Below are 288,358 nucleotides of genomic sequence, written 5' to 3' on the forward strand. Positions count from 1 at the left end.
AGGTTTGGAGGTTCTGAGAGAGGGGAGAATCTGTCTGTGGATAAGGTCTAAATAATCTTCCATGATGAGAAAGGATGGTAGCAGTCAAGTAGAAATGGCAGCTGGGTATGCCTAAGCAGGGGGCCCTGGGAGCATCTCACGCCCATGCCTAATTTGTGAGAATCCCAGGAAGCATTAGCATGTGTTGTGAGGCCCTAGAACAGCATGAAGTTGCTGAGAGGGGGCAGATAACCAGGAAAGAACTTCTGTGATAATAAACATAATAAAGGGAGCACTAAAGCCACAGTCCAAGCCAGAGACCATGGCACGAATGCAGACATCTGTGGGCACAGTAGAAACCAGAGACGACAACCCACAACTGGCAGGGGTGAAATCTGCCTGCCTCCCTGAGCAGTAGAGGAAGATGATGATGACCAAGGACCAGACAACCTTAACCCCCTCACTTCCCACTCCATGCCATGACCACATAACCTCCACAGAATGCAACCATGCCCCTGGATAGGAGTGGAGGGACAGAACACTCAACTGAGTATTCCCTGGAATGACTGGGTGATCATGCACTTACTTGACTGAATTTGCCAGGAAGTGGCCAGATTATATTTCTGCTGTCAAATGGAAATAAGCGCTGTAGAAAGTAATTATGAAAATAAGAGATTATTTGACACACTCAAATATTCTGACTTTAAAATTTCATGCAGGCTGGGTGCTGTGGCTCATGCCTGTAATCTCAGCACTTTGGGAGGCCAAGGCAGGCAGATCACTGGAGCCCAGGAGTTGGAGACCAGCCTGGGCAACATGGCGAAACCCCGTGTCTACAAAAAATACAAAAATTAGCCAGGCGTAGTAGTGTGCGCCTGTAGTCCCAGCTACTCAGGAGGCTGAGGTGGGAAGATCACCTGAGTCCAGGAGGTGGAGGTTGCAGTGAGCCGAGATAGAACCACTGCACCTCAGCCTGGGTGCCAGAGTGAAACTCTATCTCAAAAAAAAAAAAAAAAAGTAAAAAATTCATGCAGCCACAGAGGCAGAGGAATCACACAGACCTGCTGTTGCCCACTTGCTGCTAACATCCTGCGTGATCTGGGATAAGTGGCTTCTCCTTGCTGAGCCCCAGCCCCCTTGTCTGTAAAGTGGGGATTATAACAATACCAATACATCACAGGATTTTTGTGAAAATCAGTGATTTTAGTCACCAGAATGGCTAAACTTAAAAGAATGACAATACCAAGTATTAGCAAGGATGTGGAACAATCGGAGCTCTCATACATTTCTGGTGGGAGTACAAATTGGCACACTTCAGAAAACTGGCAGTATCTACTAAAACTAAACATACATGTACCCAGTGGCCCAGCAGCTCCAATTCTGGATATATACTCAGCAGAAATAAGCACTTATGTCCACCAAAAATATGTTTAAGAATGTTCATAGCAGCTTTATTCATAAGAGTCAAGAAAGAACAAATCTATCAACTATAAAATGAAAAAAAAAACTGTAGTATATTCACTTAATGGAATATTAAACAGCAATGAAAAAGAACCTACTGATATACACAATGTGGATGGATCTCATGAACAATGTTGAACAAAAGAAGCTAAACCCAAGAATATTGATTGTTTAAGTCCATTTCAATAAAGACCAAAAAAGCCCCAGGCAATAACGAATCTGCGGTGAGAGAAGAATAGTTACTTTTGGCAGGTGACAAGTATTGATGAGGGAAGTTTTTGGGATGCTAAATATTTTTTTTCTTTTTCTGTTTCTTTTCTTTTCTTTCTTTTTTTTTTTTTTGAGACAGTGTTTTGCTCTATTGCCCAGCCTGGAGTGCAGTGGCGCAATCACTGTACTTGACCTCCTGGGCTCAAGCAATCCTCCCACCTCAGCCTCCTGAGTAGCTGGGACTACAGGTGCACACCACTGTAGTATATCTGGGCTATTTTTTGTTTTTTTCAGACGGAGTTTCACTCTTGTTGCCCAGGTTGGAGTGCAGTGGCATGATCTGAGCTCACCGCAACCTCTCCACCTCCTGGGTTCAAGTAATTATCCTGCCTCAGCCTCCTGAGTAGCTGAGATTACAGGTGCCTGCTACCATGCCCAGCTAATTTTCGTTATTTTTAGTAGAGACAGGGTTTCACCCTATTGGCCAGGCTGGTCTCAAACTCCAGACCTCAGGTGATCCACCCGCCTTGGCCTCCCAAAGTGTTGGGATTACAGGCATGAGCCACTGCACCCAGCCTATTTTTTTTTTTGTAGAGATGGAGTCTTGCCATGTTGCCCAGGTTGGTCTCAAACTTCTGGGCTGAAGCAATCCTCTTACCTTGGCCTCCCAACACTGGGATTACAGATGTGAGCCACCATGCCCGGCTAACATTTTGTATCTTGGTCCAGATGGTGGTTTCATGAGTGTATGTACATACAAAAATTCACTGAACTACAGTTATGTTTGTATACTTTACTGCATGTAAATCATAACTCAGCAGAAAAGAGGGAGAAAGTTCGGGCATGGTGGCTCATGCCTGTAATCCCAGCACCTTGGGAGGCCAAGGTGGGCAGATCACCTGAGGTCAGGAGTTCGAGACCAGCCTGGCCAACATGGTGAAACCCCCGTCTCTACAAAAATACAAAAAAAAATTAGCTGGGTATGATGGCAGGTGCCTGTAATCCCAGCTACTCGGGAGGCTAAGGCAGGAGAATCGCTTGAACCTGGGAGGCGGAGGTTGCAGTGAGCTGACATTGTGCCATTGCACTCTAGCCTGGGCGACAGAGCAAGACTCTGTTTCAAAAAAAAAAAAGCGAGGAGGGAGTGACAATGTGTGAATGCATGTAACATTCTTAACATGATGCCAGTGTCAATTCCTGAAGGAAGTCTGAGCCCCTGGAGCCTTTCCTTCACATGGCTTCCCAACCCTTCAGAGCCAAGGCTGGAGGAATACAGGAGATGTTGGGAGGGAAGGTGAGGAATTTCTGCAAGGCCACAGGGAGGACTTACCTGCCCATGGGCCAAGAGTTCAACTAAGACCTTGGACAAAGCTACAGAAAGTTACAGCTTCCTTTCCTCTATCTGAGCCAGCCAGTGCAATACCTTCCCTGGTGGACTATGAACCTGCCCTTGGGAAGCTGCTGTGGAATCTCTAGGCAGAAGTGACATCTACACCTAAGTGGTGGAGGAAAACATTTCTTGACCCACATCTGTACCCTGCACCATCAGATTTCAGGAACCCCAGACTGCCTTGGGTCTAGGGTAGGTTGGAGAGTCTTGGCAAGCCAAAGTGGGCCTACCCATGAAGGAGGGACTGAACAGTAATCCTGCCCAAATCAGCAAGCCCATGAGCATAGCCACTAACATTCCTGGAGCATGGGCCTGCCAGATTACCGAGCTAAGCTCTTTCTTTATAATGTTTTAATCTCACAGCAACCCTAGAAGGTGGTTACTATTATAATCTGCATTTTACAGGAGAGATGCCAAGGCTGAGATGGGTTAAGTAATCAGCCCCAGGCCATAGAGCAGGAAAATGGGGAGGTGGGATTTGAACCTAGGTCTGGCTAACTCACCACAGATGAGTCTGACTTCACGGAAGAGCATGAGATACACCCACCTCTCTCCAAGGAGAGAAGACCATAGGAGTGCACAGTGCCCCCCATGTGCTCAGAGTTGCCATGCTGGGCCCAAGCTAAGGCAGTGACAGGGACGGGATTGCTCTAGAGTCCGTCTGGTCCAGGTCAACCCCCAAGAACTACCAGTACTGACTGGCTCTGACTAACAGATGGCACCAGAGAGCCAGGTGGCTGTCCCAAGGGTGCATCTTCACTGAGCCTGCCCTCTTCCAGGCTTGCCCTCTGGCCCCTCCAAAGGTTGCCCTCTCTCCCCTCCAGGACACAGACTCCTGTCCAGAAACCCAGTCTGACCACCAGAGGCTGAATGCCAGTGCAACTTAATCCCATGTCCACAGCGTGACCATGGAAGTAGCCCCCAGCCATCTGGGTCACAGTGTCCCTCTGTGAAATGGAGAGTTTGACAGAGACCTGTGAAATGCAGGACCTGGTAGCAGGGCCAGAAAGACTCAGTTAGGAGCACAGCAGTGCAGTACAATGCAGCGAGGACTCCTTCACAGATGAGAAAACAATGACAGGCATCACCTATCATCACCGGCTAAGTCTCCCTACCCCTCCGCTCAGAGGACCCCAGCACCAATATGTCGTCTGGAGCCAGCACACTGGGGCAAAGACTACCAGAGAGAAACGGCAATTTAAAAACTCTGCAAAGCCCAGCCAGTCAGCCACCCATGGAGCTCCAGGCAGGCCGACTTGCTGAACATCCCAGGAGCTAGACTGGGATCATCAGTGAGGTAGTCAAGTATGACGTGGGTATGTCTTGCAAGCCAAGTGCCTGACTGTTAACTGTGCAGTCAGGAAGGCCTGTCTGCCAAGGGACTACTGAGTGGCAGGGATTTCTCCAGGAAAATCTCTGAGTCTAGGCCCAGCAAGCTGCTGATATAGACCATGCCAGTCAGTCATTCAGTGAATATTTGTTTACCACCCTCTCCCCATCATGTTGTAGACAGTGGTAAACAAGAGAAGGATTTTTGCCTTCAGGGAGCTTACCATCTAGTGGGTTCAATGTGATAAGCACAAATAAGAGAATGTTAGGTGCATAAATACTGAGAAGAAAACAAAGTGGGGTTATAAAGGGAGAAGAAGGCAATACATTTAAGCAGAAACCTGCATAAGAAGGCCCCAGCCACAGAAAGAGATGGAAAAAGTGTCTCTAAAGATGAGTTTGGTATGTCCCAGGAACAGTATGGCTAATATGGTTAGAGATTAATGAATGGGGGGAGAGTGAAAACAGATGAGGGCAGAAGAGCAGGTAAGGACCAAATCATGAAAAGCTCTGTGAAGAAAGTGGAATTTCATCCCATTTTCTTTTCTTTTTTTTTTCTTTTTTTTTTAAGATGGAGTCTCATTCTCTTGCCCAGGCTGGAGTGCAGTGGTGTCTCGGCTCACTGCAACCTCTGGCTCCGGGGTTCAAGCGATTCTCCTGCCTCAGCCTCCTGAGTAGCTGGGATTACAGGCGCCCACCACCATGCCCGGCTAATTTTTGTATTTTTAGTAGAGACAGGGTTTCACCATGTTGGCCAGGCTGGTCTCGAACTCCTGACCTCAAGTGATCCACCCACCTCAGCCTCCCAAAGTGCTAGGATTACAGGCGTGATTACAGCCGCTGGCCACTTCATCCCATTTTCATTAAGTAGCCTCAGGTGATGGAAGGTAAGCAGCATGTGGCAGGATCCGCTTTACAGTATAGAAAGAGCGCTCTTGTGATTGTGTGAATGGATTGTAGTGGGTGGAAGAAGAGAAGCAGCAAGACCTTTCAGAAGGCTTGGACCAGGACAGGGTTATTAGAGATAAAAGAGAATGATGTATTTGGAGGTGTAGCTAATGAACCACATGTGGAGGATAAGAGAAACAGGTGTCAAGGATAACTGCATGAATGGTGGTACTAAGATAGGAAACACCAGGATTTGGGGTGGAAGGTGTTTGGGAGATCAGGAATTGTTTGAGATGCACGTTAGACATCTGAGTCATGTCAACTAGGCAGTTGAATACTTAACAGGAGTGCAGGGGAGAAGTTGGGCTAAGGATACAAACTGGGACTCTTCAGCATATAGACAGGGCTAGATGAGATCACCTGGAAGAGGAGAGAAAAAGTCGTGTGAGTACTAAGCCTTGGGTCATTTCCATATTTAGAGGATGGGAAGAACTGGCAAAGGAGTCTGGAAAGCAGCAGTCAAAAAGGCAGGAGGGGCTAGGCGCCATGGCTCATGCCTACTTTGGGAGGCCGAGGCAGGAGGATCACTTGAGCTCTAGAGTTCACGACCAGCCTGGGCAACATTGTGAGATCCAGTCTCTATAAAAAATTTAAAAATTAGCTGGGCATGGTCGCACACGCCTACAGTCCCAGCTACTCTGGAGGCTGAAGTGGGAAGATCGCCCGAGTCTGGGAGGTTGAGGTTGCAGTGAGATATAATCATGCCTCTACACTCCAGCCTGGAAGAATCTTTCTCAAAAAAAAAAAAAAAAAAAAAAAAGTAGGAGGAAAACAAGCAAATGTAGTGTAATGGTAGACAAAGAAAGAAACTATATCTGGGAAATTGTTTTGGTCAATCATTTCAAATGCTAAAAACAAAATTAAAGTCAGAAAAAACATCTACTATACTTGGCAATGGGAAAATCACCTTGATAAAGCTGTAATTTCAGTGGGGTGGTGTGTTGAGAAAAGTGTGATATGAGAAGGTGGACAGAGGACACAGTTCTTTCAAAGAGCTTTGCTAAGAGCAGTATAGAAAAAGGGCAGGCACTTAAAGGGACTGTGAAGTCAAAGGAGTCTGTTTTTAGGATTGAAGATACAGAGCCATGTTGCATGCTGATAGGAATAATCCAATTGAGGAGGCCAAGGATAGAGGTACAGCTGCAGAAAGATTGCTGGATGTTGGCTGGGAGGGGTGGCTCACACCTGTAATCCCAGCACTTTGGGAGACTGAGGCGGGCAGATCACCTGAGGTCAGGAGTTTGAGACCAGCCTGGCCAATATGGTGAAAACACGTCTCTACTAAAAATACAAAAAATTAGCCGGGCGTGGTGGCGCACGCCTGTAGTCCCAGCTATTCAGGAGGCTGAGGCAGGAGAATCACTCAAACCCAGGAGGCGGAGGTTGCAGTGAGCCAAGATCATGCCACTACACTCGAGCCTGGCAACAAGTGTGAAACTCCGTCTCAAAAAAAAAAAAAGATTGCTGAATGTGATGGCAGGAAGAAGAGAGAGACACTATCGACTGTGCCCTGATGTATTAATATTGGCGAGGTTATAAGTGTTATAGAGTACAGAGAGGAGGTGGCAATTTGAGAAGAGACCGTGTTAATCAGTCCTTTTGAAGCCCAAGAATCTAAGGAAGTGTAGAGGACTATCCAGCAGTAACTATGGTCCATCTGACATTTGCGTGAGTCCCACCAGTACAGCTGTGTCCATTCCTCTAGCCACATCCTGCCACTCAGCTGTAGGCAGCAGGCTCTGGTCAGAACAGCACAGCCTGGACTACAGCAGTCTCCCAAACAGCAGCTTCCCCACTGCTGCCCCAGATGGCGGCAATTTCTAGGAATGTTATCAGGTCATGGTCAGTGCTTTTCTACAAACTACACTTCCGCATTCTCTTTCAAAACAAGTGATTTTTCACCTTGTGATAAACAGCATCTAATGCAGATTGGTGAGAAGGAATAGCTCCTTCTCATCCTTTAGGTCTCAGCTCAGTGTCACCTCCTCAGAGACCACCAGCCTAAATAGTACGTTAAATTTACATTAAAACTTACTTAAAAAATTTAACAGCCATCACATCAAGACATACGATTGCCATCAGCCAAAAAAATTGTCAAAATTCACAAACTTGAGTTGGGCAGTAAGCAATGTGCACAACAGTATGTGGAAGTTTTGGCTAGAAGGGTACCTCCTTTTACCCTCTGGCCTCCTGTCTTGCTTTTTCTTCATAGTACATTATTCCTATTGGAGTTTTATATTTGTCTCTCTTGGGTGTTCACTGCACAAGGGCACTTTGTCTTGTACACCGCTTGTGCCTAATGCCTGGCACATAACAAGTGCACAGTAAGTAGCTGCTGAATACCACTCAACTCAGCTGGTGCCTGGTGGTGGCTTACTTACCCAGTGGAAGTTACTCAAATACCATGGCAACATCTCTTCTTGCCCACTTCACTTGCTGTGCTCTCCCAGATGGCAGCAGCCCCTTACTACATACACCCTGGCTAAGACCTAAGCCCTCTTGCTAGAACCTCTCACCCCTCAACACACACCCACCTTGCTTCACCCCTTTCTTCCTATTCTAATAAATTTAACCCTCTGTTCTCCTTCTTAGATCTTTGCCTTCCTGTCCTTTGCCTTGAGACTTAAGAAGCCTTGGAGTCCTCACAAACGAGAGCATGTAGTACAAGCCTTGGAACCTTGGGAGTTGGGGGTCTCAGTTATAGACTTAATGCAAAGACTGGTTCCTGTGGATGCATGACTGCAGGCCAGGCAGCAGATAGTCTTAGAGCTCAGGTCTGAGTAAATTCGCCCAGTTACCACTTCCCCACCCCCAAGATCCCAGCTGAGAGCCAAAGCAGAGCCTGGATTTTGTCTGGTTGATAAGGGTGGGAAAGGCACAGAACCCACATTGGGGGTGACCAACTGTTCTGGTTTCAAAGCTCTACTGGCTGGGGCAGTGGCTCACGCCTGTAATCCCAGCACTTTGGGAGGCATAGGCGGGTGGATCACCTGAGGTCAGGAGTTTGAGACCAGCCTGGCTAATATGGTGAAACCCCATTTCTTCTAAAAATACAAAAAATTAGCCAGGTGTGGTGGCGTACACTTGTAATCCCAGCTACTTGGGAGGCTGAGGCAGGAGAATCGCTTGAACCTAGGAGGTAGAGGTTGCAGTGTGCCGAGATTGTGTCATTGCACTCCAGCTTGGGCAACAAGAATGAAACTCCACCTCAAAAAAAAAGAAGAAGAAGAAGAAGAAGAAGAAAGCAAGATCTGCTTCCTGGAAAACCTTCAAGTTCTAAGCAACCAGGTCAACTGGTCACCCTATATTGGAGCTGTGCCCAACCGTGGCCACACATTAACAAGCTGGTGAGTTTACTTAGTTTTGCCTCCATGTTTAACTACTTCAGGAACCCATCATACTTCCACCAACTCACTACTGTTACTTTAAAAATAAAAGCTCACACTGGTTAATACCGAAGATGCTAAATGAAAATATGCTATGTGCGGAATGGTGTCTGTTACCATTTGTTTTAAAAGGGCGAGGAGTATTGCTCCCAGAGAAACAATTTAATACACATCATCATGAAGGAAGACTAGAGCACAACCACCCTACACACAGCAGACTTGTTGATATGACTGTGAAAACATCCACAACCATTAGTAGTAACCACCTTAGACCAATAAGGCTGGAGGGGAAACTTTTTTTGTATTCATCTCTATTGCTTTACTACAAGCATGTATTTTATATTAATACGAGTAGAAAAGATCCATTTTTTAAAAAGAATGTGCACTCATACAGATTAGAGATGGGCATTGTTCATAGGGTCAAGTCCTCCGTATCAGAATTTGTTAACTGGCCATCAGGACACCAGACAAGAAAGTAAGTTGGTCTTGGCTTCTGGCTCCTCTCAGATTAGAAGGTAAGGGTCTTCAGAAGGAGGGGAAGATGGTCAGGTGATGACAGGCTAGCATGAGATTTCATTCATTACTACAACTGTCAGCCTAAAGAGCTGACTAGTTTCCAGTAGTCTTGTACAGAATCCCAGAAGTTTATAAAAGAGCCTAAAAAACTCAGGTCATTCAAGAAAACCCACAATTCAGTTGGGAATTCAGATAAAAAATGGAGGAATTATGCCACTTAGATGAATTTTTAAAAGTTAGGGATGGGGTGCTCCACTCCATATATACTTTCTGGTTTTCCTTTAGTATTTGTTAATGCGGGTCCACTGTGAAAATTCTTTTATCTTCAAGAGCAATTGTTAGGCTGTGGTGGTTCAGCTGAACCTCACCTAACTCCCCTTCAAACTCTGGCTCAAATACATGCCCTTGAGACACAAAGGTCAGTCCATGAACTCTTTTTTTTTTTTTTTTTTTTTTGAGACGAGTCTCGCTGTGTCACCCAGGCTGGAGTGCAGTGGCGCGATCTCAGCTCACTGCAACCTCCACCTCCCGGGTTCAAGCAATTCTCTGCCTCAGCCTCCCGAGTGGCTGGGATTACAGGTGCCCACCACCACACCTGGCTAATTTTTTTTTTTTTTTTTTTTTGTATTTTTAGTAGAGGCAGGGTTTCACCATCTTGGCCAGGCTGGTCTTGAACTCCTGACCTTGTGATCCACCCGCCTCAGCCTCCCAAAGTGCTGGGATTACAGGCGTGAGCCACTGTGCCCGGCAGTCCATGAACTCTTGAGAATGCTGTAACCAGGCTACCTGACTTGGGCCAACACTCAAAAGGCCCAGCATGCAAGCCTTCCTCACCACACACTCCCCAAAGGGCCCATCACACACCTAGCTTCCTGAATGGGGCTAAGCGACACATCTAAACCCTAAAGCTGTGTAGGCTATTGCCCACCCTTCAAACACCACTAATAAGAATTTCAGCAAAGGCAAGAGAAACCTAATGCTTCCTGAAAATCAGGAACTCTGCGATCAGAATGCCTGAATAGCAGAACCTTCTCTGCTCTTCTCAACAGAGTTGAGAAAACTCAATAATTCATGTAACATGCTTGGCACATGGAAATGCTCAGTGCTAGACAATATTCACTATAAGCTAATTCTGTCATTTCAAAGATTGAACATTCAGTAGCTACTACTGTCCTAAGTCATTCTGAATTCAACTCAACCCTGCACAGCAATTATTTCAGCACTGAGTGCACTGGAAACCCAAGCTGGTTCAGGATATGTCAGCTATTGCCTTTTCAAGACTGCAACGTCAAATTGATGTATTTCAGAAGCCATGAATCACTTACTCTATACTCTTTTAACATACCAAATGCTGTAGGCCATCTGCCACTCAGGTAGATAGCAGAAATGTCCAACTGCTGCCAAAAGGTGGTTTAAGCAAATACATTTTGGAAATCCAAAAGATGTCTACTCATATTCCCAGCCCTACTTTAAAAATCCTGGCTTCTCATTTCTAGAGTATGGTTATTTTTCCTAGGATCTGTGGTGAAACTAGAAAAACCCAAAGACCAACAAAGCTATCACAATACCCTAAAGAAATCCAGAGCCAAGACTAAAATTAAGGGCAAAACCTGGTGCGGTGGCAACAGGCCAAGAGGCCATACCAGGTCGGACATCACCTGGATCCTTCCAGAGGCCATGAGAGCCATACTGCCATCCCAAAAATCTTGACCCATATTTAAATTGCCTACATCCCTTTACCCTACAACCAGTTCCAGTGCAGCTCTGAGGAGGAGCAGTGGGCTAAGCCTTGGGTTTGTCTTTGCATCCTAATTTTAGTCATAGATCAATGAAAAGATGAAAATTAAAATGGTAGTTTTATACATTTCAACCAAGGTAGAGATGAATGTGGTTTTGGAAAACAAAGGATGTTCAAGACCAAATACATTATACAGTTTCTCCTCCCGCTCCTCTGCCTGCTGCATGCAATACATACTCAAGACCTTCACTGCAAAGGGACTTACATTGCAAGTTGGACTCAACAGCAGGAGTACATTCTACAGATTTTACATCTGGTATATTTCACCACACCATGTAACCTACTTCCTGATATGTTTGGATATACCTGACCTTAAAGCTCCCCTTTGACCAGGCCTGCCAAACCCAATTACTAGCTCTTGCTCCTATCCCCAGGTTCCAATGCCATACTCAGAGCAGTTCTAGAACTGCAAAAAGCCTAATGATTAGTCTCCTTGCAGATCAGAAGGTATGCTAAGCCTTGAGGTAGAGGCACTCAACAGCTTTGGGCATTTCTAATAGCTTTAATTAGACATTCCATTGTGGTCTTCCATAGTGTTCTATGGAGCAAGCACTCTTAACTTCCTATCACGATTCTGGCCTTTGACTTCCACCATCAGTAACCTTGCTTGCTGGTGGCTACAGCCTACCACTGCACTAAGAAAGAACAGCTAAATTATTTCTTGGAAGAAAGCTTTTAAAAATATATTTTTTCGAGACAAGAGTCTCGCAGTCTGGAGTGCAATGGCGCGATCTCGGCTCACTGCAACCTCTGCTTCCCGGTTTCAAGCGATTTAGTCTCAGCCTCCCAACTAGCTGGTACTACAGGTAAGTGCCATCACACCCAGCTAGTTGTTGTATTTTTAGTGGAGACAGGATTTCACCATGTTGGCCAGGCTCATCTTCAACTCCAGGCTCAAGTGATCCACCCACCTCGGACTCCCAAAGTGATAGGATTACAGGCGGGAGCCACTGTGCCCAGCAGGAAGAACACATTAAAGTCCTTCCCACTAACACCACTGAATGGTTGAGAAGATTGTACACCATGGCTGAGGCTATCTCAAAATAGATTCCGAAGGGACCCAAGTAGTAAAATAAGAGCAGTGGTTTGCAGCATTAGCAGCATCGTACGCAGAGTAGACAAAATCCTGGCTACTTCTCACAAGCCTGTTGAGGATACAAACTAGTCATCCCTCAGTAATCTTGGGAGACTGGATCCAGGACACCTCCCTTGGATAGTCAAGTCTGGAAGTCAGTCCCCTTTACCAGTGGGTTCTGCATTCAAGAATACTGCATTTTTTGGCCAGGCGCGGTGGCTCATGCCTGTAATCCCAGCACTTTGGGAGGCTGAGGCAGGTGGATCGCCTGAGGTTGGGAGTTTCATACCAGCCTGGCCAACATGGTGAAACTGTCTCTACTAAAAATACAAAATTAGCTGGGCGTAGTGAGCCGCGCCTGTAATCCCAGCTACTTGGGAAGTTGAGGCAGGAGACTTGCTTGAACTCGGGAGGCACAGGTTGCAGTGAGCCAAGATCGTGCCACTGCACCCCAACCCGGGTGACACAGAGAGACTCCGTCTTAGGGGGAAAAAAAAAGAACACTGCATTTTCAATCCCAGATTGGTTGACTCCATTGACTCATTTGATGCAAACTCTGTGGATACTGATGGCTGGCTATACTTTAAACTATGGATTACTCATAATACCTAAACAATGAAATTGCTATGTAAATAGTTATACTGTGTTTTTTTTTTTTTAGACGGAGTCTTGCTCTGTTGCCCAGGCTGAAGTGCAGTGGCTCTATCTTGGCTCACTGCAACCTCCACCTCCCAGATTCAAGTGATTCTCCTGCCTCAGCCTCCTGAGTAGCTGGGATTACAGGCACATGCCACCATGCCCAGCTAATTCTTATATTTTTAGTAGAGACGGGGTTTCACCATGTTGGCCAGGCTGGCCTTGAACTCCTGACCTCCGGTGATCCCCCCCCACCCCTGCCTCCGCCTCCTAAAGTGCCGGGATTATGGGCGTGAGCCACGGCTCCTGGCCACTGTATTGGTTTTTATTGGTTCCTTTTCCCAAAAATATTTTCAGTCCATGGTTGGCTGAATTCTCAGATGTGGAACCCTTGACTATGGAGGGCCGACTGTACTTAATTAAATTCAACCTCAGACATGAGGGTTTGTGCTTTTCCTTAAAAAACAAAAAAGTGTGACTTTTTCCAGCATTCACTCATTAGCTATAATTATTTCCTCTTTCACTCTTGGGAATGAGGAATTCTGGTCCAGGCATGACAGCAAATACAAAACAAACTGGGGTCTGTTGCCTATATCACTTACTTGGTTACCACTGATCTTTGTATGTTCAACTTTTAAACAATTCAAACACAGTCCACATTTTTCTTTCCTCAAATTTATATACCAGCTGATAAAAATACATTTCAATCTATTTACAGGACAGCACTGCCTACAAGCCAACAATGCTGTGTTAGCAACATCCCATTTTTTTCTAGACAGTAGTACTTGTGCAATTAAATATATATAATAAAAAGTAGAAATAAAATGTACTTATATTCCTAAAACATAAAGCTTTAACTGTAATTGGAAAAAATATAGAAATCACCAGGCATGCCCAAAATAATACATCTACAACCTTCATAAGGCTATTTGCTAAAACAGATGTATACTTGTGAAGGGAAAAAAATCTAAATTAAAAAAGTTTATGAAGACTAGAAATATGTCAAAACAATGTGTGAGGACGAAGGCTTTAATGCAAAATAGCTTTAGCTCACAGAACCAAAATCCATCTGAAAACAAACAAGCCTATTACCAAACTATAGGTTACTAAACTATAGGCCCATTTCTAAGAACACATTTATGGTTGGAAGCAAAGGAATATTTATACTAAACAGGTAAAAGTCACCACTGAAACAGAGAGTCGCACGGTACATTTTAATTCCTTATTAACATCCATGAACCACCACCATGTATCCCAATTTTCTTAAGTATGTACTTAGGAAACAGCAGTGAGGTGTTTTTGTTTTTTGAGATGGAGTTTTGCTCTTTTTGCCCAGGCTGGAGTGCAATGGCACGATCTCGGCTCACTGTAACCTCCTCCTCCTGAGTTCAAGTGATTCTCCTGCCTCAGCCTCCCAAGTAGCTGGGATTACAGGCTCCTGCCACCACACCGGTCAGTTTTGTATTTTTAGAGATGGGGTTTCACCATGCTGGCCAGGCTGGTCTCGATCTCCTGACCTCAGGTGATCCACCCACCCCGGCCTCCCCAAGTGCTGGGATTACAGGCGTGAGCCACCGCGCCTGGCTGTTTTTAACCCTAGATGTAAATTAGAATCACTTGGGAAACTTAAAAATGTATGCCTGGGCCCTCCTCCAGCAATTTAAATCAGAATCTCTGTAGGCATCAAAGCTGGAAACCACAGAAATAACTATCCTTTTCCTGAGCTAAGTCCTTCTTGAAACTAATCTAATATTGACAAACTTCTATTTAAGAAATACCTACTACAACCAACAAATGTTTAATATGCAGCAAATGAAAAAATCATGTCTAGGATACTCAACCCAAGACATGAGCACATCATGTACAAATTCATTGTAAACTTACAAAATAAGTTTCAAAATTTCTGCAAGCCCTCACTATGCAAACTCAGAATCTTCTTTATTTTTGAGACAGGGTCTGGCTCTGTCACCCAGACTGGAGTACAGTGGCACAATCTCAGCCCACTGCAACCTCCGTCTCGGGCTCAGGCGATCCTCTCACCTCAGCCTCCCAAGTAGCTGGGACTATGGTATGCCACCAAGCCCGGCTGATTTTTATATTTTTTGTAGAGATGGGGTTTTGCCATGTTGGCCAGGCTGCTCTTCAACTCCTGACCTCAAGGGATCCACCCACCCTGGTCTCCCAAAGTGTTGGGATTACAGGCATGAGCCACCGTGCCAGGCCTGTTCTTAGGGAAAGCTTTTTAGGTTTATTAATGAAAATCCTAATGTTACTAATTGAGACATCAGTTAACACCCAACTTAGTGATTCCCATCCAACCATAATTATGTATTTTTCAAGAAAATACATAATTTACTAACACATTTTCCTTACCATAGCCATTTTCAAAAGAAGGTAGGGTACTAACACTTTCCAGTTTAGATGGCCAAAGCCCAGTCAGTCTCTATAATTAAACAATTATTTTAAACCCTAGTTATGCTAAAACCAAGCTATTCTTATCACAAGTCCCATTCTGCTAACCACAAAATTTAGAGAATTTGTACCTGGAAGATACCACCACGTGTCAATTACAATATACGTATTCCTTGGTCAATTCTGATATCACAGGACCGGAAAAAATAGCTGCTTGGTGTCTAGATTGTTTGGGTATTAAAACCACTGCACATGGATAAGCTATTTGTTCAGTCGGAGAGAAAGGGCATAGAGTGACAGAGCAACAAAAAGACACACAGAGAATGTATTTCTTGTGAAAGAAAAGAATGAAATGAAATGTAGAAACCCTAATGGCCTTTTGCTTTGGAAAATTAACTCCACAAGCCACTAAAAATACTATCAATTAGATCAGAAAAGACATTCGGTATGTATGTGTTCCTCAAGCATTTTAGAAAGGGGATATGCTATAACTTCCCTGTTGGTTCCAGATTCAACACAGCACAAAGCAAGAAAACTTTTATTTGCTACACTCACAAGTATGATTAAGTGTTCCTGTTTACTCTGGTAGGTTAAAATATCAAATATTAGTTCCCACAGAAGAACTTTTTTTTAAACATCTAATCCTATTCGAAGGATAAAAGGGGAAAAACTCATTAAATGTTGAACACTGCCACTTTAAGTACCATTTTTGTCTTCGGGTGAACGTACATAAGACTAAATCATGATCCAACAATAGTTTTCTATTTGGTTTCACTAGTATCACTCAAAGAACTTGACACAGGCTAATGCTTTAACACTTTCTTATCTGAGACAAATTTAACTCTAAGAACATATGACTCAACAATGTACAAAGATTTAAGAATTTGCCAATCTGTCAATCATTTTAAAGAGTCCATATAATATACACATAGCAGTATAATATTCATAACCAGAAACTGCACTAAGTAAACACATCATTTAGTTTAAGCTCTACCTGAAAAACATGCTGTTTTATTAAAACAAAACCCAAAGACTTAAATCTCAAGTTATATGGTTTTACAATTAAGTCTTACTGAAGCAGCACAGATTTCCTTTCTTACAAACAAGTTAATATGCAGGAAGAACCCACAAAGTGCACACCAACAATGTGACAAATTGTAATATGTGAAATACAAATAAATCCTGAAGTTAATCTGAAGAATGTCAAGGAGTTACCAGAGAGGTTATGTAGTGCCCTTGATTTTTATTTTACCTACAAGTCTACAAATTCTAAAATTTACTCAATTGATTTAACTTTTTTAATAAACAGCACCAGTCTTGCCCATTGATACAATTAAAATTTGACCTTCTCAGTTCTTAGTTCACAAGTTTATTATGAAAAACACTGCAGTGCTCTTGTGCAGTCACATCGTCTTACAGGAAGGGGAAAAAACAGTTCTGTTCAAAACAACTCACCAGGTTCTGACAATAACAAAGAACAACATGGGGCTGAGATTGAGTAGGGAATAAACTGAGTGCAGACAAATCATATAATTAAATTAAACGGTATCCCTGAAAATAAAAAGAACGATTTCAAAACTCACAAGTAGAAGGGAGGCCTTGGTACTTATTTTTAAAAATGTTCATTAAGCTCCAATGATTGTTTGCTGCTATCCTTATCTACAGTCATGCTGAGTAAAGCTATAGCTAAATGGAAGTTAAATTGTATTCACGAGGTGTTAATGTTTACATCTTATTATCTGCAGTCTCTCAGAGAAAGCAAAAGTAACTACAAATAGCGCTATGCCAGAAACTGGTTTCTTGACCAACAATGTCGCTTCAGCATGCAATGAACTGGTTCATTCTAAAGTGGTCACGGCTGTTGATGACAAGAGGCTTTGTATTTTTATATGGCACATCTTTTGGTCCATGTGAAAACAAGTTTTTTGAATGTTAACTATTTTCTGACACTTTGGAGTTACTGTTGCTCTTCCCATTTCCATTAGGTCGATATATGGTTCATGGCAATACTGTACAAGTTTAAAATTTCATTACAGGAAGTAGTCTGGGGTACGACGAGTAACATGTGGCTCGCCTCTACGAGGTGCTGGGTCAAACTGCAAGCTGAAAAACAAGACAGATTCATGGTTTATGTTCCACGACCTCCATGTAGTGACAATGAAAATCAAGAACATGAGTCTTCCAAACTTTACACTTCCTATTCAATTTTGGCTTGTCTTAATGTAACAGAACCTTAATGATAATGGTCTGTTAACTGTACTCCCCTTGAAAGAGTCAAGGCAACTTCAGCCACAGAGACTATGCTTTTATAAAAACATGGTTTTTACCTTGACTGAAATTTCAAACAAAACAAAACATGGTTGGCCGGGCGCAGTGGCTCACGCCTGTAATCCCAGCACTTTGGGAGGCTGAGGCGGGCAGATCACGAGGTCAGGAGATCAAGACCATCCTGGCTAACACGGTGAAACCCCATATCTACTAAAAAAATACAAAAAAATTAGCCGGGCGTGGTGGCGGACGCCTGTAATCCCAGCTACTCGGGAGGCTGAGGCAGGAGAATGGTGTGAACCCGGGAGGCAGAGCTTGCAGTGAGCCAAGATCGCACCACTGCACTCCAGCCTGGGTGACAGAGTGAGACTCCGTCTCAAAAAACAAACAAACAAACAACAAAAAAACACAAAACATGGTTTTAAAAGTGAAAAACCTAGTAATTCATACGAAGATCTATATATAATAAGTTCCTGTTGGTGTGTTTCAATGTAGATCCATTAAAAAAAAAAAAAACTTAAAAATAAAAGTTGGAATCTGACATAGCATAATCCCTTAATAAACACTTTTTTGAGACGAAGTCTCGCTCTGTTGCCCAGGCTGGAGCACAGTGGCGCGATCTTGGCTCACTGCAACCTCTGCCTCCCGGATTCACGCCATTCTCCTGCCTCAGCCTCCTGAGTAGCTGGGATTACAGGCAGGCGCCACCACACTGGGCTAATTTTTGTATTTTTAGTAGAGAAGGGGTTTCACCATGTTGGTCAGGCTTGTCTCGAACTCCTGATCTCAGGTGATCCACCCGAGCCTTCCAAAGTACTGGGATTACAGGCGTGAGCCACCGCACCTGGCCCCCTTAAACTCTTAAACCTCACATTTAAACTATGTATTCAGGCTGGGCACTCTATCTTATACTTGTAACCCCAACACTCTAGGAGGCCAAGGTGAAAGGATCACTTCAGCCTAGGAGTTCGAGACAAGACTGGGCAATATAGTGACACCCTCTCTCTCAAAATAAATAAACCAAAACCCTACATATTCAGTAATGCAAGAAAATGTTCAGGTAGAATTACTTACAAAGAGTATTTTAGAGTATCGTCAAGTTCCATGATTGCAGCTTGGTTACCACAACGATAACAATAGTTTGGAGCACTGAAAATCGTTACTACATTCCGGTCATGGCACCAGTTATATCCCTGCAAGGAAAAGGAGACAAAAATCTTACTTTACTCCCTCAATTCAACTAAATGTTACTTCACTCAAGAGAGAAAAAAATCTCTACTCATTCCCACCCCTGCCAAAGGGGCTTAAGAAATGTTAATGCTTTTTTTCTGGATGACTTAATAATCTCCTGTACTTTATACAACCTGTAAGGTACACATGTATTTATTTTCCCCCTAATTACAAAACTTGTTTTTTTTTTAGTACTTAAAAAAAAAAAAAGGCTTTAACAAACAGCAGCAACCACCAAAGAATGAAATGCTTCTCATGTATCTGCCTTGCTGTAAATGACAGTGTCTCATTAGCCTATTCTCTTGCAGTGGCCTTAAAACATGATTTAAGAATAAGTATTTAAGTGGCCATTCCCTAGAGAAGTAGATACTTAATCCTGGAGACCAGAACCAGTACCAATTTTGTCAGTCACAGGTAAAGGCCTGTAAGTTGTTCACTGCCCAGGAACAAATGCAATATGCCTCTAGGATCTCCAGCCTCATTTCCTCAAAGTCCATCCACCTGAATGCATGAGCTACTTTTGTTACTTTTTGTTTAGTATTGTTCACAAATTTCTTTACCTTTAGCAAAGTCAGATTTTATTGATAACCACAGAGTTGTACTAGTATTAATCTAATTAGGACCTTATTTTAAAAATATTCTAATCAGTGTGCCATGTCAAGAACCTTTGCCTCTTTCCCTTCTTTCAAATCACCTGTAATCCTAGCATCCAAAGGACCACTTAAAAAACATTTTCGTGTATTTCTTTCCAGTCTCTCCTACATACATACGTTAAATATATGAAATAACATTGGAATCATAAAATATCATACACACACACCAACTCCCTATATCTTACTTTCCCACTCTTAAATCTCAAGTACTTCCTAGTCATTCAGATTTCTCTGAAAACATGTTAATGGATTCATTGTAATCAAAAGCTTGAGCTTTTAATTCTAGTAGTGTGCATCTACTGAAAAGGCTCAGGCTATAATGATAAACTCATCAGAAGGAATAGATGGAATTTCTCACAAATGTCATTAATTTAAAACTCCCTAATATCTTCTTTCCTTAAGTTTACTAAAAAAAACAAGTCATATTTCAGAGAACACAGCATACCTCCATCACTAGCTGGTGAGCTCTAGACACCAACGTGAGGCCATTGGCATGATTAAATGTCTCAGAAATATCTTGCCCAAAGGTGTAACCAGCTCCTCGAGGAGATATACCCCAACCACCACGGTCATCTGGATCTGACCACAGCAAGTCACACATTGGACCCTAAAAAATAACTTCAAGTTATAAAATGCCTTTTACAAACATGGTTAACACATTATTTGAGTAATTCATCAGAAGCAGCACCCTAAGCCACCCTTTTTGAGTGATGTTTGTGGACAATGCTAATAGACTGTGCAGTTGAAGTCAAACATCTGCATCAAATAAGATGTATTTTCCAGCAGACTTTATGAGACACAGCTGACATCCATGGGACCCAGCAGCAACATGCCCTAATTAATCTGCCTATATTATGCAAATTTCAGAGTCTAAGACAGACAACCCAGGTCCTAATAAGCCCAGCTTCAAAGCTGTTGTGATCTTGGCAGGTTTCTTAATGTCAGCTTCTTTTGAACAACAGGGCAGACAAGAGTGCTCACACCTCAAGTTGTTTTTGAGAATTATATGAGAGAATACATCTAATGAACTTACAATTAAACTTCTCCACTCCCTAATAAGTTTTCTGAAAGAATTTTATCAAATAAAAGTCATACCTCATGGGGAACTTCTTGTAGGCGATCAAGTGCTCTGATATGATCCAGTGTATCTATAGATGGCGAGAGACCACCATGTAGACAGAAGATCTGAAAAGAGTGGTTTAAAAGGTTAACCTCACCTAAAAAATTTGTAAACATTCTTGGCTGGGCACAGTGGCTCATGCCTGTAACCCCAGCACTTTGGGAAGCTGAGGCAGGAGGGCTGCTTGAGGCCAGGAGTTTGAGACCAACCTGAGCAACAGAGCAAGACCCTGTGTCTCTACAAAAATTTTAAAAAATGAGCTGGGCACCCCCATCACTTGGCCCCTCTGGTGTTTCTGTGCTCTACCTGAATGAGACTTGACTTTGCAGGGTTCATCTTTGCTCCAGCCCACTCTGAACTATTGAGTACACTCCTGTTCTTCCTAATAGACCATCGCTGTCACAACCAGACTCCACTTCAAACAGCTCCTTTGAGAAAACTTCTTGGATATCACTCCTGCCCTTTGCCAGAGACTAGTATCTTCATACTCATAAAATTTTATTGTAAGTTCTTTTGTGTGCACATCTACCTAGGCCAATAATTAGCTCCTTACATCTCCCAGACTTGTCCAAAACAGTCTGAGAGGGTAAATGGGCTACATCACCCACCCCTGTGATCCCACCATACAGTTCAGTGCCTGATATAAAGAATAATGCACTTAAAAAAGTTGGACACATTTGTCAAATTAAATTTTTTTAAGTTTGAATGAATGCTATGAATATCTATTAAAAAATATCCCCAAAGGGGTGTTAAGAGTGGAAAGAGTCATGGGCACCTGAACACTAAAGAAAGCAGATTCTCTGAAATAATCAGCAATGAATTTTAGATCCACATACCTGCCCATCCACCAAGGCAGTGAGAGGAAGATAGTCAAAAAGATCTGTAAAATATTTCCAAACATTTGCATTTCCATATTTTCTTAAACATTCATCATAGAAACCATAAACTTGTGTGATCTGTCTGCTCTCATGATTCCCTCGAAGAATGGTGATGCGTTCACGGTAACGAACCTAAAACAATAAAATGCAAAACATAAACAACTAGCTCTTTCAAAAACCAATGAAAATTCAAGAAACTTTCTATAGAAAAAAATGCAGTTACAATTTTGTTGAAAAAACAGCACACATCCTCATATCATACTGAACCAAAACCACAGCTCTACAAAATTTTTAAATGCCCATGGGGTGTTTGCCCACCTCATCTCAACTAAAATCAAACTCCCTCTACCACCAACTTTATACCAAACATAAATCAATGGGCTATAAAACCCCATAAATTACGGTTCAGTAATTTTTCACAAATTTATAGTTATGCAACAATCACCACAATCCAGTTTTAGAACCTTTCCATTATCCCAAAAAGATCCCTCCTGCAGTCACTCTCCACTCCCACTCCAGTTCCTGGCAACCACTGATTTACTTTCTGTCTTGAGTTTGTCTTTTCTAGAAATGTCATATAAATGGAATACAAAATGTAGTCTTTTGGCTAAATATCACTTAGAATATTTTTGAGGCTCACCCATGTTCTGGCATAGATCAGTGGTTTGTTCCTTTTCATAGTTGCACAGTCCTTCACTGTATGGCTATACCATTTTTTGTTTCTCTATTCACAGTTAAGATGAACTGGCAATTATGTTACTGAGGTTTTTGGCTACTATGAATAATGTTGCTATAATCATATACATGGAAGTTTTTCTGTGGACATATGCTTTCATTTCTTTTAGGAAGATTCCTAAGAATATAATTGTTGGATCACCTGGTAACGTTTAACTTTTTGAGAAACAGTCAAAACTGTTTTTCAAAGTAGCTAGACCATGTTATATTCCCACCAGCAATGCATGAAGAGTTTAATCTCCGGTATTAACCAACACTTGGTATTATCAACCTTACTGATTACAGCCATTCTAATAGATGTGAAGTAGTACCTCAGTTACTTTAATTTGCATTTCCCTGATTACAATTGATATCAAGCATCTTTTCATGTGCTCACTGACCACTCATGTATCATCTTCTTGGGTAAAATATCTATTCAAATATTTTGCCCATTTTACAATTATCTGTCTTGTTATTGAGCTGTAAAAGTTTTTTTTTTTTAATATCTGAATACAAGTACTTTTTTTCTGGTGTCATCTTTTGAAAAAACAATCTTAATTTTGATAAAGTCCAATTTTTCAATTTTTTATGGATTGTGCTTTTGTTATATCTAAGAATCTTTAACCTGACAAAGATTTTCTGATTTATTCTAGAAGTTTTGTAGCTTTAGCTCTTACATTTAGTTCTATGATACATTCTGATCCATTTGCTTCAGCACCATTTACTGAAAGAAACATCCGTTCCCCCGGTATTCTTTTGCTAAGGCTGCCACAACAAAGCATCAGAGAATAGGTGGCTTAAACAACAGAAATTTACTTCCTCACTGTTCCAAAGGCAGAAGTCCAAGATCAAGGTGTCAGCACAGTTGGTTTCTTCTGATGGCCTCTCTCCTTGATTTATGGATGCTCATCTTCTCCATCTGTCTTATCTTCTCCCCATCTGTGTCCTAATCTCTAATAAGGATACCACTTACGCTGGATTAGGGTCCAACCATGTGACCCCACTTTACCTTAATTACCTGTCCAAATACAGTCACATTCTGAGGTGCTGTGGGTTAGGACTTAGACAAATGAATTTTGGGGGCTACAATTCAGCCCATTAACCTCCATGAGTAAGTTTTTTTCCCCTCAGATAGGGTCTCACTCTGTCGCCCAGGCTCAAATGCAGTGGAGTAGCTCACCGCAGCCTCAAATTCCTAGGCTCAAGCAATCCTCCCACCTCAGCCTCCAGAGTGGCTAGGACTACAGCACATGTCACCATGTCTGGCTAAAATTGTTTTCTGAAGAGATGGGGTCTCACTAGGTTGCCCAGGCTGCTTGCACACTCTTAAAGGTAGCACATTCATTCCTCTTTGAGCACTGGGATTCATCCTGGGTTTTTAGCACAGGTTAGCTCTTTTCATAGTATTTGGAGTCACCGCAGAAACCTTCCACCATCTAGTCCAACTCCTTCATTTTACAGATGCAGAAAATAACGATCTCCAAAAATATTTCGTAGGACTTTACACAATTCAGATATTAATCAAGAAAATTCAGCTCACGCTAAAACCACATCTCACTGCTTCTCTAATATTAGGAAAGTCTGTGACAGCCATTTATCATTTTGAATATTCTTTAATAATAAAAATCAGTCTGTTGCCTAGGGGGAAAAAAAATCTCCCCAAGATTTTTGGGTAAAGGTAAAGTCAAACAATTTATTTAAAGGGAAAGGCGGAAGCCTGCCACCCTTTACCTAACAGCTCTTTACCATCTTTTGCTTCATGTTCAGATCATCATCGGTACACTTTGCAAAGCTACAACTGGCATGTAATGCATGTAATTTTGTAACTTGCTTTTTTCGGTTATCATTTCTACCATTCTAGATTTTTGTTTTTTAAAGACACAGGGGTCTTGCTCTGTCACACGGCTGGAGTGCAGTGGTGCATCATGGCTCACTGTAGCCTTGACCTCCCAGGTTCAAGTGATCCTCCCACCTCAGCTTCCTGAGTAGCTGAGACTACAAGCATGCACCACTGCACCTGGCTATTTTTTTTAACTTTTTGTAGAGATGGGGTTTATGTTGACTAGGCTGTTCTTAAACTCCTGGACTCAAGTGATCCTTCCCGCCTTCCCCAGCCTCCCAAAGTGTTGAGATAACAGGCGTGAACCAGTGCACCCAGCCTATTCTAGATTATTACTGTCATGGTTAATGGCTGGAAACTATTCAACTGAGCTAAACCATATGTACATACATAATGTATGTAATGTACATAATATTCTGTTAAATATTTACAGCAAATGTTTTCTTGAATTTCTCAGAAAAATTCTTTTTTTTCTTGAACTTCTTCCTCGATATTTTTTTTTTTTTTTTGAGACAGGGTCTCACTGTTCCCCAAGCTAGAGTGTAGGGTGGCAAGATCAAGTCTCATTGCAGCCACAACCTCCTGGGCTCAAGCAACTCTACCCACCTCAGCCTGAGTAGCTGGGACTACAGGCCTGTGCCACCACACTCGGTTAATTATTATTATTTTTTTGTAGACAAGGTCTCACTATGTTGCCCAGGCTGGTCACAAACTCTTGGACTCAAGCAATATGCCCACTTTGTCCTGTCCTCCCAAAGTGCTGGGATTATAGCCACGAGCCACCGTGACCAGCTGATTTAAACATTTTGACATTTGGTATGTTTATATATTTATAATACTTCAAAAGTATCTAAAAACACAAATCTAATTATATTACCTCTCCATACCCCAATTTACTGAACTAAAATATCTATTTGACCAGCCCTCTAACATTTTTCTTTTCCTTTTTTTTTTTTTTTTTTGAGACAGTCTCGCTGTGTTGTCCAGGCTGGCGTGCAGTGGCGCAATCTCAGCTCACTGCAACCTCCGCCTCCCAGGTTCAAGCAATTCTCCTGCCTCAGGCTCCAGAGTAGCTGGGATTACAGGCACCCGCCACCACCCCCGGCTAGTTTTTTGTACTTTTAGTAGAGATGGGGCTTCACCATGTTCTCCAGGCTGGTCTCGAACTCCTGACCTCAGGTGATCTGCCTACCTCAGCGTCCCAAAGTGCTGGGATTACAGGCATAAGCCATCACGCCCAGTCTATTTTTTCAAACAATCTGACTGAGGCATTCATTCTCCTCCTTTTGTTTTGATTCTGTACCATCCCCTTACTCAGAACACAGACGCCTATGATTTTTAAGTCCAAAACCTGAACATATGCATTCCTAAATGTGGAATTTTGTTTTAACATTCAGATAGAGAAAATAATTGGGGGAAAAAAAACTTTCAAGAGGACTGTCTTACCCATTTCAACATGCCCCAACATAAAATTGAAATTACCTTAAGAGCTACAAGCAGTGTAACTGTTTCAACTGAATAATATCCTCTGTCAACATAATCTCCCATAAACAAGTAATTTGTATCTGGTGATTTGCCACCAATTCTAAACAGTTCCATGAGATCATGAAATTGCCCATGCACATCTCCACAGACAGTAACTGGACATCGAACCTCTTGCACGTTGGATTCTTTTGTCAGGATTTCTTTAGCCTACAGATGGGAGACAAAAATAAGGCAATACATTTGGCATTAAACAATATTAACAAAGATTTGTTTACTTACACTTAATGTAGCTTAAGGGGCAGACTCAGTCTAAGATAAAATTGCAGGCATTTATGATCCCATTAAAATAAGTGAGATATGATTATAATCCATTAGCTATATCACCCTGTTACCTAGGGAAAAAATATGCATTCCTATCATCAATACCAGGAGTTTTTTAAAAACCTATCAAATAGCCATCTAATTAAATACTAATTGTTAGCTGTCACATAAAACCAATGAAAATGGAACAGGACATTCAGATATCTACTTCCTTACCTTCAGAGTTCTAACTACAATGCAGCACTCAAAGATTCTTTTTTTTTCTTTTTTTGAGACAGGGTCTCATTTTGTCACCCAGGCTGGAGTGCAGTAGTATGATCATAGCTCACTGTAGCCTGGATCTTCTTGGCTCAGGAATCTTCCCACCTCAGTAGTGGGGACCACAGGCACACGCCACCATGGCTGGCTAATTTTCACAAACTTTTTTGTAGAGACGGGGTCTCACGTGATCCTCCAGCCTCATCCTCCCAAGGGCTGGGATTACATGCATAAGCCACCTCACCTCAGCCCTGTTTGACTTTTTAAAAACATGTTTTTGGCCAAGCACTGTGGCTCATACCTGTGAGAAAATCATTTGCTCAACCATCTGAGTGACCACTATGTACCAGCCCCATGGTAGCAACTGGACATATAGTGGTGAACAAGATGGCTCATTCCCACTACCGTAGAGGGGAGAAGGACCACAAACAAGTAACCAAGCCAAAAGTACACTGTGTTAAGTGTCACAAAGGAAAGGGAGAGGGAAACTGGGAGAGACCACTTTACATAAGATACCAAAACAAATTACCAGAGAATTGTTGCTAATGAGCCATGACAACCACAGATGACAAGGACTGGGTTCAAAGCATTGGTATGCAATCTTAGCTGCACATTAAAAATCCCAATGCCCAGCCAGGCGCGGTGGCTCACACCTGTAATCCCAGCACTTTGGGAGGCCAAGGCGGGCCGATCACTTGAGGTCAGGAGTTTGAGGCCAGCCTGGCCATCATGGCGAAACCCCGTCTCCACTAAAAATAAAAAAAACTAGCTAGGCATGGTGGTGCATGACTGTAGTACCAGCTACTTGGGAGGCTGAGGCAGGAGAATTGCTTAAACTTGGGAGGTGGAGGTCGCCGTGAGCCAAGATCGCATCACTGCACTCCAGCCTGGGTGACAGACCAAGACTCTGTCTCAAAACAAAAACAAAAACAAAAACACCAATGCCCATTCCTTCCCCTAATAAAGTCAGAATTTTGGAGAGTGGAATCAAGCCATCAATAATTTTTAAGCACCCCCACCCCTCCTTTTCCCAGTGTGCAACCAAGTTTAAGAACCACTGCACTTTGGGACGCTAAGGCGGGTGGATGGCTTGACCCTAGGAGTTCCAGACCAGCCTGGAGTACAGTGGCATGACCTCGGCTCACTATAACCTCCACCTCCCAGGTTCAAACGATCCTCCTGCCTCAGTCTCCATGAACAATTGCGACCACAGGTGTGCACCACTATGCCTATTTTGCACTTTTTGTAGAGGTGAGGTTTCACCATGTTGTCCAGGCTGGCCTCAAACTCCTGAGCTTAAATGATTTGCCCACCTCTGCCTCCCAAAGTGCTGAATTACAGGCGTTAGCCACTATACTGGCCTGAGATACCTATTAAGAAATATGTACAACCCATTATTATCAAATCCTACTTCATTTTGAAATTTTTCTCTGCAGGGTAATTCCAACTTCCCATTTACTATCACTAAAAAACACAAATTCACTAGGCTTATTCCATTACCAAGTCTGTCTGGCATTAATACCACATCTAGTGTTTTTTTAACACCTATCATATATTAATGAAAATAACTAAATGAAATAAGTCCTACACTGAGAAGAAACTTGCAAAAGTTATTCAGAAGTTTTAAAAGGGCATGACATAAGCAAACAGATGGTTATATACCATGTAAATCTTGCCATGATGTAATTTTCACATTTAAAGCTATCAGAAGTTAAATGTTAATATACTTCTGTGAATATCTGTTTATCTGCAAAGCTATTCTCTGTATTAATAATAAAAAGTTGACTTTCAGGACTGCCTGAAGTTCCTTACTACAACTGACTCAAATTTTCTATTCAAATCATGAAGGAAAATTAAGTCTAAATGCTATTTCTTGCTTTTATTTCAATTTAGGCAAATCACACTGATAAACAGTGTTATCTATTTTTTAAACTATACAAATTAGTAATACATTCTTGTAAAAAATTTCGGCACAGATAAAATGAAATGTTCCCTTTGAGCACCCTACACAATCCCACCCCCTTTGGGCAAAGTTACCAATAAAATTTTGATGTACAGATGCTCCTCAATTTGTAACACAGCTGCATCCAGATAATCCTATCGTAAATATAATCGAGTCAACAGTGTGTTTTCAGCTTACAATGTTTTCAAGTTATGATACATTTATCTGGATGTAGTCCCATCATAAACTGAGGGGTATATTGAATATCTATCATTTTCACACCATCATTAAGTCGAAAAATTGGGGACTGTCTGTATATCCTTTAAAACTTTGTTTACAAAGTTTACACACATGCTGTATGTCTACAGAAACAATAGTTTTCCTTTGCATTTTTAAACTAGAAACAATATTGTTCAGCAGCCTGCTTTTCTAACAATATATAATAATACATAACATTTATTGAGACAGCTGGTTATTTTCTCATAGTGGAGGCAGAGTATTCCCCTGACCAATTACAATGGCAGAGGGGTGTGAAACTACAGCAATATATATCCTCGTATTTTCTCCTCTGTATACATATGCAGGCACATTTCCTGAGAGAAGATACTATGAAGTGAACTTAACTAGTGTATCTAGTAGTTTGGTTTTTAAATGTTGACATTATCAAATTGTCCTTTAAAATAAAAAGAACAGTTAACTCTTAAGTGAAATTTCTAACTTGTGAATCTAGAAAAGCCAACCAGAGCTCTTTCTTCCCTTCCTACCAAACTTCACAGACCAGAACAAATATAATTAAATACTGGCGATAACAGTGGTATACAGTAGAAGCAACCATCCCTCAGACCGGAGAAAGAAAAAAAAAAAAAATCACCCAATCAACTATTAAGTAGATCTTAACAAAAATGCAACCTTGGAAAGAACCAGTTTTAAGCATGATTTTGGTTGTTTTGTTGTTGTTGTTGTTGTTTTGGTCTCAACTTACCAGCTCTCAGATAGTTACAACAATAAAACAGACTACACCAGAACAGTAGAACAATAAAAGCTACAGATGTTCATATAAAAGATCATTTTGGGCTGGGTGCAGTGGCTCACGCCTGTAATCCCAAATCCCAATACTTTGCGAGGCTGAGGTGAGTGGATCACTTGAGGTCAGGAGCTCCAGACCAGCCTGGCCAACATGGTAAAACCCCGCCTCTACTAAAAACACAAAACAGCTGGGTGTTGTGGTGTAGGCCCGTAATCTCAGCTACTTGGGAAGCTGAGGCATGAGAATAGCTTGAACCTGGGAGGCGGAGGTTGCAGTGAGCCAAGATCGCTCCACTGCACTACAGCCAGAGTGACAGAGCAAGACTCTGTCCAAAAAAAAAAGATCATTTTGGCGAGTGCAGCAGCTCATGCCTGTAATCCCAACACTTTGGAAGGTAAAAGCGGGAGGATGCTCAGGAGTTCAGAGACCAGCCTGGGCAACAACATATTGAGACCCCTCTCTATAGAAAATAAAATAAAAAATTAGCCATCTGTGGTGGCACACACCTGCAGTTTTAGGTACCCAAAAGGCTGAGCTAGGAGAATCGCTTGAGCCCAGAAGTTCAAGGATGCAGTCAGCCATGATCACTTGACCCCAGGAGGGTCAAGGATGCAGTGAGCCGTGATCATACCACTGCACTCCAGCCTGGTAGACAGCCATCTCAAAAAAAAAAAAACTAAAAATAAAATAAAGATAAGCTGTGCTATCACAAGGACTTAGGCCTTATAAATCCTGAAAGCACCTAATAAGAGCGGCTTTATGGATCACCTCCAGAGCCTCCAGACCTTTAGCGACCATCATTTTCAAAGATGGTTATACAATCTCAACTGTCTAGTTTAATACTCAAAGTAAATGGTAGAACCAGACTTTTAAGTAACTTAATTTTGACATTTGAGGTTTTTTATTTTTAATAACCACCTTTTTACTCTGGCATTTTGACTTCTGTAAAGTCTCATATCACCTGAATTAAGAACTGAAAGACAAGCAAAAGCAAAACACACATACCAAACCTTTTGCTTCCCCTAAAACATTTTTCCAGTACCTCAAATTTCTTAGCTAATATGGTCAACATCTGGGGAAAAAATTAAGATAAAGTTTTTAAAAGAATGTAATTAGGGCCGAGCACAGTGGCTCATGCCTGTAATCCCAGCACTTTGGGAGGCCAAGGCAGGCGGATCATTTGAGGTCAAGAGCTTGAGACCAGCCTGACCAACATAGTGAAACCCCAGCTCTACTAAAAAGCCAGGAATGGTGGCACACACTTGTAATCCTAGCTACTCAGGAGGCTGAGGCAGGGGCATCACTTGAACCCAATGGGCCAAGATCATGTCACTGCACTACAGCCTAGGTGACAAAGCGAGACTCCATCTCAAAAAAGAAAAAAAAGAATGTAATTAGTACCACACTGGTTTTGATTTATCAGAACCCTTCTGAAATTCAGTCAAATGGTATAGACTGAAATGAATGAATTTCAAGCAAACAAAAATTTGGTATAAACTTCCAAGAACAAGGTTAAAACTAGAATGAGGCTATTCTCTTAGTAAGACCTTATCACAAGTAACTGTGGGAAGTTAACATCTCATACTGTCCTAGAATCCAAAAATTTGCAGATTAACTTGAAGAAAAGCAATCTTTGAGGATACTTTTTAAAATCTTTTTTTTTTTGAGACAAGGTCTTGCTCTGTTGTCCAGGCTGCAGTGCGGCACCATCACGGCTCACTGCAGCCTTGATCTCCCAAGCTCAAGTAATCCTCCCACCTTAGTCTCCCGAGTAGCTGGGACTGCAGGCATGCACCACTGAGGACACTATCTTATTACCAATGTCCTCTCAGCATTCTGGTTTGGATTCAGAAATCCCACAACCTTATTTCCAACCCACTATAAAATAATCAGCTATAAGATAAATGACTCACAGACTCAACATTCTTGAATACAGGCCATCATAACCACTGTAGTAACATGAAATTACAAACAAAGCAGGCTTAAACTAAAGCTCATAAATCATCCATGCTGTTTTTCATGGAAGACATTTTTTTTTTTTTTTTGAGACAGAGTTTCGCTCTTGTTGCGCGGGCTGGAGTGCAATGGCGCGATCTCGGTTCGCTGCAACCTCCGCCTCCTAGGTTCAAGTCATTCTCCTGCCTCAGCCTCTTGAGTAGCTGGGATTACAGATGCAAACCACTCCCAGCTAACTTTTTTTTTTTTTTTTTTTTTTTAGTACAGACAGGATTTCACCATCTTGCCCAGGCTGGTCTCGAACTCCTGACCTCAGGTGATCCACCCGCCTTGGCCTCCCAAAGGCTGGGATTACAGGCATAAGCCACTGCGCCCAGTGGAAGACAATTTTTAAAAGTACATGAACCAACAACAGATTCACTAACCACTTATTATTTTTGGCTGAGCGCAGTGGCTCACGCCTGTAATCCTAGCACTATGGGACGCCAAGGCAGATGAATCGCTTGAGGTCGGGAGTTCGAATCCAGCCTGGCCAACATGGTGAAACCCCATCTGTACTAAAAATACAAAAAAATTAGCCAGGCGTGGTGGCAGGCGCCTGTAATCCCAGCTACTTGGGAGGCTGAGGTAGGAGAATCACTTGAACCTGGGAGGCGAGGTTGCAGTGAGCGGAGACCGCACCACTGCACTCCAGCCTGAGTGACAGTGAGACTCCATCTCAAAAATAGTAATAGTAATTTCCTTAAGAGCACACAATAACTACAGGCATGCCTCATTTTACTGTGCTTCTCTTTATTGCACTTTGCATATGTTGCATTTTTTTAATCAATCAAAGCTTCATGGCAACCGTGTGTGGAGCAAGTCTATCAGCACCATTTTCCCACCAGCATGTGCTCACTTCTTGTCTCTTTGTCACATCTTGGTACTTCTAAAATTATTTCAAACTTTTTCATTACTATTGTATCTGTTATGGTGATATGTGATCAGTGATCTTTGATGTTACTATTGTAATTGCTGTGGGGCACTACCAACCGTGCCCATAAGACAATGAACTTAATAAATGTCGTATATATTCTTACTGCTGCTGACTGGCCATTCTGTCTCTCCCTCTCCTTGGGCCTCCCTATCCCCTGAGACACAATATTGAAATTAGGCCAATTAATAACCCTACAATGGCCTCCAAATGTTCAAGTGAAAGGAAGAGTTGCACATCTCTCACTTTAAATGAAAAGTTAGAAATTATTAAACTTAGGAGAGGGCATATGGAAACTCGAGACAGGCCTAAAGGTAGGCTTCTTGCACCAAACTGCTAAGGTATAAATGCAAAGGAAAAGTTCTTTAAGGAAATTAGAAATGCTACTTCAGTGAACACACAAATAGTAAGTAAGCCAAACAGTCTTATTGCTGATACAGACAAAGTTTTAGTGGTCTGGATAGATCAAATCAGCCACAACATTCGCTTAAAAGCCAAAGCCTAATTCAGAGGTAGGTCCTAATTCTTCAATTCTATAAAGGCTAATAGAGGTGAGGAAGCTGCAGAAGTTAAGCTTAAAGCTAGCAGACTGGTTCATGAGATTTAAGAACCCATTTCCATAACATAAAAGGGCAAGATAAGGCATCAAGTACCGATATAAAAACTACAACAAGTTTCCCAGATGATCTACCTAAGATAAGTGATGAAGGTGGCTGCACTAAACAACAGGTTTTCAATGTAGACGAAATAGCCTTCTAGTGGAAGAAGATGCCACCTAGGACTTTACTAGCTAGAGAAGTCAATGCCTGCCCTCAAACCCTCAACGGACAGGCTGACTCTTGTTAGAGGCTAATGTAGCTGGTGACTTTCAGTTGAAGCCAAGGCTCATTCACCATTCTGAAAGCATTTAAGCCATTCTTTAGCACTTAAGAATTATGCTAAATCTACTATGCCTGTGCTCTAGAAATGGAACAACAAAGCCTGGATGACAGCACATCTGCTTACAGCATGGTATACTGAATATTTTAAGTGCATTATTGAGACCTATTGCTCAGAAAAAAAAAAAAGATTCCTTTCAAAATATTACTGCTCAGCCTGGGCAACATACCAAAACCCCATCTCTACAAAAAAATTAAAATATTAGCTGGGCATAGTGGTACACACCTGTAGTACCAGCTACTTGGAAGGCTGTGGCAGGAGGACTGCTTGAGCTCAGGAGTTCAAGATCAGCCTGGGCAATGTGGCGAGACCCTGTCTCTACGAAAAATAAAAATTAGCTAGGCATGGTGGTGCACTCTGTGGTCCCAGCTGCTAGGGAGGCTGAGGCAGAAGAATCACTTGAGCCCAGGAGTTCAAGGTTCCAGTGAACTATGATGATGTCACTGTACTTCAGCCTGGGCAACAACACCATCTCAAAATAAATAAATAAAAGCACAAAATGATTACAACCATGTCACAATTCTTTGCATTAAAAAAAGGCTGAAAAGCCCAGGCACAGTGGCTCACGCCTGTAATTCTATCACTTTGGGAGCCAAAGCAGGTGGATGACTTTAGGTCAAGAGTTTGGGACCAGCCTGGCCAACACGGTAAAACCCCATCTCTACTAAAAATACAAAAATCAGCCAGGTAAGATGGCACAGGCCTGTAATCCCAGCTACTTGGGAGGCTGTGGCATGAGAATTATTGGAACCCAGGAGGCAGAGGTTGCAGTGAGCTGAGATCGTGCCACTGCACTCCAGCCTATGCAACACAGTAAGACTCTCTCTCAAAACAAACTAACAAAAAAAGGCTAAAAAAAAAATAAAAGGTTAAGATTTCACTGAAAGCTTTAAGATATATAACTATCTTATTCTTACCAACCAGAACTCTTCTCATTTCTATTACCTTTCAGTTTTTACCCACACAGACCTCTTACTTATAATTGACTGGCATCTCATTTTGTGTCCTAAAGTTTCATACTAACTCGTTTCTACATTATAGTGATTTTTTAAAACTACATAATGCCCTTCTAAATAGACCTATACGTGTACAGTATTATTGCTCATTTGAATTATTTCCTTTCAAAAAGCTTTAATTGTGGGATTACGGGGCAAAATAGCATTAACTTTTTTTGTTTCATGTAAAACTCAATTATGCCAATTTGTTATACAATAATAAATGAAAGAATATACTCATTCTCAGCTATTTCAGATATACAATGTGGTATCACTAATTTAATTGGCATTTTTCATTTCTGAGTACAAACTTTTTATTCCATGTTTATTTACCATCAGTTATTTCTCCTCTTATACAAGTTGTCCATGAATATTTTTGAACATCTGATCATTAAGAGCTAGACGATGTTCTTAAGTATTTGTATAAACTATTTTAAACTGTTATTTTAAGTAACTTTTTGGCATTTTGTTTCTCTTATTTTTTAAATATATAGCCAGAAATTTTCTATGCCCATTTTTGCGTTGTAATTTTTCTCCTACAATTATTAAGAAAAGTTATCACGTCTTGCCATTTTCTAAGAGTTTTTCATTTTAAAATCTATACTTTAATCCTAAGATTACACGACAACTACTCAAGCTTCTTTTTATATCAGCATCTTAAACTTGCATCGTTAACATTATGACATTAACTTTAAATGTTTAATAATGACCTTGAAGTATTTTGGAATCCTGCATCCAAGAAAAAAAAAAATCAATCAATTGGGACCTAGGGCTTGAGAAGTGTCTAATATTTATTTACTTTTTTTTTTTTTTTTGAGACAAGTTCTTGCTCTGTTCCCCAGGCTTCGAGTGCTGTAGCATGATCACAGCTCATTGCAGTCTAGATCTCCTGGACCCAAGCAATCCTCTTGCCTCAGCCTCACAGAGTAGCTAGAACTACAGGTGTGCCACCACACCCAACTAATTTATTTTTAAAAATTATGTGTAGGGCTGGGTGCAGTGGCTCACGCCTGTAGTCCCAGCACTTCGGGAGGCCGAGGCAGGTGGATCACTTGAGGTCAGGAGTTCAAGACCAGCCTGGCCAAAGTGGTGAAACCCCATCTCTACCAAAAAAAAAAATACAAAAATATTCTGGGCATGGTAGCCCTCGCCTGTGGTCCCAGCTACTCAGGAGGCTGAGGCAGGAGAATCGCTTGAACCCAGGAGGTGGAGGTTGCAGTGAGCCAAGATCATGCCACTGCACTCCAGCCTGGGTGACAGAGCAAAACTCCATCTCAAAAAATAAAAATAAAAATAAAAAAGTAAAAATTTTGTTGTAGAGACAGGGTCTCACTATGCTGCCTAGGCTGGTCTTGAACTCCCGGGCTCAAGATATCCTCCCGCCCTGGCCTCCCAATCTGCTGGGATTATAGGTGTAAGTCACCAGGCCTAGCCTCCAATTCTTTAAAAGCCGGTCACCAATGTTTAATGTATACAGTAACTCCTAAGCAGACTCTCATTCCCTTCACCATTGAAAACAGGTAACATTTCCTGAACAAATGCTATCTCAGAGAAAAGATGAGACTGAGACAATAACCCTTATTCTTCAAGTCTTAGGACTTGGGTACTCCAACGAAATCAGATTATGCCATTCAACAGCAAGGCCATCTGAGAGCAGCAAGTGGCTCTGATGGACAACACAGTACTCTTGCCACTACACTCCAGGGAAAACACCCAAGCACTATTTTTAAGATAATTTCATCAGATGTCCAGCAAAATATTTTCTTAGTCTCAAAAACAGTTAATCACATAACAGTACCAACTCTGGCACTAAAGTATACCAAGAAATAACTTGCTTCAAAATACTAGTTCCAATATTTGGGGTTAATATTCATTTTTGTTGTTAGCTACATGAAAGGGATCATGATGTAACTAAAAGCATTTTCCTAAAGGTATATTACAAGTGGTTTCGGGTGGGCACGGTGGATCATGCCTGTAATCCCAGCACTTCGGGAGGCCAGGGTGGGTGGATCGCTTGAGGTCAGGAGTTTGAGACCAGCCTGGGCAACATGGCGAAACACCCCCTCCCCTACTAAAAATACAAAAATTAGCTGGGCATGGTGGTGCATGCCTGTAATGCCAGCTACTCAGGAGGCTGAAGCTGGAGAATCACTTGAACCCATGAGGCGGAGGTTGCAGTGGGCTGAGATTGTGCCACTGCATTCCAGCCTGGGCAACAGAGTGAGACTGCCTCAAAAAAAAAAAAAAAAAAAAAAAGTGGTTTCCTTCAAAAGAAGGTAGTCAAACACCGAAGAACCCCAAGGTCTATACTGAGGAAAAAGTGTTTGGATTAATCACAGATCAATGATTTATACTTAACTAAAGAAACCTGTTTTTTGTTTTGTAGAAACGGTGGTCTCACTACATTGCCCAAGCTGGTCTCAAACTCCTAGTCTCCAGTGAGCTTCCAGCCTCCGCCTCCCAAAGCACCAGGATTGTAGGTATGAGCCACCATGCCTAGACAGAAATCAAGTTTCTGTATCATCAATTCTGCCCTTGATGAAAAACGTCAATGCTGGCCTAACCTGTCTTCTCGGTAACATCAAACTCAAAATCAGACACAAATAACCTCTTTACAATCTTAGTGCTAATAATGGTACTATTTGACAAAGGAATCTCCATTTTTGAAAGTAATTTTACTACTAAAAGTCTGATTATTGGCCGGGCAAAGTGGCTCACGCCTGTAATCCCAGCACTTTGGGAGGCCAAGGCAGGCAGATCACCTGAGATCGGGAGTTTGAGGACCAGCCTGACCAACACAGAGAAACCCCATCTCTAATAATACAAAAATTAGCTGGGTGTGGTGGCGCATGCCTGTAATCCCAGCTACCCGGGAGGCTGGGGCAGGAGAATTGCTTGAATCTGGAAGGTGGAGGTGGCAGTGAGCCAAGACCGTGCCACTGCACTCCAGCCTGGGCAACAAGAGCGAAACTCCCTTCTCAAAAAAAGAAAAAAAAAAGAAGTCTGATTATTAATTCTAATGTTCACTGTAACTCTAGTTCAAGTAAATTTAACATTTCACATCCTTACCATATAGTTAGACAGTTCTACCAATATAAAGACATAGAAGAAACACTGGAAAAAATGCAATTAATTTTTGAATTTTATTTTTCAATTTAAGAACTGAAATCATTTGAAAATTCTTAATAAGTAAAATTACTAAATTCACAGGCAAAAAAAATTTTTTCAATATCCCAAGAGAATTTCATTTTGTCTCATACTGTTTTTATGTCAAGATGTACGGTTGGTTTGATATGTCATTTTGATAATTGTGCAAAAAAATCCAAGGTTTGTGATAAGTTAGTGTACAGGGCTAGAGTTTGAGGCGTGGGGTGATACATGATGTAGAACATATTACTAGCCCTGGAAGCAAATGAGTTTTGAGTTAATTTCCTTCAACTATCAAACCATTCTTCATACTAATCATGTGTTGCTTAATCGCAGGGATACATCAAATTATTTAGTTGTTGTGTGAACATCACAGAGTGGTCTTACACAAATCTAGATAGTATAGACTACTACGAACCTAAGCTATTGGATAGCCTATTGCTCCTAGGCTACAAACTTGTACAGCATTTACTGTACTGAATGCTGTAGGCAACTGTTAACACAATGTTAAGTATTTGTATAACTAAACATAAACAATATAAAGTGTTACACTATGACATTACAAGGTCACCAGGTGATAGCAATTTTTCAGCTCCATTATAATTTCATAAGACCACCATCACATGCAGTCCACCACTGACCAAAATGTCATTATGTGGTGCATGACTACTTGTCTTTCATTAACTACACTGAACAGATACCACTAATATTTCACGAAACATTTCAATCTTCTTTGATTAAAATCAGTATGGTTATATTTTAAAAGTTTAACCCTCCAGGTAATATTCTAGTAACTAGTATTTTCTGTTTGGCTCTAAGGCTTAGGACCTAAATAAAAGAAAAATGTTGGGAATGAGGGATAATTCTAAAAGTGTAATAAAAGAAAATATAAAATTTGTGAGTTTTCCCATCTGTTTCTGCAATATCACCTTTGCCTCTGACCAAAAGGAAAGATCCTTAAAGCCCTATGTCTCATATGCACAATAGACTAAACTCAACCTTTACCAACTAACCTACATATGTGAATGAATTAAACACTCCCAATCATTCCTGCATAGAAAAAGAAGTTTTAATCTACCACACAACTGAGAAATGCTGCTATATGTCTACTTATTTAAAAATTGTCACAATAATACATCATGAACAAGATTCAACCACTCTGGGTCTCAGTTTCCTCCCTCATCTGTGTAAGATGAATTAGTCTAGATGGTTGTTTGTTTCTTTTTTTTCTTTTCTTTTAAGATGGAGTCTTGCTGTCGCTTAGGCTGGAGTGCAGGGGCACGATCTCGGCTCACTGCAACCTCTGCCTCCTGGGTTCAAGCAATTCTCCTGCCTCAGCCTCCCGAGCAGCTGGGACTACAGGCGCCCACCACCATGCCTGGCTAAATTTTTTGTATTTTTAGTAGAGACGGGGTTTCACCGTGCTAGCCAGGATGGGCTCCATCTCCTGACCTCGTGATCCACCCACCTCAGCCTCCCAAAGTGCTGGGATTCCAGGCGTGAGCCACTGTGCCCCGCCAGCCTAGATGGTCTTTAAGGTTGATTCCATTACTAGAATTCTACCCCATCCTAAAGCATGTCTTAAGCCTATTTTATTAAGTAAAGCCAGCCAAAAGAAATAGATAGTGGGCATTATTGCTTATTTACAGATTAGCGGCAGAAAAATAAGTTACTTGATCACCACCGGCACAAGCATTCTAAAACATTCCCTATCTAGAATTAACTATAAAGTCAATCTCCTGACTAATCCAAAACTGTGCTATTAATTAGAGCAAAACCAAACTAAGAAATCCTTATACACGAGAATAAGGTAGTGCTTTTTAGACAAAGCTCAATAGTGACAATAATGCATACAATCAAGGTTTATTAAATACTGGTTCCAAAATCAAATGTACACTGTCACACGACAGCATCAATGACACTCCATAACCTCTGTGAACTACATTTTGCAGGCCTTTGACCAGGTAAACACATGCTACTGCTTGTCTCCCATTCTACTCCTTGTCCCCATCTAGGACAAAGGTTTGCAACCTTCCAGCCTCAACACCAGCAGGGTAAAAATCCCCATCTGTAGTAGCAACTAAATGACTAAACTAAGGCAGAAGTGGCAACACAGGGTGCAAGAGGGACTGGCCAACTGGTCACATTTGGTTTAAAAAATACCCAGATTCAGATATACACGTATCTGTGTCACTGCCTTGTTCATCCATTCTAAACCACAATCCACAACAGACCAATAAACAGGCAATAATACTGCAATGTGAAGAAGTTAAGCAGTTAGCTGGGCACAGTGGCTCACACCTGTAATCCCAGCACTTTGGGAGGCTGAGGTGGGCGGATCACTTGAGGTCAGCAGTTCAAGACCAGCCTGGCCAACATGATGAAACCCTGTCTCTACTAAAAATAAAAAAATTAGCTAGGCATGGTGGCACATGCCTGTAATCCCAGCTACTCAGGAGGCTGAGGCAGGAGAACCGCTTGAACCTGGGAGACAAAGGTTGCAGTGAGCCAAGATCCTGCAACTGTACTCTGGCCTGGGCAACAGAGCGAGGCTCCGTATCAAAAAAAAAAAAAAAGCAGTTAATCTCAGGTTGTTCTTTACCATTCTTTCAAACCCCACCTCTCAGCCATTTACTGACAATAGACACCTCTCCCTTCTTCAGCCTGGTCTACCACTTCTGCCCCAGAAGCCAAAAGAAAATCTATTTAAAACAAAAACAGGTCTGGTGCCAGTGGCTCATGCCTGTAATCCTAGCACTTTGGGAGGCTGAGATGGGTGGATCACTTGACGTAAGGAGTTCAAGACCAGCCTAGCCAACATGGTGAAACCCTGTCTCTACTAAAAATACAAAAATTAGCTGGGTGTGGTGGCACACACCTATAATCCCAACTATTTGGGAGGCTGAGGCAGGAGAACTGCTTGAACTTGGGAGGCAGAGGGTGCAGTGAGCCGAGATCACACCACTGCACTCCAGCCTGGGTGACTGTGAGACTCTATCTCAAAAAAAAAAAAAAAAAAAAAGCCCACAAAAACAAAAATCTTCCTCCTTCATGGTTCTCATCCAATTCAGATCTGCCTGTGTATGAGTGGAGGTTGACAGCTTTCTCAGGCAAGGATGATAATGAAGTAAGAGAAATGGGTCAAAGCAGAAAGAGTAAATAGTGTCTCCCTGTTACATATAGCTTTGCCTCTCTCCTCAGTACCCTGATAAAAGACCCCACCAAACCCAGTCTCTTAGTTTTCCTAACTTACCCCTTCCAAACTAAGCAAAGGCTATCTCAAAGGTAACTCTGACAAACCTGACTTACCATGAGATAGGGAACATATTTGCTGCCATAAAACAGGGCCACACCAGACTGGTAATACAAATGTTATCCCACATACTCCTGAAGGGTCCTTCATTCTTTCTACAGTACATGAGCTTCAACTTAGCCTTACAGCCAATTTTCTGAAAACATACAATTCTGGTCCCAGTGGAGAACGTAGGGAGGGTTGGGGAACCTGTGTTTCTGAATAGTGGGAATGTTCACCTTTTCTGTTTCCTCATGAAGTCAACTCCAAACTAACTGCATTACAGCTTCCTGCCTAGGAGACCATGAAACAAATACACACATGCATGACATTTGACTGCGGAAGCCAAGAGGATGAAAAGAGGCTTTTTTGGGGCAGGGGGGCCGGGGGGAATGGGGTCTCCCTCTGTTGCCCAGGCTGGAGTGCAGTGGCACAATCTTGGTTCACTGCAACCTCCGCCTCCCAGGTTCAAGCAATTCTCCTGCCTCAGCCTCCCCAGTAGCTGAGACTACAGGTGTGTGCCACCACGCCCGGCTAATTTTTTGTATTTTTAAGTAGAGACGGGGCTTCACCGTGTTAGCCAGGATTGGTCTTGGTCTCCTGACCTCGTGATCCACCTGCCGTGGCCTTCCAAAGTGCTGGGATTACAGGCGTGTGAGCCACCTTGCCCTGCTGAAAAGAGGCATTTTATAAGTTGCAATAAACAATATAAAAAGTCAGTTATACTTTATTAGAATACTTTAGAGCTCAGTCTCTGGATCATGATTTATACTAAGAATACAAGGGAAATTATCTAGGGTTTTCATCTCACCAATCTCATTTGAGGGGCAAATGTTGTCAGCTACATCCAAAACTGAATAATAATTACTCTTTCCAAGACAAAGCGGGACAACAGTATGTAACATGAATAGGAAGCTTTCAAGCAATGAAAATAAAAATAATGTTTTGGCCAGGCACACTGGCTCAAGCCTGTAATCCCAGCACTTTGGGAGGCTGAGGTGGGTGGATCACTGAAGGTCAGGAGTTCGAGACTAGCCTGGCCAACATGGTGAAATCCCATCTCTACTAAAAATACAAAACAGCTGGGCATGGTGGTGGGTACCTGTAATCCCAGCTACTAGGGAGACTGACGCAGGAGAACTGCTTGAACCTGGGAGGTGGAGGTTGCAGTGAGCCGAGATTGCGCCACTGCACTCCAGACTGGGCAAAAGAGTAAGACCTTATCTCAAAAAAAAAAAAAAGTTTTATTTTATGAAAGTGTTGACTTCCCAATTTGGCTTGGCCCCAATTTACCTACATCTTTCACTACTAACACTACCTCTGAAAAGAGAAGGGGATCTGTGAAGCAATACCAGAACATTAGGCTTAGAATCCACAAGCCTTGGCAATCTCACTTTTAGCCCCTTTAGTCAAGTCACTTTACCTTTCTGAGTCTTTGGGTTGCATCTGTAACTGAGAACAATAACTATCTTATAAAAGTATGATAAAAATAATGTTCTGTAACATGCTTCCCCCACCTGCTTCTCCTCAATATTCAAATCACTTCTAGAGAAATGAGCCAAACACCCTTTAAAATGAAACGTACACACATACTCACAGCAACATATTACCCAATTCATATAAGAATGTCATCTTGGTCAAATATTTTTCAGCTCATCTAATTAGAAGGAAGCAGTTTGTTTTTTCCATACTCACGTAACAAATGTTAAAACTAACATTTTAATGACTAATGACTGCACTTTATTTATAGTGCTTGCAGAGCAATGGAAAACAGCATACCTAGGTAAAGAACTTCTTTGAAAAAAAAAAAAAATCTGGCTATCAAACAACGTTCTCCACATGTTTGGTAAGCACAAAGCCAAGAATCATACCCAAGCTAAAACAAAGCTGAAGTCACATAATAAAAGATTGTTTACTGTAGTCAATGCAAAAGCAAGTTGATACTATTTACTCCTTTCAATCTGTAGATTGAAACATACCCGGCCAGTTATACTGATGTAATGCCGATTATAGAACTGAGCCTGAGGCAAAACTGCACACCAAATTATTAAACTATCAACAAATTATGATTCTCAAGATGACAAAGTATACTATACACTAACAACCTTGGCTTTTGTATAAATCTTAATCACATCTTAAAATTCTTTTTAGCTAGTCAGTAACATAAAAACCATGTTCACTCTTGTCTTTTATAAATGCATACTTAGATTCTCTCAGTTCTGAACATGTAACACTGTTAATTGTTGATGGGATAACAAAATAATGGCCTCAGGATTTTTTAGTAACAATGACCTCTTATGGTATACATCTATTTTTACTATTTAAATATTTCCCCTTCAAATCAGGCATTTAGGTGGGTAGAAGGAAGGCTTTTACATTATCATTCCTTCTTATGATTGAAGAAATTATCAACTATTAACAAGTATCTTTTTTCTCAAAAAATACTATTATTATACACTAATGAAAAAAATTAGCCCTCAAATTTTCAAAATTACTCTTTAGAAGGCAATCACACCAAAGAGCACATATGTAGCTTTCACCCAGAGATGCCACTGGCACACAAATATTAAGAGTGAAAGACAGCTTTTGTTTTACTAGAAAGACTTGTACAAAAAGTATCAGTTCATGGATTCTACATACCCAAAAAACTGTCTTCAAATTAATTTAGTTTGGAAGTTTAATATCATCCTGAAAGTTGAAATACTTACTTACCAGTTATAAACAGTATGAAGGTTGTATAATGATATCCACCAAAACGGATCCATTCCACAGAAACTTTTATATAACACCTACTCTCAAATATTATTTCCATCTTTTTTGGCACTCAGAACTAAAATTTGCGTAAGCAGCGCAAGCAATGGAGATTTACCTCACTACATCTTAGTTTTACAAAGATGTGGAAAGCAATATTAGATGCATCAGCTTCACCCACCCCACTCTAGCATCCAGTATTCTCTTATCTTCTACAACAGTTTCCAACACAAACCCTCTACTTCCATGCTCCATCTCCCACACCTTTTCATACCATGCTTTTCTTTCAAACTAGATTCATAGCTCCTCGACAATAAGCATACTTATTGTTCATTGCTTTTCATTTCCCTCAAGAGTATGCAATCTTAGATATTCAATAGATGTTCAATATTAAACACACTACTAATTTAAAACGGAATTGACTGTATAATCTCAGAACACATTTTAGTTTATAGACAGGAGAACAAGGACCAAGTGAAGTGGCTGTCCCAAAGTCTGTCACAATTACTCAAGTAAGAGCAGAAGGAGGACTCATGTCCAAATCTAACTCGCAGTCCAGTCTTCCAGTTACGTCATTACCTCCCTCCTTTCCACGTTTTCTTCAAAAGACTAGTCAACTGGCCAACTATTGACTTAAAAGTCTTTCATATAATGCACTGAATTCCAAAAATCGCTAAGATCATCATGTACAGTACCTAGAAATTAAGACCTGGCAATATACATTCATTTTTAAAGGCCAATTTTAAACCTTTAAAATAAATACCAACCTCATTTGACGTGAGAGGGTAAAGAAACAGGAGATTCAACACATCGCTACCATTGAAAGGCATCTCCAACAGATGATGTGCCACCTCATCCACTAGTAGTAGTTTTGTTCAGGCTTGGGAGAAACAAATCTAAATCTGACTTACTTAAATTCCAATTGTTCACAACATGGTTTCTAAAAAAGCCTGTCTTGGAAACATATACGTCAAACTCATGAACCTAATTTTCATATCAAACCAGAAACAAATCAGGATAATAGTTCTCCATTAATTCTTTTCACGAATACAAAATGCTAATATGATACTCCACTATTCTGTACTAAAGTGACATGCTGCAAAGTTAATTTTGAAAAGGGAAGTTAAAATGTTCACAGCAGAGATCAGCATTTTGTGTACTTTAGAAAACTGAGTTACAAGAATTTAAAAATACAACACAAAGCTAATAGCTAAATTAACTACCTGTTTCCCCAACCCCCAGGGGAAAACAAAAGGGAATTAGCTAATATAAAGTTTAGTGTTACTAAGTGGACTACAACATTCTATTTTCAGTGTATGTGAGACATTATTTAAACACTAAGCACAATGTCTGGAATACAATCTCAGTCGACAGTTATTATCACTACTACTACTTGCAGCCACAAAATACTATCAAGTAACTTTTGCAACAAAGATACAAAATTTACCGCTCTTCCATTTTATGTTGTTCATTTTAAAAATAAACGGCAAAATGCCAAGTGTGTTAAGCTTAGAGAAGGCTTTGAGTCAGCATATAAATCATATTCAACCGACACTTGATTTCCAATCCAAAAGCTCCTTATGTAGTATGACTCACCAAATTCCCGATTTCTTCCAACTATGAAAAATAAGTTACACTCCTCCCTTATAGCTACCACCATGACCTTCGTAAAAATTAGGTTAAGAGAATAATTTTAAAATTCTTAAAGACACCCCTTACCTTGATTTCTGGAGAAGATCGCTTGGTGAGTTTAATACAAACCACCAAGGGGGTACTAAAGCTGTGTGACCTTTAGATATGTTCTGGGATACGGCCTAACAAGACTGCCTTTGGGGGATCCTCTGGGCAGCTCTGGACCTAACTAGGCCTGGGTACCAGCGGAAAGACTCTTACTCAGCCCACCGTAGAGGCCCAGGCTCCATTCCCAAGCCGCAGAATCAAAGCCAGCTCACCCTCAAAACCGTCCCTGACGATGACCCACAGGGTCTCCGCTCCCCCTGCCACCTCGTCTGGCGCCAAGGCCGGCTGACTCAAAAGCCCAGGAGTCGAGTGAACGGCGCCATTTTAGGCGGCGGTGGCGGCGGCAACCAATCCCTGCGCGGGAGGCAGGCGGCGCCGGGTCGTTAGGAAGCCGCCGCCGGCCAGGATGGGCGCCGGTCTCGGAGACTCGGGGGGCCCGGACCGGCGGCCTCCGCCATGTTGCACCCTCCTCACGGCCGCCTTTTCCTCGGCGGGCTCGGCCCCGCGGCGGCTGTCCGCAGCCGTACTACAGCTCACCTTCTCGCAGAGGCTCTTGACCTGGGACTCGGACAGCTGCTTGCACTCGTTCAGCTGCTCGATCCACTGGTCCAGCTCCTTGGTGAACACCTTCTCATCCATGATGCCACCCGCCCCAGCCGGCTGCCGCTCCGCGCTGCTCCCGCGCCGCCGCCCGCACACGGGCCTACACGCACACGCCGCCGCCGGTTCCTCGTGTACTTCTGGCGGCTGTTGAGGCTGGCGCTGGCCCGCTGGCTCTCACCGCAGTACTCGGCCGTCGGCCGCTGCGCCTCCTCCTCCGCTCGCTGAGGCTCCAGAGCTCGGCTCTGTAATGGCGGCCGCCGGGCGTGGTGACGTCACGCCCGGCGTCAGGAGGCGGCGGGGAGCGGAGGGGAAAAGGGCCGGGGAGCAAGCTGCGCAACTGCAGAGCCCTCCCCGGGCGGCCGCACGACCGGAGTTGGGGCGCAAACTGGGGGTCAAAGCGCAGGCGCGACGTAGCCGGCTGGTAACTGAAGCGCCTTGACTTTTTGGGCGTGGCTCCCGGAGGGCGGGGTGGTGGGGGAAGGGAAGGATGGAGCTGGAGCATGCGCAGTGCGCACAGCGGCGAACCGGACTAAATCCTTAGCACTATGCCAGGAGAGGCGAGGGCTTGGGCCGCGCGCAGGCGCAGACCGGATGGAAGCCGGTGCTACTGGCAGCCTGTAACTGGTTCCCCTGGGAAGGCCGCTCTGGTGATGAACTCAGCTCCTCACCTGGGGCCTGGCAGTCCGATCACGGAAACGAGAATTGCGACCCCATGGCTCATCTGGGGTGCTGCGGCTCTGTAATCGTGTGGGTTTCCGTCATCTTTGGGGGCAGGAACGGGCAGCGAGTGGCCGCTTGGATTAACCACCCCCACCTCTGGGCGCGGCTGGCACCTTGTAATTAGGTCACTCGTAGGTGGAGGAGCGTGTACCTACCGGGGGAGTGCTGCGCAGTGCATCTGACTTCCGCGGCACACACCCGTCCCCGGACCTAGGTGTCTCGTCGGGCGCAATGGCGGGGGCGAGGCTTGGGCTTTTCTTTGGGCCTCGGACCGCGGCTCGCTTCCACGCGCCCCGCTCCTCGCCGGTGGTTGCTTTCCTCCAAGTTTAATTCTCTCTGGGAATGAGAGACCCTCAACCCCTGCGCGCCCTGGCCTACTTTCAAGAGGGGAAGCCCAGAGAAGATGGATGCACCTGTCCTGACCGCGTCTCGGTGGCGTGAGAAGCAGCTGTGATACGTGCTTAAAAGAGAGAGCTCGTATACCCTAGGATTGGACCTCTGTCTGGTTATGAATCGCTTTGGAGTTTGCGAAACGTTTTCACATTCCATTGTCCCTGCTTTTACATAAATATCTGGTTCCATAGAGCGCCAGCTATATGCCAGATCCGGAGGGGTCATCCAGACGGACCAGGGACCATGCCCTGGAGCTTGTATTCTCCCAACAGTACTGGCTGAAGATGGTTTGGGATAGGCAGAAGAGAGATCATAATGCCCCCAGGATTTGAAAGATATAGAAGCTTTCCAAAGAACATTTAACCATAAAGGGCAAGGCAAGAGCTGAACCTGATCGCCTGTCTTCCAGGAACCCCACCCTCAGTATCAGGCAACCCTTCCACATCCAAGTGCTCAGCGATGCTTGGGAGGAGAGTGCTCACTCTGCGGCTCTGAGGGCATCATCCCCACCAACAGGCTGAAGAAGGCACTGGAGGCCCCATCAGCCAATAGCAGGACTGAAAATCCTCCTTTATCCAAGACAACGTGTTTGGCAAGGCCGACTGGCTTGGCCTCCCTAGGCTGGAAATTGCAATTCTGCTTTCCCTTCACACCTCCCATTAGTGTGCACAAAAGAAAGTACCTTAGATCTACTCTTCTAGAAGTCTTATCACATACTTAATTTACCAGACTGGGAAAAAGACCCTTTAGCCCAAATTCTGTCCCTGTTTTGCAGTTAACATCCCCAAACAATAGAAGGGTAAGAGTTAAGACCAAGTGGAATGAATAAGGAAAAAATCATCACTTAGTGCCCGTGATTATAAAGCCATACCCAGTGTGCTGTCTAATCTTATTCTTTACCGTTGCCATGAACCTGTGTGAGAACTGTCTGATGGGGCAAGAAGCAGACAGGCACTCAGAAAAGAGAAGGGACTTGCCTAAGATAGTGGTCAGGATTTAAAACTGCACACTCCCAAGTACAAAGTCTCAGCCACAGTCATGCAGTTGACCTTCCAAGGTCTGACATATGGAACAGAATCAACATTATTTCTCTTTGCCTAGATTCTCTCTCTCTTTTTTTTTTTTTTTTTTTTTTTTTTGAGCCAGAGTCTCACTCTGTTGCCCAGGCTGGAGTGCAGTGGTGCAATCTCGATTCACTGCAAACTCTGCCTCCCAGGTTCAAGCAAATCTCCTGCCTCAGCCTCCCAAGTAGCTGGGATTACAGGCACCCGCCACCATGCCCGGGTAATTTTTATATTTTTAGTAGAGATGGATTTCGCCACGTTGGCCAGGCTGGTCTCAAACTCCTGACCTCAGGTGATCCGCCCGCTTCAGCCTCCCAAAGTGCTGGGATTACAGGTGTGAGCCACCGCACCCAGCCTGCCTAGATTCTCTTACCTGGAAAGGGTGTGGTGATGTTAGTTTGGTAGATGATGAAGTATTGAACACCCACTGTGTGCTAAAATTATGAGTTTTTCCAAAGTACTGTGAGCTCCTTGTTGGTAGCATTAATGTAGGTGTTATTTATTTTCTCTTGGTGCAGATTACTTGGCTCACCACCATCACAAAATGGAGGGAAGATATAATAATTATATGTACTTAAAACATCCTGCCAAATAATTAAATGCCATGACTTAACTTCTTAAGGAATGAATTCTAGGAAGCTCTTAGCATCAGACAGTGAAGTAAAGCATACATGATCATAAACAATACAGAAGTAAATTAATCAGGATATATTTTTCTTTAGAAGAAATTCAGAATGTGTATTCTGTAGAACAAAATATCTAATGGACATGAAAATGAAAATTCATTTTGACTTATCTGGTCTTGACTAATTTGACCTCACTGACTCAATTCTAGAGCTGAAGAATATTTGGAACAAAAAATTTAAAGCAAACCAAAAAGAATTGTCTTTTTAATTTATTGGCAAACACCAGAGAGTAAATAAAGCAAATATGCTTTGAGAAAGAATCTTTGCTCTGATGGCAAATTCAATATACAGCAAGTCTGAGTGTTGCCCATGATGTTTAAACATAGCTATAAATAAAAATCATCTGATGATGGGGGCGGGGTAGGAGGAGGATAACCTTGAGCAAATAGCTTTATAATAGGCACCCTACCCAAGATACAAAAATTGACATTAAACATGGAGTAGGAATGAGATATATCTTGTCAGCAATTCTCTTGGCATTAAGTTAGGTTTTTTTGTTGTTGTTCCTTCCAGTTCCCTGACTTCTAAACTTACTGAGACAGAAAGTAGACCAGTGTCAGAAACGACTCTGGAGTCAGATGGAACTGGGTTTGAATTCTGGTTCTGCAACCGCCTAGATGTGTGAACTTTGGCAAGTTACCTAACTTTTCTGAGTCTTGGTTTTCTCATCTATAAAGTGGGAATAATTATAATAGAAAAATAATAAGGTTATTCTGAGAATTAAATGAAATTATAAATAAATAAAACCAGGCTGGGCGCAGTGGCTCACTTCTGTAATCCCAGCACTTTGGGAGGCTGAGGCAGGTGGATCACCTGAGGTCAGGAGTTCGAGACCAGCCTGGCCAACCTGGCAAACCACCATCTCTACTAAAACTACAAAAAAATTAGCCAGGTGTGGTGGTGTGTGCCTGTAATCCCAGTTACCCAGGAGACTGAGACAAGAGAATAGCTTGAACCCGGGAGGCAGAGGCTGCAGTGAGCCAAGATCGCGCCACTGCACTCCAGCCTGGGCAAAAGAGCAGGACTCTGTCTCAAAAATAAATAAATAAATAACACCAAAATAGTATTAATTAATGTATAATAAGTGCTAGATGTTGTTATTTTATTATTATAATTTCTAAGTGGGCTTGGATTTTAAATACATAACCTCTAATGCCAGTTGGAGTCCTTCATATCTGCAGTGAAATACATAGTGGTGTTAGGAAACAGAAATAGAGGTATCAAAAATATGTAGGCCGGGCACAGTGGCCTGTAATCCCAGCACTTTGGGAGGCCGAGGCGGGTGGATTACTGAAGGTCAGGAGTTCGAGACTAGCCTGGCCAACATGGTGAAACCCCGTCTCTACTAAAAATACAAAAATTAGCCAGGCGTCCTGGTGGGTGCCTGTAATCCCAGCTACTCGGGAGGCTGAGGCAGGAGAATTGCTTGAACCTGGGAGGCAGAGGTTGCAGTGAGCCGAGATCACGTCACTGCACTTCAGCCTGGGTGACAGAGTGAGACTCTGTCTCAAAATAAATAAATAAAATAAAAACATCATGTAAACACAAAGCCATTGGATGAAGTGGGGATGAAGGAGGAAATTCAAGGAGAGGTAGAGATGGAATAAACAGAACAACTCCTCTCTTGCCTTGCCATCCATTTAGACTTGTTATATAGAGAAAAAGTTACTTAGGACTAAATCCAAGAATTAATACAATCGGTCTCATGCTCCTGTCAGCTCAGAATCTTATATCTGAAAAGGGTGCCATAGTTGAAAAGGATGACATGCTCTTTGTACCAAGGCCTTTTATGCCCCAGAAGCCCCAAAATGAAGTCCTGAGCAGTCAAAATCTTAGTGGCTTTGGCCATGGAAAGCCTGCCATGCTCTGGCCAACGACGCCTGCCCAGCTACCAGACGATTTCTGCACTCAGCTTACACAATGATGCCTGCAGCTCATTGGTATCTGTCTCTGTTCTTTGTAGTTTTCAGAAAAATTAAGTTTATATTCCCCTTTCACCTGGAATTAGAATTTTATAAATGTAGCCAAAATTTTGTGGCCAGGAACTTTGCCACAGATATACTGCCTTTTCCCCCAGCTTCTACAGTCCGGCTAAAGAAAAAAGAGAGAAATGACCATGTCCCCTGGTGATGCCCCTGATATCTGGATAGTATTCTCAGTTACAAAAGGAGACATTTTTCCATTACAGGAAAAAAAAACTCTGAAATGGAAGGCAAAGTTCATCACTCCAGAAGGCTGGGAAAACCTTAATACTGTCACCAAGTCTGTAGCTATGAAAAATCCTATCATACAAGTATGTTTGATATAGAATATTATTCATAAAATATTAAGTGTTAAAAATACCTTATAAAGGCCAGGCGCAGTGGCTCACGTCTGTAATCCCAGCACTTTGGGAGGCTGAGGCAGGAAGATCACGAGGTCAGGAGTTCGAGACCAGCCTGGCCAGCATGGTGAAACCCTGTCTCTACCAAAAATACAAAAAATTAGCCAGGCATGGTGGCGCGTACCTGTAGTCCCAGCTACTCAGGAGGCTGAAGCAGGAGAATTGCTTGAACCCAGCAGGCAGAGGTTGCAGTGAGCCGAGATCACACCACTGCACTCCAGCCTGGGTGACAGAGTGACACTCCATCTCAAAAAAAAAAAAAAAAAAAAAAAAACCTTATAAAACAGTATGCATGATATAACCCCAATTTCATTAACATATATTGTAAATATATGTTTATAAGAAACTTTAGAAAGCCACACAGTGAAGTACTAATAGTGGTTACTTCCAGTGAGTAGGATTATTTTTTAGTTTCTTCTTTTTGCTAACTTGATTTTTCTGTAGTGAATACATAATGCTTTTATAATTATGAAAGAAGATGGCTGGGCACGGTGGCTCACACTTGCAATCCCAACACTTTGGGAGGCCAAGGCAGGCAGATCACCTGAGGTCAGGAGTTTGAGATCAGCCTGGCCAACATGGTGAAATCTCATCTCTATTAAAAATACAAAAATTAGCTGGGCTTGGTGGCGGGCACCTGTAACCCCAGCTACTCAGGAGGCTGAGGCAGGAGAATTGCTTGAACCCAGGAGGCGGAGGTTGCAGTGAGCCGAAATCATGCCACCGCACTCCAGCCTGGGTGACACAGCAAGACTCCATCTCAAAAAAAAAAAAAAAAGCCGGGGGGAGGGACAGGCGTCGTGGTTCACACCTGTAATTCCAGCACTTTGGGAGGCCGAGGTGGGCAGATCACGAGGTCAGGAGTTCGAGACCAGCCTGGCTGATATGGTGAAACCCCATCTCAACTGAAAATACAAAAATTAGCTGGACACGGTGACACGCGCCTGTAATCCCAGCTACTCAGGAGGCTGAGGCAGGAAAATCACTTGAACCCGGGATGCGGAGGTTGCAGTGAGCCAAGATCGCGCCATTGTACTCCAGTCTAGGTGACAGAGTGAGACTCCGACTCAAAAATAAATAAATAAAAATCCCAGCACTTTGGGAGGCTAAGGCAGGCGGATCACGAGGTCAGGAGTTCAAGACCAGCCTGACCAACATGGTGAAACCTCGTCTGTACTAAAAATACAAAAATTAGTTGGGCGTGGTGGCGCATGCCTGTAATCCCAACTACTCAGGAGGCTGAGGCAGGAGAATTGCTTGGATCCAGGAGGCAGAGGTTGCAGTGAGCGGAGATTGCACCACTGCACTCCAGCCTGGGTGACAGAGCGAGACACCGGCTCAAAAAAAAAAAAAAGAGAAAAAGAAAATGTTGGATATGTGAATAAACATGACAAAGCATCTCTTGGGAGAATCACAGGCCCTAAGAACCAAAGAACCTGTAGCCAATACAGCCAATAGTTCTGCCAAGCATCCCACTATACCCTGCAATGTTACTCAAGGGCCCTCACTTTTTTATGGAAAGAAGTCTGAGCTCTCCTATGCCCTCTCACATGGCCTTTTCTCCTGCCTTCTCTCTCACTATAAGCTCTCCTCCTCAGCTTAGCTGGCCACCTCCCCAAACCAATTCTGTACTCATCCAACTCCATTGCTTCTTTCACCCTTTGCTCATCCTGCCCTGAATCCCTGGATTCCCCACTGGTATCTATATTAACCTTACCTGTCATTTAAGGTCAGTTGAGGTCCCACTTTTCAGAGAAGACTCTGAAAAGTCTTCTCTGGTGATTCTACGTCTCTGTTGATCAAGAGTACTTAGTAGATTAGCAGGAGACTCTTAGAGGCTGGTGGGACAGCACAGAGACCTGGTATCTGTCAGGGCAGAGGGGTGTGAATGGAGGAGGACTTGTTGGTGAGCCCATACAAGATGTTCCCTAGAGACTTACAGAAACACTGTGGAGGAGAGAGATGTTTTGCAGGGAGCCAGAGGGGAAATCTGTTTATATTTTATTCTTTATTTTCCAGATTAAGCAGTTTACCAGTGTTCTACCTTGATACCTGACAAAATTTAAAAATTAGATTCACCAAAGCAGGCGAATTTCCAAGCACAGAGGTATCTAAACGGTGCTATGAAATTCATTTGCAAAGATAGAAACATAGGTCCATACTGCTCTCCTGTCTGATGGAAGAAAAAGAAACTCTCCTCTCATAGGAGTGTTTGTTCTCTGGCCAATAGAGGGAACACCAAACAGGAAGACCCCTCCATTACTAAGTACTTCTATGCTCATGTTTAAATTGTGATTCTGGAAGATGGTAATGGAGTTGAGTCCCCAGGCAAAAGAAGGAACAGATAGTATATGTGAAAAAGAGAAACTGATGGGTGATTTCGTGTCTACAAGTTGATGGTTGGTTCTTAGAGGAAGGATGGCTAATCAGTTGTCTCCGTCTTTGCAGGAACAGGCAAGAGAAAATGAGCCTCTGTCAAGGAGTAACAGTAATAAGGGCCAGCATTTATTGAGCACGTACTACATGTTAAAACTCTTCTAAGTGTTTTCCATGTATTCTTCCTTTTTTTTTTTTTTAGACGGAGTCTCGCTCTTGTTGCCCAGGCTGGAGTGCAGTGGTGTGATCTCAGCTCACTGCAACGTCTGCCTTCTGGGTTCAAGCGATTCTCGTGCCTCAGCCTCCTGAGTAGCTGGGATTACAGGAATGCACCACCATGCCTGGCTAATTTTTGCATTTTTAGTAGAGACAGGGTTTCACCATCTTGGCCAGGCTGGTCTCGAACTCCTGACCTCAAGTGATCCGCCCACCTCGGCCTCCCAGTGTGCTGAGATTACAAGCGTGAGCTACCCCACCTGGTCACACGTGTTAATACATTTACACCTCACAATTTATGAGGTAGGTACTATTATTATCCTCCTTTTACAGATGATGGAACTGAGGCACAGAGGGATTAAGTAACTTGTCTAAGGTAAAATAGTAAACAAAGGAGCTGGGATACAAACTCAGTCTGGCTTTAGCTCAGGAGAAGCACCAAACTCTTAACTACTGGAGAGGCTTTAGCATGAGATCACAGTGATTTTCATGAAAGAAAGATCTTGACCTTTGACCACCTGACAATTCCAGTGCCTAGTAATCTCCAAGGACAGAGCAGGTAACTCATGTCCTTACAGGTTCTGACTTGGTGAGCAGCCTGTGGGCCAGCCCCACCACATAAGCCCTCTACTCCCTAAATACACTCATTCTCTCTTTCACTCTCTTCTCCCCATACCATCCTCATTTGCCCTCTTCTGGTGTACCCCCTTTCTTTTTCCTCTCCTTCTTTCCCTCCTATTCCCCAACATGTCCAGCTTTCTGGGATAACTCATAGGCACTATTTGGTTCCTCTTTTGGTACTCAGAATCAAAAGGGCTGCTGGTCCCTGACCTACACCTTTCTAAGCCACCTTTTTGTGAATGAGATCATCCACAGTCCACCACAGGCTGAGCAGAGACAGCTTAGGAAGAAATGGAAAAAAAAAAAAAAAATCCTAAAAACAAATTGCCGGCCGGCGCAGTGGCTCATGTCTGTAATCCCAGCACTTTGGGAGGCTGAGGCAGGTAGATCACGAGGTCAGGAGTTCAAGACCAGCTTGGCCAACATAGTGAAACCCCCATCTTTACTAAAAATACAAAAAAATTAGCTGGGCATGGTGGTGCATGCCTGTAGTCCCAGCTACTTGGGAGGTGGAGGCAGGAGAATCGCTTGAACCTTGGAGGTGGAGGTTGCAGTGGGCCGAGATCGTGCCACTCCACTCCAGCTTGAACAACAGAGTGAGACTTCGTCTCCAAAAAAAAACCAAAAAACCAAAAAAACCCAAATTGCCCTGTCTAGACTCAGTGTTCTCTGTGCACATCAGGGAATATCAGTTGCCCTGTTACACTGGTTTGTCTTGCCTTTTTAAATCAAGTAAACAACACAATGTGGACAGCACTCTCTTCCTTTTAGCAACCAGCTGTAGAATAAGGAGAGCTGGGTTCAATCTCCTTATTCACCATCAATCTGAATGACTTTGAACACATCCTCTCCCATCAGTTTCCCCATCCAACAATGCAAAAATTGGACTATATTAGGGAGTTCTCAATTTAGGATTCATGGGTAGGTTCAGCAGGGGGATTCATGGGTAGGTTCATCAACTCTGAAAAAATAATGTATGGAAATTTTGTGTTTTTTAATGGAAATTCTTATTGAGATTATTTATTTATTTGTTTATTTATTTATTTATTTTTGAGACAGAGTCTCGCTCTTGTTGCCCAGGCTGGAATGCATTGGTGTGATCTTGGCTCACTGCAAACTCCGGGTTGCAAACTCACGATGCAAACTCATGGGTTGAAGCGATTCTCCCACCTCAGCCTCCCAAGTAGCCTGGATTACAGGCACCCACCACCACACCCTGCTAATTTTTAAATTTTTAGTAGAGACAGGGTTTCACCATGTTGGCCAGGCTGGTCTTGAACTCCTGACCTCAGGTGATCCACCTGCCTTGGCCTCCCAAAGTGCTGGGATTATAGGCATGAGCCACCGGGCCTGGCCAAGATTATTTTTATTTATTTATTTATTTGAGACAGAGTTTTGCTCTTGTCACCCAGGGTGGAGTGCAGTTGCGCAATCTTGGCTCACTGCAACCTCTGCCTCCTGGGTTCAAGCAATTCCTCCACCTCAGCCTCCCGAGTAGCTGGGATTACAGGTGCATACCACCATGCCTGGCTAATTTTTGTATTTTTAGTAGAGACAGGGTTTCACCATCTTGTCCAGGCTTGTCTCAAACTCCTGACCTCAGGTGATCTGCCCACCTCAGCCTCCCAAAGTACTGATATTACAGGCGTGAGCCACCACACCCGGCCTTATTGAGATAATTTTAGATTCACATGCATCTATAAGAAATAATACAGAGAGATCCCAGTTTCTCAGTGGTAACATCTTGCAGTATTATAGTACCATATCACAACTTGGAAATTGATATTGATTCAATTCACCTATCTTATTCAGATTTCCCCAGTTTTATATGCACATAATTGTGTGTGTGTTAGTATGGGTATTTAGTGCTAGGCAATTGGGAATTTTCTTTTGCATGTGCTTTTTTTTTTCTGGGGAAAGTTTCTTAGCTTTCATCAGATTCTCTCAAGCATCAGAGATCCAAAAAGGGGTTTGAGTCCCAGCTCTGGGAAATCTAGAAGACCATTCCTGAACCTCCATAGCTCTCTATTTCAGCAATCAACATTTAATTAGCAATTACCCCACAGCAGGTATAGGAATGCATATGAAGGAGAGGTGGTAGAGAGGGGTGCTGAGAAAGTAGGGCAAGCCCGAAGTTGCATACTACACTGTCTACCGAGCTTATGCTCAGGGGAGACACACAGTCCAACAGGCAAACAAATTATTTATTAAACATGCACAGAAGAGGGATGACCTTGTTGCTTGGGGAAGCTGGGAAGTATTTCCACAGAAGCTGATGGTTTAGTTACATCTTTGAGGATAATCCAGAATTTTTCAGCTGAGGAGAGAAGAATTAATTGTTAAAATCATTCCCTCCAATCAGATCTATTCTAGATGTTTTGAAGAAAACATAGGAAACCATGCCTACATTTGTTTATTGTACAATGTTAAGGTGTCAGATTCAACTCCCATGTGCTGGTGCTGAGGCCAAGAGATTTTTTCCCCCTGAGTCTGTTTTCCACTATCTTGTCCAAATTGGATACCAGATCCTGTCTGCTTAGCTTGAGAAAGGCATTTTATCTCTGGTGCCTTGATGACATTAGAGCTTATATTTAAAGCATGAGTGATGAGAAGAGACCAAAGCTGAGACCTTGGCTCTGTCCCATCCATAGAGCTCTCTCCTCCTCTGCATCGAAGGCTCTAGAAGCCAGTCCTGCATTGTCTGGTGGGAGCCCGAGCTGGTCAGAGCCATGAGTAAAACATCTCTGCCCTCCAGTTGACTCTCCAGTCACTGGGATCTCCTATTCTCTCAAGAGCTCATCAGAAATCCTCAGGGGGACAAGAAATAAACATTTAAAAAAAGAAAAGAAAACCTTGTGGAGGGGCCAGGCGCAGTGGCTCATGCCTGTAACCTCAGCACTTTGGGAGGCCAAGGTGAGCAGATCGCTTAAGCTCAGGAGTTTGAGACAAGCCTGAGCAACATGGCAAAACCCCGTCTCTACTAAAAATCCAAAATTTAGGCAGGCGTGGTGGTGGGCAACTGTTGTCCCAGCTACTTGGGAGGTTGAGGTGTGAGGATTGCTTGAGTCCGGCAGGTGGAGGTTGCAGTGAGCAGAGATGGCGCCACTGCATTCCAGCCTGGGCAACAGAGCAAGACTCTGTCTCAAAAAAAAAGGAAAGAAAAAAAAAGAAACCCTCAGGGGCTTGGGCACTGGGGCGCCTCCATGTCTGTCCTCTCTATATTCGCTGGTTAGCTGCCTTGTGTCGGCTCTGGCTCAGACACCCCAAGGGGGCCTCTTTCTCTGTGTGAATTTCAGGTTCCTCATCAGGCCATTCAGTTCCCAGTACTGTTCTAGGAGAAATCATCTGAGTGTAGCCATTTCTGGGTTTGGGAGACCAAGACTCTACCATTGGGTACCCTTTGAAGAACCCTCTAGAAGCCCGATTCTAGAGGGTACCATTTCTGCACCATTTCTTATCATCCGTGTCCTCATGCAAGCTGTTTATCCCCTTAAATCTTAGTATCTTCATCTGTAACATGGGGATCATAATAGTACTATCCTCATAGGATTATTTTAAGCTTTAAATTAATTTCTGTAAAATTCTTAGCATATAAGTACTCTATCTACATTAGTTATTACTAACATCTATTTTTATAATATGATTATTTTTGGTTATTAAAAAAACCTTCATGGCTGAACGTGGTGGCTCATGCCTGTAATCCCAGCACTTTGGGAGGCCTAGGTTGGTGGATCACTTGAGGTCAGGAGTTCGAGACCAGCCTGGCCAACATGGTGAAACCCCGTCTCTACTAAAAAAAATATGAAAACAACAACAACAAAAAACCTTCAACAAGAAAAAAAAATTAATCTTCACTATAGCAAATTTGTGAACTACTGCAAGTTTAAGGAAGAAACAATCATAACATCCAGAGATAAATGCTATTATCATTTTGATGTACAGTATTCCCAGCTTAATTTTTTCTTGCTTTTTCTTTTTTTCTCTTTTTTTTTTGAGATGGAGTCTTGCTCTGTCGCCCAGGCTGGAGTGCAGTGGCGCAATCTCAGCTCGCTGCAGCCTCTACCTCTGGGTTTCAAGTGATTCTCCTGCCTCAGGCTCCCAAGTAGCTGAGATTACAGGCACAGGCCACCATGCTTGGCTAATTTTTTTATTTTTGGTAGAAATGGGGCTTCATCATGTTGGCCAGGCTGGTGTCAAACTCCTGACCTCTAGTGATCCACCCCCCTCAGCCTCCCAAAGTGCTGGGATTACAGGCGTGAGCTACCTAGCTCCTGGCTGTCTTTTTGTTTTTGTTTTTTGTTTGTTTGTTTGTTTGTTTTGAGACATCGTCTTGCTCTGTCGCCCAGGCTGGAGTGCAATGGCATGTTCACAGCTCACTGTAGCCTTGACCTCCTGGGCTCAAGTGGTCTTCCCACCTCTGCCTCCTGAGTAGCTGGGACCACAGGCGCTTGCCGCTGCACCTGGCTAATTTTTGTATTTTTTGTAGAGATGAGGTCTCACTATGTTATCCAGGCTGGTCTCAAACTCCTGGGCTCAAGCGATCCTCCACCTCAGCCTCCCAAAATGCTAGGATTACAGATGTGAGCCACTGTGCCCAGCCCTTCCTTCCCAGCTTTTTTGGTGCATATATATACTTAGGGAAAATAAAAAACTGGGTTCATATTGTGTACTGTGTTATTCAACTGACATATTATGAGCATTTTCTCATATACTTAGATACTATTAGAAAATAATATTTTTAGAGAGTACCTAGTTTTCTAGCACATTGATATAACCCAATTTATATAACTAATCTATTAGTTTGGTATTAGATTATTTAGATTATTTCCTATTTTTATATTTGTAAATACTGTGGTAAATGTTCTTGTTCATAAATTTTTGTATGCATCTCTGCTTATTTCCTTAAGATAAATGCTTAGAAGTGAATTGACTGACTACACAAAAAGCTATACCCTGTTTTTGTTTTTTTAATGTCAGGTATACAGAATTAGATTAACCAGAATGCTTGGTTCATGGTTCACTCTCATAACTAGTATATGGATGGCCTGGTTTTGTTAATTTAGGTGGTAAATTCATTAATAATGTAATCAGTACCTGTGAATTTATAACCCCAAACAAAAGCTAGGACCTTGACAAAACTAATATCCAACCATAGTTCCTCCTGCCCCCACTGCCCCATCTCCTTGCTCCCCACCCCAGACAATCATCCTGAATCCTGTGCTCATTTCCTTGCTTTCCTTTTTATATAGTTTTATTATACCTGTATATATTCCTTTTTTTTTTTTTGAGACAAAGTCTCACTCTATTGTCCAGGCTGGAGTGCAATGGCATGATCTTGGCTCACTGCAACCTCTGCCTCCTGGGTTCCTGCCTCAGCCTTCCCAGTAGCCGGGATTATAGCCGTGTCCCACCACACCTGGTTAACTTTTGTATTTTTATTTTTATTTATTTATTTTTTTAAGACGGAGTCTCGCTCTGTCACCCAGGCTGGAGTGCAGTGGCACGATCTCAGCTCACTGCAAACTCCACCTCCCAGTTCAAGCGATTCTCCCGCCCCAGCCTCCTGAGTAGCTGGGACTACAGGCGCGCACCAACACATCTGGCTAATTTTTGTATTTTCAGTAGAGACGGGATTTCACCATATTGGCCAGGCTGGTCTTGAACTCCTGACCTCGTGATCCGCCCACCTCGGCCACCCAAAGTGCTGGGATTACAGGCATGAGCCACTGCTCCTGACAACTTTTGTATTTTTAGTAGAGACAGGGTTTCACCGTATTGCCTAGGCTGGTCTCGAACTCCTGACCTCAAGTGATCCACCCCGCCTCGGCCTCCCAAAGTGCTGAGATTACAGGCGTGAGCCACCACGCCTGGCCAATATCTGTACATATTCCTAAAGAATAGTTTTTAAATTGTTCTGAGTTTCATAAAAAAGGATATTATGTTGTATGTAATCTTTCAGGATTTATTTTATTTTTCACTTGATGTTTTGCTAAAATCCGTCTGTATCATTGCATTTCACTGTAGTTCATTCATTTTGACTGATGTAAAATAATCCAATACATAAATATACCGCAGTTTATAATCTACTCTCTTACTAATGGGCAACTGCATTGTTTCTAGGATTTAGTTCTTGCGCATGCTGCTATTATGAACATTATTGTCAATGTCTTCTGTTGTACCCGTGCAAGCATTTCTCTAGAAAATCAATTGACGCTTCCCCCAGCCATGGATGAGAGAGCCTCTGGATCCATATCCTCTGGTATTGATGTTTCCATGGTTTGGGATCTATGTTGTCAAGTTGCTTTCCAGGTGGTTAGATCAGTTTGCCTCTCCTCCAGCAATGTAGGAGAATGCCCATTGCCCCAAACTCCTTCCAACACTGGGAATCTTTAAAAGATTTTTGACCATTTCATAGGAGAAAGATAACATCTCCCTGCTGTTTAACTTTGTGGTAAGGTACTGACTGTTTCAAAAGCTGAGCGAGAAGGGATTTGGTTCAGAGAATCGTTCCCAGTCTGATAATTTCAGTGATATTTCTGGAACTGATTACCCAGTGGCTCAGATGCTTTCCCATGTCCTGAAAGAGGTGACACTGTTGGAAGGAGGGAGTGAGGGGGGCCAGGATGGGAAACAAGCCCAATCACCACAGTGCAAGCTTGTCTTCTGGTCCCAGCCCCTGCCAGTGTCAGATCACTTTTTCTCCTAATGAAATAGGCATTATCTCCCCCTACTCCCCACCCGAGAAAAGCCAGTATAATTCTACCCTTTGTTATTTGAATTGATAAATTTAAACCTCCTTCCCTCTCTGCAGTAAAAGAACTTTCTATTTTGGGCTCGGTGACATAGCCAACACCAAGCAGAGAGCAGCAGGCTGCAGCATGAGTTAATAGTTTTTCTTCAAGGGAGAGCGAATCCATAAGCAAACAGAAGGCCCTTCCAAACTGTGTCGTCTGCATAGCAACATGCAGCCCATTCGCCTGTCTTTATGCTGACGAATATATTTCTGAAAGGCTGAAAATTGAATACTACCTAATCTTCAGAGGAAGCTGGTGCATTAATTCTGAATTAATCAGGTTTCTTAATTCCAATCAATTTCCCCCCTCCCCACCCTGTGTACCTAACACTGGAATAGGTACTGTCAGGGAAGGGAATTCTGTTTTCAAGTGGATTTCTAGTCACCAAAGATTTAAGGAGTGCCCAAAACATTTTTCCTAAGAATATGACTTCCTCTGCTAGTCTGTTTCCATGCATGAAATCCCCCATATTGGGGTAGAATCCTGGGTCTTACAAGCCCCCAGGCATGCATAGAGGCATGTTCAGTTTTTCTTATGGGAAGTTTCCAATACTCACAAAAGTAGAGATAATAATATAATAAACACCCATTACCTATTGCTTGGCCTCAACGATTAACAATATATGGCAGTCTTGTTTTATCTATACCCCACCCCTCCCTCACCATCATTTTAAAGCAAATCATGGTTATCTTCATATTTAAATACTATAAATTCTATAACAAATAAGGACTTTTTTCAATAACCACTATGTCACATATAAAACAATTAAAAATAATTCCTAACATCAACTGGTATCCAGCCAGAAATCAAATTGCCCTGACTTTCCTAAATGTCATTCTTTAATAGTTTATTCTAATCAGAAGCAAAACAATGTCATTTGTATTTGTTATATCTCTTATGTCTTTTTTAGTTTATAACATACATTGTGTATATATATGTGTGTGTGTATATATATGTGGGCATGTATATATGTGTATGTGTATTATTTTTCTTGTTGTTTTGTTTTTGTTTTTTGAGACAGGATCTCTCCCTGTTGCCCAAGCTAAAGTATAGTGGCACAATTATAGCTCACTATAGCCTCAAATTCCTGGGCTCAAGCGATCCTCCCACCTCGGCTTCTCTAGTAGCTGGGACTACAGGCACATACTCCCATGCCCAGGTATTTTTTATTGTATTTTTTTCTGGAGACAGGATCTTACTGTGTTGTCCAGGCTGGCCTTGAACTCTTGATTTCAAGTGATCCTCCCACCTTGGCCTCCCAAAGTTCTAGAGATTACAGGCGTGAACCACTGTGCCCAGCCTTAATTTATAACAATTCTTCCTTTTTTTTTTATAGCCCTACTTTTTGGTGTTGTTGAAGATAATGGGTCTTTTAGTTATTATTGCTGTGTAACAAGCCACCCCAAACTTAGTGGCATAAAATAACAACCCATTTATTGTGTTTACCGAGTCTATGGGTCAGGAATTCAGAAAGGACACAGTTGGGGATGGCTTCTCTCAGCTCCAAGCTGTCTAGGGACTCAGCTGGGAAGATTCAGCCTGAGGATGACTTCACAACTGGGAGCTAGAAGCAGCTGAAGTCTTGTTTACTCACGTGTCAGTGGCTGGGCCTGACGCATTCAAAAACTAGGACTGCTGACCACAGCGCCTACACATGGCCTCTCTCTGTGCCTTGGCTTTCTCACAGAATGGCAAGTTAAACTTCTTACATAGCAGCTTAGGTCTACAAATGCAAGTGTTCCAGCCACAAAGTGGATGCTGTATCACTTTCCTTTTTGAGATGGAGTCTTACTCTGTCACTTGGGCTGGAGTGCAGTGGCACCATCTCGGCTCACTGCAACCTCCGCCTCCCAGGTTCAAGCGATTCTCCTGCCTCAGCCTCCCGAGTAGTTGGGATTATAGGCATGCACCACCACGCCCAGCTAATTTTTTGTATTTTTAGTAGAGACAGGGTTTCACCATGTTGGCCAGGCTGGTCTCCAACTCCTGACCTCAGGTGATCCACCCACCTCGACCTCCCAAAGTGCTGGGATTACAGGTGTGAGCCACCGTGCCCGGCTGCTGTATCACTTTTTATAACCTAACCTCAGAAATCACAGAGTGTTAGTTTTGCTGTCTTCTGTTGGGTACAAGTCACAAGCTTCCCCAGACTCAAAGAGAGTGGAATCAGACTCTACCTTTAGAGTAGCAAAGTTCCAAAAAAGCACATAGGGTGGGCAATATTATTGCCCCCATTGGAGATTAGGACCATCAGTTGAGCCTGCCTTTCCTCCACCAGCCAGGAAAGATGTTGCAAACAATGGAAGCCTGGTGGAAGAGAGAAAGGGTGGAGTTTGTTTGCAGGGCCATATCCTACAGTTGTACATACTGTGCCATGAACAGCCAAGGAGATGAGCTGAGATGAATCCAGCTCTACTTGCCACACCTGTGCCTTACTGTGGGACTGCATCTCCAGGATGAAGAAGCACCTTTTCTAATATGCATAGATACCATATAGGCAAGAGGAGTCCCCACATGGATGGTAAAAGGTCATTTAACCTAACTTGAAATTATTGGGTATCTATGGAACACATGCTACTTTGGAGAATACTAGGGCTTGTTTCAGCTTAAGAGGCACACACAAGTAGGCCAAGAAATATCTTAGAGTATCTCAAAAATGATGCTGGGCTTACTCAAATGTTGTTTTAAAATTGCGTAACTTTTTTTTTTTTTTTTTTTTTTTTTTTTGAGACAGAGTCTTGCTCTGTTGCCCAGGCTGGAGTGCAGTGGCATGATCTTGGCTCACTGCAACCTCCGCCTCCCAGGTTCAAGCGATTCTCCTGTCTCAGCCTCCCAAGTAGCTGGGACTACAGGTGCCTGTCATCACACCCAGCTAATTTTTGTATTTTTAGTAGAGTTGGGGTTTCACCTTTTTGGTCAGACTGGTCTCCAAACTCCTGACCTCAGGTGATCCACCTGCCTCGGCCTCCCAATGTGCTGGGATTACAGGCGTAAGCCACCACGCCTGGCCCTAAAATGGTGTAATTTTTAGCACCAGGTACTTTTTATTTATTTATTTTGGTTTAGAGTTAGGGTCTCACTCCGTCACCCAGGCTGGTGTGTAGTGGCACAATCATAGCTCACTGCAGCCTTGAACTCCTGGGCTCGACTGCTCCTCCCACCTCAGGCTCCCAAGTGGCGAGGACTACAGGTGTGTGCCACCATGCCAGGCTAATTTTAAAATTTTTGTAGTGACATTGTGTTGCCCAGGCTGGTCTTGAACTCCTGGGCTCAAGCAATCCTCCTTCCTCAGCCTCCCAAAGTGCTGGGATTACAGGCTTGAGCCACCATGCCTGGCTCCACCAGGTACTTTTTGATTGCATTGGTCTAGAATGTTCTAGACCTATCTTTGAAGAAGCTGAGGCACTGTATCTCAATGCCTGAGGGACTAGCCCTATCCACATATTGCCAGCCTTGGCTCGATGCAAAAAGTGGGCACAGGATTTCTAGGAAACCAGGCCAAACAGAATTAGGGGTTTTCTTTTATTCTTTGTGGTGCCTATTCCTCATTAACATAGCTTTTACATTTTAGTTAGATCCCCAAGAAAGTACATGCTTTCATTTCTGTTTATGGGCATCAGGAAACTTTAAAAAACTACAGATAAAATGAGGTAACTTTCAAATATTTTAAAGAGCTGGAAAAGCCAGCACGGTGGCTGGCGTTCAGCTAGTAGTGCTAGCTACTGAGGAGGCTGAAGCGGGGGGATCACTTGAGCCCAGGAGTTTGAGACTGTAGTGTGCAATGATTGTGCCTGTGAATAGCCACTGCATTCCAGCTTGGGCAACATAGTGAGACCTGTGTCTCTTAAAAAAAAAAAAAAAAAGAGCAAGATAGCAAAAGAGCAAGACAGCATCATATATCCCTGAGTTTGATAAAGGTCAGCGTGTTATAAGACAGCTCACAGAATCCAGGTATAAATTTCTGTCAATAAGATTATTAAAAAGCTATGATCATGCTGTTAAAGCCATGCTAGTGGTCAACAGCTGGGTCAAGGGAAACCTCAAATGGCAAGGCCCAGAGCACTTAAGAAAAAAAAGAAATTATTAGGGCTCAGGTATAGAGTATTAAGTTAATTGCACTTTTCAGTTCATGGCTCATTATACTATGATCAGTCCATCCAAAGCCCCTTACTTTTCTTTTATTTTTTTTTTAGACGGAGTTTTGCTTTTGTCGCCAAGGCTGGAGTGCAATGGTGCAAATATATATATATATATTTTTTTGGTTTGTACGTATGCATTCATGTGAAGTGTTGTCATGCCCAGGGTCAGGTTCTGGTCCATGCTGAGGTCTGAAGGCAGTGGGTGGATGGGTGGCAGATAGCTGAAAGAACACTCAGAGGGCTGCAGGCAGATGAAGTATGGTTTTATTCAGCGGCTCTCTTACACCGTCTGTCTCTGTCTTGGCTGCTTGCTCTGGCTCTGCGGCTCCTGCCGCTCCCACACACAGCTGCACAGCCAGCTCTCCCTACAGGGTCAGCAGCTTAACTCTTTCTCTCTCTGGGCACAAGCCAAGCCGAGCCCTGGCTCCCCTCTGTCCATCTACTAGATGAAGAGCTTTGGCTCTCTCTCTTTCTCTGGGTGTGTGCTGTATGCACAGTGTCAGCAAGGCAGTTGTACCTTATACGAACAATAGTGGCTCCGAGCTAGGTGATGAGGCTTCCCATGTTATGGCTACATAACTGTGATTATATTACAAATGGAGTTATGCACCGGCATGCCAATCCCACTGAGTCATGCAGGATGTTTACCTTGGTCTATCCTTGACCAAAGCACATCCATGTACCTTACAAGTGTGTTGTTTGGTTTGCATGTATTTTAATTTACATTAGTATTATTGTGTTATATATCTCATTCTGTCTTCCTTTTTTTCACTTCTCACTTTGTTTTTAAGACCTATCTATGTTAGGCCAGGCATGGTGGCTCATGCCTGTAATCCCAGCACTTTGGGAGGCTAAGGCAGCAGGATCACTTGAGCTCAGGAGTTGAAGACCAGCCTGGGCAACATGGTGAGACCCTGTCTCTACAAAAAATATAAAAGTTTGCCAGGCATGTGGTGCTTGCCTGTAGTCCCAACTACTTGGGAGGCTGAAGTGGGAGGACCAGGAAGTCGAAGCTGCAGTGAGCTGAGATCATGTCACTGCACTCCAGCCTGGGCAACAGAGTGAGATCCTGTCTCAAAAAAACAAAAACAAAAACAAAAAAAAACCCTATACATCTTGCTATGTAAACGTCTAGTCCATGATTCTGACTGCTGCAGAGTACTCCATAGTGTGCACCCGCCACATTTGTCCTCTCTGCTTCCCCAGTACTGGGCACCCCCAAGTGCCTCCAACTTCCCACCACCAAGACAATGCTGCCATAAGCAGCCACATGTGTGATTCATTTTGGGCCCATGTGGGAATCTTTAGGCAGTCTCTTGCTTATACGGTGTATTTATGTGCCTCAGAAAAGGCACCTTTTCAGCCAGGCATGGTGGCTCACACCTATAATCCCAGCACTTTGGGAGGCCGAGGTGGGTGGATCACAAGGTCAGGAGTTCAAGACCAGCCTGGCCAACATAGCGAAACCCCATCTCTACTAAAAAAAATAATAATAATACAAAAATTAGCCGGGCATGGTGGTGTGCACCTGTAGTCCCAGCTACTCGGGAGGCTGAGGCAGGAGAATCACTTGAACCCAGGAGGCGGAGGTTGCAGTGAGCCAAGATGGTGCCACTGCACTCCAGCTTGGGCAACTGAGCGAGACTTCTTCTCAAAAAAAAAAAAAAAAAAGGCACCTTTTCCTCCTGAAGGATGCAGCCCCAACAGTAAAGCTGAAGGTTCAGCAATGTGGAGCTCAGGTTGGGTTTCAGCTCCTACTCACTCCCTCAGGTGGAGCCTAGTTGAGGATATAGTCTGTAAAACTGTGGGACGTGGCCCCGCAAACAAACATCCCCTCATTCTCACTTCCACCAGGTTTCTGTTTGCAACATCTGTCCTGGTTGGTATAGGAAAGGGGAGGGTGTCAATTGACACAGAAATCTCATCATAGAATATGCATATACTTAATTTGACCAACCAGTGCCATATTGCAAGAGCACTTTATACATGGGCAGACAACACAGTTTGTGTGCGTTCCACAGGAACTGGAAAGTCAGGTATGGCTGCAGCACACTGGTGGTAGAGCAGATGTGCCTGCCTGAGGCCAAGGTACTGCACTCGCCCACTTTGTCTTGGAGATGACAGAGAAACATCTTTTCCCTTAACACTACTGTCTTCTCATGTGTAGAACACAAGCAATGTGACTGGCCTCATATACCCAGGTCAGCAGCTCTGAGTGGCTCTGCCACAAGTGGTGGAGCTCTGGTCCTGAGCCATCCTGCGTTTGCCCTTTGGTGAGCAACCTGTGCCAGACACAAATAGAGACTGACAGTTCCCACTGAAGGACACCGGGACAGGCATAGATTCAGCCATCCAGGACAGTTCTATTAAACTGGTAAGGTTTAAAACTCATCAGAAATTCTTAGAATTCTTGAATTGATCTGAATTCCATTCAGATACATTTAAGCTCTCTTAAAACAACCATGTATGGAGGTAAATGAAGCACCTAAATTATAAAGAAAGCTGTTATTCATTTTCTTGCTGATGTTTTCTCATGTCAAATGAGGATAATCACAATGAGAACTTCTATAAGAAGACAGAAGACACAATTCATGATGTTTTGGGAAGGAATCAATGAATTTTTCAGGTGATTTCTGAAAGAGGATCCCAGAAATCAAACAATGACTATCTTTCTTGTGCTCATGAACTTAGAATTACACCTCAGGACTTACAATAAGCCTGGGTAACAGCCCATTATGCAAGGATGTGAATCACTCTGAATACCACAGCTATGACCATTATTATGGGCAATTATAAGTAAGCAAGGAGGTGGGCTTTGTAAAACAGTATGAAGGAACAGAGGGAGAAAGGTATACACCAGTATGTGCATAAACAAACAATCAGAATCCAGAAGATATTTGCTACCAAGGGGGCCTAAACATAAAAACCATAATATAAGCTCGGCATTCAGAAAGATGAGCACAGGTTAAAACCTGGAGATGGCTGCTATGTGACAAGACAGACACAGAGATTCACAAATGGCCTGGATGGTTCCCCTAAGACAAAGACATCCACCATCCAGTGGTGCCTGACCTATCCTTTTTGAAGGGCTCAGCATGGCTTTATTCCCTTCTATCCCTTGCCCCAGAAATGCATCACCCCCTCAGGGTCCTAGAGCCTACCTGTTCCTGCAGTGTCTCTTGGTTAGATCCCCGTCCCTATATCCTCGGAGTCATTAACTAACTCACATCTTTGGGCTCTTGATGTTCCATTTAAAAAGGTCAGCATTGGCTTCTACTCCATGTGAATCCAGAGTCAGCATCTTTCCCTGCTGTGTCAGCCCAGGCCCTGCTCTTTTATCTTGAAGAATCGGCTCCTGTAGCTCATTGCAAGGTCTCATTTTGAGTTTGGATGCTCAGGCTACCTTTACCATCCTCCCTTCTACTTGATTCAAAGTCTAAAGTGTGCCATGTTTGTTTATTTGTGTATTTATTTATTGGATTTAAAATATCTTTCTCCTGAGAGGCTCAAAGCTCATAAAAATTTTTCAAGGAGCAGCTACTTAATAATGATTAAGAAGTTATGCTACCATATGACTAATCCAGAAATAGGCCCAAATTAAGGCAAGGAAGATTTGAGTTGGCTCCTGAGGAAGTATTTGACAAAAGAGGAAACACAAGGTTGGACTAGGCTATGGGCACAGGACTTGATGGAACTTCATCTCATCCTGGAGTTCTTCAAGGAGGAGACAGAGCCGGGGATCTCACATAGGCTATACTCGAGGATTGCCTGCCTGCAAGCAGGGAAAAGCCAGGGCTCCTTTTATATCGGGGAAAACTTCAGAAGGGTGGCTAGGTGTTATACTTTCAAGCTATAATTCTGTATTCTTAATGATTGAAAAGCACCTATTTCTAGAGTAATAATTAGGACTGAGAGCCTGCCTAGGATTCCAGGAGCTCAAATGATGGGACATGTCTGGCCTTCTGGGCCCTGGAGTGTGGGCCTGTTCACTGCTCATCTTCTTTTTTCTTTTTTTTTGAGACGGAGTCTCCCTGTGTCACTCAGGCTGGAACGCAGTGGTGCGATCTCGGCTCACTGCAACCTCTGCCTCCCGGGTTCAAGTGATTCTCCTGCCTCAGCCTCCTGAGTAGCTGGGACTACAGATGCGTGCCACCACACCTGGCGAATTTTTTGTATTTTTAGTAGAGATGAGGTTTCACCGTGTTAGCCAGGATGGTCTCAGTCTCCTGACCTCGTGATCCGCCTGCCTCAGTCTCCCAAAGTTCTGGGATTACAAGCATGAGCCACTGCACCCAGCCTCTTAGCCACTTTTATAGGGCCAAGGGAAGTGGAATCTTAAGTGCTAATGTCCATTTAGTTGAAAAAAACTTCCAAATAATCAAATCTTACCTGTTATATCCAAGCCACACTTGCCAGTTATCCATTCCCAACTACTATACAAGGTTTCTACTAAAGAAAACTTTCCAGAAGTATTGAACAATGCAAACAGAGAAGATCTGACATTTCTTTTTTTTTTTTTGAGATGGAGTTTCGCTCTTGTTGCCCAGGCTGGAGTGCAATGGCGTGATCTCGGCTCACTGCAACCTCTGCCTCCCAGGTTCAAGCGATTCTCCTGCCTCAGCCTCCTGAGTAGCTGAGATTACAGGCATGCATCACCATGCCTGGCTAATTTTTGCATTATAGTAGAGACGGGGTTTCTCCATGTTGGTCAGGCTGGTCTCGAACTCCCGACCTCAGGTGATCCTCCCACCTCGGCCTCCCAAAGTGTTGGAATTATAGGCGTGAGCCACCACGCCTGGCCATGAAGATCTGACATCTCTAGAATTCCCACAAGCTGCTCAGGTGAATGGGCCAGCCCCAACAACCAGCAGTGCTCCATCCCTTCTCAGCTGGGGCCTGAGAACACGTGAGTGAGAAAGTTTCGCCCTGTTGCCTCAGCCGAAAGCTAGGGAATCCTAGCTCACATATCAGGTTCCTTAAGCAATGATGAATCTTCTTCACTTCCTCCTTTATTTCCTTACCAAGAGAGTAGTTCCCAGTTTCAGTGTGGAGGCCAGAAAGGACAAGATGACATCACCCTTCCCCCACAGCAATTGGCTCAGTCATTTTAGCAGGTTGCTTAAGAGATAAGTCACCCTCTCTACACTTCTTTTTGAAAGCCAAAACTAGAGATTATAGTTCTCAATATAGGGCAGCTGTTAACCTATCCCTTGATTCCTATCAGCCTAAGATCCTCAAAATAGGCCCCCAAGGAATGTCTCTAGGACTTGGGTGGAGGCAGAGAGTTGTCTCATATACTGAACTGTTGAGGAGACCTGGCTTCTAGTCTGAGCCTCGGTGCATAACTATGACCTTGAGCAAGTTCCTGCACACTCAGAGCCTTTGGATCACCTTTAAAATAATGCTATGATCTTTCTCAACAATAACATTTTCTTTCTTTTTTAATTTTACTTATTTATTTATTTATTTTTTTGATACAGAGTCTCACTCTGTCGTGCAGGCTGGAGTGCAGTGGTGCAATCTTGGCTCACTGCAACCTCCGCTTCCTGGGTTCAAGCGATTATCCTGCCTCAGCCTCCCGAGTAGCTCGGATTACAGGTGTGTGCCACCACACTCGGTTAATTTTTGTATTATTAGTAGAGACAGGGTTTCACCATGTTGATAATGCTGGTCTCGAGCTCCTGACCTCAAACGATCCACCCACCTCAGCCTCCCAAAGTGCTGAGATTACAGGTGTGAGCCACCACACCCAGCCTAAAATTTCTTACAGAGATGTGAGGGTGGTCTCACTATGTTGCCCAGGTTGATCCTGAACTCCTGGCCTCAAGCAATACTCCTACCTAGGCCTCCCAAAGCATTGGGATTACAGGTGTGAGCCACCACACTTGGCCAACAATAAATTTTTCTACAACTCTATGCTAAAAGAGGAAAATGGGCTACAGCTGCTTCAGAAGACTTATGGTGGCAAGTTCACCTACTCAGAAGACGCACACCAATAAGAGACAGACCAACAATGGTGGACACAGCCACCTGAGGATAGGTCCATGGTCCCCACCACTTGGGAATAACTGGGTCACTGGAAAACATGGCTGCCATCCCCAACCCTGTTTCTCTCCTATTTCTCTCCTCTCACTTCTCTACCCTGAGACTAGATTATTTCTATTTTACAGGAGGAAAAAGTGTGATACATTCTCCCGAGCTTCAGAGGGAATCACTGTCAGTGACTGAATTGAACTCAGATGTTTCTGACACATAAACCAACATTTACATAATCACTATCCCTTTGCCAGCCTTTTGAAAAATGTTGACTTACACTGTTTGATCTCATATCTTGTCTTTAACAATTTATTTTCTCATACTTGAGACATCATAGTACTTACAGCCATAGGGTGAGGGGCCAGTTAAATAGAAAGTCCTGCCGCAATGAGGTTACTAATCTAATGAAAGGGAAGTCAGAGGTAAAAAAGCTCTAAGAACACAGATAAAAGGCACAGACAAATGCATCCACAACTAATCACAGCTGTACAGAGTTAGTGTAGGCTTGGAGACAGTAGGCGGATTGAATAGTGTACTATTTATTAAGAAGAGAAATTACTGGCCAGGCGCAGTGGCTCATGCCTGTAATTCCAGCACTTTGGGAGGCCAAGGCGGGTGGATCACCTGAGGTCAGGAGTTCAAGACCAACCTGGCCAACATGGTGAAACCCCGTCTCTAGTAAAAATACAAAAAAATTAGCTGGGTGTGGTGGCACATGCCTGTAAACCCAGCTACTCGGGAGGCTGAAGCAGGAGAATAGCTTGAACCAGGGAGTCCGAAGTTGCAGTGAGCAGAGATTGCACCACTGCACTCCAGCCTGGCAACACAGCGAGACTCCGTCTCCAAAAAAAAAAAAAAGAAAGAAAGAAGAGAAATTATTGGGCATGCACCTATTTCAAGAAACAATTCATTAGTATTTCACCCCCAAATCTAAACATTGCTAATTCTGTTCTATACCTAAACAGTGATCATTTTTAAGTTATTTATAATTTCAAACATAGACAACAGCAGACCTTTTGTAAAGCCAATAATTATTCACTAATTTTTAAATTATTTATTCATTTATTTATTTTTTGAGATGGACTCTCGCTCTGTCACCCAGGCTGGAGTGCAGTGGCACAATCTTGGCTCATTGCAATCTCCGCCTCCCGGGTTCAAGCGATTCTCCTGCCCCAGCCTCCCAAGTAGCTAGGATTACAGGTGCCTGCCACCACGCCTAGCTAATTTTTTGTACTTTTAGTAGAAATGGGGTTTCACCATGTTGGCCAGGCTGGTCTTTAACTCCTGACCTCATGATCCACCTGCTTCGGCCTCCCAGTGTGTTGGGATTACAGGCGTGAGCCACTGCACCCAGCCATTCACTAATTTATATAGTGAATAGTATAGTAATCCCCCATGTACCCATTATCCAGCTTCAACAATCATCAACTCATGGCCATTATTATTTTGTCTGCACTCCAACTGACTTCCTCCATCCTGTGTTGTTTTGAAGCAAATCTCAGGCATCGTAATTTCAACTTTAAATCTTTAATATTTATCTCTAAAAGATAAAAACTCATTTTAATGAAATCACTCCAATACTTAAAATTAATAATCCTATAATATCCAGATGATGTTTTAGGCAGCAAACGAAAAACGTTGGCCACTGGAGAGATGTGAAGTACTGTCACTCTCACAGGCTCTGCAGTTAAATGGGACATGTTTCTAGCTTCGCTGATAAGACCCCATAAAGTGGGTGATGAGATTTCACAGCAAACCTAATTTTTTATTCTTTGTTCATTCTGCAACCTCTGCCTCCCGCGTTCAAGCGGGAAATCATGAGAATGAACTCTCCATGAAAGGAAGATTAGAGAACCTGCTTCCTCATGAACAACTCAAAAGTTCCCCTTTGGAGAAGTAGAGATTCCATGTCATGAGCCAATGCCATGGTGTCACACGTTGTGTCAGAGCTACACACATAGCTCAGGAATGTGAGTGAGCACAGTGGACAAGGGAAGTACTTGTACATCCAGAGCACAGTCCAGAAGCAACAGTCTACGGGAGTTTCCCCAGGCCTGATGCTGCTGGTTTCTGTTTTGTTGGAAATATTTTAAGAATTTGACTTTTTTATTTATAGGTTTATTTCACCTATTTAGTGCCATTCACAAGGGTTAGAAGAAAACATGGAGTCATGTAAAAAAAGGTTTTTTGTTGTCATTTTGTTTTTATAGATTTAGGGGTACAAGTGTGGTTATGTTACATGGATATAGTGCATAGCGGCGAAGTCTGGGTTATTTCATGTAACCATCACCTGAATAGTGCACATCAGGCTCATTAAGTAATTTTTCATCCCTTACTCCCCTCTCACCCTTTTAAGTTTCAAAAAACAGTTTTAGTTATAAGGGATATATGGAAATTTGCCATATTCCTTTGTAACAATTGATTGTCAATGTTCCTTTAAAGAATGTTATATAGGCTGGGCATGGTGGCTCACACCTGTAGTCCCAGCACTCTGGGAGGCTGAGGCAGGAGGATCACCTGAGGCCAGGAGTTTGAGACCAGCCTAGCCAACGTGGCGAAACCCCGTCTCTACTAAAAAATGCAAAACTTAGCTGGGTGTAGTGGCATGTGCCTGTAATCCCAGCTACTTGGGAGGCTGAGGCTGGAAAATCACTTGAACCTGGGAGGCAGAGGTTGCAGTGAGCTGAGATCGCACCACTGGATTCCAGCCTGGATGACAGAGCAAGACTCCATCTCAAATAAATAAATAAATAGTAAAGAATGTTATATAAACAGAGGTCAATTTATGCAGTTCCTAAAGATTCATGGGCAAAAAATTTTATAAACCAAATCCTATTTTAAAAGGTTTAATATAGATCACATAAAAAAATAAGAATTATTCCCTAATTTATGTTGTTTGGAGTCTAAGTTTTTGAACACAGGTTTTTTTTTTTTTTTTTTTCCTTTAAATGAAACAATCTCAACTAGGCTTGCAGGATTACATATTCCTGGGGCTATGCATGCCTTTTCACTCCTGCGCCACTACTGCAATAGCCACCCAACTGGTTTTTATGCTTCTCATCCCGCCCCTTCATACTGAGTTGTCTTCCTAAAGTACATATCTAGTCCTGCCACTTCACTAATAGGCATTTAATGTTTCCATCACCTTCCAAAAATCTCCCAGTTCCTTAGCATAGCATGCAAGGTTCTCTGTGACCTGTCCCTGACTTACCAAACAACTTTATTTCCCTCTGCTCTGCTCTGCACCCTCCATATACTCCATCCTCCAGCCATATCACTAGTAAATGCTTTTAGAACATAGTCCATATTTTTCCAAACACTGAACCACTGAATTCATTTCTAGAACCAGGGCCAGTATAGCGCAGTGTTTAAGAGCTACCCTAGGCCGGGCGCGGTGGCTCACACCTGTAATCCCAACACTTTGGGAGCCAAGGCAGGTGGATCACCTGAGGTCGGGAGTTCGAGTCCAGCCTGACTATCATGGAGAAACCCCATCTCTGCTAAAAATACAAAATTAGCCAGGCGTGGTGGCGCATGCGTGTAATCCCAGCCACTCAGGAGGCTGAGGCAGGAGAATCGCTTGAACCCAGGAGGCAGAGGTTGCAGTGAGCAGAGATTGTGCCATTGCACTCCAGCCTGGGCAACAAGAGCGAAACTATCTCAAAAAAACAGAACTACCCTTTATTTCAGAGTGGGGAGAATCCTGGCTCTGTCACTTACCAGCTGTGTGACTTTGAGAAAATCACTTAATTTGCCTGAGCCACAAGTTTCTTCAGCTCTAAAATAGGATGATGAGGCTGAGCACATTGGCTCATGCCTGTAATCCCAGCACTTTGGGAGGCCGAGGCAGGAAGACTGCTTGAGCCCTGGAGTTCAAGACCACCCTGGGCAACATAGCAAGACCACCCATCTCTAATTTATTAAATTTTATGGAAAACTAAATAAATAAAATGGGATAAGGGTATATTTCTCATGGAGTTGCTGGGAGGATTCAGTTGGATTAGGCATGTCAAATGCTTAGCACAATGCCTGGCACAGTTCAATATATGATAACTCTTATCCTCTAAATTTCAATCTGTTAAGATCCAGCTATTTGTCAAGACCTAGCTTAGCTGATACCACCCTGTGAAGCCTTTCCAGTTCCTCCAGCTGAAAGTCATCTCTTCTCTTCTGGGATCCCACAGCTCATGCACAGTCTCTTTCTCATCCCTAACTACTTTCTTGTACTCTAATTATTTATATGCACATCTTTTCTGCTCTGCTTTAATGAATCCCTGCTACGTGCTAAGTGCCATAAGTTCCATGGGGGAATAAAAGATGAAGAAAACTTGGTTCCTTGCTGTACAACTGTTCACATTCTAGTTAGCAAACAGGGCAATTCAAATACAAATCACCAATGTTTGTTGAATAAAGTTGAGGCTCATGATCATCATTATAGCTTTCTGTTCCTCTGAGGTTCTCTTTTACAGAAGAATCTCAAAGTGTAAGCTAGATTTTAGGCCCAGGACCATTTCCCTACTATTAAGCAGAATTTATCTCTTGAGGGCAAATACAGTGAAATATAATTTAACATAGCTGAGTTTAGTGTACTATCAAGGGAAAAGTAATATTAGCGATGTCAGAGTCAAGTGATACCATTGTACTATGACTTCCTCTGCTCCCAAAGCTTTTGCCAAAATAAATACACAGTATTGGACCTAAAATATTGCATAGGGCTATGAATCACTTCTAGCCTCCTTTTTCTGAGGAGGTAGTTGTGATGAGCATTCTTGGTATACTTGCAATTCAAGGCAGAGCAGATGGTGAAGGCTGCATGCCCATACTGCATCCTCTGATCCTGTCTGCAGATGCTCAAGGCCATGAGGTAAACAGCCCCTTTGGGCTTCCAATCCTAACTGCTGAAGGAGTCCTCTCTCTTGTACTAAATGACACTTTAAGTCACTGCCAGGTTCTGAATGTCATCAAGACTTCAAATGAGGCTGTTCAGGCTCCTGCATCACCCAAATACCAAAAGATGACACCTGTAGCGCCTACCACATGAGGAAACAGAGCAGCTGGACAGCATATTTTGACCATGTGAACGGGGCACATGTCATCAGGTTGGCCTCTCATGAAATGACTGCCCTGGGCTGCCAGAGAAAAAGTGGCTTGTTCTCCTGGGCAAGATACCCACCCCCTTTCTTCTCTGCCCTTCTCTCCAGGCTGGCTGAGAATGACAACCTTGTGATAGGTCTAGGCTGGTTTCCTCACTCTATCTCCAGAGTTGTAATTCTGTGGGTAACTATGAGAGAGGAAGTTTTACTCACATATGGGCCCTTCCATGTTTCTGAACATAATGTGTTTCTGAAACATATCGAAAAGACAAATGTATGAAAGTCAAACAATAGGCTTAAATGTGTTAAGGGCAGTTCATTCCCAGAAAGCTAAAAATATTATGAAATGCCCAATTATATTTCACATTTTAATCACCGCATTGAACAACGTATTTTTAGAATTTGTAGATATTGTTTCTTTTTCTTTTTTGGAGACAGGGTCTTGCCTCTGTTGCCCAGGCTGGAGTGCAGCGGTGTCATCACAGCTCCATGCAGCCTCAGCCTCCTTGGGCTCAGGTCATCCTACCACCTCAGCCTCCCAGGTAGCTGGGACTACAGGTGCACACCGCCATGCCCAGCTAATTTGTTATATTTTCAGTAGAGATGGGGTTTTGCCATGTTGCCCAGCCTGGTCTTGAACTCCTGGGCTCAAGTGATCCACCTGCCTCAGCCCCCCAAAGTGCTGGGATTACAGGCATGAGCCACAGCACCCAGCCTCCTTTTATTCTTAACAACTGAATATATGTCAGCTGGCACGTGACTAAGAGTTCAGATGAGGCTAAAAATTCATTGTTCTCAGTGCCTCTGAGGAGCTTGTCTTTGTCTTCTTTCAGCACACTTATGAGAGCAATGCTTCCAATCACTAGCACCAGCAGCCTCATTTTTTTTCCCAATTCTACTCATTTTTGTTCTTACAAAAAAGAGGAAAATAGGCCAGGCGCGGTGGCTCATGCCTGTAATCCCAGCACTTTGGGAGGCCAAGGCAGACGGATCATGAGGTCAGGAGATCAAGACCATCCTGGCCAACATGGTGAAACCCCATCTCTATTAAAAATACAAACAAAATTAACTGGGTGTGGTGGTGCGTGCCTGTAATCCCAGCTACTTGGGAGGCTGAGGCACGAGAATTGCTTGAATCCAGGAGGCAGAGGTTGCAGTGAGCCGAGATCATGCCACTGCACTCCAGGCTGGTGACAGAGCGAGACTCTGTCTCAAAAAAAAAAGGAAAATAATGAAATTGTCATTGAAACACCACTGTGCCAACAACACAGAGCAACTGGCAAGACTGCATGCATTAGACATGCATTGTCTAATGCCACACTGCAGCAGCCTAAATGTTGGATGAGAGCCTGAATGTAAGACTAGGCTAAGAAGCTGTCAGCACTGTACAGTACCATTCAGGTCACAGTCTACTTACCCGGACATTATCTCATTTGGTTATTTCCTCACTCTTTCATCTCACCCCACACTCTTCACTTTTAAGGAAGAGCAATGATGGTAAGATTATGGAAATCAGTATTTGCTTAGCATGAATTATTAGTAAACAAGTATTATTTATTTTACTCAATACGGTAAATCCTGAGTAACTGCATAACCATCTAATGAGATGTTAAGAAGAAAAACTTTAAAGGAGCTCTTTACACAAGGACCACAGGAAGCATAAAAAAACCAACAACATTAAAGAGTTAATAAATATCAGTGATGAGGCTGGGCACAGTGGCTCACGCCTGTAATCCCAGCACTTTGGGAGGCTGAGGTGGGAGGATCACCTGAGGTCAGGAGTTTGAGACCAGCCTGGCCAATATGGTGAAAGCCCATCTCTACTAAAAATACAAAAATTAGCTGGCCATGGTGGCAGGTGCCTGTAATCCCAGCTACTCAGGAGGCTGAGGGAGGAGAATCGCTTGAACCCAGGAGGCAGAGGTTGCAGTGAGCCAAGATCGCGCCATTGCACTCTAGCCTAGGCGACAGGAGCGAAACTCCATCTCAAAAAAAAAAAAAAAATTCAGTGATGTACAAACCAGGCATTTGAGGAAAATGCTCTTGGGTCCTACAAGCCACCTGAAGAAGTCTATATTCTTAACCCATCAATGGAGTGAGAAAACTGCGCTTCACTAGAGTGAGATCTTCAGCATGGGGTAGCATATCAGCAAGTTAAAAATAAAATAAAAAAAATAAATAAAACAAAGACTTGGCCAGGCACAGTGGCTCACGCCTGTAATCCCAGCACTTTGGGAGGCTGAGGTGGGCAGATTGTTGAGGTCAGGAGTTCGAGACCAGAACTTTAGACTTTAGTAGAGACCCATCTCTACTAAAATACAAAAAATTAGCCGGCCATGGTAGTGTGTGCCTGTAGTCCCATCTACTTGGGAGGCTGAGACAGAAGAATCACTTAAACCCAGGAGGTGAAGGTTGCAGGGAGGCAAAGGTTGCAGTGAGCTGAGATTGTGCCACTGCACTCTAGCCTGGGTGACAGAACGAGACTCTGTCTCACCAAAAAAACAAACAAACAAAAAAAAACACAACAATAACAAAACAAAAATAAAGACTTGATTCAAACAGAATGTGAAAAATGACACATGAGAAATTTGGGAATTTGAACACTGGATATTTGATGATATTAAGAAACTGTTGGCCGGGTGCGGTGGCTCACACCTGTAATCCCAGCACTTTGGGAGGCTGAGGCGGGCAGATCACTTGAGGTCAGGAGTTTGAGACCAGCCTGGCTAACATGGCGAAACCCCGTCTCTACTAAAAATACAAAAAATTAGCTGGGCATGGTGGCAGACGCCTGGAATCACAGCTACTCCAGAGGCTGAGGCAAGAGAATCTCTTGAACCCAGGAGGCAGAAGTTGCAGTGAGCCGAAATCAGGATACTGTACTCCAACCTGGGCCACAGAGTGAGACTTTGTCTCAAAAAAAGAAACTGTTAATTATTTGTGGTGTGATAAGTGATTATATCTTTATAAAAAGAACCCTAAGCTTTTAGAAACACATACTGAAATATTTAGGAAAGAATTATATGATGTCTGGAATTTACTTCAAAATAATACAAGAGGGTGGGAAATGAATGGGGTAATAGATGAAACAAAACTGACCACGTGTTGATAACTGTTAAAGCTGGGTGATGAGTAACAGGAGGAATTATGAGAATCTTATTATGAGATTCTGTTTACTTGTGTATATGTTTGAAATCTCCCGTAACAAAAAGTTTGTAAAATGTTGGGGGATTGGAAACATAAATTAAAACTGGATACAAAGAATCCTGCCACATCAACATGGACAAACATTAAGAAAAATATTGGGGGCCAGGCGTGGTGGCTCACACCTATAATTCCAGCTCTTTGGGAAGCCCAGGCAAGAGGATGGCTTGAGCCCAGGAGTTTGAGACCAGGCTAGGCAACACAACAAGACCCTATCTCTAAAAAAAAAAAAAAAAAAGAAAAGAAAAGAAAAGGAAAAAAAAAAGAAAGTAAAGAAAAGAAAAATTATCCAACCATTATCTGGACATAGTAGCACGTGCCTATAGTCCTAGCTGCTCTGGAGGAGGATCATTTGTGCCTAGGAGTTACAGGCCGCAATGAGCTGTAAGCATGCCACTGCACTCCAGCCTGGGTGACAAAGTGAGACCCTGTCTCTAAATAAAAATTTAAAAATAACATTGGGAAAAAGAGTTGCAGAAGGATAGGACCAAATGATGCCATAATTCCACGTATATAAAATGCCAAACATGCCTAACAATGCAATACGAACCTTTAAGTGTACATGCATATGTCAGTAAAAGTAGGAAGACCAGCATAGAAAGGAGTGGTACAAATTTCAGAAATGTGGTTACTGGGGATGCAGGAAGGGGAATACAATGGGGGAGGGTTACACAAAGGGCTTCCACTATTTTTGTAAAGTCTTAGACCTTTTTGTTGTTGTTTTGGGACAGAGTCTCCATCTTATGGCTCAGGCTGGAGTGCAGGCTGTGATCATAGCTCACTGTAACCTCCAACTCCTGGGATCAAGCATCCTCAGTCCCTGAAGTAGCTGGGTCACACAGTGCCCACCAAAACTGGCTAATTTTTGTATTTTTAGTAGTGACCGGATTTCACCATGTTGCCCAGGCTGGTCTCGAACTCCTCACCTCAAGTGATCCTCCCATCTCAGGTTTCCCAAAGTGCTGGGATTTCAGGCATAAGCCACTGCACTTGGCCAAGCCTTACACCTTAAATTGGGTTATGGACACATAGGTGATTATGATATTCTATACCTTTCTGTATTTATGAAATATTTCATAAGAAAAATACATAACTAAAATTTTAAATTAAAAAGGGAAACAGAAGGTTACTAATCACCTAGAGGAATGAGTTAGAAGATTCTTGCACTTCTTGTATTGACTACTAACTATGCCCATCTCTTCCCACTGCCTGCCCCACAACCCCTGTAGCTTGTAAGATTTGTTTTTGTTAAGATACTATTGTGAAAAATAATATCGACAAAAATACAATTAACATATTTAAAGACTAATAATAAAACAAGTTCCCTTGCACTTTTTTTTTTTTTTTTTTGAGATGGAGTCTCACTGTGTCGCCCAGGCTGGAGTGCAGTGGAACAATCTCAGCTCACTGCAACCTCTGCCTCCCGGGTTCAAGCGATTCTCGTGCCTCAGCCTCCTGAGTAGTGGGACTACAGGTGTGTGCCACCACGCCTAATTTTTGTATTTTTAGCAGAGACGGGGATTAGCCATGTTGGGCAGGATGGTCTGGAACTCCTGACCTCAAATGATGCACTTTCCTCAGCCTCACAAAGTGCTGGGATTACAGGCATGAGCCATTGTGCCCAGCCTTCCCTTGCACTCTTGACTCAAGAAACATGACATTACCAGTAACACTGAGGTTCCAGGTATGCTCTCTCTGATCACATTCCCAACAGACAGGGCTGCTATGCTGAATTTTGTATTTATTATTCCTTGGCTTTTTTTATAATCGAATCATATATTGTATATTTTAAAATATATTTAGTTTTGTATGTATTTAACGTAAATATGTGGAACCATAATGTGACTTGCTCTTCTTATGAAAACTGTTTGTGATTTATTCATGTTGGTGTATATAATTCATTCATGTTTGTGTCTGTGTGTATATATATTAATAATACATGACAGTTTATTTATCCAGTCTGTTATTGATGGATTTTGGACTGTTTCCAGATTTTGCTGTAACAAACAACACTGCTGGGAACATCCTTACATGCCACCTGAAGTCCATGTGCAAGACTTTCTCCAGAATAAAAACCAAGGAGAGGAATGGTTGGTCACGGGATGTGCCCATCTACAATTTACTAGGTAATGCCAGGTAGTCTTCCCAATTTACACTCCCACCAGCAGAGTGTGAACATTTCCATTGCCCCATGTCCTCACCAACACTTGGTGTTGACAATAAGCTTTTGCCAACTGGGTGAGAATGAAAACTAGAATCTGTGGTTTTAATTTCCATTTCCCTGCTTACTAATAAAGCTGAGGCTTTTTTTTTTCATATTTTTGGCCATTCACTTTCTTGCTTTTGTGACATATCTATATTTTGCTCACTTTTCTTTGGGGTATGTTGTCTTTTTTCTTTGTGGATTTTTAGGAATTCACCATGTGTTTGAGGTATAATTATATAAGTTATGTAAGTTCTCTAAGTTCCCGGTTGTGACTTGCTTTTTCACTTTTTTACTCTTCTGGTATGAGGAGTAGTCCTAAATTTTAATATCGTTAATTTTTTTTTCTTTTTGAGATAGAGTCTCCTTCTGTTCCCCAGTCTGGAGTGCTGTGGTGTGATCTCAGCTCACTACAGCCTTGACCTTCCTGAGCTCAAGCGATCTTCCCACCTCAGGTGCTGGAGGAGCTAAGACTATAGACATGCACCACCGGGCCCAAGTACAGTTAAATTTGGTCACTGGTTTTTCCTTTTTGCTTTTGCTTTTTGTGTCTTATTTAAGAAAGATGGGCTGGGCGCGGTGGCTCACACCTGTAATCCCAGCACTTTGGGAGGCCAAGGCAGGCAGATCACCTGAGGTTGGGAGTTTGAGACCAGCCTGACCAACGTGGAGAAACCCCGTGTCTACTAAAAATACAAAATTAGCCAAGTGTGGTGGCGCATGCCTGTAATCCCAGCTACTCAAGAGGCTGAGGCAGGAGAATCACTTGAACCCAGGAGGCGGAGGCTGCAGTGAGCTGAGATCACATCACTGCACTCCAGCCTGGGTTACAGAGCTAGACTTTCTGTCTCAAAAAAAAGAAAAAGAAAAGAGATAAGAGGCTGGGTGTGGTGGCTCACGCCTGTAATCTCAGCACTTTGGGAGGCCAAGGCAGGCGAATCACAAGGTCAGTATTGGGAGAACCAGCCCCCAATATTTCAAAGTAGGTTCTTTTCTATTTTCCCTAAGTGTTGGCTGGTCTGAAAAAATAAAGAGAAAGAGTACAAAGAGAAATTTTACAGCTGGGCCTCCGGGGGTGCCAGCACATATTAGTAGGACTGTGATGGCAACCCCAAGCCACAAAACCAGCAAGTTTTTATTAGGGATATTAGAAGGGGAGGGAGTGTACGAATAGGGAGTGGGTCACAGAGATCACATGCTTCAAAAGGCAATAAAAGATCACAAGGCAAAGGGCAGAGCAAGATCACAAGGCCAGGGTGAAATTAGAATTACTGATGAGGTTCCATGTCCCACTGGGCACGCATTGTCATTGATAAACATCTTAACAGGAAACAGGGTTCGAGAGCAGACAACTGGTCTGACTAGAATTCGCTAGGCTGGAATTTCCTAATCCTAGCAAGCCTGAGGGCACTGCAGGAGACCAGGGTGTATTTCCTCCCTTATCTTCAACTGCATAAGACAGACACTCCCAGAGTGGCCATTTTAGAGACCTCCCCCTGGGAATGCATTCCTTTCCCAGGGTTATTCCTTGCTGGGAAAAGAATTCAGTGATATTTCTCCTATTTGCTTTCTGCAAGAAGAGAAATATGACTCTGTTCTGCCTGGCCCCACAGGCAGTCAGACCTTATGGTTATCTTCCTTGTTTCCTGAAAATCACTGTTATCCTATTCTTTTTTAGGATGCCCAGATTTCATATTGTTCAAACACACGTTTTACAACAATTTGTGCAGTTAACGCAATCATCACAGGGTCCTGAGGTGACATACATCCTCAGTTTACAAAGATGATGGGATTAAGAGATTAAAGTAAAGACAGGCATAGGAAATTATAAGAGCATTGATTGGGGAAGTGATAAATGTCCATGAAATCTTCACAATTTATGTTCTTCTGCCACGGCTTCAGCCGGCCCCTCCGTTCGGGGGTCCCTGACTTCCCGTAACAAGTGAATCTACCATTCTGGGGTCTGGAGGATGGTGGCCCTCTTCTCACAGCTCCACTAGGCAGTTCAGAGTCCCTGACTTCCCGTAACAGGTCAGGAGTTCAAGATCAGCCTGACGAATGTGGTGAAACCCCATCTCTACTAAAAATACAAAAATTAGCTGGGCATGGTGGTGGGCACCTGTAGTCCCAGCTGCTCAGGAGGCTGAGGCAGGAGAATTGTTTGAACCTGTGAGGTGGAGGTTGCAGTGAGCTGCGATTGTGCCATTGCACTCCAGCCTGGGCGACAGAACAACACTCTGTCTCAAAAAAAAAAAAAAAAAAAAGGAAGAACAAAGTAGAAGCATGTGTCTAACCAGACGTCAAGATTCATGTTAAAGTTGTAACTACAAAGTAGAAGCATGTGTCTAACCAGACATCAAGATTCACGTTAAAGTTGTAATTAAGACACCATTGAATTGGTGTAAGGGTAAAAGACCAGTAGAACCGAATAAAGAGCCTAAAAAACCCACACATGTACAGAAACTTAATATATGATGGTATTGTCAATAAATGGTATTGACAATAAGTGGGGAAAGGATAGACTCTTAAATAAATGAGACTGGGACAATTGGTAAGCCACACAGAAAAAGAGGAACTGAATTCTTGCCTCATACCAAACACAACAAATAATTTTATATGTATTATGGACTTAAATGCAAATGGAAAACTTTAAGACTTTTAGAAGAATATCTTTGGCTGGGCACAGTGGCTCATGCCTGTAATCCCAGCACTTTGGAAGGCCGAGGCCGGCAGATTACCCGAGGTCAGGAGTTTGAAAGAGCCCAGAGGTTAGTTTTATTTGTATTTGAACTTTATCTAACTGGAAACATATAGTAAATATGTAAATGGGGCCAGGTGTGGTGGCTCACACCTGTAATCCCAGCACTTTGGGAAGCCGAGGTGAGCAGATCACCTGAGGTCAGAAGTTTGAGACCAGCCTGACCAACATGAAGAAACCCCATCTCTACGAAAAATACAAAATTAGCCAGGTGTGGTGGCGCATGCCTACAATCCCAGCTACTGGGGAGGCTGAGGCAAGAGAATTGCTTGAACCCAGGAGGCAGAGGTTGCAGTGAGCCAAGACTGTGCCATTGCACTCTAGCCTGGGCAACAAGAGCGAAACTCTGTCTCAAAAAACAAACAAAACAAACAAACAACAACAACAACAAAACCCTAACTTTTAGTGATAGATGTCAGATACTGGTTTCCTTTGATGGGAGGCATTGGCTGAAAGGAGGATAAGGGGAGATGTAATTATTTTATATCTTGCTTTGGGTGGTGGTTACATGGGTATATTTAATTGCCACAATTCATAAAGTTAAATAGTTAGGGCCCTTGCATTTTATTTTATATAAGTTTATGCCTTTAAAAGAAAAAATATTGTTAAGAAAATGAATAGACAGACATACCACGAATTGTGAGATAATATTTGCAGTGCATATGTGTGACCAAAAACAGTGTCCTGAATGTATCAGGAACCACTAACAATTAACAACAACAACAAAAATCCAATTTAAAATGTACAAAGTATTTGAACAAACAAAAAAGACATAAGAATGGCCAATAAGCATGTGAAAGGGTGCTCAACATCATTATTCATTAGGAAAATGCAAATTAAAACTTCGATTTAAAAAAAGCTTCAATGGGGTACCATTATACACTCACTAGATTGGATAAAGTGATAATATCAGATGTTTATAAAGCTATGGAGCAACTGGAACTCTCAATCTTTGCTGGTGAGAGTGTAAACAATTATCTCATCTTAGAGAACTGTTTGGTAATTTCCCATAAATTTAAACATACATTTTCCCTATGACCACACAATTCTACTTCTTTTTTCCAAGGATAACGAAGGCATAGATCCACAAAAAGACTTGTGCAAGAAAGTTCATGGCAGCCTTAATCATAATAATTGAAACAACTCAAATGTGCATCAACTAGAGACTGGATAAAGAAATTGTATTATAGTCATGCACTAGAACATGACATAGCTATAAGAATGGCAGTAATCTCAGCACTTTTGTAAACAGAGGCAGGATGATCGCTTGAGCCCAGGAGTTTGAGAACAGCATGGGTAACATGGCGAGACCCCATCTCTACAAAAAATAAAAAAGTTGGTCAGGCATGATGGGATGCACTTATGGTCCCAGCTACTTGACAGGCTGAGGTGGGAGGATTGCTTGAGCCCAGGAGGTGGAGGCTGCAGCAAGCTGTGTTCATGTCACTGCACTCCAGTCTGGGTGATGCAGCAAGACCCTGTCTCAAAAAAATTTAACAAAAAAAATTTTAAAGAGGAAATTAACAAGTAAGTGTTAACTGCAAACCATGGATGGATTTTGAAAACATTACACAAAACTATATGTATTATATTTCATTTATAGGATTCAAGGTACATGAAGTCCAAGAACAAGAAAAACTAATCTATGATGTCAGAAATCAGAAAATGGTTGCATTGTGGGTAAACAGAAAATTGACTGGCAACCAGCACTGGGGAAATGGAAGTGTTCTATACCTTATTTATGTGGTGTTAAGTGGGTGAATACAATTGTCACGACTCATTCAACTGAACACTTAAGATCAATTTAAAAATTCTTTAAAATGAAGGTAAAATAAAGACATGTACGGGAAAATACAAATGACTGGATTTGTCATCATATAGTCTACATTAAAAGAAATACTAAAGGGTATTTTTTAGACAGAGAAAAATGACCCCAGTGTAAGCTTGGAAATGCAGGAAGGAATAAATAGTAACAAAAGAGTAAATGTTAACTGTCTAAAACAATAATAATGTATTGTAGGATTAATATATGTAAAATTTAAAAATGACATCATTAGCACATAAGTAGGGAGAGAAGCAAATAGAGTTGAAGTATTCTAAGGTATTTTCATTGTCTAGAAGGAATAAAATACTAATTTTATTAAACTCTGGTAAGTCACAGATGAATGTGACAAAAATCTGCTTATAATTGTCAAATATATATATCTCATAACACACTGATAAAGGGAAATATTGAATAATAAAAATACTCAATGATTTTTTTAAAAAAGCAGTAACAGAGAAAGAAAGGAAAACAGAATACATGGAACAAATAGAAAGTAAATAGCAAGGTGGTAGATATAAAACCAAACATATAAGTAACTACATTAAATAAAAAAGGTTCCAAATAAAATGCTCCAAAAAAAGAAATAGATGGTCATACTGGATAGAAAATTTAAAACCTAACCATATATTGCTTATAAAATAACCATTTATATGAAATATAAATATGTAGGAATATTCAAAGTAAAAGAAAACAAAAATAGTTACTATTCAAACTCTAAACAAAACAGGTAGCTATATGAATAACACATAAAGTAGACTGTAATGTGAGAAGCATTACTAGAAATGAGACATATTTCATAATGAAAAAAAGGTACGATTCACCAGAAAAATGCAACAAACCTAAACTGAATGCACCTAATAACATAGCCTTAAATGTATATTAAAAACTGATAGAATTAAATGAAGAAGTAGACAAATCCACAATGATACTTGAAGATTTTAACACATAACCCTCAATAACAAATAAACAGGACACATGCCAAAGAATCAGATACGGTATAAAGATTTAAACAACACAATTAACACTCTTGAACTGACACCTATAGAACATTGCACCCAATAATTACAGAATTATTTTTAAGTTCAAAAATTTACTATATGTTGGCACATAAAACAAATCAATAAATTTCAAAGGAATGAAATAATACAGAGGGATTCTCTGACCACACTCTAATTAAGCTAAATATTAATTTCAAAATTTCCCATGGGCTTGGAAACTGAGAATTACATTTCTAAATAACTCATGGAATAAAGTAGATGTCATATTGGAAACTGGAAAAAAAACTTACTAAATAACACTAAATAATACTACATACAAAAACATGTGATACAGCTAAAGCTGGGCTTAGAAGTAAATTTATGCATTTAAATACTTCGCCTTTCGCTGCCTGACCGCAGCCATCATGGGTCACATGCATGCTCCCTGGAGGGACTCTGCCCTATCGCTGCAGCATCCCCACTCAGCTGATGTTGATATCTGATGACATGAAGGAGCAGATTTACAAACTGGCCAAAAAGGGCCTGACTCCCTCACAAGTCAGTGTGATCCTGAGAGATGCACATGTGTTGCACAAGTACGCTTTGTGACAGGCAATGAAATCATAAGAATTCTTAAGTCCAAGGGACTTGCTCTTGATCTCCCTGATGATCTGTACCATTCAATCAAGAAAGCAGTTGCTATTTGAAAGCATCTCGAACAAAACAGAAAGGATAAGGATGCTAAACTATGCCTGATTCTGACAGAGAGCCGGATTCACCATTTGGCTAGATATTATAAGACCAAGTGAATCCTCCCTCCCAATTGGAAATATGAGTCATCAACAAACAGCCTCTGCCCTGCTCGCATAAATTTGTCTATGTACTCAAGCAGTAAAATGATTGTTTAACTAAAAACAAATTAATAAATAAAATGCTTCCGAGAAAAGAACAATGGCTGATAATCAATGATTTAAATTGGAAAATAAACAGAATCTAAGGACATTAGAAGAAAAAAAAGATAGGAACAGACATTAATACCATAGCAAACAAATATACACTAGAGAAAATCACTTCATTGAAAAGGCAATTTAATAAATTATTGGTATAAAAAATTAGAAAAAACACAAGTTACTAAGTTCAAGAATGAAAAAGGGCTAAGGATGCTGGCTGGTGCATGTAATCGCAGCTACTTGGGAGGCTCAGGCAGAAGGCTCAGACGGGATGATAGCTTGAGACTAGGAGCTTAAGACCAGCCTGGGCAACATAGTGAAACCCGTATCTAAAAGAAATAAGAAAAAAAAATCTGGGCATGGTAACATGTGCCTGTAGTCCCAGCTACTTGGGAGGCTAAGGCAGGAGAATCACTTGATCCCAGGAGTTTGAGGCTGCAGTGAGCTATGATAGTGCCACTGCACTCTAGCCTGGGTGACAGAGCAGGAAGTGGGGGAAGAGCTTCACTAGAATCTTATCAACTTTTACAAAATAGTAAGAGGGTGTCAAAAACAACTATATACTGATAAATTTTCCATTTTAAGTGAAATGTCTGTAGATTACATAGTTACATCTCTCATTTATTCCTGATATTGTTAAATTGTGTTTCTCTATTTCTTGACCAGTTTAGTAAGTTTATCTTTTTTTTTTTTTCTTGTGACGGAGTTTCGCTCTGTCACCCAGGCTGGAGTGCGATCTTGGCTCACCGCAACCTCCACCTCCCGGGTTCAAGCAATTCTCCTGCCTCAGCCTCCCGAGTAGCTGGGACTACAGGCATGTGCCACCATGCCTGGCTAATTTTGTATTTTTTTTAGTAGAGACGGGGTTTCTCCATGTTGGTCAGGCTGGTCTCAAACTCCCGACCTCAGGTGATCTGCTCGCCTCAGCCTCCCAAAGTGCTGGGATTACAGGCGTGAGCCACAGTGCCCGGCCCCTAAGTTTATCATTTTTTTTTTTATTCTTTTCAATCATCCTACATTTGGTTGTGTTGATTTTTCTTTAGTTAATGTTTCCTATTTCATTGAATTATTTCCTTTATTATTTCTTTCTTTCTACTTACTATAGGTTTCATTTGTTCTTTTCTAGTCTTTTTTTTTTTTAACATTTTAAAGTTAAAGCTTAGGTCATTAAATTTAGATCTTTCTTCTTTTCTTTTTCTTTTTTTTTTTTAAGATGGTGTCTCCCTCTGTCACCCAGGCTGGAGTGCAATGGCGTGATCTCAGCTCACTGCAACCTCTGCCTCCTGGGTTCAAGCAATTCTCCTGCCTCAGTCGCCTGAGTAGCAGGGACTACAGATGTGTACCACAACGCCCAGCTAATTTTTTTGTATTTTTAGTAGAGACGGGGTTTCACTGTGTTAGCCAGGATGGTCTCGAGCTTCTGACCTCGTGATCCACCCTCCTTGGCCTCCCAAAGTGCTGGGATTACAGGCATGAGCCAGCTTGCCCGGCCCTGATCTTTCTTCTTTTCTAATATAAGCATTCAAAGCCATAAATTTCTCTCAAAGCACTGCTTTGGCTGCATTCTAAAAATTTTGATATCTTGTGTTTTCATTATCATTTAGTTCAAAATATTTGCCAATATTCCTGGGGTTTTTTTGTTTGTTCTTTGTTTTTGTTTTTTGGTTTTTTTTGTTTTTTGAGATGTAGTTTCATTCTTGTTGCCCAGGCCGGAGTTGCAACGGCATGATCTCAGCTCACTGTAACCTCCGCCTCCCAGGTTCAAGCGATTCTCCTGCCTCAGCCTCCCAAGTAGCTGGGATTACAGGCATGTGCCACCATGCCCAGCTAATTTTGTAGTTTTAGTAGACACGGGGTTTCTCCATGTTGGTCAGGCTGGTCTCGAACTCCCAACCTCAGGTGATCCGCCTGCCTCGGCCTCCCAAAGTGCTGGGATTACAGGCGTGAGCCACCATGCCCAGCCATTATTCCTGGTGTTTTTTCTGTAATGCATAGATTATTTAGAATTGATTGTTTAGTTTCCAAATATTTGGGGATTTTCTAAACATTGTATTGTTATTAATTCTAATTTGATGCCATTGTGGTCAGAGAACATATTCTGTATGATTTCAATCCTCGTAAATTTATTGAGACTTGTTTTATGGCTCAGAATATGGTCTATCTTAGTAAGTGTAACATTTGCACTTGGAAAAAAATGTGTATTGTGCCATTGTTGGATATCACGTTCTATAAATGCCAGTTAATCAAAGTTGGTTGAAAGTATTGTTCAGCTCATCTATGTTTTTTTATTTATTATTTATTTATTTATTTATTTTTTTGAGACAGTCTCACTCTGTCCCAAAGACCGGAGTGTAGTGGTACAATCTCAGCTCACTGCAACCTCTGCCTCTGGGGTTCAAGTGATTCTTGTGCCTCAGCCTCCTGAGTAGCTGGGATTACAGGCGCATGCCACCATACCCTGCTAATTTTTTGTATTTACAGGGCTTCACCATGTTGGCCAGGCTGGTCTTGAACTCCTGGTCTCAAGGGATCCACCCATTTGGGCTCCCAAAGTGCTAGGATTAATAGGCATGAGCCACCGCACCCAGCCAGATAACCTACGTCTTTTTATTTTTTAGATGGAGTCTCACTCTGTCACCCAGGCTGGAGTGCAATGGTGCAATCTTGGCTCACTGCAACCTCTGCCTCCCAGGTTCAAGTGATTCTCCTGCCTCAGCCTCCCAAGTAGCTGGGACTACAGGCACATGCCACCACACCCGGCTAATTTTTGTATTTTTTAGTAGAGATGGGGTTTCACCATGTTGGCCAGGCTGGTCTTGAATTCTTGACCTCAGGTGATCTGCCTGCCTCGGCCACCCAAAGTGCTGGGATTACAGGCGTGAGCCACTGCACCCAGCCACCTATGTCTTTACTAATTTTCTGCTTACTTGTTCTATCAGTTATTGAGAGAAGAGTATTGAAATCTTAACTATATTTGTGGATTGTCTATCAGTAGTTGCTTTATGTATTTTAAAGCTCTGGTATTAAATGCATACACATTTAAAACTGTTATATTTTCTTAGTGCATTGACTCTTTTATCATTATGAAATTTCTCTTTATCCCTGGTATACCTTGTTTAGAAATCTACTTCATGTAAGAATGTAGCCACTCCAACTCTCTTATTATCACTGTTGGCATCTTTTTTCTATCCTTTTAACCTGTGTATTCATATTTATAGTGTGTTTCTTGTAGCATATAGTTGGATATTGCTTTTTTTTCCCAGTTAGACAATCTTTGTCCTTGTCATTGGAGTATTTGAATCATTTATATTTAATGTAATTATCTATGTAGTTGGGCTGCAGCATCTGTTTTCTCTTCCCTTTCATGTGCTGCTTCCCTATGGATAGAGTACCATTCTGTCTCTACTGTTGGTTCATTATTTATACCCCTTTTATGTCTTTTGTTTTGTTTTGTTTTGTTTTTTTGACAGAGTCTTGCTCTGTTGCCCCGGCTGGAGTACAGTGGCACGATCTCTGCTCACTGCAACCTCCACCTCCCGGGTTCAAGTGATTCTTGTGTCTCAGCCTCCCAGGTAGCTGGGACACAGGTGTGTCTCACCATGCCCAGCTAACTTTTGTATTTTTAGTAGAGAAGGGGTTTTGCCATGTTGGCCAGGCTGGTCTCAAACTCCTGGACCCAAGCAATTCCCTGCCTCAACCTCCCAAAGTACTGGGATTACAGGTGTGAGACACCACACCTGGATCCATTTGGACTTTTTTTTAAATATTCCATTTCTTTCCTCATTATGTTAATGTTGTCCTTTAAATTCTTGTTCTAAAGTTGTTGTAAAGCCCTTGCCTGCTAATTCCATTATCATTTCTTTATCTCCTTCTATTGAATCATTTAAAATTGTCATTGTGGATCACATTTTTTCTGGGTAGTTTTAATTTAATTTAATTTAATTAATTTCTTTTGAGATAGAGTTTCACTGTGCTGCCCAGGCTGGAGTGCAGTGGAGTGATCTTGGCTTACTGCAACCTCTGCTCCCAGGCTTAATCCTCCCATATCAGCCTCTTGAGTAGCTGGTACTACAGGCGTGCGCCACATGTCCAGCTAATTTTTGTATTTCGTGTAGAGACAGGATTTCACCATATTGCCCAGGTTGGTCAAGCAATCCGTGTGCCTCAGCCTCCCAAATTACTGGATTATAGGGGTAAGCCACTGCATCTGGCTGCTGGGTTGTTTTAAAGTCTAGTGATTTTTTTTTTTTTGAGATGGAGTCTCGCTCTTGTTGCCCAGGATGGAGGCAATGGCGTGATCTTGGCTCACTGCAACCTCCACCTCTTGGGTTCACGCAATTCTCCTGCCTCAGCCTCCCAAGCAGCTGGGATTACAGGCGCCTGCCACCACGCCCAGCTAATTTTTGTATTTTTAGTAGAGATGGGGTTTCACTATGTTGGCCAGGTTGATCTTGAACTCCTGACTTCAGGTGATCCACCCACATCGACCTCCCAAAGTACTGGGATTACAGGTGTGAGCCACCATGCCCGGCTGTTTTTTTGTTTGTTTGTTTTTTGTTTTTTGATTTTTTTTGTTTGTTTGTTTTATATGGAGCCTTGCTCTGTTGCACAGGCTGGAGTGCAGTGGTGCAATCTTGGTTCACTGCAACCTCCGCCTCCTTGGTTCAAGCAATTCTCCTACCTCAGCCTCCCAAGTAGCTGGGATTACAGGTGCCTGCCACCACGCCTGCCTAATTTTTGTATTTCTAGTAGAGTCAGTGTTTCGCCATATTGGCCAGGCTGGTCTCAAACTGCTGACCTCAAGTGATCCACCTGCCTCCACCTCGCAAAGTGCTGGGATTACCGGTATGAGCCACCACACCCGGCCAAGTATAGTAATTCTTTCATTGGGTGGCAGGCTTATAACACTTACATGATTGTTAGAATTTTTTAAATTTCCTTTAAAGAAGTTAGAATTTGTTTTGACAAGCCATTGAGTTACTTGCAGATCACCTTGGTCCCTAAGTGTCTTTTTTTTTTTTTTTTTTTGAGACAGAGTCTCACTCTGTTTCCCAGGCTGGAGTGCACTGTGGCGCAATCTCAGCTCACTGCAACCTCTGCCTCCCAGATTCAAGCAATTCTCCTGCCTCAGCCTCTCAAGTAGCTGGGACTACAGGCACGTGCCACCAAGCCCAGCTAATTTTTGTATTTTTAGTAGAGACTGGGTTTCACCATGTTGCCAGGCTGGTCTTGAACTCCTGACCTCGTGATCCACCTGCCTCGGCCTCCCAAAGTGCTGAGATTACAGGCATGAGCCACCATGCCCAGCCAAGAGTCTTGTTTTTAAGCTGTGTAAGAGCATATCTAAAAGGCCTTTTATTGTAAGATAGTTTAGCCCTACTACAAAGATATGATATGGGGTCTCTACTAAATGCCCTGGCTGTTCAAAAATATCTCTACACATTAGATGGCAGAAACTTGAGTCGCTCCTAGCCCTGTGGGATCTCTGACAATTATTTTACTTATAGATCCCTGGGAGATATTCTTTGACTGGCCTTGTAAATTTCATCCTATATATGGCTTATCAGTTTGAGTACTCCAAAAAACAAATACCAAGAAGAGGGTTCTAAGAGATTATAATGTTGTAAGGAAAAATGGGAAGGGAGCCAGGGGAAGCTAGGAGAATCATATAATTGCAATGCAGGTCTGACCCTTTTGAAAGAGAAAAGAAAGGAAAGTTGAGTGGAAGACATTTAGACTGCACTGCAGTTCTGAGGAAGTTTGGAAATCTGATGGGGAATCCTCAAGCCAAAGTCTCCCATCAGAGGCATTCTGCATTTCTCAGGAATAGGCCTGCCTTCATATGCCTGAGAAAGTCATTAGCTGGGAGTTAACACATGGGAAGCATGGCCTTACTGCAAATGTGGAGATGGATTTCAGAGTGCAGCAGCTGGGCCCATTAGTCAATTATGCTCTTCACAGTTAGACACGTTACAGACACATTTTTTAGGCCACCAAATATTCACCCCTTGCATCAAACAGATATACATCTCCTCAAAATTCAGAGACAGGCTCCTCCATGATGCCTATTATCCTTTCTTCCTGGGGGGAAACTAAGAATAGAGAGAATAATGAGACAAACTACAGTCCTCATCACTGCAGTTGATCTAAGTGCTGCACCTGGTCTTCACCCTCTCCCTCCTCCAGTGATTCATTCTGAATTTCCTCACTCACAGCCATCATTTCAGCAGGTCTTGGTGCCTTACCTAGTGGTGTGATCCAAACCTCCATTCCTGGGAAATCTGAACTCTTAGTAATCATACCCTTTTCAGTCTCAGGTTGCCACACGTGTTCATTCACAGTTCCAGTGGTTCAAGGCACTCAAATGGATAATGGGTTGGACACATTTGCCACCCTTCCCCCTTCATGTAACAGTAGTCCTACTTCCTCCTGCTGATCAAGGCCAATTACCCTTCCCAGTATGGTGACTTCTTTTCTTGCCTGCTAGACCCTGGACACAAAGAATTCAAAATGCCATTGTGGAAATTTTAACTTTACGTTAAATGGAACTCTTGCTGTGTGCGACCTCTAGCAAGATTATGCCCCTTTTTGAAACAAAGAACTCCAATTCTGTCAAAGCCCAGGATTGCAGGGAAGAGAAGTACAAAATCTCCCAGTTGGGACATGAATCCCCATTTTGGGAGTGATAATAAGAGGAGCCACTCCTGCTTCCATGCCCTGACTCCCAGACCCATGTGTTTTTTCCCCCTGGGGATATAATATGCTAAAAAAGTCTCTGCATATATATCTTGCATCCGGAAGATTGGCACATTATCTTTTCAGAATATTTCCTCTGAACTAGCACTTCATTTGTACTTACAAAGGCTGATCCAGTGTTCTATAAGGCTGGCTGCTTTAGGATGGTACATGTGATATTGCCAATGAATCCCATGGTCATGAAACTACTCCACACCCTCTTCACTGTAAAGTGGTTGGATGCTATGTTGTGTGGAATTCCATGCCTATGAATTATTCTGTAAGCCCCAGAGAAGCTGAGAATCTTTAGGCAGGAAGTATAAGACCATACTCAGAATAAGTATCTATACCTGGTGAAGATAAAACTCTTGCTCTTTTGGGTTGAAAGAAGTCTGATATACTTGACTTGGCACCAACTAGCTGGTTGGTCTCTTCAGAGAACAGTGCTGTGTTAGGGGTTCAACATTAGTCTCTGCTGCTGTAGTTTTCAGTGTCCAAATCTTCAACCTCATTTCATCAGGCCTGTGAATGATGGTGAATGATGTGTCCTCTGGGTCCTCCCATGATTCTCTGGTTAGATGTCTGGTCTTACATTACACATCTATTCCAGCATGCCTACTTTCCTCAGCCTCTTTATCCTTTCCTGTGCCATCTGTAAGGGCAACTCAGGCCTTTCCATTTCCCTGAGTGTTAGCCACAGCATTTTCCAAGCTTCTAAAAGCCACCTCAGCAGCGAATTTGCCTTATCCCCTAAGGTCCTTGCAAGGGTGTTAAATCCCATGTCCTGAGATAGTACTCCTGAGTAAATTAATTCTTGCTTATCTATGCTTACATTGTAGTCCCCTTGATCAAACACCCTAAAAATCTAATTCCAAGGATACATCCCTGGCTCCTGCTAGTATGCTAGCTAATTCCTGCAATTCTTTTGATATAAGTCTCTTTTCTTCCCTTATCAGGCCCAGCATGTTTTCAACAAAGTTATGCTAGGATTTAGCCTAAGTTATTGACTTGGCAGCCAAAAGTTGGGGCAGCTACTGAGATGAGCACCTGCAGCATCATACAGCAAAATATTAAGTGTTAGTTCTTACAAGGGCTTACAAGCCATCTCTACAAGCCCAGGGAGTGCAAGGGCTGCAGTGCTAGCATTCTTAGGGGCATTCGACAAGATGTCCCCATTCCATGTTTCAGGGTCCCAGGTTATCCCCACTAGGTCCTGACCTTTGTATAATAGGGCTGCTGGGCATTCAAATGTCTCATGTCTCTGAAGTTCTGCAACTCTAACAATTAGATCTTCATCCTATTGCTCACGTGTGTCTGCTCTTCCACTGCAGTACATAAGGAGCTCTTTGTAAGATGATACCACGAAACCATCTGGCTTAGCCATTAACTGCTCAAGAGCTTTCAGTTTCTGATTATCCCACTGCAAGGCATCAATACAACTCAGCAGTAACCAATTCACTCATCTTTGGAGGTAATCTCCTTCCTCCTCCAAAATCTTTCTCTGCCTGCATCATCACACCTTACACAGAACTTCCCTCTACCACATCATTTTCCAGGTTGCCACCTGTGAAATCTTTAGTTGCTGAGCTCCGGTTTATGCTAGTGTCTATCCATGTCCCACGTACCAGTCAGAATGATGTTCTCTTTGCCTGTCAGGAGGTGAGTAAGCCAGTCCCAGATCCCATCTTACTGCCTATTTTCTTGGACCATTCACTGTTGGTACCACTTGTGTTAGCTCAAGTCCCCTAAGAAACAGATGGCAAGAGATTAGTTATACAAGAGATTTACTGGGAGAAATACCTGTGAGAAAACTGGGAAAGGAGCCAGGGGAATCTAGGAAAGGCATCAGACTGTAATGTATGTCTGACCTTTGTGAAGGAAAGAAAAGAAAGGTTGAGTGGAAGCAACTTACACTGCAGTGCATTTCTAAGGAAGTTTGGCGATGCCAGTGAATAATCTTTGAACCAAAATTTTGAGTTTTTCATCTTCCAAGAATGGGCCTTCCTCAGTATCCCTGTGCCTAGTCACTGACTGTAAGCAGCAGCCATGGGAAGATTCCTTAGTATGAACATGGTGATGAACAGGGCCCATAGGTCAAAATTACATTCCCTGCAGTTGGAGGTCTGAGAGGTCTATTTTCATGGCTGCCACAATTGCACAGATTAGTATTCAACCAAAGACTGGAAGGTAACCCATGCAGACTTTTGAGCACCTTCTCTACATAGCTTTTCTCTTCTCTAGTACTCTGCCTTGCAAATTCTGGTCACCTTGGCCTCCCCAAGCTTCTATCCCTACCTCATCAACTCAGCAAAGCTGCCAGGCTCTCCTTGGGTTATGCCATCCTGTGCTGTGGTCCAGAAATTGCCTCTAAGCAAAAAGCCTATGTAATCATAGTGCTCACCTCATTCATTTTCCATCTAGAAGGGACTATGGTCCTGGGTTGGCTGTTGCCCAATGTCTAATGCATTGTTTCAGATACTTTTTTCCATTATCCTAGCTTTTACAAAGGAAGAGTAAGTATCATGCCAGTTGCTCCATCATGGACAGAAGTAAAAGCTCCTCCGTTTTCTGTGGTGTGTGTTTGTTTTAAATTTCATTATTTTTTACTTTTGTCTTATTTATTTCTCTCTGGGTTTAATTTGCTGTTCTTTTACTCACTTCTTGAGATACAAGCTTGGATCACTGATATTAACCTTCCTTCTTTTCTAGCATATGCATTTTACACATTTCCATCCAACCACTGTTTTAACTATATCTCAGAAGTTTTGATATGTCATATTTTCATTATTATTCAGTTTCACATACTTTCTAATATCTATTGTGATCTCTTTTTTGATTAATGGATTACTTAGAAGTGTACTGCTTAATTTCCATTTTCTAATTAGTTTTTATAATTCATTACTACCTTAAGACTATTGTGGTCAGAGAGTACATTCTGAGTGCTTCCAATCTTCTGAAACTTTGTTGAAGCTGGCTTTACTGTCAAATTTTATAAATTCACCTGTATACTTAAAAACAGTGTATATTCTAGCTGGGCATTATGCCTCATGCCTGTAATCCCAGCACTTTGAGAGGCTATAACGAGAGGATCACTTGAGGTGAGGAGTTCAAGACCAGCCTGGGCAACATAGTAAGACCCTGTCTCTACAAAAAAATTTTTAAAAAATAACTGGGCATTGGTGGTGTGTGCTTGTAGTCCTAACTACTTGGGAGGCTGAAGTGGAAGGATTGCTTGAGCCCAGGAATTCAAGGCTACAGTGAGGTGTATGATGATGCCATTGCACTCCAGTCTGGGCATCAAAGTAAGACCCTGTCTCTATAAAAAATTTTTTAAGGCCGGGCACAGTGGCTCATGCCTGTAATCCCAGCACTTTGGGAGGCCGAGGTGGGTGGATCACATGAGGTCAGGAGTTTGAGACCAGCCTGGCCAACATGGTGAAACCCTGTCTCTACTAAAAATACAAAAAATTATCCAGGCATAGTGGTGCATGCCTGTAATCCCAGCTACTCAGGAGACTGAGGCAGGAGAATCACTTGAACCTGGGAGGTGGAGGTTGCAGTGAGCCGAGGTCACACCATTGCACTCCACCCTGGGCAATAAGAATAAAACTCCATCTCAAAAAAAAAATTTTTTTTTAATATATATTCTTATCCTCAGTGCAGTGTTCTATTATGTCAACAGTCAAGTTTATTGTGTTATTTTTATTTTTATGTCTTTACTGATTTATCATGTGCTTGTTTTATCAACTATTCAAAGGTTGTGTTAAATCTACCTTATTAATGTTGAGTTGTCTATATTCTCCTTTTAGTTCTGTCCATTTTTGCCTTATATATTTTGAAACTATGTTATTCAGTGCATACATATTTAGAATTGTTATATCTTCTTGTGAACTGGACTCTATCATTAGAAAATGTCCCTTTCTATCTCTAGTTATTCTTCTTGCCTTAAGAGCTATTCTCTCTGATAATAAACAGCAACACCAGCTTGAGTGCAGTGGTGTGATCTCAGCTCACTGCAACCTCTGCCCCCGGGTTCAAGTGATTCTCTTGCCTCAGCCTCCCAAGTAGCTGGGATTACAGGCATGCGCCACCATACCCAGCTAATTTTTGTATTTTTAGTAGAGATGGGGTTTCACCATGTTGGCCAGGCTGGTCTCCAACTCCCTATCTCAGGTGATCTCCCCACCTTGGCCTCCCAAGATGCTGGGATTACAGGGGTGGGTCATCGCACCCAGCTCCAGCTTTCTTTCAATTATTGTTTGCACACTATATTTTTTCCAACTTTTACTTTGAGCATTTCAGTGTCTTATACTTAAGATATTTTTTATATGCAGCATATAGCTGGGGTTTTTTTAACTTTTCTTTTTAGATTGGAGTCTTACTATGTTGGCCAGGCTGGCCTCGATGCCTAGCCTCAAGCAATCCTCCTGCCTCAGCCTTCTGAGTAGCTGGAATTATAGGCACATGCCACCATACCCAGGTTATAGTTAGATAATTTTTAATCCAATCTGGTAATATTCATCTTCTATTTGGAGTATTTATTCTATTTGTTTTAATGTAATTACTAATACAGTTGGAATTATACTTACCGTCTTTGACTTGAGTTTAATACAAATTACTATTTTAATATTTCCCTGATAATGCTAAAATCTTAGAACACTTTATCTCTACTTACCCTCTCCTTCTTGCTTTATTGGAGTCATGAGTTTTAATTCTACATATATTTTAAGCCCTCGTACTACTATGATTAATCTTTACAGTCAATATTTATTTATATTTACTCACACATTTCCCCCTTTTGTTATTCTTCATTCCCTTCAAATTTCCTGTTTCCATTTGGGACTATTTTCCTTCTGCCTTAAGAACTCTCTTCAGGCCAGGCACAATAGCTCACACCTGTAATCCCAGCACTTTGGAAGGCTGAGGTGGGAGGATCACTTGAGGTCAGGGGTTCGAGACTAGCCTGGTCAACATTGTAAAACCCTGTATGTACCAAAAATAGTAACAATAATAATAGCTGGGTGTGGTGGCAGGTGCCTGTAATTCCAGCTACTTCGGAGGCTGAGGCATGAGAATCACTTGAACCCAGTAGGCGGAGGTTGCAATGAGCCGAGATTGCGCCACTGTAGCCTGGGCAACAGAGCGTCTCAAAAACAAAACAAAACAAAACAAAAAAAAACCTCTCTTCAGCTTTTATCTTAAGGCAGATCTTCTGGCAATAAATTCTTTCTGCTTATATGTTTGCTTAGGGGGAGGTTACAGTGAGCCAAGATCGTGCCATTGCACTCCAGCCCAGGCAACAAGGGTAAAACTGTCTTAAAAAGAAGAAAAGTCTGTATTTTGCCCTCATTTTTGTCACAGAATATATGATTCTCGCTTGGCAGCTATTTTCTTTCAGTACTTCAAAGGTGTCATTTCATTGTCTTCTGGATTTCATCATTTTTGTTGAGATTAGCTCCTTTAAAGGAAACATGACTTCTTGCCTTTTAGATTTTCTTTTTATATTTGAATTAAGCAGTTTCATTATGATGTGCTTAGGTGGGGTTTTCTTTTTTTTTTTTTTGAGACGGAGTCTCACTCAGTCGCCCAGGCTAGAGTGCGGTGGTGCTGTCTCGGCTCACTGCAACCTCTGCCTCCCAGGTTCAAGCAATTTTCCCACCTCAACCTCCCAAGTAGCTGGGATTACAGGTGCACGCCAGCACACCCGGCTAATTTTTTGTATTTTTAGTAGAGATGGGGTCTCACCATGTTGGCTAGGCTGGTCTCACCTGGTCGCAAGTGGTCTGCCCACCTCGGCCTCCCAAAGTGCTGGGGTTACAGGTGTGAGCCACCATGCCCAGCCTAGGTGGGGTTTTCTTTGTATTTTTCCTGCCTGGGGTTCACAGAGCTTCTTAAATACATAAATTTTTGTCTTTCATCAGTTTGGTAGTATTTTTGGACATTCTTTTCAAATATTGCTTCTGCCTTATTTATTTATTTATTTATTTATTTATTTATTTATTTATTTATTTTTGAGATAGAGTCTTGCTCTTTCACCTAGGCTGGAGCGCAGTGGCTCAATCTCGGCTCACTGCAACCTCCACCTCCCGAGTTCAAGCGATTCTTCTGCCTCAGCCTCCCGAGTAGCTGGGACTACAGACACGTGCCACCATGCCTGGCTAACTTTTGTATTTTTAGTAGAGATGGGGTTTCACCATATTGGCCAGGCTGGTCTCGAACTCCTGACCTTGTGATCCACCTGCCTCAGCCTCCCAAAGTGCTGGAATTACAGGCGTGAGCCACCACGCCAGCGCTTCTGCCTTATTTTCTCTCTCCTCTTCTTATGGGAACCTAATTATACTTAGGTTAGATCTTTCCACTCTGTCTTGAAGGGGAAACAAACTATGTGTTCAGACTGTTCATGTCTCTGATGTTGTCACTCCAGCTGTATGAAACTACTAGAAAGCTCTGTTAGTTTCTCTGTACCGTAGTAGGGGCCCTCTTCCAGAGCTAAGTCTGAATTCTCAGTTTTTTTCTTGTTTCAAGAATCAGTCTATATTCCCCAGGAAAAAGCCACTGTAAACCATCAGCTCAACTCTCTGGAATTATCCCCTCAAATCACTATTGCATCATCAGCTCTCTGCCTTTAAACAGAAATTTCTTGCATTTCACCTGGCTTTGGTGGTTCTCAGTGGATGTTTAATTTTGTTGCAAACTATCATATCTAGAAGCATAAGTATCTTACGCCATATGTTTTGAGACTGCATTTTTATTATCATTTTCTATGTATTATTTTATTATCATTTTCTATGTATTATTATATGGAAATTATTATCTAATTTCCATTATTATTTCTTCTTTGACACCTTCGGAAAGTATTTTTTAAAATTTCGTATATATGGGGCCGGGCGCAGTGGCTCACACCTGTAATCCCAGCACTTTGGGAGGCCGAGGTGGGTGGATCACCTGAGGTCAGGAGTTCGAGACCAGCCTCATCAAAATGACTAACCCCTGTCTCTACTAAAAATACAAAAATTAGCTAGGCATCATGGTGCATGCCTGTTATCCCAGCTACTTGGGAGGCTGAAGCAGGAGAATCACTTGAACCCAGGAGGCAGAGGTTGCAGTGAGCCAAGATCATGCCACTGCACTCTAGCCTGGGCAACACAGCAAAACAGTGTCTCAAAAAAAAATCATATAGATGGGTTTATATGGGTTATTTTTCATATTGGGGCAAAGTGTTTTCTTATATATCTATTAAATCAAACTTAAATATTGTGTTATTCAAATCCGTATCCATACTTTTTCTTTGTTCCCCTGTCAGTTACTGAAAGAGAAGTATTAAGAATATCATGCTATGATAATGGATTCTTCAAGTTCTAATGTTCACTAAATTTATGCTTTATATATTTTGGTGCAAAAACTTCTTGGCTTTTATGCCTTCTCAGTGAATTAAATAATCATATGTAGTGTCCCTCTTTATGTACAGTAAGTTTTTTGCTTTATAATTTGTTTTTCCTGATAATATAGAGCCACACTAACTTTTTTCCCTGTTTGCCTGTTATATCTTTTCTAACATATATTTTCACTATTTCTGTGTCCTAATGTATATATATATTTTTTGAGATGGAGTCTCGCTCTGTCGCCCAGGCTGGAGTACAGTGGTTCCACAGCTCACTGCAACCTCCGCCTCCTGGGTTCAAGCAATTCTTCTGCCTCCTCTTTTTGAGGAGTAGGTTTTTTTTCTAATTCACTCTTTACTTAGAGTAACACTTTTTACAGGCTCGACTTCATGCACAGTCTCCAACATAACTTCCAAACTTGCTTACTAGGTTTATCTCCTTCCACCTGGGTGACCTGTTCAAACCAGTGCTCTAAACCACGAGTAACTTTGGGCCTTTGATGAGAGGTTTTACAATTGGAGTTTTTCAGGATATGCAGTATACATTTAATCAGATACCCACCACACATATTTCCAGAAATGAAAAAGTAGATTGCTTTTTCTTTCTTTCTTTCTTTTTTTTTTTGAGATGGAGTCTCGCTCTGTCACCCAGACTGGAGTGCAGTGGCACAATCTCGGCTCACTGCAACCTCTGCCTCCCGGGTTCAGTATTACTGATCATTTTTAATATTATTCCTTAATTCTTCAATAAGTCTCCAAACTACCAAGGTCATTTTGAATTTAAATTATTTGTTCCATACACATTAAGGTACATAATCATATAAAGGCACTGGGGGTTGGGTGATAACAGTTTGACAACTCTAACTTCCAAGAACTAATAGTTTTGTTGATGACACACACAAATTAAGAGGTAACTAGCATCACAAAGCAGGATGTAAAACATAGTATAAACAATGGAATATGGGAACCTAGAAAAAAAGGAGATTGCCTTTCATAGGAAGAGTCCAGGTCACGCAAGGAAGACTACATAAGCTTAAACATGAAAAATTAATACAATTTGGGAGGATCAAAATTTGTTAGAGTAAGTCAAGTAGGCCTGATGGCTGAATGGCTATCAGATACATGGAAGCTGAAAAAATTAAGTTAATGCCAAGTTTCAAGCCAAGGAAAACCATAGTACTACTTTTAAAAACAAGAAAAGCTAAGAGAGAAAGATGGTTTGGGGAGAAATTAATACAGTTTAGATATGGTAAGTGTTTTAGTCTGTTTTCTTGCTGCTGATAAAGACATACCTGAGACTGGACAATTTACAAAAGAAAGAGGTTTATTGGACTTACAGTTGCACATGGCTGGGGAGGCTTCACAATCATGGTGGAAGGCAAGGAGCAGCAAGTCACATCTTACGTGGATGGCAGCATGCAAAGAGAGAGCTTGTGCAGGATAACACCCCCTTGTAATAACCATCAGATCTCATGAGACTTATTATCACAAGAACAGCATGGAAAAAACCTGCCTCCAAGATTCCATTACCTCCCACCAAGTCCTTCCCACAACACATGGGAATTCAAGATGAGATTTGTGTGGGTACACAGCCAAACCATATCATTCCATCCCTGGCCCCTCCCAAATCTCATATCCTCACATTTCAAAATAAATCATGCCCTCCCAACAGTCCCCCAAAGTCTTAACTCATTTCAGCATTAACTCAAAAGTCCACTCAAAAGTCCACTTGCCTTATCTGAGATAAGGCAAGTCCCTTCCGTCTATGAGCCTATAAAATCAAAAGCAAGTTATTTACTTCCTAGATACAATGGAGGTACAGGCATTGGATAAATACAGCCATTCTGAATGGGAGACATTGGTGAAAACAAAGGGGCTACAGGCCCCATGCAAATCCAAAATCCAGCAGAGCAGTCAATTATTAAAGCTCCAAAATGAACTCCTTTGACTTCATGTCTCACATCCAGGTCACACTAATGCAAGAGGTGGGTTCCCATGGTCATGGGAAGCTCCACCTCTATGGCTTTGCAGGGTACAGCCTCCCTCCTGGCTGCTTTCATGGGCTAGCATTGAGTGTCTGCAGCTTTTCCAGGCACACAGTGCAAGCAGTCAGTGAATAGCGGGGGAACCAGCCCCCAATATTTCAACGTAGGTTCTTTTCTATTTTCCCTAAGTGTTGGCCTGTCTGAGAAATAGAGAAAGAGTATAAAAGAGAGAAATTTTACAGCTGGGCCTCCGGGGGTGACATCACCTATTGGTAGGCTCCGTGATGCCCCTTGAGCTGCAAAACCAGCAAGCTTTTATTAGGAATTTCAAAAGGGGAGGGGGATACGAACAGGGAGTAAGTCACAAAGATCACATGCTGGAAAGGGCAATAAAAGATCACAAGGGCAGAGAGGCAGAGCAAGATTACAAGGCCAGGGTGAAATTAGAATTACTGATGAGGTTCCATGTCCTGCTGGGCACACATTGTCATTGATAAACATCTTAACAGGAAACAGAGTTCAAGAGCAGACAACCGTCTGACTAGAATTCGCCAGGCTGGAATTTCCTAATCCTAGCAAGCCTGAGGGCACTGCAGGAGACCAGGGCGTATTTCATCCCTTATCTTCAACCGCACAATACAGATACTCCCAGAGCAGCCATTTTAGAGACCTCCCCCTGGGAAGGCATTCCTTTCCCAGGGTTATTCCTTGCTGGGAAAGAATTAAGCAATATTTCTCCTATTCGCTTTCTGCAAGAAGAGAAATATGACTCTGTTCTGCCTGGCCCCACAGGCAGTCAGACCTTATGGTTATCTCCCTTGTTCCCTGAAAACCACTGTTATCCTATTCTTTTTTAGGATGCCCAGATTTCATATTGTTCAAACACACGTTTTACAAACAATTTGTGCAGTTAACGCAATCATCACAAAGTCCCAAGGCGACATACATCCTCAGTTTACGAAGATGACGGGATTAAGAGATTAAAGACAGGCATAGGAAATTATAAGAGTATTGATTGGGGAAGTGATAAATGTCCATGAAATCTTCACAATTTATGTTCTTCTGCCATGGCTTCAGCTGGTCCCTCCGTTCAGGGCCCCTGACTTCCCGTAACAAGTGAGTCTACCATTCTGGGGTCTGGAGGACAGTGGCCCTATTCTCACAGCTCCACTAGGCGGTGCCCCAGTAGGGACTCTGTGTGGGGGCTCCAACCCCACATTTCCCTTTTGCACTACCCCAGCAGATGTTCTCCATGAGGGCCCCACCCCTGCAGCAAACTTCTTCCTGGACATCCAGGCATTTCCATACATCCTCTGAAATCTTGGCGGAGGTTCCCAAACCCCAATTCTTGACTTCTGTGCACTCACAGGCTCAACGCTACAGGGAAGCTGCCAAGGCTTGGGGCTTGCTCCTCTGAAGCCACAGGCCAAGCTCTACATTGGCCCCCTTCAGCCATGGCTGGAGCAGCTGGGACACAGGGCACCAAGTCCCTTGGCTGCACACAGCATGGGGACCCTGGGCCTTTCCTCCTAGGCCTCTGGGTCTGTAAAGGGAGGGGCTGCCACAAACGTCTCTGACATGTCCTGGAGACATTTTCCCCATTGTCTTGGGGATTAACAGTCAGCTCCTCATTGCTTTTGCAAATTTCTGCATCTGGCTTGAATTTCTCCTCAGAAAATGGGATTTTATTATCTACTGCATTGTCAGGCTGCAAATTTTCTGAACTTTTATGCTCTGCTTCCCTTATAAAACTGAATGCCTTTAATAGCATCCAAGTCACCTCTTGAATGCTTTGCTGCTTAGAAATTTCTTCCACCAGTTGGGTGCGGTGGCTCATGCCTGTAATCCCAGCACTTTGGGAGGCCAAGGCAGGTGGATCATGAGGTCAAGAGATTGAGACCATCCTGGCCAACATGGTGAAACCCTGTCTCCACTAAAAATACAAAAATTAGGTGGGTGTGGTGGCACATGCCTGTAGTCCCAGCTACTCAGGAGGCTGAGGCAGGAGAATCACTTGAACCCAGTAGGCACAGGTTGCAGTGAGCCAAGATCATGCCACTGCACTCCAGACTGGTTATAGAGTGAGACTGTCTCAAAAAAGAAAAACAACAACAACAACAACAAAAAGAAATTTCTTCCACCAGTTACCCTAAATCACCTCTCTCAAGTTCAAAGTTCCACAATCTCTAGTGCAGGGGCAAAATGCTGCCAGTCTCTTTGCTAAAACATAACAAGAGTCACCTTTGCTCCAGTTCCCAACAAGTTCCTCATCTCTATCTGAGACCACCTCAGCTTGGATTTTATTGTCCATATCATGATCAAGCTTCTGGTCAAAGCCATTCAACAAGTCTCTAGGAAGTTCCAAACTTTCCCACATTTTCCTGTCTTCTTCTGAGCTCTCCAAACTGTTCAAACCTCTGCCTGTTACCCAGTTCCAAAGTTGCTTCCACATTTTTGGGTATCTTTTCAGCAATGCCCCACTCTTCTGGTACCAATTCACTGTATTGGTCTGTCTTCATGCCGCTGATAAAGACGTACCTGAGACTGGACAATTTACAAAAGAAAGAGGTTTATTAGACTTACAGTTCCACATGGCTGGGGAGGCTTCACAATCATGGTGGAAGGCAAAGAACAGCAAGTCATGTCTTACATGGATGGCAGCATGCAAAAAGAGAGGGAGCTTGTGCAGGAAAACTCCCCCTTGTAATAACCATCAGATCTCATGAGACTTACTATTATGAGAACAGCAGAGGAAAGACCTGCCCCCATGATTCAATTACCTCCCACCAGGTCCCTCCTACAACACGTGGGAATTCAAGATGAGATTTGTGTGGGGACACAGCCAAACCCTATCAGTAAGGATGAAGAAACAGCAAAATGATAAAGTAGAAACATTTAGCAAACATATAGAGACTGTAGCTTCAGGTAAATGTCTGTGGAAGAACTACAAATTTTGGAGTAATACCCTCAGAGGTGGTAGCCAAGCTATAAGAGTAACATACTTGTCTCAAGGAACAGGGAAGAGTGGAGGCCTTAAGAACTGCCAGGGAAACAGGTAGGAAGATAAATTATCAGTAGAACAGAAAAGCACTTAGAATTAAGAAGAAAATGATGACATGTGACAAAAAAGAAGGAGCGCTTTGAGGAGGAAAAGATGATTCATGGTGTGAAATGTGACACAAAGATCAGGAAAAATAAGGATTTTTAAAAAGTCACTGAATTTGACAATTAGGTGATAACTGGTGCCCATCAAAAGCAAGTTTTTATTACTCTGGTGAAAACAGAACCCTGACTCAATTATTTAATGGAACAAATTTTAATTTTATTCTTCAAGGGGTGTTAAACACAGGAGAGTGTTCCCTATCCTTGTGACTATATTCTGTGTTCCTTCTTCCAAAGGAAAGGTAATGAGTGCCACACAGCAGCAACCCACTGAGCAACCAGTTGTATCCCCTTTCACTTATGACAACTTCACGTGGTCAAAGGACTTAGAGCCAAGACTCCCAATCATCACATGGATGCTACCCAACAGATTTCAAGACCTGGCCAATTGATTGCCAATTCAGCTGCCCCTGCCACTGCCATTGCCATAACCTACTTGTTTGCATGAGTTTTGGTGGCCATGGAGAACCAAATAGGAGCAATCCTATCAGCAGAGGCATATTTGTTGAAAGCCAATGTAGTCCCTCACTTGCACAGGCTGCACCCAAAGCCATGGGAACAGCCCTTCTAATTTTGCCTTTGAAATTTTGTGTTTTCTCCTCAAAAAGCGCCCTCATTTAAAAGTATCAGCTTCCATAAAACCTGGATCTGCCTAAATTAACCAGTAACTCATCTTCTCGACACCTTACCACAGCTATGTTTGTAACTTTACTTTTTTTTTTTTTTTTTTTTTTTGAGATGGCGTTTCACCCTTGTTGCCCAGGCTAGAGTGCAATGGTGCGATCTCAGCTCACCACAAACTCTGCCTCCCAGGTTCAAGTGATTCTCCTGCCTCAGCCTCCTGAGTAGCTGGGATTACAGGCATGTGCCACCACACCCGGCTAATTTTGTATTTTTAGTACAGACAGGGTTTCTCCATGTTGGTCAGGGTGGTCTCGAACTCCTGACCTCAGGTGATCTGCCCGCCTTGGCCTCCCAAAGTGCTGGGATTATAGGCATGAGCCACCAAGCCTGGCCTGTAACTTTACTTTTAAAACTCCACTAACACTCAAAAACTCTGAGAAAATCCAATGTAACCCCAAATGATAAAAGTTGGAAAGTGTTGAGCTAAACTTGCTTTTCTCAGGATGGAAAAGAATTACAGTACTAGTATCTCTTTTTTGACATGGTACAACTCTAACTGGGTCTCCAGAGATTAATTTTCTTCCCAACCACAATAGCAGACACATTATACAGTTCTCTTTTAAAACTGTAAATGCCATGTTTTTTCTTGTATTTAATGAAACACTTTATGCCTGCAGAACAGATAACTCATGCCAACTTTATGCCTAAATAAATGGTGACCAGTGCACAGATACCCTAGGAGTTTCACAGGCAGTATGCAACAAGAGTAGAGGACACTTTCAGACCTAATTTATTCCCAAAGGGAATTAAGTCAGGATAAACTCAGATAACTCACATAACAAAACTTAAAGACCATAATTCTTCATCCTTGAAGAAGACACAGAGACCCAGTGAACTACTAAATTTCATCACTACAAACCCACTGTGTCCTGTGTGTGTTAAACCTTGAGTCCTCACAATATCTCTAGGATAAGCTGTTTTGTCCCCATTATCCAGCTGGGAAAACTGAGGCAGCAAAGCACCAAACAGGTTTCCAATGAAGAGGTGATAAAAGCATCTGCCTTCTAACTCAGGTAATCTGATACTAATCTGGACTCTCATAATATGTGACTTTAAATAAAAATGGAATGTTTGTTCAATAAACTTTTTTTTTAAAAAAAGAACCAGCCTGGCCAATATAGTGAGGCCCTGTCTGTATGAAAAATTTAAAAATGAGCCCAGCATGGTGGTGAACACCTGTACTCCCAGCTATCCAGGAGGCTGAGGCAAGAGGATTGCTTGAGCCCAGGAATTTGAGGCTGCAGTAAGTTATGATCATGTTACTGTAGTTCAGCCTAGACAACAGAGCAAGACCCTGTCTCATTAAAAAAAAAAAAAAGGAAAGAAAAAGAAAAGAAAAAATCCCCAGGAGTTTGCAGGTACACTTTCAATAAATATTCTGATACCATCACATTTTCTATTTGAAAAATAGAGAGAAATTAAAGAAACCAATTTTCCAAACTCAACAACAATCCAAGGAATCCAACAATATTGATGGCAGAATTATTATATAATAAATCCTGTTGTTAAAGTAATTTCATGAGGCATCAGATGCTTTTCACATTATAATAGTACTGTTCAATGTAATAATGAGTAGCCACAAAGAAATTACTCAGAGATGCCCAAGAGTAAATGTTGCCTGAAATGTGTAGAATCTAGGTCTTGGTTTGAAATGTCCCGAGACTTTGGAGTCATTCATCTGAGGAAACCAAATTCCTAGCTTGCACTTTTGTTGCATTTCTCATCTAGGGGATTTAGACCAAAAAGCACAGCTGTATTAGCACCCCGTCTTCATACATTAGTTCGTCCAACAGGAGACCAAATGGCTTGTCCTCTGTTAGAGTCAGAGGGTGACGCCAGCTCTTGAAAATGCTGGACTGTGGGCTCCCTCTGGAGGAGACTATGATAATCTGACTTCGAAGAGAATTTCAGGATCATCCTCACTCTCTTGAGCAAGAGGGGCATACAGACCATGTAACAGCTACTGGAAACAATCAATACAAAGTACTGTTATCCAGAAAATGAAATTAATACTAACATGATACACAGTGCATATTCTACCCCACCGGTAAAATTATATTTCATTCTTCTGTTTTTTTTCCTCAAGTGACTTACTATGTGGAGTGCTTAATAAATCCATTCATTTGTCACAAAGCAAATGTTAATGTGTGCCAATATATGTTATGCATTGTTCTAAGCATGGAGAATACAGCAGTGAACAAGACGTTAAAACTTTGCCTTGGCCAGGCGCAGTGGCTCACACCCGTAATCCCAGCACTTTGGGAGGCTGAGGCAGGCAAATCACAAGGTCAAGAGATCAAGACCCTCCTGGCCAACATGGTGAAACCCCATCTCTACTAAAAATACAAAAATTAGCTGGGCATGGTGGCAAATGCCTGTAATCCGAGGTACTCGGGAGGCTGAGGCAGGAGAATCGCTTGAACCAGGGAGTCGGGAAGTTGCAGTGAGCCGAGATTGCACCACTGTACTACAGACTGGTGACAGAGTGAGACTCTGTCTCAAAAAAAAAAAAAAAAAAAAAAAAAAAAAAGGGTTTGTCTTGAACTGGAAGGAGGTGAAGAAAGAAATCGTGTAGATGCATGAGGAAAGAGATTTTCTAGGCAAAGGAAACAGCAAGAGCAAAGTTTCTAAGGCAGAAGCATAACCATTGTGCTGCAGGAATTGTAAAGGGGCCAGTGGGCCTGGAACAGAGTGAGCAATAGGGAGGAAAATAACCAATGGTGTCAAAGAAGGGGAGAGGCATACTGTGTAGGGCTGTGTAAGTTATTGTGATGTCTGTGGCTTTTACTCTGAGTGAAGTGGGAAGCCATGAGGGTTTTGGGCAGAGCAATGACATCATCTGATTTAAGTTTTTTTTTTTTAATTTTTTTGTAGAGATGGGGTCTTGCTATATTGCCCAGGCTGATCTCAAACTCCTGGCCTCAAGGGATCCTTTTACCTCAGCCTCCCAAAGTGTTGGGATTATAAGTGTGAGCCACCACACACAATCTGACTTAAATTTTATTAAGAACACCCAGGCAGTGCATTGAAACTGAAGAAACTGAAGAACAAGAAACTGAAGGTTGAACAGAAGTGAAGGCAGGAGATCAGTTAGGAGACTTCTACAAAATCCAGACAAGAGATGTTGTGAATAGCAGTGAAGGGGTATAAGGTGGTCAAATCCTGGAAATATTTTGAAAATAGAGCTGAAAGGATGATGTAGGGTATAAGAAAAGAGAGGAGTTGAGGATTACTCCAAGATTTTTCTCTTGAGCAATTAGAAGAATGGAGTTACCCTTAACTAACATGCAGAAAACACTCAAGGAAGCATATGGAGTGAGGAAGAGATCAGGACTTTAATTTTGGATATGTTAAGTTTGAGATACCTATTATATATTTTAATATAGCTGTTGAATGGGTAATTGGAAATCTGAGTTTGGAGTTTGTGGGTGAAGTCCAGGCTGGAAGGAGAGATTTCAGAATCATCAGCATATAAATGGTATTCAAGGTTATGTGTCTGGATAAAATTACCCGGGGAATATAGACAAAAAAGAGAAGAGGTCTAAGAAGTGAACCCAAATGTGTGAACTACGAAAACATCATATCTCTTGCTTTCCCATTGTTTACAGATTCATCAAACTATTATTAAGAGAAACTAACCAGGCTGGGGACAGTGGCTTACGCCTGTAATCCCAGCACTCTGGGAGGCTGAGGCAGGCAGATAGATCACCTGAGGTCAGGAGTTCGAGACGAGCCTGGACAATATGGTGAAACCTCGTCTCTACTAAAAATACAAAAGTAGCTGGGCATGGTGGCGTACACCTGTAATCCCAGCTACTTGGGAGGCTGAGACAGGAGAATCGCTTGAACCTGGGAGGCAGAGGTTGCAGTGAGCCAAGATCATGCCATTGCACTCCAGCCTGGGTGACAGAGCGAGACTCTGTCTCAAAAAAAAAAAAAAAGGAACTCTTTAACTGAGCTTCTAGTGATAGCCATGTTGGAGTAACATGTATCAGCTTTACCTTAAATAATAATAAAACTGTATAAAATATATAAAACAACTGTTTTCAGGCATGTGATAACAGGTAAGGGTCAATTTTATCAGAAATATTATAGCTCTAAATATATATGCAGCTAATAATAGAGCTTCAAAATACATAAAGCAACTGATGAAAAGAGCAACAGACAAATCCACGATTATAACTGAGGATTTCAACAGTCTTCCCTCAGTAATTGATTCAAAAAGTAAACTGAAAATCAGTAAAGATATGATATTTAAATGCACCATCAACCAACTTGACCTAATTGACATTTATGGAATGCTACACCCATTTTCAGCAGAATATACATTCTTCTCAAGTACAAATATCCACTAAGATAGACCATATGCTAGGATATTACACAAGAATCAATGGATTTAGAAGGATTAACATAATATAGAGTATATTCTCTGACCACATTGAAATTGAATTAAAAATCAGTAACAGAAAGATATTTGGAACACCTCCAAATAGATGGTAATTAAAAACAGATTTCTAAATAAATGGATCAAATAAAAAATAAAAAAGAAAGTTGGGAAATACTTTCACTGATGATAGGATAACAACATTTAAATTTGTAGGAAGCAGCTATAAAAGGAAATTTAAAGTTTTAAATGCTCATATTAGAAAAGAAAGGTCTCAAATCAATGACCGCAGCCTCCACCCTCAGAAGCTAGAAAAAGAAGAGCAAATTAAAACCAAAATAAATAGAAAGAAGAAATAATAAATATAAGAACATAACTCAATAAAATAGAAAACAAACAATAGAAATAATAAAACAAAAAGCAGTTCTTTGAAAAGATTAGCAAAGTTGATAAACCTCTATCTAGACTTACCAATAAAAAAAAGGAAGAGAGAAAACACAAATTATCAATAACAGGAATGATAAAGGGAACATCACCATAGATCCACCAACTTAAAAATGATAACAAAGGAAAATATTAAACAATTTTATGCCAATACAACCAGCAACTTAGTTGGGATGAATCTATTCCTTGAAAGAAGCAAACAAACGGATACAAGGAAGAAAAGAAAATCTGAATATCTCTATTAAATAAATGTAAGGAAATTAAATTTGTATATTGAGATCCTTTCACAGCGAAAACTCCAGGCCCTGTTGGCCTCACTGCCAATTTCTTTTTTTTTTTTTTTTTTTTTTTTTTGAGACGGAGTTTCACTCTTTTTGCCCAGGCTGGAGTGCAATGGCATGATCTCGGCTCACCACAACCTCTGCCTCCCAGGTTCAAGCAGTTCTCCTGCCTCAGCCTCCCAGGTAGCTGGGATTACAGGCATGCGCCACCACGCCCAGCTAATTTTGTATTTTTAGTAGGCACGGGGTTTCTCCATGTTGGTCAGGCTGGTCTCAAACTCCCAATGTCAGGTGATCTGCCCGCCTCGGCCTCCCAAAATGCTGGGATTACAGGTGTGAGCCACCACGCCTGGCCTCTCACTGCCAATTTCTAACAAACATTTAAGGAGGAAATAAAATCAATCCTACACAAATTCAGGAAATGGGGGAGTGCTGGGGGGCAGGAGAATACTTCCTAATTCATTTTATAAGCAACATTAACAAAGATAATAAAACTAGACAAGGACAATACAAGAAAAAAATGAACCAAAATCCTTCATTAATATAGATGCCAAAATCCTTAATAAAATATTAACCATTTCAGTGCTTTGGAAGGCCGAGGTGGGAGGATCACTTGAGGCCAGGAGTTCAAGACCAACTGGGGCAACATAGCAAGACCCTGACTCTACAAAAATAAAATTTAAATATTAGCTGGATATGGCGGTGTACACCTGTAGTCCTAGCTACTTGGGAGGCTGAGTTGGGAGGACGGCTTGAGCCCAGGAGTTCAAGGCTGCAGTGAGCTATGATTGTGCCACTGCATTCCAGCCTGGGTGGCAGAGTAAGAACTTGTCTCTACAAAAAAAATTTTTTTTAATAAAATAGGCCAGGTACAGTGATTCAGCCTATAATCCCAGCCTTTGAGAGGCTTAAGCAGAAGGACAGCTTGAGGCCAGGAGTTTAAGACCAGCTTGGACAACAAAGCAAGACTCCATCTCAACAAAAATAAGAAAATGAAAATTAGCTGGGCATGGAGCACATGGCTGCAGTGACTACTTGGGAGACTGAGGTGGGAGGATTGCTTGAGCCTAGGAGTTCAAGATTACAGTGAGCTATAATCACACTGCTGCACTCCGGCCTGGGCCACAGAGTAAGACTCTGTCTCGAAAAAATTAATGAAATAAAATATTTATCAATTGAATCCAATAATACATAAAAAGAATCAAATGGATTTTAATCCCAGGAATGTAGGGTTGGTTTAACATTCAAATTTCAATTAATATAATTCACATTAACAGAATGAAGGAGGAAAATCATAAGACCATCTAAGTAGATGAAGAAAGGGCATTTGACAAAATTCAACACCCATTCATGGTAAAGACTCTCAGGAAACTAGAAGAGAGGGAACTTTCCTCAATCTAATAAAAGTAATCTACATAAGACCTATAGCTAGCATCATACTTAATGGAATAAAAATGCTTTCCCTCTGCTACAGGAAAAAAGCAAATGTCCACTGTCATGACTTCTGCTCAAAATTGTATCACAAATACCAGCCAGTGCAATAAGGCAAGAAAAAGTAACACAGGCATAAACACTGGAAAAGAAAAAGCGAAACTATTATTATCGGCAGATGTCATGATTGCCTATATAGGAAGGCATCCTATATAGGCCAATTTATATAGGAAATCCTAAGAATAAACAAAGAAGATGAAGGAGAAGAAGAAAGGAAGGTAGGAAGGAAGGAAGGGAGGGAGTCAGGAGAGAAAGAAGGAAAAACAGAAACTTACCAGAACTAATAAGTGAATTTAGCAAGGTCTCAGGATACAAGATCAACACAGAAAAACAAATTGTACTTCTGTATATTAGCAACAAATAACTGGAAGATGAGATTTTAAAAAGCAATACCATTTACAGCAGCATCAAAAACCAAAATATATAAAAATAAATTTAACAAATGATGTATCAGATTGCTACAGAAAACTATAAAATATTGAGGAGGAAAATTAGAGAAGATCTAAATAAAGAGTTTGTATCATGCTCGTGAATTGGAAGACTTGATTTTTTTTTCTTTTTTCTTTTCTTTTTTTTTTTTTTTTGAGATGGGGTCTCAGTCTGTTGCCTAGGCTGGAGTGAAGTGGCGCAATCTCGGTTCACTGCAACCTCCACCTCCTGGGTTCAAGCAATTATCCTGCCTCAGCCTCCCAAGTAGCTGGGATTACAGGTGCCTGCCACCACATACAGCTAATTTTTTAAATTTTTAGTAGAGACAGTGTTTCACCATGTTGGCCAGGCTGCTTTCAACTCCTGACCTCAAGTGATCTGCCTGCCTCGGCCTCCTGAAATGCCAGGATGACAGGTGCGAGCCACCATGCCTGGCCTTGATATTGTTAAGATATCCATTCTCAAATTGATGTATAGATTTAAAACAATCCCATCAAAATTCCAGTAGGCATTTTTGTAGAAATTGACTCCTGAAAATGGACAATCTTTGACATTGGAGTAAGGATCAACAAATATATAAATACAACAGGCAATCAGCAGATTTATACCTGTTGAACCTACCACAGGAATAACTCTTGATTTCCCTAGAGGAGCAATTACTTTTGCACCAACCTAATAGTTGCTGAGGCCACCAGGGAGTCTGTTAGAAAGGTATATTATGTATAATGTCCTCAGCTATCAATTCTAATCAAGCTTTTTTGAGATTAACAGAGATCACAATATTATAATAAGTTATGTTTTCCTTTGTTTTTCATGTTTCTTTAGTAAATATAAAATGAGGTAGAGTCCTGGTAAAACACCAGTTAATCCAATTTTATTATTTTTTGAAGAACAGGAAGATTCAGAATTTTGGTAGTGCTGGGTTGTACATTGTATACTTTATGAAATAGAACAAGTCTGTACCACATAGAAGGCATTATCAGATGGAACCAGGAAACTAGAAGAATGCTGACAATTTTTTATTTTTTATTTTTTTAGATGGAGTCTCGCTCTGATGCCCAGGCTGGAGTGCAGTGGCACAATCTCAGATCACTGCAACCTCCACTTTCCGGGTTCACGCCATTCTCCTGCCTCAGCCTCCCAAGTAGCTGGGACGACAGGTGCCCACCACCACACCCAGCTAATTTTTTGTATTTTTTAGTAGAGACGGGGTTTCACCATGTTAGCCAGGATGGTCTCAATCTCCTGACCTCGTGATCCGCCTGCCTCGGCCTCCCAAAGTGCTGGGATTACAGGCGTGAGCCACCGCACCCAGCTGAGTGCTGACAATTATTTAAGAGAATATGTCATCCAAAAGACCACCAAGATGGCTAAATAGTAGAAAAAAGGAATTTTATTGGTGATACCAGTTTGCAAACCAGGAAAAGACAATCTCCAGCATGGACTGAAGGTGCTTTCTCTTCAAAGAGGAAAACAGCAGGTTGGGTTTTATGCTTTACACGGCCTGTACAACACAAGAGAGTCATACATATTCAGCAGATTTGCAGGGAAAGTTTTACATATTTGTGAGAGGAACAGAGCACATGTGCAATGGGCAAACACATATAAATATAATATACATCCCATGTTCACTTTGGAATGGGACTTTAAGCATTAAGATGAGGTAGAATTTGTCTCTTTACATCAAAAGGTGAACTATAAGACATAAAGACAGTTTGTGCAGCCTCTATAAACTGGCTGAAACTTACTTAAGGTCTATAGTTGCTTATCAGGAAAGAATGTTTGCGTCAAGGTGTGCTGGCTCATGCTTGTAATCCCAAAACTTTGGGAGGCCAAGGTGAAAGGACTGCTTGAGGTCAGGAGTTCAAGACCAGCCTGGGCAGCAGAACAAGACCCTGTCTCTACACACACACAAACACACACACACACACACACAGACACACGCACACACACACACGGATCTCTGTTCATTCAGAGGTGTAGTAGTCTAGGTTGTAAATCAGGATTAGGAATTTGCCTGACAGCTCCTGTTGTTAGGGAGTTTAGGAAGAGTGTGGTTTTTCTTTTTCTTTTCTTTCTTTTTTTTTTTTTTTTTGAGACTTGGTCTCACTCTTGTCTTCCAGGCTGGAGTGCAGTGGCCCCATCCAGCTCACTGCAACCTCTGCCTCCCGGGTTCAAGCGATTCTCCTGCCTCAGGCTCCCGAGTAGCTGGGATTACAGGCGTGCACCACCACACCTGGCTAATTTTTGTATTTTTACTAGAGACAGGGTTTTGCCATGTTGGTCAGGCTGGTTTCGAAGTCCTGACCTCAGGTGATCCGCCTGCCTTGGCCTCCCAAAGTGCTGGGATTTTAGGCGTGAGCCACCGTGCCCAGCAAGAGTGTGATTTTTCTTACAGCCTAGGAATTTAGAAAGTTGTCATGCGAGCTGAGCCCTAAACCCTCAACCCAGAGGTAATTTTTGTTTCCTTAACGTTAGGGTCCATCTTAGTTGATAAAGCGGCATCTATTTTGGTTCCTCAGATCACAGATAAAACAATTTAACATTTGAATACCACATTATTTTTAAATATTTTATAAACATTATATATTTTCTTTATTTTTAGACCAGAGATGCTGCTAAATTATAAATAAGTGCTTTCATTGCTGACCAACAGAACATATTTTTAACCATGTAATGTAATGAATAGTTTTTTCTTTCTTTTTTTTTTTTTGAGACGGAGTTTCACTCTCGTTGCCCAGGCTGGAGTGCAATGGCACGATCTCGGCTCACCACAACCTCCGCCTCCCGGGTTCAAGCGATTCTCGTGCTTCAGCCTCAGTAGCTGGGATTACAGGCATGTGCCACCACGCCCGGCTAATTTTTGTATTATCAGTAGAGATGGGGTTTCTCCATGTTGGTCAGGCTGGTCTCAAACTCCCGACCTCAGGTGATCTGCCCACCTCAGCCTCCCAAAGTGCTGGATTACAGGCGTGAGCCACTGTGCCCAACCATGAATAGCTTGTGTGTGTGTGTGTGTGTGTGTGTGTGTGTGTGTGTGTGTGTTTTGAGACAGAGCCTCGCTCTTATCTCCCAGGCTGGAGTGCAATGGCATGATCTTGGCTCTCTGCAACCTTGGCCTCCCGGATTCAAGCGATTCTCCTGTCTCAGCCTCCTGAGTAGCTGGGATTACAGCTGTGCACCACCACACCCAGCTAATTTTTGAATTTTTAGTAGAGATGGTGTTTCACCGTGTTGGTCAGGCTGGTTTCGAACTCCTGACCTCAAGTGATCCGCCTGCCTCAGCCTCCCAAAGTGTTGGGATTACAGGCATGAGCCATCGCACCCAGCCATGAACAGCTTTTAAAACAACGGCTCAAATATTTTATTAAGAACTCATTTAAAGAGGCCTGTGTGTTATAGGAGATAACTGACTCGAGGTTATGTGGCTACAAGAAGGCAGAAATCATTAAGTATAAGTACAGTTTGTATCATGTCACGGCTTGTGTTATCCACTCAGTAATCATGGCAAAAAAAAGAAGTAGGCAGAGAAGAGATGACTTTATAATTCCAAATCAAATTATCACATCAACAGAGTCTTAAAAGGGAAAAGAAAACAGTAAATGTTTTGCTAACAAAAAAAGCTGGATGATGCTCATGCACATGGATGGCTGTCTTAACAACAACTCACATCACATTTCTATTGTAGATAAATAAAACGGGAAGAGTTGTCATCTTGTATTTTTTGGACTATTTAAAAGAAAAGACACTACCAGAAAAAAAACCTGTTTCTCTTCAAATTCTTCCCCTCACAATGGCCATCTCCACCCTAAAATTAGAAACCAAGCTAGTAAGAATCAGGGACTGGAATGTAAATATATGCTACCAAAACTCTGACTTTATTAATGCTAAATTACATGTAAATTACTAAATTATAAACATGCTAGTCAAGCCAAAAGATTTGCTTCAATGCCTTGCTCAACTTCCATCTTTTTTTTTGCGGGGGGCAGCGGGATGGAGTCTCGCTCTGTTGCTCAGGCTGGAGTGCAGTGGCGTGATCTCGGCTCACTACAACCTCCGCCTCCCGGGTTCAAGTAATTCTCCTGCCTCCACCTCTGAGTAGCTGGGATTACAGGTGCACGCCACAATGTCCGGCTAATTTTTTGCATTTTTAGTAGAGATGGGGTTTCACCATGCTGGCCAGACTGGTCCCGAACTCCTGGCCTCATGATCCACCTGCCTCGGCCACCCAAAGTGCTGGGATTACAGGCGCGAGCCACCATGCCCCACCAATTTCCATCCTTTTAAACAATCTTCATGATATGTTTAAATGCTGCTCCAGAAAGTTCAGTGTAAAGCCAAACCCATGTTACATGGTTATCAAGTATATTTGTTTGCTCAGAAATGTTTGGTGTTCCCAGACATCAGGATCTTACTTTATCACATATTTAGAAACTTTTCCTTCTGTAATTATAAAGCCCTAAACCAATGCTAAGAATGACCACTCATCAAGTATGATTGAAATAATAGGTGATCAAATAAAATTATATGACTAAATGTAAGCTGCAATTTTATTAGGATGTACCAGTCAGGTAGTTTTTATAAATTCATGTTCAAATTAAGAAAACATGAATAATTTAAAGATTAATAAATTTAAAAACAAATTTAGGTGAATGTACATATAACTAACAGGATTTACGATATACCTGTAAAATTATCTAGTTAGCATTTTTGTGTATGTAACATTAATAAAAAGGATTTTTTAAAAACCATACAGTGATTCTGGGATTCCCTGAATTTTCAGCTGCTGCATTTTCTACTCTACATCTGGCAAGTTCTTCTTCCTTTCAGTTTGTGCATTTCCTGTATTCTAAAAAGTAAATAGAAACAGGTCTTTAATTGAGGACATGGTGAGTCTTTGGCTAAGGAAATACAGCCAGAGATAAATACTTGTACTTTGCCCCTATGGGTTGTTTCATAAGGTACAGGGAAACTATTTAGCAATGTATTCCTTATCATTATCATCCAACAAAACAAAAGGTGGCCTTTGTATGGACTCTTTTCTCTCTTGCCTAACTCACTCATTCCCAGTAATTTAGTCTCTCTCTGGTTATAGAACCTATTCAATGCATGCACCCACATTTGAGATAGCTGAAAGAGTTTAAAAAGTAAACCTGGCAGGGCGTGGTGGCTCACACCTGTAATCCCAGCACTTTGGGAGGCCGAGGCAGGCAGATTACCTGAGGTCAGGAGTTCGAGACCAGCCTGGACAACATGGTGAAACCCCGTCTCTACTCAAAATACAAAAATTAGCCAGGCATGGTGGCGGGCACCTGTAATCCCAGCTACTCAGGAGGCTGAGACAGGAAAATTGCTTGAACCCAGGAGGTGGAGGTTGCAGTGAGCTAAGATCACACCACTGTACTCCAGCCTAGGTGGCAGAGTGAGACTCTGTCTCAATAAATAAATAAATAAATAATAAAAAATAAAGTAAACCTGAGAAGTGCTTGGATCTGATTGTATAATTCGAAAACCAAGTCAATACAGAGCCAAGAATAGAAAAAATAACTAGCAATTCCCTATCTTATGTTTTTAAAAATATGTCATATTCTTTCATGCTCTAAAATAAACTACAGGCTCAAAATTTAAGAAATGTTCTTAATTCTGACATTTATTAAAACCAGTTGTACTGGCCTTTTATGCAATTTCAGTCACTTGTCAGAGCTGCATTTGAATAAGCAGTACAAATAAACTATAATCAACACTGATGACTTCATTTTTTCTGGAGTTCTATATCATATGAACAAGAAGATGTTTTCCCTCCTTAATTTATTATTTATCCTAAAAATCACAGAAGGGTCTTTTTTTCCTGCAGAGTTCCTTTTTTCCTGGACTAGAAAGTAATTTTAGTTCCTGGGGACTCTCACAGGACAATGGGATAAACACATGAGGCACATTAATAGTCTGCCTACCTCAGGAGCCCTAACTCACCCAATGATTGAAAAAATGTGCAAATGGTATGCTGTGCAACGTGCTGTGACATGAGTATGTCACCCAAATTTAAAAGTTTAAAGCCACCTTATTACTTTTTATAATGAACTGAAAGATGACTATTAATGGATTTTTTTTTTTTTTTTTTAAACGGAGTTTCACTCTTGTTGTCTAGGCTGGAGTGCAATGGTTTGATCTCGGCTCACTGCGCAACCTCCGCCTCCCAGGTTCAAGCAATTCTCCTGCCTCAGCCTCCCGAGTAGCTGGGATTACAGGCATGAGCCACCACACCCAGCTAATTTTTGTATTTTTAGTAGAGACAGGGTTTCACCACATTGGCCAGGCTGGTCTTGAACTCCTGACTTCAGGTGATCCACCCTCTTCAGCCTCCCAAAGTGCTGGGATTACAGGTGTGAGCCACTGTGCCCGGCCTAATGGCATTCTTGTTCTACAACATTTCTTCTCTGCAAAGTGGACTGTGGAGTTCTTAACAAGCTCTAGGCCAAGACTAAAGAGATAGCCCTAAATGTCACAGTGAGAATACATCTAATAGTGTCTGATGACCCTCTTATCCAAATATTATAGAGATCAAGTAGCCTTGTTAAAATGCCTTCTTACAGAGTTTCAGATTTTTAAAAATATTTTTAATTTCTTCAAATTTTCTTAATAAGTATTTACTAATTTTATCATGAGTAAAACTGTAATAAATTTTATTTTTTAAAAAAACAGAAGTTGGGCCAGATGCGGCGGCTCACGCCTATAATCCCAGCACTTTGGGAGGCCCAGGCGGGCGGATCACGAGGTCAGGAGATCGAGACCATCCTGGCTAACACAGTGAAACCCCGTCTCTACTAAAAATATTTTTTTAAAAAAATAGCTGGGTGTGGTGGCGTGTGCCTGTAGTCCCAGCTACTTGGGAGGCTGAGGCAGGAGAAAGGCATGAACCCGGGAGGCAGAGGTTGCAGTGAGCCGAGATCGCGCCACTGCACTCCAGCCTGGGCGACAGAGAGAGACTCCGTCTCAAAAACAAACAAACAAACAAACAAACAAACAAACACAAAAACAGAAGTTGATAAATCACATACAGAGATGACCTCACAAGTGTAGAATAGGAGGCCATCGATATGATTTAATTCAGTGGGTGCTCAGCACAATCTCTTTCTCTTAAAAGACTGTCTTTATAGAGCATTCACTTGGATATTACAGGCTTCAAGATTTTCAAATAAAATTTGAGAATCTCTCTGGTGGGTAGGGACTGGGAATATTTCAACAAGATTACCTGATAGTTAGCTGAGAGCAAATGTTTGTGAAAATAGGACAGCAGGCAGACAGCAGAGATAAGGGAATAAACTGGAGAGAAAACAAAGGAAGGAAGAGGCTTAAAGGCAAAGACACACATGCTTGTGGCCATATAACCATATATTTAAATCATTATTCGTTTTCACTAGTCTGACTTACCTGCCTGATATCTGACACTACACACAATACAGATACTATTTTCCCTGGGTGCCATGCATTCTAATCATTCAACATTACCCACCAAAAAATAACTTTTAGAAACTTTTATTAATGGGTTATTCTAGGAAAATATAGATCTGTTTCTTGAGTTCAAAGATTATAAAATTTTGAATTTTTATATAGCTTTCCAATAGTAATAACTAAATTTATACACTGAATCAAGTCCTCTAAACAACATGCCTTAGTAAAAGCTATATACAAAAAGAGTTACCTCTTGTTTTTCTTGATTTTGATCCACGTTAAGTAAAGTTGGTATCTTAGATGACTCTGTTTTCTTTGACTCCCTCTTCAGCATTTTTATCTGTTTAACTTTTGCAAAAATATACAAAACAATGAAAATTTGTTATTCCTACTTTGAAATTTTACTTTCCTTTCCAAGAATTTCAAATAGAAATCCACTAAGTCAGTTTCTCAGTTTATTACAAAGGAACAAAATAAATTATGAGTTGTAATGGTAAAATATGGTAAATTATTTGTTTTATAACTTTACACATAGTCTACTAAGTATTAAAATAAGACATTTATTTTATTTTATTTTATTTTATTATTCTCAGTGTAACTGTTAAGTGGATCAGATAATTCCTCTTGAACTGTACAAGGATGATATTCTTGCTATTATATTAACTTTTCACAAGGTGTCACTGTTCTTCAAAGAAACATAACATTTATTCAAGACAAAAGTGTGTTTCATTCTGATATAAATCTTAAGTTTATAAATTTTTTTTTTTTTTTGAGATGGAGTCTCACTCTGTCACCCAGGCTGGAGTGCAGTGGCGCGATCTCGGCTCACTGCAACCTCCGCCTCCCGGTTTCAAGTGATTTTCCTGCCTCAGCCTCCCAAGTAGCCGGGATTACAGGCATGAGCCACCACGCCTGGCTAATAGAGATGGGGTTTTGCCATACTGGCCAGGGTGGTCTCAAATTCCTGACCTCAGGTGATCCGCCCACCTTGGCTTCCCAAAGTGCTGGGATTACAGGTGTGAGCCACTGTGCCCAGCCTATAAATCTTATATATTTAATCCTTGGATGCCCAAAATACATATAAAATTTCTGCTACTATATGGGTAAATGATCATGGAGAAACATAGAAAGGCAATTTACCCCAGGTCATATACTAAACAAATTTCTCAAATACTGTTCTAACATTTCAACAACATTGAGCTAATAAAAAATTTATCCTTTGCAGCCAGCTGCAATGGCTCACGCCTGTAATCCCAGCACTTTGGGAGGTTGAGACAGGTGGATCACCTGAGGTCAGGAGTTCGAAATCAGCCTGGCCAAAATGGTGGAACCACCCCCCCCATCTCTACTAAAAATACAAAAATTAGCCAGGCGTGGTGGTGGGCATCTGTAGTCCCAGCTACTCAGGAGGCTAGGCACGAGAATCACTTGAACCTGGGAGGTGGTGGTTGCACTGAGCTGAGATTGCAACACTGCACTCCAGCCTGGGCAGCAGAGTGAGACTCTGTCTTAAATAAATAAATAAATAAATAAATAAATTTTAATAATTTACCTTTTAAAGCTGTCTTAACCTATTTGTCTTTTTAATTAAAAAAAATTTTTTTTTTTTTAGAGACAGGGTCTCATTATGTCATCCTGGAGTGCAGTACAGTGGTGTGATCATGGCTCACTGCAGTCTCAACTTCCTGGGTCAAGCAATCCTCCTACCTCAGCCTCTGGAGTAGCTGGGACTACAGGCACACACCACCACACCAAGCTATTTTATTTTTTGTAGAGACAGGGTTTTGCTATGTTGCCCAGGCTTGTCTCAAACTCAAGCAATCCTCCTGCATTGGCCTCCCAAAATGCTGGGATTACAAGCCTAAGCCTCTTTAAAATTATCTCCTTAAAATCATACCCCTTATTTGACAATAGGGAGAAAATCTCATCAGCTTATGTTTTCCTCACCAATTTACTATTTTCTACCTAAATCACACTATAAAATGTAAGTTATATTATGAAAAAATCTTATAAATGATATCATCATAATTGTAAAGCTATGCAACAAATGTGTACCTTCCATTCCTTTTGTATCTTTTGACTGTATTGTGACAGGCAATTCTGGAAAATGGAATTCTTTCCTGTCAGATCTGGAAAAATTCAGCTTCCTTTTGTTCTCATTTGCCATTTGGTCACTGTGACCTGTTCGCTCATTAAATATACCCTTCTCCATTTGGCTCTAAACAAACAAACAAAAGTTAGTTTGAAGAAATGTGTCTAACTATTTGTAGAATGACAATCCTAGAATTGCTAGCCATTTGGATGGTATAAGATAGACATAACAATTAATTTAATAATTAAGAAGATTTAGAACACTATTGAACATATCAACAGATCAAACTCCAATAAAAGTTTCATAAAGCAAACATTTTTAGCATATTTAATATTCTGAGCATAATAGTCTTGGTCATGAGAACCACAATAATAATAATAATAATAATATTATTATTATTATTATTTTGAGTGCATTGGCATGATCATGACTCATTGCAGCATCAACCCCCTCGGCTCAAGTGGTCTTCCCACCTCAGTCTCTTAAGTAACTGGGACTACAGGCACATACCACCATGCCTGGTTAATTTTTAATTTTTTCGTAGAGATGGGGTCTTGTTAGGTTGACTAGGCTGATCTCAAACTCCTGGGCTCAAGTGACCCTTCTGCCTTGGGCTCCCAAAGTGCTGGGATTACAAGCATGAGCCACTGCATCTGGCCTTATTATTATTATTATTATTATTATTAAGACAGAGTCTTGCTTTGTTGTCCAGGCTGAAATACAGTGGCGCCATTATGGCTGCAGCCTCAACCTCTTGGGCTCAAGCCATAGTCCCACCTTAGCCCCCGAGTCTGAAACCACAGCCACATGCCACCACACACGACTAATTTATTTTATTTCATTTTTTGTACAGACAGGGTCCGTTATGTCACCCAGGCTGATCTCAAATTCCTGGGCTCAAGCAATCCTCCCAGCTCAGTCTCCCAAAATGCTAGGATTACAGGTGAGAGCCACTGTGCCTGGCCAGAACCACAAACTTAACTTTTCATTTTTAATACTATTCACTGCACTCTGACTTTGAACAAATTGCTTCAGTTCATTTTCTTAATAACTTCTTTATCTACCTAGAAAATGATATGCTTTGTAAACACTGGGAAAACCCAAAGGAAAAAATGTATTGCGCATCTGGGAAACGTTCTGTGTTACCAGATTTTTGTTCATTTGAAAACAGATAATAAAATCTTGTCTAGATCAATGAACACACTTCCACAATGTAATGTGTAGTATTCCACTGTATGAATGTACCCTAATGTACTTAATTAGTCACCTGCTTTTGGACAGGTTTGTATTGTTTTCAGTTTTTTGTTATTATAATTAACATTGTGCTTCAATTTTGAATAAATCAATTTCCTATGTAAAAAGTTGTGAGGTCCCATTAGCGATGAATAATGCAAAATAAGCCAAAAACAAAACAAAACAAAAGTTGGGAGGGGGATGAACTACATCGATTATTTTGATTATTTTTTCTAGTGAAAATAAGTTGGGTTTATTTGGCAATTGTTTTTAATCCATAAAGATATTAAAAACATTTTTTTGGGAGTGAAAAAAACAAAACTTCTTGTGACTTTCAAAGGTGGAAATCTTAACTTACTCTGCCTAAGTCACATATTAAATACATAAATTAAGATATATGAACTTAATTAATTGTGATAAATTAAGATATATGAACTTAATTAATTGTGAAAGCACTTAGAAAGTAATGGCCTATTTTCATCTCAGGAAGAAAAAAAGAAACTTAAAGCACATTTTTAGAATTGTTAGAGGCTGGGTGCGTTGGCTCACACCTGTAATCCTAGCACTTTGGGAAGCTGAGGCGGAAGGATCCCTTGAGCTCAGGAGTTTGAGACCAGCCTGGGCAACATAGTGAGACTTTGTCGCTACAAAAAAATGAACAAAATTAGCTGGGCATGGTGGCATGTGCCTGAAGTCTCAGCTACTTGGGAGGCTGAGGTGGGAGGATTGCTTGGGCCCAGGAGGTCGAGGCTGCAGTGAGCTGAGATCGTACCACTGCACTCCAGTCTGGGCAACAGAGAGAGATCCTGTCTCAAAAAAACAAAACAAACAAACAAAAAAGTATTAGAGCCCTAAAGATAGAGAAAAGGAAAAAAGAAGTAATGTTAAAAGAGGCCATATTTTAATGTGTAGCTTCTTGCCTTACTTGAATAGGACCTGGATCCTCTTGCCTGCTATTAGGCATAACTTGTCCAATAGATTGTGAAGAAGTGCGTCTCTTTTTTGCTCTTTCAGTTAACCTATTATTTAAAAATGAATGAGAAGTTACTAAAACTCCCCAGAAATGCTTTTTTTTTTTTTTTTTTTGGCAGATTCTCACTCTGTCACCCAGGCTGGAGTGCAGTGTCATGATCTTGGCTCACTGCAACCTCTGTCTCCTGGGTTCAAGTGATTCTCTTGCCTCAGCCTCCCAAGTAGCTGGGATTACTGGTGTGCTCCAACATGCCCAACTAATTTTTGTATTTTTTGTAGAGACAGGGTTTTGCCATGTTGGCCAGGCTGGTCTCGAACTCCTGAGCTAAAGTGATACACTCGCCTTGGCCTCCCAAATTGCTGGGATTACAGGCACGAGCCACCATGCCCGGCCAAAATGCCTTTGTTTTAGCTTCAAGAATGAATAAATTATGGCATGGAAGTCTACTGTTTGAACACTGAGTACCAAAATGCAATAGTGAGTCCTTACCTACCAATTGCCCTTAGGAGAGAGGTGGTAACAGGGCAGAGAACAATTAGTGCATGTTTACATCAGTGGTGACAGGCATGTTGTGGGGTTACTCCTGCTGGCCTACTTGCTCCCTTCTATCTGTTCTGAATTTGGATCTCTTAACTACCAGCTTTCTCAATTTATGAACTTACTGTCCAAGACTGACTGGCTTACAACCATTGTTACTGATACCATGGTTTTGGGATCACCTCAAGAACAACTAGGCTCTTGCAGTCTGTAACCTGCTGTACCTTTGGACTGACATGGACATGTCCACTTGCTCACCTCTGCAGACCACTGGGCTTCACAACCTGTGGCCCAAACCAGTCTGCTAGAATCCTCTTGGGCTAATGAACCCAGTCTCCTCCCCTAGAATGACAGTAGCCTCCCTAAATTTTGAAGTGGCCTTACTGCCTTGTTGAACAAACTCTCACCATCCATCACACTGCCCTTGATTAACCAGACTCATGGACCAATCTCTCAATCTGTATCGGAGGTTAAATCTAAAACTGGCCTAATATGCTATTTTTCTCCCAAAATATTTCACCTTGAAAGGCTATTTGACTTACGAAAGATTATTTTTTTACTATCCTTTCTCCACTTAGAGAATTTGCTATGATATAGAAATAAATATTTTGTTATACCAAGGCACATTGATACCAGAACTTAGGACATACCAACTTTTTTTCTCTTCAAAAATAAAAACATTTTTCAAAGGGTCTTTTTTTTTTTAATAAGGTTTTTCAAGAAGACATTAGTGAAAATTTAAACATCTATATGGCCAAGAAAAGTTAATTTCTTCTACAGCATCCATAAGAAACACTCAGTAAATGGCCCATTATACAGCTTTAATTTCAATATATTTTCTTCAAGTTCAGTTTACATACAGACACTATGAACACGATTCTTTGAAATACCATTATACAGGAATATTGTATTATTTAGGTTTCTTCTCTGTTACAGCTCACCTCACACTGGGGTGAAAGAGATTTGAACTGAGATTTGCAGCCATCAAATTACTGTTAGTTAGATTGATGGGTGGCATTGTCACAGAACCTCCGCAATGTGGATTTTCTTTCAAGCCATTACAGTTAGTGCTGGGATTGATAGGGTTTGGTGGTTCAATGGTTACAAGTTTTGCATCTGGAGACATAGGATGAACATTTTCATTTGCATCCTGTTGACCAAGTCCACCTTCATACTCTTTCTTTTTTGGTTCTGAGATATCTCCTCTTCTTCCTTTGACTTTAATAACTCTGACTTTGATCTCCTTGGGCTTTTTCTCTTTTTCTATTTCCTGGAATAGATACATCCAAAATCTGAGTCATCATAACAGTTATTTTTGTCATTAGAGTCTAACTATAATATAATTATACTGGCTGAAACAAAAACCAAAGTTCTTACCTTTCCCAAAACTGAACTACTTAGCAGTGTATTGGTATAAACTGTTTTTCTTTCATCTTTCCTGAGTTCATTTTCTTTAGAACTCTCTTTTGGCTTTATTAATGAATTGACTTTTGCTTCCTGCAGTAATTTAGCTTTCAGTTCTGGCATGAATCTGATAAAACAAGCAATATCAACGAGTAATCTTTTTATATATGCAGATGGAGTATTTTATCTTGAATAAACCATTTCATCAATTAATGTATATTTCAGCTACAGCATAAATAATGCTAATTATAATGCATGTCAAGAGATGGCCCAACATTTACCTAATAAAAATTGCTTTCTTCTAAAGATACATCTTTCGAAAATTATGCTATGGGAACCTACTATATAAAACTTTAACAAAATAGATTTATACTAATTAGATTCCTTTTGCGATGCAAACTTTACTCAGAAAAATATTGCTTTTAATTTTGATAAAGATACTGTTATTTTTAAGGAAGACTCAGACCACTTTGACCTTTTCTGTGGTTCTTCTTTTTTTTTTGAGATGGAGTTTCGCTCTTGTTGCCCAGGCATGAGTGTAATGGCACAATCTCATCTCGCCACAACTTCCACCTCCTGGGTTCAAGCGATTCTCCTGCCTCAGCCTCCTGAGTAGCTAGGATTACAGGCATGTGCCACCACACCCAGCTAATTTTGTATTTTTAGTAGAGACGCGGTTTCTCCATGTTGGTCAGGCTGGTCTCCAACTCCCAATCTCAGGTGATCCACCTGCCTCATCCTCCCAAAGTTGCTGGGATTACAAGCGTCAGCCACCGCACCCAGCTGTGGTTCTTTAAAGTAATAGAACTTTAAAAATGAACTAACTAACTTCTAAAATCTTACTCTAGAGAAATGTAACAGAATACATTCATATTGGAGAGAGATTATTTTGGTTTTAGTTTGATTTCTTTCTTTTTAAAAGTTATTTTTGATTAGAAAGTCCATTCATGTGGTTCAAAGTTCAAAAGTCCATACTGAAAAGTTTCCTTCCCACCCCTTCCCTGAACTGCACAAGTCCCCTCCTTGAAGCAACTACAGCTATCAGTTTGGGAAGGTTTTAAAACATCAGCCCATGAATGAATTCTTCCCTAGTCCAGCCCACTCTTCTGAGGATTCTATAAATTGAGCTCAAGGTACTTTCACCCCACAATAATAGAAGCCTAATATCTAAATGTCCAAGAAAAATAAACTTCGTCTGTGTAGAAGTGATATGAAGCAACCTCTTAATTCAATAACTGGCATCTTTTCTTTTCAGACACGGTCTCTCTCTGTTGCCCAGGCTGCAGTGCAGTGACACACTCATGGCTCACTGCAACCCTGACCTCCTGGGCTCAAGAAATCCCCTACCTCAGCCTCCGTAGTAGCTGGGACTACAGGTATACACCAACACACCCAGATAATTTTTGTATTTTTTGTAGAGACAGGGTTTTGCCATGTTGCCCAGGCTGGTCTTGAACTCCTACGTTCAAGCAATCCGCCTGCTTCGGCCTTCCAAAGTGCTGGGATTACAGGCATCAGCTACCATGCCCAGCCAATAACTGCCACTTTTTATCAATGGCACTTCAATTTATTTTTTATTATTTTATTTATTTATTATTATTTTCTGAGACAGAGTCTCGCTCTGTCACCCAGGCTGGAGTGCAGTGGCACGATCTCCACTCACTGCAAGCTCTGCCTCCCGTGTTCACACCATTCTCCTGCCTCAACCTCCTGAGTAGCTGGCATTACAGGGGCCCGCCACCACACCCAACTAATTTTGTTTTTGTATTTTTAGTAGAGACGGGGTTTCACCGTGTTAGTCAGGATGGTCTTGATCTCCTGACCTCGTGATCTGCCCGCCTCGGCCTCCCAAAGTGCTGAGATTACAGGTGTGAGCCACCGAGCACGGCCTATTCTTTTATTTTTTGAGACGGAGTCTGGCTCTGTCACCCAGACTGGAGTGCGTGCAGTGGTGTGATCTCAGCTCACTGCAGCCTCAGCCTCCTGGGTTCAAATGACTCTCCTGTCCCAGCCTCCTGAGTAGTTGGGACTACAGGCACATGCCCACGCCCAGCTAAGTTTTTGCATTTTTAGTAGAGATGGGGTTTCACCATGTTGACCAGGCTGGTCTTGAACTCCTGACCTCAGTTGATCTGCCCACCTTGGCCTCCCAAAATGCTGGCATTACAGACATGAGCTGCAGCACCTTGCCAATGGCACTTTAAATATATCATCTTATTTTTTGTTTTAGAGTAAAATTCCTGAAATGCGCAAAGTTCTAGTCAACCTCAAGGATTCTCTTTGCTTTTTTCTATTTAGTCTATCTCCAATAGCAGTTCCTGGACTTTTCCATATCTGACCTTAGCTCCATCACATTTTTAATGGATGTCCATCTTTCTAACGTCACGTCCAAAGACAAGCTGAATGGTTTTACAGTTAATGAGAAACTTTTCCTGTTTCTTTCAAAGCCCAAATAGAAAATGGTGTTTTTTTAGAAATATGGCTGATTCATGAATCTAAATTGTAATACAGATTATATGCTGGGCATGTCATAGGCAATGTGGGGCACAGAAGGGCCATAAGAAGCATGGCACCTGTCTTCAGGGAACTTCCAATTTCATGGGTAGGATACAACAACAGGCACTGCAGCCGGGCGCAGTGGCTCATGCCTGTAATCCCAACACTTCGGGAGGCCAAGGCGGGTGGATCACCTGAGGTCAGGAGTTTGAGACCAGCCTGGCCAAAATGGCAAAATCCCCATCTCTACTAAAAATACAAAAATTAGCCAGGCGTGGTGGCATGTGCCTCCAATCCTAGCTACTCTGGAGCCTGAGGCAGGAGAATTGCTTGAACCCGGGAGATGGAGGTTTGTAGTCAGCCGAGATTGTGCCACTGCACTCCAGCCTGGGCAACAGAGCGAGACTTCATCTCAAAAAAAAAAAAGACAACAGGCACTGCAACAGAGAATAAGTAGAAAAAAAAATCATTTGGGAAGTGCATGCTAATTATGATAAATGAATGTCATCAGAAGAGGAAAAACCAGACTATTCTCTGAGTCAGAGGTCCAAACAGGAATAAAGCTAAGAAGTATTGATTGCTTATTTAATGTTATCTCTGGTCTATGATGACACTGAAACTGTAGTATGTAAAGAGCAGAGCACACTGCCTAGGACATGGTAACTGTTTAATGAATGTTAGTTGCAATTACTTTTTATTATTAGACTTTTTTTTTGAGATAGGGTCTCAACCTGTCACCCAGGCTGGAGTGCAGTGGTGCAATCTCAGCTCACTGCAACCTCCACCTCTGGGGTTTAAGCAATCCTCCCACCTGAGCCTCCCGAGTAGCTGGGACTACAAGCGTGTGCCACCACACCTTGCTAATTTTTGTATTTTTTGTAGAGACAGGGGTCTCTCTATGTTGCCCAGGCCGGTCGTGAACTCCAGGGCTCAAGCAATCTGCCTGCCTCAGCTTCGCAAAGTGCTGGGATTACAGGTGTGAGCCACTATGCCCGTCCTATTATTAGGCTTTTCATTCATGACACTTGTTAAGTCTGCTATCTTCCTAGTCAATACCTGATAGAATAACTCAATAAATTTTTGTTAAACTGAATATTTGTTATATAAAAGTAACCTATACAGCAATTTTCCTGCTAGTAAAATTTCCCAATACAAAATGCTTTTAAAAAACCCACATTCACTCAAAATGCTTACTTTTCAATAAATCCATCTCTAGTAAAATACTCATGATGCAAAAGATCACTAGATGATATCCTGTCAGCAGGATCAATTTGTAAACAAGCCTAGGAAAGGAAAAAGATTTTAATGATAAGTGAGCTCTCAACAGGGCTCCATATGGTAAAAATTAAATTTATTTGACAAATTAAGAAGTAAGTAATTATCCAGATCAAAAAGCCTTCTTGAAAAGATGGAATTAGACCTCAGGAACTTCTGGTAGTAAGTTCTGGCTGCTTATTTCCCTAAGGAATTTGCACTTGCAAAACATTAATATAGGTTAAATGTCCCATGATTCTAGCCAAAACAGAGGTCAGTCTGTTTCTGCTGAAATTAGCAAAAATTAATTAGCTCATTTTGATCCTCTTTTCTGCCCTGACAGGTGGAAAGTTCATGGATAATCATTTGCATTTTACAGATCTAGAAGCATGATTAGTAGTTTGCCAAACACGAGTTTTAACCCATGTTGTCTGACGCCTAATCCAGCACTCTTTCTATATCATAATACCATTTTGCAAATATTCAAGTCCCTAAATCTTTCAATAACCCATTATTAAATCAGCTCTTTTCTGTTTCCCTTTCTTGGTATAGAAACAAACAAACAAAATATGGAAGGTAGTTTTGAATGTTAAGTTGTACATAATAAATCTATATGTAGTGAAATAACAATAATTATAAATGGAACACATTTCTTTAATCAAAATATTGAAGACAAGTTTTGAATAAAAAGCATCTGCTTTATAATTTTCATTCCTCCTGTGAAAGGAGGTAAAACATTAATAGTTAACTTTTTTGTAGAGATGGGAGTCTTGTTATGTTGTAAGGCTGATGAACTCTTGAGTTCAAGCGATTCTCCCGCCTCAGTCTCCCAAAGTGCTGGAATTACAGAAGACAGCCACTGTGCTTGGCCTTTTAAAATTTTTTAGAGACAGGTTCTTACTCTGTCGCCCAGGCTGGAGTGCAGTGGTGCAATTATAGCTCACTGGAGCCTTGAACTCCTTGGCTCAAGATATCCTCCTTCCTTAGCCTCTTGAGTAGCTCAGACTACAGACACATGCCACCAAGCCTGACTAGTAACTTTTATTGATGCTTACTACATACCAGACAACGCTCCAGCTTTTTCTTCCTTCCATCCCAACAACAATCCTACAAAGTAAGTATTATTATTATCCTCATTATACAGATGAGGAGACTGAGGCCCAGAGAGATCAAGTAATTTGTTTAAGATCTCATAAGTAGAGGAGCCACAATTAAAATCCAGCAAATCCAAGATAATTCTATATAATATTATGTTTCTGTTTATTTCAAAATGCATATTTAAACTGATTCACAGAAAAAAATCTAGAGATCTGCTGTACTATAATGTGCATATAGTTAAAAATGCCATACTGTACACTTAATAATTTTGTAAGAAGGTAGATTCCATGTTATGTGGGTTTTTTTTTTACCAAAATAAAAAACATTGATTCACAAGGAGAAATTATTTAAGTCTATTACCTACTTAATGATGTGGCAATACCTAGGTCTTTAAGACTGCAACTAGTTGGCCAGGTGTGGTGGCTCATGCGTGTAATCCCAGCACTTTGGGAGGCAACAGGGGGTGGATCACCTGAGGTTGGGAGTTAGAGACCAGCCTGACCAACATGGAGAAACTCCGTCCCCACTAAAAAAAAAATAATACAAAATTAGCCGGGTGTGGTGGCACATGCCTGTAATCCCAGCCACTCGGAGGCTAAGGCGGGAGAATTGCTTGAACCCGGGAGACAGGAGGTTGCAGTGAGCCAAGATCACGCCATTGCACTCCAGCCTGGGCAAGAAGAGCAAAGCTCCGTCTCAAAAACAAAACAAAACAAAACAAACAAATAAAAAAAACCCTGCAACTAGTTAAAAATATGTGCTCATTTTAGAATATAATGGTAATCTATCACTAAAACTTAATAAGAAAAATGCTAAAAGGTCTGACCAAATCATAGGGGCAGACAATTAGAGGCAGTCCTTCTGTGAATATAATTCAGTAAATTTAAATATATGCCCTACTTTGGAAAATGTAAAACATGACACTTTGGGAAACAGATTGGCAGTTTCTTTAAAAATTAAACATATGCCTACCCATGACCCAGCCATTCTGTTCTTAGATATTTCTGCAGGAGGAATGAAAATACAATGTGTGTTCCATACAAAGACAAACATGAATGTTCTCATGGCAACTTTATTTGTAATAGCGAAAAATGGGAAATAACCCACATGTCCATCAACAGGGAAAGGATTTTTTAAAATGTGGTATAGTCATATAATGAACTACTACTCTGCAAAAAAGGAACAAATTGCTGATACATACAAAAACATGAATGAATCTCTAAACCATTATGCTGAGTGGAAGAAGCCAGACATGAAAGAGTGCCTACTGTATGATTCTATTTATATAAGATTCTAGAAAATTCAAACTAATCTATGGGAATAGAAAGCAAATCAGTGGTTATCTGGGGACAGAAATGGAAGAAAAGATGAATTGTAAAAGGACACAATGAAATTTTGGAGAGTGATGGAAATGTTAGGTATCGTGTGTGTGTGTGTGTTTGTGTGTGTGTGTGTTAGGTATCCTGATTGTGGTGGTGGTTTCATGTGTGTATACATGCATCAAAACTCTTCAAATTGTACATTTTAAGTATGTATAGTTTACTGCCCATAAATTATACCTCAATAACATTGTTTAGAAAATTTATATCTAGGAAAAATATGTGCCCTACATCAGATATCGAAGTGTATTTTAAAGTTACAATAATAAATCAAAGTTGTACTACTTCTAGAATAAAGAGAAAAATCAGTGGAACAGAAACAAACCCACACATGTATAAGCATTTTGTCTATGATAAATGTAGCATTCCAAATCATTGGATGATACTAGTTGTTAAAAAAAAAGCATATTGCAAGTTTTGCAAACATATTGCAAAACTTATGACAAAAGATTAATGTGTTTTTTTCACAAATCAATAAGATAAATATTTTAGTTGACAAATAGGTTAAGGATTATTTTTTTCTTTTTTTATACAGGGTCTTGCTCTGTCACCCAGGATAGAGTGCGGTGCTGCAAGCATAAATCACTCACTGCAGTCTCAAATTCCTGGGTTCAAAGGATCCTCCTGCCTCAGCCTCCCAAATAGCTAGGACTACAAGTGGGTATCACGACACCCTATGTTTAGAGACCCTTTTGTTTAGAGACAGGGTCTCACTATGTTGCCAAGGCTGGGTCTGGAACACCTGGCCTCAAGCCATCCTCATGCCTTGGCCTCCCAAAGTGCTGGGATTACATGCATAAGCCACCACGCCTGGCCTAAGGATTCTTTAAAAAAAGAAATACAAATAGACAATGAATATTAGCATAATGTTTCTCTCTCCTGTAATGATATAAATACAATTTTTAAAAAGATACCTCCCAGCTACTCAGGAGGCTGAGGCGGGAGGATTGGTCGAGCTCAGGAGTTCAAGACTAGCCTGGGCAACATAGCAAGTCCTCATCTCAAATAACAATAATAATATCCAATGCTACAGTGAGAGTGAGGATATAAATAAGAAAAATATTTCTGTGAAAAAAACAGCAAAATATCAAAAATTCTAAAAAGTATAAATCCTTTGGCTTACTAAATCCACTTCTAATATATATATATTTTTAAGACAGGGTCTCACTCTGTTGCCCAGGCTGGAGTGCAGTGGCACAATCACAACTCACTGCAGCCTCAACCTCCCAGGCTCAAGTGATCCTGCCACCTCAGCCTCCAAAGTAGCAGGGGACTATAGGCGCATGCCACTGTGCCTGGCTAGTTTTTTGTTTTTTGTAAAGACAAGGTCTCCCTATATTTCCCACGTGGGTCTTGAATTCCTGGGCTCAAGTGATCCTCCCACCTCAGCCTTCCAAAGTGCTAAGATTATAGGCATGAGCCCCTGCCCCCGGACCACTTCTAGTAATTTCTCCTAAAAAAAAATAAAACAAATGCATATAGACAAATACTAAAAAATTTTCAGCTGGATGTGGTGGCTCACGCGTGTAATCCCAGTGCTTTGGGAGGCCGAGGCAGGTGGATCACAAGGGCAGGAGTTCAAGACCAGCCTGGCCAAGACAGTGAAACCCCGTCTCTACTAAAAATACAAAAATTAGCCAGGCGTGGTGGAGTGTGCCTGTAATCTGAGCCACCTGGGAGGCTGAGGCAGAGAACTGCTTGAACCCTGGAGGCGGAGGTTGCAGTGAGCCGAGATCGTGCCACTGCACTGCAGCCTGGGTGACAGAGCGAGACTCCATCTCAAAAAAAAAAAAAATTTTATTGTCACATCTTTACCAATAGCGGGGGGAAAATCGAAAATAATTCAAACGTCCAAAAATGCAAAATCAGTTAAATAAACTAATTGTATAGTCATACAATGAAATACTACGCAATCTCTGAAAACTATCATGTAGTTCCATATTTATTAACATTACAGTATCTTTAAATGTACTGGTAAGTAAAAATAAACAGGTTACATAGCAATGTGTAAAGTAAGACACCTTTTTAAAAGCATAAATTTCTATGCATCTACTTGGTTGGGAAAACTTTAGAAGTTTGTAAACCAAATTGATAATAGTAATTTTTTTCTGGATCATGTGAATTGGGAAAATCTGAACCTCTCCTTTTTGTTTACTGTGTATTTTATATTTTTTCTATAATTATTATGTATTTCTTACATTAAGTTGGTGCAAAAGTAATTGTGGTTCTTGCCACCACTTTCAAAATAAAAATAAATAAATAAATTTTGTACTAAATATGTTGGTATATGTATTACCTAGTTTAAATAAAACTTATGCTTTTATTTTTATTTATTTTTGAGACGGAGTTTCACTCTGTCACCCAGGCTGGAGTGCAGTGGTGCGATCTCAGCTCACTGCAACCTCCGCCTCCCAGGTTCAAGTGATTCCTGTCTCAGCTTCCCAAGTAGCTGGGACTACAGGTGCACGCCACCACGTCCGGCTAATTTTTGTATTTTTAGTAGAGACAGGGTTTCATCATGTTGGTCTGGCTCGTCTTGAACTCCTGACCTCAGGTGATCCACCCACCTCAGGTGATCCACCCGCCTCAGCCTCCCAAAGTGCTGGGATTATAGGCACGAGCCACTGCACCTAGCCATTTTAAATAAAATTTAAATTTTGACCAGGCACAGTTGCTTATGCCTGTGATCCCAATACTTTCAGAGGCCAAGGAGGAAGGATCACTAGAGGATAGGAGTTCGAGGTTGCAGTGAGCAACGATCACACCATTGCACTCCAGCCTGGGCAACAGGATGAGACTGTAAAAAATAATTAACTAATTTTTTTTAAACAGGAACTGGCACTGTGGCACATGTGTGTAATCCCAACACTTTGGGAGACTGAGGCAAGTTAATAGTTTGTGCCCAGGAGTTTGAGACCAGCCTGAGCAACATGGAGAAACTCCATCTCTACAAAAAATACAAAAATTATCTGGGCATCCAGGCTACTCGGGAGGCTGAGTTGGGAGGATCAGCTGAGCTCAGGAAGTCGGAACTGCAGTGAGCCGAGGTGACACCACTGCATTCTGACCTGGGTGAAAGAGTGAGACCCTGTTTACAAAAACAAAACAGAACAAAAACAAATAAAGGCCAGGCACGGTGGGTCACGCCTGTAATCCCAGCACTTTGGGAGGCCAAGGTGGGAGGATCACCTGAGGTCAGGACTTCGAGACCAGCCTGACCGACATGGAGAAACCTCGTCTCTAATAAAAATACAAAATTAGCCGGGTGTGGTGGCGCATGCATGTAATCCCAGCTACTTGGGAGGCTGAGGCAGGAAAATCGCTTGAACCCGGGAGGCGGAGGTTGTGGTGAGCTGAGATCGCACCATTGCACTCCACCCTGGGCAACAAGAGCAAAACTCCGTCTCAAAAAAAAAAAACAAAAACAAAAGCAAAAATAATAAATAATAAATAAAAATTTAAATTTTAAAATAATAAAAAGGAGCTATATAATGTTTTTATTTTCTCCAGGTCAAGACGGATTTTGGCCTTGGTGTATCTTCAAACATTAAAACTACAGCTGCTGAGGTCCTGTAGATATTTTAGTACAAAAAATAGGTCCCTAACTGGGCTAAACTGAATGTTAAAAGGTAGTGATAAATATAGTAAGTCCTTAGAATTTCTCCAGTTTTTTGTTTGTTTGTTGTTTTTTTGAGACGGAGTCTCTCTCTGTCACCCACGCTGGAGTACAATGGCCCGATTTTGGCTCACTGCAACCTGGGCCTCCCAGGTTCAAGCAATTCTCCTGCCTCAGCCTCCTGCGTAACTGGGACTACCAGCACGTGCCACCATGCCCAGCTAACTTTTTGTATTTTTAGTAGAGACGGGGTTTCACCATGTTGGCCAGGATGGTCTTGATCTCCTGACCTCATGATCCGCCCGTCTCGGCGTCCCAAAGTGCTGGGATTACACACATAAGCCACCCTGCCTGGCCCATTTCTCCAGTTTATACCTAATTATCATTAAAATAGAGATAAATTAAATATAATGAACATAATTATCTTAGGGGGCATTCAGCTCTGACAGTCTATGAATTTTAATTTCTCTGTACTAAAGACATAATTTTCTACAGATTACATTACTTTAGGAATCCTTTTGGAATTTCATTAAAGTGATAATTAAAAACTGTATTATAATTTATGCAAATTTCTCAGATATAAATTCTTAATTTCTCAACATACATGAACCGCCTGGGTGCGGTGACTCATGCCTGTAATCCCAGCACTTTAGGAGGCCGAGGTGGGCGGATCACCTAAGCTCAGGAGTTCAAGAGCAGCCTGGCCAACCACAGCCAACACGGTGAAACCCCGTCTCTACTGAAAATACAAAAATTAGCCGGGCATAGTGGCAGGTGCCTGTAATCCCAACTACTCGGAAGGCTGAGGCAGGAGAATCTCATGACCTGGGAGGCAGAGGTTGCAGTGAGCCGAGATCACTCCACTGCACTACAGCCTGGGCGACAGAGCAAGACTCTGTCTCCGGGGGAGGAAAAAAAAAAAAAACATACATGAACTATATCTGCCAACAATCCATTAAGCTTTGGATATTTTTTTCTTGCATTTTTGGGGTGTTGAACTTGAGGAAGAACTACCCCAGCAAAAATGGGGCTCTTGGAAAAGATATTCTGCAAGTGAGGTGACAAATTGCCTGAAAAGAGAAAAAAATGTATATTTAAAAAACAGAGAAATAGTCTATAATCAAAATAATCAAATTGCTATGTCATCTATGTTAGATTATTAAAAACTGATACAAGGAAGAATGTGAATTATGTATTTTAATTTTTTGAAGTTGAATAAAAACTATCTGAATATGTCATAAAAAACTGAGGTTTCGTCAGTTATCTGCTGATAGCCCACAGGCAACAGAAGATGTAAAACCACCAGGTTTATTTGCTTTTCCCAAACTATAAGACATAATATGTAATGCTATCAGAAAATGCACATTCCAACTTTTATGCATTTCCATATGGGTATCCAAATGATTTTACTATTAAGTGTTCATCAGCAAAATACATTGAAACCTTACTCAAAACAGCTAAAATATTAAAGGTATGTAGAAATCAAAATACTGCAAAAAAAGAAACAAGGCTAGAGAGTAGTAGCAGAATGGAAAGAACTATAAATATGAGTGGAGGGAACTAAGTTCTAGCAGTTTTGCTATAACTAGTTCTGTGACCTTGGGTAAATCTCTTCCTTTCTTGTGCTTGGTTTTCTCATCTGTGAAATGATAGGATTAAACCCCACCATCTAAGGTTCCTTCTAATATTAATCTCTTAACTAGAACTTCTTAAAAGACACAAAAATGTGAGGTGTCTTAAGGCTCTAAACTATTTCTTAAATCAGTAATTATCCAGATTTCACTGTTTTTAGAATTGTTCATAGTATCTTCTTCATAATCCTGTAATTACAAATTTATGCATATCTTCCCCACCACACAAAGAGCTCCTCAAGCTCCTCATCCACAAATAATAAAAAACAAATCTTGGCCAGCCATGGTGGCTCACGCCTGTAATCCCAGCACTTTGGGAGGACGAGTCGGGCAACATGGCAAAACCGCAGCTGCACTAAAAACGCAAAAATTAGCCGGGCATGATGGCACGTGCCTGTAGTCCCAGCCACTCAGCAGGCTGAGGTGGGAGAATCACCTGAGCCCAGGAAGTCAAGGCTACAGTGAGCCATGATTGCACCACTGCACTCCAGCCCAGGTGACAAAGTGAGACCCTGTCTCAAAAAAATTAAAATTTAGCCGGGCGCGGTGGTTCATGCCCGTATTCCCAGCACTTTGCGAGGCCCAGGCGGGTGGATCACAAGGTCAGGAAATCGAGACCATCCTGGCTAACACAGTGAAACCCCGTCTCTGCTAAAAATACAAAAAAAAGCCAGGTGTGGTGGCAGGCACCTGTAGTCCCAGCTACTCGGGAGGCTGAGGCAGGAGAATGGCGTGAACCCAGGAGGCAGAGCTTGCAGTGAGCTGAGATCACGCCCCTGCACTCCAGCCTGGGTGACAGAGCGAGACTCCCTCTCAAAAAAAAAAAAAAAAATTAAATTTAAAATTTAAAAAACCCACAAATCTTGAAATAGCACATTCAAGGCTAACCATCATAATGTTTTGGTGGCCAAAGCAGATCATCAAATAATTAAACTCTCATCAAACATATTCTTTTTTTTTTTTTTTTTTTGAGACTAAGTCTCATTCTGTTGCCCAGGCTGGAGTGCAGTGGCGTGATCGTGGCTCACAGCAACCTCTGCCTCCTGGGTTCAAGTGATTCTCATGCCTCAGCCTCCTGAGTAACTGGGATTACAGGCACTTGTCACCATACCTGGCTAATTTTTTTTTGTATTTTTAGTAGAGATGGGGTTTCACTATGTTGGTCAGGTTGGTCTCCAACTCCTGATCTCAGGTGCTCCTCCTGCCTTGGCCTCCCAAAATGCAGGGATTACAGGTGTAAGCCACCATGCCCAGCCTTCATCAAATATGTTCTTGAATAAGTTATTTAGCTATCTGGCTATTATTGTTTTCTTTAAAAAGAAGGGTGGTTTCTGAGTAAATAATTACTTTTCTATTTCCAAGTGCTTTAAAAAAGCATCTGACTCAACTCTACTATTTAAAGTCCTTATATAAAGGTACAGATATTTGTAGAAGCCTAATTTAAAAACAACTTTTAGACAAATTAAAGTACATTCCTATTGCACTATTTTTCTTAGCATCAACCATCAACATATGGCTTAGCTATTTGCATCCTAGCAAAGAAAATATTATTTGCTAAAGCAGAGAATTTTCTGCCTTCTTTATCAGCCCAAGGAAGCCATCTGCTGCCATCTATCAAAACAATATGCTTCCCTGTACTTACACAGAAAAGCTAAATTTGAAAATCAAGCAGAATTGATCTGGCAATATTTATTTTAGACATGTAACTCATGTTATTTCAGTAATACCTACCCACTTTCAAAACAATTTTATGGAGTAAATCCAAATCAGAACTACTAGGAAGATAGGGATTTCCAGTGGCCATCTCAATGATCATACAGCCCAAAGCCCAGATATCCACAGGTCTGAAACAGATCAGGGAAAAAAAAATCACTTTTTCATGTAGAAATTTATAAATATATTCTTAAAAATATGTTTAAAGAAGGCCAAGGCTAAAGAAACAAGTAGTATCATTTTAAGTTTTGTTTTTTTTTTTCCGAGACCGAGTCTTGCTCTGTCACCCAGGCTGGAGTGCAAGTGCTGCAATCTCAGCTCACTGCAACCTCCGGGTTCAAGCAATTCTCCTGCCTCAGCCTCCCAAGTAGCTGGGATTAGAGGCGTGTGCCACCACATGTGGCTAATTTTTGTATTTTTAGTAGAGATGGGGTTTCACCATGTTGGCCAGGCTGGTCTCAAACTCCTGACCTCGTGATCTGCCCGCCTCAGCCTCCCAAAGTGCTGGGATTACAGGTGTGAGCCACCACGCCTGGCCCATTTGTAAGTTTTTATTGTAGCTCATATACCGACTTTATAAGAATTGGTAATTGCTATATTGGTGAGGCTATAGGAAAGGAATAGTCCTAAGTACTGTTCTGGGAGTGTAAACTTATATGACTTCTTTGGAGGAAAAATTGGCGAAAGCCACCAAAATTTAAATTGTATATATTTTTGATTGTACAATTTTATTCTTAGGAATTTATCCTAAGATATACTCACATGTGTGCACAAATATAAATTATATGAGAATTTCACTGCAGCACTGTTCGTAGAAGAAAAAGATCGGAAACAACCTAGACCTCCACCTATAAGGGAATGGCTAAGAAAATTTTTGTACAACCCCACAATAAAATATTATTCATCTGTTAAAAATGATGAGGTCTGGCTGGACACTGTGGCTCATGCCTGTAATCCCAGCACTTTGGGAGGCCGAGGCAGGCAGATCACAAGGTCAGGAGTTCGAGACCAGCCTGACTAACATGGAAAAACCCCGTCTCTACTAAAAATACAAAATTAGCCGGGCGTGGTGGCACATGCCTGTAATCCCAGTTACTCAGGAGGCTGAGGCAGGAAAATCACTTGAACCCGGGAGGTGGAGGTTGTGGTGAGCCGAGATCGTGCCATTGCACTCTAGCCTGGGCAACAAGAGCAAAACTCCGTCTCAAAAAAAAAAAAAAAAAAATTGATGAGGTAGGTCTATCTATATGTGCTGAAATGGAATGATCTCCAAGATAAATTGTCAAGTGAAAAAAGCAACATTCATGAAAGAAATCAAAGATCTAAATAAATGGAGAGATACTCCATGTTCATCAATAGGAAGACTCAATATTGTCAAGATGTCAGTTCTTCCAAGCTTTATGTAGAGTCAATACAATCCCAGACAAAATCCCAGTAAATTAAAAATTGATAATTATGTGAGGTAACACACATATGTAAATTAGCCAAATTTAGTCATTTCACAACGTATATATACCTCAAAACATCATGCTGTACACAATAAATACATACAATTTAATCTGTAAATTTTTTAAAATCCTAGGAAATTGTTTTGTAGATATTGACAATTGATTGCAAAGTTTATATGGAGAGGCAATAGACCCAGAATAGCCAACACAATTTGAAAAAGAACAAAGACTGACACTACTTGACTTCAAGATGTTTTATACAACAAGCAAGATAGTATGGTATTGGTGAAAGAATAGATAAATAGATCAAGGGAACAGAATAAAGAACCCAGAAATAGACTTGCACAAATATGCTCAACTGATTTTTGACAAAGGAACAGAGGCAATTGAATAATAAGATAAAAAAAAAAGACAGTCTTTTCAACAAATAGTGCTGGAACATACAAAAAACTGAATCTAGACACAGACCTTATCCCTCTCACAAAAATTAACTCAAGATGGATGATAGACCTAAATATAAAATGCAAAACTGTAAAACCTCTAGACAATCACATAGGAAAAAATCTAGATGGCCTTAGGTTTGGTAATGAGTTTTTAGATACAACACCAAAAGTATAATTCACAAAAGAAAAAATTGATAGTTAGAACTTCACTAAAACTAAACTTTTCTGCTCCATGAGAGATACTGTTAAGCAAATGAAAAGACAAGCCACAAACTGTGAGAAAATATTTGCAAAATAATAAAGAACTTGTATCCAAAATACATAAAACTCTTAAAATTCAATAAGAAAATAACCCAATTAAAAAATGGGCAAAATATAAGAATACACATTTCACCAAAGAAAATATACAGATGGCAAATGGGCATATTAACAGATGCCCAGTATCATATGTCATCAGACAATTGCAAATTAAAACAACGAGATACCACTACACACCTATTACAATGCCTAAAATGCAAAATACTGACAACATCAAATGCAGGTGAGGATGGCAAACAACAGGTACTCTCATTCATTGCTGGTAGAAACACAAAATTATACAGTCACTTTGGAGGACAATTTGACAGCTTCTTACAAAGCTAAACATAGTCTTACCATACGACCCAGCAATTGCTCTCCTTGGGATTTACCCAAGTGAGTAGAACACTTCTGTCCACATAAAAACCTGGACACGAATGCTTATAACAGCTTGCTTCATAATTGCCAACACATGGAAGCAATAAAGATGTCCTTCCATAGGTGAGTGGATAAACAAACTGTGGTACATACATACAATGGAATATTATTTAGCAATAAAAGAGAAGTGAGCTGTCAAGACACCAAAAGAAAAGGAGGAACCTTAAATATATATTGCTAAGTCAAAGAAGCCAGTCTGAAAAAGCTACATACTATGTGATTCCAACTATATGATATTCTGGAAAAGCCTAAAGTATAGTAACAGTAAAAAGACCAATGACTGCCAGCAGTTCTGGGAGAGGGACAGAAGAATAAAAATGAAGCACAGAAGATTTTTAGGACCATAAAATTATTCTGTATGATACTATAATGATGGATACATGACATTATACATTTATCAAAACCCAGGAAATACAACACAGAGTAAACTCTAAACTATGGAATTTAGTTAATAATGTTTCAATATTGGTACATCAATTGTAACAAACGTACCACACTAATACAAGATGTTAGTAATAGAGAAATGTGTGGAGTAAGGTGGAGGGGACATAAGAAAACTACACTTTCTGTTCAATTCTTCTGGAGCCTAAAACTGGTCTAAAAATTAAAGTCCCTGAATATAAACAAATAAAAAGTGACAGGGCTTGGTGGCTCATGCCTGTAGCCCCAGCTACTTTGGAGGCTGAGGCAGGAGGATCACTTGAGCCTGGGAAATCAAAGCTGCAGTGAGCCATGAGTATGCCACTGTACTTCAGCCTGTGAGACAGAATGCGACACTGTCTCATAAGTAAATAAAGAAGAGTGGGGAGGGAAACCAAGATTCTATACTATGTATATAGTATGTTCCTATTTCTGTTCAAAAGGAAGGAGATGGAGAAGTATGTGTATGCATGTGTGTATACTGCTAGATAATGACCTAAGAAATAAAGGAATTAATTATAGTACATACAGTTTTTCAGATCTACATTATAACCATAGATGATATAATAGTAACTTATAAGCTTGCTTATTTCACAAGTTTTAAGAATTTAATGAATATTAATAAGTTTTAGTGAGAATAAATAAAATTAAGACCAAGTTTTGGATCTTTTGGTGAATACACATATGTGTATGTTCAGCTTTAATTGTTATTTAATAACAGTTTTCCAGAGAGATTGTACAAGTTTACATTTCCCCACCAGTGTTACGTGAGTTCTAACTGCTCCACTTACACTGGTATTTACTGTCTTTTTTTCAATTTAACCATTCTGGTGGTTATATAGTGGTACCACCTTGTGATATAAGTTTGCATCTTTCTGATGTCTAATAAAGATATGACCTTTTGCATTTAAAAAAAACTCTCAAGCTTTAAGTTAATTGTTATTATTATTATTTATTATTATTTTTTTTGAGATGGAGTCTCGCTCTGTCGCCCAGGCTGGAGTGCAGTGGCGCGATCTCGGCTGACTGCAAGCTCGGCCTCCCAGGTTCATGCCATTCTCCTGCCTCAGCCTCCCGAGTAGCTGGGACTACAGGCGCCCGTCACCACGCCCGGCTTTTTTTTTTTTTTTGTATTTTTAGCAGAGACGGGGTTTCACCGTGTTAGCCAGGATGGTCTCGATATCCTGACCTCATGATCCGCACGCCTCGGCCTCCCAGAGTGCTGGGATTACAGGCGTGAGCCACTGCACCGTGCCAAAGGTAATTATTTTTAAGTACTCTCTCCACAGAATGCAATTTCTATGCACCTCCTCCACTACCAAAAGAGACACTAAAAATATTCCTACACAAAGCAGTTCACTTTTCCCCAGCTTGACCTGAAATTTCACAGTACAATTTAGTAAGGTAATCCATTCTCTGCAGAAATTTAAAGCATTATCTAGGCAGGCCTTTCAAAGAGCAATAGAAGACAGACCACATCTAGTTAATTATCACTGCAGCAGTGATCTTAAAGGGATCCCCTATTTTCTGAAATACGAGCAAGTCCTAGTTAGCTATAGAGAAAACCTCTCCTCTTCACTTCAACCACAACATTTTGCAGAAAAAGAGCTGTCCAATAGAAAAAACGAAAACAAAATTAACCTACTAAGGAAAGTAAAGGTATTAGACTCGAGCCTTGATCAGGAAAAGTAGATCCAAAAAAGCTTAGGTCTAACATGTAGGGGTAAGGAAGGATTAAAAAAAACAAACAGAGGTATGAACTTCTAGCATGACAGAGTGAAGAGATCAGCTGACTTACTCTCTTATTAGTTTATCACTGAAACTAGTAAATTTTTTTTTAAGATGGAGTTTCACTCTTGTTGCCCAGGCTGGAGTGCAATGGCGCAGTCTCAGCTCACTGCAACCTCCGCCTCCCAGGTTCAAGCGATTCTCCTGCCTCAGAATTATTTTTTTAAACACAAATACTTAAAGCGTGTGTGTATATATATATATGTATATATATATATACACACACATAGTCCTTATAGTCCTGAGGCTAAGCATAAAATGAAGATTTATTTATCCTCTAAAAACTATGCAATTCAGTATAAGAAAGATGAGTCTGTGGTACCTAAACCAAGACAACTTTTTCCTTCCCCACTCTCTGCCTGGTGAGGCAAAGACTCCACTCTAGGGCTCCCTCTTCCTCCAGCTCCCAGTTGAAGAGCTTTCTTCCCAGGAGGAATGGAACTTCACCATTTCTCATTATTCTCCCAGCTGCCTGTTGCTGAGGCTAAGTTCTGGGTGATTAGTGTCAAGAGAAGGGAGACACTCTTCCAACCAGCCCCTGTTCATGGAACAATGGTTCTACCTTGAATGCAGTGCAGAGAATACTGGGGCCCAAATTGCACTTGCCTCACCCATAAGGCAGAGGTTTCATGCCAGGAGAAGCAAGCTGAGGGGACCTCAGGTTGCTGCTCTCCATATCTCACTAAGTAGTCACCTCTTAAGAGCAACAGTATAACTTAGAGAGAAAATTGCCGTGAATTCAACCCAGATCCAGAAACTGGGCTCAGAGATTTTGCCTGGGGGAAGAAGCAAGCCATAAATTAGATGGCTCCTAATGCCTTTCAAAGGAATTGACATCATTTGCAACAGAGTGTAGAGAAGTTCCAGCCTAAAGGTATTCTCAACCACAGTACAGAATGTGGTGAAAGACAACTGGGTGGAGATTTATCAATTTAATGAACCTGCAGTCTAGAGTATAGGCCAGCTAGCTTGTGGGAAAGAACCAGGGAATAACACAGTTAGGAGATGCTTTCCTGGGGCCAGGACAAATATTAAATATTGAGCACAGAAACTACTCCTTCAAAGGAGCCACAATTTGATTGGAACAGTTTGTAGAGCTATTTAAGCCCCAAGGCAATGTTGAAAATAATAGAGCACAAAGCTATCGATGAGTGGAGTTTAACAGCTAGGAGTAGCCAGGGAAAGAAAGGAAGATAAACCTATCAATACCACTGTCATCTCAGAGTGACTGTGAGCCTACCCAAAGCTGTGCCTCCCTGAGGAGCAACTAAAGAGGTTTAATACTGTGTGTGTGGGTTGGGGGGCTGGGGGTATTGGCTCCATGAAAATAATTTAGCCAGTCGCCATGATACAAACAAGCAAATAACAGTAACAAGTCCCAGAAGGAGGGGTCCCATACCCAGAGTTCCCACAGTATGTTATCTAAAATGTTCAAGTTCCAACAAAAATTACACAGCATGCAAAGAAATGTATGAGAGATGACCCATACACCAGAAAAACTGCAGGCAACCCAAACTGCCTATAAGAGTAACTACATGTTGGATTTAGCAGAAAAATATTTCAAAATAACAATTATGAATATGTTCACAGAACTAAAGGAAAGCATGATTAAAGAAGAAAGGTATAATGACAGTGTCACATCAAATATTAATAGAGAATATCAATCAAGAGATATAAATTACATGTATATATGTATAAAGAAGAACCAAGTGGAAACTCTGGAGTTGAAAAGTACAATAACTGAAATTTAAAAATTCACGAGAGGAAATCAACAGTAGATTTAAACAGGCAGAAAAAATAATTCATGAACTTGAAGACAAGACCAATAGAAATTATGTAAGCTGAAAGACAGAAGGTGAAAGGAATGAAAAAAATAACAGAGCCTCAGAGAAATGTGAAACACCAAAATATGTATACTGGGAATACAAAAATGAGTGGGGAGAATAGAAAAATATTTTATAAAATAATGGAGAAAAACTGCCCACATTTATTGCAAAACAATAATCCACAAATACAGGAAGCTCAACAAACTCCAAGAACAATAAGCACAAAGAAATCCACAAACTAACACATCATACAAAACGAAAATCTTGAAAGCAGCATGAGAAAAACAAATCATCACTTACAAGAGAACTTTGGTAAGATTAACAACAGACTTCTTAATAGAAACAATGGAGACCAGTAGATAGTGGTACAACAATTAAAAGTGCTCAAAAAAGACCTCTCAACAAAAACGTCTATATCTAGCAAAGATATCTTTCAAAAATGAAGGTGAAAGTTAAGACTTTCCAAAATAAACAAAAACTGAGAGAATTTGTTGCTAACCAATCCACCTCACAAGAAATACTGAATGAAGTTCTTAAGACTGAAAGCAAGTGACCCCAGACAGTAATTCAAATCCACAGGAAGGCCAGGTACAGTTCCTCATACCTGTAATCCCAGCACATTTGAGGGCTGAGGTGGGAAGATTGCTTGAGGCCAGGAGTTCGAGACCAGCCTAGGCAATATAGTGAGACTTTGTCTCTACAAAAAAATAAATTAGGTGGGTGTGGTGGCACATGCCTGTAGTCCCAACTATTTGGGAGGCTGAAGCAGGAGGATTGATTGAGCCCAGAAGGTTGAGGCTGCAGTGAGTCACGATCACTCCACTGCACTCCAGCCTGGGTAACAGAGTGAGATCCTGTCTCAAAAAAATAAAAAATCCACATGAAAAAACAAAGAGCACTGGTAAAGGTAATTATGTAATTATAAAAGGCAATATAAATGCAGAATTTTCTCTTTTCTTCTGTTAATTAATTTAATTTAATTTAATTATTTTATTTTATTTATTTTTTTTTTTTTGAGACGGAGTCTCGCTCTGTCGCCCAGGCTGGAATGCAGTGGAGTGCAACTCACTGCAAGCTCCGCCTCCTGGGTTGGCGCCATTCTCCTGCCTCAGCCTCCAGAGTAGCTGGGATTACAGGCGCCCGCCACTACGCCCGGCTAATTTTTTGTATTTTTAGTAGAGATGGGGTTTCACCATGTTAGCCAGGATGGTCTCCATCTCCTGACCTTGTGATCCACCCACCTCGGCCTCCCAAAGTGCTGGGATTACAGGCGTGAGCCACCACACTGTTAATTAATTTTAAAAAGCAATTATACAAGGGGACTTCAAAAAGTTCATGATAATGGAATTAAAAGATAAAAATTAAAATATAAGCTTTATTCTCATTAGCCGGGCATGGTGGCACACACCTGTAATCCCAGCTATTTGGGAGGCTGAGGCAGGAAAATTGCTTGAGTCTGGAAGGTGGAGATTGCAGTGAGGTGAGATCGCGCCACTGCACTCCAGTCTGGGCAACAGAGTGAGACCCTGTCTCAAAAAAAGAAATTAATAATAATAATAATGATACTCTAAGAAAAAATAAAAATATAAACTTTATTCTCAGTGTAAGATCCATAAGGTTCAAGATACTTTTGTAAGCAGTGATACAAGCCATTTAGTATGTCCCTAAAGAACTGAGTGTCTTGGGAATTTAACCACGTCAATGTAGTCCTTTTTACATTATTAACTGAAGAAAAATGGGTGCCCTTTATAGATTTTTTAAGATTAGGAAAAAAAAGAATGAGGAGGAACTAAATCAGGACTTTAAGGTAGATGCCTAATAATTTCCCACCAAAATGTTTATAAAATTGCCCTCGTTTGATGAGAGGAATGAGCTGGAGCATGGTCATGGTGGAGATGGACACTCTGGTGAAGCTTTCCCAGACGTTTATTTTGCTAAATCTTTGGCTCACTTTTGGCCAGGTGTAGTGGCTCATGCCTGTAATCTCAACACTTTGGTAGACCAAGGCAGGCAGAGTGCTTGAGCTCAGGAGTTCGAGACCAGCCTGGACAACATGGTGAAACCCCATCTCTACAAAAAATACAAAATGTAGCTGGGCATGGTGGCACATACCTGTAGTCCCAGCTAGTTGGGAGGCTGAGGTGGGAGGATTGCTTGAGCCCAGGAAACAGAGGTTGCAGTGAGCCAAGTTCCCACAACTGCACTCCAGTCTGGGTGACAGAGCCAGACCCTGTCTGAAAGAAAAAAAAAAAAAAAGCTTTGGCTAACTTTCTCGAAACACTCTCACAAGAAGCAGACATTATCATTCTCTGGCCATCCAGAAAGTCAACAAGCAAAATGCCTTGAGCATCCCAAAAAAACCGTTGCCATGACCTTTGGTCTTGACTGGACTGTTTTGCTTTGACCAGCCCACTTCCACCTCTTGGTAGCCAGTGCTTTGTCTTCAGGATAATGTTAGTAAAGCCAGGTTTCATCATCTGTCACAGTTTTTCAAAGAAATGCTTCAGGATCTTGATGCCACCTGTTTAAAATTTCCATTGAAAGTTCTGCTCTCGTCTGCAGCTGATCTGGTTGCAACGGTTTTGGCATCCATCAAGTGGAAAGTTTGCTCAATTTTAATTTTGCAGTCAGAATTGTGTAAGCTGAACCAACTGAGATGTCTATACTGTTGGCTACTGTTTCTACTATTAATCATCCTTCAATTAGGGCAATCGTCCCCTTCAATTAGGGCATGAACAAGATAAATGTTTTCCTCACAAGTTGATGTGAATGGTCTGCTGCTGCAGGCTTCATTTTTAACATCATTTCCTCCTTTCTTTTTTTAATTTTAATTTTTAAATTACTATAAAGTTCTAGGGTACATGTGTACAATGTGCAGGTTTGTTACATAGGTATATGTGTGCCATGTTGGTTTGCTGTACCCATCAACTCGTCATTTACATTAGGTATTTCTCCTAACGCTATCCCTCCCCCAGGCCCCCACCCACCAACAGGCCCCAGTGTGTGACGTTCCCCTCCCTGTGTCCATGTGTTCTCATTGTTCAACTCCCACTTATGAGAACACATGGTGTTTGGTTTTCTGTCCTTGTGATATTTTGCTGAGAATGATGGTTTCCAGCTTCATTCATGTCCCTGCAAAGGACATGAACTCGTCCTTTTTTATGGCTAGATAGTATTCCATGGTGTATATGTGCCACATTTTTCTTTATTCAGTCTATTATTGATGGACATTTGGGTTGGTTCCAAGTCTTTGCTATTGTGAATAGTGCCACAATAAACATACGTGTGCATGTGTCTTTATAGTAACATGACTTATAATCCTTTGGGTATATATCCAGTAATGGGATTGCTGGGTCAAATGGTATTTCTAGTTCTCGATCCTTGAGGAATCGCCACACTGTCTTCCACAAAGGTTGAAATAATTTACACTCCCAGTGTAAAAGTGTCCCTATTTCTCCACATCCTCTCCAGCATCTGTTGTTTCCTGACTTTTTAATGATTGCCATTCTAACTGGCATGAGATGGTATCTCATTGTGGTTTTGATTTGCATTTCTCTGATGACCAGTGATGATAAGCATTTTTTAATGTGTCTGTTGGCTGCATAAATGTATTCTTTTGGGAAGTGTCTGTTCATATCCTTTGCCCACTTTTTGATGCGGTTGTTTTTTTCTTGTAAATTTGTTTAAGTTCTTTGTAGATTCTGGATATTAGCCCTTTGTCAGATAGACAGATTGCAAAAATTTTCTCCCATTCTGTAGGTTGTCTGTTCACTCTGATGATAGTTTCTTTTGCTGTGCAGAAGCTCTTTAGTTTAATTAGATCTCATTTGTCTATTTTGGCTTTTGTTGCCATTGCTTTTGGTGTTTTAGTCATGAAGTCTTTGCCCATGCCTATGTCCTGAATGGTATTGCCTAGGTTTTCTTTTAGGGTTTTTATGGTTTTAGGTCTTACATTTAAGTCTTTAATCCATCTTGAGTTAATTTTTGTGTAAGGTGAAAGGAAGGGATCCAGTTTCAGCTTTCTACATGTGGCTAACCAGTTTTCCCAGCACCATTTATTAAATAGGGAATTCTTTCCCCATTCCTTGTTTTTGTCAGGTTTGTCAAAGATCAGATGGTTGTAGATGTGTGCTGTCATTTCTGAGGCCTCTGTTCTGTTCCATTGGTCTATATATCTGTTTTGGTACCAGTACCATGCTGTTTTGATTACTGTAGCCTTGTAGTATAGTTTGAAGTCAGGTAGTGTGATGCCTCCAGCTTTGTTCTTTTTGCTTAGGATTGTCTTGGCTATGCGGGCTCTTTTTTGGTTCCATGTGAACTTTAAAGTAGTTTTTTCCAATTCTGTGAAGAAAGCCAGTGGTAGCTTTTTGGGGATAGCATTGAATCTATAAACTACCTTGGCCAGTATGGCCATTTTCACGATATTGATTCTTCCTGTCCATGGGCATGGAATGTTCTTCCATTTGTTTGTGTCCTCTCTTATTTCCTTGAGGAGTGGTTTGTAGTTCTCCTTGAAGAGGTCCTTCATATCCCTTGTAAGTTGGATTCCTAGGTATTTTATTCTGTTTGTAGTAATTGTGAATGGGAGTTCACTCATGATTTGGCTCTCCGTTTGTCTGTTCTTGGTGTATAGAAATGCTTGTGATTTTTGCAGAAATGCTTGTGATTTTTGCACATTGATTTTGTATCCTGAGACTTTGCTGAAGTTGCTTATCAGCTTAAGGAGATTCTGGGCTGAGACGATGGGGTTTTCTAAATATACAATCATGTCATCTGCAAACAGAGACAATTTGACTCCCTCTTTTCCTAATTGAATACCCTTTATTTCTTTCTCTTGCCTGATTGCCCTGGCCAGAACTTCCAATACTGTGCTGAATAGGAGTGGTGAGAGAGGACATCCTTGTCTTGTGCCAGTTTTCAAAGGGAATGCTTCCAGTTTTTGACCATGCAGTATAATATTGGCTGTGGGTTTGTCATAAATAGCTCTTATTATTTTGAGATACATTCCATCAATACCTAGTTTATTCAGAGTTTTTAGCAAGAACTGCTGTTGAATTTTGTCAAAGGCCTTTTCTGCATCTATTGAGATAATCATGTGGTTTTTGTCATTGGTTCTGTTTATGTGATGGATTACGTTTACTGATTTGTGTATGTTGAACCAGGCTTGCATCCCAGGGATGAAGCTGACTTGATCGTGGTGGATAAGCTTTTTGATGTGCTGCTGGATTTGGTTTGCCAGTATTTTATTGAGGATTTTTGCATCAATGTTCATCATTGATATTGGCCTAAAATTCTGTTTTGTTGTGTTTCTGCCAGGCTTTTGTATCATGATGATGCTGGCCTCATAAAATGAGTTAGGGAGGAGTCCCTCTTTTTCTACTGATGGGAATAGTTTCAGAAGGAATGGTACCAGCTCCTCTTTGTACCTCTGGTAGAATTTGGCTGTGAATCCATCTGGTCCTGGACTTTTTTTGGTTAGTAGGCTATTAATTATTGGCTCAATTTCAGAACCTGTTATTGGCCTATTCAGAGATTCAACATCTTCCTGGTTTAGTCTTGGGAGAGTGTATATGTCCAGGAATTTATCCATTTCTTCTACATTTTCTAATTATTTGTGTAGAGGGGTTTGTAGTATTCTCTGATGGTAGTTTGTATTTCTGTGGGATCAGTGGTAATATCTTCTCTATCATTTTTTATTGCATCTATTTGATTCTTCTCTCTTCTTTATTAGTCTTGCTAGCAGTCTATCTATTTTGTTGATCTTTTCAAAAAACCAGCTCCTGGAATCATTGATTTTTTTTGAAGGGCTTTTTGTGTCTCTGTCTCCTTCAGTTCTGCTCTGATCTTAGTTATTTCTTGCCTTCTGCTAGCTTTTGAATTTGAATTTGTTTGCTCTTATTTCTCTAGTTCTTTTAATTGTGATGTTAGGGTGTCAATTTTAGATCTTTCCTGTTTTCTCTTATGGGCACTTAGTGCTATAAATTTCCCTATATACACTGCTTTTGCTGTGTCCCAGAGATTCTGGTATGTTGTGTCTTTGTTCTCGTTGGTTTCAAAGAACATCTTTATGTCTGCCTTCATTTCGTAATTTACCCAGTAGTCATTCAGGAACAGATTGTTCAGTTTCCATATAGTTGTGCGGTTTTGAGTGCATTTCTTAACCCTGAGTTCTAATTTGATTGCACTGTGGTCACAGAGACAGTTTGTTGTGATTTCTGTTCTTTTACATTTGCTGAGGAGTGTTTTACTTCCAATTATGTGGTCAATTTTAGAATAAGTGTGATGTGGTGCTGAGAAGAATGTATATTCTGTTGATTTGGGGTGGAGAGTTCTGTAGATGTCTATTAGGTCCGCTTGGTCCAGAGCTGAGTTCAAGTCCTGGATATCCTTGTTAATTTTCTGTCTTGTTGATCTCTCTGATATTGACCGTGGGGTGTTAAATTCTCCCGTTATTATTGTGTGGGAGTCTAAGTCTCTTTGTAGGTCTCTAAGAACTTGCTTTAAGAATCTGGGTGGTTCTGTGTTGGGTGCATATATATTTAGGATAGTTAGCTCTTCTTGTTGAATTGATCCCTTTGCCATTATGTAACGGCCTTCTTTGTCTCTTTTCATCTTTGTTAGTTTAAAGTCTGTTTTATCAGAGACCAGGATTTCAACCTCCGCTTTTTTTATTTTTTCGCTTTCCATTTGCTTGGTAGATCTTCCTCCATCCCTTTATTTTGAGCCTATATTTGTCTTTGCATGTGAGATGGGTCCCCTGAATACAGCACACTGATGGGTCTTGACTCTTTACCCAATTTGCCAGTCTGTGTCTTTTAATTGGGGCATTTAGCTCATTTACATTTAAGGTTAATATTATTATGTGTGAATTTGATCCTGTCATTATGATGCTAGCTGGTTATTTTGACTGTTAATTGATGCAGTTTCTTCATAGCGTCGATGGTCTTTACAATTTGGCATGTTTTTGCAGTGGCTGGTACCATTTGTTCCTTTCCATGTTTAGTGCTTCCTTCAGGAGCTCTTGTAAGTCAGGCCTGGTGGTGACAAAATCTCTCAGCATCTGCTTGTCTGGAAAGGATTTTATTTCTCCTGCACTTACAAAGCTTAGTTTGGCTGGATATGAAATTCTGAGTTGAAAATTCTTTTCTTTAAGAACGTTGAATATTGGCCCCCACTCTCTTCTGGCTTGTAGGGTTTCTGCCAAGAGATCCACTGTTAGTCTGATGAGCTTCCCTTTGTAGGTAACCCGACCTTTCTCTCTGGCTGCCCTTAACATTTTTTCCTTCATTTCAACCTTGGTGAATCTGACAATTATGTGTCTTGGGGTTGCTCTTCTCAAGGAGTATCTTTGTGGTGTTCTCTGTATTTCCAAATTTGAACGTTGGCCTGCCTTGCTAGGTTAGGGAAGTTTTCCTGGGTAATATCCTGAAGAGTGTTTTCTAACTTGGTTCCATTCTCCCTGTCACTTTCAGGTACACCAATCAAATGTAGATTTGGTCTTTTCACATAGTCCCATATTTCTTGGAGGCTTTGTTCGTTTCTTTTCACTCTTTTTTCTCTAATCTTGTCTTCTCGCTTTATTTCATTAATTTGATCTTCAATCACTGATATCCTTTCTTCCACTTGATCAAATCAGCTATTGAAGCTTGTGTATGCTTCATGAAGTTTTTTGTACTGTGGTTTTCAGCTCCATCAGGTCATTTAAGCTCTTCTCTATACTGGTTATTCTAGTTAGCCATTCGTCTAACCTTTTTTCAAGGTTTTTAGCTTCCTGGCAATGGGTTACAACATGCTCCTTTAGCTCAGAGAAGTTTGTTATTACCACCCTGCTGAAGCCTACTTCTGTCAACTTGTCAAACTCATTCTCCATCCAGTTTTGTTCCCTTGCTGGTGAGGAGTTGTGTTCCTTTGGAGGAGAAGAGGCATTCTGGTTTTTGGAATTTTCAGCCTTTCTGCTCTGGTTTCTCCCCATCTTTATGGTTTTATCTACCTTTGGTCTTTGATGTTGGTGACCTGTGGATGGGGTTTTGGTGTGGATGTCCTTTTGTTGATGTCGATGCTATTCCTTTCTGTTTGTTAGTTTTCCTTCCAACAGACAGGCCCCTCAGCTGCAGGTCTGTTGGAGTTTGCTGGAGGTCCACTCCAAATCCTATTTGCCTGGGTATCACCAGCGGAGGCTGCAGAACAGCAAATATTGCTGCCTGATCCTTCCTCTGGAAGTTTCGTCCCAGAGGGGCACCTGCCTGTATGAAGTGTCCATCGGCCCCTACTGGGAGGTGTCGCCCAGTCAGGCTACATGGGGGTCATGGACCCACTTGAGGAGGCAGTCTGTCTGTTATCGGAGCTCAGATGGGGACATGCTGGCAGAACCACTGCTCTCTTCAGAGCTGTCAGGCAGGGACGTTTAAGTCTGCAGAAGCTGTCTGCTGCCTTTTGTTCAGATATGCCCTGCCTCTGGAGGTGGAATCTAGAGAGGCAGTAGTCCTTGCTGAGCTGCGATGAGCTCTGCCCAGTTCGAGTTTCCCTGCTGCTTTGTTTACACTGTGAGCATAGAACCGCCTACTCAAGCCTCAGAAATGGCGGATGCCCCTCCCCCTACCAAGCTCCAGTGTCCCAGGTCGATCTCAGACTGCTGCACTAGCAGCAAGCAAGGCTCCATGGGCATGGGACCTGCCCAGCCAGGCACGGGAGAGAATCTCCTGGTCTGACAGTTGCAAAGACCATGGGGAAAGCACAGTATTTGGGTAGGAGTATAATGTTCCTCCAGGTACAGTCACTCATGGCTTCCCTTCACTAGGAAAGGGAAATCAATCCCTGATCCCTTGCACTTCCTGGGTGAGGCGACGCCCCTCCCTGCTTCGGCTCGCCCTCTGTGGGCCGTACCCACTGTCCAACCAGTCCCAGTGAGATGAACCAGGTACCTTAGTTGGAAATGCAGAAATTACCCATCTTCTGCATCAGTCTTGCTGGGAGCTGTAGACCGGAGATATTCCTATTGGGCCATCCTGGTGTTTTCTCGCCATTTCCTCCTTTCTTAAAACAAGTTATCCATTTGTAAGCTGCTGGTTTCTTTGGAGGCATTGTCTCCATAAACTTTTCATAAAGCCAAGCCTGTAATCCCAGCACTTTGGGAGGCTGATGCAGTAGGATTGCTTGAGCCCAGGAATTTGAGACTAGCTTTGCCAACACTGCAAGACCTTGTTTCTACATTAACATTTTAAAATTTTTTAAAAATTGGGAAAATAAAGAACTTTTCATAAAGCATCAATGCTTTCACCATTCTTCCACTCAAGCTTCATCATGAATTTGATGCTTGTTCTTGCTTCAATTTTAGCAGAATTCATATTGTTTTGATAGAGGCTCTTTTCCAACTGATGTATTATCCTTCTTAATGCCTCAAACTAGATCCTATTCAGACATGTTATAACAAGTTAGTGTGAGTTTATTTTGGTGCAAAAAAAAGTTAAAGTCATGCATAGTTTTTTCATAATATGCATTTCCATGAACTTTTTGAAGACCCCTCATACAAAATAATATGCAAGCCATTAGAGCTGCCTCTACCTAGGGAAAAAATAATATGCATGCAATACATTATTGGGCCTATAACATTACAAATGTAATATGTGTAATATATTTGCTAATGACATCAAAAAGGAAGTGAGAGGGAGCAAAACTATATTGAGTTTAGAGAAATGACTATAAAGAAAAAGTAATAATGGTTTGTAACATTATTAGATGTAATATGTACAACAAATATACCACACAAAGATGGAAAAGGGAATAGAATGACATAAGAATAACTTTTCTATACCTGTATCACTGGAATTAAACTAGTATAAATAGGAACTTATCAGTTGATTCTGATAAGGTGTAAACCTTAGAGCAACCACTAAAAAGAAAAAAAAGGAACAACCCTCAAAAATATAGTAAAGGCCAGGTGCGGTGGCTCACACCTGAAATCCCAAAACTTTGGGAGGCTGAGGCAGGAGAACCACTTGAGGCCAGGAGTTCGAGACCAGCCTGGCCAGTATGGTGAAACTCCATCTCTGCTAAAAAAAAAATACAAAAATTAGCCAGGCTTGGTGGCACACACCTGAAATCTCAGCTACTCAGGAGGCTGAGGCAGGAGAATCACTTGAAAAGAGGAGGCAGAGGTTTCAGTGAGCCAGGATTGCCCTGCTGCACTCCAGCCTGGGTGACAGAGCGAGACTCTATCTCAAAACACACACACCCAGATAGTAAAAAAAATTATTAAAGAAATTAAAATAATTAGGAAATAATCATTTAATGCAAAATAATGCAGCAAAGGAGGAACAAGAAAACAACATGAGACAAACACAAAAAACTAAAATGGCAGATGTAATTATAACTACGTCAATAATAACATTAAATGGGGTCGGGCACGGTGGCTCACACCTGTATTCCCAGAGCTTTGGTAGGCCTAGGTGGGTGGATCACTTGAGGTCAGGAATTTGAGACCGGCCTGGCCAACGTGGTGAAACACCATCTCTACTAAAAATACAAAAATTAGCCGGGCATAGTGGTGGATGCCTGTAATCCCAGCTATTCAGGAGGGTGAGGAAGGGAGAACTGCTTGAACCCGGAGGCAGAAGTTGTAGTGAGCCAAGATCGTGCCACTGCACTCCAGCCTGGGTGACAGAGTGAGACTCTGTCTCACAAAAAATAAATAAATAAATAAAAATAATGGCATTAAACGTTAACAGATTAACCAATCCAGCAAAAGGCAGAGACTGTCAGCCTGGAGGGGGAAAAAAACCTCATGATCTAACTATATGTTGTTTAGGCAAGATATACTTTATATTCGATATACAAACATTATAAGTAAAGGTTGTGAAAAAGATATATCATGCAATCAACAATCACAAGAAAACTAAAAAGACTGCCCTAATACAAGACAAAATAGACTTTTAACAAAAAAATGTTACTAGAGATGAAGAGGGAAATTTCATAATGATAAAGGGGGAATCTATTAGAAAACTGTAATAATGATAAGCATGTCTAAACCAATTAGAAAATCAAGAAGAGAAAATATGAACAACATGATAAACAAATTAGACCTAATAACTATCTTTAGAACACTTTACAGAACAACAATAGAATATACATTTATATATTGTTCTCAAGTCACATGGAACATTCTCCAGGATAGCCCATGTGCTGGACCATAAATAAACCTCAGTAAATTTAAAAGGGCAGAAATTACACAAAGTATATTCTCTTATTACAATGGAATAAAATTAAATATTAATTGCAGGAAAAATTTTGGAAATTTACAAATATGTGGATATTAAACTACATTCGACAAAATAACCAATGGGTACAAGGTGAAATCAAAAGGGTAATCAGAAAATACTTTGAGGCTGGGCACAGTAGCTCATTCCTTTAATCTCAAAACTATGGGAAGCAGAGAGGTAGGAGGGTCACTTGAGTACAGGAGTTTGAGACCAGGCTGGGTAACACAGTGAGACCTCGTCTCTGCAAAAAAATGAACAAAATTAGCCAAGCATGAGGGCACACACCTGTAGTCTCAGCTACTCGGGAGGCTGAGGTGGGAGGATCACTTAAGCTGGGGAAGTCAAGGCTGCAGTGATCCGAGATCACACCACTGCATTCCAGCCTGAGCAACAGAGCAAGATCCTGTCTCAAAAAAGAAAAAGAAAAAGAAAAAGAAAATCCTTTGAGACTAATGAAAATGAAGACACAACATACCAGCATTTGTGGGATGCAGTAAAGCAGAGAGGGAAATGTATAGCTGTAATGCCTATATGAAGAAAGATACCAAATCAGTAACCTAACCTTCCACCTTAAGACACTGGAAAAAGAAGGGCAAACTAAACCAAGCAAACAAAAAGAAGGAAATATTTAAAAAGCAAAAGTTCATTAAATAGAGAATAAGAAAACAGAGAAAATCAATGAAACTAAAAGCTATTTTTTTATAAATCAACAAAATTGAAAAACATTTAGTTAGAATGACCAAGAGCAAAAGAGAGAAAACTCAAAGTATTAGAATCAGAAATGAAAGAGGTGACATTACTACTGACTTTACAGAAATTAAAAAGATTATAAAGGAATACATAATTGTTTGCCAACAGATTAGATAACTTAGATTAAATGAATAGTTTCCCAGAAAAACACAAACTACTGAAACTGGCTCAATAAAAACTCAATAAACTTTTAACAAGTGAAAAGACTGAATTAATGATTTTTTTTAAAAACTACCCACAAAGAAAAGCCCAGGCCTAGATGATGTCACTACTGAATTCTATCATTTAAAGAAGAATTAATACCAAGTCTTCACAAACTCTTTCAAAAAACAGAAGGAACACATCCCATCTCATTTTTTAAAACCAGTATTTCCCTGATACCCAAACCAGTAAAAAAGAGAACTACAAATATCTTTTATGAATGTGAACACAAAATTCTCAACAAAATACTAGCAAACTGAATCCAGCATCATATAAAAGGAATTAAGCACTGTGACCAACTGGGATTTATTCTAGGAACACAAGGTTAGTTCAATATCCAAAAACCAATAAATGTAATATAATACATCAATAGAATAAAAACCAAAAAAATTTCTCATTTTGATCATTTCAATAGACAAAGAAAAAACATTTGATAAAATCCAACACCCCTTCATGATAAAAGCATTCAACAAACTAAGAATAAAAGGAAACTTCCCCAACCTGATAAAAGGCATCTATGAAAAATCATCTAATATCAGACTTAGACTGAATGATTTCCCGATAAGATTAGGAACAAGACAAGGATGTCTGCTCTTGCCACTTCTGTTCAACATTGTACTGCAGATTCTAGTCAGCACAATTAGACAGGAAAAAGAAATAAAAGGCATCCAGACCAGCAAAAAGGTAAAACTATATCTATTCACAGATGACATGATCTTCTATGTAGAAAATCCTAAAGAATCCACTAAACTACTATGAGAACCAATAAACAAGTTCAGCAAAGTTGCATGATAATGATATGAGTTAAGAAGAAATTATTTAGGCAGGCAGTGAGGGTACTGGATCCTCAGTAACGTTTTCCTTTTAATGAAAAGCAGCCCCAAATCATTTTCTTTTCTAACAAAAAGCAGCCTGTAAAATTGTGCTGCAGACACAGACACGCAAGCTGTAAGCTTGCACAGGTGAATGCCAGCAGTTGTGCCAATAGGAAAAGGCTACCTGGGACTAAGCATGTTCAAAATGGTGGCTCCATCTTCCCTTCTCTTTGCCAAACCACATGTAGAGTAAGAAGACAATATGGCCCCAGCCAGGCAAAGATCCAATTTGCATAATAAGATTAGAGTGGGGCAACCAGCCTTCCCCTTGCAGTATGTAACTGTCACACCTGGTCAAACCAATCTGTGGGCCCTACATAAATCAGACACCATCTCCTCAAACCTGCCTATAAAATCTAATGCAGTCTGCTGCGGGCCAGATTTTGCTTTAGGAGGCCCCTCTTTCTCACTAGGGAGAGAGCTGTTCTCCTTTCTCTTTCTTTTGCCTATTAAACCTCTGCTCCTAAACTCACTCCTCATGCATGTCCATGTCCTTCATCTCCTTGGCACAAGATGACGAACCCTGGGTATTTACTCCAGACAATGACACCACTTCAATATGAACTCAATATACAAAAATAAGTTGTATTTTTATGCCCGTGCAATGAACAATTTGAAATCAAATTAAGAAAACTCCATTCATGATAGCATCAAAAAGAATAAGATACTTAAGAATAAATTTTACAAAACAAGTGCAAAATGTATACTTTGAAAACTACAAAACATTGTTGAAAAAATTATGGAAGCCGGGTGCGGTGGCTCACGCCTGTAATCCCAGCACTTTGGGAGGCCGAGGCAGGTGGATCATGAAGTCAGAAGATCGAGACCATCCTGGCTAACACGGTGAAACCCCATCTCTACTAAAAAAAATACAAAAAATTAGCCAGACGTAGTGGCGGACGCTTGTAGTCCCAGCTACTCGGGAGGCTGAGGCAGGAGAATGGCGTGAACCTGGGAGGCGGAGCTTGCAGTGAGCCGAGATTGTGCCACTGCACTCCAGCCTGGGCGACAGAGCAAGACTCTGTCTCAAAAAAAAAAAAAAAAGAAAAAGAAAAAATTATGGAAGATCTAAATAAATGGCAAAACATTCTAAATTCACAGATTAGAATAAGAGTTAACATTTTTAAGACAGCAATAACCTCCAAACTAATCCACAGATACAATGTAATCCATATCAGAATCTCAGATGTCTGTTTTGCAAAAATTGAGAAGCTGATCTTAAAATTCATATGGAATTGGAAGGGACCTAGAATAGCCAAAACAATCTTGGAAAAGTAAATAAAGTAGAAAGACTCACACTTTCTGATTTCAAACTTGCTACAAAGCAATAGTCATTAAGACAGTGTGTCGGCTGCGTGCGGTGGCTCCTGCCCGTAATCCCAATGCTTTGGGAGTCCAAGGCAGGCAGATTGCTTGAGCCCAGCCATTCAAGACCAGCCGGGCCAACGTGGTGAAATCCCGTCTCTACAAAAAATTTAAAAATTAGCCAGGCTTGGTGGTGCACCCCTGTAGTCCCAACTACTCAGGAGGCTGAGGTGGGAGGATTGTTTGAGCCTGGAAGGTGGAGGTTGCTGTGGGCCAAGATCATGCCACTGCACTCCAGCCTGGGCAACAGAATGAGATCTTGTCAAAAAAAAAAAAAAAAAGGAAAGAAAGTGCGTTGCTGGAAAAAGGACAGCCTTACAGATCAATGGAACAGAATTGAGATTCTAGAAATAAGCCCTTATGAAACCACCTTTGCAAAATTATGACTGAGACAGTGAAGGAGATCTAACTTAATTGACTCCATCTTGCTTCTAACCTCCAAGCTGTCCTCGTTCATTCCTGGGCGTAGGCTGGACTAACTTCAGGAGAAACTTCGTTTATAGTTTATAGTTTAACACAAAGACAGTAACAACCCTTTCCCAAAGCAGACTTCCTTCTTGCCTGGGGACCAGATTGCCTTTGTAGGACTAACATTAGCCACAAGATTAGAAATTATGGTTTAGGAGTCATGTAGCTGAAGGCTACAAGATTCTGACCCTCCATAAACTGCTCCTAAGATCAGTGCTTGAGATATTTTGCAAACCCTGCACTTGATGGATCAGCTGGCACCACCCATATTGCTAAACTGGCTCATCTGATCTCATGGCCGCCCCAGACCCAGGAAGTGATTCAGTGCAAGAAGACAGCTTCCACTCCCTATGATTTCAAACCTGACCAATCAGAACTCCCAGCTCACTGGCCTCCCTCTACCCACCAAGTTGTCCTTAAAAACTCTGCTCCCTGAATGCCCAAGGAGACTGATTTGAGTAATAATAAAACTCCAGTCTCCTGCACACTCACGCCGGCTCTGCGTGAATTATTCTATCTCTATTGCAATTCCCGTCTTGATGAATCGGCTCTGTCTAGGCAGCGGGCAAGGTGAACCCCTTGAGCAGTTACACTTACATCTATAGTCAACTGAATTTCAAAAAGAGCCCAACACCATAATGGGGAAAGAACAATATTTTCATCAAATGGTGCTGGGACAACAACTGGATAGCCAAATGCAAAAGAATGAACTTGGACTCTTACCTTATAGCATATACAAAAATTAACTCAAATGGATCAGACTTGAATGTTAGAGCTAAAGTTATAACTCTTAGAAGAAAATGTAACTGTAAATCTTCATAACCCTGGATTTGGCAAACAATTTTGAAATATGATACCAAAAGCATAGGCAACAAAAGAAACAGATAAATTGGACTTCTTAAAATTAAAAACATTTGAAAATCAAAAGACAGAATCAAGAAAGTGAAGACACAACCCATAAAATGGAAGAACATACTTGTAAATCACATATCTGATAAGGAATTTGTATCTAGGATATGCAGAAAATTCTTACAACTCAATAATAAAAAGACAACTCATTTTAAAAATAGGCAAAGGATCTGAACAGACATTTCTCCAAGGACAATATACAAATGGCCAATAAGCACACACACACACAAAAAGACATTCAACCTCAGTAGACATTAGGGAAATGTGAATCAAACCCACAATGAGATACCACTTCACACCCATTAGAGTAGCTAGAATAAAAAAGTCAGGCTTCAGGGTGGTGGCTCACACCTATCATCCTAACACATTGGGAGGCTGAGGCGGGAGGATCACTTAAGCCCAGGAATTCAAAATCAGCCTAGTCAACATAGCCAGACCCTGTCTCTACAAAATAAAAAAGCCAGCCATAGGCTGGGTGCAGTGGCTCACATCTGTAATCTCAGCACTTTGGGAGGCCGAGGCAGGTCGATCACGAGGTCAGGAGTTCGAGACCAGCCTGAACAACATGGTGAATCCCCAGCTCTACAAAAATACAAAAAAAAATTAGCCGGGTGTGGTGCCATGCGCCTGTAGTCCCAGCTACTCAGGAGGCTGAGGCAGGAGAATTGCTTGAACCCAGGAGGCAGATGTTGCAGTGAGCCGAGATCACGCCACTGCACTCCAGCCTGGGTGACAGAGAGAGACTCTGTCTCAAAAAAAATAAAATAAATAAAAATCTATAAAGATAGAGAAGAGAGTAGTGATTGCTTAGGGTTAGGGAGGGAGTTCAGAGGTATAGGGGTGTCATAGATAAAGGGTATGGGGTTTTTACTGAGGTGATGAAAACTGACTGGTGATGGTAGTACATATCTGCGAATACACTAAAAACCACTGAAATTTACTTCAGATGGATGAACTGTACTATATAAAAATATCTCAATAATGCTGTTTTTAAAAAAGACATAATATGGCTGATACCAGGTCTGGGGCAAAAACATGTGAAAAATGAGCCTGGACTGCTATCTTGTCAGTCAGGTCACAAGGAAAGTATCAGAGACTACATACTAGGTCCTGTTAAAAGGACTTGGGAAGCCACCTTGAAAAGGCACCTTTCACTCGTGTCCGTGTGAAGAGACCACCAAACATGCTTTGTGTGAGCAACAAGGCTGTTTATTTCACCTGGGTGCAGGCGGGCTGAGTCCGAAAAGAGAGTCAGCAAAGGGAGATGGGGTGGGGCTGTTTTATGTGATTTGGGTAGGTAATGGAAAATTACAGTCAAAGGGGGTTGTTCTTTGGCAGGCAGGGGCAGGGGACACAAGGTGCTCAGTGGGGGAGCTTTTGAGCCAGGATGAGCCAGGAGAAGGAATTTCACAAGGTAATGTCATCAGTTAAGGCAGGAACAGGCCATTTTCACTTCTTTTGTGATTCTTCAATTACTTCAGGCCATCTGGATGTATCCGTGCAGGTCACAGGGGATATGATGGCTTAGGTTGGGCTCAGAGGCCTGACAGCACCCACTGATTTTGAACTTCAATAATAATAATAATTGTGTCCAGGCTTAGACTATGATACCTGAAAGTATGGTGCTTTGGCATGATACAGACTTTGAACTGAAGGAGATTAGGAGGGCCTCAGAAACAAAATCTCTCTGACCTTCTCCTGCTCTCCTTTCTCCCCCAAGGTGTATCACAGAAACCAGGATTCCTCTTCCGCCTGCCCACCTCCAGAGCAGATTAGATCCTCTTCCCCAAAGCAAGCCATAAAACATAGAATGGTCACTCTCTGATCCACCTCCCTTGAAAGTAAGTCATAAGACCTTCATTCCAGAGAGGTCCTGCCCATACCTGGAAGGAAGGAATGCAAAACAGAGAGGCCAGGAAGAATCTGAACAAACAGGCCTTGCTGGGTTTATTACCATTAGATCATACTCCTTTTGCCCAATCATGTTTCTCTACACCTATCCACTCCTTTCAGCAAACAGCATAAAATCAGACAGTGTTCTCCCTGGGTCTTTGGGTTTTCATTTATGAAGGCTTCCATGTCACATAGAACTTTGTTAAATTTGTCACGCTTTTCTCTTGCTAACCTATCTTTTGTTATAAGGGTATTGGCTGTGACTCTTGTTACAGGTAGGGAAAAGGTATTACCTTTTTTTGTTTTTGAGATGGAGTTTCGCTCTTGTTGCCCAGGCTGAGGTGCTGTGGTGCGATCTCGGCTCACCGCAACCTCTGCCTCCCAGGTTCAAGCGTTTTTCCTGCCTCAGTCTCTCGAGTAGCTGGGATTACAGGCATGCACCACCACGCCTGGCTATTTTTGTATTTTTAGTAGAGACGGGGTTTCTCCATGTTGGTCAGGCTGGTCTTGAACTGCTGACCTCAGGTGATCCGCCCACCTCGGCCTCCCAAAGTGCTGGGATTACAGGCATGAGCCACCGTGCCCAGCCGGGAAAAGGTATTATCTTTTTGCCCCGATAATTGCAATGCATTGAAACCCATTAAATATGTTTAAGTCCATGAGTTCATAATGATATATCTAAAAAAATTAATTAGTTGCTTTTGGAGGTCACCTGTTGGAGCCAATTCATCTTTAAAATTGATAAATAAATCAAGCATTTACCCAGTTTCTCTATATGAACTATACCATTAGGTAACCAAATAAGGGGAAATGTCCATTTATAAAAGTATTCAAGTAATAAATTAAAAAGAGATGATAAAAGTTAAACCTCCATAGTAATGAAATATGATAATATTAGGGTAAACAGAAACTGGGTGAGGACTATGGGGAAACTCTCTATACTATCTTTGCAACTTTTCTGTAAATCTAAAATTATCCCAAAATAAAGTTTACTTCAAAAAAAAAAGGCTAGGATGGCTATTAAACAAAAGAACATAATGGTAAGTGCTAGCAAAGACATGGAGACACTGAAACTCTCACACTCAGCTAGTGGGAATGTAAAATGGTACAAACACTTTGGAATACAGTCTGGCAGTTCTTCAAAGACTAAACATAGAGTTACTGTATGACCCACAATTCTAACTCCTAAGTATATACCCAAAAGAAATGAAAACATATGTCCATACAAAAACAAGTACATGGACACCCATAGCAGCATTACCCATAATAGCTAAAAAGTAAAAATAACCCAGATGTCCATGAGTTGATGAATGGGTAAATAAAAAGAGCTCTATCCATTCAGTGGAATATTATTCAGCCATAAAAAGGAATAAAGTGCTGGCTGGGCACGGTGGCTCATGCCTATAATCCCAGCATTTTGAGAGGCCGAGGCGAGCAGATCACTTGAGGTAGGGAGTTCAAGACCAAATGGCAAAACCCCAACTCTGCCAAAAAAAAAAAAAAAAAAAAAAAAAAGAAATGAAGTACTAATACATGCTATGTTAAGTGAAAAAAGCTAGTCCCAAAGGACCATATATTATATAATTCTACTTATATGAAATGTCCAGAATAGGCAAATCCATAGGGAATGAAAGCAGATAGGAGTTTATCTAGGCCTGGAAGGGTTGGGAGGAAATGGAGAGTTACAGTGGGTACAGGGTTTCGTTTTGGGGTGATAAATATGTTCTAAAATTGACTATGGTTATGGTTGTACAACTCTGTGAATACACTGTAAACCACTTACTTGTACATTTTAAATAGGTGACTTGTAAGATATATGAATCATATCTCAAAAAAGGCTAGATTAAACTAAATGGATGCACATTTGGGTGACAAAACTTCTTTAAAATGCAAGGAAATGGCCAGGCCTGGTGGCTCACACCTGGAATCCCAGCACTTTGGGAGGCTGAGGCAAAAGGACTGCTTGAGGGCAGGAGTTCGAGACAGCCTGGGCAACATAGTGAGACCTGTCTCTATTATTTTAAAAAATGCAAGGAAATGATTACAATAAAAATCAGTATCGTGGTTGCTTTGTAGGGAAGGGAGCATGTTACAACTGCAGTAGGGCACACAAAGGGTTTTCTGGGGTGGTGGGCAAAATCCTATTTTTTGATCCGGTGGTGGAGCTATCCATTTGTTATGTGAGATATTCTGTGTCTGTGTTTTCTTTTACAATAAAAGTTTTCAAAATGGACTCACTAGCAAATTTGTTTCAAACACAATGTGAAGTCTCCTAGAATCCAACCTTACTGTGGGCCAGGCACCAAGTTTGGTTATGCAGAATACAAGAGATTATGCCTATCCTTGAGGAACTTAACTTTTAGTGGGAGGTTAAAAAAAAAGAGCTAGAGAAAGAACTAGCCCATGTTAAATATTAACTGACACAAAATTTACAGATAATGTACTAAAAGATGTCAACTAGGATTGGGGGGCTAGGGAGTATATCAGAAAAGGAATTTAAGCTACATCATCAAAAGAGGGTAAAACTGAGACAGAGAGATCTTATGCAGGCTACATTATGTCCAGAGGCAAAAAAGAAATAAAGAAAAAATTTTTGAGGACTTTGAGTAAGAGTAGATATTTATTGAGCATATATCAAATCATTTAATCCTCATCACAAACCTATGAAGTGAGTCCTATTATTATTTCCATTTTATAGATGAAGGTACAGAGACAGTCTGTACAGGGTATCAACGGTAGGTACAGTTGAAAAGGTACCCAGGGGAATGGATTGTGAATCCAGACCACCTGGGTTAGAATCCTGGTTCAGTTCTGCTATTAAGCAGCTATGTGACTTCAGGCAAATTACTTGACCTCTGTGTCTTAGTGTTCTACTGTTTAAAATGAGAATGCTAATAGTAGCAACTTCATCATAGGGTTGTTGTAAGGATTAAATTATTTGATGTATCTAAAGCATTTAGAACAGTTTCTGGCAGAAAGTAAGTACTCATTAATATTACATATTATTATAATAACACAATAATAATTTCTAGGAAAAGCACAAGAATTATCCTCCTCCATGTATTCTATTAAATCAGGTATTAAATTACATACTTTTATCTCTTTATGCTCAAGATTGATTATTTATATTTTAGGCTGCTGTTTTATGTTAGACCGAGATCATGCTACTTTTGAAGTAATTCTCCTGTTTCAGCCTCCCGAGTAGCTGGGACTACAGGTGCATGCCACCACGCCTGGCTAAATTTTGCACCTAAAACAGTACAATTTAAAATTATTTGCCAGTCTTCACAAAAAGGGTACCATTTTTCCAGGAAATGGGAAACTCGGCAGTTCCTACTGCAACACTAGCAGAGTAAGGTAAATGATTTTAAATCTTTGCAGAATGTAGAGGCTAAAGATAAACAGAAGAGGGAACTCTGCCGAGGGCATGGCACAGCTTAAAGCAAATATAGATACACACTGAGGGATGTCTGCATAGGTCTTCTGGAGCTGTGTCCATTCAGCCTGTGAGAGCTGAGTGAGCGTAGCAGTAGCAGTAGCCAGCAATGCAGGTACCTAAAGGATCTGTTATGTTACCTTTAAAGGTGTCCCTCTTCTTAGCCCCAACCTAGATGCAGAGGGCAGAATGTATCAGTATTAGGGGTGACAGGTATACAAGCACATACCAAGGGATAAAAGAGATACCTAGGAGGCTAGGCGCAGTGACTCACGCCTGTAATCCTAGCACTTTGGGAGGCCGAGGCAGGTAGATCACCTGAGGTCAGGAGTTCGAAACCAGCCTGACCAATATTGTGAAACCCCGTCTCTACTAAAAATACAAAAATTAGCCAGGAGTGGTGGTGTGCACCTGTAGTCCCAACTACTTGGGAGGCTGAAACAGGAGAATTGCTTGAACCTGGGAGGTGGAGGTTGCAGTGAGCCGAGATTGCACCACTGCATTCCAGCCTGGGTGACAGAGCAACACGCCATCTCAAAAAACAAACAAAAAAAGAGATACCTAGGAAAGGCTGACAGGATCCCAAAATACACATACTTTCCATAAGAAGTATCTTTTAATACTAATTCAGGAGCTCTATACCAGCGTGTGGCCACATAGTCCGTATAAATGTCCCCAGGAGCTGCTAGTGTTCGTGCAAAACCAAAATCACAGAGCTTAGTAATTCCTGACTGGGATACTAAAATATTCTCAGGTTTTATATCTCGATGAATGATCTAAAAAACAAACAGAATACAAAATACATTAAAATGAGATTTCATTATCCAGAATCTCTCAAAAATTATACTGAGAAAATCTAGCTAATTAAGATAGTAAAGTTATTTCCTTACCACATGCAAAGGATTAATTACACAATGCAAATATAGTTATATGTTTTCAATTCTTGCCCCATCCATCACCTCAAAATAAAATGAAGCTAAGAAAACAGACATAATACTAAAAAGGCAAATAACATTCCTGTAAGAAAAACCAAAAGAACTTAATGAGGCTGGGAGTGGTGGTTCATGCATGTAAACCTAGCACTTTGGGAGGCCAAGGCAGGAGGATCACTTGAGGCCAGGAGTTTGAGACCAGCCTGGGTAACAGAGTGAGACCCTGTCTCTAAAAAAAGAAAAAAAAGAAAAAAAGAAAGAAAAACGAAAGAAAGAAAAATAACTTATTGAAATTTTACTTTCCTTTAACCCTATGTCTCACTCCAGTTCCTGCCCTTTCATGTCCTTCACAGCTAAACCTCTTGAGACATTATCTGTACTCATAGTCTTCACTTTCTGACCCAGTCACTCAAGATAATGTAACCTTCTCTTTTGTTCCTACATTGCATTAAACTTCTCTAGCCAAAGCTATCTACATTTTTCCTACATCCACTAGCCACCTCTCCACCCATATCGTACTTGATTTCATAGCATAAAAAAATGCCAACTATTCCTACATTCCTGGTTTCTGAGACCTAAAATGTTCCCAATCTCCTCCTACCTACCTGGCAGCTCCTCTTTCTCTGTCTGTTCCTAAAACATAGGGTCCTTGTCTTAGGCCTTCTTCTCTTCATATGTATCAAGTTTCCTGGTCAATCTCACGTACTCTCTTTTTTGTGGGGTGGGGGAGCCACTTTTGTCACTTGGTTATAGGGACAACACTCTTGGGCTTCTCCCCACTTACTGGCTGCTCCATCTCAATCTGATCAACTCTTTTTAAGAAATTATTTTTTAAAGAGATAGGGTCTTGCTCCATTGCCCAGACCAGAGTGCAAAGGCACAATCAAAGCTCACTGCAGCCTCAAACTCCTGGGCTCAAGCAAGGAGCCTACCACCTGAGACAATCCTACCACCTCAACCTCCTGAGTAGCTAGGACTATAAGCGCATGTCTGTAGTCCTACAGCCTACAGTATTAGGACTACTGGCTAATTAAAAAATTTTTTTTGTAGAGACAGGGTCTGGTTATGTTGCTCAGGCTGATCATGAGTGCTGGGCTCAAGTGATCTTCCCACCTCAGCCTTCCAAAGTGCTAGGATTATAGGTGTGAGCCACCACACCCGGCCTGAATTATTTTTTAACATTGTTAATTTTAATTGATAAATTAAAATTGTATATATCATGTACATGTTGTCTTAAAATATGTATACATTGTAAAATTAGTTAAATCAAGCTAATTAACATTACCTCACATACTTATTTTGTGGTGAGAACACTTAAATTCTACTCTCAGCAATTTTCAAGAATACAATCATTGTTATTAACTAGTTACCATTTTGTATAATAGATCTCTTGAACTTATTCCTTCTTTCTAACTGAATTTTTGTATCCCTTGACCAACATCTCCCCAACCACCCCCACTCTAGCCCCTGGTAACTACCATTCTACTCTCTACTTCTATGAGTTGCACTTTTATAGATTCTGTATGTAAGTAAGATCATGCGGTATTTGTCCTCTGTATGACTTATTTCACTTACCATAACGTCCTCCAGGTTTATCCACATCATCACAAATGACAGGATTTCCTTCTATTCTTATGGCTGAATAGTGCTCCATTGTGTATACATACTACATTTCCTTTATGCATTCATCCTTAATGGACACTTAGGTTGATTTTTTTCTTTTTTTGAGACAGAGTTTTGCTCTGTCGCCCAGGCTAGAGTGCAGTGGCACGATCTCAGCTCACTGCAACCTCTGACTCCTGGGTTCAAGAAATTCTCCTGCCTTAGCCTCCTGAGTAGCTGGGATTACAGGGACATGCCACCACGCCCAGCTAATTTTTGTATTTTTAGTGGAGATGGGATTTCACCAGGTTGTCCAGGCTGGTCTCAAACTCCTGACCTCAAGTGATTCACCTGCCTCAGCCTCCCAAAATGCTGGGATTACATGTGTGAGCCACTGCACCCAGCAACCTTTGCCCATTTTTTATTTATTTTTTTAAAGGCACATGGTTTTGCCACGTTGCCTGGTCTGGTCTTGAACTCCTGGACTCAAGCTATCCTCCCACCTTGGCCTCCCAAAGTGCTGGGATTACAGGTATCAGCCACTGTACCTGGTCCTTTGCCCAATTTTTAATCAGGTTATTTGTTTTCTTACTATTGATTTATTTGAGTTCCTTATATATTCTAGATATTAACCTCTTATTAGATGTATGGTTTGCAAGCATTTTCTCTAATTCTGTGGGTTCTCTCTTCTCTCTATTGTTTCCTTGGATATGCAGAAGTTTTTTTGTTTAATGTAATCCCATTTATCTATGTTTGCTTCTGTTGCCTGTGCTTTTGGGTTCATATCTAAAAAATAATTGCCCAGATCCAATGTCATAGAACTTTTCCCACGTTTTCTTCTAGTAGTTTAACAGTTTCAGATCTTACAATCAAATCTTTATTTTTAGTTGATTTTTGTATATGATTCATCTATTCTTATAGCTTTAGTAACTGTCCATATACTACTGATAATTTCAACATTTCTACGTCTAACAGATATTTCTCCTGGTTTCCACAAGAAGTGAAAGTCCACAATAAATCCCACAAAACTAAGTACAGGCCCTTTAAATTCAGCAAATCTAAAACTAAAAGCGTCTTCTTCTCCCCCAAACCTACTGGTTCTCAACAATCTCCTATTCCAGTGAATGGAACCACCACTTACTCCATAACGCAAGCCAGAAACCAAGGGCATTTTTCTCCCTCCCCACACTCCCTTAACCTAACTACTGCTCTTCCTAGTTCAGGTCTCCCCAGCTGTCTCACAAAATTAATACACAAATCTATCAACTGGTCTCCCTGAATTCACATTCGTGCTCTCCAATTCAGTCTCCACAATGAAGTCACAGTACTATTTTAAAATCAGATGTGTGATCATGTCACTTTTTTTTTTTTTTTTTTTTTTTTTTTTTGAGACAGAGTCTTGCTTTGTCACCAGGCTGGAGTGCAGTGGCGCAATCTCGGCTCACTGCAACCTCTGGCTCCCGGGTTCAAGCTATTCTCCTGCCTCAGTCTCCTGAGTAGCTAGGACTACAGGACTACAGGCATGCGCCACCATGCCCAGCTAATTTTTGTATTTTTAGTAGAGATGGGGTTTCACCATGTTGGCCAGGATGGTCTCGATCTCTTGACCTTGTGATCCGCCCGCCTCGGCCTCCCAAAGTGCTGGGATTACAGGCGTGAGCCACCGTGCCTAGCCTGATCATGTCACTTCTTTGCTTCAAGGATTCCTCATCCTGCAGGATAAATTTTAAACTCCCTAAAATGGCTTATAAGGCCTTGTGAGATTCGGCCCCTACTTACCCTATTAACCTCCTTTCCCTAGCCTATAGAATATTAGTTTCCCGATTTGCCAGGGTTTGTCTAATCTCTATGCATTTGTTGATGCTGCTCCAACTGCCTGGCCAAGCCAGCTATTTCCTCAGGACTCAGCTTATATGTTAGTATTAGATGCTCCTTCTATATGTTCACATCAATCTGCACTTCCCCCTTCATAGCATCTGTCATGCAGTACTGTTGTCTGTTTACTTGTCTGAAACCCCCACTAAACCATAAGCTCCGTGAGGGCAATATACACAACTGTCTTGTTCAATTAATATCTCGTGCTCAGTATAGTGCCTAGAACAAAGAGAAGGCATTTAAAAATTTTATCAAATGAATTACAGAAGCACATACTCATCACCTGTAAAGTATCACAGCACAAGTAGAAATGTCTCAGTGACAGAAATCTGGGATCTTTCCTTGTTTATACAACTTACTACCATAAATCTTTGAGACTGGCTCTTGTTTTGACTCAGTCTCCCTCCATAAATAGCCAAAAAATTAATTTAGGGTAAGCCTTTCTAATTGAGCCACTTTAAAGTTGCCATCTGTCAAAATATATAAATCCTTTTTAACTACCACAATTTTAATTGAGGGCCTACTATATGCCAGGCACTATTCCAAGACCTAAGGATATAATGTGAACAAAAACAGACATTAAAAAGCACATTAAGATACCGCTTCAGGAGCCGGGCGCGGTGGCTCACGCCTGTAATCCCAGCACTTGGGAAGGCCGAGGCAGGTGGATCATGAGGTCAGGAGATCGAGACCATCCTGGCCAACATGGTGAAACCCCGTCTCTACTAAAAATACAAAAATTAGCCGGACATGGTGGCATGTGCCTATAGTCCCAGCTACTCACGAGGCTGAGGCAAGAGAATCGCTTGAACCCAGGAGGCGGAGGTTGCAGTGAGCTGAGATCGTGCCACTGCACTCCAGCCTGGTGACAGAGTGAGACTCCGTCTCAAAAAAAAAAAATAGATACCACTTCAGGCTGGGCATGATAGCTCATGCCTATAATCCCAGCACTTTGGAAAACGGAGGCAGGAAGATCACTTGAACTCAGGAGTTTGAGACAAGCCTGGGCAACATGGTGAGACCTTGGCACTACTAAAAATTAAAAAAAAAAAAAGTTAGCCCAGCTACTCAGGAGGCTGAGGCAGGAAAATTGCTTGAACCTGGGAGGCGGAGGTTGCAGTGAGCTAAGATCACGCCAATACACTCCAGCCTGAGCGACGGAGCAAGACTCTGTCTCGGAAAAAAAAAACAAAAAAACAAAAAAAAAACAGATACAGTTCTTTACCATCACAGAACTCACAGTCAGTTGTAAGAGAAACACCTTACTTCATATAATCACACAAATATAAAATAACACAAGTGCTACAAAGGAAAGGAACATAGCATTATAACTTGAATGGAGACATCCCTGGGGAAAATTCCACTTTTACTAAGATCTGAGGGATGAGCAGAAGTAAACTAGGAAAGAGTGGAAGAAAGATAAATCCAGGAAGATAGACTAGTATGTGCAAAGGTATTGTGTTAAGAGGAAGTATGGTAAGAAAGGTATTTATTGAAAAGTTATATCGCAATTCTGAGATGATTTAAGATGAACTTTGATTATAAATTTCTTTTATAAACAGCAATTAAAGTTTTGATAATCTTTCTCTGTCATTTTCCTCTTCTAATCCCCTAATTCCATTTAACAAATGTATTATGCATGCATATACACACGTGTATACATATCCATAAATATATGTTATCTGACTGCTTCCCAAACACAATAACACTTTTCTCATTCTGCGGTATTTCCTAAGCACAGGCCTTAAGAATTAAAGCTAAGCCGCTCCATACTAAGCTGCTGTGGAGACATGGCATGGTAGAAAGGAAAGAGTATGGACTGTGGAAGGAATCTAGTCCCCTCTTCCATCACTCATTAACTGTATTACAGCAGTCTCCAACCTTTTTGGCACCAGGAACTGGTTTCATGGAAGACAGTTTTTCTACGGACCAGGCTGGGGGATGGTTTCAGGATGCTTCAAGTGCATTACATTTATAGTGCACTTTACTTCTATTATTGTTACATTATACTATACAATGAAATCATTATACAACTTACCATAATGTAGAATCAGTGGGAGCCCTGAGCTTGTTTTCCTGCAACCAGATGGTCCTAACTGGGGGTTATGAGAGACAGTGACAGATTATCAGGCATTAGATTCTCACAAGGAGTGCACAACCTAGATCCCTTGCATGCACAGTTCAGAGTAGGGTTCGCACTCCTATAAGAATTTAATGCCTCCGCTGATCTGATAGGAGGCAGAGCTCAGGTGGTAATGCGAGCAATGCAAAGTGGCTGTAAATACAGATGAAGCTTTGCCTGCTCGCCCACCACTCATCTACTGTGTGGCCTGATTCCTAACGGGCCACAGAATGGTATTGGTTGTGGCCCAGGGGTTGGGGACCCCTCCTGTATGGCATTGGGAAATTCACTTATTAACCTGTGAATTTGTTTATTTGGTTACTATTTAAAAACTCTCATTGGTGGCTCATGCCTGTAATCCCAGCACTTTGGAGCCCAAGGCAGGTAGATCAGTTGAGGTCAGCATTTCAAGACCAAAGTTAGTCAGCCTGGCTAACGTGGTGAAACCCCGACTCTACTAAAAATACAAAAATTAGGTGGGTGTGGTCGTGGGCACCTATAATCCCAGCTACTCAGGAGGCTGAGGCAGGAAAATTGCTTGAACCTGGGAGGTGGAGGTTGCAGTGAACCAAGATCATGCCACTGCACTCCAGCCTGAGTGACAGAGTGAAACTCCATCTCAAAAATAAATAAATAAAATAAAAATAAAATAAAAACTCTTATCTCACAATCAAATGGTTAGTTTTGTTTTACATCAAAAGCATTTAGCTCCACGTGGATGAGGGCAACAGCGGGCCATCCTTGGGAATATCGTATTACTGGTATTTAGTCAGAAATTATCCTATTGACTTTCTTGCCCATCCTATGCTGTACTACTATATCGTTTGTGCCACGAAACTTAGCACTTCATCATCTACACTTTTATACTTATTGTACCATCTGTCTAAGCCTATTTTCTCAACTATAGTCTTTGAAGGCAAAATATCTACTTATTTTGTATCCCCAATATTATTTAGTATGGGTCTATCCAAACACACTGATTATTGTTTTAAGAAAATGTAGGCCGGGCGCGGTGGCTCACGCCTGTAATCCCAGCACTTTGGGAGGCTAAGGTGGGCGGATCACGAGGTCAGGAGTTTGATATCAGCCTGACCAACATGGTGAAACCCCGTCTCTACTAAAAATACAAAAATTAGCCGGGCATGATGGCACGCACCTGTAAACCCAGTTACTTGGGAGGCTGAGGCAGGAGAATCGCTTGAACCCAGGAGAAGGAGGCTGCAGTGAGATCACGCCATTGCACTCCAGCCTGGGCTACAGAGCAAGACTCTGTCTCAAAATAAAATAAAATAAAATAAAATAAAAATACAAAAATTAGCCGGGCCTGGTGGCAGGAGCCTGTAATCCCAGCTACTCAGAAGGGTGAAGCAGGAAGAATCGCTTGAACCCAGAAGGCGGAAGTTGCAGTGAGCCAAGATCCTGCCATTGTACTCCAGCCTGGGTGACAGAGAGAGACTCTGTCTCAAAAAAAAATACTGTAATAACCTCTGACTTCACCCTTTGTTTTCATCCCTCTCATATCTAATTACTTTCCAAGTCCTGTGATTTTCCTTTTGAAATATTTCCATCCTATCCCTCGGCCATCCTTCCTCTTCTTCCCATTGCTACTTAGTCCAAACCGTTACCACCCACACATCTAGATTGTCACAACAGCTACCTGTCTGATCTCTCTGGGTCTCTATCTACTCATATCTTCTACTCATGTTAAAATAAAATTAGATTTTGTTTTCATCCAGTCACAGCAATGCTCAAGAACCTTCAATGGGCTGGGTGTGGTGGCATGTGCCTGTAGTCCTAGCAACTTGGGAGGCTGAGGCAGGAGGATCACTTGAGCCCAGAAGTTGGAGGCTGCAGTGAGCTATGATCATGCTACTGCACTCCCATCTGGGCAACAAAGCAAGATCCTGTCTCAAGAAAAACAAAAATAAAAAAACAACAAAATCTTCAGTAGTTTCCCAGGATCCTCAGGAAAGAGTCCACCCTCCTGTGGGTAAATTTCAAGGTTCTGGAAAATCTCTCCCCTGTGAACCTGTGTAATCTTATCTTCCTCTATCTGTTGTTCCCTGTAACCTGACTTAACAGCACTCTCTGAAGTCCCCTGCTCTGGTCTACTTCTATTTTCACAATGGTACCCCACCTGAATGCATTTTCTCCTCTACTCCAACAAAATCCTAGCTACAGTTCAAAATTCTACTTTCTTTAGTTTTACCTCATCTTGGAAGTCTTCTACTGTCAGTTTAGCCCAGACTGAGATCTCCTTTTATTCAAGAAACATTTTTAGAGTCTAATATAGACAAGGCTCTAAACAGATACAAAGATAACACCACTATTCTTGACTCCCTACCAGCTTTCTTTTCTTTTCCTTTTTTTCTTTTCTTTCCTTAACACAACTATTAATATTCCTCACTCCAAACCAGCTTGCTATATTTATTTATTTATTTATTTATTTTATTTACTTACTTACAGAATCTTGCTCTGTCAACCAGGATGCAGTGGTGCAATCATAGCTTACTGCAGCCTTGACCTCCCAGGCTCAAACAATCCTCCCACCTCGGCCTCACAAGTAGCCGGGAGTACAGGATTGTGCACGATGTCTGATGCCCAGCTAATTTATTTTTTATTTTTAGTAGAGACAAGGTCTTGCTATGTTGCCCAGGCTGGGCTTGAACTTTTGAGCTCAAGTGATCCTCCTGCCTCCGCCTCTCAAAATGCTGAGATTAGAGGTGTGAGCTACTATAGCCAGCCTACCAGCACTATCTACTGAGCACTTAAAATGTGCCTGACACAGTTTAAATGCTTTATACCTAGTACCTAATTTGATCTTTTAAAAAATCTGTGCCAGGTGCAGTAGCTCACACCTGTAATCCAGCATTTTGGGAGGCTGAGGCGGGCAAATCACTTGAGCCCAGGAGTTTGAGACCAGCCTGGGTAACATGGGAAAACCCCATCTCTACAAAATATTGGCCAGGTGTGGTGGTTGATTGAGGAGGAGCACCGTCATCTCGGACAAACACCGAGATGTTTCAAGGAAAGGCAGGAGAATTGCTTGAACCCAGGAGGCAGAGGTTGCAGTGAGCCAAGATCATGCCATTGTACTCCAGCCTGGGCAACGAGAGCAAAACTCCATCTCAAAAACCAACCAACCAACCAAACAAAAAACCTGCTGAGCTAAACACTTACAAGCCAATGCTAAAGTCAACACTAAACATCAGAATAGCTGTGATCTTTCCTCTTCCTTGATTTTTCATAGGTTAAATGACAAGGCCTCAAACCGCTCCGCCACTTTATATCTCCTTTCTTCCCCTAAAAGCATCCACAATTTACTTACTATTCCCCCCGCCTTTTTTTTTTGTGAGGCGGAGTCTTGCTAAACCTCCCTTTATATGAGCAACTCTCCATTAAGCCACAGACCTGACTTTCAATGTTTTAATATACTTTCTCTAATAATAGTGCTCCAGCTGACTATTGATTCTACTAAACAAAATTACTGATACTGCCTTTACCATCCCATACTTGGTCTGCCTTATAGTTGGAATTACTGAGTGCTCAATATTTTTTGGTTCTGCAACTAAAAGATAGTGCCCCCTATTCCCTATCCCCATTTTCAGGATGTCTATTATTATTGTATAGAAAAAGAATGTTAGCCACCTTCATAAAAATAAAACAATGTATAAGGAGCACTTATGATTCATATTCATCCTACAAATTGGCTTATTCTGAAGCACTTACATTATTACTGTGAAGATAGTCAATTGCTCGAAGGATCTGGAAGAGGTATTTTCTAAGTCGCTTACTCTCTAGTCCATGACAATAATGTTGTAACTCATCTAATACTGTGTGGTCAATAAATTCAAATACCAAATGAATTTTCTTTTTCTGTCTAAAAACTTCAATCAGATTGACCAGGTTTTCGTGATGAAATTGCTATTGACAAAAGAAACAACACAAATTTTTAATTATTTCAAGCCTAACAATTTGTACATATAACGTGTAAATTTTGTAAAGAAACAGTCATATTCTTAGCTTTGTTCCATGCATTTCTTTTTTCTTTTTTTTGAGATGGAGTCTTGCTCTGTTGCCAGGCTGGAGTGCAGTGGCACAATCTTGGCTCAGTGCAACCTCCACCACCCTATTTCAATCAATCCTCCTGCCTCAGCCTCCTGAACAGCTGGGATTACAAGCGTGCACCACCATGCCCAGCTCATTTTTGTACTTTTAGTAGAAACAGGGTTTCACCATGTTGGCCAGGCTGGTCTTGAACTCCTGACCTCAGATGATCCTCCTGCCTCAGCCTCCCCAACTCCTGGAATTGTAGGTGTGCACCATCATGCCCAGCCTATGTTCCATGCATTTCAACTGAAATTTCTCAACCAATGTGCTTCCATTCCTATTTTAAGAAAATGTAATCCATTTTATAATCAATATTTATAGGACAAAGTGAGATATATTACTTTATCTCAAGTTGGCATTTGGTTGCTTATTAAAATAATTTAATGTACTATAACTTAGTATTCTGTTGAAAGATATCCTGCTATTTTTAAACTTGGTTTGTGGTTAAATTTAACACCCAAAATTTAAAAGGCCCTTATGTTTTCAAATGAGTATGGATTTCAACACGATTAAGTATGTGATCTGAATTTATATAAATTAATTATTCTCTAATTTTAATCCTAAACTCTAGAAAGTAAACCATAAGTTCTAGGGAGCATCATAAATTCATTAGACTATAACAAAAGAACACCAAAATATATGCAAAATCTTCAGATATGTGAACTACCAATTTATAACCACAGAAACTTTACATAAATATGTAATTATTTGTGGGTGAACGTTTGTTCGTTGTCTGTACTCTTCTATTAAACAACCACCTTTTTAGACTGGCAACAATTATTGCTAAAATAATTTTAAAATGTAAATGATGCCCATGTATCAGCTTAGGAAACAAATGAGATTTAATATTGTATGCTACTTATTCTATTTTTCATCACACTGACTTAATTATAATCAATTCTGAAATATTTAACCATTTTGTTCAAACTATCAAGAATATGTGTTCAATTAGCTAAAAATGAAGGGTGTTTTTTTGTGTTTTTTTTTTAAGAGAACGAATCTTGCTATATTGCCAGGCTGGTCTCGAACTCCTGGCCTCAAGTGATCTTCCTGCCTTGGCCTCCCAAGTTGCTAGGACTACAGGCATGAGCCACTGTTCCTAGCTCTAGAAAACTATACCTTTATGAAAATATATTTGCCTTCATTCCAATAACACAGTGTCAATTTTTCTACTTCTCTGTAACTAACGAAGAGACTAAAGTCCTTAAAACATGACTAGAGAAAAACATCCAAAATATAACACCAGATTCCTTTCCCTTTTGCTCCAAATTTCCCTGGTTGGCAAGATGCCACAGTGCTGCAGCAATAGCATACTGACAGCAGTGAAAAGAATTGACTGTTGGCTGGGCATGGTGGTGCACGCCTATAATCCCAGCATTTTGGGAGGCTGAGGCGGGCAAATCACATGAGGTCAGGAGTTCGAGACCAGCCTGGTCAACATGGTGAAACACCATCTCTACTAAAAACACAAAAATTAGCCCAGCGTGGAGGTGGGCACCTGTAATCCCAGCTACTAGAGAGATTAAGAGAGGAGAATCGCTTGAACCCAGGAGGTAGAGGTTGCAGTGAGCCGAGATTGTGCCATCGCACTCCAGCCGGGGTGACAAGAGTGAAACTCCGTCTCAAGGAATTGACTGCTTTTGGACACTACCATATTAATCCTCTACTTAAGGAAAATTACTGGTTTCCTGTCCAGTCTTTATTTTAAAGGCAAAAGCAGTGAAAGTAGGGAAGGGGTAATATGAATAAGCATTGTAGAAGATCCATTCAGGGATGAGGAATTAGGTACAGTATTTACTCAGATAAACCATGAAATGAAATCCCTAGAAATGCTCTAGTACCCCTCTTCAAGTTGTTTAATTTTTTCTCCATTACTAGACAACTTTTCTACAGATATTCTCACTAATTACTCTAACTGTAATTTATTTAATGAAATTCTAGCATAAAAATTTAGTTTGGGTCGGGCCGGTGGCTCACTTCTATAATCCCAGCACTTTGGGAGGCCAAGGCAGGCGGATCACCTGAGGTCGGGAGTTCAAGATCAGCCTGACCAACATGGAGAAACCCTGTCTCTACTAAAAATACAAAATTAGCCTGGCATGATGGTCCATGCCTGTAATCCTAGCTACTCAGGAGGCTGAGGCAGGAGAATCACTTGAACCCGGGAGGCCGAGGTTGTGGTGAGCTGAGATTGTGCCATTACACTGCAGCCTGGGCAACAAGAGTGAAACTCTGTCTAAAAAAAAAAAAAAAAGTAATTTGAATTAAGTAATTATGACAAGTTTTTTAGACTAAGAATATTAACTAGTCCAAGAAATCTCTCTAGTGGAATTAGATTACATCAAATTTAAAATCCTATAAAAAGCCAGTGAGTGCCAGGTGCAGTGGCTCACACCTGTAATCTCAGTACTTTGGGAGGCTGAGGTGGGCAGATCACATGAAGCCAGGAGTTCTAAATCAGCCTGGGCAACATGGTGAAACCCCGTCTCTACTAAAAATACAAAAATTAGCTGGGCGTGGTCGTACGTGCCTGTAATCCCAGCTACTTGGAGGCTGAGGCATGAGAATTGCTTGAACCTGGGAGGCAGAGGTTGCAGTGAGCCAGGATCGTGCCACTGCACTCCAGCCTGGGCGACAGACAGAGTAAGACTGTCTCAGAACAATAACAACAACAATAACAAAAAGCCAATGAGAATAGTTAGGGTATCTCAAAATTATCTGCATAACAGTTGTTACAGTAAAACACATATTCAAGTTCATCTCTGTATTGTCACATACTGGTTATTTTCCAAAATGATTAAATAGAAAAAAAATAATCAGTTTAAGTGCAACAGTTGAAGAAAGAGCAAGAGATACTGCCTTGGGGGAAAAAAAATCTCCTAATCAGATTTTCATTCACAGTACACAATTGCCTTATTTATAGTATTATGTTTTAGGTCATGAGGACAGGAACTGATATCTTTCACAAAATCATAACATCTTTACTGACTCACTTTTCATTGTCTAGAAATAGAGCTGTTCTATTTATTTATTTATTTATTTATTTGAGATGGAGTCTCGCTCTGCTGCCCAGGCTGGAGTGCAGTGGCGTGGTCTCGGCTCACTGAAACCTCCGCCTCCCGGGTTCAAGTGATTCTCCTGCCTCAGCCTCTTGTGTAGCTGGGATTACAGGCCCCTGCCACCATGGCCGGCTATTTTTTTTTTTTTTTGAGACAGAGTCTCACTCTGTCGCCCAGACTGGAGTGCAGTGGCGCAATCTCAGCTCACTGCAACCTCCTCCTCCTGGGTTCAAGCAATTCTCCTACCTCAGCCTCCCAAGTAGCTGGGACTACAGGCACACACTGCCATGCCTGGCTAATTTTTTGTATTTTAGTAGAGACAGGGTTTCACCATGTTGCCCAGGCTGGTCTCGAACTCCTGAGCTCAGGCAATCCGCCCGCCTCGGCCTCCCAAAGTGCTAGGATTACTGGCGTGAACCACCGCGCCCAGCGTAGAGCCATTCTAATAATCCACAGATGCCTAATATATTTCCTCAAATTAGGCCAGGCACAGTGGCTCATGCCTGTAATCCTAGCTCTTTCACAGGTCCAAGACAGGAAGATCGCTTAAGCCCAGATGACGGAGGCTGCAGTGAGCTATGATCATGCCACCGCGCTGCAGCCTGGGCAACAGGGAGACTCCATTTCTTTAAAAAAAAAAAAAAAAAGAGAAAGAGAAAGAAGGCAAATTGATCCATCATATCTCATATAGACTTACAAAGAAAGAAGAAAATATTTTTGTATCAGATAAAGCAAACAAGAACATCTGCTGCATATGAAACAGCTATACTATATCGTCAAGATCATAAACCTTAAAGGATGTAAATAGATTCCAATAAATAGAATACATACATATTTAAATATTTTTAAAATCATTAATTTTCTACCCCAACCCTAAGGAATGTTAATGCTCCTTTCTCCACACTCCTCAGTTGTTTCTCCTGGGGTGAACTGTCACACCTACATAGGATTCTATCTTCTTCCCTGATCTCTCCTGATATTGTTCCTCATTTCTAAAAGCCTACTGGTCATCTTTACTTAAATGTACTCCTGTCACCTCAAATTCAACATTTCCAAAACTGAAGTAGTTCCCAAACCATGTCTCTTTCAAGTCTTTCGTATTTCTATCAATTGTATCAATCACTGAACCTCAGAGACCTTTGACTCCTTCTATAGTCTTCTACACTCTTTCATGTCTTTTTTTTTTTTTAGACAAGGTGTTGCTCTGTTGCCCAGGCTGGAGTGCAATAGTGTGATCTCGGCTCACTGCAACCTCCTCCTCTTGGGTTCAAGCAATTCTTCTGCCTCAGCCTCCCGAGTAGCTGGGATTACAGGCATGCACTACCATCCCCGGCTAATTTTTGTATTTTTAGTAGAGATGGGGGTTTCACTATATTGGCCAGGCTGGTCTCGAACTCCTGACCTCAGGTGATCTGCCTGCCTCAGCCTCCCAAAGTGCTGAGATTACAGGCGTGAGCCACAGCGCCCTTTTTTTTTTTTTTCTTTTTTTGAGATGGAGTCTCACTCTGACGCCCAGGCTAGAGTGCAGTGGCGTGATCTCGGCTCACTGCAACCTCCACCTTCTGGGTTTGAGCGATTGTCGTGCCTCAGCCTCCTAAGTAGCTGGGATTACAGGGGCGCGACACTATGCCTGGCTAATTTTTTTTTTTTTTTTTTCCTTTTCTTTTGAGACGGAGTCTTGCGCTGTCGCCCAGGCTGGAGTGCAGTGGCGCTATCTCGGCTCACTGCAAGCTCCGCCTCCCGGGTTCACGCCATTCTCCTGCCTCAGCCTCCGCAGTAGCTGGGACCACAAGCGCCCGCCACCTCGCCCGGCTAATTTTTTGTATTTTTTAGTAAAGACGGGGTTTCACCGCGTTAGCCAGGATGGTCTCGATCTCCTGACCTCGTGATCCACCCGCCTCAGCCTCCCAAAGCGCTGGGAGCGTGAGCCACCGCACCCGGCCTTAATTTTTTTTGTTTAATTTTTAGTAGAGACGGGGTTTCACTATGTTGTCCAGGACGGTCTTGAACCCCTGACCTCAGGTGATCCACCCGCCTCGGCCTCTCAAAGTGCTGGGATTACAAGCGTGAGCCACCGCACCCGGCCTCATGTCTTTTTTTGTTTGTTTTTTTACAATACAGCATGTTCTAACTTTACTTTTCATTCACATTGCTGCATTTTAGCAAGGGTCCTCAGACATTTTCCAAAATTCCTTAATTGAACTCCTAACAGACCTATTTTTACTCTTAGTCCTCCAATCTATTCTGCACAATAGTGGTAGATTAAAATTTACATTTCTTTACATTCAATTCAAAACCTTCACGACTTTCCACCTCTTACAAAATCAAGTTTTGACTCCTTAGCCTAAAAGACTTTAAAATCTACCTCCAATTTACTGTTCTAATATACCTCTTTCCAATTCTGCTCAGAAAACTCTACAGGCACATGTCTTTGCTCTTTGTCCTTTCCACTTTGCCCTTTATCCTTTGTCCTTCTTTAGTCTCTTTTGAGTTTATGTTGTTCCTCTAACCTAGAGCACAACAGTTTCTCCCTCTTATCTAAACCCTCCACATCCTTCAAAGCCAAATTCATGTCCCATTTCCTCAAAAAAACTTTCCCTACCAGGGAAAGGACTTTGTGTTGATTCCTTGGCATTTATTATGAGCCACTTTTTATTCAGTATGATTTTCATATACTCTCCTTTCTGATTAAATTATAGAAGTCTTTAAGGGCAGGAACTATCTTTTACCTCCTTATAGTCTCAGTACCTAGCACCATGCCTTGCACATAGCAGAAATTTTTATTAAGTATTATACTTGAATATTTCTGAATAATTATTAAACAATATTGGTGTAGCTTTTGTTACATACCCCAAAACACATATATCTTGTATCACTATAAAATTACAAAATGTAGATAAGATAGAGTATTACACTTGTTTCTACATAATATGAATCAGTACATGTGTGAACTAAAATATTTTATGCAATTTTTTATTCCATAACAATTTTTCTTTTGACTTAGATAAGGCAAAAGAAGCAAACCTTTAGAAACTTTATTTCTCTCATCGCAATTTTGTTGACAGATTGTTCTGGTTTCTCATAAAATATCTTAATGGCCACTATCTGCCCAGTATTCTTATGTTTACATTTCATGACTGTTCCGTAACTTCCCTCTCCCACTTTTCCAAGGGTTTCATACATCTCCATTTTCAAGCTGGGCTTTTACTACTTTATAGAAATAAAGAAAGAAAATGGAAAATGTTAAACGTTTATACTTTTATTTATTAAAACTAAATAATGCATATCCACAATAAACCCACAGTCTCAAATACAGAGACATTAAAAAAAAAAAGGAATCTTTTCCACTGAGCCTTTTTGTCTTTGGGAACTAAAGACAGCTTGAGTAAGGTGTCCTTCTGAGGCTCCACCTCTCACCAGAACTCAGGGGTACTCCTGCTGTCTCGGTCATGCCCATCAACACTGAGACTACCACACTATAAGTCACCATCCATCAAGCATGGGGTCCCTACACTTCCTGTCATGTTCCTGTCAAATAATAGGTTCCCGCACTACTGCAGTCGCCCACTTATCAGGCCCAAGGTCCTAAAAAAAGCCTGGTCTCGCCCGCAACTCAAACCAGACGTCTTAGGATGCCGGACCGGCGTCACGCCCCACGTCCCGCTGTTGACTTTATCCAAACAGCCGCCGCCGCCTCAGCCCATTCTGTGGTCCCGCTGGTCTGGCTCTGCGTAGTTCCAGTGGAGCCACCGAACACTGATACTACTTTGTTAGCCCCGCAAGGAACCGGCCACTTGCTACCATGGAAACGCCGGCGGAGTTGCTGCGTTCTAGCCCTCGTGCGCAAGACCGGAACATGGGCAGGGTCCCGACCCGGAAGGGGAAGTGGGAAGAAACGGAAACCTACTCTGGGTAGGCGCAAGGTGGAAGAGTGCTGTGCTTGGGAATGGGGGAGGGGAGTACAGATTGCTGTCGCAGCTGAGCCTCCTCACAAGGTTGCTTTTGAATGTGGATAGGGAGGATCCGCATCTTTTTTTTTTTTTTTTTTTTGAGATAGTCTAGCTCTGTCGCCCAGGCTGGACTGCAGTGTCGCCGATCTCGGCTCACTGCAATCTCCTCCTTCCAGGTTTAAGTGATTTTCCTGCCTCAGCCTCCCGAGTAGCTGGGATTACAGGCGTGTGCCACCACGCCCGGATAATTTTGTATTTTTAGTAGAGACGGGGTTTCTACCATGTTGGCCAGGCTGGTCTCGAACTCCTGACCTCAGGTGATCCGCCCGCCTCAGGCTTCCAAAGTGCTGGGATTACAGGCGTAAGCCACCGCCCCCGGTCAAGAACACTTGCCATATGCCTTTTAATTTTTTCCAACTGCTAGTAATGTTTTTTAAAGAAAAAAAACCTCCCTCACCACGTGTCAAACTCTAGGAAAGCAAGTAATTCGAAGAGTTCCACCATATACGAAATGATGTACAAGAGCACGGAAATAAAGAGGCCAGTGTCTAACTGCTTAAGTAGACATAGAGTTCAACTGGAATGACAGTCCCTAATGAATAACCACCATATCACTAGACCAAGTGCCTAGGGAGTGCTTTCTTTATTGAATAGGGCTTTCTTTGCTTTCTTCTATAAAATGAGTTAAATGTAAAAAAGCGAAATCTCGCTATGCTTCCGCTAAATAAGAGGAAAGGCATTATTTAATAAATCTAGTCTGGTGGGTCCCACCCAGCATGCATATTTAAATCACACCTGGAGAGCTTTTAGAAAGCATCCCAACCCCCACCTCCACACCCCTGCCCCAATGCCAGAGCACCTGATTTAATTGGGATAGCGTAAATAAATTAGTATTTTTGAAGCTTCTCAAGTTTTTTCTATGCTGCTAGGGTTTATATTGAGAGAAAGGAGAAGTGGTCATCGTTTTCATTGATCACCTAAAATATTCAGAATTGTCTTTTCTTTGAAGGTTATTCGGACGGGCGCAGTGGCTAACGCCTGTAATCCCAGCACTTTGGGACGCCCAGGCGGGCGGATCAAGAGGTCAGGAGATCGAGACCATCCTGGCTAACACGGTGAAACCCCATTTCTACTAAAAAATAGAAAAAATTAGCTGGGCGTGGTGGCGGGCGCCTGTAGTCCCAGCTACTCGGGAGGCTGAGGCAGGAGAATGGCGTGAATCCGGGAGGCAGAGCTTGCAGTGAGCAGAGATCGCACCACTACACTCCAGCCTGGGTGGCAGAGCGAGACTTCATCTCAAAAAAAAAAAAAAAAAAAAGTTATTCAACCACAATATAAAATACCTTCTATAAATAAGAATGTCATAGTAAATCTTATAGTGGGCTCAAACTTGGTGTAAGCATATTATTTGTTGTGGGCTAAATATTTGCAAGGAGGCTGCGCACAGTGGCTCACACCTGTAATCCCAGGGAGGCCAAGGTGGGCAGATCACTTGAGCCCAGGAGTTCCAGACCAGCCTGGGCAAGAGGGCAAAACTCCATCTCTACAAAAAATTAGCCGGGCATGGTGGTGCACACCTGTGGTCCCAGCTACTTGGGCATCTGAAGGAGAATTACTGGAGCCCAGAAGGTCAAGGCTGCAGTGAGCCCTGTTCACACCACTGCACTCCAACCTGGGTGACAGAGCAAGACTCTGTCTCAAAAAATAAAAAAATTTGCCCAGGACAAAGATGAACCAAACTGAGTCCCTGCCCTCAATGAACTCATAATCCAGAGCTACAGAACTGATAACAGCATACAGTTAATAGATTTAAAATTATTCCTTCTACAAGTAGGTTATGGCAGGCCTGGTTAACAAGGACAGCCAGTGATTCTTGCTAATACACAGCTGTAAGACTTTATGATGCACATTCACTGAATCAGTTAAAAGTGTTATATCATTTTGGAAAATAACAAACTGTTTCCAAAACAATTATAAATCCCTGTAGTCACTGAATTCCTTACCTCTATTGCCTCCAGTTCCCATCTTCAGGACTTCGTTGGTGGGTCAGGAGGACTCTGAGCACTTTTGTATCCATTCTTCAGCTCAACAGGGAAAGAGGGGGTAGGAGGAGGACCTCAGCATTGCCCTAATCTTGCCCATAGTTCCATGGAACCAGAAAGGGTTAACTTTTCCCACTTTCCTTGTACCTCCCTTTCTTCAAACCCTGAATTCTGTCTCTGCTTTCAGTGACTGCCTTGACTGATAAATTACAAGGGTTTTTTTGGTTGTTGCGGGATTTTTTTGAGGCAGGGTCTCAGTGGCATGATGATGGCTCACTGCAGCTTCAACTTCCTCGTCTCAAGCGATTCTTCTGCCTCAGCCTCCTGAGTTGCTGGGACTATTGGTGTGCGCCACCATGCCTGGCTAATTTTACTTTTTGTAGAGACAGGATCTCCTATGTTGCCCAGGCTGGTCTTCAACTCCTGGCATCCCAAAGTATTAGGATTACAGGCATGAGCTAATGCCCCAGCTCATGAGGGATATTTTTAAGATACAGTTTCTCTTTACCATTTTTCTCCATGTAACCCTACCTGTGTGTCTTCCTCCTTTGCTATTGGAAGGGTTAGGACTGCAATGGCAGAAAGGCAAAAAAATTAAGAATATTCAGCTTTTAATTTAAAAAACACATTGCGAATGTCTAACAGGACCTACCAAGAGTTAGGCCTGGCTAACCTGATCACCAAGGCAGTCACTGGAAGCAGAGAGGGAATTCAGGGTTTGAAGAAAGAGGTACAAGGAAAGTCGGAAAAGTTAACTCTGCTTCCATGGAACCAGGGGCAAGGCTGAGGCAATGCTAAGGTCCTCATTCCACCCTCCCTTTACCTGTTGAACTGAACAGTTCCCCAAATGGATACAAAAGTACTCAGAGTCCTTAGTATAACAAAGTCCTGAAGGTAGGAATTGGAAGCAATAGAGGGAAGGACAGTGACCACAGAAAATATTCAAGGTCTGTGGGAGGTCGACACCTCTGAACCCCCTGGTGGTGGGGGACCCTTCTGGCCCATTTGCACCTTTCTTGCTAGTGTAGAAAACCTGAAGTTATCTCAGGCTAGATAGATAACCCTCACTCATGTCTGCCGGAGCTCTCCCCCAGAATATGAATCATATTTGTAGGTTTCTTTGACAACCAACCACTCATTGATATGCTTGGAAGACTGCACCCCCACATTCCTTAAAAATACAATGGTACTCCCCCACCATAGGCAAGTCCCCGGACTCTGACACATATCTTCAATTGAAAGCAGACCCAGAAAGGAAAAACTGCATAATACACCATCCTTTAATATTTGCCCAGAATTTCCAATACTAGAAACCCCACTGCAAAGCAGAAAGACTATCTGGTAGCTTCAAGGAACCATTTCAGGAGATTGTTGTGTGGGCCTCAGTATTCAAGGCTGCCTTATAAGATCGTGCGATCCTCTCACTCTTCTTGCCCCAAGTACCAGAGTTGATAAGCCACTGAACCAACCAGAGGGGAATTATTTTTGGTCCCGGTTTAAAGAAAACAAAACAAGCTGTTGATTCTGCCATGACCTCTTGGGTAATGTTGTCTCTATAGCTGTGATAAACAGAAAACTAATAATAAAGGTTTATCCCGCCCTCACCCTCTTAAACCCGCTGCACAGACCTGGCTGAAACTCACATCCAGGCGAGGCGCTCACGTGACCCGCTCTAAACGCGTCATAGGGACACGTGGTTCTAGATACTTCTCCCCCTCCCACTCAGGGGTGGATTGTTGACAAGGCCGCGGGCAGTCACGTGATCTTACATCATCCCACCTCCTTTCCCTGAAATCTCTGGCCCGGATGCGTCCCTCTTTCTCCACCCCGCCGAGCCTAAACTAGTGACGGGGAGGGAGACGGGATAGTGTTTCTGTTTCGTGGTCTCTGAATCCACAACCTCTAGTCTGAACACAGAGAACACAAATTTGTCGATTACTTCAGGAAGCCCAGGGGGAACCGCGCCCCGCTGAAGGGCTCGGGGAAGGCGCGCTCCCGCATCCCGCCCCCTCCTCCCCCAGCACTCACACTGTGGTAGCGGCGGAGGGCGGAGGGCGGAGGGATCCGGAGGCGGCGGAGGGAGACGTCATTGCAGGGTTGTTTGTCAGTCTCGGCGGCGGCGGCGGCGGCGGCGGCGGCGGCGGCGGCGATCCACAGTGATTCGGCCGCCGCGCCGGGGGGTGGGGGGGCTGCGCGGGACTCTTTTTTTTCAGACTGACCGCGGGGCAGCTGCGGAGCATGTCGACCCCGGCCCGGAGGAGGCTCATGCGGGATTTCAAGCGGTAAGGGCCTTCACCTTCGCCTAGATGACGGCCCCTCAAAGCTGCGGGGCTGCAGGGCGTGGATCCCAGACACCTTCTCCTTGTGACCCTCAGAGGGCCGGCTGTGGGCCCAGCGGGACTGGCGGAAGCCGGGTCCTAGCCTCGGCCCCTACTCCCATAAGCTTTGCCGCTCGTTCTGGCGCCCGAAGAAATTTTGATACTGCTTCCCCTCCCCCCAAAAAGTAAAACGGTGTCGATCGACTGGTCTAGGGTTCCCTGCTGCCCATTTCGGCCAGCTGCCCGGCGTCTCGCCCAGGCGATCAGACATTATCCGCCCGCCCCTGCACCCTGCGGCGCCCCCTTCTTGTCCCCTCAAAGTGAGCTCCTGCGGGAGCTTGTTCCTCTCCGGCAGCACCAGTCAGCTTTGTTTCATGGCCCCGCCGTCTTCTCCGAGGAGCCGTGTTGGGGCGAACCCCTCTCCCGACTCCTGCCAATCCTTTCCATTTGTGCCCTGAGGGTGGGGTCCAGTGCGTGAGGCCCGGAGGTTAACCCATCCCCCGAAACCCGACTCTGTCCCCGCCCGCCTGAAAGGACCTTGGGAACTGACTTAGAGAGCTGGGACCTTAGAGCTGGCCACCCCGGCTGCCAGTGCTTTCTGGAACTCAGCTCTGGCTGGTGAAGAAAGCCCTATCTATAGCCTCCCGAGTCTGGAAAAATGCCTTCCCTTAGACTGGCGCTAATCTGATACTCCCTGGGCCTCCTTTGGTAAATAAAATAGGGTTTTGTTAGGAGGTATTGGGGTTGTGAGATAGAAAATGATTATTCCGTTGTTTACCTTTTATTGGATACTTAGAGACATAGAAAAAAATAAGTGAGAAAACATCATTTTGATACTCTGCACATTTTTCTTAACATTTTTTCTGGGGACACCTGCCCTAATTGAACAAAATATCTAGCATAAAAACTTAGATTTGTCGCTCAGGAAGTCACCTCTCAGCTATTATAAAGCCTATGTGAGGCACTTGGATTTGGCCAACTTATTTAATTCATTCGTAGCTTCTCTTAGCCATTTAAAGGTAGGCGTCAAGCAGTGCAGTTCTTCTAAGGCTTCTGTTCGTGGTGGCCTAATTTGCTTGAGATTGACTAAAAACCATTTTTTTAATGTGGACTAGTTGCAAATTATGATGCCCCATGAAAAACAACTGCATATGTATTTGTGTGTGTATATAATGTAGCATTTTTAATTGAGGTTACAGTCTCTGAAAGGAGATGCCCTTTTTGGTGCAAAAGTCATCTTTCTAAAGCTTGAAATCAGTGTATTTGATTAGCACTCATGACTAAAATTCAGATAGTAAACTAGTTCATGTCATTGTCGCCCTGGCTCCTTACTGTAATGCTCTGCTTAATTCTGAGTTGAATGCATGGCACCTTTTGTAGTTTCCAGAGATCTGCAGGTTACAAGAATTTGACTATGACGAATGTTGGAAAGCCTTGTGTTGAGTCTCCTGATCTGAGAGGTGGATTTGGTGTTAGTGCAGAGCCTTTAAAATAGGGACTGGCAGAAAACCTACTAATTACTTTTTAAAGCCATTGCTGTTTGAAGCAAAAGGACTAGAGTAAATCTGCTGCCTAATACTAGTTTCCTAGTTAAATTTAATGTGTTTTCAGTCATTTCGTGTTTACACTGAGGTTTGCTTCTTTTTTTTTTTCTTGTAGCCATTTTGCAGAAGTAGCCTGGTTAGGATACACAGTCTTTGCATGTTTAGAGCAGCAAAATCAATGGTTCTGTAAAAATATTACTTGCTTTTGAGGTTTTAAACTTTTTTTGGTATAAGAGGACAGTCTATATACATCAATTCTTTTTTTTAAAATATATTTTAATTATACTTTTAAGTTCTAGGGTACATGTGCACAACGTGCAGGTTTGTTACATATGTATACACATGTGCCATGTTGGTGTGCTGCACCCATTAACTCGTCATTTGCATTAGGTATATCTCCTAATGGTATCCCTCCTTTCTCCTCCCGCCCCACAACAGGCCCCTGTGTGTGATGTTCCCTTTCCTGTGTCCAAGTGTTCTCATTGTTCAATTCCCACCTATGAGTGAGAACACGTGGTGTTTGGTTTTTTGTCCTTGCGGTAGTTTGCTGAGAATGATGGTTTCCAGCTTCATCCATGTCCCTACAAAGGACATGAACTCATCCTTTTTTATGGCTGCATAGTATTCCATGGTGTATATGTGCCACATTTTCTTAGGCTAGTCTATCATTGTTGGACATTTGGGTTGGTTCCAAGTCTTTGCTATTGTGAGTAGTGCCGCAATAAACATACGTGTGCATGTGTCTTTATAGCAGCATGATTTATATTCCTTTGGGTATATACCCAGTAATGGGATGGCTGGGTCAAATGGTATTTCTAGTTCTAGATCCCTGAGGAATCGCCATACTGTCTTCCACAATGGTTGAACTAGTTTACAGTCCCACCAACAGTGTAAAAGTGTTCCTATACATCAATTCTTGAAGAGATAATCTTGATAATATTGAAAGAGGGATGATTCTCAAGCCCTTTCAATTTTTAGATAATTTGGAGAGGTATTTAATAAGTATATATACCTGGTTAATATATTTAAATCATATGGTTCATTTTAGTTCACAATAACAAGGAAATGGAGTTAGTCTGTATCTCAAAATAGATGGTATAGTGTCTGTAGGTGTTTACGTGGCCTCCTTAGTGGCCTTAATGTTCAACTTTTTAAATTACCACGCTGGATTTCCAGGTTACAAGAGGACCCACCTGTGGGTGTCAGTGGCGCACCATCTGAAAACAACATCATGCAGTGGAATGCAGTTATATTTGGGTGAGTTGAAAGGTTTAACAAATAATAGGTGTGTGCTGAATCTTTAAGAAAAGTAAACATATAACAACTGTCTAGGAAAAGAAACTGAGGTGGAATGAGAGATCTTAAGGACTAAAACTGCAAGATAAATTAGAAAAAAAAAATATTTCAATTAGAGTTTTGGCCCAGCACAGTAGTAGCTCAACACCTGGGAGGATCGCTGGAGCCCAGGAGTTCACCAGCCTGGGCGATATAGTGAGACAGTGAGACTCTGTCCCCTCCCCACCAAAAAAAGTTTTGGCCCAGTCTGGGCAACATAGTGAGCCCTTGTCTCTACAAAAAGTATAAAACTAGCTGAGCATGGTGGTGCATACCTGTGGTCCCAGCTACTTGGAAGGCTGAGGCAGGAGGATCACTTGAGCCCAGAAGTTTGAGGCTGCAGTGTGCCATGATTGTGCCACTGCCCTCCAACATGGGCAGCCAGCAGAGCCAAGAGCCTGTATCAAAAAAAAAAAAGGAAAAAGTTTCAGCAGTTATATAAAGTTTATTTGCTCTTTGATGTTATTACATATGGTTTTATAATCTCTTGGGGTTTTACTTTTAAAATACTATTCACAACTAAATGGAATGGAATAATAAAGGAGAAACAATAAGTTACTTTATATAAAACATATCACGCAAATGCTCTCATTCTGTTGGAGCTGTTAAAAGGTTTGGAACCAAAAATATTAAGAACTTCCACTGTGGCAAGAATTTAAGCGAAAATGATTCACAGCCCAGTGTGAAATAACAGAATGCAGCCATTTGAGAAGCAGTTGTAAATTTTACCTACTATGTATATTGCGTATATGCTTTTTAATTTAAAATTTCCTTATGCTTTTTCTTTGGTTTTTCTAGACTTGATCTATTTTTTCTTTCATTCCTTTGAAACTAGAGTTTTGCATTAAAAAGTAAAAGGAGTATGTTGATAAACAGAATTCTGACACTACAGAATCAGCTACAAGAGTCTACATTTAAAGACTAGTGGAAAATGAGTGAAGTTCATCCTCATAAAGTACTTCTGAATCTGAGTTGAATACATGGCACCTTCAGGATATTATCCTGCTGCTTTGAGATCCTGAATATGCCTTGCAAGTAATAATTAAACTTTATGCTGCTGCTTAGGAAAGATGAAATTGGGATGTGGGGACAAGGATCTGAGCAAACAAATCTGGCTTTTTGGTGACAACTATGCTTAGCCTATTTGAACAAGAGTTATGGCTCCATTGGAAAGCAGGACACTTGGGTTTAGCATCATAACTAGAGTATTGCTTTATATCATATTGCTGTAAAATGAAAAGTTGTCTTTTCTTCTTACGAATATACATATGGGCCAGGTGCGGTGGCTCACGCCTCTAATCCCAGCACTTTGGGAGGCTGCGATGAGTGGATCACCTGAGGTCAGGAGTTCGAAACCAGCCTGGCCAATATGGTGAAACCCCGTTTCTACTAAAAATACAAAAATTAGCCGGGCATCTGTAATCCCACCTACTCGGGAGGTTGAGGTAGGAGAATCACTTGAATCCAGGAGAAGGAGGTTGCAGTGAGCCGAGATCATGCCATTGCACTCCAGCCTGGGGGACAAGAGCAAAACTCCGTCTCAAAAAAAAAAAAAAAAAAAAAAAATATATATATATATATATATATATATATATATATATATATACACACACACACACACACACACATATGTACAAAATGACCAGTCAGTATTAATGAAAGTTTTTTTGTGCTAAAATTATGGGCAAGTTTTTTTGTTTGGTTTGGTAAAACCACCCTAAAAAGAAAGCTTAGAATGAAAGTTAATACTTTATGCCTGGGTCTATGAAAATCCAGGGCTAAGGTGTTACTAAACTCTATCTTAAAACTCCACAAATCATCAGAATGAGTCCCTCTTTTTCTGTTGGAGTTTATCCTTTCCATTCTTGAAAATCAAGAAAAAGCAGAATGAGAAACTTCTTTTAATCAGAAATCTTCTTGTTTTCAGACCAGAAGGGACACCTTTTGAAGATGGTAAGTCATACTCATTATGTTTTCTATAGTGTTATGAGGTTACTTTTTAGTAGAAAATTGTAACACCAGCATATCTACTTGAAGCAATTTTCTATGGTTAATAGGCCAAGTTAAAAGTAAAGCTATGGAAAATTTATACTTCATAAGGGACTTCTTCCCACAGCAGCTTGGTCACCTCCATTGGTAACCAATATTAAAGGTTACTTTAATATTTTCCTGTATAACTGTAAGCCTGGATGGCAGTGTTTATGTTGAGAATAGTTTAAATTTAGGTGGCCTTAAAGATATCTCTGAGGTGAACACCAAAAGAGTAAATCATGCTTTTTTACTTTGTTATCTTTGATATTTGACAGGGTGTTGAGCTGAAATTTTTCATAAACATACATAGCTGCCAGTAGTTTCAAGTACCACTAGCATTTAACACCCATAAGTAGTTATCATTTTGCATAATCTTTGGCATCTCAAGTTGGGTATTTTCATCAGGGGCTAGGAAAATGGGAAACTAGTTCTAATACCGAATTTATAATTGAACTTATCAAACTGATTTTAACCAGGAACTTAGACTGTTCCCAATTGTAGTGTTGGATTTTAAGAAATTATTAAACATCTTTGTTATCATTAACAAAATGACTTCAGAATTAATCCATCAAAAATATTTATCCGAGAATACTGACTGCAGCAGTTTGTAAGGACGTAACCTGAATGTCCAGTAGGAGAAATGGTTAAGCAAATTATGATGTATCTGGATTCTGGAATATGTACCTGTTAAAGAATAAGGTAGATTTGGACATACTGTCTTAAGAGGACAAAAAAACTGCACGATAATGTTTGTCGTAGCATCACATTTTTAGCAAATACATATATGCATGTGTGTCTATGTTAAAGGGTTATATATCAAACTGTTACCAGTGATTATCTGTGGGGGGGGTAAGGAGTTGAAGGAGGTACTTAAGGACGTTACCTTTTTTCTCTACATCAAGGGTTCTCAAGTGTGTGATCCATAAACCCCTTGGGGTCTTGGAGACCCTCTCGGGGGACCCATACGATCAAATCTCATCATACTAAGACTGTTGACCTTTGCATTGATGGTACAAAACCAATGGTGGCTATGACTACACCTAAGTAGTTTCATATCTTAGAACAAATCAAGGCATTAGACAGTGGCACCAAACCATACTAATAGTGATTATATTCTTTGCATTTTAAAAGATGCCAGTTGGCCAGGGGCAGTAGCTCACACCTGTATAGCCAGCACTTTGGGAGGCTTAGGCAGGTGGATCATGGATCACTTGAGCCCAGGAGTTTGAGACCAGCCTGGGGGAGCCCTTCTCTACAAAAAAATTAGCCAGGCATGGTGGTACATGCCTTTAGTCCCAGCTACTTGGGAGGATTACCTGAGCCCAAGAGGTCAAGGCTGCAGTGAGCCCTGATGGAGCCACTGCGCTCCAGCCTGGGTGACAGAGTAAGACCCTGTCTTTAAAAAAATTACCAATTTTTCTTAATTTCTTAATTTAAAGACATTTTTATTAGCATTAGGAAGCTCTGGACCCTTGAGTATCTATGTGTTTTTTGTTTGTTTGTTTTTTGTTTTTTGTCTCACTCTCTCACCCAGGCTGGAGTGCAGAGGCGCAATCTTGGCTCACTGAAGCCTCCGCCTCCGAGGTTCAAGTGATTCTCGTGCCTTAGCCTTCCAAGTAGCTGGGATTACAGACGTGTGCTACCATGCCCGGCTAATTTTTGTATTTTTAGTAGAGATGGGGTTTCACCATGTTGGCCAGGCTGGGGCCTTAAACTCCTGACCTCAGGTGATCTGCCCACCTTGGCCACCCAAAGTGCTGAGGCATGAGCCACGCCCAGCCGAGTATCTGTCTTTTTAATATTCTGTATGATATGAAGTAGAATGTATGAACAAAGCACTTCTGCATGTCATAGTATGATAGTTGTCTGGAAGAAAAGCACTTCTACAGTTGTTTGAGTTGCAATTTGAATGACTTTTTTTCATGGAACATTTTTTACTTGAAAATACAGACAAGCTGTGGTTATTCAGGTTTGAATATATGGCAGACATATTCTCAGAAGTAATGTAATAAGCTCGGTGTGGTGGCGGGCACCTGTAATCCCAGCTACTCGGGAGACTGAGGCAGGAGAATTGCTTGAACCTGGGAGGCAGAGGTTGCAGTGCGCCAAGATCGCACCATTGCACCCTAGCCTGGACAACAGAGCAAGACTCCATCTCAAAAAAAAAAAAAAAAAAAAAAGTGGGGGGATCTAAGTGGGTTGTTAGGTTAAGGATAGCAACTGAAGATATTTGTTGCTGTTGATAAAATAACAGCTTCCTGATACTTACTTTTTGATGAGATTAGTGGGTAGTGTTACCTGTTGTGATTTTTTTGATAGTATATAATGGAATATGGCAACATTTGGAGGATCTGTAAACTCGAGTCACCCAATATTTTGCAGATGTCCCATGAATAATAATACAAAACCATGAATGGGTAAAACACATATGTGAAGTGAACAGATTTTAATGTAACTGAGTACAAAAAGTTGACTAATAATTTCAGATTCTATATTGCAGCAAACCTTTAAAAGAACTACCATTTCTTCTTTGGTATAATATCAAAACAGAATAGCTACAGTCACCTGAAAAAGCTATTCAAATACTACTTTTTTTTGCTGGGCGCAGTGGCTCATGCCTGTAATCCCAGCACTTTGGGAGGCCAAGGTGGGCAGATCACCTGAGGTCAGGAGTTCAAGACCAGCCTGGCCAACATGATGAAACGTCGTCTCTACTAAAAATTCAAAAATGAGCCAGGCGGGATGGCACGTGCCTGTAATCTCAGCTACCCCAGAGGCTGAGGCAGGAGAATTGCTTGAACCCAGGAGACAGAGGCTGCAGTAAGCTGAGATGGTGCCATTGCACTCCAGCCTGGGCAACAGTGTGACTCTGTCTCAAAAAAAAAAAAAAAAAAAAGGAAGAAAGAAAGAAAGTACTCCTTTTTTCAAGTACATATTTGTGTGAGGCCAGATTTTCTTCATGTACTTAAACTAAACAGGATATTGTAATAGATGGAGTGCAGAAGCAGATAAGAGAATCCAGCTATCTTCTGTTAAGCCAGTCATTAAAGAGACAGTTGCAAATATGTAAAACATTGCTTACACTTATCACCAACTTGGGGAGAAATATAATTTTAATTTATATTCTGTGTAATGGGTTTGCAGTTTAACCTACCTTTTTTTTTTGGAGACAGAGTCTCGCTCTTGTCACCCAGACTAGAGTGCAATGGCGCGATCTCTGCTCACAGCAACCTCCGCCTCCCAGGTTCAAGCGATTCTCTTGCCTCACCCTCCTGAGTAGCTGAGATTACAGGCACCCCCATACCCAGCTCATTTTTGTACTTTTAGTAGAGGTGGAGTTTGACCATGTTGGCCAGGCTATACTCAACTCCTGACCTCAGGTGATCCGCCCACCTTAGCCTCCCAAAGTGCTGGAATTACAGGCGTGAGCCACCCCACCTAGCTACAGTTATTTTTAATGAAGATTTTCTGAGTTAAAGTTTTTTTGTGTGTGTGAGACGGAGTCTTGCTTTGTCACCCATGCCAGAGCATAGCGGCATGATCTGGGCTCACTGCAACCTCCACCTCCTGGGAGGGTCCTTTGCCATGTGGTAGTCAGCCCCTCTCAAAATCCTTTAACCAACTCCCATTCTAAGCTATAATAAACTATTTGTAGTTCTTCAAATATGCATTTTAAATCTTGGTAGCTAGGGCCTAGTTGCCTTCCAAAAATATGACAGTTAACACTCCCACCAATAGCAACATGAATGTGCTTGTTCCCCAACCGCTTGCCAATGCTGCGTGTTACCATTCTAACATAAATAGAGTATATTTAGGATGTTTTGTGTGCCGAACCAACGTTGACATACTAACTTTTATGTGGTTGTACAAAAACCAGTATGCAGTTGAGAACTGATGAAGAGATTAAAAAGTCATGCTTGTCTTTACTATAATTATTTTGTTTTCTCTCTAGGTACTTTTAAACTAGTAATAGAATTTTCTGAAGAATATCCAAATAAACCACCAACTGTTAGGTTTTTATCCAAAATGTTTCATCCAAATGGTAAGTAGCATTTTATAGATTTTGCAGATGATAGTGGGGAAAAGAGTTGTTTCCCTCCTTATAGCTCTTTCACCTTACTTTTTACTGTTAGGGCTCACTTGTAGGTGTTGCTTCCATGTCCATGTGAGCCATGTATTTTGTTGTGGAATTTTTTTTTTTTTTTTTTTTTTTGAGACAGAGTCTGGCTCTGTCGCCCAGGCTGGAGTGCAGTGGCGTGATTTCAGCTCACTGCAAGCTCTGCCTCCCGGGTTCACGCCATTCTCCTGCCTCAGCCTCGTGAGTAGCTGGGACTACAGGCGTCCACCACCACGCCTGGCTAATTTTTTATATTTTTAGTAGAGACGGGGTTTCACCATGTTAGCCAGGATGGTCTCGATCTCCTGACCTTGTGATCTGCCCACCTCGGCCTCCCAAAGTGCTGGGTTTGTTGTGGATTTTTGGTTTGTTTCTTATTTCTTCAGAGACAAAGTTATACTCTGTCACCCCTGCTGGAGTGCAGTGGTACAGTCACAGTTCACTGTTACCTCAAACTCCTGGGTTCAAGTAATCCTCCTGCCTCAGACTTCTAAGTAGCTGGGACGACAGGTGTGGACCACCATGCCCAGCTAATTTTTTTGTTTGTTTTCTTTTTCTTTTTTGTAGACACAAAGTCTCTGTGTGTTGCCCAGGCTGGTCCTTGAACTCCTAGCCTCAAGCAGTCCTCCCACTTTGACCTCCCAAAGCACTGTGATTACAGGAATGGGCCATCTTTTCCAGCCTTTAGCTGTGTTTCTGTAGCTAGACTCTTACAAAGCTTCCAAATTTGAGGTCAAGTTGTTTTAATAACTCCTGAATTAAAAGTAATACATGGTCGGGCATGGTGGCTCATACCTATAATCTCAGCACTTTAGGAGGCCAAGGTGGGCGGATCACCTGAGGTCAGGAGTTTGAGACCAGCCCGGCCAACATGGTGAAACCCCATCACTACTAAAAATACAAAAATTAGTCAGGCATGATGGTGGGCACCTGTAATCTCAGCTACTCAGGAGGCTGAGACAGGAGAATCACTTGAACCTGGGAGACGGAGGTTGCAGTGAGCTGAGATCACAACACTGCACTTCAGCCTGGGTGACAAACCAAGACTCTGTCTCCAAAAAAACAAAGGTAATATGTAAGCCAGGCACAGTGGTGCACACCTGTAGTCCCAGCTACTCCAGAGGCTAAGGCAGGAGGGTGGCTTGAGGCCAGCCTAGGTAACATAGTAAGATCCTGTCTCTACTAAAATAAATAGATAAAAGTATTACCTATTTATTTGTGGAATTGTGAAAAATAAGAAAAATCTGTTGGCTAAAATTAAGCTTTTCAAAAATACAATTTTGGCCAGGCGTGGTGGTTCATACCTATAATCCCAGCACCTTGGGAGGCCAAGGTGGGAAGGTTGCTTGAGACCAGGAGTCAGAGACCAGCCTGGGCAACATAGCGAGGTCCCATCCCTATAAAAAACAAAAAAAAAAATATCAAGGCATGGTGGCGCACACCTGTAGTCTCAGCTACTTATGGAGGCTGAGGTGAGAGGATCACTTGAGCCCAGGAGGTCAAGGCTGCAGTGAGCCATGACTGTGCCACTGCACTCTAGCCTGGGCAACAGAGCAAGATCCTATCTCAAAAGTACAATTCTGCATATACAAAGTTGGAGTCAATGACCACACACAGTGGTTCATGCCTATTAATTCCAGCACTTTGGAAGGCTGAGGAGGGTGGATTGCTTGAGCCCAGGAGTTCAAGACCAGCTTAGGCAACATGGTGAAACCTTGTCTCTACAAAAAATACAAAAATTAGCTGGGCACAGTGGTGCATACCTGTATTCCCAGCTACTAGGGAGGCCGAGGTGGGAAAATTGCTGGAGCCTGGGAGGTTGAGGCTGTAGCAAGCCATGATTGTGCCACCGCTCTCCATCCTGGGTGACAAAGCAAGACCCTATCTCAAAAAAAAAAAAGAAAATTGGGATGTTATATATAAAATGAGGTGTTTTTTTTGGTTGGTTTGTTTTTGTTTTTTTAATATACTGTGAACATTTTCCTTATTAAATATTCTGGGCTGAGCGCAGTGGCTCACGCCTGTAATCCTGGCACTTTGGGAGGCCAAGGCAGGTGGATCATGAGGTCAAGAGATCAAGACCATCCTGGTCAACGTGGTGAAACCTCATCTCTACCAAAAATACAAAAATTAGCTGGGCATGGTGGCGCATGCCTGTGGTCCCAGCTACTCGGGAGGCTGAGGCAGGAGAATTGCTTGAACCCGGGAGGCGGAGGTTTCAGTGAGCCAAGATCGCGCCACTGCACTCCAGCCTGGCAACAGAGCAAGACTCCATCTCAAAAAAATAAATAAATATTCTGATACATCATTTTTAATGGCAAAATGTTCTGTTACATAGATTTATCATATTTTTAACCAGTGTCCAATTGTTGATAGTTCTCAGTTGTTTACAATTTTAAATAGCACTTTGAACATTCTTAAAAATCTTAAAAATTTTTTTGTTGTTGAGAAAAACACTTGCTGTGTCACACAAGCTGGAGTACAGTCGTGTGATCTCGACTCATCGCAACCATTACCTCCCGGGTTCAAGTGATTCTCTTGCCTCAGCCTCCTGAGTAGCTGGGACTGCAGATGTGTGCCACCATACCCAGCTATTTTTTTTTTGAGACAGAGTCTTGCTCTATTGGCCAGGCTGGAGTGCAGTGGCATGATCTCGGCTCACTGCAACCTCTGCCTGCTGGGTTCAAGTGATTCTCTTGCCTCAGCCTCCCAAAGCTGTATATCCAGCTAATTTTTATATTTTTAGTAGAGACGGGGTTTCACCATGTTGGCCAGGCTGGTCTTGAACTCCTGACCTCAGGTGATCCGCCTGCCTTGGCCTCCCAAATGTTGGGATTACAGGTGTGAGCCACCGTGCCCGGCCTCAAAATAAATCTTTTCAGATACTAATTATTATTTTGACTGAGTTTTTTGTTTGTTTTTTTAATTGCTGCATAACAACTAGACTAAGTTTTTTAAACGTGGGGATTACTGGGTCAGAGGCTTGTGTGTTTTTAAAGCTTTTAATGTCATTTTCCATTTTTTTCCTTCAGTGGAATTGTTCTCATTTTCACTTCATAGAGTAGTTTGTTACTATTCTTCACTAAACGATGGCTAATTCCTTTGTAATAAATTTGGTCTTCCTTGACATCTTGCTGTTTACATCTATTACATTTATATTTCTGGATTATAAATTACCATGTGAAAGACTTCTCCAAATTCTTGAAGCTCCTCTTCAGTCTCACAGCCTTTGCTCATTTAAATGTGGCGTTCCCCATCAGCCAAATCACTTTCAGGAAGAACATTTTCAGAGGTCCTCTTGGTCGTGTCTCTAGTACTGCAGAATACATTATAGAGCTCCCTACCCAGAGGAGAGATGTGTTTCGTTTGTGTCGGGAATCAAGGTGACTTTCTAGTAATAGATACTACCTTTGGCGCTTCATTGCTGTGAAGTTGCTTTTTCCTTCTAGCTGCCTTTTTTGCTTTTTTTTTTTGTCCAAGACAGGTTTAATTTTATTTTCTGTTTCTCTTTTTGGGGAAGTTCCCAGGTCATTTACCATTTATTCCACTGTAGCTTTATCTTGCTTAGACTTGTTATTGAGTCAAACCAAACCAATTATGATAAGGGGGTCTTTAAATCAAGGTGGGGAAGACTGTAGAATGAGTAAGGGATATAAATATAGGGTTATCAACTTAAGCAAATTTTTAAGAAACCACAGTGTATTTGGTTTTCACATCTCTTCATATTTATAGCATGGTTTCCCTTTTTTTCTGCTGAGTACTTTTTTATAATTTAACTTTCTGGTTTATTTTTTTTAAAAATATTTATTGAAATATAATTTACACACCAAGCTGTTCACCCACTTAAATTGTACAGCTCAAATGGTTTTTAGCATAATCATAACCATCACCATGACCACTTTAAAAACAACAAAAAGCCCCATAACTATTATCTTAGCAGTCAACTCTGTCTGTCTTAACCCTCCCCACTTCAGTCCTAGGTAAGTGTTACCCCTAACGTGTTTTCCCTCTAGATTTGACTATTCTGGATATTTCATATAAGTGGAATCTTATACTATGTGGTCCTTTGTGACTGACTTCTGTCACCCAGCATAAAGTTTTCAAGGCTCATCTATGTTGTGATATAATAGTATCTGTGATTCATTTTTTATTGTTGAATAATATTCCATTGTATGGATATTCTGTATTTTGTTCATTAGTTGATAAGATATTGAGTTCTGATTTACTTTTGGATTCTCAGAAATAGTTACTCAGAACTTTAAAATTGTTTTACACTTTTTATGGGTTTTACAGAGTTACTAATTTTTGCTTTGGGCAGCTAAGTTTGATGTTTCTGTGGGATGGACAGTAAGTTGGCTTTGAAGCTGAGAGATAGATCTAGGCTAAGGCCAATGACTGGGAATACTGAGCACATGGATGGTAACTGAGGCCACAGGAGTCAATAGGATTGCCCAGTGTGTGTGTAAAGGGTAAGAAGGAAAAGGACTTAGGATAGAGTCTGGAAGAATCACAGTGTTTAAGTGTGATTTGCTCCCCACTCTCTGTTATGGTTTGCTCCATGAAATGGTATCTGTAACATTTAAATGCATTTACTCTTTGTTTTACATAGCAGTTCACTTCTAGAAATTTTTTCTACAGATAGTCTCACAATTGGGCAAATACTTAACGTTCATTGCTTGTATTTTCACAGAATCAGTCTAAAAAGGGAAGAACCCTCCCAGATGTTCAGGACTTTTGATACCTGTTAGTCACTTGATTTTTTTTTTTAATGAAAGGAATATGTATACTCATTGCACAAATAAATCATAAACACAAGGAAGGATAAAGAAAATAAGATAGGCGAGGCACGGTGGCCCACGCCTGTAGTCCCAGCACTTTGGGAGGCTGAGGCAGGTGGATCACGAGGTCAGGACTTCGAGACTAGCCTGGCCAGCATAGTGAAACCCCGTCTTTACTAAAAATATAAAAAATTATCCAAGCATGGTGATGTGTGCCTGTAATCCCACCTACTTGGGAGGCTGAGGCAGGAGAATTGCTTGAACCCAGGAGGCGGAGGTTGCAGTGAGCCGATATCACGCCACTGCACTCCAGCCTGGGTGACAGAGCGAGACTCCATCTCAAAAAAAAAAAAGAAAAGAAAAGAGGATCATCTGCTGGGGGCACTGTGGCTCACACCTGTAATCCCAGCACTTTGGGAGACCAAGGTGGGCAGATCACCTGAGGTCAGGAATTCGAGACTAGCCTGGCCAACATGGTAAAACCCCATCTCTACTAAAAATATAAAAATTAGCTGGGTTGTGGTTGTACATGCCTGTGATCCCAGCTACTCGGGAGGCTGAGGCAGGAGTATTGCTTGAACCCAGGAGGCGGAGGTTGCAGTGAGCCGAGTTCTCACCACTGCACTCCAGCCTGAACAACAGACTGAGAATCCATCTCAAAAAAAGAAAAAAAAAAGGGCCGGGCACAGTGGCTCATGCTTGTAATCCCAGCACTTTGGGAGGCCGAGGCAGGTGGATCACCTGAGGTCAGGAGTTCGAGACCAGCCTGGCCAACATATGGCAAAACCCCGTCTCTACTAAAAATGCAAAAATTAGCTGGGCGTGGTGATGGGCACCTGTAATCCCAACTATGTGGGAGGCTGAGGCAGGAGAATCCCTTGAACCTGGGAGGCGGAGCTTGCAGTGAGTTGAGATTGCACCATTGCACTCCATCCTGGGCAACAAGAGCGAAACTCCATCTCAAAAAAAAAAAAGGAAAAGAAAATAAGATCATCCATAACCCTACTATTACAAATATCCACTACTTACATTTTGACATTCGGTCTTAGAAATGTTTTTTGACTACATATACTTTAAATGAATTTATATAAAACTTTTTAATCAAAATAGGAAATTATAAATAATTAAAAACTTATTTTTAAGGTAATAGTCTGTGGATGTCTTACTCTATAAACAGTAGATATGTATCATTTCTGGTGATTGTGTTGCTATTGCTTATATGAATGTATCAGTTGTTGTTTATTTAGCCAGTTCCCTCTTTTATGGACCACAAGGTAGTTTTAGTTTTTCACTTTTTTTTTTTTTTTTTTAAGATAGAGTCTCGCTCTGTCGCCCAGGCTGGAGTGCAGTGGCGTGATCTGAGCTCACTGCAACCTCTGCCTCCTGGGTTCAAGCAATTCTTCTGCCTCAGCCTCCTGAGTAGCTGGGACTACACACATGCACTACCATGCCTGGCTAATTTTTGTATTTTTAGTAGAGACGGGGTTTCACCATGCTGGCCAGGCTGGTCTCGAACTCATGACCTCATGATCCACCCGCCTCGGCCTCCCAAAGTGCTGGGATTATGGGTGTGAGCCACTGCGCCTGGCCTTCTACTCTTATAAGTAGTATTATAGTGAACATCCTGTAAGTAAATCTTTGTGCATGTCCACGTTTATTTCCTTAATTTCTAGGAGTGTAATTGCTATGTCAAAAATAAACAGTTTTTTAAAAGCTTTAAGAATATTTAGAAATACGGAATTTAAATAGATTGCTAAATGATGTGTGTTGAAGAAATTTAACTCAAAGCCTCCTGATCATAACATGCTGTCTTAGTTCATTTTCTGCTACAACAGAATAGCAGGGACTGATAATTTCTAAATTTGTAAATAATAGTAGTTTGTTTTGCTCATGGTTCTGGAGACTGGGCAGTCCAAGAGCATGGCGCCGGCACCTAAGCAAGGTCCTTGGTGCTGTGACATCCCATGGTGGAAGGCAGAATGACAAGTGAGCACACAAGACATAAGAAAAGGTGCCAAACTCATCCTTTTATCTGGAGTACACTCCTGCCCTAAGCACTCATGACCTAAGCACTTCTTAAAGGTCCCACTTCTCAACAGTGTTACAATGGCAATTAATTTTTTTTTGTTTAATTTTTTTACTTTTATTTTTTTGAGACAGGTTCTTACCCTGTCATCCAGGCTGGAGTGCAGTGGTGTGATCTCAGCTCACTGCAACCTCTGCCTCCTGGGTTCAAGCGATTCTCCTGCCTCAGCCTTCCAAGTAGCTGGGATTACAGGCATGTGCCACCACGCCCGGCTAATTTTTATAATTTTAGTAGAGATGGGGTTTCACTGTGTTGGCCCGACTGGTCTCAGACTCCTGACCTCAAGCAATCCTGCCTGCCTCGGCCTCCCAAAGTGTTCAGGACTGGCGTGAGCCACCGCGCCCAGCCTCCAGCAATTACATTTCAACATGAGATTTGGAGGGAACATTCAAACCATAGCAGGTGCAAAATAAGAGACCTTAGTTTTAAGACAGGTTATCCTGTGATACAGAAGAATTTAGTTATTACCTAATATTTAAAACTTCTAAGCCAAGCATTCTGTTTGTGGTAAAGATTTCTCTTAACTGTTAGATATGGCAGAGTGAATGTGTAACTAATTTTAGTTGTTGTCTTTGCAGTGTATGCTGATGGTAGCATATGTTTAGATATCCTTCAGAATCGATGGAGTCCAACATATGATGTATCTTCTATCTTAACATCAATTCAGGTAAGTGTGTGTTAGGATGTATTTGTCAGTATTCTGTAGGATATAGTCAGCTCCTTAGCACACAGGTAACCAATGGCAGAGCTTGGACAAGAATCCATGCTTTTCAGCTAACTTTTCTCTTTCAGTAGTGCCTACTTGGGATCCAGTCTGCAGTCCCTTTCCTGATTGTGTAAGTTACATGTTCTCACAGGTCAAACCTAATTTGTGTCCATGAAGCATAGCCAAGGGTTGTGGAAAAGAAAAAATGGCTTGGAAAAACCATAGGAACCTAAAGAAACTGCCAAGTGCAGATAAGCATTGAGTATGTTACCCCATCCAAGAAATTCTATTTTAAAAAAAGAAAGGAAAACTAATGTAACCATTTGTCGAAGCAGTCTGGCAGAATATTTCAGAATAGATCTTTGAATGAAAATTTAGGAGGGGTGGAGTGAGGGGTGTTTCGGTTTTGTGGATTTGAGAGGAGCAGAAATAATATGTTGGTTTGTGATGTTCTTTTTAAAGTTTTTTCTCTCACACTTCTTTGTTTTTTTTTTTTTTTGTTTTTTTTTTGAGACAGTGTCTTGCTCTGTTGCCCAGACTGGAGTGCAATGGCACAATCTTGGCTCACTGCAACCTCTGCCTCCCGGGTTCAAGTGATTATCCTGCCTCAGCCTCCTGAGTAGCTGGGACTATAGGCACATGCTACCACGCCTGGCTAAGTTTTTGTATTTTTAGTAGAGATGGGGTTTCACAGTGTTAGCCAGGATGGTCTCGATCTGACCTCATGATCCGCCCGTCTGAGCCTCCGAAAGTGTTGGGATTACAGGCGTGAGCTACTGCACCAGGCCAGTTCTGGTCATCTTACAAGCGTTGTTTTTCAACCTTCCTATCTCATTCTCTTCCTGCTAAATGTATATGTTCTGTTGATTAAAGGAAATAAGACTTATCTCCCAAATTTACTGTCAAGACATTTGCAAAGTAACTGCAGTAATAGAGTTTAACCTTGGAAAATGTTGGTTACTGAGAGAATTATTGATATTATATCTTAACCAAATTAAGCTGTTCATTTCCTTGGTTTAATGAGAACGTCTCAATATGCTTAAGAATATTCTTTTCTGATTTCTTTGAAATTATAGGTATTTTTTTCTTTTCTTTTTTCTTTTTTTTTTTTGAGACAGAATTTCACCCTTGTTGCCCAGGCTGGAGTGCAGTGGCGCGATCTCAGCTCACCGCAACCTCTGCCTCCCGGGTTCAAGCAATTCTCCTGCCTCAGCCTTCCGAGTAGCGGATTACGGGCATGCGCCACCACACCCGGCTAATTTTGTATTTTTAGAAATTACGGGGTTTTCTCCATGTTGGTCAGGCTGGTCTCGAACTCCCTACCTCAGGTGATCTGCCCGCCTCGGCCTCCCACAGTGCTGGGATTACAGGCGTGAGCCACCACACCCGACCTCTTTTTCTTTTTTAATAGAAACAGGGTCTCCCTATGTTGCCCAGGCTGGGCTTGAACTGCTGGGCTCAAGGGATCCTCCTGCCTTGGCCTCCCAAAGTGTTAGGATTACAGGCACAAGCCACTGTACCCAGCTGAAATTATAGGTCTTAAGGCAATTGAGAACTTTATTTCAGAAGCTTAAGTTCCTTAGCAGCAGGAAACCCCATAGTATTTATCAAATCATTTCTAAAAGTATTTAGACCCAAAATTATATGACATGTTAATCTCTGAAGTAATTTGTTGTTTTGTATAACTTTTCTGTAATATATTCCATATCTGACCCCTGTTAGTATAAAGAACAACTATGCAAATCTGTTTTTTCTTTTCTTTCCTCCTAGTCTCTGCTGGATGAACCGAATCCTAACAGTCCAGCCAATAGCCAGGCAGCACAGCTTTATCAGGAAAACAAACGAGAATATGAGAAAAGAGTTTCGGCCATTGTTGAACAAAGCTGGAATGATTCATAATAGACAACTGGTCTGTTAATCTTTTTCATCATTGTTGTGTATAATTTACCTCTCAGTAGAAAGGCTAACAAATTTTAAGTGCCACAGGTTTTAAGGATTCTGCAGAAAAAAAAGAAAAAAGTCCTTCAGTTTAGAACCTACAAAAGCTTGTGTATCTTGATTAATGTACTTTTTATTGCATGGTGTGAACTAAGTTATTGCTGCATAAATTTGTAATATATCCTGTTTGTATTTTTTTCCAAGTGTATAATGTTGGTGTGGAGTTTTCATGACAGAATATACACATTTTGTAAATCTGTACTTTTTTCAAATATTGAATGCCTTATTTTTGAATTCTTTAGATTTTTAAATTGGAGAAAAGCACTTAAAGTTTTTTATATATGAATATTACATGTAAAGCTGTTAAAATACATAACTTCAGTGCAAGAGACTTTGTCACTTATTTCCTTATGTGTGTAGGAGGGGTTAATAAGTCTCTAGCTCTCCATCTATTGATAGTTTCATTTACAATTTCAAAAGAACATTCTTATATTTTATCAAGGAAGTCTTCAAATTTTATTCCAAATAGCGATTATAATCTCCAACTTTATTTTGAATGTACCTCTATTAGTTTCAATTGAGTAATTCTAGACATAACTGGTTTGATTCTGTCCAACTCTGTATTTAGGCCATTTGTTACAGTTTCTTCATGCATTACTTACTGTTAAAACTGTACCTTTTGCGATTTCACAGTTGGCACTTCTGCCATGAGCAGAGAACTGATGCGACTTGTTTTGCTGCTTGGTAGCACTTTAAAAAATTTTTTGATTAATGAAGAAAGTAAAACCATAAACATTTGCCAAAAATTCATGCCCCAGTATTAGCAATGAATTAGTTGCATTGGTTTGAGAAAGGCACATATTGGAGGGAAATTTTGGTGTAACTTAAATATTTGAAAATTACCTTTAATGCAATGCATATCTGTTTATTCTGGGAAATGTTTTAATGCCAGGGCCTGCTGAGTTGCTTCTTCTTGTGGAGATTTTTTTTTTTAATCTCCTGAGTTGTATAAAAGTTGTGCTGCATCTTAGTTTACTGGATAAATTTAAAACACAGTATTGTAGAAAGCTAATACAAAACTATCCTATGCCTTCAAATAGTATAGAAAATGGAAAATATACAAGTAAATTCTGTTGAACCACCTGTGTAGTCTCTCTAGTAGTTAAAACAGCTATTTTAGTAACCCCAAGAGTTTCTTCTCATATCCATAAAATTGGATTACAGTATGGCAATATCTACAGCTTCTATTCATTATGCAACGTTTAACATTGATTGGATAAATGCTTATAGGCTGGGCCAGGTGGCTCCCACCTGTAGTCCCAGCACTTTGGGAGGCAAAGGCGGGAGGATCACTTGAGGCCAGGACTTTGAGACCAGCCAGGGCAACATAATAAGACTTTTCTCTACTTTAAATTTTTTAAAAAATTAGTTGGGCATAGTGGCACTTGCCTGTAGTCTCAGCTACTTAGGAGGCTGAGGTGGCAGAATAGCTTATGCCTAGGAGGTTGAGGCTGCAGTGAGCTGTGATTATGCCATTGCACTCCAGCCTGGGTGACAGAGCAATACCCTGTCTTTAAAAATAAAAGCTATTACTTGGCAAATTCTGAGGTAAGTGTATGATCTTAGGGAACTTTGATACAAATGGGAATTCACTCACTGGAATTGTGGCTCCCAAAAAGATGTTTTAATTGTGTGGTGCTTTTATAGTTTAGCTCCAAAACAAACTATAGACATTCACTCCAGTAACTCCTAGATTAAATATACAGTAGCTATGAGGGTCTGCCCTCTTATTTCATTAAATGCTATTTGGTTACTATTTCAACATCCATTTTTATCCTTGACCTGTTTTTGCCTTTCCCAGTTTAAAACAGGAACATTTCAAGTATTGGTAGATAATTATAAAGAAGTTACATGTTACTTTACAGGGAGGTCAGTGAGTTCTAACTCCAAAATTCAACCTATGCATAAAACTCATAGCATCCACATTCCTTTTCGAGAAAATCCTTAAGAAGGTTCAATCTATACATAACTCCTCACTTTTTTCTGCAGCCTTGGAACAGATTCCTATTTCTTTGGTTAAGTACCAGATATAAACCTTCGATTTACAAGGTTGAGTCATACAAAAAGTGTTTACTTTAAACTCTAGGTCAGTTTCATAAATGTATGGTAGGGCAAGAAGCTAGAACTAAAATGTTTATGTTGGTACAAAGTTATATTGATGGATTCATGTTAAAAAGTTTAAATGCATGTGTGATACAATTCCCTGTAACAATACCCCTAGCACAGAATAATCTGTGAAAGGCACTATTCTAAGCACTTTTAACATATATTATTTCATTTCACATTGACAAATACGGTGGCTCATGCCTGTAATCCCAGCACTTTGGCAGGCTGAGGCGGGCGGATCACCTGAGTTCAGGAGTTCAAGACCAGCCTGGCCAACATGGTGAAACCCCCCGTCTCTACTAATAATACAAAAATTAGCCAGGCGTGGTGGCAGGTGCCTGTAATCCCAGCTACTCGGGAGGCTGAGGCAGGCGAACCACTTGAACCTGGGAGGCAGAGGTTGCAGTGAGCCGAGACCTCACCACTGCACTCCAGCCTAGGCAATAAGAGTGAGACTCTGGCTCAAAAAAAAAAAAAAAAAAAAGATGATAATGAAACTAGCCACAGACAGACAGATGAAGTGACTTGCTCAAGATCAACCAGCCAGTAAGTCATAGAACTGGGATTTGAACCCTATGTGGTCTTATCCAGAAATATGCTATCTTTTAAGAGGTTGAGATTGGTTTTAGAAATTCTGCAGAACTTCAACATTCATCCAAATTTGTGGAAATACTTTTAACTGATTTAGTTTTATACAGACTTGTGTCTACTCCAATGAAAAGGTTTCCTTTTTTTTTTTTTTTTTTTTCTCGAGACAAGGTCTTGCTCTGTTTCCCAGGCTGGAGTCCAGTGGCTCCAGGCGGCTCACTGCAGTCTCAACCTCCCAGGCTTAAGTGGTCCTACCACCTCAACCTCCTGAGTAGCTGAGACTACAGATGCATGCCACCATGCCTGGCTAATTTTTTTACTTTTGTAGAGACAATGTCTCACTATGTTGGCCAGGCTGGTCTCAAAGTCCTGGGCTCAAATGATCATCCTGCCTGGGCCTCCCAAAGCACTGGGATTACAGGCATGAGCCACTGCACTCAGCTGAAAGGGTTTTCTTGACTACCATTTTCCACTGACTTTAGGAACATTTTCTGGTTTCTATATAAAGGACTGACTTATCAATAAGCCACATTTTTCCCCTTCCTGGAAATATCCTTGAGTCTGTAGGATTTCTCTCCTCCACCCACCCCCCACACCAAGTTTCATTAATATGAATAACTTTCCATGTTTCTTGTGTTCACAGAATGGCCTGGGAATTTTTAGTTGAGCCAAAAAGATGAATGAGCTGTGCCCATTACAAACCTTGTTGGTTACCTGACTGCTCCACAGCTCTAAATTCACACTCATGTAGGTGGAAGATAGCGGAGAAGTAAGTTATTAAAGGTGTGGTATTAACAGTTTGTTTAATGCTCATTAAACAAAGTTAACTGCCTACTTAGTTTATTCATTTAGTATTCTTTAAGAGATAACCCTGAGGATCATAGTACACTTCAGAGTTATGTCTAAGGTGTTTCATATTTCAGTTCTCCCAGGTTTTAAGAGGTAGGGATCAAATTTTGGAGTCTTGATGGTGTTTATGACAGTTCTTTTCCATTGCATTCAACAATGTAGAGTCCAAGTGGAATCTGAGTTATGTGAGAATCATGTATTTAAATAGAAAAGTGAATAGTTGGAAAGCTGTTCGCGGTAAATGAAATTATCCATAGGACAGAGGCCTTATGCCAAGATGGTAGCTCTATTACTTTAGTTCCCATCTAGTTAGGGGGGAATGAACTGTTACCAGATGGGGGAAAGATTAGTTATCATCAGTCATTCTAGCATATGACAGCAAAGATATTAGAAACTAAATTTTATTGTTGAAAGGACTTTTTCTTTATCGTTTCAACAAAGAAGACACAATTAAATGTGTGCCATTCTTCCTTCAATGAATTCTCCTCGCCATCACTACAGCTTTTTTAAAAACAATTTTGTCAGAAATATCTTGAGCTTTCAGGGCTTCTTGTGTTCACAGGATGGCCTAGGAATTTTTAGTTGAGCCAAAAAGATGAATGAGCTGTGCCCATTACAAACCCTGTTGGTTATCTGACTGCTCCACAGCTCAACATTAGTTCCTTGATGGCTGAAATCAAGAACTCTGGAAGAACTTGGGCTCCAGAGTTCTCTTTGGCATATGTAAGATTCAGACTTGTGTGAGAAACTTGCATATGAAATCTTTCGGGAAGTAAATGCTAAAGCTTGGCCACATGTTGCTTTTGTTCATCAGTGACTTGTGGATTAATATATTTGGGAAGACTCTAATATATAATAGAGTGGGCTCTGCCTAGAGAAAGCAAAGTAACCTTTTAGCCAATTAGAGAAAGTCTTCATATAATAGTAACAGTCTTGGTTACAAGTATGATACTTCTGTAGTCTTTTAGGGGAGGTTGGCTCCTCTGAAGTCTTACTTGGAAGACAGATTCATAAAGTGCCACTGGGCTGGGAACTCCTGTAAAGGGAATCAAAGCCTGTCTCTGAAAAGATCCCCTCGGGTTCCATCAACCTGAACAATTTAGTCATTCTTCTGGAATGCAAGAGTTGTTCTCTACTGTGTCTTTAAGACTGCCAAAATGCAAACATAAAAGCACTTGAGGCAGATCCCCTTAAGAGCAAAGGGGGCTGGGTGCGGTGGCTCATGCCTGTAATCCTAGCACTTTGGGAGGCCGAGGCGGGTGGATCACCAGAGGTCAGGAGTTGGAGACCAGCCTGGCCAACATGGCGAAACCCCGTCCCTACTAAAATAAAAAATTAGCCAGGCATGGTGGAGGGTGCCTATAATCCCAGCTACTCGGGAGGCTGAGGCAGGAGAATCACTTGAACCCTGGAGGCGGAGGTTGCAGTGAGCTGAGATTGCACCACTGCACTCCAGCCTGGGTGACAGAGCAAGACTCCATCTCAAAAAGCAAAGGGTTGGTTATGCTGCTTTATTTCTGAAGCCCAAGGGATATATTGCCCTCTTCCTTTCCACCTTTACAAACAAGATCTTTTGCCAATACCATAACCCACCAGTACAGGAGTGCTGGACTAGCAGCACTCCTGAAAAAGAGAATATCAAACAGAAAGGTTTGAAGTTCTTTGGCTGGCCCCTGTATAAAGTCATTATATAAGATTGAATTGGAAATTTTATGTTTTTGTGTTGATGTTAGTACAAAGAAAACAACAGGAAGTTGCTTAGCTGTTAACCTCATTTTAAATCTAAGGGATATTTTCCCTTCCTATAGAAAAAGATGCTTTTGCTTGGCCTAATGACCATACTGGGCAGAGATCAGGGTGAAATCCAGAGACTTCAGCCCATGTTACTAGTTTCAGCTACAGGTGAGAAGTAGCACTGCAAAGAAAAGCTAAACTGGTAACCTTGCTGTGTAGCAGAGATCTTTGGTCATAGGAGTATTCCTGCATGGGCCATAAGGTTGTGGTTTGAGGTGGAAACTCCCTGAAACATCAGCTGGAAAGTCGCCTTTAGAATAAAGACAAAGAACCTTCTGCAAGCCAGCCAAGGCAATACCAGGACTTGGAGGTGGCAAGTTTGATAAACTAATCTGTAGGAAAAATTCCTATCTTAGTGCTTACACAGTTCTTTTTTCTTTTTTTGGTATAGACGGGGTCTTGCTACATTAATTCTTTGACTGGGGCTGGGTCTTCTTTTGCACAGGGCAGCTTGAGACTACAATCACCATGGCTTCCTCTCAAAACCAAGTCAGGGATTAGGCTGTAAGAAAAACAATACAAGTACTAAAGACTGAAATTTTATTAAAGCCAAAGATTGAGAACTGGTTTCCGGACAGCTTCTAGCCATGCATTCATAGGCTGTGAGCAGGAGTCCTGTAGAATAACAGGGGTCCAAGCTCTGAGCTTCTGGGCACATTTTAAATGGGTCTCACTTTATTGCCCAGTCTGGAATGCAGTCACATGATCACAGCTCACTACAGCCTGGAACCCTTGGACTCAAGCAGTTCCAACCTCAGCCTCCTGAGTAGTTGGGACTACAGGCACGTGCCACCTCAGCTAATTTTATTTATTTATCTTTTAGAGACAGGGTCTCGTATGTTGACCAGGCTAGACTCAAATTGCTGGGCTCAAGCAATCCTCGTGCCTCAGCCTCCTGAGTAGCTAGGATTACAGGCATGGGCCACCACTCCCGGCTTAAATAGCAGTTCTGTTTTTTATTGAAAAAGTAGAAAATCATCATAAAACATAATTTGGTGAATACAAAAAGAAGGAATCTGAGTCACAGTCTTACCACCTGAGATGTTGAAAACAGCTGGTTTAAGGGGAATTGGGTTCTGTAGTGAGCTGGGGCCCAAAATTCACAGCCAGAGTGATAAGGAATGTAGCCACTTTGTAGGACAAAACTCCAGGACAGGGTGTGGTGGCTCACGCCTATAATCCCTGCACTTTGGGAGGATGAGGCTGGTGGATTACCTGAGGTCAGGAGTTTGAGACCAGCCTGGCCAACACGATGAAACCCCATCTCTACTAAAAATACAAAAAATTAGCTGGGCGTGGTGGCACCTGCCTGTAATTCCAGCTACTCAGGAGGCTGAGGCAGGAGAATCGCTTGAAACCAGGAGGCAGAGGTTGCAGTGAGCCAAGATCGCACCACTGAACTCCAGCCTGGGCACCAAGAGCAAAACTCCCATCTCAAAAAAACAAAAACAAAAAAACTCCAGGATAAGCCTCCTGCCACATAGCAAGTGCTGGAGCAAAGGCCATGCCCACAATGAAAGGCGCATACCCACAGGCTGCACAAGCTCCAGACCTCCTAGATCCAGTGATACAGGGGTGACAAGGCACCTAGTATTGAGGTGCGGTTGCATGGGGGCAGGGTGCAGTGGTGACATGAGCTCTGGCCAAGGTTTGTCACCTGGTAACCCTTTCCCCTGGAGGTTTTGCTACTTCCCCCTACAGAACAACCTGACATTTTGGTTGGTGCTGCATTGTTCAGTGCCTGCCACCACTCATCAGTCAACGACATTTACCTAGCATCTAATGGGTGCCAGATTGCATGTTGGGCTGGGCACCACAAACCGAAAAGGTCCACTTCTGCAGCACTTTTGCAGGGATGGAGTCTGGTTGCGTGGAATGATTGTGGGCACCTGTTTTGTGTAAATCTTAGTTGAAAAGCTTTCCTATCTTCCGTCCTTGGGCTTAGAGGGAAACTAGGGCAGGAATGAAGCAGAGAGAGCCTACTAAGTGCCAGGTACTCATAGACATTCATTTTTCCACTGAATCCTCCAATAAAGTTTGAAGTAAGAATCATCCCCACTTTGCAAATGCCTACACTGAGGTAAAGTAACACTCAATTTGAAGGAATATCTACCAGCTCACACCTACTAGGGACAATTCAACATTCTTACTATGAGAGTGTCAGAGGGAATGGAAAATGCAGCCCTAGAAGGATGAGATTTTGGTGCCAACTTTCATAGCAAAACAAGAACTTTAGTCACTAGGCCCCCACAGCTCAAGGTTGACCTCTTTACTGTTCATTGCCTCTCTGTCATATTAGGTGAGGACCAAGACCTGCCTCAGACCGCTAACAGCAACATTCTCCAAGGCAAATGAGGCTGAAGGGGGCCACATTCAAGGATACTTCAGGTTCATTGGTTCATTAGTCTATGAGGCTGGGAAAGAAAGGACTTGGGTTAGGACCACTGGTTTATATTCTAAAGAGGCATCCCTGTTTGACACAACATCAAGGAAAAAAGCTCTCGCTCTAGTGTAGGTAAGAATAGGGGCTAAATAGTGTCAATGTCACTCAATTTTTTTTCCTCTCCCCATCTTTCTTTTTGGAGACAAGGTCTCACTCAGTGGCCAGGCTGGAAGTACAGCAGCTCGGTCATGGCTCACTGCAACCTCAACCTCCTGTCCTCAAGCAATCCTCCCACCTCAGCCTCCTAAGTAGCTGGAACTACATACAGGTGTGCACCACCCTGCCTATTTTTTTAAATTGTTTTGTAGAGATGGGGTCTTACTATGTTACCTAGGCTGGTCTTGAACTCCTAGCAAGTGATCTTCCTACCTCCCAAAGTGCTGGGATTACAGGCATGGAGCCCCTGCACCCAGCCTCAATTTTTATTTTCTGTTCTTTGATTTCCAAGAAATCTGTTCAGATGATAGTCTTTTTACCCCACCTCCTCATTTGGTTCAGTGTGTGTTGATGAGCAGGGCTTCAGACCCACGTCCATCACTGATAGGACCACATGCAGAGGACTCTGACCCTACTGCAGTCATTATGAAAACCTTCCAAACCAAAATAAGAAGGGTAGCCAACACCACCACCACCTAGCCCCAGGAGTCCTAACTTTAGAAAAGGCAGAGTGAGCTGTGCGCAGCATGCATCTGTAATCCCAGCCACTCCGGAGGCTGAGATGGGAAGATGGCTTGAGGCCAGAAGGTCAAGGCTGTAGTGTACTGTGACTGTACCTGTGAACAGCCACTGTACTCTAGCCTGGGCAACATACCAAGATCTTGTCTCTAAATTTAAAAGAAAGGAAAAAAAAAAAAGAATAGGCAGAGTGAACTTTGGGGAAAGAAACAATCTTGCCTGGCTTGCTTTTCATTACATATGTATATATATGTATGTATATACATACACATACACACACACACACGCAGATACACATACCCAATGACAGTAGAGATTTTTTTTTAAGGTGCACTCTTTGTTGAATGAAGTTTCCATATGACCAAAAGTCTTCAATAAGTTCTAAAACTCTTGCCTCTGAAGATCTGTGTTTACTCTTATTCCTACAGAAAGGTATCCCTAAACTAGTTAAGAACGATAGCCATAACTAGATGTTATAGGGCACACAGGTCTCAGATACCAGAAGCTGACAGTCTCCTTCCAGACATAAAGGGATACCCAGCAGAGATTCTTTAGAGCTGGAGAGCTGGGAAACACCAAATTATCTGACATTTAGGGTAACACAATTCTCATTTTTTATATGGGACAGTATGTATTTTACTACAAACTACAAAGACTCAGAGGATGGACAGTGACAGTTAATATGATTCCTCTCATTGCCCATAGGTAGGCCACCGATCCAAATGGATCCTGAGTTCAGACAGAATCCTTACCTCCTGATAAGGTTGAGTGAGGATTATTAGGTGAGCCACAGACTAAGGAATGTTTCAGAAAGCAGTTTTCTAGGTGTAGTTTGGATTAAAAAAAAAAAAAAAAAAGTTCTCCAGGCCGGGCGTGGTGGCTCACACCTGTAATCTCAGCAATTTGGGAGGCCAAGGCAGGCAGATCACAAGGTCAAGATACCGAGACCATACTGGCCAACCAACATGGTGAAACCCTGTCTCTACTAAAAATACAAAAATTAACTGGGCATAGTGGCGCATGCCTGTAGTCCCAGCTACTCGGGAGGCTGAGGCAGGAGAACTGCTTGAACCTGGGAGGCAGAGGTTGCAGTGAGCCGAAATAGCGCCACTGCACTTCAGCCCGGGCGACAGAGAGAGACTCCATCTTAAAAAAAAAAAAAAAAAATGTTCTCCTATTTATTACTTGTCCCTTCCTATGATCTCACTCTATCTTCACTCCAAGTCTTCAGCAAGACTGTATATGAACTATGTGATAGGAGGTACTGTTTCAAGGCTGACAGTGGGCCATTTTATCTATACCACAAGTATTGCTGAAATGCAAACATTTAGATTTCTTTGCCACTTTCTATTCCAGAAATAAAAGATGAAATTCTAAAATACTGGTTAATTTTATATGTGAGATAGCCACAGAAATTGTAAAAGATGAGAAGAAAAGCAGTTTAAGTCAGGAAACAATGAGAGAAAACCTATTAGAAAATTGAAACTTGATTTTGATTAACTAGGAAGTCTTCAAAAACAAACTAAAGGAGGCTGGGTTTAGTAGCTCCTGCCTGTATTCTTAGCACTTTGGGAGGAGGATCACCTGAGACCAGGAGTTTGAGGCTGCAGTGAGCTATGATTACACCACTGCACTCCAACCTGGGTGACAGAGTGAGAGACCCCGGCTCTGAAAAAACAAAAATAAATAAAAGCAATTGAAGGGAAATCATTCCACAATTTAAACTTGCTTTATGCAGTGGATGCATTCCTGAAAGGCTATTATTATTTTATCAGGGCTTCATATCATATAAAGAAATGGAATTCACGATGACAAACCTATGGAAATGCATTTTCTTCTTCTCTTTTTTTCATAGCTTCCTACTCAAATTAGGAAAATGCATTTTCTTTCTTTCTTTTTTTTTTTGAGATGGAGTTTCACTCTTGTTGCCCAGGCTGGAGTGCAATGGCGCGATCTCAGCTCACCGCAACCTCCACCTCCCAGGTTCAAGCGATTCTCCTGCCTCAGCCTCCCTGGTAGCTGGGATTACAGGCATGTGCCACCATGCCTGGCTAATTTTGTATTTTTAGTAGAGACGGGGTTTCTCCATGTTGGTCAGGCTGGTCTCGAACTCCCAACATCAGGTGATCTGCCTGCCTCGGCCTCCCAAAGTGCTGGGATTACAGGCATGAGCCACCGCGCCCGGCCTCTTTTTAAAAAAAAAAAAAAAAAAGACAAGAGTCTTGCTCTGTCGCCCAGGCTGGAGTGCAGTGGTGCAATCTCGGCTCACTGCAGCCTCTGTCTCCTGGGTTCCAGCAAGTCTCCTGCCCCAGCCTCCTGGATAGCTGGGATTACAGGCACATGCCACCACACCCAGCTAATTTTTGTATTTTTAGTAGAGACGGAGTTTCACCATGTTGGCTGGGCTGGTCTCAAACTCCTGACCTTGTGATCTGACCACCTTGGACTCCCAAAGTGCTGGGATTACAGGTGTGAGCCACCACACCCGGCCTGCAGGGTCCAATGTCTTATTTGCCACTATCACTAGTACCAAGCACAGTGCCTACCACTGTTGAGTGACCCCTCCTGTAATAAACTTACACTACTGCCTCCCAAATGAAGCCCCTCTCCCAGTATTTATGCCTAAACCTATTTCCTTAATGGTGGGGACTAAACAAGAAAGAGGAGCAGAGAGGGGGTACAGAACAGACACTTAGCTGAGGAACATTAAGACCAAAATTTCAGAGCAAAGCAGGACTGCAACAAGTATTTCTTAAGAGGCTATGTGCAAGGTGGTTCCTCAAGTCTAGAAGACCCAAGCCTCAGGCTTCCTCCAGAAAAGCAGTCTGGGAGACAGAATTTACAAATCAACTGGCTGACCGGACAAAACCCCGGAATCCTGTGTCAATGCGTTTTAAACTAAGGCCAGATGCTTTTTGGTAGGCTGCCTCTTCCTGTGAGCTGGTGGGTACTTCAAGTCTATGATTTGATTCTCATTTCTTAAAAAAGGATGAGTATGTGTGGTAGTTGGGTATGGTATAGGTATGGTATAAATTTCAGGTGGAAATAGGAATTAAAGGATCTGATTTGCCTTGGTGGGGGAAGAAAAAGGCCATAAAAGAGAATCGCACTTAAAGGTACATTGTTGAAAAATCTAAACTATAAAATTAATTACCTGCCATTATTACATCAACAACAAAAAGGCATTTTATTTTATTATTTTTATTTTTTTTGAGACGGTGTTTCACTTTTGTCGCCCAGGATGGAGTGCAATGGTGCTATCTTGGCTCACTGCAACCTCCACCTCCCAGGTTCAAGCAGTTCTTCTGCTTCAGCCTCCTGAGTAGCTGGGATTACAGATGTCTGCCACCATGCCCAGCTAATTTTGTTTGTATTTTTAGTAGAGACGGGGTTTCATCGTGTTGGCCAGGCTGGTCTCAAACTCCTAACCTCAGGTGATCTGCTCACCTCGGCCTCCCAAAGTGCTGGGATTATTACGGGCATAAGCCACTGTGCCCAGCCCAAAAAAGGCATTTTAAACAAAAATTCTGACGTTTAAAAACTGAAAATATATCACGCCACTGCACTCCTGCCTGGGCAACAGAGCAAGACTCTGTCTCAAAAAAACAAAACAAAAAACAAAAAACCCTGAAAATATGAGCCCAGGAGTTCGAGGCTGCAATGAGCCAATACTGCACCTTTGTGCTTCTGCCTGGGCGACAGAGTGAGACCTTGTCGATAAGAAAAAAAAAAAAACTGAAAACAGAAAAGAGGGCTTTTACAATGTTGATGAACTCATCTTAGAGTGCATGATTTATAAATACATAAATATCCATGCATACTTTTACAGTGATAACTCCTGGGAAAATGAGAATGTTAAAAAAGCCAATCTAGACAGAGTCCTTCTCATTCCACCTGCCTCTTTATGTTGGTAATACCAGGAGTCTTAAGAGAGCTGCTGTGGTCTATGTCACATTCATCCCAGCCTCCTTTCTAATCCTGTAGCTGATGATGAAAATGTGATAAATCTTCTGGCTTAGCTTTGATGCTGGGAAAAAAAGAAAAGAAAAGGTTACATAACCATGTAGTCCAGTGAATCAAATTCATCTTCATAAATTAAAATATAGCAGTGATGTAATATTTATGTACTATCCAGACAGTAAGTATACTCAGAAATTATTAATATTTTACAACATACAGAAAATTCAGCAAAACATTGACCACAGCATCCATTTGGAAGCCAGAACTTGATTTTCCTGTCTTGTCACTTGCAATCTATAAATGTTCACAATTTAAAGTGATAATGGAAATGCTTAAAATACAACTTTTTCTGGCATGCTTTGCAGTGAAAGGTTCTAAAAGCAGAGTCACACAAACACTTATTGTTCTAAATTAAAAGCAGTCAGTTCAGGTAGTAATTCACAACATTTCACATTGAGTCAGGATATTTAGATGTGAAGGTTGTATATTTCTGGATTTCACACTATTAGAAACTGTAAAAGCTTGTCTTCAAATAGTGGTGAAATGAAGCAGAGCTATTCTTTCTGGTTACTCTCTAGCACCTTTGGTAAATTTAAACTTGGCTTTAGACAACTTTTAAACAGGGTGTGAAAAAATCACTTTGGCTGTCACCTTGTATTTGAATGAATTTCCTTAACATTTAGCAGTGCAAGTGAATCAATCTGAGAGTCTTTTTAGTAATCAGAGATTTCAAGGTATGACCTATTTCCTAGTTAGACCAGTGAGTGCTTTTTCTTTTTATTTGAGACGGAGTCTCACTCTGTTACCCAGGCTGGAGTGCAGTGGCACGATCTTGGCTCACTGCAACCTCTGCTGCCTGGGTTCAAGCAATTCTCCTGCCTCAGCCTCCCGAGTAGCTGCGATTACAGGTACCTGCCACTGCGCCTGGCTAATTTTTGTAGTTTTTAGTAGAGATGGGGTTTCACCATTTTGGCCAGGCTGGTCTTGAACTCATGACCTCATGATCCACCCACCTCGGCCTCCCAAAGTGCTGGGATTAGAGGCGTGAGCCACTGTGCCCGGCCCCAGTCAGTCTTTTTCAGATGAAAAAACAAAATTCCTCAGCAAAAGCAAATTATAAGAAGACTTTCACCATTTAGGAGAATGCGGTATTACCTAAAGAAACCATCTTAAGTCCAAAGAGAAAAAAATCCCCTAAGCCATCTCTCAAATGACAGGACAGACCAAGGCTATGGAAGCATACAGCTGCCGCCGGTTTGGGCTGCTGTGTATACCATCTTTTCCACAGGTGTTTGCAGGTGATACACTACTGACTCATAAGCTCCAGACAAGACTGGTCTGTGGGATCAGACACACCTTTTCTGGCTTCTATTTCTAGTGGATAAAGAGTAAAAGACAAGTAGCTCCAATGAGCGTTTATCTTGAGGTACAACTTAGACCTCTGATTTAACTAATCTGACAGGCTGATTTTTTTTTAACTTTGGAGACAGGGTCTCACTCTGTCACCCAAGCTGGAGTGCAGTGGTACGATCATGGCTAACTGCAGCTTCAACCTCCCAGGCTCAAGTGATCCTCCCACCTCAGCCTCTCGAGTAGCTGGGACCACAGGCATGCGCAACTATGCCCAGGTAGTTTTTATTTTATTTTTTGTTGCAACAAAAGTCTCACTATGCTGCCCAGGCTGGTCTGGAACTCCTGGGCTCAAGCAATTCTCCCACCTCGGCTTCCCAAAGTGCTGGGATTACAGGCAGAGCCACTGGGCCAGGCTGATTTTTTTTTTTTTTTTTTTAATACTCACCAACATTTGCACCATCTTAGAATCATGGCTGCTTCCACCAAGGCAGCGGCAGCTCTAGTACCTCAGAGCTTGCCAAGATGACACAATGCACAAAAGCAGGCACACTTGTTTTTCTAACTTTTCTTTCAAATTTCTTTTTCTTCCTTTTTTTTTGAAACAGTCTCACTCCGTTGCCCAGGCTAGAGTACAGCGGTGCCATCTTGGCTCACTGCAACCTCCGCCTTCCAGGCTCAAGCGATTCTCTTGCCTCAGCCTCAAGAGTAACTGGGACTACAGGCAGGTACTACCACGCCCGGCTAATTTTTGTATTTTTAGTTGACGGGGTTTTGCCATGTTGGCCAGGCTGGTCTCAAACTCTCAACCTCAAATGATCCACCCACCTTAGCCTCCCCAAAGTGCTGGGATTATAGGCATGAGCCACTGCACCTGGCCTTTCAAATTTCATCATCATTTTTCTTTTTTTTAATTATTATTTTTTGAGACAGAGTCTCACTCTGTCGCCCAGGCTGGAGTGCAATGACACGATCTCGGCTCACTGCAACCTCCACCTCCCGGGTTCAAGTGATTCTCCTGCCTCAGCCTCTTGAGTAGCTGGGATTACAGGCACGTGCCACCATGCCCAGCTAATTTTTGTATTTTTAGCAGAGACGGGGTTTCACCATGTTGGTCAGACTGGTCTCAAACTCCTGACCTCGTGACCTGCCTGCCTCGGCCTCCCAAAGTGTTAGGATTACAGGCATGAGCCACCACGCCCAGCCTTCATAGTCACTTTTCATACTGCCATTTTCCCTCTTGGGATAAAAATGTTCTCAGGAAAAAACGGACCACGTAAATTAGGTTGACAGCTTCTTTCTTTGAGTCAATAATGATAGCTTCCTAGTCAATCACTCCTTTCTCCTTAAAACATTACCTTGGAAATATTAATTCTGACAGTCATAGCAATGACATCTTTCCTGAGTCAGCTGCTGCTCTTTGTTAATTATCGCTCATTAATTGGTAAGGTGAGCAACCACAAAGGCTGCCAGCAGTAGCCTAGGATGGCAGTTAGATAATCAAGATTGTTTACTCAATGTATGTGTGTTTGAATCCCCTTTCAAAAGAAAAAAAATCATATACTGCAACTGTCCAACAAATTCCACCTGTCAGAAACCAATGCTCATTTCTTTTCTCAGACTTAAAAAAAGAGCTGGACAGATTGCAGAGATCTACTTGCCTCAAAGCTGCAGAACAGCCATAAAGTATTTTTAAAATCTTAAAGAGCTTATGTCTCCAAATCATCATCACTGTCTGTCTTGAGATACCAACAATGCCAGGCAATTTACTTCCACTTGGTAGCTAGCTTTAAAACCCAACTAAACTCTAATTTTTTAGCTAAAGCATCAATTCTGGGCAGAACAACAACAGACGTTTTCAGGTGTATGCCTGGACATCAGGAGTATTTTGTCTATGGGCTGGCAATGTTGCCTAATGTTTTTCAGCATCCTCTGTCATGTGTGCAAAAACTGCAGGCAAAGGATGAAACTGCTGCAAAGTCCTCATGGCTCTCTTTCCAGTGGCATTCAATGGAGAGGGGACAGTCTTCAATACCACACAAATTTGTCATGGTACATAGATCAGATGACTCGTTCTCAGAATGGGCTTATCTGGAAGAGTCTTAAAGATTCACCAGGCACAGTGACTCACACCAGCACTTTGGGAGGCTGAGGCAGGTGGATCATTTGAGACCAGCCTGGGCAACATGGCAAAACCCAGTCTCTACAAAAATTAGCCAAGCATGGTGGTACACACCTGTAGTCCCAGCTACTGGGGAGGCTAAGGTGCAAGGATCACTTGAGCCTGGCAGGTCAAGGCTGCAGGTAGCCGTGAGCAAGCCACTGCACTCCAGCCTGAGCCACAGAGAGAGACCCCTGTCTCATAACAAAACTGGCAAAACTCTATGCACCCTCTAAGTATCTCACTTTTCAGGATCAGCTGAATTTCACTTATAGTGGCATCAATAGACTAAAGTTAAACCTGGCTACTTAGAAAAACATAAGTTTTATTTGAAGGAAGTTGCAACACACAATTCAAAAATGCTATAGAAGTATGGCCTCTATATAGGCTTCTTCCACATAGCTAACTGCTAATGATTAGTAAGATGGCGGCACTGGTTTCAAGAAGATAATTTCATGCCTGAGGACTCTTCTCTGTAGACTCACACTGTGCAATGACAGTGTCAAGAATGAACATCCCAGGGCAGGGGCTCTGTACATTTTTTAGGTATAAGACCCCTTTAGGATGTTTCAGAAAGACCCTTCCTAACACACACACACACACACTCACACACACACACACACACACACACACACTTCACACTGGTCTATAGATAATGTTTGGGACGTGCCAAACCTCCTTAGTCTCCTACTGGGGTCTGCAGCCCAATGTCATTAGGTGTTCTGATCTCTAATACCCAACATGACTGGAAAGAGTTCAGATACCTTTCAGAAAACATACAAGACAGAGAAGTATAATGGAGAACTGATATAAAAAATCAGAAAACCTTGCTGGGCACAGTGGCTAACGCATGTAATCCCAGCACTTTGGGAAGCTGAGGTGGGTGGATCACCTGAGGTCAGGAGTTCGAGAACAACTTGGCCAACATGGTGAAACCTCATCTCTACTAAAAAATACAAAAAATAGCCGCGCGTGGTGGCAGGCGCCTATAATCCCAGCTTCTTGGGAGGCTGAGGCAAGGGATCGCTTAAACTCGCGAGGCAGAGGTTGCAGTGAGCTGAACCATTGCACTCCAGCCTGGGCAACAAGAGCAAAACTCCATCTCAAAAAAAAAAAAAAAAAAAAGGAAAATCAGAAAACCTCTTAGAAACAAAAAGGAAAGAATCTATCACAAGCAGTTAAAAAATAAAGGCTCAGCCAGGTGCAGTGGCTCACGCCTGTAATCCTAGCACTTTGGGAAGCTGGGCAGATCACTTGAGGCCAGGAGTTCAAGACCAGCCCGGACAACATGGCAAAACACTTTCTCTACTAAAAATACAAAAATTAGCTGGGTGTGGTGGCACCCGGCTGTAATCCCAGCTACTGGGGAGGCTGTGGCGCTAGAATCACTTGAGCCTGGGAGGCAGAGGTTGCAGTGAGCTGAGATCGTGCCACTGCACTCCAGCCTGGGTGACAAAGTGAGCCTCTATCTAAAAAATAAATTAAAAATAAAGGCTCACCTCATTCCCTGCCTACCTCTGCCCCTGCCCCTGCCCCATAAGGTATACTCCAGCAGCCAGAAACTATCTAGCTCCTCCCTGGCTGGGCCTCAAGAACCTTACTATAGAACACCCAAGGACTGCCCAGTATTTTTTTAAGTATTACATGAGAAGATCCAAAAAGCCACACACTCCCAATTCACACTGCTCCCTGGCTAAAAACAGTAGCCCCTTTTTAACAGCTGATTTTAGTCCTGGTGCGGTGGCTCACACCTGTAATCCCAGTACTTTGGGAGGCCGAGGCGGGCGGATCACGAGGTCAGGAGATCGAGACCATCCTGGCTAACACGGTGAAACCCCGTCTCTACTAAAAATACAAAAAAAAAAAAAAAAAAAAAAAAAATTGGCTGGGCGTGGTGGCAGGCGCCTGTAGTCCCAGCTACTCAGGAGGCTGAGGCAGGAGAATGGTGTGAACCTGGGAGGCAGAGCTTGCAGTGAGCCCAGATCGCACCACCGCACTCCAGCCTGGGCGACACAGGGAGACTCCCTCTCAAAAACAAACAAACAAAAACAAAAAAACAGCTGATTTTACTTACTTATTTTTTGTCAGGAGTACTGTGTTGAGGTAACAGCTGATTTTAAAACATAATAGCATCTCGAAAACCAACCTGAAGCTTTTCCCCAGGTTCAGATTAAAACTAAAATACTTTTTTAAGAAAAACAAACCATCCTGAAAATCAAGTGGGGTGTGCTATTTGGGACTGAAATACTTTATGAGCAACTGAGAATCTGATTAGTTCCTTGACACCCATATGGAAGAGGACCTCTATATGTGCCCCACCTCCCAAGACAAGACCTAAATGTGGAGGAATGGGCTTACCTATGTTTCTAAGGGCAGACCTAAAAAGGGGCCAGCAGCTTTTTACTCTACTACTTCAGTCGATTTTATAAGTATTTTCTGAGTACCTTCTCTGGGGTATAAGTATACTAGGTTTGGGAGTTGTAAAGACTAAATAAAACTTTAGACACCATCTGTAAGGTCACAACTGCTTTAAAAGAGGCCTGGATAAAGTGCCAAAGGAACTTCAGAAGATAAGCGAGCAATTAATTCTGCTGCCTGAGCAGACAAATGTGAAACAAGCATGTTTTGGAGGTGATTCTGAAAAGTATTAATAGCTGGGATGCCTAGCTCCATATTCTGAGGTTCTTTCTGCCACATTCTGTAGCCCCAGCTCCAGTGTCCAGATTCAAGACTCTAGGCAAGACTCACTGAAAAAAGCCCATCGCCTGAGATCAGACCCCAAAGGATAGAGAACAGCTATGCCATCGACATTGCTCCAGGCACGTTCTTATCAGCAAATCAGAGAAGCCAAACAAGTCAGGTCGGCACTCACACCCGGGGTAAGGATGAGTTAGTTACTCTCTTACCAATGAGATTTTTTAACAAGTAGGAAACTTAAGTATTCTAGCCAACATCTTTTTAAACATCAAGCAAAAATCTCAAAACAATGTTCCTAAACAACCGGAAGAGGTTAAGCTTATGTGTTACCTCATCAACAATGCATAATTTACCACAGTGAGTTGTCAACTACTTATAAAAAGGCTTATACCAATTATGGGGAAATAAAAATGAAAGGGTATAGGTCTTTGGGGCAGTAAACAAGAGCATTCAAAAACAATATACTCTAATATAGTGTCATCAAGGCAGGGACTGTTAACTCTACGCCATTTCATCACATGCACTTGGAAATCCTATTTACCTTTTTCATTAATTCACTTCTGGTAGTAAATTGTGGCAGGTCTTCCACTTCAATCCCATCGGCCATTTCCATCACCTTGTCTAAAAGGTCTTTATTGTAACTGCACAATAAAAAGTAGTAAGGTAAAAACCTTGGAAGAATTGTCACTGTGGATTAATAAGAAACTGCAGGTTGCTCAACTATAAAATCAGCTCTCAGAGAACTGACCTGATACTGCAGGGCAAACCTATACATGTTCAGCACAAGGTTCTGAGATGGAGTCTTGCTCTGTCCCCCAGGTTGGAGTGCAGTGGTGTGATCTCGGCTCACTGCAACCTCCACCTCCCAGGTTCAAGCAATTCTCCTGCCTCAGCCTCCCGAGTAGCTGGGATTACAGGCGTGTGCCACCACGCCTGGCTAATTTTTTATTTTTAGTAGAGACAGGGTTTCACCATGTTGGCCAGGCTGGTCTCCAACTCCTGACCTCAAGTGATCCTCCTCCCAAAGTGCTAGGATTACTGGCGTGAGACACCGTGCCTGGCCCTGTGAACACTTCTTGCTTGTAGATACAGAAGTGGACTTCAGAAATACCAGTACAGCAGATGTTTCAAGATTTAGAAGAACAGAGGCACTGTACATCCAGCAACAGATATTCTCAGATACAGGATGAGGACCAAAATATTTTTATTTTTTAAATACATGGAATGTTAGTCTAACAAAAACATTATTTATTTCCCCAATTCTCTGACATTTGCCTAACCATGGAAAACCAGGATTTCCCAGGAGCACCTAGAAGGCAGGGAAAAGGGACGGGTGCCTCTGGCATTGCTTCCCTACGTACTGTTCTAATAAACCCCAATATGTGAAGCAAAACCAAGTGGCTTAGGCCTGCAGGGGCCAAATGACCAGAGTCAGGCAGCCATAATAGGTATAGAAACCAAGATCAAACCAAGTCACCCTATTTTCCTAACACAATTTCAGGAAAATCGAGGCTCTCTAATAGGAAGTCTCAAGATTTGCCACCTTCCTCATGGAGGGGTGAAAGGAATGCCTTATCAGGCACTTCAAAAGCGGGCCTTTGTCCTTTTGGTGCTGCAGCCAGGATGAAGTGGGCTTTGAGACCTTCACAAAAAGGCATCGGCCATTTTCATAAGAGGGAAAGCAGAGAGGTGAAGCTGGTTCCTACTTAGGACCCCGTGGGCTGTGGAGTGAGGAGAAAAAGCCATAGGATACAGATTACATCCTCTCATTAGTGATTAAAATCCATCAATCCTGCCAGAGGCTGCATGGCCCCAGGTATATCACTTCTCTCCCTAAGCTTTTTCATCTGTAAAATGGGGATCTCCGTTTCTCTCTCTGCACGTTTGCCATGTAGGTGACAGGGGCTAACGGACTTCGAATGCATACTGCAAAGGTGATGGTTTGAGCTAATAATAATAGTAATACAAATAACAATAGCAACCTTTGAACCCGCCATGTATTTAGCTCTTCACCCTTTAATTATTACAGCCATCATAACCACCCTTTTACCAGAAGAGAAAACTGAGGCTCAAAGATAAGGAGATAAGGATCTTTCCAAGGGGCCTCCAGGGTGGGAATCAGTCTTCGGGCCGACCAATGCGGATGGAGGTTGGGCCCGGGTTCAGTCTGGGGCAGAGGTTCGGGTCAGGGGTGAGCCCTGGGAGAGGCCTTGAGGGTCGGAAGATAGGGGACAGGATCAGCCGGCCGGCAGGGGTCCGCACCTGCAGCCTAGGAAGAGATGGTTGGCCCAGACCATGGAGAGGGAGAGCAGCTGGTCCAGGCGGCCACTGCCGTCGGGCGGGTCGCGGTAGTCGGGCAGGTGGCGCAGGATGAATTCCATGCGGGCCTTCCATTGCTTCTCGCTCTCTGAGTAGGAGCGGAACTGCTCCGCGAAGTCGGCCGCCTGCCGCACCCCCGAAACCAGCTCCTCCACTGCGGCAGCCGCCTCGCCACCGACCATGGTGCCCGCCGCAGCCGAGGACCGGATAGCCCGCCGCCTTCCCGACGCGCACTGCGCCACCGCCTGCCGGCCAGAGGGGCCCCGTCAGCGCACGACTGCTCCAGAAGACCAACCTGGAGCGCCCTCGCCCGGAGCGGCGGCCTGCGGGGGCACAGAGCGGCTCCTGGCTCCTCAGACCGCCGCAGCCCGTGGCTCCTGCCCTGGGTCTACCCAGGGCTACAAGGGTCTTTTGCGGTCGACCCTGCGGGGAACCGATGGGAAAACTGAGGTCCCTAAACACAAATTCGGAGCGCCCTCTTCCAGTTGGCAGCTGGATGCCAGCCAGAGCTATGCTGTGCCCTTGCCCTGAGAGTTTCCCGGGCACCGCCTCATCCTGAGCGACATCAGGGGGCCCGGGTCACGGTCGACTTCCAGGGGTCTCCACAGCCACGAAGGTTGGGGCCCGCCTTCCTGGAGCGAGTAATCCATCCATCCCGTGAATACTTGCCAGGCACATTGCTAGGTGCTGGAGAGGCAATGAGAGCACATTCGGAGCCCCGCTCGCCTGAACTTTACCATGGAGTGGAGGAGTGGACATTAGTGACATAATTGCTCAAGTAAATGGAGAATTTCAGCGTTGACAAGTATTAGTAAAGAGAAGTTCAGCGTGCTACAACCATGAATAAGCAAGGGACCCAATCTAGTCTTGGGGTCAGGGAAGTGATCCTGGAGAAGTGAAGAATGAGCAGTTTTCTGAGTAAAGGGGAGTCGGTCAAAGCAAGAGAGAGCATGGCCTGGTAAGAGAATTGCAAGATAGCGGGTAGGAGGGGTTGGGGGGCGGGGCAGGGCAGGTAGAGAATGGAGAAGATGAAGTTGCAGAGGTCAGCAAGGCCAGTAGGCCAGGCAGGGATCCTGGCTAGATCCCAAGAATGGGGAGCCGCTGAAGGATTTTAACCAGAACAGTGACACCTGTGTTTACAAAAGATGCTGGAAGGAGCCAGAAACAATGTGTCCAGAGGAAATGAGCAAGTTTGGACTTGGTTTTAAATAGAGACAGGGTTTCGCCATGTTGCCCAGGCTGGTCTCGAACTCCTGAGCTCAAGTGATCCGTCTCCCTCAGCCTCCCAAAATGCTGGGATTACAGGTATGAGCCATCGTAACTGGCTGGACCTGAAAGTTTTTATTTAGCTGGCATGGCTCTGCTGTCTGTTCGAGTCTCAGGTAGCAGACACACTGAGAGAAAAAAGAGCTTCCTTTTAAGTGGTGAATTTTCCATCCCTGGAAGCATTCAACTACAGTAACTGGGTGTTGGGGCTCAGAAACCAACACCCCAAAATGTATTTTGACATGCTGAACTGATGAAGAAGCCTCAAGGTCTCTGTGACCTCCCCCACCAACACACACTCCTGTCTGTCAATTCTTTGTTCCTCCCAAAGCACAAGATGAAGTTGTTCCCTTATCTGCCTAAATTTAGTCCAGAACGCCAAAGGAAACAATTATCTCTGGTTCCCTCCCTGAGTTTTCATTAAGTGAATTTGTTTTGCAGGAGGAAAGACTGAAGTACGGTCAACACACTAGGACAGACTTTTGTCACAAACCCTTGTCTCTGCAGGCCCAACAGACTTTGTCCCAGGCCATTGCATGTTCTTCAAGCCCATTGAATTACCCTAAAAATCATTTACTACCCATCTAAAATATTCACACTCTGGATGATGGGGTAATCACTCTGTGATTAACTATGCACATTAATAAACTTGTATGTCTTTTCTCTTTTTTTTTGAGAGCAAATTTCACTCTTTTTGCCCAGGCTGGAGTGCAATGGTGTGATCTCTGCTCACCGCAACTTCTGCCTCCCAGGTTCAAGTGATTCTCCTGCCTCAGCCTCCTGAGTAGCTGGGATTACAGGCACCTGACATCACGCCCGGCTAATTTTGTATCTTTAGTAGAAACGGGGTTTCACCATGTTGACCAGGCTGGTCTCGAACCCCTGATCTCAGGTGGTCCAAGATCCTCGGCCTCCCAAAGTGATGGGATTATAGGCGTGAGCCACAGTGCCTGGCTGCCTTTTCTTCTCTTAATCTGCCTTTTGTCAATTGATTTTCGCTAACCTTCAGAGAGCAAAGGAAAGTTTTCCCTTCACACAAGGAGTCACTTGAGCCTTCACCAGCTTTGAGAGATTATTGACCTAATAGGCTTCCCCATTGCCCCCAGTCAAATGTGAGGTTGGGGTACAGAGGTGAGCCTAGAATCCACGATCTAGGGCTCCAGTGCAGCTCCTGTATTGTGAGTGTGGCCTGTGGGGAGAGCTGATTATATCCTGTCTGCTGCTTCTGCAGCTTCTTTTGGGGCATCAGGGTCCCCAGAAATCAGAGACTCAACAAAGCATGGAAATACAGGGCAGTCCGCATAGAATGAGCCTGAAGACCCAGCACCAAGCTCAGTGATATGGCATAATGGTTAACAACAGGGAGGCATGACATCCATGCTCATGTGGGCAAGCAAAGTGTCAACAGGCCTGTGAGACCAAAGACAGAGTCAGCTACTCCCAGCAATCAGGAATTGGTGAACAGACCTAAAAGTCCCAAAAGTGAGTGCAGATCACACGTCCTGAGAGGCTCGTTAAAATGACAGACTCCTCCAGGCTCACCATTGGATGTTCAGAATCAAGGCCCCAGATAATTCTGCTTCCACCTGCCGCTGACCAAACTTAGAAAAACTCAAAGTTAGACTGGGAGTGGTGGCTCATGCCTGCAATCCCAGCACTTTGGGAGGCCGAGGCGGGCAGATCACGCGGTCAGGAGATCGAGACCATTCTGGCTAACACGGTGAAACCCCGTCTCTACTAAAAATACAAAAAATAACCAGGCGCGGTGGTGGGCACCTGTAATCCCAGCTGCTTGGGAGGCTGAGGCAGGAGAATGGTGTGAATCCGGGAGGCAGAGGTTGCAGTGAGCTGAGATCGCGCCAATGCACTCCAGCCTGGGTGACAGAGTGAGACTCCGTCTCAAAAAAAGAAAAACTCAAAGTTGTTGAGGGTTCTCTGAGCTAAAGTCTTGGTCACCTGATTGTATAGTACAGAGGTTAGCTCAGAAAGTCTTGGTCACCTGATTGTATAGTACAGAGGTTAGCTCAGAAATAGGAACCCAGGCTCTGCAAATAGTAGCTGCAGTTACACAGCCAATCCTGCCTATGGGGTGTGAAAAAGCTAAAGGTCATGCAGCAACTACCTTATTTAGCATATCTGTGACAATTATGGAGCATATGCATATACATAACATACGGACGAACATATTCAGACATGCATACAATTGTAAACCCAAAAGTGCACAAATAGGTATTCTTTTTTGTTTTTTTAATACAGAATCTTGCTCTGCCATACAGGCTGGAGTGCAGTGCCACATCATGGCTGACTGCAGCCTTGACCTCCCAGGTTCAAGAAATCCTCCCACCTCAGCCTCCATGAGTAGCTGGGACTACAGGTGTTCGCCACAATGCCTGGCTAATTTTTAAGTTTTTCATAGAGTTGGGATCTTGCTATGTTATCCAGGCTGGTCTCAAACTCCTGGGCTCAAGTGATCCTCTTGCCTCAGCCTCCCAACGTGCTAGGATTACAGGCATGAGCCACCACACCTGGCCAGGTATTCTTTCTTTAAAAAAAAATGTGATGTTGTTAACATTATGCTTTCAAAATGTTAAGCAGTATAAAATATTGGCCAGGCACAGTGGCTCACAGGCCTGTAATCCCAGCACTTTGGGAGGCTGAGGCAGGTGGATCACCTGAGGTCAGGAGTTCGAGACCAGCCTGGCCAACATAGCGAAACCCCGTCTCTACTAAAAATACAAAATTAGCCAGGTGTGGTGGCACGTACCTGTAATCCCAGCTACTCAGGAGGCTGAGGCAGAAGAATCACTTGAACCTGAGAGGCAGAGGTTCCAGTGAGCTGAGATCGCACGATTGCACTGTAGCCTGGGCAACAGAGCAAGACTGTCTCAAAAAAAAAAAATCGTTAATGGCCACACACAGGGAGACCCTCATCTCTACAAACAATTACAAAATTAGCTGGGCATGGTGGTATACACCTATAGTTCCAGCTGCTTGGGAGGCTGAAACAGGATGATCGGTTGAGCCCAGGAGTTCAAAGCTGCAGTGAGCTATAGTAGCAACACTGCATTTCCGCCTGGCAGACAGAGAAAGACCTTGTCTCAAAAACAAACAAACAAAGAAGTTAATAATTAACACTTCACAGAACAATGTGGCAAGTCCAGTTATTGACCAGTTTGTTGTTTCTAACTTTTTTTCATGATTCAGACTTTTTTTTTTGAGACAGATTCTCACTCTGTTGCCCAGGCTGTAGTGCAGTGGCGTGATCTCAGCTCACTGCAACCTCCGCCTCCCAGGTTCAAGCGATTCCCTTGCCTCAGCATTCCAAGTAGCTGGGACTACAGGGACTTGCCACCACGCCTGGCTAATTTTTGTATTTTTAGTAGAGACGGGGGTTTCACTGTGTTAGCCAGACTAGTCTCGAATTCCTGACCTCGGGTGATCTGCCCGCCTCAGCCTCCCAAAGTGCTGGGATTATAGGTGTGAGCCACCGTGCCCAGCTGTGTTTAACTTTTTGAACAAACTGTTTTCCACAGTGTCTGAACTACTCTCCACAGTGCTACTGGTAATGCGTGAGGGTTCCAACTTCCTCACATTCTTGCCAACACTTAGTATTTTCCCTTTTTTAATTTTTAAATTATAGCCATCCTAGGGGGTACAAAGTGATACCTCATTGTTGTTTTGATTTGCATTTTTCTAATAAGTAATGATCCTGAGCATCTTTCTTGTGCTTATTGGCCGTGTGTATATCTTTTTGGGGACATGTCTATTCAGATCGCTTGCCCCCTTTTTTTCCTCTTTCTTTTTTCCCTTTGTTAGAGTTAATTTTTTGTTTATGAAATATTTCAGGCCAGGCGCAGTGGCTGACGCCTGTAATCTCAGCAGTTTGGGAGGCCAAGGCGGGCAGATCACGAGGTCAGGAGATCGAGACCATCCTGGCTAACATGGTGAAACCCCGTTTCTATTAAAAATACAAAAAATTAGCCGGGCGTGGTAGCAGGCGCCTGTAGTCCCAGCTGCTCCGGAGGCTGAGGCAGGAGAATGGTGTGAACCCAGGAGGCAGAGCTTGCAGTGAGCCACAGAGCTTGCAGTGAGCCAAGATCGCGCCACGGCACTCCAGCCTGGGCAACAGAGCAAGACTCCATCTCAAGAAAAAAAAAAAAAAAGAAAAGAAAAGAAAAAAAAGAAAAATATATATATATTTCAAACATATGGAAAATTATGGAGAATAATGTAACAGACACCACATTACCTGCTCCAACAACATGAACCTTTCCCATATTTGCTTTGAGGTGTTGTTGTTGCTGTTTAATAGACTTTTTTTTTTTTTTAGAGCTGTTTTAGGTTCAAAGCAAAACAATAAAGGTGCCAGGCGCGTAGCTCATGCCTGTAATCACAGCACTTTGAGGGGCCAAGGCAGGAGGATTGCTTGAGCCCAGGAGTTCATGACCAGCCTGGCCAACATGGTGAAACCCCATCTCTACAAAAACTACAATAATTAGCTGGGAGTAATGGCACTTGCCTGTAGTGCCAGCTACTCAGGAGGCTGAGGCAGGATGATTGCTTGAGCCCAGGAGTTCAAGGCTACAGTGAGCTATGATTAAAAAAGGACACTAAAGGATGTAAGATTTTACTCCTACTTTCAACCTAACAAGTATCCATACAACAATTTCAAAGGATACTGGCAAAAGACACAGATCTTGAGACAAAGACAAAGATCTTTATTACTCACAGCACAACAAACAGCATGAGCTTCATGTTTGCCCTGGTTCCCCTTGTCCCCCAAGTCCCACAGGGGCTATGCTAAGGGGCCCAGTTAGATGAAGTATACAAAGTGGGTTTGTATCACAGCTGAGGAACTCTAAATTGAAAGAACATCAATAATTAATAAAGAAGAACTACAAGCATATTTGCCCAACCTTTTCTCCAGAGCAATTACTTTTATCTGGACAGTAAATAAACCTGCACTTTGCTCTGGAGATAGAAACTATCTCTTTTTTTTTTTTTCATGTAAGTATCTAATTGCTCCAGCAGAGTTTGTTGAAAAGACTATTCTTTCACTCAATTGCCTTGGTAACTTTGTCAAAAATCAATTAACCATATATATGTGTGAGTCTATTTCTGGACTCTGTATTCTGTTCCACTGATCTATGTGTCCATCCTTTTGCTAATACCATATTGTGGCATTTGTTGTTGTTTTTGAGACGCAGTTTCACTCTTCTTGCCCAGGCTGGAGTGCAATGGTGCTATCTCGGCTCACTGCAACCTCTGCCTCCTGAGCTCAAGCGATTCTCCTGCCTCAGGCTCCAGAGTAGCTGGGACTACAGGCGCCTGCTACCACGCCCGGCCAATTTTTTGTATTTTTAATAGAAACGGGGTTTCACCATGTTAGCCAGGCTGGTCTTGAGCTCCTGACCTCAGGTGATCCGCCCACCTTGGCCTCCCAAAGTGCTGGGATTACAGGCATAAGCCACGGCGCCCAGCCCGTTTTTGTATTTGAGACAGAGTCTTACTCTGTCACCCAAGCTGGAGTGCAGTGGCATGATCTTGGCTCACTGCAACCTCTGCCTCCCAGATTCAAGCAATTCTCCTGCTTCAGTCTCCAAAGTAGCTGGGACTATAGACATGCACCAGCACACCTGGCTAATTTTTTTTTTTTTTTTTTTTTTTTTTTGGTAGAGTTGGGGTTTCTCCACGTTGGTCAGGCTGGTCGCGAACTCCTGACCTCAAGTGATTTACCTACCTCAGCCTCCCAAAGTGCTGGGATTTCAGGCATGAGCCACCACACGCAACCCATATTGTCTTGATTACTATAGCTCATGAGTTTGCAAATGTAAAGGGTGGGCTACATATAATTCCTGCTACATACATTTTTATTGTTTCCTTTTTCAACCGTTTAAAACTGGAAAAAGCAGTTTTAGCTTTTAAGCCCTGCAAAAACAGGCTGCAGGCTAACCTGTGGGCCAGTTTGCCAACCCTGCTATAGATTTATGGTAAGTGTTAAAATCAGGTTGTATGAGTTCTCCAAATGTGTTCTTCTTTTACAAAACTGTTTTGGCTATTTTAGCTTTTGCTTTTTGATATAAATTTTAGCATCAATTTCTAGAAATAAATGCTGCTGGTATTTTAATTGGTATTATCTTTAGTCCATAAATCAACTCGGGGAGAATTAATATCATTATATCAAATCCCCCAATCCATGAACATGGTATATCTCTCCATTTATTTAGGCCTTCTTATTGTTGTGGTATATTTTTAAATCCAATGAAACATTAGATCTTACAAATATTTACCACTTTATTTGTTATCCATTCCTTATCTATCTCTTACCCTCCATCTGGTTTCATTTTCCTTCTACCTGAAAATTTTACGTTAGAAATCCTCAGGCCGGGCAAGATGGCTCATGCCTGTAATCCCAGCACTTGAGGAGGACAAGGTGCACGAATTGCTTCAGCCAAGGAGTTAAACACCAGCCTTAATTAATTAATAAAAAAATTAATTAAGCTGGGCATGGTAGCTCATGCCTGTAATCCCAGCACTTTGGGAGGCCAAAGTGGGCAGATCACCTGAGGTCAGGAGTTTGAGACCAACCTGGCCAAAATGGTGAAACCCTATCTCTACTAAAAATACAAAAATGGTGGCTCATGCCTGTAATTCCAGCACTTTGGGAGGGTGAGGTGGGCGGATCACCTGAGGTCAGGAGTTCAAGACCAGCCTGGCCAACATGGTGAAACCCTGTTTCTACTAAAAATACAAAAAATTAGCCAGGTGTGGTGGTGCGTGCCTGTAATCCCAGCTACTTGGGAGGCTGAGGCAGGAGAATTGCTAGAACCCAGGAGGCAGAGGCTGCAGTGAGCCGAGATTGCACCACTGCACTCCAGCCTGGGCAGCAGAGGGAAACTCCGTCTGAAATAATAATAATAATAATACAAAAATTAGCTGGGCGTGGTGGCCTGTGCCTGTAATCCCAGCTACTTGGGAGGCTGAGGCAGGAGAATCACTTGAACCCAGTGGATGGAGGCTTCAGTGAGCTGAGATCGCCACTGCACTCCAGCTTGGGCCACAGAGCAAGACTCCATCTCAAAAATAAACAAACAAACAAACAAACAAAAAGTAGCCAGGTGTCATGGCATGTGTCTGTGATCCCAGCTACTCAGGAGGCTAAGCAAGATCCTCTCTCAAGAAAAAAAAAAAAAAAATTCTGTAGTACAAGTCTGCTGGGGCCAAGTTCATTCACCTGTTGTCTACCTGAAAATGTCGTTATTTTGCCTTCTGTATTAGTCATATGACTGCATAACAAATTGCTCCAAAATGTAGTGACTTAAAATATAAATATTATCTCATAGTTTCTGTGAATCAGGAATTCAAGACTGTCTTAATTTGTTTTCTGGTGTTTCAGTTATGTGAAGGTTTGTCTGGCGCTGGAGGATCTACCTCCGAGATGGCTCATTCACATGGCTGTTTGCAGCAGATCTCAGTTCATTACTACATGGATCTCTCCACAAGACTGCTTGAGTTTCCTCACATGGCAGGGGTCTTCCTTCAGAGTAAGTGAACCAAGAAAAAGCAAGGAAGAAGCCATGCTATCTTTTGTGACTTGGGGTCATAGGTCACATGCCATCATTTTTTACTTACCGTATTCATTGAAAGTGAGTCACTAAGTCCAGTACACATTCACAAGTAGGGAAATTAGGCTCCACCTTTTCTTTTCCATTTTTTTTTTCTTTTAAGACACAGTCTCACTCTGTTGCCCAGGCTGGAGTGCAATGGCACATTCGAGGCTCACTGCAACCTCAACCTGCTAGACTTAAGTGATCCTCCCACCTCAGCCTCCCAAGCAGCTGGTACACACCACCACGTCCAGCTGATTTTTAAAAATTTTGGCTGGGCATGGTGGCTCACACCTGTAATCCCAGCACTTTGGGAGGCCGAGGTGGGCAAATCACAAGGTCAAGAGATTGAGACCATCCTGGCCAAGGTGAAACCACGTCTCTATTAAAAATACAAAAATTAGCTAGGCATGGTGGTGTGTGCCTGTAGTCCCAGCTACTTGGGAGGCTGAGCAGGAGAATCGCTTGAACCCAGGAGGTGAAGTTTGCAGTGAGTCAAGATTGTGCCACCACACTCCAGCCTGGTGACAGAGTGAGACTGTCTCAAAAAAACAAATTTTTTTTGGTAGAGTGTATTAGTCCATTTTCACACTGCTGATAAAGACATACCTGAGACTGGGAAGAAAAAGAGGTTTAATTGGACTTACAGTTCCACATGGCTGGGGAGGCCTCAGAATCATGGCGGCAAAAGGCACTTCTTACATGGCGGTGTCAAGAGAAAAATAAGGAAGAAGCAAAAGCAGGAACCCCTGATAAGCCCATCAGATCTCGTGAGACTTATTCACTATCACAAGAATAGCATGGGAAAGACCAGCCCCCATGATTCAATTACCTTCTCCTGGGTCCCTCCCACAACACATGGGAATTCTGGGAGATACAATTCCAGTTGAGATTTGGGTGGGGACACAGAGAAACCATATCATAGAGGCAAGGTCTCACTATGTTGCCCATGCTACAGCATGGCAACTCCTGTGCTTAAGCAATCCTCCCAAAGTGCTCAGCCTCCCAAAGTGCTAGGATTACAGGCATGAGCCACCGAGACCACCTTTCTTCTTCTTTTCTTTTCTTTTTTTTTTTTTTTTTGAGACAGAGTACCGCTCTGTCACCCAGGCTGGAGTGCAGTGGTGTGATCTCGGCTCACTGCAAGCTCCGCCTCCCAGGTTCATGCCATTCTCCTGCCTCAGCCTCCCGAGTAGGGCACCCACCACCACTCCCGGCTAATTTTTTGTATTTTCAGTAGAGACGGGGTTTCTACTGAAACCAGGATGGTCTCGTTCTCCTGACCTCGTGATCTGCCCGCCTTGGCCTCCCAAGGTGCTGGGATTACAGGTATGAGCCACTGCGCCCGGCCTCTTCTTTTCTTTTCTTCTTCTTTTCTCCTCCTCCTCCTGCTCCTCTTCTTCTTCTTTCTTCTCCTTCCTCTTCCTCCTCTTCTTCTCCTTCCTCTTCCTCCTTCTCCTTCTTCTTCCTTCCTTCTTCTCCTTCCTCTTCCTCCTTTTCTTCTTCCTCCTCCTGTTTCTCCCTCCTTCTCTTTTCTCCTCCTTATTCTTCCCCCTCTTTTCCCTCTTCTTCCTCCTTCTAAGATTACCTTACAGAATATTCCTTACTAATTATTTTTATTAAGGACCTAGAAACCCTAAGCTAATTATGGATATTCTAGCCATGAGTGGTGATGTACACCTGTAGCCTTAGCTACTTGGGTGGCTGAGGCAGGAGCATCACTTGAACCCAGGAACTCATGCTGCAGTGACCTATAATTACATTACTGCACTCCAGCCTGGGTGACAGAGCAAGACCCTATCTCAAAAAAAAAAAACAAAAAGAAAGAAAGAAAAGAAAAGAAAAAGAAAGAAATAGAACAAATATTTAATTTTGCATTCTCAGTATTTATAGATAACCATGTTTCCTATGTAGAATTATTAATATAATGACTTACATTAGTAGATTTTCTTATATCAAACCTTATTTCTATTCCTAGATTAAACTCCATTTGGACATAGTATATTATTCTTTCAGTGTGTTTTTGGATTTTGTTTGCTATAATTTTATTTATGATTTTTAAATATTTATGAATTAGATTGGCCTATTTTTTCTTTATTCTTATAAGTATTATTATTATATTTTGGTATTGATGGAGTCAGAACATGCTACCCTAAAACATGGCCCCTTGTCATTTGAGAAAGCAGCAAGAGGAAGGTCACTCTCACCATCCCTTCTCCTCTCCCATCCCCCCAAAACAGGTCATACAACCTAGGAAGGCCTTTCCAGCCCCCCCGAGCTGCCTACAGCCGCAGAGATGTTGATGCCTAAGAAGAACAGGATTGCCATTTATGAACTCCTTTTTAAGGAGGGAGTCATGGTGGCCAAGAAGGAGGTCTACCTGCCTAAGCACCCGGAGCTGGCAGACAAGAATGTGCCCAACCTTCATGTCATGAAGGCCATGCAGTCTCCCAAGTCCCGAGGCTACGTGAAGGAACAGTTTGCCTGGAGACATTTCTACTAGTACCTTATCAATGAGGGTATCCAGTATCTCCGTGATTACCTTCATCTGCTCCTGGAAATTGTGCCTGCCACCCTATGCCACAGCCATCCAGAGACTGGCAAGCCTCAGCCTAAAGGTCTGGAGGGTAAGTGACCTGCAAGACTCACAAGAGGGGAAGCCGACAGAGATACCCACAGACAAAGTGTTTTGCCCCCTGGTGCCAACAAGAAAGCCGAGGCTGGGGCTGGGTCAGCAACCGAATTCCAGTTTAGAGGCGGATTTGATGGTGGATGTGGTCAGCCACCTCAGTAAAATTGGAGAGGATTATTTTGCATTGAATAAACTTACAGCCAAAAAAAAATTTAAGAAAACTAAAAAAAAACAAAAACAAAAACCTAGAAAGTTACTCTCTGACCTTTTCCCCTGAAGCAGGTCATAAGGCCCTCATTCAAGAGGTACCCTTCCTGTAGCCAGAAGACAGGAACATCCTTATTCCTGAAGACACAGAGAAAAAGAATCTAAACAAACAGGCCTTACTAGGTTTCACTGAGTTTATTATCATTAGATCATACCTTTTTTTTGTTTAAATAGGGTCTTGCTCTGTCACCCAGGCTGAAGTGTAGTGGCAATCACAGCTCACTGCAGCCTCCATCTCCCAGGCTCAAGCAATCCTCCCACCTAAGTCTCCCAGTAGCTGGGACTACAGGCCGTGCCACCATGCCTAGCTAATTTTTTATTTTTTGTAGAGATGGCGTCTTGCTATGTTGCCCAGGCTGGTCTGGAACTCCTGGGCTCAAGTGATCCTCCTACCTCAGCCTCCAAAATTGCGGGATTACACGCATGAGCCACTGTGCCCTGCTGAGCATAACCCTTTTGTCCTCCAATCACGTTACTCCACAACTGTCCACTTTCCGACAAACCTAAGCATACAAGGCAGGCAGATTATCTGAGGCCAGGAGTTCAAGACCAGCCTGGCCAAAATGGCCAAACCCCATCTCTACTAAAAATACACACACAAAAATTAGCTGGGGGAGGTGGTGCACACCTGTAGTCCCAGCTACTTAGGAGGCTGAAGGAGGAAAATCACTTGAACCAGGGAGGTGGAGGTTGCAGTGAACTTAGATGGCACCACCGTACTCCAGCCTGGGCAACTAAGAGAGGCTCCATCTCAAAAATACAAAACAAAACAAAAAACCTTAAGCATAAAAATACACAATTTTACCTGCTTTTTGAGTCCTCATTTCTGAAGACTACTGTGTCATGTAAAACTTATATAAATTTGTGGGCTGGGTGCAGTGGCTCACACCTGTAATCCCAGCACTTTGGGAGGCCAAGGCAGGCGGATCACCTGAGGTCAGGAGTTTGAGACCAGCCTGGCCAACATGGTGAAATCCCGTCTCTATTAAAAATACAAAAATTAGGCAGGGCGCAGTGGCTCACGCCTGTAATGCCAGCACTTTGGGAGGCTGAGGCGGGTGGATCATGAGGTCAGGAGATCGAGACCATCCTGGCTAACACAGTGAAACCCTGTCTCTACTAAAAATACAAAAAAAAAAAAATTAGCTGGACGGGGTGGCAGGCGCCTGTAGTCCCAGCTACTTGGGAGGCTGAGGCAGGAGAATGGTGTGAACCCAGGAGGCGGAGCTTGCAGTGAGCCAAGTGAGCCACTGCACTCCAGCCTGGGCGACAGAGCGAGACTCCGTCTCAAAAACAAACAAACAAACAAAAAATACAAAAATTAGCCAGGCATGATGGTGGGCACCTGGACTCTCAGCTACTTGGAAGGCTGAGGCACGAGAATCACTCAAACCCGGGAGGCGGAGTTTGCAGAGTGGAGACTCTGTCTCAAAAAAAAAAAACAGAAAACAAACAAACAAAAAACTGGATCCACCAAAGAAAACAACTGTTTTCCATCACCTCCCATGTATCTCATTATCTACTGCAAAAAAGAAGATTGAGGAATATAACCCTACCTGGACTGACCTTTTCACAAGATCATGTCTGTTTCTAAGGCTCACTCAACTGCAAAGAGGATCATTTACAGCTTAATTTCTGTTCTCCAAGGTCCATTCATTCTCCCTAATAATCATTTATTGCCCCTCAAAAGAATGACCTACATTTCCCCTCCTCTGTGAATAAAGTTATATAAGCATCTGGGGGCATCTGGGCACCATGGGATTATTTGGGTAATCACTTCGTGATCCCCAATGTCCCCCTCCCATCAATAAATTTGTATGCCTTTTTCTCCTATTAATCTGCGCGTTTTGTCAGTTCATTTTCAGTGAATCTTCAGAGGGTGAAGGGGGAAGTTTTTCCCCCTTCACCTCTGAAAACTGAACTTCTACCGACATCTAGGGTTTTTCCTTTTTTTTTTTTTTTTCTGCTCTGTTGCCCAGGCTGGAGTGCATTGGCATGATCTCAGCTCATGGCAGCCTCTGCCTCCCGGATTCAAGCAATTCTCCTGCCTCAGCCTCCAGAGTAGCTGGGACTACAGGTGCCTGCCACCACGCCCGGATAATATTTTTGTATTTTTTTTTAGTACAGTCAGGGTTTTGCTATGTTGGCCAGGCTGGTCTCGAACCCCTGACCTCGTGATCCACCCACCTCAGCCTCCCAAAGTGCTGGGATTACAGGTGTGAGCCACCACACCTGGCTTTTTTTTTTTTTTTTTTTTTTTTTAACTGGGGACACACAGCCTTTGGTGGAAGCTCACAGCAGCTTTGACCTCCTGGACTCAAGCAATCCTCCTACCTCAGCCTCCTGGATAGCTGGGACTACAGGTGCGCCACCACGCCCGGCTAATTTTATTTAAATTTTTCATAGAGACAGGGTTTTGTCATGTTGCTCAGGCTGGTCTTGAATTCCTATGCTCAAGCAATTCTTCTGCCTTAGCCTCCCAAAGTTTGGGGATTACAGGTGTGAGCCACCGTGCCCAGCCCTCATGCACACTTTTAAAGTTTTTACTACGTTTTGCCAAATCCAGGTTTATACCTAAGTTTCCATACCTACGAGTTGCAGGCTTACTCTTTAAAGCTGGTGAACAGCTACAGCAATCATTACTCTCACATTCTTGAATTTCCAGACTCTTTTGAGCAGCCTCTTTCCTCTTTGTGCAGCCCCCCAGCTCTGTGGCTGATGTTCAATAGAAGTGCCTGGCCCAGAGGCCCTGGCACTGAAACGTGGGGCTGGAAAACAGCTGGTCCTTTTTTTATTTTATTTTATTTTTTTGAGATGGATTTTCACTCTGTTGCCCAGGCTAGAGTGCAGTGGCATGATCTCGGCTCACTGCAACCTCCACCTCCCTGGTTCAAGCAATTCCCCTGCCTCAGCCTCCTGAGTAGCTGGGATTACAGGCACATGCCACCATGGCCAGCTAATCTTTTTGTGTTTTTAATAGAGATGGGGTTTCACCATGTTGGCCAGGCTTGTCTTGAACTCCTTATCTCAGGCAATCCACCCGCCTGGGCCTCCCAAAGTGCTGAGATTACAGGCGTGAGCCACCGCGCCCAGCCTTCCAGCTGGTCCTTATTTATCCTCCAGCACTTTCAGCTGTTCTGTTTCGATTTTGATCCATGCAACGCGGGGGATGGGGGAACAATCCAACAGGTGAATCCTCTCCCACCCCAGAAATGGCTCAAGGAGACCTCCTAGTGGGTTATGGGACCACTGAGCCATGGACCCCAGGGTCACCTTTCTTCCCACCACAGTCAAGCTCAGCACATAACTTAAATGCATAGTGGTCCCAGAAATGTCAAGGAGAAAAAAATGCCCATTTTTTTCCCTCCATACACAGCAAAACTGTTCTAATACAGCCAAATGAACTGGAGAAGCAGTTTTATTCTTGCCCTTCCTGCCGAGGAAAAACTGAAAATGCAGGTGCCGTGAAAATACTAAATGGAGGCCAGAGGCGGTGGCTCGCGCCTGTATTCCTAGCACTTTGGGAGGCCAAGGTAGGTGGATCACCTGAGGTCAGGAGTTCGAGACTAGCCTGGCCAACATGTTGAAACCCCATCTCTACTAAAAATACAAAATTAGCCAGGCGTGGTGGCAGGCGCCTGTAATCCCAGCTACTTGGGAGGCTGAGGCAGGAGAATCGCTTGAACCCGGGAGGCGGAGGTTGCAGTGAGCCGAGATTGCGCCATTGCACTTCAGCCTGGGTGACAGAGCAAGACTCTGTCTCAAAAAAAAAAAAAAAACCTAAGTAGAGAGTGCTCTTGGAGCAGGGTTTCCAGCCTTTCAGAGGAAAAGTTGGAAAACGCTAAAAGTTTTCAAACTTTGGGATCTTCAGCTCTTACAGAAGTATCTAAGTCAGGTGTGGTGGTGCACACCTGTAATCCCAGCTACTTGGGAGGATCCCTTGAGCCCAGAAGTCCAAGGCCAGCCTAGGCAATGTGGCAAGACTTGTCTCTAAAAAAAAAAAAAAAAAAAAAAACGTAAATTCTAGGTTGGGCGCGGTGGCTCACGCCTGTAATCCCAGCACTTTGGAAGACCAAGGCAGGTAGTTCACTTGAGGTCAGGGGTTTGAGACCAACCTGGCCAACATGGTGAAACCCCCTCTCTACTAAAAATACAAAAATTAGCCGGACATGGTGGTGCGTGCCTATAATCCCAGCTACTTAGGAGGCTAAGGTGGGAGAATCAGTTTAACCCCAGGGGCAGAGAGCTGCAGTGAGCAGAGATTGTGCCACTGCATTCCAGCCTGGGCAACAGAGTGAGACTCTGTCCCAACAAAAACAAAAACAAAACAAAACATAAATTCTGACTATTCCTTTCCTAGGGCTTCTCCAGCACCCCGACTCTCCAACAGCACTGGGCTTTCACAAGGACAAATAATATGCAAAACTTTTTGGGAGTCTACTTACGATAATTGCCTTAAATTAACATCACAAAGCAATGGAAATTGCATTCCCCTAAGGCTTCTTACTGCAGGAAGTTACCCAGCTCCTGACTGCAAAGGTAGTGACGATTAAAGTCAGGTTGGTTAGCTTCTGTCTTGCAAAGCTTGTCTGTTAATCCATTACTTGTGTTCATATAAAATGGCATTTCTATATCAAAATGCGTGAATGTTTTAACCTTTTGTAAATATAAGCTTATTTTTTTCTGTTGAATCAGACAAGTCTTTCCTCTGCCAGAAACCTTAAAACTGGTATTCTTAAAACAGTATTCTACTAGCTGCTTTTACTTTACTGGATCGATGTTCAGCTTTCAGATCACAGAAAGTCAGTCCTTCACTATTTTGCTAGCCTCAGGCCATACCAGGAGAATTTCAGTGTGAGTGTCTTATTTTAAGCCTAGCATCGGTGAACTAAAGTGCTCACAGGAAGATGGAGGAGAACTGCAGACCAGGTTACTGGAGGAGCAGAGGATGCAGTTCCAGAAGCCCTGTAATGTCTTCAGACCTTTGAAGGCTGTTTTGTAGAAGATGGCTTGTTCTTCCTTAATTTTCAAGGCAAGCATAGGGCCAAAGAGTGAGAGCTATATAAAGCTAGATTTCATCTTTAAATGGAAGACCTTTAAACAATAAGAGCTGTCTGAAAGATATAAAAACTTTCTGGGATTGAACTGAGCTCCTAAGTCATTGGGAGAATACAAAAGAATGGCCATCTCACAGGTCTACAATACATGCATGATTGAACATGATTAAATATTTTACATGATTATTTTATAATTAAATATATATATATGGACACAGCCATTTGTTTTTAGAAAGCTTTGAAAATGTTTAAGCAAACTTAAACATTTTTATTTTATTTTATTTTTATTAAATAGAGACAGGGTCACACTGTGTTGCCCAGGCTGGTCTCAAAACTCCTGAACTCAAGCAGTGCTCCCACCTCGGCCTCCTAATAAGCAAACGCTTGTTATTCTGACCACTAGTTTGTAGAATAGAGCCATGTGGCTAAGCATCTTAATCCTACTTGGGTTTCTGAAACCCTTTGCCTGGCTGGCTGTTGTTGACACTATAGGGGCAAAGAAGGAAAGCTTCTGCCTTTACCTTCTGAAGGTTCACTGAAAATGACAAAAGGCAGGTAGGAGAAAAAGGCATACAAATTTATTTAACATGCAGAGCACAGGGGAACTGCATGAGAATGATTACCCAATAACCCAATGAGGCCTAGAGGTTTATAGACCCTTCTTCATGGAGGAAGGAGACATGAGGGTGTAGGAGTAAAAGATTTTTAGTGGGGAATGAATGGACCCAGAAGGCAGACTTTATCTTGTGAATGATTCTCTGGCAATTTAACAGGCAGGAGAACAAACAATGGTTTGGGAAGAAGTTTGTCTGGGCTGTAGCTATGGTGTTTAATGTTCAGTCTCTTCCTTTGTGATAGAAGTTTTAATTTTCTCTGGTTAATGAAATTTCAGGGAAGGGATCAAAGGCAAATTGTGTTCCTCTTTGGGGGTCCAGTTTCTAGGTAGATAAGGGAATTCAGAGAACAGCTTCATTCTGTGCTTTGGGAGAGACAGGATCAGAGAGAAAGGGAGGTAGGGGGAGGTCAGAGGGAGACCCTGGCACTGAGGATTATTTCTGAGGCCTTTCAATTTTCAAAGCAGTCAGCATGCCAAAGCATCATATTTTGGGGTATGGCTCTCTGTGCTCCAACATCTGCTCAAAAAAATGAATAATTAATGTCAAAACATTAAAAATGCTTTATATTTGTATTTTTCTGTATTTGTACATATCCAGATTTTAGCTGTTTCTCTTTTACTGTATAAATTTATGTATTTCCAAATTACATATGTATATATTCCAGAGATGATTTTAGCTTTCAGGAGGACTCATCTGTTTCCTTAGTCTTAATTCTATTAACACCAAAGGATAGCTTCCTAAGCATAAAAGGGAGAAAATTATTCCATTCCTACCTTTAGTCACTGGTGATAGAGATCACTCCACAATTGAAGAACAAAATCCTCCTCTGAGAGTGGAACTCTTAAATAAAGCACATTTTAGACAAGATTAAGCAACTATGTAAGAAATTTGCCTAAAGAGATATTTTTTCCATAAAAAGCAAAAGATAGTGACATGGATGTCATCTCACTCCTGAATTTAGCTAAATGGAGGTCATTTCTCATCCTGCCCTGCCCCCTCTCAGGAGGAAGAATGCAGCCCACGGATAGTGATAACCTACAGAAGCCTTGGGCTCAGCTCCTAAGCCCTAAGGGACAGATGGAGAAAGGAGGACCAGAGGGAGGGGAAAGAGGTGGGGGAGGCGGAGTGTGCTGCTGCAGGTCGCAGGGCAAGACCTGCACTCCCTTAAGTATGTATGCTTCTAGGCTCACAGAGACTGGCCAGGGGCTGGTTGGCATCACACCATACACATCTGTACTAGATACCAAATCACTGCTCATCCTCGACCAGAATGTTTAGTCAGTTAGTTGTGAATATCAATTGCAGAAGAACGTTCTGGTTTCAGTATCTCTCTTTGGTCACAGTCCGAGTTTGTGTGGTTAAAGAAAAAAGAGTCCACTTTTTAGGTTTCCAGATTTAGCAAACAAATAGAATATAAAAATACAAGAGGACGAGTAAAATTTGAATTTCAGAAAAATAATAAATAACATTTTAATGTGAAAATATCCTAAATATATTTTATCTGGCAACTCTATCATATTTTCCAATCAAGAGTTAAGCCTTGGGGCCAGGCATGGTGGCACACACTTGTAATCCCAGTACTTTGGAAGGCTGAGGCGGGCAGATCACTTGAGGTCAGGAGTTCGGGACCAGTCTGGCCAACATGGTGAAACCTCCTGTCTACTAAAAATACAAAAACAATTAGCCAGGTGTGGTGGCACATGCCTGTAATCCAGCCACTCAGGAGGCTGAAGCAGGAGAATTGCTTGAACCCAGGAGGAGGTTGCAGTCAGCTGAGATCACGCCACTGCACCCCAGCCTGGGCAACAGAGCGAGATTCTGTCTCAGAAAAAGAAAAAAAAGAAAGAAGATAAAGAGAAAGAGAAAAGTCAGCATAATGGAAATAAATCAGAGACATAAGTAATCAACGACTAACACTTTTTGCTATTTTGTTTTTCTCAATTTAAATTTTTTTCTTTTAAAAATTACCTTTTATTTTTGTGAAAATAATGTAAATACACACAAAAATTAAAAAGTCAAAAGGGACTGGGCACAGTGGCTCATGTGGGTTATACCAGCACTTTGGGAGGCCAAGGAGGGAGGATCACTTGAGGCCAGGAGTTCTAGACCAGCCTGGGCAACGTAGTGAGATCTTGTCTCTCCAAAAAAAAATTAGCTGGACATGGCAGCGTGCACCTGTAGGCCTAGCTACTTCAGAGGCTGAGGTGGGAGGATTGTAGGAGCCCAAATGTTCAAGGTTGCAGTGAGCTATGATCCTACCTCTGCACTTCAGCCTGGGTGACAGAGTGAGAACCCAACTTAAAAAAAAAAGTCAAAAGTACTAAAAGGTGTATGATGAAAAATAGCAGTGCACTGTTCTACCCAATCCCACTCAATCCCATCCCTGCTGTGATCCCCAGAGGTAGTCAGTTCATCCTTGTCCGTTGTTTTTCCCATTTTTAACTGCCTCCCATATTCCTAAAAATGCCTATACTGCTATTTTGTTGATTTGTCAGCTTTGGACATTACCTACTTTCTTTTTCTTTTTTCTTTTTTTCTTTTTTTTGAGATGAGTCTTGCTCTGTTGCCCAGGCTGGAGTGCAGTGGCGCTATCTCCACTCACTGCAACCTCTGCCTCCCAGGTTCAAGCGATTCTCCTGCCTCAGCCTCCAGAGTAGCTGGGACTACAGGCGCACGCCACCATGCCTAATTTTTGTATTTTTAGTAGAGACGGGGTTTCACCATGTTGGCCAAGATGGTCTCAATCTCTTGACCTCATGATTGGCCCGCCTCGTGCTCCCAAACTGCTGGGATTACAGGTGTGAGCCATTGTGCCTGCCCTGAAAATATCTTTTTACTGTACCATTCCTCTTGACTAATGGTTTGGGTTTAGATCTCTAGGCTGTAAATCATTCTTACTCAGAATTCTGAAGGCCTTGCTCCATTCTGCTCCAGCTTCCAGCACTGCTGCTGAGAAGCCTACTCCCATTCTCATTCCTGATCCTTTGGAGTCACCTGTTTTCTTTCTGGATCCTTTCAGAGTCTTTTCTTTATCCCTGGTTTTCTGCCAGTTCATGAAAATGAACCTTGAAATATAAATCTTATTTTATCTCCCTGAGAATTTTATAGCATTTTAAAAAGTTTTCTTCTTCTCTCTGATCATATTAAAGGATTATGTGCTGAAGAGATGACTAGATGGATGGCCAACCTGCTTGGGTAGAGCTTGACTAATGGGGGACTTCCCTGCGCAGCGTGGTTGTCCCTGAGCTGCTCTTTCAGTGAGGGCCCCAAATGCCTGTATCTAAAGGTCTTCCCTTTGAGCCTGCTCAATTTCTACAGAAAAAGGTTCTTTCATTTTCAGGTGGTGGTTGTGGAGTAGGGGGTGAGTTGGGGTGGGGTGAAGGGGTGAGAAATGTGCCTGGCTCCTAGGTTATCTAGAAACAGGGTGAGGAAAAGGGGCTGAGAGTTTACCTTTAATATCTAGATTACCTTTTGTTCCCCATATTTCCAGTTCTGCACCCCATACCTGCTCTTCACAGTACCTGATGTGCTGATCCAAATTCCCCAGGGAGTAAACCTCAGGTCTCCTTCAGGAGTGGGCAGGAGCAGACAGCCTACTGCCCACCTGGGCCTCTCACCTGGCTCTCAGGCAGGCACCACACTCCTGCCATTCACAGCGCGGTCCTCTGTCTCCCAGCAGTTCCACCTGCCTCTCTCCTCCCCTCTGTGGGATCAGGCCTCAGCTCCCTCCATGCCTCTGTGTGACTCACCACTCCTTCCTCTGCTTCCCACCTTACGAAAATGTGGTGACATCCTCCGTCTGCTGCTGCCTCCTCTTCTATTCTCAGAGACCTTGTCAGGTTTTTTTTTTTTTTTTTTTTAACTCTTTTTTACTCCTGTATTGTTGTATTTGGTAGGGCTTGGGAGGGAGCAGAGATTCACGATTCACAAGAGACTCCTCTGCCACGTTTAACCAGAAGTTCTTTCGTGTAAGTTTTCACTCTGAAGCATTTTCCGGGGACACTTTCCAGGCCCTGTTCTGAAATCTTGCTTTCAGTCAACACAGTTGCTTTTTGTTTTGCTTTGTGGTAGATGTTTCTTTATGGGAAGTGGATCAAAGTCTAAACACACACTTTGTTTTGTTTTTTTTGTTTTTCATTTTTTTTTTGGAGACAGAGTCTTGCTTTGCCGCCAGGCTGGAATGCAGTGGCACGATCTCAGCTCACGGCAACCTCTGCCTCCCAGGTTCAAGCAATTCTCCTGCCTCAGCCTCCCGAGTAGCTGGGACTACAGGCATGCACCATAACATCAGGCTAATTTTTGTATTTTTAGTGGAGACAGGGTTTCACCATGTTGGCTGGGCTGCTCTTGATCTCCTGACCTCAGTTGATCCACCTGCCTCGGCCTCCCAAACTGCTAGAATTACAGGCGTGAGCCACCATGCCGAGCACACACACTTTGTTTAATGGTATTGGTAAAACACTCTTGACCTTTTGAACAACAGCAACCAGACCCAAATATGTCTCTCTGCTTTTGTTTTGGAATGGGGATGGAAAAGCTGGAGAGGCGCTTGGCAGCACGGCCCTTGCCCCAGTGCTTGAAGGTCTGGTCCATCTCCTGTGCATGAATAAAAAGCAAGGGGAACGCTGAAATATCATCTCTTTTGAATTCACCATGAGCCCCACTTCTCTACTCTCCTGTGTTGACACATTAGTGCTATTGTGTTGCATCTGCTGGTGGATCTCCTTTCATCTGCAGGCCACACAAAACCCCCTTCATGTAAAGCTGCACACAAGGCTCTCAAATTATGAGGACACTTTAGCAGTCATTCCTCTTATCGAAGGGCTCACAGTCTTAGGGAAGGATTGCTGCCATTTCAGTGTGCTCCACTGTGCCCTGATACAGAAAGTCCAGACAAGCTAAGGCGGGAAAGCCAGGCTGGGAGCCCGTGACAGGGAAAAGTTAGCAGAAGAGTGAGTAGACCAGATGGATAGGGCTTTGAATGCCACACCAAGGTCTTTGGATTTTTCTGCAGGCATTGGGAGCCACCCAAGGATTTTGAGCAGGAGAGTAACATGAGATAAACTGTGCTTTCAGAAAATTAAGTTGGCCGGGAGCAGTGGCTCACGCCTGTTATCCCAGCACTTTGGGAGGCCGAGGCAGGTGGATCACCTGAGGTCAGGAGTTCAAAACCAGCCTGGCCAACATGGCCAAACCCCATCTCTACTAAAAATACAAAAATTAGTCGTGCGTAGTGTCAGGCGCCTGTAGTCCCAGTTACTTGGGAAGCTGCGGCAGGAGAATTGCTTGAACTCAGGAGGCAGAGGTTACAGTGAGCCAAGATTGCACCGTTGCACTCCAGCCTGGGTGACAGAGCGAGACCCTGTCTCAGAAAAATAAATAAATAAAAATACAAAAATTAGCTGGGTATGGTGGCAGGGACCTGTAGTCCCAGCTACTTGGGAGGCCGAGGCAGGAGAATCACTTGAACGCGGGAGCTGGAGGTTGCAGGGAACGGAAGTTGCAGTGAACTGAGATTGCGCCACTGCACTCCAGCCTGGGCAACAGAGTGAGACCCTGTGTGAAAAGAAAAAAAAAAGGAAAATTAAGTTGATAGCTGTAGCTCAGAAGGTTCAGAGAGGGAGAGGCTAGAGTCCAGGGGGCTCTAGATCAGATCACTGGGAGAGCTTTGTAAAAATCCACACCCCAGGCCAGGCACAGTGGCTCACGCCTGTAATCCCAGCACTTTGAGAGGCCGAGGCGGGTGGATTATCTGAGGTCGGGAGTTTGAGACCAGCCTGACCAACATGGAGAAACCCTATCTCTACTAAAAATATAAAATTAGCCAGGCGTGGTGGCACAGGCCTGTAATCCCAGCTACTCGTGAGGCTGAGGTAGAAGAATCGCTTCAACCCGGGAGGCGGACGTTGCGGTGAGCCGAGATTGTGCCATTGCACTCCAGCCTGGGCAAGGAGAGCAAAACTCCATCTCAAAAGAAAAATCCACACCCCAGCCTCTGCCCTTCAAGATTTTGTTTCAGGTGGTTTGGGGAGGGAACTAGGAATCTGCATTCTCAAAACATTCCACAGGTGCAGAGGTCATTGTGACAGGCTGCTAAAGGGGACCAGACCCCACATATGGGGCTGGGAGTCTAGGGAGAGAGAGGGGAAATAGATGGGGATGCTGCCCTGAGGCGAGCCCCACCTGGCCTCTGCCTGTTTAAGGGGCTGAAGGGAGGAAAACATGAAGAAGACCATCAAACTGGGCCAGGAGAGCTGCCTGGAGACTGGTGCCCGGCCTGCAAGGCAACCTTAGAAGAAAATCAGATTTGGGAGATGATGACATGGGACAGTCCAGGTGACAAAGGAGCCTGGGACTTGGGGGATGGTGAATCTGTGAGCACCTGGCTCCTACTTACAGTCATGGAGTATGTGGAACTGGGAAGGAAAACTGTCATTCACATCTCTCAGTCAAAGATACGTAGGCACATGCATGGACACAAACATAGCCCTCTTCTGCAGGAGTCAGAAAGGCTGGTGATTCAGAGACTGGGCTCTGTAATCCAGCAGCCCTGGATTGAAATCCTGATTCTGTGGCTCTGGCTGAGTCACCTGTCCTCTGTGAGCAACAGCCTCCTCACCTATAGAAAGAAAATGTTGCCAGCAGTTAACTCAATATGGCTTTGTGATGACTCGATGAGATGCTGCATGCAGAGGCTGGACACAGTGCCTGACACAAGGGGAGACTCTGTATGGAAGCTCTAAGGGTAATACTAAAAAATGCAATCTCACTTCTGAAGCCAGGGAGCCATAAAGTATTTCATTCAGAGTGCAAGGAAGAAAGTCCACAGGAAGACATGAAGCCTTTTTTTTTTTTTTATACAGAGTTTTGCTCTGTTGCCCAGGCTGGAGTGCAGTGGCATGATTTTGGCTCACTGCAACCTCCGCCTCCCAGGTTCAAGCGATTGTTGTGCTTCAGCCTCCCGAGTAGCTGAGCTTACAGATGCACGCCACCACGCCCAGCTAATATTTTGTATTTTAATAGAGATGGGGTTTCACCATGTTGGCCAGGCTGGTCTTGAACTCCTGACCTCAAGTGATCCACTGGCCTCAGCCTCCCAAAGTGCTGGGATTACAGGTGTGAGCCACCATGCCCAGCCAGCATGAAGCCTTTCATTTGCTGCTACCCATTCTGTATGGCTTTCTCTGGGTGTGTGTTTGGTGAGTCCTTTGCCTTTGGTTTCTAGGACTCATAGAGAAATGACAGACCCTTCCTGCTGCATTTAATTGGAGAGGAGCACAGAGACCTGAGATTATAATGATGACGTCTTAAATGTCAAGTGCTCCAAAAGTCTGCTGTTGCACTCACTGTCACCCTAAACAGCTCTGGAAACCAAAACCCTGCAGCCACCTAAAGCATGCCCTGAGTCTCTCAGCCAGGTTTCACCTGGGAAATCTGAGTGACAGTGACGTGCAGGCAGCTGGAAGACGCACAGTAAACCGAGGAGCCTGTGATGAGCTCAGAGGAGGTGAGTTGATGATCTGCTATTTATAGCCCCACTAAGAGGCTCTGGCCGCCAGCTCCATGTGAGGCTGGGTGGAAATGATGCCTTCACAGAGCTGAGAGCACAAAATGAAATTGGTGATTCATGGGCAGCAGCCACTTGAAAATATGAACACTCCTGCGTCCCCAGCCCCGCCGGCCTTTCACACCCATTTGGAGGCGTGTTGAGCAGAGCTGCTAGCCTGCTGCATCCTAGTCTGCATGTGTTTGGGCAGGATGTGAGGACAGGCCGGTTCTACCCTGACAAGGACCCTGCAAAGGGCAGCAGCACCCCTGGCAGCACTCCAAGAACGTCTGCCCACCCCCTGAGAGGCCTCGGCTGGAACCCAGGGCAGGGCTGAGTAAGAGGTAAGCCCCGAGAGGACCTGCGGTCACAGAGAAAGGACACTTCCTGCTCCTGCCCTCTGTCTCCAGGGGCGACGCTGGCAACAGAGCAGCTTTCTGATGACGCTTGTTCTGCTGAACATACAAAAATGTACAATGAGGAAACCCTTGCAGCTTGACATTTCCCCCCGCACAATTCCACAGCCCAGCACCTGTCACCTGAAATAGCTATTGTTTATTTTCCTCAGTAACATCTTGGCTTCCAGGCCAAAGTCTACTTGGAGGCCCAAACTCAACTCACCCTATGTGAGGAATGCCCTGGAGGTCTCTCAGTTTCCCACAACCAAACTGGATTTAAAGGGCCAAACCAGGATAAGGAGGCCAGCTGAGCTCTGAAGCCAGATTGTCTGGATTCAGATTCTTTCTCTACACTTGCAGCCACGTGGCTTCAGTCAAATTGCCCTCTGCGACTCAGTTTTTCTCATTGGTAAAATGAGGATAGTTACAGAACCTACCTCACTGGGTTGTGGTGAAGGGTGACATTTGAGTAGTGGTCAGCCCAGCATCCAGCACATGGACAGACTTGATACTGGACACTGCTGTTGCTGCTTTTGCTGTTGAAGTTGTTTTCACTCCTGGGTTTTGGTCCCTGTACTGATAGCACTCCTTTGCACACAGTCTATGGCACTGAGGTTCCTTGTGGAGGTGGTGCCCCGAGGCTTCAATAGAGACCCTCTGCCCATCACAAACAAACCCCATATCAGGCTGCCAAGCATAGTGGACTTCACCCCGGGGGCATCTCAGCCCCATGCTTGACCGGCCCCTGCCTTTGCCTAGGAACCAAGTGCCTTTCCCTTGGGGCTGGGCTTTGCCCGGGTTGACTACCCTGATGCTTCTGCTCCTCTATGTCCTGGGGTGGTCTTGGGGGTATTAACTGTCACCATCCAGTGGAGGGTTTCACCGAGGGTCCCAGGTGCTAACATGAGGTCTGTGGCCAGCAGGCAGCCTGGATGACTGGCCGGATAGGCAGCAGGGAGGGCCTGGATGACTGGCTGGATAGGCCCATCTCACCTATGGGCTGCACTTGCAGCACAAACTGCTGATTCATGGAGACTCATGAGGCCTTGGCTATCTGTACATTCTCCATCTCCAGCTGTCGGCCAAAATATAATTGTAGTTGTCACTTTGGCAGAGAGATGCTATGATGTGTCCTATCTCCAAGGCAGTGAGCTTTTGGAAGATAGGAGGGATCTGCAGCTGCTCCTGTGGAGAGAACCATTCTGGAAAGTGGTCTGTGTGAAGTGCACCCAGGTGCAGTCCCAGGAGTGGTGTGAGCAGCAGGGTGAGGCCCTATATTAGAATGGGTACTGGTGTTGCCTGTGTCTGCATCTACAGTAATGCAATTCTGATGACATCAATGAATAACAGAGAGGCTGCCATTGAAATGAGGCATTGTTGGCAGCTATGCGGACTTGGAAAACAGCCACCAGGCTTATGCACAAGTCAGAATCCATCGTGTGTGGGGTAAATGAGTGGTTAGACCATGGGGTACATGGTGTAAGGGAGATGATGCCAGAGACATAGCTAGGACCAGACTGAGAAGCAAGGGACTCGAAGACCAGGCCATGCAGCTTGGACTTGATCCTGGACATAGGGAAAGTGATGTGATTAGAGGACGTGGGGGTTCTGGGCTCAAGCATCCTCGAAGGGTTGCACTAAGGGCAAGGCTCCCCCTCCCCATGGCAGTTGGCAAGCAGCGGCTTGCTGTTTGAGAAGGTGTTTACCCCTCTGGAGCATGAGTCCCACACTCAGAAGGTGCTGAGACTCTGCTCGTAGGGTAAGCATAGGAAGGGCCGGTCCCAGCCAGGAGAGCTGAGAGTGCGCGGTGAGCAAGGCAAAGCACCAGGCTTATGTCTTCCCTCTTCTTCCATCCTTCTTGGCCAGGAGTTTATTATTGAAGCACCTGTGTGCAGATGTGCTAAATGTAGATGACTGCACCACTCAGGTCAAAGGGCAGGGAGGCTCCTGGGACTGAGAGATGACCCCGCTGCCTGTGGATGTGGCCTCCCTCCCCACTAAGGAAACAGCAGAGGCAAACATCCAAGCTTGCCTGATGGAGGAATTCCTAGAAGAAAGGTTCTATCCTTATGTACTTAAATACTGATTTAGAGGTTGGTTAATGGAGACAGAAGAATACTAAGTGTTGGGAGCCGTTACCAGTGGAGGACCCACCCATGAGCACGGAAGCCAGAGCATATCTGGACCATCATGTAAGTCCGGAGGAAGACACGATTCAGTTGACAAAAATTTGTGTACCCTCCTCAGAAGTGCATTGTTGTGCAAGAAATGGTTTGGCAGTGACTCTCCCCTTTCAGCTGCAAGCCATCAAGGGCTGAATGCCTCTCCAGTTGCCAGAGGAGGAGTGGCTTGTAGAGCGGATGTTCCCAGTCTGCCAGAATCTTCTGTCAAGTGTTCCCTGAGTTGGGCTGCCGGGGGCAGGTGTTGAACAGTGAGGAAGTCCTCTCACCTGAGCAGCTTCTGATGCAAGAGGGGTGTCGTGAGTGCCTGGAATCCTATGCCTGTGGGTGGAGCGTGAACTTAGCCTCTTCCCTGAGGGTAGGCAGCATGTCATAACCACTTCTGGCTGCCCATGGCTGGTTTGGGGCAATATGCCAAGATGTAGTTTTGCCTATTTGGTTTGCTTTTTCCTTTAAAATGTACAAAAGTTAATAACATGTAATGGGTTTTTAAAAAATTATAAAATATGAGATACAATCAGAAAAGTCCAAACAGACCAGGTGAGGTGGCTCACACCTGTAATCCCAGCACTTTGGGAGGCCGAGGGAGTGGATCACCTGAGGTCAGGAGTTTGAGACCAGCCTGGCAAACATGGTGAAGCCCCATCTCTACTAAAAATACAAAAATTAGCTGGGCGTGGTGGTGTGCTTTGCCTGTAGTCCCAGCTACTCAGGAGGCTGAGGCAGGAGAATTGCTTGAACCTGGGAGGCTAAGGTTGCAGTGAGCCAAGATTGTGCCACTGCACTGCACTCCAGCCTGGGTGATAGAGCAAGACTCTATCTCAAAAAAAAAAAAAAAAAAAAAAGAAAGAAAGAAAAGAAAAGTCCAAACAACTATACATACAGCTTAACAAATAATTATAACATGAATGCACTCCAGACTGGGTGACAAAGTGAGACCCTGTCTCAAAAAAAAAAAAAGGAAAAGGAAAAAAAGATTTAATTCATGAGTGAGCCAATAAAATATTACAACCAATTCAAAGGAGAACTCAAAGTATCACAAATAATAGTCAGATGAAGAAAGTTGATTTTAGAAATGGATGCAAAACTGGTCAATATCCATGAGGCAGTAGTCAGTTGCAATTCAGACACAATTTGCATTTCTGTGAACAGGAATTATTTGCATTGCTATGACGTTTCTACAATTTAATTTCTATCTTGAGAGGGTTGAGAAATAGTCTAGTCAAAGACAACAAAAGCCAGAGATAACCTGGATGAATAAGTTATTCAGGACACCCCCCAAGTTTCAACATCATTCACAGTTTCTTCCTACACTTGTAATTGGTTCCCTACCTACCTCCCTCCTAGAATTTCCCCTCTGCACGTTCCTACTGCCCTGTTTGAACCAGCTGACCCAACCCTTCCTCCCATGTTATGGTGATGGGCCAGGGCTGAAAGCCTAACCTGGGGGAACGTACTTATCACCTAAGCTGAGCCAAACAAGTGCTCCCAAGGCTTGGACACTGCTTCTACAGGGGTGGGCATTGACATTGTCAGACTCGGGCAGGCTGACTCAGGCAGGCACACCCAGGGCTGGTAGTCATAATGGGCCTCGTAAAAGATAACCGAGCATTTTCTGTAAAGGGTAACAGATTAGGAATACAAAGAGAAAAAACTGTAGTCCAGTGAGAAAGACAGAGTACCTGTCCAATGAGCTTGCAGTGCCTGGGATGACTTCCTGCATTTGGGTTCCATGAGAGTCCCCCTTTATGCCTGAATCAGTTTGGGTGGGTGTCTGTTCCACTAACTGCCTATCTGAAAGAATAGCTGACGTACAAGATGTATGATGACCTGCAGGGCTGAGGTGTATGTCTCAACCCTCCCAGGATCTGTGTTGGCACCACTGGGCCTTGTATCAGCCCTAGAAGGCAGGGGCAGGGTAGTCTGTGATCCAGCAGAAAAAGAAAAATACCTGACTTGCTCTACGCTGTTGGACACTCACCTCATCTCCTGTGAACAGGTTTTTTTCATCTTAAAAATGGGGGACAATGCTCCTTCCAGCTTGCCTCCCAGGGTCCCATGGAGCCCAGTGAGAACCATGGATGTGAGTCTACTGCCAAGGCCAGTCCTGAGGCAGGAGCTGAGCCCACAGCTCTGTCAGGGCAGGAGAACTTGGCTCGATGTGAAAAGTGCTTTGGGGCTGGGCGCAGTGGCTCACTCTTGTAATCCCAGCACTTTGGGAGGCTGAGATGGGTGGATTACCTGAGGTCAGGAGTTTGAGACCAGCCTGGCCAACATAGTGAAACCCTGTCTCTACTAAAAATACAAACATTAGCTGGGCATGGTGGCACCTGCCTATAGTCCCAGCTACTTGGGAGGCTGAGGCAGGAGAATCGCTTGAACCCAGGAGGCGGAGGTTGCAGTGAGCTGAGATCGCGCCACTGCACTCCAGCCTGGGCGACGGAGCGAGGCTTTGTCTCAAAAAAAAAAAATTATAAATATATATATATATATATATAATAAAAAAAAAATTAAAAAAAGGGCCAGGTGTGGTGGCTCACACCTGTAATCCCAGCATTTTGGGAGGCTGAGGTGTTGGATCACCTGAGGTCTGGAGTTCAAGATCAGCCTGGCTAACATGGTGAAACCCCAACTCTACTAAAAATACAAAAATTAGCCAGGCGTGGTGGTGGGTGCCTGTAATCCCAGCTACTCAGGTGGCTGAGGTGGGAGAATCTCTTGAACCTGGGAGGCAGAGGTTGTACTGAGCCGAGACTGCACCATTGCATTCCAGTATGGGGAACAAGAGCGAAACTCCATCTCCAAAAAAAAAGAAAAAAGAAAGAAAAGAAAAAGAAGAAAGAAAATCGCTTTGGGAGAAAAGGTTTTATGCAAATGGCCAATCATGATTAATTGATGGGGAGGCTCTCAGGCAAAGGATCGGATTTCACAGATAAGTGTGTGTGTGTGTGTGTGTGTGTATGTATATATACATATATACATATAACTTGGCTCTCCTGAGAAGAAAATGTTCATTCAGTGTAAGGCAAGATAGTGTACGGCAAGTATATCCAAATCAGGGGTGTCCAATCTTTTGGTTTCCCTGGGCCACATTGGAAGAAGAATTGTCTTGGGCCACACATAAAATTTAATAACACTAATGATAGCTGATGAGTTAAAAAAAAATCGTAAACCAAATCTCATGTTTTAAGAAAGTTTACGAATTTGTGTTGGGCAGCATTTAAAGCCATCCTGGGCCCAGGCCACAGGTTGGACAAGCCTGATCTGAATCAAGGTATTCCATCCTTTAAACAGGTACCTTTTCACCATCTCCATTCATTCAGTGAGCATTTTTTGGGCACCTGCTGTATGATAAAGCACTGTACCAAGCATTAGGAAACTGAAATAAAGATAGGCAGGCCCTGCTCTCGTGATGTTGGGAAACAAACAAACAGAAAGAGTTTTACCTCAGAGTGTGATAAGCACAGACAGAGGCAAACAAAAGGTGTTCTAGGAGCACCGAGGAGGGGCACTCACCCATGATCCCAGTGTGGCATCAGAGTCCACAGGGCATGTGCAGAGGAAAGTCTGGCATTTCTTTTTCTTTCTTTCTTTCTTTCTTTCTTTCTTTCTTTCTTTCTTTCTTTCTTTCTTTCTTTCTTTGTTTCTTTCGTTCTTTCGTTCTTTCTTTCTTTTTCTTTCTTTCTTTTCTTTTCTTTTCCTTTTTTTTTTTTTTTTTTTTTTGAGACAGAGTCTCACTCTGTTGCTCAGGCTGGAGTGCAGTGGCACCATCTTGCTCACTGCAGCCTCTGCCTCCTGAGTTCAAGCAATTCTCCCACCTCAGCCTCCCAAGTAGCTGGGATTACAGGGGCCCACCACCACTCCTGGCTAATTTTTTTTTTTTTAATTTTTAGTAAAGATGGGGTTTCACCATGTTGGCCAGGCTGGTCTCCAACTCCTGACCTCAGGTGATCCACCCACCTTGGCCTCCCAAAGTGCTGGGATTATAGGTGTGAGCCACCAGGCCTGGCCAAAAGTCTGGTGTTTCTTGAGAGTCAGGGGAGGGGTTAGTTGAAGGGGGCAATGGGGCCAATTACTTGGGGTCCTGGGGTCCTCAGAGGGAAGTCTGCGCTTCACTTGAAGAGTATGGGGTTTAAGAAAGTGAGTGCTGTGGTCAGATCTGTACTTTGGAACAATCACTCTGGCTGCTGGTGGAGAACAGGTGGGAGGGATAATGGACAGGAGGCATAAAGACCCCTCAGGAGGCAGCCACAGGCATCCAAGCCAGAAGTGATCACCTGAACAGAGGAAAGGGGTGGAAGGAACTGACTCAAGAAATGTTGGGCCAGAATTTCACCTGAAAAACAAGACAAAGAGAACCCTTAGGTTTTCAGTCAGGACCACCATGTGGTTAGAGTGTCACCATCATAGGAGAAAGAAACCATAACTAGCGGGTGGGCTGGGAGATGATGAGCTCAGTTTAAGACTTGGTGAGTGTGAAAGAGCTATAGGCATCTAGGAGGAAGCATCTGGCAGGCAGGTGGATACACAGGTCTGAAATGGAGGGAGGGTTTGGGCTGCAAGGCTGGAGAGAGGAGGCTGGAGTGAATGTGCCGTGAACAAGTTTATATGAATGTGATTGGGGAGCAGGGAAGAAGGGGAAAGTGCAGGAACGTAATGCCTCTTGACCCTAAAATTCTCACTTGCTGAGAGTAAGGGTGAGGGGAGGGGCTGGGGGCAGGAAGGGAGAGTTTAGAACATTTATTATGGGAAACAGGAGAGAAGCTGACCCAGGCACAGCTATGACATCTAAGAGGAGTCAGGAGACTAGTTCTTGCCAAAGGAATGTTGATTGAGGATGACATGTCACTTCCAGCCCGAGAGAGTTAAGAAGCAGACGTGACTTCTCCACTCTTCCTTTCCCCTTCTCCCAGTTCGATGCCCCTTTGTTACAGACTGAATGTTTGTGTCGCCCCAAAAATTCCTATGTTGAAACGGAATCCCCAGTGTGATGATATTTGGAGGTGGAGCCTTTGGGAGGTGATTAGGTCTTAAGGGTGGCGCCCTTAGGATGGGATTAGTGCCTGTATAATAAGAGGCCAGTGGGCAGGCATGGAGGCTCACGCCTGTAATCCCAGCACTTTGAGAGGCTGAGGTGGCTGGGTCACTTGAGGTCAGGAGTTTAAGATCAGCCTGGCTAACACGGTGAAACCCCATCTCTACTAAAAATACAAAAATTACCCGGGTGTGGTGGTGCATGCCTGCAGTCCCAGCTACTCAGGAGGCTGAGGCAGGAGGATTGCTTGAACCCAGGAGTCAGAGGTTGCAGTGAGCGGAGATTGCACTACTGCACTCCAGCCTGGGCAAGTGAGTGAGACCCTGTCTCAAAAAAAAAAAAAAAAAAAAAAAGGAGGAAAGAAAAAGAAAGAAAGGAAGGAAGAGAAAGAAAGAAAGAAAGAGCAAGCCAGAGAACTACCTTGTTCTTTTTTTTTTTTTTTTTTTTTGGAAGCAGAGTCTCACTCTGTTGCCAGGCTGGAGTGCAGTGGTGCAATCTCAGCTCACTGCAACCTCCGCCTCCTGGGTTCAAGCGATTCTCCTGCCTCAGCCTCTCGAGTACCTGGGACTACAGGTGCACACCACCACGCCCAGCTAATTTTTGTATTTTTAGTAGAGATGGGGTTTCACCATGTTGGCCAGGATGGTCTTCGTCTCTTGACCTTGTGATTTGCCCACTTCGGCCTCTCAAAGTGCTGGGATTACAAGTGTGAGCCACCACGCCTGGCTGACAGCTTGTTCTTTTTCTACCATGTGAGAATGCAAGGAGAAGTCAGCAGTCTGCAGCCCAGAAGAGGGCCCTCACCACAGCTTGAGCGTCTTGGTATCCTGATCTCAGACTTCTAGCACCCAGAACTATGAAAAATACATTTCTGTTGTTCATGAGCCACCCAGTCAATGATACTTTGTTATAGCAGCCTGAATTGACTAAGACAGCCTTGGAAACCACATATTGGAGATGGTGAAGCCGCAGTGTGGGAAGATCCTGGATTCTTGAATCATCACTTGGAGGACAAACACCACTGATCAGGAACACACATTTAGTTTTCTGTTAGCAAGAAATCAACTACATTGTAGGAGCCAATATACATTTTGGGATTGCTTGTTACAGCATCGAGCATTACCCTAGCTAATGCAGGGTTTAAGAAAATGCATGGTTGTTCAGATGGTTCAGAGGGGTCTGGGCTCGGGAAACACTCGAGGCCTCTAGGGTCAGAAGGTCTTTGTTAAGGCTGAAGAGCAGAAGTGGTGAGAGGACTGGAAAAATCTAGAAAGCAGATGTCAGGGCCTCTGGCAGAATGCAAGAAACTAAGATTTCAGACAGAAGCTATCCCACTGTGGCAAGAGCCAAATGCGAGAAGTTGGGGAACTTTAAGCAGGTCTGGGAATTGTGATGAGTGAGGTCAAGAATTGTGTTGGCTGGTTAGTTCACAGGGATGTCAGAGTCTGTGATGAAGCAGAATGTGAGGTGGAGAGGAAGCCTCAGAGGGGCTGGCCATTGTTCTGCAATCAGGGACCTGGGAAGGACTGCTGTAGTGAAAGGCATGGGCTAGCAGGATTGCCATCACTCAGTCTGTCAGCTGCCATGACTGAGTGGATCTGAGCAGGGTGGCGTACGGATCGCTCAGGAGACCACCTGAGATGCACACCTGAAGGCTGGTTCCTGAAGTGTCACCTGCAAATGCTGATGTAGGCCAACACTATCCAGAAACAGCCAGACCCACAGCAGAGCGCTGCTCTCAGCTGGTAAAGTGTCATGGCACTGCCCAAAGCATCTTATTCACAAATCTGTCTGGGCCTCATGGACATCCCAGGGAGACTCATAAGAGAGTGGCCTCTCCCTGCACCAGGTAAGGTCACCTAAGTGATAAGAGAGACTGCACAGGAGAGGGTGGAGTCAGGGTCTCCTGATCCTTGGGCTGTGGTTCTCATTATAAAATGCCTTTTGCAGACATTTCTGACATAAACTGCCCATCATCTTAGGAAGATTTGGGCTTCAACGTGCCATTGGCAGCAGGGACAACTGAGACAGCCTCCAAAAGGCACTTCCAGCTGGCGACTCTTAGAAGAATTTCTGAATGAATGGTGCCAAACCAGGAATAGGAATAGGAGTGTCAGAAAACCCAAAATAATAGTTATGAAAACAAGAGGAGTTTATTTCAAAAAAAAAAAAAACCAGATGAGGTTGGAGGTAGGTGTCAAGGGTTGCTAGGCCCTCCACTGTTTCAGAAGGCCAAGGTTCCTTCTGTTTTATTGTTCTCCTCTATTGTTGAGTAACAAATTACTTCAAAATGCAGTGGCTTAAAACAGCTGTAAACATCTATTATCTCGCACTTTCCATGGTCAGGATTTGAGACTTAACTGGGTGGTTCTGGCTCAAGCTGTCTCATGAGGTTGCAGTTGGGATGTCAGATGAAGCTGTGGTCATCCGAAGGGGTGACTGGACCGCCACATTGCTGGCAAGTTAACCCTGGCTATTTGCAGCAAGCCTCGGTCTCTCACTGCCCATAATCCTTCATTGGGTTGCTTGAGTGGGCTTCTGCTAGCCTAGAACGAGTGATACAGTGAGGGCAAGGCATACGCTGAAATGTCTTTTATGGTGTCATCTCAGAAGTCACTTACTATCATTTCTGCAATATCCTGTTGGTTACATGGATCAGCCCTATTGCTTACAGGAGAGAACTGAATAAGGACATGAATCACTGGGGGCCATCTCAGAAGCTAGCTACCACATCTGCCATCCTCAAAGCATGTGGCTTCATCCTCATGTCCCAAGATGGCTGCTCGAACTCTGGCAATCACATCATAGACAGTGCATTATAGCTAGTGGGAAGAAGGAGGAAAGGAAGCAGCATGTGATTTCCTGAAGTTGGATGTACCATTCTATTTCAGTCTCACTGGTCAGAACTTAGTCATATATTGATAACTGCAAAGGGGGCTAGGAAATTTAGTATTTATTTTGGGTGGCCATGTGTTCAGCTAGACCAGATATTGGGGATAACTGGCCATCTCTGCCACATCAGCAGTGTTCCCGTGTGTATCACACAGGATGAGGTCTGAGGGAGGAAGCACAGAGAACATTACTACCTTGGGTTACTGACCTGGCAAATGACTTACAACCCATTTTGTCTGGGAAATACGTGTGTGTGTGCGTGTGTGTGTGTGTGTGTGATGGGGATGGGGAGGAGTGCAAACTGTGCTTCACCCTGTAATTAGTGAATCTCACTTTAAAAAGAAAATAGTCCTTAGAGAAGCTTAGGAGACAAATAAGTGTAAACAACAGACCCAGTCCTAGAAGCCCAGCCAAGGGTGCTCTTAAAAATTAAGAAGTTCCAGAAGATGAAAGATCATCACAGGAGGCATAGTGAGGGCAGCCTCATTCTATCCCTAGACCTGCAGGTTTAAATAAATTCCAGGCAGCCTGATTTACTGATCCAAATGCAGAAACACAGATGGGCGCCTCCACCAGCTGTGTTTTTAAAAGATCATATGATTCCTGATCAATGAACCAAAGAGACTGAATGCAGAAGTATTTAGCGCTGAGCTGAGGATTTGCCCAGAGACCTCTCAGAGAGCAGAGCCAAATCTTGAGCAGCCAGCTGAGTGCTGACTCAAGCTGGGGATGGGGGTAAGGAGGGTGGTATTGGGCGGCAGAGGCCTAGCTGAGTAGAAGATGAGCCATCAGTCAGCCAGAGAACTCTAAGGTAAGAAAAGTCCACAGGAAGAAAATCTGCCCTGGCAGAAGGAAGACAAGGCTCTGGCTTGGTCAACTGGCCAGTGACGGGGTACTGTGATCCTAGAGGAATGCGAAGTCTGGAGCAAGAAGCCTGGGGCTAGGGCATCCGAAAGGACAGCAGGTACTGCCAAGTTCCTTCTGGCAGGGGTTTGCTTTCTCCTTTCTGCCACATTCTGCCTGGACAGTGGAACCTTATCTTGGGCTGTGTGTGGACTAAGGACTCAGTGGTACTTGCGGCATGGAGGGTGGCTGGGGACCTCCCACCTGCCTGGCTGGTCCTACTCTCTGCCCGTGGTTGGGGGTGTTGGCCCAAGTTGGATGAAGTCCTGGGTCCTGCATCCCTACTTGGCCATCTCCAGATGGGGCTGTCAGGACAACCTGGGCAGCTAGCGTGTTCACTCACTCAGGCCACAACCCATGCTCCTTATTGCACACGGTCATCAGTCATCACTGCATTCCTGCTGTACAAGAGTCAATTTCCAGTGCAGTAAGGGGATCACCAGAATTCCCAGCCTTCCCATTGTGCCTTGGCCTGAATCTCAAGTTTACCAACAAGGCCTTGGAGGACCTCTGCAGACTCCTAGTTTGAAGGCCCTTTCATGAGAGACACCTCCAGGCATGGTTGAGGTCAGGCCCCACCTTGGGCAGAGAAGGATGCAGGGAGTAGTGAGGAGGGAAAAATCAGCCCAAAGGGCATGGAATTGGCTCAGGCAGCCTGAGACTGTTTCGTGGCTCTGTTGCAGCAATGTGTATTGAGCTCAATGGGGAAGACACTGGGCTATACCCTGGGGACACAGAGGGGAGGGGTCCTATGACATCACCCCAGACACATAAATAAAGCAAAGCAGCAGAGGGTGCAATATGCAGTGATGGGTTAAGTACAAGGTCCGGAAAGAATGTGGGAGGGGAGTTTGCTGGCAGAGTAGTAAAGGAAAGCTTCACAGAGGAGGTGACACCTGCAAGAAAGAACAGGAGGAGGAGGGGCAAATCAGGGAGAGGGAAGGGCAGGCTCAGAGTCCTGAGCTGGGCAACCACCTGGGGTAGAAGTAAGGGAATCTCACCTGATGTGTTGACTGTGCTCTGAAATTTCTGGGCTCCTTCAGGGTGGAGTGTAGCCTTGATCTCTCTCCACTAACTCAGAAGAGTCAGGGGAGCGGAGAAGATGCTCCCTCTGCAAGATTTGTTGCATTTCCTTTTATCTTTGGGTCTTTGGTACCTGACCACGATGGTGAAGTTATCATAAATTAAGAAAGAAGAGGGGCCAGGTGAGGTGGCTCATGCCTGTAATCGCAGCCCTTTGGTAGGCTGAGCTAGGAGGATTGCTTGAGGCCAGGAGTTCAAAATCAGTGTGGGCAACATAACGAGACCCTGTCTCTACAAAAAATGAAAAAGAAAAAAGAAATAGCTGGTGTACACCTATAGTCCTAACTACTCAGGAGGTTGAGGCTGGAGAATCACTCAAGCCCAGGAATTCAAGGTTGCAGTGAGCCATGACTGCACCACTGCACTCCAGCCTGGGTGAAAGAGCAAGACTGTGTCTCCAAAAAAAAAAGAGTGAAATTTCTTTGGTCTAGGAGAATCTGCCCAAGCCCCTCATTCCTTTTCCATGTAGGTTTCCAAGTGATTCTGGATGGACCATTAGGCCTGCTTGTCCCCAGCAGCCTCGGCCTGGGCAGGAGGCAGGGCTGGGAGGCACACTGGGTGGGGCACTCTGCAACTCTCTCCACTGTTAGATACAGTCCCCTGAGGTCTCAGAGCTTCTCCAGAACCCAGGGGAACCCCCAGCGCCACCAAAGCACCCACCTTGCCTCTTGCAACCAGCCTTACAGCATGAGAAGAGTGATGTGGCTCATGCTGGCACATCATGTATGACCCCAGTCACAGTTTTTGTGGTGTGCAAACTTGCCTTTCCTCCAGGCCCCAGGAAAATGTGAGATGCAAATAAATCACCAAGCAAATCTAAAACAAACAGCAGTTCCAGAGCTGTTTTATGAAGGCAGAAGGAATCGCAGGCCCTGAGTGGTCCAGCAGGCCCCACTCTCTCTGGGTCATGGTGGGCAGGTGGGCCCAAGCCAGAGCCATGCTGGGATGGCACCCTGTCTCCAGCTACAGGTGGCCCAGGAACCTCAGGCATGGAGCTGCCAGTGCCCAGAAAGGCTACAGGAGAATTTACGGCGCAGATGGAGAATGGGGCCTGCCCTTAGTATCTAGTCCCTGGACAGCCCATCTCTTTCACCCAGGAATCTCTGTCTCCTGGTTGTTGCTCTTCTCACTGGGATGTGCAAATAACCTCCTGGCAGCCTTGGTCTCTCTCTTACCTCTGTCAGTTCCAGTCTGAAGGCCTAGCTCAGGTCACATCCCTCTGACTCAGATACACTTTAGTTACAAACTCCTCAGTCTGTCATTTAAGGCTTCATCCACTACGGTACCAATTCACCACTCACCAGTCCTTCAGATCATCATCCCCCAGCCATGTATGTGCCCATCCTTTTTATAGTCTCCCTGCAAAGCTCTCCCATCTTCAGGTCCTGGATCTTGCCTTTACCTGGTCCCAAAGCCCCCTTATGGGGGCATTTGCTGTGATGCTTGGCCCACCTGATCAGGCCCCGCTTTAACACTGTCTCACCTATCAAGTCTTCCTTGTCATTCTCTGCCCCCTGAACCTATGGCCTAAGGGATGGAGCTTTTTACTAGATTTGCATCTTTAATTATAGGAGTGATACATGCTTGTAAAAACATTCCCACATTACAGAAGCATACACAGTAAAATGAGTGTGTGTCATCCCAACTCTCCATTCCCTAGAACTCACTCCAGTTAACAGCTAAACCTACACACAGACCCTTGTTTTACCAGCATGGGAGGGGCCCTTGGGGACCTTCCGTAACTACTTAAGCTAGCAGTAGCAGAGTAGCGGTGGGGGGTGAGCAGACTTGGTGAAGGTTTTGGAGAGCGGTGACCTGGGTTGACTCAGAAAGAAAATCCTAAAGGTTGGTCTGTGGGACCCCTTAATTTCTTTTACAAGTCAGTTCAAAGAACAGAGCCCCAGGGAGACATTCCTAGTTGTGTGGGAATAGTCATTCTGTTCTCCCAAGAGCCAGAAACTCAAGTTCAAAAGGCAACCAGGTCTCTAAAGAATTCCCTTGGCCTAGCACAACCTGTCACTGCAAGCCCAGGTGGAGCTGAAGTCTGGCAGTCTTAATGGGGTGGTCACTCAGTCAGATGGAGAGATGCAGAGCTGGAACCTAGGCCTTTTCTTCCCCAGCCTGGGCCCTTGCCTGTGCCCTGCGGGCCCCTGCCTGTGCCCTGTGGGCCCCTATGTTCTGGCTGGTCATCCTGGAGTACCCCTACCACCAAACAACAGAGACCCCTGTGTGCCCTGCTGGCAAAGCAGTGATTCTGTTTACAGTGTGGCCCAGAGAAGAGTCCACCTTCAGAAATAAATGACCCTGCCCTCCTTAGAATAGGATCTAAGTGAAGAACAGGGCTGTGCAGGCATCTCCTTCATGAGGGACTCCAGCCCATGTTACTAGGGAGTGTGAGGGGCAGGGGACACATGCCTTCCCCAGATAACCTGAGGGACTACATCCCTCCTCCACACTCCAAGTCAAATATTTATTGAGGCAAGAGAAGAGACTGGAGTGCTCCAAGTTGGGAAGACCTAACCCCAACTTGGAGATGTGATGGAAGGCTCTCCCAAGATGTCAGTATCTAAACTTACACTTGAAAGATAAGCAAAAGCCGGGTGCAATGGCTCACACCTGTAATCCCAGCACTTTGGGAGGCCGAGGCAGGAGGATCACCTGAGGTCAGGAGTTTGAGACCAACCTGGCCAACATGGTGAAACCCTGTCTCCACTAAAAATATAAAAATTAGCTGGGCGTGGTGGCGCATGCCTGTTATCCCAGCTACCGGGGAGGCTGAGGCAGGAGAATCGCTTGAACCCAGGAGGCAGAGGTTGCGGTGAGCTGAGATCGCGCCATTGCACTCCAGCCTGGGCAACAGAGTGAGACTCCATCTAAAAATAAAATAAAATAAAATAAAGATAAGTAAGAAGTGGCCAGGTAAAGCATTCCTTGCAGAGGGAACTCCATTGGCAAAGGTCTGAAGGTGAGAGGAAACATTACTTTGGAGAAACTGAAACTTCACTGTGGCCGAACCTAGTGTGTAAGGGGGATGTAGTGGGCAGTGGTTGGAGAAGTCAACTGCCTGCATGTGCAAACCCTTCTCTGTCAGCCCAGAAGGCCAGGGCTTTGTCCCCATGGCCAAGCAGAGTCAAGGAAGGGTTAAGCAGGGGGGTGACATTTTAGACAGACTGAGATTGCCACATAGACCACGAGCTGGAGGTGATAAGTTTAGAGGAAGTGAATGTCTTTGGGTGAGCAGTATGGTGGCCTGGACTAGGGTAGACATAGTGGAATATAGAGAAGAAGTGGAATTCAACACAGCATGGGGGGAGGTGAGGGAGAGGAAGGCAACCCTGGCTTTGTTGTTGGGGATATAAATCCCAGGCCCACAGTTGAATTTAGCAAACAGTTGCTAACTGGTTTGGGCTCACGGAGTGGGGAGCTGGGGGCCCCCACGTTGTTTCACAGGTGAAAAATTGAAGGCCAGTAGCAAGTGAGAAGCCCTGACCTGCCATCTAACCTGCTGACATCAGTAAAAACATGACTTAGCACCCAAATCTCGATTTGGCCAGGAGGCTGCTTGATACCTTAATCCTGGCACAATGGCCCAGGTACATAGCTGACCACCTCCAGACAACCCAGTGATCACCTGACTCACAGCCCCATGTCCACAGTCAATCAGCAACCTGCAGAAACCTTGCTTTTTGAATACAGAACAGAAATAGCTCACGACCAACCCCATATCTTCCCCCTGGATCCCCAACCTCTGAGCCTAGACTCTGGATAGAATAGTTTCCCTGTTTGGCAGTAAAACTTTTCTTACTCAGCACTCAATCTTTGGCCTCTGGTCTTTTTTTAGTTTCTTTTTGGTTAAATAGTGATGGAGTCTTGCTATGTTGCCCAGGCTGGTCTCGAATTCCTGGGCTCAGGTGACCCTGTTTTAACACATGCCAGAGGCTCCCACCAGCCACAGGGCCCTGAAGGGGCTTCAACAAAGTCAGACACACCCTCTATGTTATTTGCTCAATTCAGATATTCTGCACTCTGTGGTTTGCACTTTAGCCCCTCCTGAGTCACCTGCTGCACCAAGGAGTGCACATAGCAGTGCTGTGGATGGTCCAGGAGGGCCTGGGGTGCTGTCTAAGGCCATGAAGTTTAGCCAAGTTTGGTGGTGCATGCCTGTAGTCACAGCTACACTGAAGGCTGAGGCGGGAGGTTAGCTTGAACCCAGGAGTTGAAGGCTGCAGTGAGCTATCATTGTGCCACTGTACTCCCCACCTGGGTGCCAGAGTGAGACCCTGTCTCAAAAAACAAACAAACAAACAAACAAACAAACAAAAAACCCCACAACTTGGATAAAGACTCTTGCTTGGCACAAGGACCTTACTTTCTGACACTGATCACATAGATGTGAACTTTGGCATGAAATTCAGGCAGTGTCGGAAACCCCAGGCCCCACTATCAGAGCTGGAGTTAGACAACGCTCTCCAGGGGAGAATGAGTTTCCAGAAGCCTTGGCTGTGCCCCCTTCAGTCAGGGAAATAAAGACCCTTCTATTTCCCTGTGGCCAGCCAGGGAGGATGGGTGAGTATCACAGCGAACAACCAGGAATTTTGCCCCTTGAGGGGCCCAGAGAGCTCTGCTCATCTGTCTGTCTCCAGTGATAGGCATAGTGAAGGATTTTTCTGAGGCAGAGCCAGAAGTCTGGCTTAGGGCCCAGTGAGTCATCTTCCAAGAGTCTAGGCTGCACAAGAAGGCTGCCTATGGCCACCTTTGCTTTTGCTGCTGCAGGCAGAGCTCACCTACTGAGGCCTAGGTCTGCTGGTAAGATGCATTGGGACCAGGAGGTCCTCTCTATAGTCTTCACCAAATGACTCTGCCCAGCCACCCCTCCCTGGGGGCTCAGAACTGCCCATTCCTATTTCCTTTAGTCTTGAGAAACATGCTCCTCCTGCAAAGGACAGCTGGCTGACTAGAGGGACAATCTGTCTAGGGGCTAGGGTGAGACAGAGTGCCCAGCCACATCAAAAATAGTGCCAATGTTCCTAAGAGCCACATACGGAGCTATTGTCCTAACAAATCAACAAGGGGCATGAAAGAGCTGAAAAATCTGAATGAGAGAAAGGAGAAAACTTTTTAGTGGCTTAAGGATACAATATCAATTATACAGATGGGTAAACTCCTGCCCCTGAGGACCCCTCTTCTGGGGGAAGACTGGGAAGAGCCAAAGCTTTTAGTCTTCTAAAGAAGGGTAGCCCAGCCAGGCACAGTGTCTCACACCTGCAATCCCAGCACTTTGGGAGGCCAAGGCAGGCAGATCATGAGGTCAGGAGTTCGAGACCAGCCTGACCAACATGGTACAACCCCGTCTCTACTAAAAATATAAAAATTAGCCGGACATGGTGGTGGGAGCCTGTTGTCCCAGCTACTTGGGAGGCTGAGGCAGGAGAATCATTTGACCATGGGAGGCGGAGGTTGCAGTGAGCCGAGATCGTGCTATTGCACTCCAGCCTGGGCAACAGAGAAAGACTCCATCTCAAAAAAAAAAAAAAGAGTAGCCCCTTGCCCACACCTTGGATGTGCCAAGTCAGTGCCTTTCCCTTCTGCTCAGACCACCATTCATTATCATTGCACCATTGGTCCCTGGTCACCCTGGAACACCTTTGCCAGTACAGGCCCTCCTTAAAGTCACATGGGGCAATACTGTCACTATGGAATCACTATCAAAATCCCAACAACATATTTTTTCAGAAATAGAAAAATCCATCCTAAATTCATATCATATCTCAAGAGACCTGAAGTAGTCAAAACAAGCTTGAAAAAGAACAAAGCTGGATGGAGATCCCACATTTCCTGATTTCAAAACTTGCTGTAAAGTTACAATAATCAAAACAATTGCCACTGGCATAAAGACAGAAATGTAGACCAACAGAATGGAATAGAGAACTCAGAAATAAACCCTTACATACATGACCAAATGATTTCCAACAGGATGTCAAGATCATTTAATGGGGTAGGAAAGGACAATCTTTTCAACAAACAGTGTCAGTTAAACGAGTCACCCATATGCAAAATTATGCAATTGAACCCTACCTTATACTACATACAAAAATTAGCTCAAAATGGATCAAAGAACTAAACATAAGAGTAGTTCAAACTATAAAGCCCTTAGAAGAGAACATAAGAGAAAAGCCTCATGACTTTGGATTTGGCAATGATTTTTTAGATATGACACAAAAAGCACAGGCAGCAAAAGAAAAATAAATAAATTTGGCTTCATCAAAATGAAAAACTTTTGTGCATCAAAGGACACTACCAGCAGAGTAAAAAGGCAACCATGGAATGGGAGAAAATATTTGCACATCTTTTTTTTTTTGAGACAGAGTCGCTCTGTCACACAGGCTGGAGTGCAGTAGTGTGATCTCACTGCAACCTCTGCCTTCTGGGTTCAAGCGATTCTCCTGCCTCAGCCTCCTGAGTAGCTGGGACTACAGGCACGTGCCACCACGCCCAGCTACTTTTTGTATTTTTAGTAGAGATGGGGTTTCACCATGTTGGCCAGGCTGGTCTTGAACTCCTCACCTCAGGTGGTCCAGGCACCTTGGCATCCTAAAGCACTGGGATTACAGGCATGAGCCACCGCACCCAGCAGCAAATCTGATAAGAGATTAATATGCAGAATATGTAAAGAATTCCTACAACTCCACAACAACAAAAAACAAACAGCTGGATTTTAAAATGGGCAAGGAATTGAATAGACATTTCTCCAAAGAACATATGCAGATGGCCAATATTTTTAATATTTTAAAATTTTTATCTAAAGTTTTTTTTTGTAGAGATGGGGTCTTGCTATGTCACCCAGGCTGGTCTTGAACTCCTGGCCTCAAGCAATCCTCTCACCTTGGCCTCCCAAAGTGCTAGGGTTAGAGGCGTGAGCCACCGCATGCAGCTTGGATGGCCAATGAATGAAGGAAAAGATGCTCAGCATCACTAATTATTAGAGAAATGTAAATCAAATCTGCAAGGAGATACTACTTCACATCCATTAAAGTGGCTATTATTAAAAAGCAAGGCTGGGCACAATGGCTCACGCCTGTAATCCCAGCACTTTGGGAGGCCGAGGCGGGCGGATCACGAGGTCAGGAGATGGAGACCATCCTGGCTAACACGGTAAAACCCTGTCTCTACTAAAAATACAAAAAGATTAGCCGGGGGTGGTGGTGGGCACCCATAGTCCCAGCCACTCAGGAGGCTGAGGCAGGAGAATGGCGTGAACCCGGGAGGCAGAGCTTGCAGTGAGCAGAGATCGCGCCACTGCACTCCAGCCTGGGCGACAGAGCAAGACTCCGTCTCAAAAAAAAAAAAAAAAAAAAAAGAGACAAAGGGAGAAGGAAATAAGCGTTGGCAGGGATGTGGGGAAACTGGAACCCTTGTGCATTGCTGGTAGGAATGTAGAATGCACAGTGCAGCCACTGTGGAAGAAAGTATGGTGGGTCCTCAAAAAAATTAAACATAAAGGGACCCAGCAATTCCACTTGTGGCTTAGAGCTAGAAGAATTGAAAACAGCGACTCAAACAGATATCTGTACACCCATGTTCATAGCAGCATTATTCACAACGACAAAAAGGAGGAAACAACCCAAATGTCCATCAATGGATGAATGGATAAACAAAATGCATGCAGTGCAGTATTATTTGGCCTTAAAAAGGGAACGAAATTCTGACACACGCACATGGAGGAAGCTTGAGGACATTATGCTAAATTAAAGAAGCCAGTCACAAAAGAACACATACTGTATGATCCCACTGATATGCAGTATCTACAGTAGTCAAATTTATAGAGACAGAAAGTAGAAGGATGGTTACCAGGGAGTAGGGGAAGAGGAGAATAAGGAGTTAGTGTTTAATGACTAGAGTTTCCATTTGGGATGATGATAAAGTTGTTGAGAAGGCCAGACGCAGTGGCTCATGCCTGTAATCCCAGCACTTTGGGAGGCCGAGGCAGGCAGATCACGTGAGGTCAGGAGTTCGAGACCAGTCTGTTCAACAAGATGAAACCCCCTACCTACTAAAAATACAAAAAATTAGCCGGGCATGGTGGCGTAAACCTGTAATCCCAGCTACTGTGGAGGCTGAGGCAGGAGAATCACTTGAACCCTGGAGGCGGAGGTTGCAGTGAGCCAAGATCGCGCCACTGCATTCCAGCCTGGGCGACAGAGGGAGACTCTGTCTCAAAAAAATAAAAATTAAAAAAAAGTTGTGGAGATGGATGGTGGAGACGGTTGCACAACAATGCGAATGTTCTTGATGTGACTAAACTGTACCCTTAAAAATGATTAAAAGGATACATTTTATGTTTTGCATATTTTCCCACACACAAAAAGTGGCATGGGGGTGAGGAGCTCCAATCCATAAATGTTCTTCAGAGGGAGCTTACTCAGGGCGCTGGGAGATAGTGGGGGTGCTGGGGAGAAGCGGGGGCCACCAACAGTTCTGGGATTATCTACCTCCCCGCAACACCAACCACCACTTCTTTTTCTCTCTCTAACCCCTGCTCATCCTTCAAAGCCCAGCTCTGGTCCTCTCCCACTTCTTCCAGGATGGGACCTCCAGCCCTCACTGCTCTCCCTCAGAGCATGTCCAGATGTCCACTCCCTGCTCCAACAGTCCTGCTCTCCTCACTCCAGGCTCTTTCCTCCAGGGACTGAAACCTCTCTGGGGTTAGTTTCTGCTGACCCCAGGATCAGTTTCTGCTCCTTGCTAGCCCTGGAGACGCCAACAGTCAATGCTCAATCTCCTTGTCTTTCTTTTTTTTTTTTTTTTTGAGATGGAGTCTCTCTGTTGCCCAGGCTGGGGTGCAGTGGCGCGATCTCTGCTCATTGCAACCTCTGCCTCCTGGGTTCAAGCAATTCTTGTGTCTCAGCCTCCCAAGTAGCTAGGACTACAGGTATCTCCTTGTCTTTAAGACAGGGCTATTAGCCAGGAGTGGTGGCTCATGCTTGTAATCCCAGCACTGTGGGAGGCCAAGGCAGGAGGAGAGCTTGAACCCAGGAGTCTGAGACCAGCCTGGGCAACAAAGTGAGACTCCACCTCTGTAAAAAATGTTAAAAAAAAAAAAAAAAAAAGCTGGACATGGTGGTGCATGACTGTAGTCTCAGCTGCTTGGGAGTCTGAGGTGGAAGGATCACTTGAGCCTGGAAGCTGGAGGCTGCAGTGAGCCATGACTGCACCACTGCACTGCAGCCTTTTTTTTCTCAAAAAAAAAAAAAGACATGGCTATTGATGTGCACCTCTCAAGGTTGCTGCAGGCACCCAATATGATAATAAATATAAGATTCTCAAGCACAGCGAAGGGTACATAGTAAGTGCTCAATATATTATTATCATTATTGTTAGGGTTATTCTTCATACTGGCCTAGAATACTTCTCCCAATTCCATCTGCCTGTGGCTCCTCATCCCTCGTGCCCCAGCTCCACTCCTACCCCCACCACAAAGCCTTCTTGTCCACTTCAAGCTCCACTGAACCCCTATGGAGCATCTTAGAATTGAAGAAAAATCTGACCTCATAGGGTTTTCATGAAGATTAAATGATTTAAACCACGTGAAATGCTTAGAAGAGAACCAGGCATATAAAACGTGCTGAGTAAGAGTTAGCAGTGATGATGATGATGATAATGATGGTGATGACAGTGACAATGGGCTGTGGTCATTTCACTTGTCTGTTCTATGTGTATTGTCTCAATTGTGACTATCAGTCCAGTGGGAAGACTTAATAAAGAAACTGGTAGTAAGAGATGACAGGTGCTAGGGGGCTGAATTCAGGTTCAGAGGGGCTTTTCAGAACCTTGAAGGGGGTAGATCAGGGCAGTCTTCCTCATCTTACAGGATGAGTAATGGCCAGGTGCGGTGGCTCACGCCTGTAATCCCAGCACTTTGGGAGGCTGAGGCGGGCAGATCACCTGAGGTCAGGAGTTTGAGACCAGTCTGGCCAACATGGTGAAACTCCATCTCTACTAAAAATACAAAAGTTAGGGAGGGGGGAGGGAAAGCATTAGGAGATATACCTAATGTAAGTGACGAGTTAATGGGTGCAGCACACCAACATGGCACATGTATACATATGTAACAAACCTGCACGTTGTGCACGTGTACCCTAGAACTTAAAGTATAATAAAAAAAAATACAAAAGTTAGCTGGGCATGATGGCGGGCGCCTGTAATCCTAGCTACTTGGGAGGCTGAGGCAGGAGAACCGCTTGAACCCGGGAGGCAGAGGTTGCAGTGAGCCGAGATCGTGCCACTGCACTCCAGCCTGAGTGACAGAGAGAGACCTGGTCTCAAAAAGGGGGGAAAAAAAAAAAGATGAGTGACAGTCAAGAGGCCAGAGAGATGGGCGATTCCCAACGCAGAAGCTAGGGGCACACAGGGAGAGGTCACTGTGGCTAAGTGATGTGGTTGAGGTGGCAAGAGCTGGGGCTAGAGGCAGATGGGGTGGAACCTTTACCCAAGGTGGACCACAGCCACCCCGAAGGGTTTTCAGCAGGAGAGAGACCCTCTGACTTGCATTTTGAGGTGCTCACTCTGGCTTTGGGTGGAGAATGGGCAGCAGAGGGCATGGGTAGGAGGAGACAGACAGTGAAGAGGCTGCTGCTGGAGTCCAGAGAGAGGTGGTGGTGGCCTGGATGGTGGTGGTGGAGGTGGAGGGTTATGGACAGGTTGCAAAGGCGTTTTGGAGGAAGAGATGCCAAGGCCTGTGCCGGATAGGCCATGAGGCTGAGGGACTCACTACCCAGGGGCTTGGGTGGCTGGATGGATGGTATTACTATTTCCTGAGAGCTGACCAGTGGAAGAACAGGTTGAAAGAACAACACTGGCACATGGTTATTGAGAACTGTGTGATCAGCTCTCCTTCTCCCATCCTTCCCAATTACACATTCACAGCCGTCATATTCAGAATGTTCTTTGAGTCTAACCCTGTCCTCCCAGCTGCAGTGTGAGCTCAGGCCATTTCACACTGCCTTCGTTGAGTCTGTTTGGTGCTGAGAAGCCATGGGAATGAGGGATGGGCAGGGGGCCAAGGCCTGGGTGGCAGACATGCTTCTTGCATGACCGCTATCAAGCAGGCCAACCTCTGGTGCCTGTCAGACTCAGACCCCGTGAGCCTGTGCCAGGGTGCGTGGGCTGCGGACGCGGTACAGGAGCCTCTTGCCCTAAGTGCTTCAGGTCCAAACACATCCCCCTGTCCTGCCTCTGGAGCCCTCTCCTGGATCAGAAGCCTCCCCCAGGGCCCCCAGATAGGCTCTTCCTCGTGATTCCAACAGAAGTGGGAGGTAGAGAGCAAAACCTCTGATCTGGATGCCACACATAAACTCTAAGAAATTATTCACCAGAGGGTGAGGCTTCAGAAACCCAGGAAAGAGGCCCCGACCCCCCAGTCTGATCAGAACAGCTGGCCAGCAGGGCTGGGACATTGGAGTCTTCCAGGCTGATGGTTCCAAGGGTGGGGCTGGTTGGGGCTCTGCCTAGGTACAGCTCCTTCCAGGGCTGGGCTGTTCTATGCCTCATCTTGACAAACTGCAGGTGGGGACTGAGGACCCACGGGCTGAGGCCCCCCCTAGAAACTGCCCATCTAGCTGACGAATCTGGGACCCTCAGACTGGTCCCAGACCTACCCAAGACTGACTCGTCATGTCTCTGGGGTCCCACTGGCTGCTTCCTGATCGTGATCCCGTCTTGCCTTTCTGGAGAGGGTCAGGTTGGACTGTACTGGCCCCATCCTGGAGCCTCCTCCCTCACCACAAAGGGGAGTGTCTCATCCCTGGCTGCTCCTGAGCTCCCCATCGCCAGGAGCTGGGATCTGATGACCACCATGCTCAGGTTTCCATCTCCATTTACTCCAAAAAGACAAAAGCTCCTGTGCCCCAACCCGCTGCTCAGCTTTCCTGGGCCTGGCTCACAGCCAGGTGTGGCACAGTCACGTGTTAGCCAGAGGGTGATGGGAAGAGCACTAGAAAGGGCATCAGGTGACATGGGTTCCAGCTGGCTAGGACAGAGCCTCCGCGGGAGAGGGAGGCAGGGCAGTTGTCCCATGCAATGGCATTTTGGGGGAATCGTGAAACCTGGAGGAGCAGGGTGGATTCACACGGCTGGTTGCTCTTCCTCACTCCCACACAGGAGTGTGTGTAGTCTTGACAGGTAGGCCTCTAGAGGAACAGCACTGTGGCAGGGAGCTCTCTCCCCATGACACCTCCCATCCTGTGCTTCTGCTCCTTGAGCGGTGAGGACCCCTTCCTTATAAGACTAAGATCTCCAGTATCCTCAACCCCAGGCCTGGTTCTGCCCCTGCAGTCACACAGAAACTCCTGTCCCTGATCCCCACCCAACAGTCCCTGAGCTCCCCTCAAACCACTCCCTCCTGGCTGAGTCACAGATTTGTACCAGAGGGCTGGATGGGGTGAGAGAGGTCTCATAAAGTGTCCAGTATCCACTTCAGGCAGGGGCTAGGCATGGCCAAATGCAGAAACGGGGGCTGCTTAGGAGACAGGTGAGAGGACCACCTAAGCTCAGAAAGGTCGAGGCTGCAGTGAGCTGAGATTGTACCACTTCACTCCAGCCTGGTCAACAGAGTGAGACCCTGTCTCAAAAAAAAAAAAAAAAAAAAAAAAACGGGAAGGGGGCTGGGCGCGGTGGCTCATGCCAGTAATCCCAGCACTTTGGGAGGCCAAGGCAGGTGGATCACCTGAGGTCAGGAGTTCGAGACCAGCCTGGTCAACATGGCAAAACCCCGTCTCTACTAAAAATACAAAAATTAGCCGGGCATGTTGGCATGTGCCTGTAATCCCAGCTACTAGTGGGGCTGAGGCAGGAGGATCGCTTGTACCTGGGAGGCAGAGGTTGCAGTGAGCTGAGATCATGCCACTGCACTCCAGCCTGGGCAACAGAGCGACTCAAAAAAAAAACGAAAGAAGGAAGGAAGGAGGGAGGGAGGGAGGGAGGGAAGGAAGGAAAAGAAGAGAAGAAGAGAAGAGAAGAGAAAAGAGAAAAGAAAAGGAAAGGAAAGGAAAGGAAAGGAAAGGAAAGAAAAGAAGCGGGGAGCTGCTGAGGCAGGTTGTAGGGCAAGGCCTGGTGCTGAGAGAGAGGCTGAGGGCAACCAGTTAGGCAGGCTACCTGGGTGAGATTCAGCACAGTGCCCTCCCTGAGCCATCACCTCTGTCGCAGACATAGGGAGTTCTCCAAGATGGATCCGAGGGGCTCCCCGTAATCACAGTTACCTTCATCTCCATTCTCAGCCATTGCCAAGAGCAGCAGACTCCTGAGGGTGAGTCAACGGGCAAGCCAGCCGAGCCAGCACTGTCCCTCCCTTACGCCATCCTTCCACCCCATGTCCTGGCCCATCCCCACTGGCCATTCCACTCCGGGGCAAACAGAGCAAGCCACTTGCCAGGCCCCTTCTGCCCAGAGCGCCATTGCCGTGGCTCTCCTGGGGGTGTACCGCTCCCCGCAACTTCCGTATCAAGATAGGGACTCTGGCCAGGGTGAGCCCTTTGCTCCCAGGGAGCCACTTAGGGCTGCCCAGGGGTCCAACCATTTGCCTCTTTCTTCCTGGTACTATGCTGTGACAGGAAACCCGAGTTCCCTGAACACTGAGGGGTCAGGCAGTCAGGGAGGGATGGGGAAGGGCAGGTTATAGAGGGAGACAGTGAGTGGAAGGGTGCAGCCCCTTTCCCCCTTGCCAGTACTCACCACCCTCTCTGGCCAGGCAGGTCTCCCACCTGGCACCATAGCAGGGATTTCTGGGAAGAAAGAGCCTGAAACATCCAGGGCAGATGGGTTCAGGGATGGGAGAACTGCTAGAAGAAACCCCCAGAGGGGGCACAGTGCCTCATGCCTGTAATCCCAGCACTTTGGGAGGCTGAGGTGGGCTGATTGCTTGAGCTCAGGAGTTCAAGATCAGCCTGGGCAACATGGCAAAACCCCATCTCTACAAAAAATCAAAAAGTTTGCCAGGTGTGATGGCATGCACCTGTAGTCCCCGCTACTTGGGAGGCTGAGGCAGGAGGATCACTTGAGTCCAGGAGGTCGAGGCTGCAGTAAGCTATGATCATGCCACTGCACTCTAACCTGGGCAACAGAGCAAGACCCTGAAAAAAAAAAAAAAGAAAGAAAGAAAAGAAAAGAAAAAAGGAAAAAAGAAACCCCCAGAGAACAGCTGTGACCTTCAGGAAGTAGCTCCCAAAGGCCTGTCAGCCTGTTCTAAAATTGGATGATGGGGCAGCCTCCTTTGGGGCCTGAGGGACCCTCATTCTCCCAAAGGAGACTGATTTTTGCTGGGCCCTGCCTTGGATATCGCCTCCCAAGCTACTTTTAGAAGATTCCCCCAGGGAGTTGAACACCTGGGTCTCAGTGTCACTTTGGCCACTTGCTAAATCTTTGTGAGTCTCTGCCCCTCTCTGAGCCTTAGTTTCTTCATCTATAAAATGGGTGTCATCATTTTAAGGGCTAAAAAGAAGATTATTTTATTCCCAAATATCTCCCTTCTTTGTCTGTTATTCATTCCAAAAACCCACTGTCTCCTTTGCAAGCTTTGGTTAAGCATTGTCCTAGTCGGATACACTTGAAAAGTAGCTAGGAAAACAATGAGTTTCTCATCTTTCATGGAGGGATGCATTTCTCTGATGCCAGAGTCCCTGAAGACCCTTTCCCCAGAGCTGACCCTGCCCCATAAATTGAGACCCCCTGGCAGTACCCTTGCCTGCTGCCCCCAGTGCTGTGCCCAGATGATTCCAACCTGTTGGACTAGAGCCCAGACAAAGACATCAACAGACACATCCCATTGCTAATAGGAGCCTGAGCTGTCATTGGCCCAAGCAGGGACACTGACACTCAGCTATGCCATCCCCTATTTTATCTGACACCTGTTTGCTAAACCCTTAACTATGTAGCAGGCACTTTGATAGGCTGGGAGGCAGGGAGTGGGCAAAGGAGGGTTAGCCATGTTATTGCTCCATAGGGTCCCCACAGGCCAGCAGCATCCTTATAGACATGGTCTTGGGGTTCCTCGCCAGCAAAATCCTCAAGGAGGGGGCTTGCCCTGGGGAGCCAGGCAAGGAGGGCAGATGGTGGGAGGTTCAGCCAGGCCTCCAGCACTCCCTTTACAACCTTAACAAGATGGCAGTGCCATCAGATGCCTGGTCAGACAGGCTGACCAGAGAGTGCAGTACTCTCAAGTTCAAGGGAAAATAGGATGTTGGGTTTCCTACCAGGCTCAAAAGCAGAGAGCTGGCAATAAATCAAGAACTGGAAAGTGATGTCAGTGCTTCAAACTAGATTTCCAAGCTTGGGAAACAATTGTGCATTAAAATCCATCGGAGGAAAAAAAAAACTATTAAAACTTCAGGAGAAATTCTTTGCTATAAATTAGATTTTTCTGCCAAGCAGGATAATTCAATAATTTCCCCTTGACATTCTCGAGATTGCTCTTTGAGCGGAATTACGATGCTTTGAAGTTGGGAGTGATTTGTTTCCAAGAAAAGATGAAGAGTCGACTGGGAGTGGAGGTGAGAGGGCAGGGATGGAGCTCTTCAAACCAAAGGGGATGGGGCCCCTCTTTGGGGGCTCAGTACCACTGCATGGAGGCCGGGAGGACTGCAATGCAGTCCATCCTCCAGGAGATGGCTCAGGCCAGACCAGGACTCCGACATGAGAATGTGGGGGTCCTGAGAAGGCCTTGGCATCCTCCAGTATCATCTTGTAGCTGGGGCAGCCTCAGCCTTACAGCTTCCCTGAAAAACTGTCTAAAACCTTCCTCAATCCTTCTGAAACCAGATCTGGGTTCAGGTAACAGGGTAACAGACCCTCCCGGTCTTCCTCTGCTGTGCAAGATACAGCACCAGCCACAGGGCCTTTCCTACATCCTGTCTCCAGTAAGTTGGGGCCTTGATCCTAGTCCCTATCAACCCTGCTCTCTCTGCACAAGACCCAACACAACAAAGCTACCCTGGCCGGACAGGGCAGCTAGAAGGGGGAGACAGAGCATGTCAGGCAAAGGTGGGGATCTTGGAGGACTGGGCACAATTGGTCTAGCCATTGGGTATCAGCCTCCAAGACAACCGTGGGGGAAGGAGATAGGGAAAGGGCGAGGCGCCAGAACCAGAACCTGGCAGGACAGGGCTCCAGAGTCAGCCTGCCTGGCTCCTCTACTGGCAAGTCTCTTAACCTCTCCAAGCCTTGATTTTTGCAACTGTAAAGTGGGGGCAATAACAGTACCTGCCTTACAGACAGAGCTAAATGTGACAATGCGTGTGAAGCACTTCATGCTATGCCGTGTACACAGAAGCGGTGGCCAGTAGTATCTTCAGGACACAGGTCCCCTGTTCCCAGACCACAGCCCCTCCCATTGCAAGAAACCCATCTTCTGTAGCCCCTACTCAGTTCCCTTTCTCTCTCCCTCCTCTCGCACCCAAACTTGCCTGTCCTTGGGGACTTACCTCCTCCACACAGAGCTGCCAAGTATGATGTCTACGTAGAGCTGGGCTGCCCACTGGGCACTGTCACTTATTTGACCATTTGCCCACCATGGTCACTGGTTGCTATCAACAACTCTCACCAGAAGGGTGGTTGATCTCGAGAATGTCAAGGGGAAATTCTTGAATTATCCTGGTTGGCAGAAAAATCTAATTTATAGCAAAGCATTTCTCTCATTTTATGGAAGCTCTGGGAGTGAAGCGGTATTTTTCAAAGTCACATATTTGGGAAAAGAGGTTGGAGCTAGGACTGGGGCCCAGGTCAGACCAACTCAACCACAGAGCAGCGCCTCATCTCAAGACTTCCTCCTCCCTCCCTCCATCCCTCCCTTCCTTCCTTCCCATGAATCAGAGCCTCCCAGAGCCCACGCACTGGTTACTGAGACAGTGGCAAACAGAGGCAGGGGCACATGGGAGTACCCTTATTTCCAATGTTTTCTCAGTCTCCAGGAGGAAGTTCACAGGGCCCAGCAGAAAGAGGTCAAAAGGGAAGGAAGTGGGAGAGTCTCCTTCATTTATTTATTTTATTTTTAGAGACAGGGTCTCACTCTGTCGCCCAGGCTGGAGTGCAGTGGTGCACTCTCAGCTCACTGCAGCTTCAAACTCTTGGTCTCAAGCAACCCTCCTGCCTCAGCATCCTGAGTAGCTGGGAGTACTGGTGCATGCCACTATGCTCGACTACCTTTTTTTTTTTTTTTTTTGAGAAGGAGTCTCGCTCTGTTGCCCGGGCTGGCGTGGCACAATCTCGGCTCACTGCAATCTCCGCCTGCTGGGTTCAAGCAATTCTCCTGCCTCAGCCTCCGGAGCAGCTGGGATTACAGGTGTGCATCACCACACCCTGCTAATTGTATTTGTAGTAGAGATGGGGTTTCACCATGTTGGCCAAGCTGGTTTCAAACTCCTGACCTCAAGTTATCTGCCTGCCTTGGCGTCCCAAAGTGCTGGAATTACAGGAGTGAGCCACCATGTCCAGCCTTGGCTAATTTTTAAATTTTTTGCAGAGACAGGGTCTTGCTTTGTTGCCCAGGATGGTTTCAAACTCCTGGCTTCCAGCAACGCTCTCACCTTGGCCTCCCAAAGTGGAAAGTTTCCATCTAAGCAGTTGTCAGATAAGCCACTCACTTGTATACTGCCTGCCTCATAGAAGAGAGGAGTTTGGCGTTTGAAAGGTTATCTCATCCTCCCCTCTTTTTGAATTGTTTCTTTCATAGGTGCTCCCCCACCCCAAACGACAGAGAGCTCACTACCTTGCAGAGCAGCCCCAGGGTGCAGGTTGCCCTTTGCTCCTTGACCCCTCCTGGGGCTCAGACTGGCTTTCTGTAGCATTGTCCTGGCACTGACCTATGGGCAGGGGCCAGCCAGTGGCAGTGGCAGCGACGAGGGCCTGCTGTTGCTCACTTGTCAAGTCCGCAGGTTTCAGGGGCTAACTTGTGAGCAAGCCAGGGGCTTTCTGGATGGAGACTCATCCCTCCAGAGGGCAGGGCTGGGTGTTGGTGTGGGCAGTATTCTGGAGGAGGGTCAGGGGGCCATCCTTGTGCCCAAGAGTTTCCCTCAGAGTGGAGGTCAAGGGGAGCTTAGAGCTGGGAACTTTGCCATCACCTAAAACCAGACTGGACTTTGCCTCCAAATGACATACTTGCATTGAGTTAGCCCCCAGGCCAGGAGATGTCCAGGTTCTTGGTTTTGCCCAGTAAGGTACCACCAGGAGACCCACTGGCCCCTCTCAAAGCGGGACATAGGGGCTGGGAAGGGGCAGGAGGGGTCTGGGCGCTTGGAAGCAGCAGCCCCCACCACTCAGTAGCCGTGTGACCTTGTGCAAGTCACTTGGCCTCTCAGAGCCTGTTTCCTTGTCTGTAAGTGGAGGTCATATGGCACCTGCTTCTGAGGCTTGTTGGGGATAACAAACAAGTGACCTGTGAAGTGCCTAGCACAGAGCGAGCGCTCAGAAAGTGCCAGCCTTTGTTATTATATACAGCAAGCGGGGAAACCCGTGGGAAATCCGGGCGCCTCTGGGAAGCTGGGTGTGGTGGGTCGTCCTTCCCGGAGCGGGGGGCGGGGCGTCCCAGGCTCCGCCTCTGCCCATCGCCCCTCCTCCTCGTCCCGCTCCGAGGGGGCCGCGGAGCTTCCTTGCGGCCGGCGGGAGCTGAGTCACGGCGGCCCTGTAAGCGGTTGGCCTTATCTCCGGACGTCGCTGCTCCCGAAAGCCCTCAGCCCGCCTGCCAGGCTACACCTAACTTGCGCCAAGTTCCTCCAGCAGTTCTGGAAATACTCCCAGGGGCCCATCGGCTTGGGGTCCCAGGGAAGGAGGGAGGTCTCCTTCCTGGCTGGCTGGAGCAGTTCCAGAAAGCCCGAGCTTGTGGGCCCCTGGCGGCACGGTGCCTATCTTTCCACCGTTAGCTAAATTTTCCTTGGGGGTAAGGATTGTTTCTCCAGATCTGTCTCAAAATGCACATTCCCCAGGGGTGGAGTGCCACCCGACGCTTTGAAGAGGAAACCAGAAGACTGGAGAACTGGGGCGGATAGATCCTAGGAGCCAAGATGGGGAGAGGGGCTGATGGGGCCGCAGGGATTTGGCAGCCGCCTAAGCTCCCTCAGGCCCCGCCTGCACCTTTCCCAGCCCCCAGGACTCTAGGGGAAGTGGTGGGTGGGGGAGGGGGAAACAGAGCTGACAGATTCTGTAAACAGAGCCGGTTTGGGCCTCGGCCAAGGACGGGGTGTCCTGGCCCAGCCTGGGTGTGAGGCCCATCCGCGGCTCTCCAGGACACCCCGCCCTGCCCGGCTGCCCCGGGGGTGCCCGGCCCAGAGCCAGCTGTAGCCAGGATGTGTCTGACTTGGGATGTGGCCAATTCCCTAGTGGGGAATGTGCCTGGGATTGGGGCGAGGGGTGGGGGTAGCAAAGGAGGGAGCTTCTAAGAACTGTCATTGATCATTCATTCACCCAGTGCCCGGCTCAGCGAAGAGGGCAGCCTCTGGTCCCCGCCTGTGGGAGGTGCCGGTGCTGGATTGTCGCCCCACCCCCGTCTCCATCTCCAATCCTGTCTCTTGCTCTTCTGCTGCCTGAGGCAGAGTCCCCGTGGGGTAGGGAAGCTGAGAGTGGGGCCTCAGGTTCCGAGAGCTCTTCATTGGCCAGGCCTGACCCCTTGGCTTGTTGCCAAATGTGGTGTCCCATGGCCTCACGATGGCAATTCAGAGATGCAGGAATGCCCTCAAAAAGGGGATGAGGGAGGACAGGCATCCAGGGATACTCAAGGACACTGTTAGAAGCAGGAGCTGTGGTTAGGAGGTGGGGAGAGGACACGGGTGGCCCCGGGACACTGGCACCCCAGCAGGTGGAGGCAGCTGTGGGCTATGCCTTTTAAGATATGGAGAGGAGTTCCTTTGGGAGGAGAGGAGATGGGTTGGCTGAGACTCGTAGGCTGGGGCCAGAGTGCCAGCTACAGATTCTGGACT

The 288,358-nt window shown here is 43.1% G+C and overlaps 4 protein-coding genes and 1 pseudogene across 36 annotated transcripts; 2 read left to right on the forward strand and 3 right to left on the reverse strand.

Annotated features, from left to right (window-relative positions):
- Positions 1-16,489: 16,489 nt before the first annotated feature.
- PPP2CA (protein phosphatase 2 catalytic subunit alpha) lies at positions 16,490-48,864 on the reverse strand. 4 transcript variants are annotated; one of them, XR_010112128.1, is made up of 7 exons: positions 45,207-48,864; positions 25,326-25,535; positions 21,248-21,421; positions 20,387-20,476; positions 19,737-19,898; positions 18,253-18,601; positions 16,490-17,517 (listed from the first exon to the last, which is right to left on the reverse strand). XR_010112128.1 is itself a non-coding variant. In XM_034960511.4 (7 exons), exons 1-7 carry the CDS (start codon positions 45,306-45,308, stop codon positions 17,171-17,173), a joined length of 930 nt encoding a protein of 309 aa, XP_034816402.1. In that variant the 5' UTR covers positions 45,309-48,864; the 3' UTR covers positions 16,490-17,170. The 4 variants fall into 4 exon arrangements, 3 of the variants coding, with proteins under 3 accessions (XP_034816402.1, XP_054968669.1, XP_054968670.1); XM_034960511.4 differs by having other exon boundaries at positions 16,490-17,243; positions 18,483-18,601; XM_055112694.2 differs by lacking the exon at positions 45,207-48,864 and adding an exon at positions 44,882-44,899 and having other exon boundaries at positions 16,490-17,243; positions 18,483-18,601.
- Positions 48,865-55,918: 7,054 nt separating this feature from the next.
- CDKL3 (cyclin dependent kinase like 3) lies at positions 55,919-190,720 on the reverse strand. Of its 30 annotated transcripts, none has more exons than XR_008625435.1 (14): positions 186,715-186,865; positions 186,098-186,283; positions 179,634-179,828; positions 169,971-170,149; positions 141,580-141,692; positions 139,148-139,287; positions 132,065-132,153; positions 128,348-128,501; positions 127,912-128,240; positions 126,386-126,479; positions 124,191-124,353; positions 122,386-122,483; positions 96,071-96,190; positions 94,796-94,967 (listed from the first exon to the last, which is right to left on the reverse strand). XR_008625435.1 is itself a non-coding variant. In XM_055112658.2 (14 exons), the coding sequence occupies exons 2-14, from the start codon at positions 186,260-186,262 to the stop codon at positions 106,163-106,165; spliced, it is 1,983 nt and encodes a 660-aa protein (XP_054968633.1). In that variant the 5' UTR covers positions 186,263-186,283; positions 186,715-186,865; the 3' UTR covers positions 101,969-106,162. The 30 variants fall into 30 exon arrangements, 28 of the variants coding, with proteins under 28 accessions (XP_054968648.1, XP_054968643.1, XP_054968644.1 ...); XM_055112658.2 differs by lacking the exons at positions 94,796-94,967; positions 96,071-96,190 and adding exons at positions 101,969-106,355; positions 121,936-122,006; XM_055112667.1 differs by lacking the exons at positions 94,796-94,967; positions 96,071-96,190 and adding exons at positions 116,065-116,190; positions 121,936-122,006.
- Positions 190,721-190,846: 126 nt separating this feature from the next.
- Positions 190,847-211,061, forward strand: UBE2B (ubiquitin conjugating enzyme E2 B). The gene is made up of 6 exons (XM_003829274.5): positions 190,847-191,347; positions 194,104-194,184; positions 196,190-196,215; positions 200,246-200,335; positions 207,853-207,941; positions 209,751-211,061. The coding sequence occupies exons 1-6, from the start codon at positions 191,304-191,306 to the stop codon at positions 209,877-209,879; spliced, it is 459 nt and encodes a 152-aa protein (XP_003829322.1). The 5' UTR covers positions 190,847-191,303; the 3' UTR covers positions 209,880-211,061.
- Positions 211,062-222,198: 11,137 nt separating this feature from the next.
- CDKN2AIPNL (CDKN2A interacting protein N-terminal like) lies at positions 222,199-231,102 on the reverse strand. Its single transcript, XM_003846144.4, has 3 exons — positions 230,864-231,102; positions 229,143-229,242; positions 222,199-222,460 (listed from the first exon to the last, which is right to left on the reverse strand). Exons 1-3 carry the CDS (start codon positions 231,100-231,102, stop codon positions 222,449-222,451), a joined length of 351 nt encoding a protein of 116 aa, XP_003846192.2. The 3' UTR covers positions 222,199-222,448.
- A 7,667-nt stretch (positions 231,103-238,769) lies between these two features.
- LOC106634812 (small ribosomal subunit protein eS10-like) lies at positions 238,770-254,788 on the forward strand (annotated as a pseudogene).
- Positions 254,789-288,358: the final 33,570 nt, after the last annotated feature.

The sequence above is a fragment of the Pan paniscus genome, chromosome 4, assembly GCF_029289425.2.
Source record: "Pan paniscus chromosome 4, NHGRI_mPanPan1-v2.0_pri, whole genome shotgun sequence".
NCBI classification, from domain to species: domain Eukaryota; kingdom Metazoa; phylum Chordata; class Mammalia; order Primates; family Hominidae; genus Pan; species Pan paniscus.

What these genes read in the sequence shown, in the direction of transcription:
- PPP2CA (XM_034960511.4), bottom strand. Translation starts at nt 45,308, where the DNA reads ATGGATGAGAAGGTGTTCACCAAGGAGCTGGACCAGTGGATCGAGCAG. An exon ending in CACTGCTTGTAGCTCTTAAG is followed by an intron (nt 21,422 to 25,325) that starts GTAATTTCAATT and finishes TTATTGTTTTAG; the next exon opens with GTTCGTTACCGTGAACGCAT. An exon ending in GATACTCTAAAATACTCTTT is followed by an intron (nt 17,244 to 18,482) that starts GTAAGTAATTCT and finishes CTTGTTTTTCAG; the next exon opens with CTTGCAGTTTGACCCAGCAC.
- CDKL3 (XM_055112658.2), bottom strand. Translation starts at nt 186,262, where the DNA reads ATGGAGATGTATGAAACCCTTGGAAAAGTGGGAGAGGGAAGTTACGGA. An exon ending in TAAAATTGTTTTGAAAGTGG is followed by an intron (nt 139,288 to 141,579) that starts GTAGGTATTACT and finishes TTCTCTTTTCAG; the next exon opens with GCAATTTGTCACCTCACTTG. An exon ending in CTCTTTCACCCCAGTGTGAG is followed by an intron (nt 126,480 to 127,911) that starts GTGAGCTGTAAC and finishes TTTAAATAATAG; the next exon opens with GTTAACTGAAAGAGCAAAAA.
- UBE2B (XM_003829274.5), top strand. Translation starts at nt 191,304, where the DNA reads ATGTCGACCCCGGCCCGGAGGAGGCTCATGCGGGATTTCAAGCG. An exon ending in TGGAATGCAGTTATATTTGG is followed by an intron (nt 194,185 to 196,189) that starts GTGAGTTGAAAG and finishes TCTTGTTTTCAG; the next exon opens with ACCAGAAGGGACACCTTTTG. An exon ending in CTATCTTAACATCAATTCAG is followed by an intron (nt 207,942 to 209,750) that starts GTAAGTGTGTGT and finishes CTTTCCTCCTAG; the next exon opens with TCTCTGCTGGATGAACCGAA.
- CDKN2AIPNL (XM_003846144.4), bottom strand. Translation starts at nt 231,102, where the DNA reads ATGGTCGGTGGCGAGGCGGCTGCCGCAGTGGAGGAGCTGGTTTCGGGG. An exon ending in CATCTCTTCCTAGGCTGCAG is followed by an intron (nt 229,243 to 230,863) that starts GTGCGGACCCCT and finishes TTTATTGTGCAG; the next exon opens with TTACAATAAAGACCTTTTAG.